The 288,358-nt window shown below is 44.6% G+C and overlaps 4 protein-coding genes across 9 annotated transcripts; 1 reads left to right on the forward strand and 3 right to left on the reverse strand.

The window, feature by feature from the left end:
* Positions 1-2,163: 2,163 nt before the first annotated feature.
* FSIP1 (fibrous sheath interacting protein 1) lies at positions 2,164-84,324 on the reverse strand. 2 transcript variants are annotated; one of them, XM_066640273.1, is made up of 13 exons: positions 84,252-84,324; positions 80,058-80,189; positions 78,621-78,786; positions 75,899-76,000; positions 73,467-73,639; positions 72,868-72,961; positions 68,945-69,043; positions 66,881-66,993; positions 65,735-65,845; positions 61,965-62,129; positions 46,519-46,653; positions 5,600-6,134; positions 2,164-2,336 (listed from the first exon to the last, which is right to left on the reverse strand). In XM_066640273.1, exons 2-13 carry the CDS (start codon positions 80,181-80,183, stop codon positions 2,302-2,304), a joined length of 1,854 nt encoding a protein of 617 aa, XP_066496370.1. In that variant the 5' UTR covers positions 80,184-80,189; positions 84,252-84,324; the 3' UTR covers positions 2,164-2,301. The 2 variants fall into 2 exon arrangements, with proteins under 2 accessions (XP_066496370.1, XP_066496379.1); XM_066640282.1 differs by lacking the exon at positions 5,600-6,134.
* Positions 84,325-97,083: 12,759 nt separating this feature from the next.
* On the reverse strand, positions 97,084-150,566 carry GPR176 (G protein-coupled receptor 176). Its single transcript, XM_066640295.1, has 3 exons — positions 148,766-150,566; positions 103,001-103,253; positions 97,084-100,768 (listed from the first exon to the last, which is right to left on the reverse strand). Exons 1-3 carry the CDS (start codon positions 148,977-148,979, stop codon positions 99,673-99,675), a joined length of 1,563 nt encoding a protein of 520 aa, XP_066496392.1. The 5' UTR covers positions 148,980-150,566; the 3' UTR covers positions 97,084-99,672.
* A 5,190-nt stretch (positions 150,567-155,756) lies between these two features.
* EIF2AK4 (eukaryotic translation initiation factor 2 alpha kinase 4) lies at positions 155,757-218,195 on the forward strand. Of its 5 annotated transcripts, XM_066630650.1 has the most exons (39): positions 155,757-155,976; positions 162,794-162,906; positions 163,868-163,970; positions 167,645-167,818; positions 168,866-168,946; positions 169,899-170,047; positions 175,021-175,127; positions 175,917-176,074; positions 177,154-177,689; positions 178,780-178,889; positions 181,222-181,379; positions 182,528-182,955; positions 184,701-184,770; positions 185,176-185,259; positions 186,269-186,391; positions 187,990-188,094; positions 188,755-188,815; positions 191,256-191,335; positions 192,763-192,864; positions 193,530-193,580; positions 194,293-194,529; positions 195,604-195,679; positions 197,696-197,817; positions 198,941-198,990; positions 199,647-199,815; positions 200,720-200,836; positions 201,079-201,144; positions 202,998-203,168; positions 204,429-204,563; positions 206,789-206,896; positions 207,491-207,619; positions 208,402-208,488; positions 210,571-210,683; positions 212,091-212,149; positions 213,218-213,315; positions 215,160-215,228; positions 216,639-216,683; positions 216,982-217,100; positions 217,883-218,195. In XM_066630650.1, the coding sequence occupies exons 1-39, from the start codon at positions 155,821-155,823 to the stop codon at positions 217,938-217,940; spliced, it is 4,977 nt and encodes a 1,658-aa protein (XP_066486747.1). In that variant the 5' UTR covers positions 155,757-155,820; the 3' UTR covers positions 217,941-218,195. The 5 variants fall into 5 exon arrangements, with proteins under 5 accessions (XP_066486747.1, XP_066486754.1, XP_066486761.1 ...); XM_066630657.1 differs by lacking the exon at positions 204,429-204,563; XM_066630664.1 differs by lacking the exon at positions 202,998-203,168.
* Positions 218,196-218,647: 452 nt separating this feature from the next.
* Positions 218,648-228,412, reverse strand: SRP14 (signal recognition particle 14). The gene is made up of 5 exons (XM_066634837.1): positions 228,313-228,412; positions 226,970-227,042; positions 224,794-224,906; positions 223,939-223,971; positions 218,648-219,050 (listed from the first exon to the last, which is right to left on the reverse strand). The coding sequence occupies exons 1-5, from the start codon at positions 228,334-228,336 to the stop codon at positions 218,961-218,963; spliced, it is 333 nt and encodes a 110-aa protein (XP_066490934.1). The 5' UTR covers positions 228,337-228,412; the 3' UTR covers positions 218,648-218,960.
* Between the last annotated feature and the right edge of the window lie 59,946 nt (positions 228,413-288,358).

Consider the following 288,358-nt stretch of genomic DNA (forward strand, 5'->3'; position numbering starts at 1 on the left):
ACTCCCACTCCCAAATTGGTTCTTGTAGCTAATAAATATTAAACAACATTTTTGTCCCAATGAGCACTGCAAACACCATGTGATTTATCTTTTCCCTACATTCATTTTTGTGCCTAGTTTCTTACTAGTACTCTCTTGTACATGCAGTGCAAATAAGGTGCATTCTATGTGAATGTGTTTTTGAAGGGACATTTGAATATACATTGGATTTATGCTTTAAGCTCTCACTCCAGGATTGATACATGTACACAGTGGTGTAGCTAGAGGGGGTGCAAAGAACTAAGTTTTGCAGGTGCCTGAAGGTGCTGTGCAAGCAATCCCTCCCCCTTCCTTTCAGAGCCATTCCGAGCAGTGGTAGCAAATGGAGGCATTCCATGTCCCTTTGAAAGCACATTCATGTAGAACACACCTTATTTGCACTGCATTACCTTAAATGGAATGTGTTTCACGATGCACATTCATATGCAAATCGCCATCCACATTTTTGCACAGCTAGCTGCACATCAGCTTCTTGTAAATGTATAACTAGAGTTGGATTAGGTCACTAGATTCGGCAGGGGTCTATACCTTTTCTATTATTACTATTTTTCATGTACAATGCCTTGTCACTGTAGGAATTCTAGAAATAATAGTTTTTTAAAAGGCCATGAACACAAGTCCTGGAACGTCCTGGAACACAGTCCTGGAACGTGCTGGAATCCCTAGCATGTATGCACTGCTGAAACAGAGACGCCTGCGTTGGCTCGGTCATGTTGTGAGAATGGATGATGGCCGGATCCCAAAGGATCTCTTCTATGGAGAACTCGTGCAGGGAAAGCGCCCTACAGGTAGACCACAGCTGCGATACAAGGACATCTGCAAGAGGGATCTGAAGGCCTTAGGAGTGGACCTCAACAAGTGGGAAACCCTGGCCTCTGAGCGGCCTGCTTGGAGGCAGGCTGTGCAGCATGGCCTTTCCCAGTTTGAAGAGACACTTGGCCAACAGTCTGAGGCTAAGAGGCAAAGAAGGAAGGCCCATAGCCAGGGAGACAGACCAGGGACAGACTGCACTTGCTCCCAGTGTGGAAGGAATTGTCTCTCCCGAATTGGCCTTTTCAGCCACACTAGACGCTGTTCCAGAACCACCATTCAGAGCGCGATACCACAGTCTCTCGAGACTGAAGGTTGCCAACACAAATGTATAACTAGAGTTGGATTGGGTCACTAGATTCGGCAGGGTCTATACCTTTTCTGTTATTACTATTTTTCATGTACAATGCCTTGTCACTGTAGGAATTCTAGAAATAATAGTTTTTTAAAAGGCCATGAACACAAGTTAAAACAATGGGAACATTTTGCTAGATGCTGCCACAGGGTTGCAGCCTGTGGCAATCCAAAATTCCTGCAAATGGGATATACACATTAAATTCACACAAATTTAATAAATGCGGATGGCATGACAATTAATACAGGACTCAACTGTTTCTCAGATTTTTGGTTTAAATCATTCCCACATAACCATGTGCAAGAACGAACACGTCCCAATTCCTTTAAGTGCAAGAAATGTTTAGCATCCCATTCACTGCATACCTGCTCTCAGGTGAACTTGCAAAATAACTTCATCTGTTCATATTTAAATGCAGCTTCTTCTAAGATCCTGTTCTCAGTTATATAAAGCCTCTGCTATGCTGCATGCCCAATGATGTAGCAGGAATATACATGTGCATGTAGTTTATGTCCTATGAGGCTTTATAATTAGAAATCAGGCAGAGAAGCTTAAATCTACTTCGTCTGGATTTTTACAAATTGGCATAAGAACATAAGAACAGCCCCACTGGATCAGGCCATAGGCCCATCTAATCCAGCTTCCTGTATCTCATAGCAGCCCACCAAATGCCCCAGGGAGCACACCAGATAACAAGAGACCTCATCCTGGTGCCCTCCCTTGCATCTGGCTTTCTGACATAACTCATTTCTAAAATCAGGAGGTTGCGCATACACATCATGGTTTGTACCCCATAATGGATTTTTCCTCCAGAAACTTGTCCAATCAAGGTTTCCCAGAAAATAATAAACGCTTAACATTTTTTAAATGTTTAGAAATCCATTTGCAAGGAGAGAAAAGCAAGACAAAAAAGAATTCACTGTGTTGTAATTTTTTTTTTTTAATGGAATCACAAGCTTTTAAGGTTCCGGTATCTGTGATGTTTTCCCTAAATTTCATGTACTGTACATCAAGAACTAGCGAACTGAACTTTAGCGATGCTTTGACGATGGCTGTGAAACTGTCATGTCAGTGAAAGGGGATAAGTTGATGGGATGTTACTCTTCACTCACATCTTCCTCTTCCAGTTCATCTGCACAGAAAGAAAACATTCCCAGATTATTGAAAAATCAAAAACATAAATGAAAAAGCAGCAGAATTCCAATAGCCCACACTGGGCAGTCGCCTAGGCATTTGTGTCGAGTTGCCCTGGCCCACCTCCTCCTCCTCTGCCACCCAGCAGCTCCGATTGGGAAGCTCATGCCTCTCTCCCTTGCTCTTTACGGAATGGTGTTTTTATTGTCCAGTATTACCACTAATCACATGAAAGTATCTCCATACCTTCTTGCTCTCTCATATATGTATTCCACTTTGTTACCATTTAAACTGCCTCTCTCAACAAAGTGTTGGGGACTCACAGGAATCCTTACTCTTGAATAAGGACCCAATCCTGTCCAACTCCCCAACGCCAATGCAGCTGCCATGCTACCCTGAAGTAAGGGAACAAACATTGCTTTACCTTGAGAAGGCCTCTGTGATTCTCTCTCCCCCCCCCCCCCTGCACAAGATGCAGCGCAAGCCCCCTTGGCACGGCTGCATCAGCACTGGAAAACTGGATAGGATCAATCCCTCAGCTTAAAATTGCTCAAAAGAAGTTTTTTTTTACCTTTGGTGAGCAGAATGTAGCAGAAGTCTAGAATCCTGACTATTGAATAATTCCCAGAAAAGTTACATGATTTTCACATTTTTCACAATTCACAAACCACTGAAGACAAAAGCTCCCAGAAACAATAGCAAATATGGCTTAAGAACATAAGAACAGCCCCACTGGATCAGGCCATAGGCCCATCTAGTCCAGCTTCCTGTATCTCACAGCGGCCCACCAAATGCCCCAGGGAGCACACAAGACAGCAAGAGACCTGCATACTGGTGCCTTCCCCTGTATCTGGCATTCTGACATAATCCATTTCTAAAATTACCCAAATGCTTCTCAATCACCCAAATGCTCTGGTTTGTTTGGTTGTTTTTAAATAGATAAACAAAATCAACATAAATACACATTATTTTAAATATTGCAGAACTAGTTCTACCTTGCTTAAAAGATCGTATCTCAGTATCTTCTTTTTCGAGACACAAAAGTGTCACATGGTCCAAATTTTTTCATGCAATGCCAAATAACCCAATATCAATAGTATAATTTCATAGTCTAAGAACAGAATTCTCTTTACATTCATGTGGAATAGTTCCCACTGTTTGCGCTGGTGATCCTAAAGCTCAAGACAGTGGTGTGACTTTTGTGATGTTGGCCTGGAATTTATGGCAGCGGACTGCAAGACCCACTGCCGTAGGTCCTCAACAGAGTTGGGCCGTGAAGCTCTTAATACTTATTCTCAGTGACAACCAAAGTTTGAGTTCATCTAATTACATTTTCCCACCCTTAGCCCTTTCTCTCCAAGACACCATGTATATTGATGGCACTGTTGCGATATTAAATAGTAATAAAGATAATGACATTGCAGTTATTTATTTAAAATATTGTATTAATAACAGTAAAGTTTTGCTGAGGGAGTTAAGATTTAGAAATCACCAATATAAAAAATGACTGGAGACATCCTGAAGTGCCACACCCCTGAGTTCAATAAGGTGCTCCCATCATGGAAGTACAACTCCATGGACGTAAACGGCATGTAAGTGCACCATAAAGGCCAGACAAAATATTCCAACAAATGCATCTGCAAACATGTGGTGAGTGCGGTTCCTGCCCCTTCATAATGTCAAGGAGAGCCGCCCTTGTGTCATGACATTCATAATGCTTTGCATCTGCCCACCTCCAGAGCACATCATCTAGCCTCTTACGGGACTTGCAAACCATCATCCATCACAACATGTTTGATACAGTAGACTGGACGCTATGGGGCGACTGCGGCATGGGGATGAGATGCAGATGTGTTAGCAGCCACACATTTCCTCTAACATCTAATTTAGCCTTCACTCCAGCAGTTTTCAAACCGTGTCCAGGACTCACCAGTGGGCTGTGACCCAATTTCTGGTCTGTCACAAAACTGACAGGGCAGATTCTGCTGCTACTTGCGGGGGGGGGGGGCGCACTGCTGCCCAGTCACCATTATAGCCACATTCCTTGACATTTATAAACTAGGCAGCAGCTTCTAGGGCCTCTAAAAACTTTGAGAACCACTGTTTTATTTATATATTTATTTATTTTTATACCTTTGCTCAAATATATTACCAAAAGATAATACAGGTGATATGTTTTCCATGTACACTGTACAGTATGTCTAGTTAATATCCACAAAATCATGCTCACACACAAAAATCAGCAGTCACAATTCAGAGCAAGGGTGTCAAACCCGTTTCATATAGTGGGCTGAATAGCATTTATGGTGCCTGATGAGGGCCAGAAGTGACATCATTAAGCAGGAAGTGACATCATTAAGCAGATGATGGCCAGAAATGAGCACTTTGTTCTCACATAGAAACTCATTAGCTGCAAATACAGAAGAGAAAATGTGCAAATCTTGTTTATAATGTCAAGAAATGAGAGAGCCCAGTTCTAACGGGGGCCAGAAAAAATTCCTTCTGGGGCCTGCATCTGGCCCTGGGCGTTATCTTTGATACCCCTGATCCAGAGAGTCATATACAGTATTAAGCTTTACCTGTGTATGGGTGCCAAATACTTCCCCCCATCAGCAGCCCCAAGCCATTTGTCAAACGAACACAATATCTCATGGTCCAAAAGAGAGATAAAACATGAGAAACTGTTGTCATAAACAAGTCAGAAACTCTGTTGACTGCTCAGAAGGCCTTGGCACACCTAAAGAGGATCATGGTCAATGTATTTCAGTTTCTGAACATCATTTTTAGGAGTTTTCTCAAAACAGAGCAAGAGATACTTTGCTTCTTATTACTGTGTGACATTGCTAGTTTCTTTTCTCTAGTTCAGAGTTCATTCCGTTAAAGAAATGCAGTCAGTCAACCTTTTGTAAAACCTTTTCATGCAATTTGTCAACACAATAAACAAAAGAAACCCATTTGCCTATTATTAAAGAGATAATTCATGTGTATATTCAACTTCATTGCTGGCTGACATAATCAATCATTATTTTTAGTGCTTTTTCCAAGAGAACGAATCTCACAGCTATTTATGTTGGTTCAAGAATGTTAGAAAACATGTTGAAATGTTGTGTTATTCCTGGCATCGTTTTGTGCCTTATGAAAGGGCTCTTTTGCCCCACCAGTGTAATCATAATACATTAGTGCATACCTCTGGCGAGAACCTGCTTAGGTTTTTTAAAATCATAATCAAAGCTTACTGCAAAGGTTTATTATGAACCTCACCTCCTCTGGTTTGCAATGGTATGCTAGGAATGTCGACATCTGTGGATAGCTCATTGTTCACATTCATACAATAAAAAGGTTCATCGAGAAAAGAGGGCTTTTTCGGCCTGTCTCTGTTGAGGGCCATTGACATGAAGTAGCCTTCAGAGCTGCTATGACTACATGCCACCTCCTCTTGCCCTCTTGGGTTATCTTTTAATTTTTTCCCAGTTGTAGGTTTCTCTGACAAGTGAGATTCAACCAATATCATGTTGGGATGACAGTCGGCCATCTCCACAATTTCCTTTGAACATCTGTCTTCATCTTTAGCTCCAACTGATCCTTGGCTTGTCAACATTCCCACACTGTGAGCATCATGTAATTGTTCATTCCTGGAGTCTGGAACAGCATTTTCAGATGTGTGACAACTGGGAAGAAGGAACCTCTGAGAGACGGGCAGGGTTAGAAGACTGTTCACTGTTCTGTGGGCCTGCATACATTCTTCCAGAAGGGCATTAAGCTGCTCTTCTGAGAGACAAGGTAGTCTTCCATCTGGCTGGAAAAACAAGGAAAGAGTTCTCCCTGTCAGAATGTAATTAGAAATAATGCCACAGTGAAACAGCTTGACTGACACACAACAATAATGGAAGCACTGGTCTGTGATGCCCAAGGGCATAAGCCAGGCTCTGAAACAAAGGAAGACTACCAGTCAAAGAACTTAGAAAGTTTTCTGATTGACAGATGGAAATAAATTCATCATCTGTGTATTTATTTAAAACTTCATGTATGAACTTGATATTGGCCTGGACTACAGAACTCCCTTGGAGACAACATTCCTTCTTGCCCATCAGATGAATGAGGAGCCACATTCCATTCTGCCTTCATAGCAAGCCCCCATCCTGACAGTCCTGTATGCTCTGGTGCAGCCTACAGAACACTTCCCAGACACCAGACCATTTCCTTTGGGCTTGCTGCAGGCCCCATAAGGTTGCAGGAACACGAACTGGAGAGAGATTTTGCCATCATGTCCTGCCCAACCCAAATCTCTCTTGGCTGCCCCATAAACCAAGGGATGTAACTTTGTATTGCATTGTTATAATCTGGTGTAAGGCACTGTAGAGGGCATACAATGTGTGCTGTGTGACAGGTGTGTGTGTGTGTGTGTGTGTGCAAACATACAAGGGTCCAACCCTGCCAAACTGAAGCACTGTTGCATTTCAGTGGGAGAAAGGCCCAAGCCTATCCTTGAGATACAGCAGTGTATCTCCACGTACGCCAGCGCAACGACAGCCCCACTGATGTAAAAGTGCCTGCCCAAGGATACACCATGGAGCTTGGACATTGCTCGGAGGCCAGCACAACTCCATCAGTGGAGAGGTCAGCACAGGGAGGAGATTAACACATAACATGGGAGGGATACAGGCAGCTGGGCTCAAACCCTTCTAGCCTGGCTCCTAGCCTGAATATTTCGCAGAGAGCTGGCAGCACCTGCTTTACTTGAGTGCTGTTGAGGCTCCCTTGTGACATGATCCAGTCATTTCCCTCCCCGCGGCATAAGGACCATCAACAGCTGGTTGACATCCCCACCTGGGCACGAGCCCTGGCATGGGGGAGACTTTTATAATGGCTTCACATACATGCTTTTAGATGACTCTCTCCCATCACCTCTTGACTGGCAAAAATCTGGTTGCCATGGAAAGTGGTGGCCATGGAGTCAATCACATGTCACACCTTCCAGGTGAATATGAAATCACCATTTGGTCAAACACCTGACGGTGTGAATCCAACTTTATCCAATTGATGGGTTGGTTTCCTAGCATTGTGCCCTGTGCACCAAACACCTTCTGCAAACAGGAGGATCCTCCATTCATGGACTGCAGGTTAGGACACAGCCCAGTGTGTAAATGATTTATATGCAACTCTCATAGCCATAGGTCTGTGTTTTTCTTTCTGTGTCCACCCACAATTGCCTATTCAGTAGATTCAGCTGCTGAAGAACTCTTTCAGCCCTCCCTAAGGGGGTTTTCTTTCTTCTCAAATTTCTTGCTGTCATCCTTATACAAACAGTCCTTGTAAAGAAGTATATCAGCTGAGTCAATCAGCACATCGGCTGACACTTGGGTAAATAATTAGAAGATTGGGTTACACTTGTGAAGACATTCTTTTTTCATTTTAAGCACTTCATGGTAGAAACACACTGTAGATGCCCCAATAGATGTTAAGATTGCCAGGGACATGGCCAGAGATGGTTGCATATGTTTAAATGCACACAGGCATTAGTTCCCAAACTGTGGGTTGTGACCCACCAGTGGGTCGCAAGCTAATTTTGGTGGGTTGCAAAGGCCCAGGACTCACTGCTGGCTGTCACTCTACTTGCCTCTTGTGCTTAGCTGCCATTGGCCTGCTCTGGGCTTTGTTCTGTCGTGTTTTCATTGCTCTGGTCAGCACAAGGCCTGGGATGCACTACTAGCTGCCAGTCTCACTGACGAGTGACGAAAACATGATACAATGAGGTCAGGAGCAGGTCAAAGACAGCTGAGCAGAGTGTTGGGCGGCAAGAGGAGCAGCAGCCAGCAGTGAGTCCTGCGCCTTGCACCGGCCACAATATCATGTGGCACATGATAGATGGTCATGTGAAAAATTGGGTCACAGTGCTAAAAAGTGTAGGAAGCACTGCACTAAGGCACTGAGCAGGACTGCGGCAATTCCATCTCTCACCTCACTCTTTCACAACCCTCTTGCCAGTGCCTTACTGAACATTACTGATGTGATGGCTCCTTTCAAAAGCCCAAAGGAAAAGCACAGTCTGGTCAAAGTGAAGCACCTTGAAGTCTCACTGGTGTCCACGGGAGAGATTTAAACCAATGACTAACCCTCCTACTGAAATCATTGGGACATGATGTCTGTGCTCCCCTCACACTCCCTCCTTGTCCATCTGCTACAATCAGCAGAATCCTGTTGTGTCCCACATTGGACAGAAGAAGATGATGGGAGAGGAGGTTGGTGGAATTTGAGGTGAGAGGCAATAGTGCCAACATGAAATTACTCAGAAGAAATAACCATCTATCACAGTTCTTAACAAGAGTGCAACAGACAGTAATCCAACTGGTAAGGTTTTCCTCCTCACTGCATTTGTGTTGAAAAGAGTTACACCTGACCATTTTCTGCTTGTCACGCAAGACAGAGAGCCTCTACCAGAGGAAAAAAGTGGCAAAGTTACTCCCTAGTATTGCTCATTGCCAATCCTCTTTTTTCACCATTCCCATCTAATCCGTTTACTGTACACTGTAAGCACAGGGGCTTCGTTATTTCTGTGCCCCACATACTGCTTGGTACGTGACAAACAGTCACGGAACTTGAGAAGCAGAACCAGCAATAACAGTCTGAAGATCTACAGGAGAGATCTGTAGACATTTCATGGTTCTTTACTTGCCCTTCAATCCCATCACAAAATATTCTATTAAAATACATAGTGATGCTGTTTTAGTTGAAATGCATTCTCTGACATAGATGTCATTGTATGCTTGACCTCCGGCTAGTGGCCACAAGACCAAGAGCAAGAATGGCACACTGCAACAAAGTCCCAAATTGCTCCCCCTTTTATTATATCAAACAGGGCTAGTAGTAGTGCCAGGTGAATCTCAGAGATGGAGGCAGGAAGGGGTTTACAGCACACTTGCTCCTTCTCCACTGCTTGGGAGCTCCTTCCCTAAGCCCTGCTGCTCCCCTCTGCCCTGGCAAGGCCACCATCAGCCCAACCCTCTAGTAGTCCACCTTCTTTCCTTTCATCAGTGCCCTTCTGGCCTTTTGAGGCTGTTTTGCTCTCTGTTTTCCCTGCCTCTTCCTGCCCCAACCCTGACAGTCCCTCCCCTCTGACCTTCTGATCTCTCTTCTGACTTTAAGGGGACAGCATCCCTTTTCTGTTTGTCAGAAAGCATCAGTCACACATTGTTGCTACAGGAAGCTATACTGAAGCCACAGCCTTACCAGTTGTAGCTTCAGCTGGTCTCCCCCAAAACGGCTCCATCCTTGGCGGCAGCCGTGTGCAAGAATGTGCAGGACTCTTCAGTGGACCCCACCTTGAGTCTTGTGGCATTAAGTGGCCAGCGTGGCCAGATGGACTGGAGTGAGGCAACAAAGGTAGTCGGTTTTCACCTTCACACCAGTAGCATAGCTAGACCAGGACCAGTAAGGATCCATTCCCCCCCCCCAGTGGCAGGAGGTTTTCTACCATCTCTGCTGGAAAGAGGGGGTAACAGTGCTTACCGGTGTTGTGCAGCATACACCAGAAAACGGGCCCTTGTGCCTGTCCTCAGCCTTGTATGGCTCCAAATGGAGCCGTTTCTGGGGCTAGAGCTGCGCATGCATGGGGAGGGGATGACTGAGCAGGCGTCAGGGGCAGATCCAAGGGGGGCCATGGGTGCATGAATGCCCCAGCGGGGAAGGGCGCCCACCAGGATGTGGAGCAGGCACCATGGGATCACCTACTGGGCAGAACGTCAGTGGTGCCAAGGCCAAGCATGGCCAGGAGCCCAGGTCTAACCTTATGGAAGAGGCAGCTCCAGAGCGTAGAGTCAGGATGGGAGCCCAGGTCTATCCACCCAGCAAACCTCAGCCACAAAGGCCCAAGTTCAACAGGGGCCCAGGTCTACCTACCTGGTTGATCTGGGCTCTGGAGTTAAGGTAGTGCACATGGCTCCCCCCAAACACAAACACTAGCTCCACCCCTGGCAGGCGTGGGAGGTAACGTGAAGATGCAGGGGGATCATCACATCACCCGGCTCCAGGTACCCGCCCCCAATTACACTACTGCTTCAAGTGGGGCAGTCAAGGCTTCTGGGGGAGGTCTGTGAGTCCAAGATTGGACAATAACATAGACTTAAAGAAGATCACATCCAAATAGAGAGAAATAATTGCAGTGGAGACTGGACCCTGTTATAATGTGCTCATTATTCTTACTAATTTTTAAAAGGACTCTGTCTCTATGTGTGCCAGGGTGGCACACTTCTTACTGCTGAGGGTGAGGAAAAAAAACAAAAACCTCATTCATAGCCAACTGTGTTGGAAGCCTGCAGGAATGATGCGTGATTCGCTTTGCGTATGCAGCAAGCCTAGCCCCAGATGCCCTTTTCTACCTAAGGGTTTTTGGTGCTTGGCTGAATATATGAGGCTATAGGATAAACCTTGCTGCATGTAATAGGAGTGCACATTTGTAAGTACAAACCTGCTGTGACTTCAAGCTTAAAGGTTTACAGTTGTTTTTGCAAAGAAAAGTTAACAGGAACAGTTCAAAGATGCTGCTTTGCAATGGCACAGGATATTACGATGTCAGAGCTGGGAAAGGTAAACACCCGATTCTCAAGGTCCCGTCTCTGTCTCTAGCGTTTCAGGCCAATCCTTATGATGGGCCTTATGATGTTGGAACTAGTGTTCCAGCAATGTAAGGTCCTTTACAGCTTTTTCAAAACCCAACACGCCATTTGGCACAGCCTTTCACTACTGCAGACAGTGAACAGCTGTGGTGGTGCGCCACTGTTTTGTCCGCATCCCACAGTGCCAGTAAGTCAGCATGAGGGGCGGAAGGGAGGAGGGGGTGGGTGGAATGTGGTGGGGAGGGGGTGGAATGGAGAGATCAGAATAGGGAGGAGGGTAGATCAAGACTGGAAAGGGGGCAGTATCTGTGATACCTAACCCAGTACCAGTACTGCTGATATTGTCTCACCCTACCTGGCCTTGATCCGCCTTTATAGGTCCACTCAGACTTATGCCAGCAAAGTCACCGACACAGGTCTGAGTAGTCCCAATGGGGCTGTGAGGGTTTACTCTGGCACAGGAGAACAAATGTTCTCTTACCTCAAAGTGGCCTTCATGACTCAAAACTCACCTGCACTTTCCAGCATGGTCCTTATTGGCGTGGACACATCAGTGTGTGGGGAGCTAGGTAGGACTGGGCCGAACCTTTATCAAACCATATTGACTGGTGATATACAATAAAATGAGATATAAATCTATTTGTACAGGGGAAAAAACGCACAGCAGAAATAATTCTGTACTACTGCATTTATGTTTGGCTTAGAGAAGTAATGTACTCTAACTAAACCATTTTTACTCCAATTATTTTGTTCCTTAAACCACTATAGATATATTAAGAATGCAATGTCATGCTGCAATAGGGCTAATAATCTCTTCCGTACTAACCTACTTATTTCCTGCTGAAAGAAATCTATTGTCAGCATTCAGCCATTGCCTGAAAAAACAGTCTGTTCTGCATATTAGAATGCATAGCAACTGGACATCCTGTATCATTAGGGATTGAAGAATAATAGAACTGTATATGTATATATGTAAACCATCACGAAACCACTGGCAGAGCGATCTTGCTTGACATTAAGGCAATGAGTTCTATGAGTCTTTGACTCATCCAGAATTGAGCCCCGGTTCTTACCAGGGGAGTGTCTGATTTCTGTCTATTCCCGGCTTCCTTTGCTGCAACAGGATCATAGCAAATGCAACGGTTTATGACAGTGGAGTTCATGGGGGTTTAACGACAACAGGAGAGGGGTTTACAACAACATGTAAGGCAACAAAGTTCTGCTATCACAAAATGGCTTCTGGTGGTACACACAGCACACCTCCAGTGGCCATTTTGAATGCTCTATCGCAGGGGTGCTCACACTTTTTTGGCCCGAGAGCTACTTTGAAACCCAGCAAGGCCCGGAGATCTACCAGAGTTTTTTTTACAATGTTCGCGCCATCATAACATATAACATTTATGTGTACAATGTATGTTGGTGTACCTTGAGCCCCACTGAGTATAACAGGACTTACTCCTGAGTAGACATGCCTAGGATTAGGCTGTGAGGCTGCAATCCTAGCCACACTTACCTGGGAGTAAGCCCCATTGAGTACAATGGGTCTTACTCCTGGCGTTTCCTCCCAGAGGCACCTGAAGGTGGGGGTCAGCACTCCGCGATCTACTCATTTTGCCTCGCGATCTACCGGTAGATCGCAATCCACCTATTGAGCACCCCTGCTCTATCGCAACCAGTGGCACCACTGGAGACCCACAGCAGGACTGACACAGGTAAGTGCAATGACAGTGGGGTTGGATTGGGACTGGGAAGCAGAGAAGCAAGGCTCATCTTGGCTGGGGCAGAGGGCAGGGGGGAAGATGAACAGGAGGGAAGAGGGTGGGGGGAGAAGGGAAGGAAGGTGGTAGCGGTGGCACTCACATGCATCAACAGCAGCACCCATGGCAGTGCTGGAGTCTTTCCCAGGGGTAAGTGAAAAAGTTCACATACCCTGAGGAGACCTTTCTGAGTTCCCCCTTCCCATGGATACAGCGCACACTCTGTTGGCATGATGGATTGGTGGAAAGGGAATTAGGGCGCATGCTCTCTACATGATGATCCACTCTTACACTAATCCAGGCATTTAAACCCAGGACTTCCACAATCACTATAAAACAGTGTTGGCAAGCACTGAGCAAAAAGGGGTTCATGAGTGAACCGTCCATGACTTATATACCTGCAATCCCTTTCTGCTTTTCTTCCAACTGGGTCCAGTTCTGGTATTGGAGAAGGAAAAAGTGACCACTTTGGGAACAGGATGTGGGGAAGAAGGCCATAGAGAGTGTTTAGATCCCCACTTGCACGCCCTTATGGCCTTCAGAATCATAGGAAGCTACTTTATACCAGGCAAAATCATTGGTTCACGTCCATATTACTGACACCAACTGACAGCAGCTCTCCAAGGCTTCAGACAGGACATGTCCTTGGAGATGCCAGGGATTGAGCCCCTGCAGCCTGCCACTTCAATGTGACTGAAGATCCGTGTTGAAAGGCACAGATCTGCTGCTGTCACATTCCGTTTGAGCCTTGCTATGTAGAAAAGCCTTGGCTTGGGTATGCCTGTTACCACCCTTTCTGATTCAGTTATTTAGATGCAAATAGATACTCTCCTGTCTTTAATTATTTAGCATCATATGTTAACAGATTTTATAAGACTGAAATATGAACCTGGCTTCACCATATATCGCTTCATGATGGCTTTGACTTTCAGTGAAACCGACCCAGTAAGTCAAGAATGCTTAGATGTGGTTTCGGCTGTTTTCAGTTACAAAAACCAATACGCTTATCTAGTTTGCACATGTCTGCTTTTATTTTCCGCACAGTTAGATACGAAGTGGCGTCAAGGCCCACTATCTCAGTGTTTACATTCTGGCACAAACTACTGAAAGATGTTAGGAAACCTCAGGAATAAAAATCATTCTTCCTGCAGCTTTTTCTTTTCATTTCAGTGTTCACTAATTGATGGTCTGAGTAACGAGGAATTTGGAATGATACTGATAAATTCACGCCATGCTCTCACACATAGGCCCAAATCCTAACCAGCTTTCCAATGCTGGCATAGCTGTGTCAATGGGACGTGTGTTGCATCCTACAGTTGGACGGCACTCACAGAGGCCTCCTCAAAGTAAGGGAATATTTGTTCCCTTACTTCAGAGCTGCATTACCCTTATGTTGGTGCTGGAAAGTGGGCTAGGACTGGGGCCATAGTTCCTTAGGCTGAAATATATACACTTACCTGGGAGCAAGTTCCACCTAATTCTAAGAATATATATAAGGGATTGCAGTGCAAGCTTAACAAAGAATTCAGCACTTTTCCTTCCTGAGGAGCATCCCCTGAAAGTCAAAGAATATTCTAATACTGTTTGGTGCGAAGCTTGAATGAGAAAGGCCTGGTCTTCCCCTACTGATGATGCATCAGTTCACCAAAACTGGTCCAGGACACATTATCGCTCCAAACAGCTGCCCCACACAATATTAATTTATTAGTCAATGAGGGCCCTATGCAATATGAAAAGTACAGAACTAATGTCAGATTAGACAATGTCATTAGTTTATGGCAATGGGTCAACTTTGCCAACAATGCTAAACTAGTGAGTTCTTCATTAGGTGTGGCTTCAGTATGTAATGAACTACTGAAGACTAAGAACCAGCTGGGCAAAGCTACGTGTTATACATTCGTAGTTGCAACCATGATTAACTTCCAAGGAACGATGGTTTGGTGGTAGTATTCATAAATTCCAGCTGCGGCATGTTCTAGTGAACCTTGCAACTAAAATAACTTGTGGCCATTCAGGGTTCTTTATAGCCTAACCTTTCAGCAGAGAAACACCTTTGCATTTTTAAATGTGGAACAGAGCAACTTGATGCAAATACCAATGTGGTGAAATGAATACATGGTTGGGGCTTGATAGGTAAATAAGACTTATTTATTAACTGCAGAAGCCATAGGCTGCAGCAATTATCTTGTATTTATATCTAGCATATATTTATATCATAACTGGTATTTATTATAGCATCCTGTATTTATTTTCCAGAAAGATACAGAATCCATATATAAGAGAATGAAGGTGGCTTCAGGGCAGTCAGGCACAGCTGGTGACACACAAGCTATAAGGAAGATTTCCCTTAATGCTTATACTTATTTATTACAAACCTGTACATGTTCCATATTAAAATAAACTTTAAAAGCAAGAAACGATGCTGTATAAAGAAATATCTGGCCAATGTAGGCAATGACAAGATAACAGCTGAATAACTACAGTGAGGTTCACTACTAAGAACAGCAAACATTTTGCCGCGATATCTCCCCAGTTCCTAAACTCTTGGGTAGAGTTTGAACTAGTGAGTACCCCAAAATTCCAGGTGATGATACAACAGCCTCCTGATCAGTGCTGATCAGTGCTGCAACCAAGATGATAAATCTCCTTGTGAAGCAGGAGACACAGCGACTGCAGCTTCTCTTGCTTCCCCCCCATTTTTCATCTAACCCTTGCCTACTTATGGCATCTTCCCTGGGATCCTGCTTCCCAGTTGTGTATGTGTGTGTGTGTGTGTGTGTGTGTGTGTGTGTGTGTAAAAGGAATGAACAGGAAAAGCCATGGCTGATACACCTCCCCAACTCATCTGGGAATTCACAGCACAGTCCTAAATCTGTTTCTGCAGATGTACTCACTGATTTCAATAACTTCTTACTAGAGGTGTACGTTTCTGGTGAATAAGATAGGATTGCAACCTAAGTCTTACTAAACACAATGGCCTTCTTCGGAGTAAAATAAATGACACCATTTTCAAACACCTCTACTTTTTCTCTAGGAGCAGGGTCAAAGAGAAATGTGGCAACTCCTGCTCACAGAATGTCCTGGTAATATTATCTGAGATAGTTATGTTAGGAGGAGAATTTGGTCAGCCAGCTGATTTTCTCCAGAGCAACCCAAGATCTTTCAGGGAACTCTGCAAGTGGCACCCATAAATGAAGCAGTAGTGCAGGTTTTTAACAAGTCTTTATAACTTAGTAAGGGCCAAACCAGATGGTGAGACAATTGCATGTTAAATATGAGTTTACACCATTCATAGTCAAAGTGTGTGTGTATGCGGAGATGATAAATTTTTTTATACAAAAAGAAGTGTATGGGGAAAAGAGGTCTCTCCCTCCCCTACCCCATCTCATTGTGCTCAGCTTCCAGCAACCTCCTCTTTGCCTGACTCACTTTCAGTGTCACAGCCAAGCTGTGAAAAAAAAACTTCTTAGAAGTTGCAGATTTGGCAAGTAAAGATTAAGGCAAGTTTTGTTTCTCTCCCTGCCACCCCCACTTCATATGTAAACAGGGCAAATACATACATAGCATACATGCAGTTCCCTTCTAGTGTAGCCTGGCCCTACCCACTCCATAGGATACGAACAGAACAGTACTGGAGAGGCAAGGAAACTCTGGAGTAGCTAGAGGCGGTGCAAAGCACTAGGTTTTGCAGGAAGCCTCACCCTCCCCTTTGGAGCCATTCCGCATATGCCTCTGTTTTGCCCCCCCCCTGCCTGGAATGGCTCTGAAGGGGAGGAACCCGTTGCACGCTGCGGTTTAGTGCTTTGCACCCCTTCTAGCTATGCCACTGCAAGGAAAGATGTGTGTCTCTCTCCCAGACTACACTGTAATTTCTTACTTATTCTGATCCTAGTTGTGAAAGATCAGAAAAAACAAACACGTCCCTGGATCCCAATGTCCCTAAATCAAACCACCATGTGGCTGATTAAAGTACCACTCATTAAGTATAATCCCAAATGTTCCATCTACCACTTGCCAGTCTTTGCCAATCTGACAAACCGCGAAAGCAATCTTGCCTTGAAGGATTCTGTACTGCAAAGGCATGCAGAAATGCAGCACAACCTGGAAACATTTTGCTCCTCTGTACGCACTGAATAGAACCAAATCATATCCAGGCCAGAACTATGGTGGAATATTACGGAATATTTTAATGGTTTCCTAATTTTTTTTTGTGAGAAAGGCATATCATTTTCCCTGGTTTTCAGAGCAGCTCAGCTGTGAAGCATGAGAAAGAGCAAAATAAACAACTGTGGGGCCAATCCTATCCAGCTTTCCAGTGCCTACGCAGCCATGCCAACGGCGAATGCACTGCACCTGGTAGTGGTGGTGGGGGAAGTCACTGAGGCCTGTTTGGTCTATCATCTCAGAGCTGCATTGTGACTGCAACAGTGCTAGAAAGTTGGATAGGACTGGGCACTATCAGCCCAATCCTATCCACACTTTCCTGGGAGTAAGCCCCATTGACACTAATGGGACTTACTTCTGAGTAGACATGCATAGGATTGGGCTGTATGTCTTTTCCACATTGAGCAACCACAATGTGCTTCCACACAGTGTTGGTGCTAGTGCAGTGTTAATGCTAAGAAGACAAGGTGTAACTCATTTAGGGCCCAGTCCTAACTGGCACTTGGGCTGACACAAGTCCCTTGCATTGGCCCAGGATTGTCACAAAAGTACCATAAAGCACTTTTGCGCCACTCTGAGCAGAGATAGGCCGGCGTGTGGATTTGGGCCAGCCTCCCTGCACCAATGTGGGCCCTGGGGAAACAGTGAGTGGCTGACACAGAAGAGGTGTAAGGGAGGTGTTTCAGAGTGAGGGAGGGTGGATGGGACCGTGGCCCAGCGGGAGGTGGGGCCAGGATCCAGCAGCTATGCTGGATCCTGACCCCGTTCTTTGGCAGCCCAGGGCTGTTCAAATTTGCACCACCTCATTAGGTGGCACAGATCTGAGTAGAACCATTGGGGCTGCTGCAGTGCAACATGGGTAAGGGAAAACACTGTAGTCAGCCCCAAACTTGCACTGGATGCAGCGCTGGCCCGCTGGCCTGCCTGTTTCCAGTGCAAGTTAGGACTGAGCCCTTAGACATTTAGCACTACAGTAGCACTGGGGAGATGTATAACAAAGCACTCAGCAGAAAGTTAAAGGCAAATATACGTATGCTTACAGCTTTCCACAAGACTATTTCTTTGTTGTAGAACTATGTGGGTGCATTCATACACTCTGTTAAAGAAAGAACAGTTTTACTGGAAAGATTGCCATGAACTTCTGTGCGGAGTGTAAATCCTGAGAGTAGCTCTTCAATGACCACAACGATTCTGAAATCACAAAGCTTTAAATCACAAAGCTCTCCACAAGCAGTGCAGAGCAGTGTATAATTAATCTTGCCACAGGATATGGTGGTGGTGTCTGGCCTGGATGCCTTTAAAAGAGGATTGGACAGATTAAGTCCATCACAGGTTACAAGCCATTAAGGATATGTGCAACCTCCTGGTTTTAGAAGTAAGCTACCTCTGAAGGCCAGATGCCAGGGAGTGGTGACAGGACACAGGTATCTTGCTGCCTTGTGTGCTCCTTGAGGCATCTGGTGGGCACTGTGAGATACAGGAAGCTGTACTAGATGGTCTGATCCAGCAGGACTCTTCTTATATTAACATTTTCAAACACATTTTAAAAATGTGCACACATTCAAAACACCAGGATTTCCCTCTGCTATCACCGTCAGTTACATTTCTGTCCTCCCCTCTCCAAATTGCTCTGCTTAGGAGGGCATAAAAAGAACCCCTTTTAGCCTCACAACAATCCTGTGGGGTGGGTTAGGCTGAGAAAGAGATTGGTTCAAGATCAAGCAGTGAAATTCAGTTAAATGGAGATTTGAACCTGGGTTTCATTGCTCTTCACCAAAGACTATAATGACACCGCTAAACTGACTATGGAATTATTGAAAAATACTGTTTTAACATCAGCAGACCTGCTGCCAGAAATGGTGACAGATGTCTTGACCTAGTCTGATGTATTCAAAAGCAGACAAAAACTTGTCAGCAGTCATTATAAAAGTAATGGGAACCACCTGGCATTAATAGTAGTAGAAGACCATGTAGCGTTTTAAGTTCAATGCAAGTTTTTTCCATTGTTTGGCAACCTTCTTTTCAAAGATTGTATTAAAAAAGGTTTAAAATCCAAACTGCTCTCCAAACCGACGTGCAGTTTTCAATACAACGCTAATCTTTCTCAGTTTGATTTTCTTTTGGGTTTTCCAGGCTGCTGGAGGAGGCCGCCGAAAAGCTCTCAAGTTAAAGGCTTCATATTATTTTGGTAAGATAAACAGCGGAGGGTTCCTATTCTCGGTCTTTCAGTGGCTATTGGAATTCCTTGAAATTATGCACACCTTGCTGAGCACAGCTGCAACTTGACATTCCCCACAGTAGCTTACCAATACCTTCACTCAAGGGGAGGGAACATTCTCACGGAGCTTGCAATGGAATCCACATTCATTGCTCACGGTGTCCTTGACCTCTCATAAACCACGTTCTTCAGTTCTTCCAAACAACAGCCCCATCCACAAAGCACTTTAGGACCTCAGTTGCAGCTTTTCTCAAAATCAGACCGTGCAAACAGCCCTTTTTCTTGGGGGGGGGGGGTCTTTTCTACCTTGCAAATTCCAGGCGTTTAACTATGATGACAACAGCAAATGTGGGCTGCAGTGTCTGGCAAGTGAGTTGTGGAAAAAATGCAAGAAATAAAAATCTGTAGGCAGAGTGTTTTGAATATTTTCAAGGGAGGATCAGACTGCTCACTTTTGTTCTGTTTCCTGTGGTTTTTCATCTGTTTTGTTCTTGAGCTTAATCAGAAATCGAAGGGAAAAAAAACTTTGGAGTCTCCACTGGCTCCTCCTGTTTGTTTATTATTTTATTTCCGCAAAATTCAGAAGCATACAGTTTTCCCTTCTGGTGATTTTGGCAATTCTTGAAGTTGGTCAGTTGCTGAAATTCTGCAGTGTTTCTAAGGGACCTGGAGCATTTTGAATTTCAATGAAAACTGCTTTAAAACCAGACACTCCAGCTTACTGGTTAGTGCAGTAATGCTCAAACCAGGGGTGGGTGGGGGCACATATATGCAGAGCAGATAAGTACATTCATGCACCATGGCAGAAAAAGTATACCATGGCTATCAGGCATTTGGAAAATATAAAGTTAGAGGTTCAGGCTGCTGGTACTTTTGGCAATTTATTTTTCCAGAAAGAGGGAAATAGGCATTTAAAAAATTCTTCTGGTTGAAAGGTCGCTAAAAATAATGATGTGAGCTCCTTGTACAAAAGGTGCTCAGTGAGAAAAGTACTTCATTTACCTCCATAATGTACCTCAATGTTCACAAACACGTGATTCACAAAATGTTCACAAAAATGTGATTGACAAATAAGGAATGTAGGGGAATGAGTCAAGTGACGCTTAATCCTTCCTACACCCCACTTTTCTTTCTCCTTCCCCCCAGTTGGGTCTATTTCGAATCTCAGAGCCTGCTGGGGAGAGGGGGGAATAAATTAAGATGGGGTCACAGATAGGTGGCCAGAGGAAAGGTTAAGCACCCCTTCCCATCCACCTATTTTCCCCGACAAGTGTCCATTTTATATTATAATACTAAGGATCATTTTAGCAAAGGAACCTGTCCATTATAATTGGGAATGTCATGTTTGATTCACAATATGTGGCTTTGCTATGAGACACAATGCTTTGATTAATGTTTTACAGGGAACACTAAACAGTCTGTGCTTTGTCTTTTTCTGTTAGAAAATATTCAGAGTCAATTTGCAAAGAGTGGTAGTTAACACTTGATCTGTTTTATACAGCTAGTGGTGCTCTGAAGCATTCTAGAGTGTTATATTTGCCAACCAGGTTTTTCTACAAGAGACTCCCTGTTCTTTCACGCCACTGGTGTTACTTGAGTTTGCCTATAATTCTCAGTGCCTCATTTTATTGCTAATATTCAGTTTGTCAAGCCCCAGAACAGCAACCATCTGGACAAACCAAGGAAAAACAAATTCTTTGAATTCTAGTGGCTATTTTCTGCAGAGCATTTAGAGTGGCCTAGTCGCCCATGAACTGGTGCATTTCTTTTGACTAAAGCCATGTAAATATGTCATTTTAAGCAGCTTGTGGTTGACAATGGAGGTTGCTTCAGACAGTATGACATTCCAACATGGAAAGCATTTCTGAGTGAAAGCCATGTGCAAACAGTCACCTGATCATCACTCACGCACCTTTTTTGAAGAATATACAGGTTACAGTTCAGCACTGAGTTGGGTGTTGTGTTGTAATCAGTCATTGTAAATTAACTACGCAATTAACCATTACGACAAGCCCAGCCTCCATACTCTTAGACTAGCAGAAATCAAGTAGGCTTGTATTGTGAGATCCCTGCTTGATACATTACCAACCTCTGTACGGAGCGTAAATCAGTAGTGAAGGTTAAACTTAAGCCTACTAAACAATGAGTTCATGCAAATCTAATTCCATGATGGACTGTGATGGGCTTTTGCTTGTAGAGGAAACATCTTGCAGAAATGTAACAGAATGGAACTTCCCAGTGTGTGCATGTGCAACATACAATCATCACATGTGCTACTGTATCCTATTGTATTGTATTGGCAACCTTCAGTCTCGAAAGACTATGGTATCGCGCTCTGAAAGGTGGTTTCGGCACAGCGTCTAGTGTGGCTGAAAAGGCCAATCCGGGAGTGACAATCCCTTCCACACTGGGAGCAAGTGCAGTCTGTCCCTGGTCTGTCTCCCTGGCTATGGGCCTTCCTTCTTTGCCTCTTAGCCTCAGACTGTTGGCAAAGTGTCTCTTCAAACTGGGAAAGGCCATGCTGCACAGCCTGCCTCCAAGCGGGCCGCTCAGAGGCCAGGGTTTCCCACTTGTTGAGGTCCATCCCTAAGGCCTTCAGATCCCTCTTGCAGATGTCCTTGTATCGCAGCTGTGGTCTACCTGTAGAGCGCTTTCCTTGCACGAGTTCTCCATAGAGGAGATCCTTTGGGATCCGGCCATCATTCATGTGATGATTATATCCTAAACAAACTGATGTCTCAGTAGGACCAGAGTAAATATGAAGCAACCTTCAGAATCACTTGTGAACACAATATAATTCCCAACATGACTCAGTAAATTATCTGACACAACTGTCTGGCATTAGTAGGGCCTGCTTTATGCCAACAATGATCCTTCTAGTGGCCACTCTATGTGGTGAGCTGTTTCGGTGTATGAGCTTCCTGCACTGATATTCCAATTTCACATACTTCACTGCAGACATGTTGACTGTTTAAAGAATTAGGGTAAGTGGTTACTAGCAAGTACTGCCCTATGGAGCAGTTCCAGGTGGTTGGGATTTCAAGTTACTGATCCAGGGGAGCTTTTTTTTGTGGATCAGGTCTCAAAAGTACAAGAGAAGCCTTCTAAAGACAGTTAACTGATCAGGCAACTGAAACTAAGAATGTTACTAAGTATGAGGTCAAGGTTCAAATGTCACTGATGAGATCAGTAAAAGAAAAATCCCAGAAGCAATAGCCTGGAAGATCATATTGCAAGTTCAGTGGTTTAAATAGAAAACAATGTGTTTTCCTAGTAGTTTGATGATTTCACCAATATGTACTGTTTTTGTTTTTTTTCTCCACTTAGTGTAGTCAGACTCTTTTAACATACACAGCTGGAGTTCTGATCTGAATTAATTTTTACATAGTTTGGTCTAGCAAGAACTGCACTTCCTTGAAATTCAAGAGGAATTTTTATTATCCCGGTTACTAAATCGACAGGCAATGTAAGTGTCAAATATTTGGGGTGGGTCTTCCAAGGATTTAACAGAAGGCTGCTTTGTTTCATAACAGAGAGCTCTTATGGAAAATTATTGATAATATTTCTCAAACATTATTATGGTAGCCTGGGGTGGATGAAAACCATTTAACTGTCATAATTCATTCTGCCAAGAGGACTGATGAATTTAATGGGGCTATTTACTGAAGTTGGTTAAGAAGAGACTTCAGAATTTTCAGGCAAGCTATTCAGGATGAATAGGGCAATACTAGGAGATGTGTATTTGTTTGGATTTGTAGTCTGTCACCATTCCAAAGTATAAACCTGGATGGATTCTCTCTCTCTCTCTCTCTCTCTCTCTCTCTCTCTCTCTCTCTCACACACACACACACACACACACACACACACACAGTCATTATAATACAATACAAAATAAAAGATAATGGATTCCAGTTCTCCAAAACTTCAAAATCTTACAATTACTAAGAAAATGTATAATATACCTCTTTTCAATTAAAAAAAGTTCACAAAGCGGTTTACAGAAAATCAAATAATTAAATGACTTCCTGTCCCAATAGGGCTCACAATCTACAAAGATGCAGAAGAACAGAAGCAAAGAGCAACCAGAAAAGACTGTTCTGGGGTGAATAGGAACAGTTACTCTACCTCTGCTATATATAAGAAGTTCATGTGCAAGAAGGAAAGGTTATTTTAAAGAGTGGAAATCAAAACATTAGCCTGAGGGCCCAACTGAATGGGCATGGAACTCATGATGCTTTACTGACAGCATGGTGCAGTGGATTTAAAATGGGGTTAGTTGTGGGTGCCCCAATCCTACTCATCCATGTAGCTCATATGATAGTTGATCTCTCCCCCACCCTTCATTCTGAACAATCATACAGGTTTATTGCAAGTATAAAAGAGGTAAGGATTTCTGTAAATTGGAAAGTGCTTCACCTTATGCTTCTACTATGCCAAAATCAGACTACCCACCATGCGCTGGAGTTTGCCAGGTACTTAACAATCCTCCTGTTCAGGCAGAAAGAAGGCAGTTTATGGAGCCTCTAGTGAGCTGCCAGACATGGCTGGTGGGCTGCATTCAGGTTAGTGCACCAGTTTACACAAACCTGTGCTTCTGGGATAAGCACTTATACTAATAATAAAATGATGGCAGTCATAATGTCTGCTTGAAGGTGAAACATATCAGAAGCAATTATGAAAAGATGTTTGTGTTTCCAGCACAATGTAGCTCATGGAGTTACTTGCCCCCATGGATATCCTTTGTTAATTTATGAGCTTTTTGCAGTTGCTGGCTTCTGTTTATCTTGATTCTTCAGGCTTCCATAACATAAGCCTTTACTCAGTAGGTCACAGCATTCACCCTCTGAGAATATATTTTAAATAGATATTAGACAAGTCTTTGTGAAATGGTGCCATACCAAGACTAGCAGACAGGATCTCTCACAAAAAACTTAAAAGCAGAAAACTGAGCCCAGCGAATCCCCAAGAGTTTTTTTCTCAGAGTTGTGCAGTACAGTATTTGAAATTCATATTTCAACCGCAGTTGAAAAGGACTTGTCTGTTCAAAACACACAGCAAAAAATGTATCTGTCTTTTGCGATGGAATTTCTCTTGTATTTTGTGGAATACGTAAGAAACATCTACTTGATAATGGAAGCAAGCCATGGTGGGGTGGTCTACCCTATTTGCGCTAAGCCTAACAAACTACTTTTCCACAGGGCAGTAGCATAGCTAGAGAGGGCGCAAAGCACTAAGTTTTGCAGGCGCCTGAACGCATCGTGCAAGGGCCCCTCCCCTCCCCTTTGGAGCCATTCCTGGTGGCCAGAGAAAAACAGAAGCAAAAGCTAATGCCCATTTTGCTCTGGCCATTGGGAATGGCTATGAAGGGGAAGGGAGGGGCCCCTTGCACAGTGCGTTCAGGTGCATGCAAAACTTAGTGCTTTGTACCCTCTCTAGCTAAGCTATTGCCACAGGGGAGTCTGAAAGGTTAGTTGAATACAGAGCACTGAAATAAATCAGTCACTGCATGTTGTGTCTCCACCATTTCCCCAGTTTAACAGCCCAATTGTATTCTTGCCATGTTTCTGCTGTAAAGCAGTCAGTGCCAGTCACAAAAGGTGCTCCATTGGCATTCTACTTACGCACTCCTGGGAGCGCCTGCTGGCAGGCCTGTGCCTTCCTGCGTCACTGCGTCTCCCACCAATTGCCAAAGAAGGTAAGTCAGCAGGAGAGGCGGGGGGGGAGGGCAGAATGGGGATGGTGACACAGAGATAACCTGCACTGCTGCAATTTTCCAATCAATGGCCCTTTATTAGCATGAACTTGATTAGAGGGAGCCCTATGTCATTCCCTCCAGGTCAACATTGTGGCTGGTTCTTAGGAATTTCAGTTTAAGAAACCAAGTCGGAGTTAGGAGAGACTGCACATTTTGGAAAGTGAGGACCTTGGCAACATAGATACTCAAATGGGACAAGGTTCCTGCTGACAAAGCTGAAGAATCTGTAATATGCTAGTTCCATCTACTGGTGGTGGGGCAAAAATCAGAAAGAGGTAGCAAGGGAGGAAGCCCTCCTTCTGTAACTCAAAAAAATGAGGAGAAAAGCTCATGCTTTATCTAATAGCTTTGGATATTGTGAAGAAGTATTACCTGGAGACAACACAACCTGGGGCTTCATGAAAGGACTACTGCAACTGAGAACCCACTGTTTCCTGGGTTAAAAGGATAGCAGCAGTGCTGAGACTAGTCTTCTCAGAAACATTCTAGTTCTTTTCCTTAAACATAAAATCACAAGAACCTTGTAGACCATGATCCTGTAAACATGTTCCTCTCTGTTTTCTTTTTTTTCTTTTTTAGGACAACAAAGACCTGGCCCCAATGCTCAGTCTTGGGGTGAGTAGATAATTCATGTGCCACTGAGGTTTGTTTAGCTAATTGTATGGTATTTGCAGAATTTAACCAGGTTCAGGTTGGCTTTAAGGTTACCTTTTATCTTTGAGCAGTCGCTAGTTCTTTGTCCTCAACATCTGGTTTCTGAGGGGATATACCCTCTGAATCCTCACATACTTTCTTCTTCCCTTGTAAGAAAGATGCTTGAGCACCTTGATCATTTTGATTGCCCTTTTCTATATCTGGATGAATGTATTTAGAATTTTATTTTTTTTACACGGCTGGTTCACATTTCTGTCTCAACCTTCCTCCAAGAAGCCAAGAGCAGTGTAGGAGCTAAATGGCTCCAACCACTCCTTTTAGCCTCACAACAGCCCTACATAAGGTAGGTTTGGCAGAGATAAAGCAGTGTGACCAGTATGCTTCATGGCTGATTTGAGCTCTTGGGGATATGAACTCAGGTCTTCCTAGTCCAAGTCCAGCACTCCAACTACAACACCCCACTCTGCAAATGTTTTTCTAATGTCTGAAATGCTTCTCAAAATATTATCCCATATATAAGAGAGGCAGTTTAAACGAGTACATTTTTATTAGAATCATTAACGTATATCACCCAGTGGCATAGTTAGAGGGGATGCAAAGCACAAGGTTTTGCAGGAAGCCACACTGCAGAGTGCAAGTAGCGCCCCCCCCCCCCCGTTGGAGCCATTCTGGGCGGAGGGAGAAAAATGGGGAATATCACCCATCTCTGCTGTTTCTTTGCAACTGACTGCCTGCCCACACCAGAAAGCAATCGGTGTGCAGAATGCTGTGCATTATGTGGCTGTGTAGCAGCCTGTTGTACATAATCTATGCACAGCCTTTCCCTGAGGACATAAATATCCAGTCAAAAGTAAACAGGCAGATCTCAGGAACTGCAAACATTTTTATAGTTCTGTGCAACAAAGACAGGAACACAAGCTTGGGCTGTGCGTGTGGTTCTCTCCAAAGCATAAAACATCCTTTCTTTGGCACACAGCCTAAATCAGTTGCTATCATTTGTTTATGCTGCCCTGCTCAGTGTGGTCGAGAGCCTTAAAAATTCCAAATACTGCAGTTGCAAAACAGAAAATACTCAGAATCAGACCATTTAAAATTTAGGGTGAGAATTACCCTTACGTCTGTGGATGGAAGAGGCATGAAGGAAGACATATGAATCCAAATGCTCTGCATTCAGAAGACCCCAGTCTAATCATAAATGCCTCCACTTTGAAGAATTTCAGATAGTGGCAAGGCTGGGGACATTCCCAAGCTAAGACTTTGGAGAGCTACTGCCAACCAGAGTAGAAATCACTGGGATAGATGATCAAATGGTTTCTGTACAGAGAACACAATCCTTGATGCAGAACATGTGGAGGAGGGAAGGAGATCACACCTGTGAGCTTCACCTCTTACTAGCATGTGTTGATAGGCTCTTTTGCACAGTCTTCATGTGCATTCTGGAGTTTTGCAAGGCACAGACCACTTACTTAAGCAGTCTATACACATACAGCTTGTATACCTGAAGGCTCTGGGTTCAAGCCAAAGGTAATGTGTGGAAGATGGGGCAGGGCACGCTGCCATGATCTAGATCTGAATTGCTTGGACAGGGTTTCTATATGACTGTCTCATATGTTCACATCTATGGACATCAAATGCTTGTGCAGTCAAAAAGATGTCTCCAGAAGATGATGATGCTTTGGCAAACGTGGAAGGGAAGGAAGAAAGTTCCCCACACAGAGAGCTGGACTGAGGGACAGTTGAAACATCAGCATAATCAGGTGGCAAAGCTTTTCCTCATCTGTATTTCAAGTTACAGAATGGAGTGGGGGGAGGGGACTGAACTTTGAATTCCTATGCATAGAAAAACAGCCCATCAGAGAGGAAGCAAGGCTGAATTCATCACCCTGATATGCTAGCTTTTTGTGAACAGGGAATTATCTTTAAGGGGAAGCAATGAAACATGGACAGCCCAATCCTAGTGAGCCTCAGCACTAGCGCTGGTGGAGAGGCCTGTGCCACCCCGTCAACACCACAGGTACAGCCACGGCTGCTGGTGGACCAGAAGTAAATGCCGAGCTACATGGGGACATGGGGAGGGTGACGGTGGGGGAGGCATTTCTGGGTGGGGGCAGAGAGATGGCTGAATGGGAAGAGGGAGAGGTGGGGGGGAGTGGAACAGGCGGAGGGATCCTATCCCCCTTGTTGGGCTTGAAAGCCCAACATGGGGCTTCTTGAGTCTGCAGCAGTGAATTAGCTGGTGCAGACTTGAGAAGCCCCACTGAGCAGGCTGGGGTTTTACACGAGTTAGGGGACAAATGTTAGAGTTTAAATTAAAGCAATAACAGCAAAATCAGCTTGCATTCATCTCTACCAGACAAACAAGATAGACATGCATGTCTAGATACTTGCATGCAGTTAATCCTTAACCGGTAGAAAATGGTGGGACTTGACCTCCCCATCTCTGAATGATATATTATCTAGCTGCACCTTTAGACAAGATTAGCAAAACCACATTTGTTTTAGATATGATACATTTGCTTAAAACAGTAACACCTTTTGCTATAAAAAGAGACATGACCTCTGTGCATTGCCTGATTTAACACACGGGGGGAAGATGGTAGAGACCCTGCTTAGCATTCACAGGGAGGGGGGGCAGGATCATGGTAGAGATCCTCATTTTTCTTTTTAAGTCAGTTGAAAATCACACATTAATCATACACTTGAAGAGAATTAGGTCAGAGATAGAGATATTTCTGTCTAGACGAGTTTCCATACATTCAAATTTTCTGATTTGCCCCTAGCCTGACCTTACCTAAATGTGACAAAAGTCACAGATTGTATTTATCAGGAGCTCGCATGAAGTCACTTGTAAAAATACGATGTGATGAAGTACACTGCCCATGCGCAAATGCTTCTGAGAGTCATGCTCTTACTTCACATTTATCAAGACATAAGGAAATACTTTTGAGTTTGCTGAACTTGTCTGCTTTTAATCAGCCTGATAAAGCACAGTGTGTCATTCTAAATCCCCTCCCCCCCCCCCAAAAAAAAACAAAAGATAAAATGAAACTCTGTAAAAGGTGAGAATGAATTTCTCGGCTCTAAAAAAAGAGTGAAGAGTTCGTCTAGGAATGTTCCATTTATACAAAACAAAAATGACATATTTAAAAATAACCATTTTGAAAGTTTATGTTTAATTTTACAGCTTACTGTTTGCTTAGATTACAGACAAAATAGCACTTTTGAAAACATGAACTATAGTTATCCTTGTCCATTAACATTAGAAATCAGTCCCTTTTGTTTATAGTTTCTACAAGATTTCCTATTTTGTTACAGCCTAATGTGTTTGTTTAAAAAAAGAACATGAATTGTGCCATTTTTGTTTCAAAACATTATGGAATTTGTTTAATATGTATTTTATATTACAGCCTTTTGGATTTAGAATGGAAGGTGCATATATAAGGTTCCCAGTGATCTCCTAGCCAAGCCCTGACCAGACCCCGTTGTGCTTTGCTTCCACAAGATGGCCATAAAGTGTACTTGCATATCAAGCTCCAGGGAAATTTTTTATCAGATACATTAAAAGATTATGAGTTTTAAGTACTTCTTCCACTCATAGAAAAGCCCTATTTGTTCGAGGAGGGTGTGGAAAATTTACAGTGCCTTCCCTTTCCTTTGCTGCCCCCTGAATATCTACTCTTGAGGGTCCCCTAACTTTTAGGAACAGATTTTCGGGGAAAGAAAGATTGACAAAAATCTCCCCACTTCATCCTCTTGCGCCAACAGAAGACGTACTTTGAATCCAACCAGTATTACCAACTTGTAATCTGAACAAGAACTAACAAAGGACCCAACCCTATCCAACTTTCCAGTGCCTATGCAGTTGTGCCAACAGGGGGGGGGCTTGCTGCATCCTGCAGTGGGGGGGCAGTCACAGAGGCTTTCTCAAGGTAAGGGAACATTTGTTCTATTTCCTCAGGGCTGTATTGCGACTGCATCAGTACTGGAAAGTTGGATAGGATTGGGCCTAAAGTTACATTAAATTATAGATGCTCATGGTCAATGGCCCAACAGCTTTTTCTGATCTTCTGGCTTACTGGCAAGGTTAGTAGAATTTGGAATTTCTTTTCTGATAAAACGTTTTATAAATGAGTTTTCTTTTTTGAAATAGCTGCTTTGTACCTTTCACAATCTCAGTGATAAAGCACAAAATAATGGCATCCAAAGCCAGCTTAAAGAGGTACCATGATCTCTGAATGAGCATTCCAGAATAAGAGGCCTCATCATGAAGTCAGCGAAGATGCTTTCCGTGATCTCTTTAATAGTTTGTTTTTCAGACTGGAACCATGTTACATTTTAAAAGGTTATCTTGCAGCTGTCACACTGCAATGCAGCTTGGGATTCTTTGCTGCTTCCCTCTGACTGATAATAATAATAATAATGGAGAAACTTTAGTAATGGATGGAGCAGTAATGATGGTTGAAGACAAATTACAGTACTACTTCCTGAAATGGATTTTGCATTTATCATTCAAAGCTCACGATTATTTTGTCATATAAACATAAAAAAAACTCTAGCTAAAACGATTGCGTGCTGATCAACTTTCATATAATTGCAATGTCTGTTTTGCCAAAGGAAGGGATGGGTACTGAAGGAGTAACGAGTCATTTAAACAAGATTAGTATTGCACAAGGCATTGAATAAATATTTTGCTGCAGAGCCTTCTAAATGATGCTGTTGTTTAGTAATGCCTTCTTGAGAGTTCCTTACATGCTCCCAAAGAAAGTAGTGGAGAGAGCATGATTTATGCTTTCTGCATCACGCAAAGAGAGAGAAATGCATGCTGTCTGTATTGGAGGAATGCACACCTGTCGTCTTTGGAGGAGACTAGAAGCAGAAGAGGGGAAAGGCACTGACCTGCTGTCCAGGATTAATCTATGCCTCTTCTTTCACTGCTTTCTTGACGAGTCCAGATATTCATTCAGGTAGAATTAATCTGCATGCTGCGGGGAGCAGCGTCACAGCAACAGGGTCCCCATGTAGGTCAGGGCAGGCCCTCGCAGAGGTTCAGAGAGGTCTGGTCGGGTCACTTCTAGCTCTTGAGGCCCTTAGCCATGATGATGATGATGATGTGTTTAAATCTGAATACCCTTTCTGCTTGATGCCAGTAGTGTAGCTAAAGGGGTGGCGGCGCAATAAGCATTGCAGGCGCTGCAATGTGCCATGTAAGCGACCCCTCCCACTCGCCACTGAAGCCATTCTGAGCAGCGACGGCAACACAGACTGGCAGAGCCCTGCTCCTTTTCTATCCTTTGTGTTGGATCCTATCCTCCATGTTGAGCTGAAAAGCCCGACATGGAGGTTCTCCTGTCTGTACCGGCAAAATAGCCAGCACAGATGTGAGAAGCCCCATTGCGGGGACTAGGGCTTTCCTCGGGGGAAGGGAACAAAAGTCCCCTTTCCCTGAGGAGATCTCCAGCAACCTCTGCGGGGCTGTAGGATACAGTGGTTGCCATTTTGGTGCCACTACACCCAGTGGCCCCACCGGGATAGGATCGGGGTGTAAAGCAGCTTTGAAAGTATCCAAAGGAAGCAATACCACAGCCTACATAGACAGCTTGTTCATCTAGTATTGCTCTTATAGTTAGGAAGTTATTCTGACTCTTTCACCTATATCTATCTCCTTTATTTTAAAATTATCTTCCTGAAAGATGCAAATAACTCATGTATTTTTAAAAATAGTATTCCTGGAACATTTGCAATTGTAAGTACGATTGTTACTTATGTAATGTACGTATGTAATGTTAATTTTATCTTTATAGATCAACCTGTAATATGAAATCCAAAAGTTAAAAACTTAGAAACCATTTCAAAGATTACATTTCCTCACATGGAGCTGCTTCATAACTGCTTTTCAGGCACCAAAGAGGAACAGCATAGCTAATCACAAAATACAGGTATCCCCCCACATTCATAGGGCATCCATTCCAGGGGTCCCCATGGATACGGAAACTGCAGGTAAAAGAGGATCCTATTAGTGCAATGCCCCCCACGCTCACTACCTTCTGTTTCTTCTTTAAGAATCAGGCATGTTTCTTACTTTTACAGATGCTTACAGAGCAAAGTGACAATGAGGCAGACAGCCTGCATGCTAGGGGAACACAGTCAGAATGTTAACAGGAAGCAGGAACTGTTCCTCATTTAGAACAAACTATGATTTGCTGTGGTGTCTGCACATTGCAAATTGTGGTTTGCTCCAACCACAGTTTGTGAACTAGTCAGGGTAGCAAAACAAAAGTTTAAGCAGAGGGACAGAAAAAAAGGAGGACTGTTTCTCACTTTTTGCATGTATATTTTGGATATGACAGAAATGGCAGAAATGGGAAGCACCAATCGTGTGTATTTCCTGCCCGTGTACTGCCTCCCTACTCACCCAAAGCCACACTAGGTTATGACAATTCAGTATGTATGCATTTTAAAAAATTCTGATATAGCTAAATTTTCTGCCACTTTCAATTCAACCTCCAAATTTTGAAAACAAAGGCATTTGGTCTAGGTTTAATAATCAGCTGGTGCATTCACCACACAAACATTTAAGAATGCATAACTACTGATAAACATTGCACAACTATTGTTTTCGATGCAAGAATTCATCAACTGTCATCACATTTGCACCTGGTTTCACTGGAAATGTTTGTATGATAACCAGCAGTGTAATTTGTAGACCAAATTAATTCAATGCAGGGGGCATTCATTTATAAGGTTGATGATTAATGGAATTGTTTATATTTTTTTTAAATGATGCAGTTAGTCTCGCAGTACCTTGTTACAATTATTAACTTTTTAAGCCTAACTCTCAGTTTCACATGACTACACAAATGGAGGGTGAGGTTTTTTGTACTTTTTTTTTAAAGGATAGGCCATCATGCTACATCATGGACTGCTTTTGAAGTTCCCCTTAGAGACAAAAGTGATTTGTGATACAGAGTATGCTTACATATGTGTGCATGTATGATAAACCATTTTTTGTCCCAGAGGGTAACTTCTAAAGCAGTTCATTATGTGGCCTGAGAGCCTTAAAAAAAAAATGCTCAAATACCATTATGCCTCCGTTTTATGCCTCCGTTTTGTTCTCGCGGTCCAGAATGGCTCAGAAGGGGGGGCCTTCTTGCATGCCGTGGTCAGGCTCCCTGCAAAATTTAGTGCTTTGCACCCTATCTAACTACCCTCCTCTTGTATTAGATAATAATTTGGGAGCCATTTAGTTATTTGATTTTTCTCTGTAAACCACTTTGTGAACTTTTAGTTGAAAAGCGGTATATAAATACTGTTGTTAATAATAATAATAATAATAATAATAATAATAATAATAATAATAATAATAATAATAATAATAATAATATGCATATTTATCTGCACTCTGGGTTTGCTTACGACAAAAGCCTGTAGTTCATCGTATTGGGCCTTCTTGGTTATGGTGAAAGGGAACATCAATTGTGTACAGTTTTGCCCTTTGAAATACTGCAATTTCTTAATTTCTTCTGTTTTCACAGTTTATTTAAAAAAACAGTTTACCGCAGAATGATAAATGTGTTCATAGTTTAAAAATCAAAACAGTCCTCTATTCTGGTTAATCAAGTGGCAAAACATAGCTTCAGGGAGTCATTACTAAACAAATCACCAGTTGGAAACAACACACTGAAATGAGTGAGGTAAAAAACTTGCTTTGTGCACATTCTGTTCCAGAAATTATGAGATTAGTGAAAATAATAAGATTAGGGAAAGTTAAAAATCAAGAACAAAACATCGCATTTGATTAAACACCACTGGCTTTTAGCCCTAATGGTGTTCAGAAGTTATAAAACAGGAATAGCACAGAAAGCATAGATCAAAGAACTTGATCTTGCAATTTCAGTTTAGAACTACCAACGCATACCCACAGAACACAACAGCCTGCAAAGGCATCCACGCTGACTTCAACAGAGAAGACAGCTTTGAATGAAGGAGTCCCCTCCACTGAATTCAGCAAGTCATTTCACTGCAGACACCAAATCTCAAAGAATGCTAAGAATGAAGAACACTGTTGAAAAAGTGGTGAAGTCTGTAATTTATGTATCTCATTGTATATAGCGTTTGAGCACATTTATGAAGTCAGATTTAGTATTTGTTAACCTTTCTATTAAGATTGATGAACAGAACAGGGAAAAGCACAGGCCAGCACAGGGAACAGAAAACACCAGACACGGTATGCTCCATGCTGTTCAGCGTAGAGGCAAGGGAAGGGCGGGGAGGGGGTGTAACTAGGTGGGTGGAGAATGGTGATAGGGCAGGGTGCATGGATTGGGTCTGGGAGGGGATGAGATCGGCAGCAGCAGCGCATGCTGTATCCTATCCCCTGTCTCAGGCCCAATCCACCAATACGGGGAAATATGGGCTTGCACCAGCAATTTAGCCGGTGCAGGTCCAGGTTGCCCCATTGAGGCTGCTACAGCTTTCCCCGGGGCAAGGGGACAAATGTTCCCTTACCTCAAGGAGACCTCCAGCATGCAAAATCCCCCACAAGATGCAGTGCAAGCCACACTGGCGCTGCTGCATCAGGGCGGGGGAATTTAGTTAGGATTGGACTGTGTATGTCACACTGTGAATGCTAACCATCTGGTAGCTCTAGCTGTTATCCATATGCACACAAAACTGCATTTTTAAAAGGCCACCAAACTAGACAGCATGGCAGCATCTCTCTGTATAAACAAGGATGTGTCATTTGCCACAAAGAAATAAAGGCAGTAGAAGGGTGAGTTCTAAAAGGAAAATGAGTGCACAGGCAAGGAATACAGAACTCTACCCTGGGCCACTGATTGCATACCTCTCCCTAAGTACGTTTTCCACATCCAAGCTCACTTCAAGGAACAGAATTCAAATGAGAGAACAGTTGGTGGGGACAGACTATGGGGATGGATGAGCACTTCCTGCCTACATGCACCTAGATTTCCCCCCCCCATACCCCTCCTTTCTACATGATCTGGAGCATGTCTGGGTTTGAATGCAGTTCCGTTCCACCCATGCTGACAAAAAAATTACTGGAGGTTTCCAGTATCCATGGATCCCGTATAAACGGATTCACTTACCCATGAATTGGATCTACACCCCCCCACACAGGTGAAAGGACCCTTCTTTCCCTTCTGGAGGGTCCTCTGAGCCCAGCAGAGGTGGCGAACAACTGCTTGCGGCCTCTGCCGGACTCAGACTGAGCTTGACACTTGGAAAAAAAAAGTGACTTCTGGTTTCTCCATGAAACTTTCGGTCACATCCAGGGGGCCTTCTGAAGATGCTGGGAGGCCAGCACAAACTCCAGAGGGCCCTGCACAGCCCTCAGGTGAGTCCCTCCAGTGCTGTGACTGCCCCATGGATTAAATTATCCACTGATTTTGTATCCGCAGGGGGTCGTGGAAACAATCCCCCAGGGATACTGAGAGCCCACTATATTGCAACAATGATTTTAAAAATACATGGAGATAGCCACCCAAAAAATGAGTTGCAGAAACACACCCTATTTAAATTTTGGCTGTGCTGAAGAAATCCTGTCATTTAATTCTGTATTCTGAACAAATATAGTGAGAATGAAGGCATGGATAAGACAGGAAGTGGTCAATGCCTGCCGAAAATAAAAAAAATATCAAAATTTTTTGCTTGAACATTAAACTTGAGCTCAGAGTTCCAGAATGGTAGTTAAGGCTTTGTAGGATTCTTTTAGAAGCACTTCTTGTTAAAAGCAACTTCTTATGCAAAATGTTGTACGACCAGAAGCGAGAAATGTCCTGTCAATAAGCATTCTGAACGGGAATACACACCTAAGACTATCTGCCATAAAAGTTCACAGATTGTGCTTTTAAGACAATACAGATTTATTTCATTCACTTCTATCCAGAAACACTTTCCCAAAAGTATTTTATTCGTCTCTACTTTTGCCAGCAATGGTGATGAAACTCTGCCAGTGAACATGAAAGGTGGATGCCCTTCCTCAGTCATATACTGAATGACAACAGAAAGCTTAATCCCATCAAATCTCAGAGTAAAGCATGCTAAGAATAAAAAGAAACTCCAGCCTCTCCCTCCCCTAGCCAATTTGAGAACGAGTTACAACGCACTAAAATAAGGACACATACGACACAAAGAGTAAGAACCCGTGCTGAAATATAATTAGCGGCTACGAATTAAACCTGGATGGATGAAGCTCATTCTTGGAATGCTATTATGGGAGTGTGTTGTGCAGAAATAATGACCCCTCTGTTTGCACTGCAGCTGAACAGCTTCAATTTACTTTTGACCAATTTGAATAGAGAGAAAGGGCCAGCATTTCACATTGTGGCCTTCTAAACTTAATTAGCCTGAATTATGCCTCGGGTTGCCAACTCTGACTGAAGCGATTCCTGGAGATTTTCTTCCCAACATGATGTAATGTCATTTAGCCAGGGAGGCCCCGGCAAGGTCTCCAGGATTGCCTTTAGTAGTCTCCTGGAGATTGATGCTGATTCCTGGGGACTCCGGGCCAAGCCTGGAGGGTTGGCAACCTTCATTGTGCCTGTTTCACACTGCGGTATTGGCAACCTGGTTACTGGCAGAAGGGATAAGGATGGCACAGCCTTACTTCACTGCTTAATTTATATGGTAATTGCAACGCTACACCCCGAATAGAGTGCATCTGCCAAAACTGAAGGCCCCGCAATAATAAAACTGACATGTGCTGCCATATTGTTGCTGACTAAGAAACTTCTTTTCTCTCCTCTTGCAGCCATAAATTGGGGCTCATGTTATTACTAGCAGAGTATTTTAGCAGCTTTGCATACACAGCAATTATGTAACATACGCACAAAACAACAGAGTTTCACATCACTTAATAAATCCTTGAGCTCCCCTTAGTTCCAGTTCTCTCGCTGGCTGGATTTCATGGTCTGGTAGCTCCATCTGACCTTCAGAATACTGCAGCACACACATCACAAAAGCAGGAGAAAAATCACTAGAAACAACTGGTTTTTTCTGTTTAATGGCATGGTGAATATTTATGGGTTAACGGCTCAGTCACTTTATCCTCTGTGCACCTGTGGCAAGACACCACCCAAATGCATTTATTTATGAGAGAATCCTTTTAGGCACCTATTAGCTCCAATCTAATTATTCTCACATTCTCTCAATCCCTAAACATGTTTATATGAAAACAAGTTCTGTTGGTGTCAATGAAACTTTCTACACCCATGAAGCCACTCTAACAAAGGTGTCCCCATTCTCTTGAGGAGGAGGGATCCTTCATGTGCATGTTTCACCACTGCTATAGTGAATGGGAAAGCTCAGTCACATAAACTCCCTGGGTACATAAGAACACACACAGTATTTTGGGGTAAAGGTGGTGTGTGAAAACACTTAGAAATACAAAGAGAAATGAACAAAAATCCTTAATTTTATTTCGTCTGAAATACAAAGGATAACTTTTGCTCAGTTTATCAAATTTAAGTCATGTGGAGCATATCTTGCATGCTTCCACAGTCAGTTGGAATCACTGGGTCTTCAGTCTAAAGTTTGTATTTCAAATGGTTGCTAACTGCGTCGAGTAGAAGAGATAAGAGTCCTGGGCTTAGAGACCTGCGTTGATTCGGTGCTTGCCCCAAAACATTGGGAGAGGCAGGGGGCAGAAACCGGCCCTGGAGTGGGGTGGAACTGGCAGAGGCCTCCTCCACTGGATCCTAACCCCCATGTCTGGCTGAAAAGCCAGACACAGAGGTTGTGTACTGGTAAAATAGCCAAAGCAGACTTGAGAAGCCCCATTGCAGGGCCTGCGCCTTTAGTCGGGAGAAGGAGATGAACATGCCCTTCCCCCAAGGAGACCTCCAGCAGCTTCCCAGCACCTGCAAGATACAGCAGTCACTATTTTTGCACTCCTGTTCCTCCAGGTGCTGGGAAGCTTAGGGCTTCTGACAGGGCTTCTGCTGCAGCTCCTTGGGGTAAGGGTACATTTGCCCCTTGCCTCTGGGTAAGCTCAAGCAGCCACAGTGGGTCAGCTCAGACCTGGGCAAGCAATTTTGGACCAGTGCAGCTTCTTGAATGACTGTTTTCCGTTAAAAAGAATGCCAAGGCCAAAGTATACATATGTATAGAATAATTTCTATACATGCTGATTTTTAAGCTTGAGTGAAGGGGGCTTCACATGAAGAGCATTCCCCAAGCAAACATCTGTTCCTTATCCTCATCAATGGTTTTGAGAGGAAAATCAATATAGAGATTATAATACGGATGGTGAATAATTTAGAGCCACTGCATGAAACAATTGCCCAGCAGTTAACGTTTGTTTTTCTGTTGCAGGTTGTTTGCAGCACAAAGGTATGTGTGGAACGTTTGGTTTTGATCCCAGTAATTACTTCCAGGAAAAATGTGCCACCAACTGTATTCTCACATAGTTCTGGGTACCACATAAAAAGAAAACATGGTGCAACTTACGTAAGAAAATATTGTTTATCACAGTTTTCCTATTAAAAACACATGGACTGACACACTCACACTCGCCTACCCACACTCTCCGAGCTCTGGCATCACAAAAAGACTCCTCTGAATGTTCTGCACTGCAGGCTGTTAGTGGTGTCACAGAAATAATTGAAGAAATCATCTTGACTTTTTTTTCAATATTTGATAAAGGTTTAGGGATTACAAACAGCCTCTAGACTATTTAGTTTTGGTTTATAAGTGAGAAATATCAATGAAGGTAATATTAACAGCCCAACCCTATGCTGGGCAAGTGCCGACACTGTGAATGAAGCACCAGTGCTGGGAGTCGTTAAAGTGCTATAAAGCACTTTTTGACGCCCAGGGAGCAAGTGGCACTGATGGGAAGGCCTGCACAGTTCAATGGGCAGCACATCCTGCCCAACAGCTGGAAAGGGTGGAATGGAGGTGGGGAGAGAGTGTTTCAGGGCAGGAGAGGGCAGTGAGGGCAGCAGTTCAGGCCCAGGAGGGAGGCAGGGATGACGGAGAAGGCCTTCCCTGTATCCTAACCCCCATCTCAGGCCTGTCAGCCCTAACTGGGGCTACTTGGTTCTGTGCCAGTGATTTAGCTGGTACAGACCAGAGTAGTCCCACTGAGCAGGTTGGTCCTCGATGCTGCTTGGTTCCAGTGCTGGATACAGTGTGGGCCCAGTGGCCTAGCTGTGCCAGGTTTGGATAGGATTGGGCTGTAAATTGTGCAAAAAGCTGTGACCTATGAAGAGGAACATGCCGTTTTTACAGTATAGGTTAGAACTGACAAGCAAGGAAAGGCTTGTTGTGGAAGCCTAAGGACCAGAGTTCCAAGGTGCAGCAGCTGCAGCCTTTGCAGAGAGAACTCTGGTGGCCTGCATAAGCCAATGACAAAAGGCACAAGGGATGTGTTGTGATTATGACATGCTCCACAGGCTAGTTTGAAAAGAACAAAGTGAAAGTGGCAGAAATCCAGGTGTTACTACTCCCAGTGGGTTCAATTAAGATCTTCACTAATTGACATCCTTCTACAATTGCCCAGCAACATCACAGTGACACTCTAGCTCTCCACATGGAAATTCCACACCAAGGGACTATCACAGAAATATTATTTAGGGCCTGAGCTGCATTTTCTTACTTCTGTGAGTATGGTTTTGCAGAATAATTTGTGTAGTAATGACTTAAGGTGAAATAAGTAAGTTGTTAAATAAACTCTGCACCATCCCATCCATCATGGCACTGGACTGGCTTGACTAAGGTGACACTGGACTGGCTTGAATGGATGGACAAAGGTGCAGTAGCTATAAACACATGATATAATTTAAATGGTCTAGCTAGCCCATGGCGACACTGGGCAGCAGACTGGTGGGAGCAGCAAAAACCTGCCACCTCCCTCCAATTCACTGCCAATGGAACTGCCCCCCCTTACCTTGCTTCTTCTTCCAAGCAGGCCCTTTAAACAAAGCAGAACATGAGGCATGTATTGGGAGTACCCCCAGTATATTCCGCACTTCCTGTTTTATTTAAAGGGCCTGTGCAGAGGAAGGAGCAAGGTAAGAATGCAGAAGGTCAGATCAATGTGCTCCAGCAATCAGAACACAATTCCCCCCCCCCAAGCTTGTGGTGTCCTCCATGCAGGCTGCTTAAACAAAGCAGGAAGTGTACAGAATGCACTGAGAGCACATCCAACCTTTCCTGGTTTGTTTAAAGAACTTGTGTGGAGGAAGATAAACGTGCATTGTTTGTGAGAAGCGTGATGGTGGGGGCAGTAGGGAGGGCACCATTACTGGACCTGCTCAGGTAGCCTAATAACTTCACCTGGCCTTACACACACCTTCTTGCATCATCCTCAAAATGAGCTGAGAAGGGGAACAGGAGGAGAACAGTTTGCTGGATGCGCCCAAGTCTTGGAGCAGGTGTGGCTGGCTCATGGTGATGGTGAAAGAGGCGACAGCCCAGGTTTCCGGTCTATGCTAGGGGGCAACTGCACTTTGCTAACTAGTGGGCAACAGTGGGTATTGCTTTCAGCCTTGGAGTGGCTCTAGATAACTGGTGGTGGTGCTTGCAGCTGAGTGCTGGTACTGGAGCAGCAGAGCCATAGTGACTGCTAGTGCTGGTAAGCTGGAGGAGAATAAGGAAAGAGCACCCTCGGTGCTCAGGTTACTATAGGATTCCTATAGAACATGTTTCGGGTGAGGTGCGTTTGTCACATCTCATCTTCACCATGTGTGATTTTGTAGACATATATAGTGGATACTTGTGTACAATTAATGTGTATGACACCAGTTGTTAAGCTATGTGTCCTGTGTATGTACAATCATGTGGCTGTTCGTTATGCGCCCTGTCTGTCTGTGTGAGGAGAATAGTGATTCTGTGTGTGTTTTATCTGAGTGACCTCATATTTGTAATTTGACTTGTAATCAAAGGCTTGGCTTTCTTTACGTTATCTGCTATTTTGGCACAACTGTAGTCTAGACTGTGGTGTTGTGCTAAAAGAACATGCTCCCATGAAGATGCTTGCTAGCTTAGGGCATGCTTTGAATTTTGAAATCATCTGGCACAGATGCTTCAATAGCTTTGGGCAAGACATTCTAGAAACTTGGTGGTCACAGTCTGTAAAAATGGGATTAATGTGTTACAGAATTCTGTGACCATATATTACATATCTGTGACCTTCGCTTGTAGCCTATGACTTGGTTCACTTTCTTGAGTTACCTATTTAATTACTGAGAGCCCAATCTTATGCATGTCTACGCAGAGGTAAGTCCCATTATAGTCAATGGGGCTTACTCCCAGGAAAGTGTGGATAGGACTGTAGCCTTAATTTACTTTATACCCCATTTGTCACGTATAACTTCAAGGCAATTTATGATACTGTTAAAAAAAAACAGAATAAGAAATGACGACAAAAACTATACAAGTAGCAGAAAAACAAAACTGTGGTTTGTATCCTAGTAGCTCAAGAGCAACACAGAGCACACGGAAGCTGTGCATTTTGGGGCAATTTTTCTCAACTCCAACACAAAACTGTTTAAACGCATAAGAGAACAGAATGGATGTTAGCTGGCAATGAAAAGAAAGGGGCAAGCACACATACATTTACCCTGCTTATAGCTTATTTCCTGCTTTCAGTTGCAGCCTGCATTATGTGAGATCTTTGGGGACCTGACATCATGCATGGATGAGATTTCTTAATGGAAAGGACCAATAAGAACAAGCAATAGCAAAGATATTGGAAAGAAATAGCAAAGAATTGGACTGTGTTCCCTGGACCTGGCAAGCTTGGCCTGCACCTGTTTCAAGTCTCCACCCAGGTACCACAATTTTTTATTTCAAGTTTTGGCAACTCTACATATGTAAGCTACATGTTGGCAACCTTCAGTCTCGGAAGACTATGGTATCGCGCTCTGGATGGTGGTTCTGGCACAGCGTCTAGTGTGGCTGAAAAGGCCGATTCGGGAGTGACAATCCCTTCCACACCGGGAGCAAGTGCAGTCTGTCCCTGGTCTGTCTCCCTGGCTATGGGCCTTCCTTCTTTGCCTCTTTGCCTCAGACTGTTGGCCAAGTGTCTCTTCAAACTGGGAAAGGCCATGCTGCACAGCCTGCCTCCAAGCGGGCCGCTCAGAGGCCAGGGTTTCCCACTTGTTGAGGTCCACTCCTAAGGCCTTCAGATCCCTCTTGCAGATGTATCGCAGCTGTGGTCTACCTGTAGGGCACTTTCCTTGCACAAGTTCTCCATAGAGGAGATCCTTTGGGATCCGGCCATCATCCATTCTCACAACATGACCGAGCCAACGCAGGCGTCTCTGTTTCAGCAGTGCATACATGCTAGGGATTCCAGCTCGTTCCAGGACTGTGTTGTTTGGAATTTAGTCCTGCCAGGTGATGCCAAGGATGCGTTGGAGGCAGCGCATGTGGAGGCAGCGCATATGTAAGTTATATGCACACATTTTTGTCTTAGGGACATGCACAGAAAAAGATGCACTCAATCTCAAAACACAGCCTTGCGAGCAGTGATCAGTTATGTCATGTTGTGTGTAATGGTTTTAACTGAAAATAACAGCCACCCAATAAAAATTATAATGAAAATCTCATTTACTGAAGAGAAATAGCTGTGTGTACGTCCTCTCATAAAAGTTTCTTTTTAACAATGCTCAGCCCCTGGAAGCCAATTGTCTTTTAAATTGTAATGTCAATGTAGTTTGCTACATAAAGCTAGTTTGCTGCATAAAACTATTTCTAAGATACTGAAAAGTGAAAGAATGTGAAAGAACCTGTTAAAGTTTCTAAAGCAGAAAAAATGAAAAGATCAAAATGAAAACCAGAAGTAGGAAACTCAAATGGGGTCTGGAAAGCATGTTCACAGACATTTGAGTTGACTTTTTAAAAATGTGTTCTAAGCATACATTTTCAACAAACTCTTGGGAAACTTTTGTCACTAAGGATTATTTTTTAAGGAAGATTACAAAAATCAGATTGCAAATCCTTAATTAATACTATTTACTAAAAAAAAGAGCAACATTTAGCAGAGAGTCCGACAGATATATTCTATTATGTTTCTATGTGTTCAGTTAAATAGTATTCAGCAAAAAGTACATCAATTCCCTGAATCACAGCAATAAGTAAAATGCTTATAAGTAAAACTGAGAATTTTTATGAAAAAACATTAACATTGAAAGACCTTCATTTGACTGTTACGATATCATGTAAAATGAAAGTACAGGCTTTCAATCAGGCTTTCAGTTACAAACAAACCATCACGGTCCACAAGTACAGTCATAGGACTTGGCTTCAAAACCCAGTTGTTGAAGTACTGCAGATATTGCCAACATCCCTTTTTCAGAGATTTGCTAATTTCTTTATTTTCTGTCTAAAATGTAATGGAATCTGCTACCATATCCTGCATTTCAATCTCATTCATATCTGCACGAGTAATTTCCATCAGGTTGATACAGTGGGTCCTTCTCAACCACAGGTTTGGCACCCATGGATTTGACTCAACCCATGGATTTGACTCACCATGGATTTGACTCAACTCAGATGCCAGCCCTGCATTTGAAGGGCCTTGAGGACCTCCTGGATGTGACTGGAAGGGTCTTCCGGTAGTGTCCGAGAGGTATTCTGAGGTGCGAGGAGGCTGTGCGTGGCTTCCCCAGGCCTCAGAAGGCCTCAGAAGGCCTCGTGGAAGCGTTGGAAAGGCACTTCCGGTTTTAGCTAAAACCTTGAGGTAAGTAGTATTAGTTAAGGATTTACAATCTGATTTTTGTAATCTTCCTTTAAAAAAAAAAATCCTTAGTGAAAAAGTTTCCCAAGACTTGGTTGAAAATGCATGTTAGACTACATTCTTAGAAGTGCATGCTTAGAAGTCCTTAGAGGACTTCCACAGATTTAATTATCAGTGGAAATCGAAATCCACAGGGGGTCCGGGAACAGATCCCCACAGATACCAAGGGCCAACTGTATTGCAATTCACACACACACTTCATCTTGCTCAAAACACATACACACACCCCATCTTGCTCATCACTTTGGGAATCTTGGGTCTAATGTACTAAGACAGTTATCACGCTACAAAGCAATATCAACTTGGCTGTGGGTTGTGTACAAGCAGTTCATTCATTTACCATTTAATAAGTAAACAATTGGTTCTACCCCTGTTTGGTCCTGTGGTTATTCTCTCAAGTCAGGAAAAATGTCTGGTATGTGGGGGGAGGGGGAAATGGGGCAGGCTGTATGCCACAGCAGATTCCAAGGAACTGTTTTGTTAATCAGACCTTGGAACTGACCTGTTAACATTCATTGTATTTTAATGAAACAGAAGTCCAGTGCATTCCACAGTCCAGCCATCACTTATTGTAGTCTCTGACATCAAAATGCAGATTCTTGTCCAGGCTTGCATTCCCATAAATAGCAAGGGTCAATGACCAAGGGGAGAAAAGGGGCAAAAGGTCAGCGACAGAAACACATGACATAGCCTAGATTTATTTTCTTTAGCCAGTTGCCTACTGTTCCATTAAACTGAAATTATATAAACTATTTTATCTCTTCTATTTTATTAACAAGATCAGTGACTTATGCATAAAATATTGGTGACGTCAGGCTAGCCTTTGATCCTAGATGCATGAGTGTCATGTTGCAACTAACTTGAATTAAAACATAGGCTTTTATAGGCTGTAACCACTGAAATTAATTATCAGAATATATACACTCTCTAGAGCAGGGGTGCTCACACTTTTTTGGCTTGAGAGCTACTTTGAAACCCAGCAAGGCCCGGAGATCTACCAGCGGGGAAGGAAGCATCTGACAGACACCCCCTTTAATGTATGGAGCCCCTGCTGGAGTCTAGTCAGTTTCGTCAGTTTTGTTGCTGCATGCCTGAAGAGCAGCTAAAGTGTCAGTTTCAGTGTCAGTTTAGTGTTAGCTAAATATGTCAGTTTCATCTAGTCACTGGACAAAACTGACATATTAACAGTTTGGAGAGACAGGGCTCCGCGATCTACTCATTTTGCCTCGCGATCTACCGGTAGATCGCGATCCACCTATTGAGCACCCCTGCTCTAGAGTATCTCCTTGCATGTAGGCTACTCAATTTCCATAGGTCCCTCCTAAGAGATTTTCCCTATATCAGTGGTTCTCAAACTTTTTAGCACTGGGACCTACTAAGTCCCAGATTTTAGAATGAAAATCTGTCTGGCCCAGAAGTGATGTCATTAACCTGGAAGTGATGTCATGGCTGGAAGTGCCATCATCAAGCAGGAAAATTTTTAATACCCCCCAAAAACAGATTGGACAAGGAGACCAGACTGCTCTCTTCTGTTGTCTCCAACACATGTAACTGGAAAAACGGATCTGGGGAACAACTTTGAACAGAAAAAGGGCTGGAGGTGAAAGGATGAACAAGCCCACTGTTCACCTGCCATTCTGCAGCTTCAGCTTGTAGGGGTGGCATTCTATTAAAAAATTACACTGAGAAAAGAAACACATGAGTTTCTTTTCCGCATCTGCATCCTCACTAGCTAGTCCTAGTTAGAAGATCAGAAACGTGAGAGTGTATTACATAATCCAGTGGTGTAGCTAGAGGGGGTGCAAAGCACTAAGATTTGCAAGGAGCCTCCATAAACCAGGACTGCCCTCATTGGCAAAGTGTGAAACCACTTCAGTCCCTTCATTTTAAAAATGAAAAGACCGACCAGAACAGCGTATTTGAATTAGTTGCAAACCTTGGATACGTCGCAGCCAACCTTAAGCATTAAAATCACGCCAATTTCATTGGGAGAAAATTATGTGCATGTCTCCCATTTAAAATCAACGGGACTTATAAGTGCTTAGCTTTGGTTAGATCACGCCTCTTGATTTCATCAAGTATAGATTATAGGAACAGAGAAGCAAGTATTTGATTTTATATCCCAATAGTAAATTTAACTAGTACATTTCAGCTCCACTTCTTATTTATTTCTGAAAGTATTCCTATGCTGGCTTTTCACTTCACTAGGGGGTTTTAAGTCAGCTTAGAAAATGAAGTTAACACAGTAACGTCAATGGAACTAAAGAAACAAAAAATACGACAAATGAAACAAAAACCGCAGCCAGCTAGGAGGGTGCACCTAAATTATGTCAATGTCTGTTTTGAACATGACAGTGTTCCTGTTCTGCCAGGCAAGGCAGGGGCTGCACAGACCTCCTCTAGCAGGACGTTCCACAAGATGGGTGCAACAGAGAATTCTTTCCACGTGTTACCACTAGACATCCTTCCACAAATGCAAAACACAGAATTTCCAGTTGATCTTGGAAGACAGGCAGGCCCCAATTTGTATAAGGCTTTTAAGGTGACAAGCAAGACCTTGAAGTAGGCCTAGAAAAAAATTGTTTCCTCACTCCAAATTATTAAACATGCTGCATGATGCTGATGAAGCACCAAACCTTATTCCTTTTATCCTTTCTGACAGTTTAAGCAGTTCCTCCTTTAATGTACCAGTTCGCTGCAGTGTGCTGGTAGAAAAACGGATGCTTTAGGAGCTATTTCTCAATATCTTCAGAAAGATGCACTTAACCTGAGCTTATCCAGGTGACACACTAACTCCATTCGCTGAACTTTAACCCAAAATGAGAAAAGCCTCACAACGTTGTAAAAGCATTTAAAAAGTATTTTATCTTCACTCAACTTGGTTTAAAAACAAAGGTATAACTTCCCAATTAGGAAACAGAGAATATTTACAATATCATTAAACAGAAAACATTTTCAATTAGAATCTTCCTTAAAGTCTTCTTTATAACAATGTTTCTCATTTTAGCAGTAGCATAGCTGGAGGGGTGGTGGAGCCTGGCAGGCTGCTTGTAAGGCTGCCGTACGGCTCCGTTTTGCCCCCCCCCCCGCTGGGAATGGCTCCGAAGGGAGAGGCCGCTCGCCCACCTCCTTGCCAGGCTGTGCTCCACCCCCCTCCAGCTACGCCACCACATTTTAGTGACACACACACAGACACACGTGTATATTCATATATATAATTACTGATATCTGCAAAACCAGAAAATTTTAGAAGACTTACAGTCTGTTCCAGGTTTTTCAGCTGCTGATCAATCTCTTTAAGTCGGTTTTGTTGATCCCGTTCCTCTTTAGTGTCCCTCAAAACCTTGTCACCTGGAACAGTTTCCAGTTTTCTATTTGCATACGCTAGAGACGCCTAACAAAAGGAAACAATACCGGAATCATTGAATTGTAGAAACAAAAAGAAAGGGAAACCATGCAGATCAATACTTTCTCCTGAAGCAGAGACCTCCGTGCACAAAATGGTTCTTACAGATTATACTAGGACCAAACAACAGAAAAGTAGAACTTACTGTTGAGCAAAGGAACACCAGAACACTTGCTTAGAGTGCATTTTATTTAAAATGTCATATATATAATAAAATAATAATTTTATTATTATTTTATTATATAATAAAATAATTATTTTATTATTACCCAAAGGGACCCAGGGCGGCTAACTATATATGCTAACTAGAGTCATTCTGCATGTTCATTCTGTGACTGAGGGCCCGATCCTATCCAATTTTCTAGTGCCGGTGCAGCCATGCCAAAGGGGCATGCACTGCATCCTGTGGTGGGGAGGCAGTCACAGAGGTCTCCTAAGTTATGGGAACATATGTTCCCTTTCCTTGGGGCTGCACTGCGGCTGCACCAGTGCTGGAAAGTTGGATAGGATTGGGCCCTGAGAGACCAATCCTATTCATTCCCCCCCCCCACTAATGCAGCTAGCCTAAAAAGGAACATGTTGTATCCAGCGCGGGGAGAGGGGCAAATCGGAAGGCTTTAGAGGGGAAAGGACCACCATAAACCTTCCACTCCACAAAGGGTCTCCTTGGACCTCTGCCAGCTCTGTAGATAGGGAGGGAAGAAAAGACAAGAAAGGAGTGGGAAGGCTTTAAAAAGAACCATTGCTGCCGGACCACTTTCCTCCTGCCACCTTCCTGCTCCCATTACTCCCTGCCCTATTTTTCCCCCTCCCTGCCCACCCCCTGCCCTTACTGCCCTTACCTGGCCCAGAAGGCGCAGTGGGGTCCAGCAGCAGAGTTGGAGTGCTGCCACCTGTTGCATCAGCACACACAAAATGGCCGCAGACAGAATGCTGCACGCTCTGTCGGTAACCATTTTATGACAGTGGAAGACTCTTTTGCAGTCGTAAGCCCCTGCCCCCGACAGTCCAGTCCTGGGTAGGATTGGGCTGTGAGGTGATAACATTCTGGAAAGTATCATTTCATAGGGCCAGCTCCAACACCTCCTGGCACCTGAGTTAGTGTATCAAATGCTGCCCACATCCTTACCAGGTGATGTGCCAATCTCTATTCCTCCCAGTGGAGAAAGTGGGGAGGACAGAGGTGGGTGCTTCCCATCAATAAGCTGCTGCGGCAACTGCTGCAGCTGACCTCATGAACGGGCCAACCGTGCCCCTTGAGGCTGTAAAGTGTACATGGGTCATAATTTTGAAGACTTGCTGCTCTAAATTAATGGCAGAAAGTTGGCTGTGCTAAATCTTTCACCCTGATTTACTACATGGAAGGATCCTTTTATGTGAGGGAACATTCCAAAATGCGACATTGAGCAGGGTGGTTGTTTTCCCAAGCCACTTTCTTCTGTATTTTCCATAGTCTTGGACAATGACAGTGGCGACTACTGTCCCAGTTGAAAGAGAGTGGGTGGGTGGGTGCCTGTTACTAGGTGCTGAGCCATGTGTGCCCTTTTCCCTTACACATGCCGACACCATCTTCTGAACTCAGCACAGCTCTGTAACAAGATGTCAAAAGCCATTGAGGCTGTAGTTTGACAAAAACCACCCATGCTGAGCTCAGCATGGAGTGTTGGCATACCTACAACTAACTCAGCATGGTGGCATTGCAGCTTGGCTCACTGTAATCCATGGTTGTCAAAGGGCCATGTGAATAGGCCTTCAACACAGGCAGCAGACTGTGTGGTCCGCCTCTCTGTTTACGCTTGGCAGCTATGGCAAGCTCCAAAGCATATGCTGATGGGCATTATAGCAGGATAAAAAGGCCTGCACATTAAACTGAATGCAGGCCACTTGGCAGGTATGGTAGCCCACCATGGACCAGATAAACAGCTTGTTTTTGCTGTTTGTCCAGGACTGCAAAAAAGGGGAGGAGTTGAACTCTTGGCGGGCCACAATACGTGGCTGGTGCATTGTTTTCTGCCTTGGAGGACACAAACTGGATAGGCCTAATAGTAAGTATTGAGGAACAAAATAAGACAGCTTCAAATCTCCTGTAATTTTATTATAACCCTGTTAGAACTTTGGATATCCTTGCTATGTTCAAAACCATTCTTAAAAAAACAAAATAAAACTAGAAATGACATCCTTTTTAGCTGGCCTCTATTTCCCAATTCCCTACAAACAGGAAATTACAAGTTCTCAAACAATACCTTTCATAAGCTAAACAGGATACTTAGAGTAGATATGACTGATGAGCTCTGAAACTGTTATACTATATACATGAAGTCTATAGCATTTAGAGTTAAAATTTAGGCCTATCTGACTTTGGAAAACAATTTCTTAGACCAGCATTTCTCAAACTGTGGGTCAGGATCCACTAAGTGGGTCCTGGGTCAATTTCAGGTGGCTCCCCATTCATTTCAATGTGTAATTTATTTTTAATCTATTAGATGCTGCCATGGTATGTGACTGCATTTGGGGAAATGTTACTTTTAACAGGCTACTATGTCTATGCTTTACACAATGATGGTTAATGGGGCTTTCTCCCAGGTAAGCGTGGCTAGGATTGCAGCTTATGGGATATTTGGGGAATTTTATAAAAACAGATTAGCAACTACTTGCTGGGTTAGAAGGTTTAGGATCAACAACTTCAACAACTTCTGCTCAGCATTGAGGCTCAAAATTCCAGGGGTCCTTGCAAAAGTTGGGCAGTAGTGGGAGGGACATTATCTGGAAAGATGGGCCAACCAGCTCACTTCCAAGCAAATTGAAACCAGGTAGGTAAAACAGTAAAATAACAGGAGTTTGTTAAGAGAATAAAAGTCAATCGAAAGGGGAAATGGGCAGAAACAAGGCACTTTGAAGGGTTATAGTATTGCAGGCTTGTGTCTGTGTGAATATGAAGGAACGGGATTAATTTATCAGCGGGCAGTTCCCAAACTGTTGGGTCACCACCCACCAGGGGAACCGGAAATGGGCCATTCCCCCTTAAGGGGAGTGACCCAGGAATGGGTCCCCGATGGAGCAGCAGTGATTTCAGTGCCATGGGGACTCAGAGACATCCCCCACATATCTGGCAGAGTCCTGTAGCCTCCTGGAGGGTCCTGGATGCTTGCAACTACCTCTGCAACCCTCCATGCGGCTACAATGAGCTCCAGTCTGCTATTAGAGTTTACACAATTGTTGCGGTGCTGTCAGGGCCACCTCCCCCCCCCCATGAAATAAAATTTGTTTCTGTTTATTTATTCTGTTTATTCAGGTTTCACTCGCATTCATATGTGTTATATAGTTATTTATGTTTTTCATCAGCTAAAATAAATTTGCAAGCTAACAGCCCAATCCTATTCACACTTTCCTGGGAGTAAGCCCCATTGACTGTAATGGTACTTACTTCTAAGTAGATATGCATAGGATTGGGCTGTAAGTAAGGCTATGCTTTGACACTCATGCATTTTTGACTGTCATCCATGCTCTGAATGCTCTGGTCCCTAACCAGACAAAAGTGCAAGGTATTGCTGTATTAAGACCCTTGAGATAGTAGGATACACAAGAATAAATTGAAAACATGCATTGCTGACTCACTGGTGGTGTTTGGTCAGTGGTCAGGTTAAGATCAGTCGGACTATGACATGGGGCATGCAAACCACCTACTGTTTTAGCATGAGAAGATGAACTTTTTACCATCTCAATGATCAGGACTAGAAGAAGGAACAAGGGACAAATAATATTGTGTTATTCTTGAAGAGAATGAACATTTCAACAAAGTTCAGGTTTCTTCCTTTCCACCCTTCTCACTTGCTGCTATGACATCACTGACAACCTGAGCCTAAAGCAACCGAGTTAATATTTAACAAATATGAATTATCAAAGGTTATGTCTGGCTCCACATAAGAAACAGGACGTCTTTTCAAAAACTGCCAAAATAAAAACCATCCATATTTAACTGAAGTCACATATTTCTGACATAGAGTATACTTCCTCTCACCCCCAACACACTGCATTTTAAGCCAAAACATTCACTGGAATTCAGTCATTGGGCTTAATGAACACCAGAGAAGAAGTTGTCAATGGCAATTTTTTGCCAAAGGGCAACCAAATCCTGAGCTACCCAGCAGGTGGGGATGCTACGGTGCCAAAGATAGCTGTCGCGGTACCCAATGTGCAACAGGCAGCCCGCGCCAGCACCTCCAAGGAAGGGGATTTTTGTCCCCTTCCCCCAGATAAGGGAAGTATACCCACAATGGGACTACTTGATTCTGCGCCAGCTCTTGAGCCAGCACAGAAGCAAGGAATCCTGTGTCGAACCATGATGCCTGACACAGGGCTCAAGATGCAGTAGAGCTGAACTCCACTGGTCCTCTCCCTCCCCAGTCACACCTCCTCCCCAACCTCTCCTCGTCCTCCCCCACCACCCTGGGATGCCTCCTCTCCATCTCTCCCCACACCCCTACTCACCTCTGCCACCTGGCAATTTGGGTGAGCTGCTGGGTGAAGGGCCCAGCACAGGAGCTGGGCTAGCTCCAGCACTAGGCCCGTGGCATGTGTCACAGGCATGACTTATGGCATGCTTGTGACACTGTGCGCTGGCTGTAAGCCGGCACACTAGGCCCCGAATCGGGCCCTGAGTCAATGTTTAGTCAATAGATATGCCAGTGTGAACCATGAGTTTCACAGGCTTCCAAGGCACGACCACTCATTTGTCAGAACAATTGTTTATCTAGCTAATCAATAGATAAGGTATCATGTGCTGACAATTAAGTCTAAATTTTACAGCTCCTGCCCCAAGAATTACAGAGATTATGATTACTAAGAACATTTGCAGGTTGAACCTACTGATCTGCAGATTTTAGATCTGGACCCCGCTGAGCCAGATTCGGCCCAACTTGAAGCCTCCAAAGGCGACCAGAGCTGTGGTCTGGTCGCCTCTGAATGCTCTTCTGAGGCCCATAAACGCAGCCTCCACAGGCCTCAGAATGGCCTCCAGAGGTCCTAGAAGGGCACTTCCAGTTTTCAGTTGTAAACCAGAAGCAAGCCCTGCTAGGACCTCCGGAGGCCATTCTGAGGCCTGTGGAAGCTGCACATGGCCTCCATAGACCTCAGAACAGCTCTGAACGCAACCGGAGCTAGGCTTTTGGACCCAAACTTGCACTGGATACAGTGCAGACCCGCTGGCCTGCCTGTTCCAGCACAAGTTAGGATTGGGCTGTTAATATATTTTCTGGCTGTTCAGGTTCATCATTCATATAGCCCCATTAAACAAATGGGAACAGCAGCTTAACTATTCCCACCCATGGTGCGGAGGCATGAGGTCACTCTCCTGGCTCTGAATACAGACTTGTGGGAGGAACAAACCAAGTAAAACATTCATCTGGGACACACTTTTTTATATATCAGGCTCAGGTTTCAATCCTATACACACTTCCCTGAGTAAGTGAGTAAACTCCATTGAGTATAACAGGACTTACTTCTGAGTAGACACATATAGTCTTGCACTCTCTGGTTTACAAATAACTATCAGGTAACACAAAGATGAAAAATATAGCCTATTCTTTTTCTCCTTTAAGCTCTTATTTAGAATATCTCTGTTTGTGAACATCTACTAATACTGTCATGAGTTATAAAAACGCAACATGATAAAGAGTCTTCTCCCCCTCCTAGTGAAACCACTCTGTTAACCAAGGAATGGGTTTCACATTACATATTTGGATATGCAGCTTGAAAATCTAGAAATCACAATCCTAAATCATGAACCGAGACATATAAACCCCAAAGCATGGGTGTGTCCATTCCAAAACTACAAGATCTGTGCGCTTGGCATACATTATTATTATGGGCATGGGTACAAAAAGTTAATGTGGGAATTGGCTAATAATATTGAAATAGTTTGGGGCAGCATAGGAGGAAGCAGTGCTAGTTAAAAAAGACATTCTAAAAATTAATTTTATGCGCTATCACTTAAAATGTCTGAAAGCTCTAAAGTATGTAAACACACTCTAACTTTCTATTATGTTACTCTAGGAATGACTGAAGTGACAGTTACATGAATACAGCAAATCCTCAATTTAACGGACTAATGGGGGAAGGGGTGTCTGCTAATGCTAGAAGGTTGTTAAGACTGGATGCATTAAGACAATACACATGTGCAAAAAAATTTAAAAAAATACTTGTTTTTTTAAAAAGCAGCAACACCTGTTGATTTAACAAGAGTTTGGAAATAAGAGTTTACTATAGTAGTGTTTGATAACACACTTCCTACGTGCAAATGCTAACATGCAGAAGCACATGAATAAAAATAAGATTACTATGAACTACACAGCTTCCCTCATTCATGAGAATTTTTTGCTTATATGCTGCCTAGATGGGGTGAGAATAATAGAATAATGAATAATAGAAGTTAAAAATACAGGTGGTCCACCTTGCCCATGGATTTGGGACCCAGGAATTTGACCATCCGCAGATTCCAAACTCACAGGTGGGTCCAACCTGTACCCTCCGGGGGCAGATCTGAGGCCCATGGAGGCTGCACTCAGTCTCCCCAGCTCTAAGAAAGCCTTCTGAAGGTCAGAAATCACAACTTCCGATTTTCAGTCAAAAACCAGAAGTCGCAATTTTTTGCCTTCTGGAGGCGTCGCTGGTCTTCAGAAGCTCCTCTGGACACAACCAGAGCACATCATCTGTGAGTCTGGGCATCTGCAGGGGTTCCTGGAATGGAACCCCCACGGATACTGTAACAGAATGCAATGCTAATTGCTCAAAGCATAAATAAAGTTACACCTCAAAATTGTTGACTCGGGGCCCAATCCTATCCAATTTTTCCACTGCTGGTGCAGTTCTGCCGGTGGGCATGCACTGCATCCTGTGGTGGGGAAGCAGTCCCAGAGGCCTCCTTAAGGTATAGGAACATTTGTTCCCTTACCTTGGGGTTGCATTGCAGCTGCACTGATGCTGGAAAATTGGAGAGGATTGGGCTCTGGGTGACATGTTGCACCACTCATGCAAGGACATCTTAAGCTGCTGCAAAATCTGGTTCCCTTCTTCAGTCTTACAAGCAGCCCTGTTGAAACTGTATAATACTGATGGTAATCCTGGAAGAACCCCAGTACCTGTGCTGACAATGGTTCTCCCACAATTGCAAAGGAAGAAGATACAAGGCAGAGATTGAAGACAAGTAAAATGTGATCTCCACCACAAAAAAGAGAGTTTACTCCTGCCATTAATGCACATGAAAATCCCCTTCAAGACATTTTGAGCTGCTTATGCCTCTCACAGGTGTGACCCCATTCTCCACAGCAGTACCAGCCCCCACGAACATCTTGCATCCCTCTGTTGGCAACCTTCAGTCTCGAAAGACTATGGTATCGCGCTCTGAATGGTGGTTCTGGAACAGCGTCTAGTGTGGCTGAAAAGGCCAATTCGGGAGTGACAATCCCTTCCACACTGGGAGCAAGTGTAGTGTGTCCCTGGTCTGTCTCCCTGGCTATGGGCCTTCCTTCTTTGCCTCTTTGCCTCTTTGCCTCAGACTGTTGGCCAAGTGTCTCTTCAAACTGGGAAAGGCCATGCTGCACAGCCTGCCTCCAAGCGGGCCGCTCAGAGGCCAGGGTTTCCCACTTGTTGAGGTCCACTCCTAAGGCCTTCAGATCCCTCTTGCAGATGTCCTTGTATCGCAGCTGTGGTCTACCTGTAGGGCGCTTTCCTTGCACGAGTTCTCCATAGAGGAGATCCTTTGGGATCCGCCCATCATCCATTCTCACAACATGACCGAGCCAACGCAGGCGTCTCTGTTTCAGCAGTGCATACATGCTAGGGATTCCAGCTCGTTCCAGGACTGTGTTGTTTGGAACTTAGTCCTGCCAGGTGATGCCAAGGATGCATTGGAGGCAGCGCATGTGGAGGCAGCGCATATGTAAGTTATATGCACACATTTTTGTCTTAGGGACATGCACAGAAAAAGATGCACTCAATCTCAAAACACAGCCTTGCGAGCAGTGATCAGTTATGTCATTCTGTGTGTAATGGTTTTAACTGAAAATAACAGCCACCCAATAAAAATTATAATGAAAATCTCATTTACTGAAGAGAAATAGCTGTGTGTACGTCCTCTCATAAAAGTTTCTTTTTAACAATGCTCAGCCCCTGGAAGCCAATTGTCTTTTAAATTGTAATGTCAATGTAGTTTGCTACATAAAGCTAGTTTGCTGCATAAAACTATTTCTAAGATACTGAAAAGTGAAAGAATGTGAAAGAACCTGTTAAAGTTTCTAAAGCAGAAAAAAATGAAAAGATCAAAATGAAAACCAGAAGTAGGAAACTCAAATGGGGTCTGGAAAGCATGTTCACAGACATTTGAGTTGACTTTTTAAAAATGTGTTCTAAGCATACATTTTCAACAAACTCTTGGGAAACTTTTGTCACTAAGGATTATTTTTTAAGGAAGATTACAAAAATCAGATTGCAAATCCTTAATTAATACTATTTACTAAAAAAAAGAGCAACATTTAGCAGAGAGTCCGACAGATATATTCTATTATGTTTCTATGTGTTCAGTTAAATAGTATTCAGCAAAAAGTACATCAATTCCCTGAATCACAGCAATAAGTAAAATGCTTATAAGTAAAACTGAGAATTTTTATGAAAAAACATTAACATTGAAAGACCTTCATTTGACTTCATCCATTCTCACAACATGACCGAGCCAACGCAGGCGTCTCTGTTTCAGCAGTGCATACATGCTAGGGATTCCAGCACGTTCCAGGACTGTGTTGTTTGGAACTTTGTCCTCCCAGGTGATGCCGAGAATGCGTCGGAGGCAGCGCATGTGGAAAGCGTTCAGTTTCCTCTCCTGTTGTGAGCGAAGAGTCCTTCAAGGACTTGCATCCCTCAAGGTTCAGGATAGGACTCTACCTTAGCAATACAAGCTAAATTCATACATCATGACCTTTGCCATTTCTTTTCCTTTTTATTTCAAATTGCACACAACTAAACCTGAATTTAAGAAACATAAATTAAATCAAATCAATGTTTAAATATAATTAAGAGACAGACATCACTATAATGATTTGATTAAAACTGCCAGAAGAAGAAAGGAAGACTTCAGAGAGAGAAAGATGGTTTTGATTAGAGCAATTTCTCAAGCATAAAGCAAATACAAATAATGGAAAAGAATTCTGAATCCAACTGGACTGACTGCAAAAGAGATTAACATAAACTTTCCAGTAATAGCCAAACTGAACTTCTATACTTATCAAAGCCAGTTGTTGGGAATTAAAGGCAAACAAATCTAGAATTCTTGTTCTCTTCAAATACATTTAACAAGTGGTAGGAACCAAACTAAGCTGTCCATTGTTACATTTTTGTACATGATGCAAATGTTATTTTGGGAATTTGCTTTCAAATTAACATTAAACACAGCTATTGGCAGACAAAACCAAACATTTGTAGGAGTCAACATGAGAATAAATAGCTGAAGTTCATTTTGGCTCAGGAGAGGAACTATATCCATTTCCAACTATTCACATTTTGAGGAGAATCAACCACAATGAATTGGTTTTAATCAGTGGTTCCCAAGTATTTTCACCTGATGGTAACCTTGACTTACTGGGCCATTGGCCATAGCTTCCCATTAGGGTTACAATCCTATACATTGTATAGGGCTGCAGGTTATTCACAAGGATTCTACGGCTCCCCAGGGAGCCATGGCTCACAGTTTGGGAGCCACAAATTTTAATGAAAGTCAGTTGCAGCAACATCTGCCCCTGTTAATGTGGCTCAGTTATGTACCTGATAGATGTTGCATATCAACCTGAGTTATGCAATTCACCATTTTTTGTGCTCAATCCTATCCTTTCCCCCCCACCACTGCAATCACACCAAAAACATACATGTTGTATTGGGGGGGATCAGGAGACTTCAGCAGGGAAAAGGGATTTAAATCGTAAGTCCTGACCCACACTAGATGAAGCACACGCTGAATGCACCGTCCCCTTGCAGTCTGTTACTGATGCAACTCGCTTCAGCTCACCTCACAGTTGGGTTGGCAGTGAGGGAACATGCTCACCAACTCTGAGGACAGAGTGCTCTTCACAGTGTTAGGCTACAGCCCAACTAGCCTGCTTCTTTCTTCTGCTTCTTCTATGGATTATTAATGTCTTCTTAAACATTTCATAACATATTGCGCTTCTGGGTTTGACAAAACAGTGAGAGAAGCATGATAACGAGCTTCATTTTTTTCCCCACAGAGGACTCCAACAGAGGTGGCAAACACAGCATCAGTGTGGGGTGACACGCCAGTTTCAAAGAAGAGTCCCCAAAATGAGTGCAACTATACTTTTGAGAGAGGAAGGAGCTAATAATGATGATGGAACAAAATTAGGATATAATAACCCTTTATAAACTATATAGAAAATGGCTGTTGGCTTTGGAGAACAGTGGAAAATAACCCAAAAATAATCAGATTAGCAATCATTTGGAAGTGTTCCAAAACAATCACCACATTTACGATTGGACAAAAAATAAGTTAAAATATTGTTTTTAGCACCGTCACGGTCTGTGGTGGATAAACTTGCCACACAAAGTAGCATTAGTAAAAACAAATGTAGCATGACCACTAATAATGAATGACAGGGCTACCGTACCTTTAACATGTATGTAAAAAGGGTAAATTTTAACAGGTTTTTTCACCCACACAATAAGGCGTACCTACAGCAATTCCCTTTCTGTACACCCAATAATAATACAGGTGGTGCCTTTGTATCCACAGAGGATTCGTTCCCGCCGCCCCCCCCCCATGGATACCAAAGACAGCAGATAATCAAATCTGCAATTTTCAGCCCACCTGGGCTCAGAATGCAACTGGAGCCTTGCAACTCCAGAGCCCTTCTGAGCCTCAAAGAAACGAGTGAAACCGGAAGTTGTGTTAAAAAGGCTCTGGGCGGCATTCCTAGCTTTGGGGAAACTCCCAGATGTGGCTGGAATGAGAGGACTGGGCAGTGGCGTCACTAGGATTCGCGACACCTGGTGCGGGAGGCCTGCGCATCACCCCATGCAGTGGTGATGTACCATCGCCCCGCCCCCACTGATTTTTTGGCTGTACCTTTTGTTAGAACACATATTTCAATGTGGTTTGTTTCATTGCATTCTGCATGAAATTACGCATTGATTGACATATAACATGATTGCGTTATTCCTCCAAATTCTGATTATAGTGATTGTGAAAACTTGTAGAGTCTCTCACACACACACCCCCGTCAACTTACTAACACCTTATTGCAGCAGTTCTCAAACTTTTAGCACTGGGACCCACTTTTTAGAATGACAATCTGTCCAGGACCCATTGGAAGTGATGTCATGGCCAGAAGTTACATCATCAAGCAAATGAAAATAAATAATTATAAAATAATTAAATTAAAATAAAATAAATAAGGGGGAGCCAGTCCTGTTCCAAGTGAATCTACTCTGAAGTAAGTCCCATAGTGGTCAATGGGGCTTACTCTCAGGAAAGTGTGGGTAGGACTGCAGCCTGTGAGCTCAAGCCTATGCATGTCTACTCAGAAGTAAGTCCCATAGTGGTCAATGAAGCTTACTTTGTAGTCTGCCTGCAATAACACCCCCCCAAAAAGAATCAGTGAGATTTCCAGCCCTCCCAGTGCACAGTTTAAAGTTCTTCTATTTCAGGCATATCAAGATAAAGACCCTCCTGGTTTCACAAGTGCAAAACAGAAAACTTTCTCCTTACCAGTTCAAGCCTCTTTTTTGTCCTTTTTAGTGGGGGGGGGGGGGGAGGCTGCATTCTGGAGCATCTCCAGCTCCATCAGATCGGGACCCTTCTGGTGTCCTCACATTCCCCTTTGCCTGGCCTGACCAGCAGCCAAGGCACATCTGCCTACTCGCGACTAAACGTGACCGTGAGGCTGCTTGGCTTTCCATAGGGTTCAATAGACTGCAGCAAGGAGGGAGGCAGGGACCTCCTTCTCCGTTTTGTGTTTTTGGGGGCTGTATTCATTGGATCAGGACCATTCTGATGTCCTTGGAGTGCTCTCAGCCTGCCCTTTCCGACTGACTACTCGTGAGTAAACGTTGCCACGTGGCTTCATTTGGGCTCAGATTTGCAGCTGGGAGGGATGGGACCTTCTCAAGACCTTTTGGGGGCTGCATTCATTGGATCGGAACCATTCTGGTGTTGTTGGATTCCTCTCAGCCTACCCTGTCTGACAGACTATGGCAAGTATGCCTACTCGCGAGTAAACGCGCGATACGGCTCACTTTCACTTTCCATAGGGCTCCATGCATTTTTTCCTTCCGGTTTTTTGGCCATAACTTTTGAATGAAAGCAGCTATTTCAATTCTGTTTGTTAGCATTGCGTTCCGCTGGACATTCCGCATCCAACGGTGTATGGCATGACGCGGTAGCTCCTAAAGCCACGGAGTTAGCACATCCTCCCCCCAGGGTGCTTCACACACACACACGCCGCGTGTCACCCGGTGCAGCCCGCACCCCCCTAGCGATGCCAGTGGGACTGGGAGGTCTGCGGGGGGGGGGTGTGATCCAGGGGTTCAGCATCTGCAGTAAGGGAAATCCATGGATTCCAGATCCACACATCAAGAAGCCCCACCTGTACTTTACATCTGTATAGCACCATCTGAGTGTTCGAAGTGCTTCAGTCGTTTTATGTTGATGTATGGCCTTAGCAACAACTGTGTAAGTATAGAGGGGGCCCATATCCATGGATCACTTATCTGCAAATTCACTTATCCACAGATTGGAGATCTGCAGCCCCCTGCACCCTCCCCCGAGCTCCCTTGAAAGGCAAGGGGAGCTCTGTTCCTCTCACCTCAAGAGGGTCTTCTGAGCCCAGCAGAGACCACATGCATCCAACAGACTCTGCCATGCTCAGAATGACTGTCTAGGGGGAAAAAAATTGAAGTGACATTTTTATGCCTTTGAAAGGTTTTTTTATGCCTTTAAATGGCCAGGGAAGCCCTCTGAGACATCCCCTGTATCCGCTGATTCACGCAGAAACGGGCATTCCTGTGTTCTGCCCACACTGGATTTGGGAAACTAAGCCTGAGAGGTAGTGGCTTGCCTAAAGTCATCTAGTGAGTAAATAAAAGAGGCAAGATTTGAACCACAGAAGTGCTGATTTGCAGCTCAGCCCTTTACTCACTTCAATATACCCACTCCCTATTAAAATGCTAGGGCTGCAATCCTAAACACATCTGCATTGCAACTGCACAAACATCCATCAACCCAGGAACTGCACTCTGACAATCCTGAACACACTTCACTGCAAATACCTCCACCTCTTATTCTGACATTCCAAACCTACTTTGAACTGCTTTCTTTTAATTAGCCCTCTAAATTAATGTATCTGCCTTTCTTCTAAAATAAGGCCTTTTTTCTATAAAACGGAACTGGCTCAATGCCCAGGATGGATAAAAATCAGCCCTGGACCAGCGACAGCTTTGAGGTCCAAAGGCTCTGCCCTGCGAGCAGAACAGGAATAGCCTCTTGCCTTCAGACATATTCCAAGACATTCGGATAACATGAGGAAACTTCCTTTGATTATTATTCTGTTGTTTTTCTGCCAAATGACAGTGTGAAAACCAAGCAACCCTAGAAGTTCGTGTTAACCTTTTGTTCAGTTTCTACTGCCTGCTTTATTACACTCCCTAGTTCTTCTCAGATTTTTATTTATATTTTTGCCAAATGTCTTCTGAATATCCTTTATGGCTGCAAAAATTAAGCATGACTAAGAGATTGCACAAATCCCTGTGGTCTAAGCATTCCAGCATCATCACAATCATCAAGAATATTTATGTACTGTTCTCTCATCAAAATGGTTCACAAAAGGAATGCAGTTATTAGTTATGTTCTTTTCATTTTTATGTTCTTTTCATTACAGATTAGTTGTTTGAGCCAGGTTATAGCTAGACACGATCTACAAGTAAGAAGCAAACTCTCAATAGGTACTACCCAGTGTTTGTGTTTGGGAGGGGCCATGAGCACTACCTTAACGCCAGAGCCCAGGTCAACCAGATGGGTTGACCTAGGCTCCAGCTTGGACTTGGAGTCTTGACCTACCTGCTGGGTAGACTCGGGCTCCCAATTTAGCTTATGGCTTCTGTGGCTATTTGCTGGGTCCAGAGACCTGGGCTACCGCCTGGACTTAGAACCCAGATCTACCTGCTGGGTAAATCTGGGCTCCCATTCCAACTCAGCTCTGTCAGCCACCAACACCCCACCCAGTGGGCATTCCCCTGGCTTCCGACTTTCCCCCCACTGGTAGGACAGTTTGGGGGGTCATGCACCCATGGCCTCCCCTTGGATCCACCCATGTGGCTAGCAGAAGAAAACAATGAACTACAAGGGAAACCAAATTTGAACAATTCATCATGATTGACAGTAAAAGCTACTGTGGAAACTGCAGTCCACAGGCCTGGCTTGCACTGATCAATGCAGGTTTGCCTCTTCTTGGGATTGTTTCTAGCAGTGGTAGCTAGTGTTTGGTTTGGAGTTGGTGGGGCCAATGTATTTTGTTCATACATAGCGTACATTACTACAATAGTTGTAGAGTTTCATATGTGTCTCAAATAGGACCAGTTGTCATATCCCCAAGGATAGGCTCACTGGATTTATGTGACTGACCCCCAGGTATTGGGGGCAGGCACAGAGAACCCCTCCCTCCCACCAAAACAGCCACACACCAGTTGAAAATTGCTGCTCTGGGGTTTCAAAGAGGAATCTGTCCTACCTGGAGATGCCAGGGATTGGGACCCCCTGCCTACAAAGCATGTGCTCTACCATTGAGCTACAGTTCCTTTCATGGACGACAGTAAGGGAGTTTGGAGGCTCAAGGAAGTTGGAGAGATTGTGCCCTGTCAAGCTCTCAAATGGGGGAGGACTCCGTTGTGCTCAGATTACTTGGAATCAATTCATGGGGAACCAGATGTGTGATTCATCCATCACTAGAACTGAAGCATCTCAAATACCTGGAGGGCTAAGAGCCTAAATAAGGAGATTTAAAAAAATACTTGACCACAGTCCTCAATCACATTTTCTTCACAGGATCATCTCTGATCATAGGGAATTTTGTGCCATCTTCCTTGTAGAACAGTAGCTGTCTTCTGATTGAATGTATTGGTTAACTCCTACATTTGGAATTTTAAAAAACTGGCTGAATATAACTCAAGTCCTGTCAAAAAATTTATCTACTTCTAGACAGGAGTGATGCTAAATAATATTTCGAATCACATTCCAAGTTGTACGGTACCTGATAAATTGGTTGGTGGACTGTCAAACACGAGTTCTGAACTGTAGACAAATCCCCATCAGAGATTATTATTTCAAGTTTAGCTTCAATTTCTGCAAGGTGGTGATATTCCATTGGTTCAGGTGTGTACCCCTCACCTGGTACTAACCATCCAGTTGCTTCTTCCTTTAAAAAGAAACAACAAATTAATGTATAACCACCAACACACACTCTTTATAAGAGATAAAGATTCTAGTTGAAACAAATAAACACAGAATCAAATCTCAAACTCTGAAACATATTTAAATCATCAGTTCAGAAAAACTGTGTCACAAATATTTTTCCATAAAAAGATATTATAAATAAATTACAAAAAGGGAAAGGGAGAAGTTTAGAAAATCCACTTCTTGGACAAATAATTGAAATTCCAACTTTGCTATAAATGTCTAAAATAAAATTATATGCTTTAATATTATGGTAACATCTTAAGATATGTTCAATAGTTAATGTAATTTACACTCTTGATTGCGGCCCTACTGATTTTACACTTGTCTGTAAAAATAAAACTGGTGGTTGGCAACCTTCAGTCTCGAAAGACTATGGTATAAGCCTACAGCACCTGATTATCCCAGGTGGTCTCCCATCTCCCAGCAGGCCTGACCCTGCTTAGCTTCCAAGATCAGGCATGTGCAGGGTAACAGAATTTCAACTAATGCATTTCGACTAATTAAGAGTCCAAACCTGGGCTTGATGAACCAGCTTACCGCCGATGCGCACTGTCATAAACGTGCCGTGAGGCATGTTTGCAAGGCCTAATGCCGAGACAGTGCCTGTGCTAGCCCAGTGCTGGCCGGCACTGGACTAGCACCAGGCGGGCGCCTGGCCTTTGCTGCTCGGCGTTCGCACAGACCACTGAGTTGCGGAGAGGAAAGCAGGGGCGGGGGGGGAGGCGGGCAGAGGGCTGGAAGAGGGCAGGAAGGAGGCATGACGGGGAGGTGGGAAGAGGCATGCAGGGGGGAGGGAGCTAGGAGGGTGGGAGGAAGGACTCGTGTGGGGCTTGGCGTCTGACACAAACACTCTTACTTCACCTTTCGGTCAGCGGTAAATTGCATAGACCCATTGTAGCGACATCGCGGAAGATATCACCGAGGAGATAGGGTGTGGTGTCCACAGTGCCCCTTGCTCTAAGTGAATGCAGGGTTAAAGCCCAGGTGGTAGCTGGAGGTGTGCTGCACAGCTGCAGCCACTAGAGGCTAAAGTGAACCTAGAAGTATATAAACAGCACCTGGAGGAACTAAAGACGGTGGATTGTAGAAGGAGTATAGGTTGGAGGAGAGGAGACCAACCCAACCCAACCCAACCCAACCCAACCCAACCCAACCCAACCCAACCCAACCGCCCGACCGACCGACCTCGGATACAGGAGAGGAGACAAAATCTCTCCTCTGCTATTATGGGAAACAAATTATCATAGTCAACTGTGTACTACCAGTCATGACTCTCTGCAGTGTTTTTACATCTTAAGTGTTTAATGTTAAAATCAATGTTTTAGTGCTCTGTTTTAATGTTTTTACTTACTGTTGTGATACATTGTACTTTCATTATGGAGTTTTGTAAGCTGTCTTGGACATTTGCTTTGGCATGGAAAAGGCGGGATATAAAGTTTTCAAATGAAATAAAATAAATTATGTCTCTTGCTTATGTCAAGATAACAGATGGAGGTCTCACACACAATGTGAAATAAACTTGTAATTTGGAACTACTAGAATGGCTATTGTAAAATTAATGCTATTGTTTCATAATTACTTTGGATTCTGGTAACTAATAGAGCAGTTTGTATTTGTAAGGATAACTACTATCAGTGGCGTAGCTAGCGGGGGCGGGGGCAGTCTGCCGTGGGTACCACCCTTGGGGGGGTGACACCACAAATGCCCCAACATCGCTAACATCATGGAGGTAACGAGTAACCCCATCATGCTATATACCGTTGGATGTGGAATTTCCAGTGGAATGCAATGCAAAAACCCAGACTGAAATATCTCCTTTCTATCAAAAGTTATGGCCAAAACACTGGAAACAAAAACCCTATGGAAAAGGAAACTGAGCCATATCACGCGCTTACTCATGAGTAGGCGAACTTGCCATAGTTCGTCGGAAAGGGCAGGCTGAGAGGAATCCAATGACACCGGAATGGTTCCTATCCAATGAAAGTAGCCCCCCAAAAAAACACCCAAGAAGGAAGTCCCTCCCTCCAAGCAGACAAATGTATTGAGCCCTATGGAAAGCGAAAGTAAGCCACACGGTCACATTTACTGGCTAGTAAGCAAACGTGCCTTGGCTCCTGGTCAAGTGAGGCAAAGGGGAATGCAAGGCTAGCTGCATGGTTGCAATCTGATAAAAGTGGAGCTCAACAAATGCTCCAGAAGGCAGCCCCCCTCCCAAAGAATAAACCAAAGCACTGGGGAGAGCTGAAAATCTCTCTGATTTCTGTGAGGGGGGTGTTATTGCAGGCAGCAACCCCCCCCCAAAAAAAATAATAAAACAGCGACTTTAGTTGGTAAGGTGGGCACTGGGGAAGGCTGAAAATCTCACTGATTTTTTGTGGGGTGGGGTGTTATTGCAGGCAGGCTACAGAGAAAATTTACTTGGTGAAACAGGACTGGCTTCCCCTTATTTATCTGTTTTTCTTTAATTATTTATAATTATTTAATTTGCTTGATGATGTCACTTCCAGCCAGGACATCACTTCCGGTGGGTCCTGGACAGATTGTCATTCTAAAAAGTGGGTCCCAGTGCGACCAAAATTCTGGAAATCGTGACTTTTAGGAATAATACCATCATGTTGTATACCATTTGATGCAGAATTTCATCCATTGCTTGTGGGGAAATATTCACTGCATTTATTTTTCTGGCCATTATTATTATTCATTCCATGTCATGACTATTACTATCTCTGTCTCACCCACCTCACTGGGTTGTTGTGAGGACAAAATAAGGGGAGGAACCATGTGCACCACCCTGAGCTGCTTAGAGGAAGGGTGGTATAAAAATGTGAATCAATCAATATAATTAATAATTAATAATGTCATATGGGGTGACAAAAATTTATGGGCCCAGGGTGTCAAATGACCTAGTTACGCCTCTGACTATTATAACTATTAAAGACACTTATTATAGATAAAGCCTAATACCCAAAAAAATCAAAAGGAGGGGAGGGACAACCCAATTCTAAGAACATGACTTAATAAAGAATATGCGGCAAGTTTTCTGAATATATAAATATAATAAATAAGACTTCATGCTATAGGTTTTTTGGTCATATTTAAATCTGTCCATTGATATCTTCTTAAAGAGTAGGAAGCTAATTACTTAATTGAAAGAATTGTTTGGGGGCATTTCTTTCTGAGCTGTACTGTAAGCCACCAGAAATGTAACTTTGGAGGTCTACATTAGGAATATCTAAGGATATCTAGGAACTAGAATTCGGTCACAGAAAAAAGGACAAATACAGAACAGAATGCATAGCTATTTTTGGAGCATAAAAATAGCTGTTTAACTTGGTCATTAACAGTATAGTATTAATAAATTTACTTAGTACATGGAGAATGTCTGCATGTTATACACAGATCTAAGATTCCACTCCATGTACCAGTATACATTGTTACTACATCACTAAGCAGTAAAGAAGCAAGTAATTACCACACTGAACCCTCTGGGTAGAAAAGCACATAAATGGGCTGTAATCAACCTAACTGGTTCAACCTCATATTGTAGATTAATAATCTTGGTACCTCAATGATTTGAAGTTCACTGCTCTCATCTTCAGTATCTTTTAGCAATTCCGACAACCTCTTTTTCTCTTCCTCTAGCATTACAATTTGGTTCCCTGAATCCTTGGCCAGCTGAAAAAAGAAAACAACTTGGAATCTGGAATGCTTGGAAGACTTATAATCAAATGCTGAGCTTCCTATGCCAGTTATTAAAAATTCAAATCACAATGATATCAAATAAATTTTTAAAAACCTTTAAAATTATTGCTACTGTATACCCAATGACCATTTTGGTGGACTATACAAAGAAATTGGAAATACAGCCATATCCCTGTATCCGTGGAACCTGTATCCCCAGTTTCACTTATCCGCAGTTCACAAATCCCCCCCCCCGTTGCACTCATGACTCACCTCTCTACCTTTGCCAAGGCTTTGCAAAATACAGGTTTTTTTTTCCTTTGCTAGTCTAGTGTTCTCCGTCTGTCTGCTTCCTCTGCTGTCCGCTTCCTGTTAGTGTTCTTTCTGTTGCCTCCTGTAGCGTTAGTCTAGCAGCTCTAAGTCTACAGTTCTTCGCGCCTGGTTTCATTTTCACAGCATTCTGTAGCAAAGGAAAAAAGCTGCCATTTTGCAAAGCCTTAGCAATGAAGACAGATGAGTCATGAGCATGATGGGGCGAGTGGGATGTGTATTAAGATTTAGGATGCACCACCAGATGCTCCACCGGATACAAAGCCCCGTGTCACACCTCCTGGCCCGACACTGGACTGTTTTACTCTGCACCAGCTAAACAGCTGGCACAGAGTTGAGTTGCCCCAACAAGGGGCCTTTTCCCTAATCCGGGAAAAGAGGATGACTATCAGGCATTGGGAGCTGCCAACAGCTGTCTGGCATCCATTGGATGCAGCAGCAACCTTTTCGGCACCGCTGCAGCCCTGGGCTCAGGGTAGCATAGGATTGGGCTACCCAACATAGTTCAGCCCTAGTCATTTGTAAAGTAGGGCTAAAAAGGTAATCAGAACCCTGAATGCCATCATAAATTTAATACCACCATCATCCTATCAGCCTCAAATTGCACAAGACCCCTTTGAAGTATTAATTCCTAAACAATTTAAATGATGAGACAGAGTTCCAATCCTATGTTTTGTAAAGCAGGCCTTTAACACATACCTCAATGTTTTTCTTAATAAAACTGGGAGTTTTTCTACAGCTTGTTTCACATTTTTGATGAGTATTTTCTATTTTCGTTATTGAGTTTCTTGTTCTATCTTCATTTAAACAATCTATAATGTCAAAACACATTGCAAAAATAGATTTGTGCTATTTAACAGATAAAGAAGCAATTCTAATTTGTCTATAATAAAAATCAACTCCAATACACCATTACACTACTTATAATACAAACAGTAGAGTAATTTAGTATTTTCAATTTTGAATACTATTTTTAAAATCTTCAATAATATCACTATTAAGAATACATGAACTGGCACAGTCTACTTGGTTGTGGTTCCTGCACATGATTTACCGGGAAACAGGCACATGATAAAAAGTGATCAGATACACAGCACCATCTAAGCATGTCTTTTCGGGGAGGGGGGGGAATTATGTCGACCTGAACAGGGCTTACACTCATGAAAATATACTGATGGCTGAACCCATTACTGTTTCTACAAGGATTTTGGGCCCAATCCTAAAGTCAAAAGGATTGGCGGTACACACATACCGCCACCTCTGGGTGTTGCAAACATGCCATAAATCATGTTTGTGGCACCCGGCGAAGAAGGAAGCACTGGCACTAGGCCAGCGCCAGTCCGTACTGGGCCTCAGCGCCACGTGGATGCTGCAGAGGAGCTGCCAACAGTAAGTATCACCGCCAGGTGGGGAGAAGGCGGAACTAGCAGGAGTAGGGAAGGATTGGGCCCAGGAGGGGACCAGAGATGGCAGCAGAGTCTGCAGGCATATCCTATCCCCCCTCCCTAGCCAGGAAGCCCGACACGGGCCTCCTTAAGTCTGCTCCCACTCAACAGTGGACACAGATCCCATTGGAACTGCGGCACCATTACCATTACCAAATGCTCCCTTCCCCGAGGAGACCTCCGGTGGCTGTTCTGGCTCCATAGGATACAGCAGTAGCCATTTCAGTGCTGCTGTAGCCTACAGCACCGGGGCAGATAGGATTGGGCTGCCCCTCTGTATTTTAAGTATACTCTTCCCTAGAAAGACGTTGCTCTGCAGTCACCAACAGACAGCACTTCTACAAGCAAAATCATTCCAACCTACAAAACCCCTGACGCTCATCCAGGGGTACTGCAGACTTGTGACATAATAATACCATTTCCATCATTCTGGGGAGAGGGAAACATATCATTTGGAAGGAATGCTATAACAGTTGACTTATACTATAAATATTAATAATTTCCTCAAAACCCTAAGTGATAACGAACAGCACAATCCTAGGCAGGTCTACTCAGAAGTAAGTTCCATTGTGTTCAAGTCCCAGATGTGAACAGGATTGCGAGCCAGATTCAGAGGTAACAACACATCTGACCATGCTGCTTTATCAGACACCCCTACCACTATTAACAGATGTCTTCAAGTCACTGAGTCCCAGTGCCAGTAAGTCAGTGTTGGGGGTGGGTGAGCAGGAGACGGGAGTGAGTGGAATGAGGCAGGGAGGTGGGGAACAGGAAGGAGTCTGGGTTAGAGAGGGGAATGGAATGAGGCTGGGAATAGTATGGTATCAGAAGCAGGGGTGCTGCTGATATCCTATCTCCCTTCCTGTTCTTGATCCAGGTCCACTCCGACTTGTGCCAGGTGCAGGTCTGTCCCAGGGCAAGAGTACAAACATTCCTTTACCATGAGGAGGCCTCCAGGACCTGAAACACCTATGGGATGAAGTGCATGCTGTGCTGGCATGGCTGCATCAGTATAGGGGGAGTTAGGTAGCATTGAGCTGTTATTAGCTGATCAGAAATGCAAACAAATAGCAAACTTATTACTAAGAGACATACATAAATTCATATAGACATAGCAACTTAGAATTACTCAAGACAGTTAGCAAAATGACTGTGACCAAAACACCCTGGAATTCCATGTTCAGAAACAGACTGAGGCACAAGGCAATCACATAGCCTAACATGTAACCTATACAGTCTAACATACAACACAAGCATCAACTGTTCTATAACAGCTTTTTAAGCTGGGTTCAGAGAGCAACATCACTGCAGTTTGTACCTTGCTTGGCCTGGCTTCCACTGCCATCAGAACTTTCTGGATAAATCTGTGTCTGAAACACACTAATAAACACTTCATCTTCTTCAACAGCTGAAGGACCTGTTAATGAAAGACTTTTTTTAAAAAATCTGAATGCTTACATTTTTCAATATGATTAGAAGTCAGGTATTCATCAAAATGTGTGAGAAGTGCACTGGTTTTCTAGCTGAATGCATGGAAATCTGCACAACTTTGTAGTCAAATTACCGTGATAACAACTGCCTATCAGAGCACTGATATCCTGGTACAGGAGAAAAGAAGCACCTGGACTGAAAGAGGGGGAATGCCAACGTTTGCCCTCTCACCCTGCACAACACGAGCAGTCCAGAACATAACTGCTGGCATCTCAGTGACAGATAATCCACCACCACATCCACTTAAAGCAGTGGTTCCCAAACTGTGGGTTGAGACCTAATTTGGGGTGGGTTGCAAAGGGCCAGGCAAAGCCTTCAGTGTAAACACAGGTAATGGCAAGATCAGATAACTAACTGCCTCAAGCTCTGAAGCTATTCAAAATCAGACAGCTGCTAACTGCCCCTCAAAGAACTGAGCTCCTGCAATTTGCAAGATAGCTGCTAACTGACCTACTGAACTCCTGCAGTTTGCAAGCTTGTGTAAATATAGAGAGATAAATGTGTCTTCGTTGATACCCCCAATAAAGAATTTTTTAAAAACCAGAATATTTTATATTTTTTTATTTTTCTGGTGAGAAATGGGAAAGGAAGGAGAGTATTCCTTCAAGTTCATTAGGGCTATTTCTGTTATGAGAAATAGGTCAATTTTTTTGTAAATAAACAAAAATATTATTACTTGTAAGTACATAAATAAAAATATTATTTCTTTCTAGAGCTCCTTTTTAAAAAGTTGCATAAACCTAGGTGGGTCCCAATAGGAATGTCATTTTTAAATGTGGGTCCCAATGCTAAAAAGTTTGGGAACCACTGACCTAGGAAGAAGTATTTTTCATTATATACTACATTTTTTCCCTGCAATTCTGAAGGTTCTGTTTCTTCCGTTAAGCTTTGATCTAGCTGAAATGCCCCAACATCACATCTGTTCACTGTGGGGAGGAAGAGTGCGATACAGAATATAGATGCTTATAGTAAACAGCATAATCCAACAAAAAAATGTATCCAGATGGTGCTAGCTTCAAAGAATAGGAGTCCTTTCTCTATCCTTCCATGGCGCACAGTCCAGACACAAAGGACCACATAATGTTGCATTCCTTTTTCAGAATGGGGATATTAGAGTGCCAATGCAGGTGTGGGAGAAGCTGCTGATCCAAAGCTCCTTCTGTTATTACAGAAGGAAATAACACTGAATAAGAGATACCAGGAGAACTTTTAGCCTGCCTCTGTAAGTTTGCTTTCTAATTCCAAAAGCAAGCATCAGAAATGCGATGGAACAAAAACATAGACAAAGACTATAAAGAGACACAGATACCAGTTCCCATCTGGGCCTTTATCTACATCCAACTGGAATGGAATTCAGGATCAAGGCACACATCTCAGCATGTATATTGAGAATGTGGGCTGATGGCATCACCTCACCACATGCTGAACTTTGCACAAGGCCAATTTGGCCATTCACCCTCAAATGCTCTCTGAACATTTCTGTGAAGAAGTGGGTTTCTAATGCCTGAAACTTATTAGCGTGCCGAAGCTTCTCATGCTTCAGCCAGAAACTATAAGGTGAAAAGAGCTACCCTTTCCTGGCTTCTCTACAGAACACGTACAGTAAGACCTCTTCCCTCCCAAAGGTAGATTTTCAAAACAGAACATGAACAATATCAGCTGGTTCAAGCAGGCATAGTGCCACTTAGCAATCAATTACACTGCACAGCCTTGTCTCCAGCTTGGGTTAATTCGGGTATAAACAGACGAATAGGACATTTCAGAAATAATGAAATATACTAGGGCATACCACTGAATACGCAATTGACAGATAATTTTATAGGGTGGATGAAGAAGCAATTTTAGAACACTAACAGCACTAAGATTCAATACTAATCTATTAAGGAACTAATTACCTTAGTTCAATTCCATCTGTTATTTTCAAGTAAACCAAGTTCTTCTGCTAAAAATTAGACAAAATGGGCCTGACAAGTAAAGATGCAGGTATGCAGTACAAATGCCCCAGGCAAGGAGGATCCTGGAACTATTTAAACTATGCTGAATTCTCTTGGCCAATGAACCAGAATACCATATGAGACATACTTGTTGGCATCCTTCAGTCTCGGAAGACTATGGTATCGCACTCTGAATAGTGTTCTGGAACAGTGAGACATATGTCCAGCAAAAGGTACTTTTGTAAAGTAAAAGAAGTGGGAGTGGAGTTCTGTCGTTTTTGTGAAATCCTGAACAAACCATCACTCCTTATTTTAACAAAAAATGATTGGCAGCCTTCAGTCTCGAAAGACTATGCTATAAGCCTACAGCACCCGGTATTCCCAAGCGGTCTCCCATCCAGGCCTGACCCTGCTTAGCTTCTGACAAAATTAACAGTCCAATCCTATGTATGTCTACTCAGAAGTAAGTCCCATTATAGTCAATGGGGCTTACTCCCAGGTAAGTGTGGATAGGGTTGCAGCCTAAGAGATTCAAAAAGCACTTCCTTTTATCAAACACTGACATCTAATGGTGGTTTAGTAGTTTCACACCTATTTAAGTATCCAAAAAGTTTATTGCAGTACTGGCACAAATAGGCTATATCTTGATGTTTTAGATTGCAAGTCTCTCAGTAGGCCCTTTCTTATTATTTTTCTATGTATGTATGTATGTTCTTAGGTGTGCTTAATACTAATAATGATGAAGTTATTCTTTGTCTCTCCTGTATACAAAATGCTTTATCACCCCATTTATAAAGTTCCTGATTCATTTATTTCTCTACAGTTGCAAAGGACTGCCTGGCCTCCATGCACAGCCCAAACACATGTCAGGAGGAAGCAGACAAGATGCATGAAAACTGGCTGAAGACTAAAAAGGGGATATTCCCTGCCTTGAGGAAGGGATGGTCTTTTTCATATATCCAGAAGGTAAAGGGATCCAAAATAATTTTTCTAAAACTGGGAATTCAAAGTTACATGCATAAGCCAGGGAATTCTGGTGCTCCTCATAGAAACAGGTACCATATAATGTGCCTGCAAAATCAGCACATCCACCACTACTCGCATAGGATGAACAGAGGACTGGCAGAGATCTGTATTTTACCAGCAAACTTGACATAACAATTGCCTGGTAGGAAAAGCAATTTTCATGTATCAGATACACTTGCTTCAGGATCAATATCTGGCACTAACCTCACAATCAAACAGGTAACGGCCTTTCATCACCCCACAACAAAGACAAAGAAAATCTTGTCTACAGGCCTACCACCAATGTTGACCAGATCTTTGTCTTACAGATACAGATTTTACTCTCCCATCAGTTTGTCATTATTATTTATACACTGCTTTTCAACAACAATAGAAATAAAATTCACAAAGTGGTCTACATGACAAAAAAAATGAAAACACTAATTCCCTGTCACAGTGTAAAAAAAAAACAAAACCAGAGAGAGAGAGAGAGAGAGAGAGAGAGAGAGAGAGAGAGAGAGAGAGAGAGAGAGAATGCATCTCTGCAAAATATGCTATGCTGGGATTGAGAAAATCATAACTGCTTTGCCTTTGTATGAGTGTAAAACCTGCCACATTTCCAATGCACCTTCACCCTGCAAATCTATATAAAGTTTTGTCTGCATTCCAATGCACATCCACTGAATTCAGCAGGATTTACTTCAGGTCCCACATAAGATCGGATTATACATTAGATTTCCTTATTGCTACTAACTGCGATATTTTAATGCTGAGAATAACATTTTGGCGATTCCCTGTTTTTGTTACTTACCATGTGTTTCTTGTAAAGATGAGGTCAAAGCTAAAAATCTGCTGGTGTTTTCTACCTCTTCAGTAGTCACAGAGGAACTTCGAGATGACATAGCCTGTATACAGACAAAATGTGCACATATAGTGCATGTATGAAAAAGGTCACAGACTGTGGGAGAATCACAAAATGGTACAAAAGCAAAACCAAGTTTACAGTTTTGAACTTTATTTCCATATAGCCTTTTGGTCACATAGCACAGAGATCTTTTTATTGACAGTATTTAATGTCCTATAGAACTTCAAGTCTCGTGTAAGCACACAGAACATTTGTGATACATGTTAGCATCACTGTGCTAAAGAGTATGACTGAATACTGAGCATCAGTGATTGAGTACTGAGCTAACCCTTTCTATAGATTCCCCAGACAAAGGCAGTATTTCATTGTATCAACCCATTTCTGCACAGCCCACAGGTGGATGCATTTGATTCCTGTTGCATACATGCAACATTGGGCTGAAATGGCTTTTAAACCAGCAGGAATTTAGTGAAATTCACAGTTATAGATCATGTTAGATTTCATGAATATTTGGCAACAAGATTATTTTGGAATTAATTTCTGACCTGAAATTCTTCCCATAGTTTTGTTTTCAATTCTCTGCCTTGTTTTTTAATTGCCTTTTCATGAGATTGTTTAGTTGCCAGTATCTGGTCCAATCTTTTCATCTTCTTTATAGCTTTCTGGAGAAGAGGATCGATGTCTCTGTCTTTAGAGTCTTTTAGCTTTGTAGAACTGGCTGTCAATTAAATAGATAAGAAACAATAAAAAATCAGACCTTTCAGTCAAAAACCTTTTTTTAGAAGATGAAGGTAGATCAGGACTGGGAAGGGGGCAGTATCAGCAGCAGGTGCACACGCCGATTCCATAATAACAGCCCTGCTGGATCAGGTCCAGGGCCCATTAGTCCAGCTTACTATATCTCACAGCGGCCCACCAGATGCCTCAGGGAGCACACAAGACCACAAGATATTTGCATCTCACTACCACTCCTCCACATCTGGCTTTCTATTTACTCTCGCACCCCCCAGCAAAGCCACCAGCAGTTGCAGACCTCCCATTGTATTCTATGGGGCAAATGCCCCAGGTGTGAAGCTGTAGGACTCCACAGAAGCCTCTCTCAGGCCCCTGACAGGGTCGGAAACTGTGCTTCTGGTTTTCCGGAAGCACAGGTTATAGCATCAGGGAACCTCAGAGAGGCTTACCCAATGCAGCCTTGGGTTGCGCGAGTGGTCAGGTGAGTAGGGGGGCGGATTTGCCCATGGGGGAGTGGCAACAGCCTGTCTGGGGGCACCATTGCAGATCCTTGCTCCAGGGTGCGGGGCTGGGAAGGTCCACCACTAGACACCAGACTGCAGCTTGGGTTTAAGATTGGCCACTTTATTAAACGCAAGTAACCAATTTTAAAACATAAAACCTACTGAACACATCGTTCCTCCCTCACCAGTCTGGGGTAAGCTGTCATCCATGGCCAGAAAAACTGGCATTCACAGCCAATTCGGATGACAGAAACAAATTCCTACCCAGCCCACATGATGAGCGACCAGCTAATATCATACTGTACATACTCATTGCGCCTTGTAATCTGTGATGGAGTTTTCCTCCAAAAATCTGTCCAATCTTTTTTTAAGGGCATCTAGGCCAGACACCATCACCACATCCTATCCCTCTTCCTGGTCTCGATTGCCCAACCTGAGTTCACTTGGACTTGCATCAGCTATACAGATGGCACAGGTCTAAGTAGACCCAGCAGCCCAGCACAACCCCAAGTCAAGGGAACAAATATTCCTTTATCCTAAGGAGGTCTTCAGATGCCAAAACAGACCCCACAGGATTCAGCAAGAGTCATGTTGGTGCTGCTGCATTGCCACATGGGGAGTTGGAGCGTTGGATTGGGCTGTAAATTCTGTACAACCCAAACCTTTATTCTATCTCAGGGCCCAATCCAACTTTCCAGTGTCAATGCAGCCTCAATGCAGTCCTGAGGTAAGGGAACATTCCCTTACCTTGAAGAGGATGCAATGCACACCCCATTGGCACAGCTGCATCAGTGCTGGAAAGTTGGATAGGATGGGCCCTCAGTAAATTTATAAGTTCTACAGCTGAGTTATCCAAGAAGGAACATATTCACCTAACTCTTTGCCATCCTAACATCTTGGCCACATTACTGTCTTTGAGTCACCAGGACCTTGGAGGTAAGAAGCACTGTGGTTTGTGTTGCTCTGAACTGTTAAAGACTGGGGAGCAATACTCATAGGCCTTAAGTTTCCCCTTGACTAGAGGACTGGCATGTAAAAAATGGTGGTGGCAGCTTCCCTTTGGGGATGCCTTTGGTGTCTGGGAGCAAGACAAATGCATTCAGGACACAGACCAGCTGTGCCCTGGAGATTGGGTGGGTCAGTGAGTGTCAGCCCTGTGGCAATATGATAACCATACTAGGTACCCCTACACCTTTAGAGCTAATAACAGCATCAAGGGAGAGAAAAGATTTACATAGCGGAAAAGGCAAGGGAAGAAAGGCTTAAAACACCCTATCCAGAGTACAACTTCTATGATCTCAAAGCCACCCCTTAGGGATGCTAAATAGTGAAGGTTCTAATCATGGATCTTTCCTGTAATGTGTAGTATGGACCTTAGTTTCAGATAAGTGTGCTTTGCCCTGTACTCTTACAGTACCTAGACATTAATTTCTACTACACTTCATAGCTCTTTTACTAGCCTTGCTCCTCTGTTTTGCACAGCTGTTTGACATGCAACAATTAATGGCTTTTCCCATCATTTTGCCTAGAAGGGACAGCTTTTGCTGGCATGTAATGTCCTGTGCAGCATGTGTTCTTGCTAAAAGCAAAGCAGCAGAAGCCATTAATGTTGAGAAGAACAATCTTACTTTTGCTCTTCAAGAAATGCGTCAATATTATATGGTAACTAAAGTTACCCCCAATGTCCCATTATCCACTGCTACTTATTGGTGGCATTGGTTCAATTAAAATAGGAATACCTGCTTGTATTTTAGCTAGTTTATTTCGCGTAATAATGCTGCAACCAGAAGGTTTATCTTCAGAACAGTCATCTTCAGAATCCACTGGGCTTGAAATACATTCTAAAATGAGAAGTCATTCATGCAGTTAAGATCGTCTTTAAGTTCTGAACCAACTAAGAAAATCTGTGTGTATAGATACAGTAAAAAAAAATTATTGCAAGACAAGCTACTGTCAGTACAATGTTACTTGTGCTGGAACAGGCAGACCAGTGGGCCTCTGCTGTATCCAGAGCAAGTTTGGGGCTGGCTGTGGCTCAGCCCAAGTCAAGGGGAAATAATCCCCCTTACCCCGTTTCATGCTGAAGCAGCCCCAATGGGGCTACTTGAATCGGTGCCACCTAAAGAGGTGGCACAAATCTAAGCAGCCTGGAGCTGCCCTGGGCTGTCCTGCATAAGAGTAGGATCCTGGCCCAGCCTCCCATTCCCCGCCCACCCACCCCCAGGAACGCCCGCTGCCTGCCCTCCTCCTGCTCCAAAACACTCACCCTCCCCTACACCCCTCGCAAACCTCCATGCTGGCCTGGAACAACCAATGCAAACTCACTAGGCCTAGCGCCCGCGTTGGTGCAAGGAGACCAGCATGTGTTCTTGCACCGGCCTCCCCAACTCCCAAGTTGGCGTAAACATGCCTTACGGCACGTTTGCAACAGTCTCAGGTTGCGCCTTGTCTAGAAAAGACAGTGTAGTTAGAGATTCCCTCCTAGTCCTATGCACTAAGTTTAATCACAAACCAGTGTAACTTCAAACATGGCATTTAATAATTATACACATATTATATAAACTTCTTGTATATCTCCAAGGAGAGTGGAGCTGCCACCTTTTTCTGGAATGACTGTTGTTCTTTCCAACAGCTGCCAGACAGCAAAAATGCAAACTTTTTATTGGTATGGAGCTGAATGGATGGGAAAAGCTTCACCTATTGCATTCTTCCTTTCATTCATCAGTTAAAAGCTCTTAGTGTATTAAATAAGAAGTGATATTGCCCAGTGGCAGAGAGGTATCGGTATGTGAACGGGACATTAGGGAGAAGGGTGCCCGAATTATTGAAATATTCTTACTGTGCCTTTCCTCCACAGAGAATATCCAAGGTGAACAATGATAATACAAGCCAACACACATTTTGCTTCCTTAAACATTACACCAATTCCTGAGTATATTTGGGGTGCTGATTCAAAAAATGGAATCCTTTTTGCCCTATGACGTCTAGTTTTGGAGATATAGCATAGCCTCTTTAGTGAATGATTCAAGCAGCTTCCTCATGAGGAAGCCTACACCATGGCTTCCTCATGAGGAAGCTGCTTGAACCATTCATTAATGAGGTTATACCAGGTTTTCTCAAACTGTGGGTCGGGACCCACTAGGTGGGTCATGAGCCAATTTCAGGTGGGTTCCCATTCATTTCATTTTTCATATATTAGACTTGATGCTACCATGGGATGTGACTGCATTTGGGAAAATGTTACAGACCTGTGCTTTTAACAAGCTACTATGCATATTCTTTTAACAATGATAGTCAATGGGACTTACTCTTAGGTAAGTGTGGGAAGGATTGCAGACTAGGATTGCTAAAAATTTTCCTGCTTGATGATGTCATTTCTGGTCATGACATCACTTCCGGTGGGTCTTGACAAATTCTCATTCTTAAAAGTGGATCCCTGTGCTAAATGTGTGAGAACCACTGGGCTATACTATATCTCCAAAACTAGACATGATAGGGCAAAACGGATGCCATTTTTGGAATCAGCACCCCAAATTCATAACAAACCACCATAAAGTTTGGGAAAAACTTTTCTGACCCTCAGTTTTGTAGGCCTGTGTAATTGACACAGAAAAAAACAATTAAAATACCGTATTTTTCGCTCTATAAGAAGCACCTGACCATAAGACGCACCTAGTTTTTAGAGGAGGAAAACAGGGAAAAAAAATATTCTGAACCAAATAGTGTAATAAAATATGTCTCTCCGCTGCTCTGTTTCCATGCTCCTTAGCATATTTTACTACCTCTAGTTTAAAAGGAATTTTATATGCTAGCCTTTTCTGCTTTATCATCCTTGCACTGGTAGAATGAGGTACTGTAGTATTTTTCTGCAAGTGCATTGTCACTAAGCACTGAACGTTTGCATTACCTTTGAGCGCCGGCATTTGCATTACAATTTGCATTTGCATTACCATTGAGCGAAGGCAGGACCCTGGTCAGGGGCAGAAGCACCTGCCAAGGAGGCTCTGCTGCCCTGAGAACACCTGCAGCTTTGCAGTATTCGCTCCATAAGAAGTACACACACACACCCCCACTTTTTGGGGGGGAAAAAGTGCGTCTTATGGAGCGAAAAATACGGTACATTTAAAAAACCAAGCCACCTAAAGAAACTAACATAAGCTGCCCTAGAGCCCAATTCTATGCATGGCTATTCATTATAGAGTCCCATTATAGAGGGCTTACTCCCTCTTATGAACTATGGGGCTTACTCTCAGGAAAATGTGGATAGGACTGACTGACAGAGATTCTGTAGGGTTTCAGACTAGGATCTTTTCCAGCCCTTCCTGGAGTCACCAGAGGTTGAATCTGGCACCTTCTACATGCAAAGCATGTGCTTTTCCACTTGGCCCTTCGCTTCTCACCTGAGGCTCTAAAAAACTAGTTTTCCAGAGTTATGTAATAGTTTTCCACAGTTTTTCATACCTTGAACCTGATTTGTATTCTGTATCTGCAGTTGGAAACCACTACAATTAGCTTTTTGTTCCAATATATCTTCCTTAGTTTTCATTTTTTTGGTTCCATATTTATCTCCATTTTCATCATTATGTTCTTGTGAGTCATCTTCTGTTTGCTTATTATAATAATCAATCTGAAAAAGAGACATTGAACAAGTATATTACTCTTGTCAAAAATTGCTGGTTTATCATCTGGAAGTACTAATGAAACCTCAAGTGACCAGGTGACTGGCTGTTTACAAGCCTGCTTTAAAACAGATCAGATCATTGTGTTGGGGCATAAGAACCTGGTAACACCTTGTTAATATTTAAGATCTGATCTGTTTTATAGCAGGCTTGTGAACAGCCAGTCACCTGGTCACTTGAGGTTAGTACGAATCATCTCTGGACAACCAGACAGGGAAGTTTTAAGAGACTGGTCCTCTCTCTCTCTCTTTTTTTTTTTTACATCACAAACTATAATATATATCTGTGGGCATGTGGACTAGAAAAAAGATCTATGGCCTCAATACAGGGTGATTTTACACACAGAAAAAGAGATGGGAAGCTGCAACAGAAAATGGGAAAAAATAAGCAAAGAGGCAAGCTTCAAACTGTACCCCCCTCCTAAAATATGATACCATGTAAATGAATAAATTATGTCTAATATTATACTCTAAAAATAGTATGTTGCAAAAGCTGCTCCAAGACTCTTGTCAAAATACTTTGGGTATTATACACTAGATGAATAGGTTTTTTTGGGGGGGGGGGGGGGGTTGCTTAGGGATCACCTCTCTTTGTGCTTTTTGCACAGGTAAGTTGAGATAAAAGGACTTGTAAATAATGGATATACATATATCAATATAGGCTCGAATACAGGACTTTTCAAACTGGGGCGTCATGACGCCCCAGCCTGGGGGCCCTGGCCTCTGCCCCCTTAAGGGGTGGGGGCAGCCAAGAGGCAGGGAGGAGGCAGCGGTGCGATTGCACCGCTCAGGGGGCTGCAGGGGCTTGTGCAGTGAAAGCGCGATCGCTCCACTTTTACATTCACTGCCAAAGGTTCGCACCAGGCTCCTCGCACCCTGGGGAGGCTGCAGGATGCTTGGGTAAGTGCACCCAAGCCCCTGCAACCCCCAGAGTGGCGCAATCCTGGGGATCGTGCTGCTGCCTTTCACCTGCCCCTGCTGCCTTCCCCTCCTGGCCCCGCAAGCACTTACAGTGGCTCAAACTCTCCAGGAAAGTTTGAAAACCACTGCTGTAATATATAAACATAAAACACAAACACAAAACATATTTTCCTATACTTCTTATATACAGCTTATACATCACTCCAGAAAAACATAATAACAAATATTACTGACAAATTCCACAAAATTTTAAATGCATTATAAACAGTAAGGCAAGAATACCATGGCCATAATATTACCTTAGTCAAGCTAGGCTCTGGGGTCAGAATCTCTAAGGATCCACTTAAAATTCTGCTTCCATGATTAATTCTTGAGCTACATGCTGGCTTTGAAATTTCATCCAGGCTGCCCCTTGTAATATCCATTGAATTCTTGAATAAGAAAAAAAGAGAACACAATATATACATAATGGGATTTTGTTTAATACATTATCGCCTACACTCATTAATCTGCCCTTTTCTTTATTTTCCCTCACAATGTTTATTAGATGGAGACCAGGGTGGTGTAGTTGTTTGGGAGTGAACTTAGACCTGGAAGATCCAGGTTCGAATCCCACCTCAGCCACGAAGCTTCCTGGGTGACCTTGGGCCAGTCACTTTCTCTCAGCCTCACCTACCTCACAGGTTGTTGTGAGAACAAAAGGAGGGGAGCAGCTGTGTACAGCTGTGTACAGCCGGTGATATAAAAATATGAAAAAATCATTACCAGCAGACAATTCCCCCTGAACAAATCAGCCCAGGGAGAAAGTAGAGCAAATCAGGCCTGACCTGCAATGCTCAGAATTGCAAAGGTTTCTGGTTCCCCTAACTTTTATGATGGGCCTCTTAGGTACTGTTTTTACAAAGTTTAGGTTTTATGATTTGTGAGAGGGGAGCAGGATGCTGTGAGAAGGTAGTGGGCGCTCTAAGAGGGGAGAGGAGCCTCCTCTGCCTCAGTAGGAGGAGGACAGGGGGTGTGTGGTAACCCAAGCCTCAGTGAGGGGGGGGTGAGGGGGTATGTGGAGGTGTGTATGGGAAGTGTGGAAAGAGTTCTTAGGAAGAGGGTTGGTAGTGAAGCCTCCATGGTAATTTGTATCAAGAGTTTTTGGTTGCCTGTAGTGTGTATCTGTTTTTCTGGTTCTTCCCCCAGTCCTCTGACCCTTGGCGCTCTTGGCAATGATCCTCTAAGTCTGAATCTGCTGCTTCTGAATGCCAGATCAGCAAAAAAAAATATCCTGGATGAGGGTGCTAACCTGGCATGTATGACAGGATGAGGTGGGAAGTGTAAGTCTCTCCCAGATTTGCCCACTGGGTTTTGGGTATTGCAGCAGTTAGTGGTGTAGCTAATGAACCGGTAGTGCAGTGCGGAGCTCAAAATGATGTCCCAGAAGTGATGTCACAGCTGGAAGTGATGTCACACTTGGGCTTTTTTAAAAAGTGCAAATTGGGAGAAAACCTCTCTCCTCCATATTAACACCTTAGGGCCCAATCCTATCCAATTTTCCAGTGCTGATGCAGCCGTGCCAATGGGGCATGCACTACATCCTGTGATGGGGAGGCAGTCACAGAGGCCTTCTTAAGGTATGGGAGCATTTGTTCCCTTATCTTGGGATTGCATTGCAGCTGCACCAGTGCTGGAAAATTGGATGGGATTGGGCCCTTATTGTTTTAATGCTGTATCATAATAACATCTTATTGGCTCTCAGAACAATCAGTCTCATAGGTCTGTTTTGAGTTAAAGAAATCCACTTTTTGTTCCTTTAGACAGTTGCGTTTTCGTTTTCTGGTTAATTGGCCATAACTTTTGATAGAATACAGGTATTCTGATGGGGTTTGTTTCATTAGATGGAATTACTTTTCCAATGATATACTTTTCCAATTAAATTACCTTTCCAATGATATATAACATGATGGTATTATTCATACATACCAAGATTTTCACAATTTTGGCCACTAGTGTCAAGCTCAGCTTGTTGCCCCCCTAAAGCTTGTTGCCCAGTTTGACTGCTACCCCCTGCAACTCCTTAACTACGCCACTGGCAGCAGTCACAACTTCAGGGGCGGGGAGGTAGAGTTGCAGTGGTCACTGTGATGTCATCCAACATACCAGGTACCCTGTCCAGTGGTCCAAGGGGTTTGAGTGCCTTCATGCCATGCTGGAGGGGTGAGACAAAATAGGGATTCTGTTTGTGTCACCCCATGAGGTGGAGCACACAGTGGCTCTCTGTGATGAGTTTGCAAAGCACTTCATGGAAGAAGTCGATTAGATTCTGCATGATTCAGAGACCACATTAGGATTATCTAGTGAGGTCCCTTTGGCATCTGTCTATTCTATCATTTTGGGGTTCTTTTCACATGCTGGATTCTGAAGGTGTGGACAGGATTTTTTTGAATGTGAGGCCGTCCCCATTCTCCCTGGGGAAGAGACCTGTCTTTTCACTCTATAGAAAATGCCACATACAGTACACTGAAGATGCTAAATAAATAGATCATAATATAAATTACAATACTTCTCCAATCATTCAGAGATCTACAAATGAAGCCAGAGACAAAAACTTTGTTTGACTTGGGACCAGAGGAGTCAACCACAATATTGAATTGTCTGCATTATGTGTGGTGTTTTTTTGATTACTGCAGCTTCTTGTCAGCCACCTACCACTTGATCAAAGACAGAGTGAACATCTTCAAAAGAAATAATTAAATATTTGTAGTGCACTACTTGCAGTTTATGGCTTCAAAAACGTCCTTGAAAGCCACTAAGGACCCAATCCTGTCCAACTTTCCAGCACCTGTGCAGCTGCAATGCAGCCCGTAAGTACGGGAACAAATGTTCCCTTACCTTTTTGAAGTTTCTGTAACTACCCTACCATTATAGGATGCAATGCACACCCCATTAGCACGGTTATACCAGAGCTGGAAAGCTGGAGAGAATTTGACAGTAAGGCAGCTGCGACATCCATTAAAACTGGCTCTCTACTCTGAGATGTAGAAAGTTTTTACAGCAGTGAAAGTGAATATTCCCTCAGTTTTATTACACACACACACACACACACACACACACACACACAGAGCTGCAATCCTATGCAACCTTTCCTGGGAGTAAGCCCTATTGGACACAATGGGACTTACTTCTGAATAGACATGCATAGGCTTGTGCCCTGAGAGACAGTGAGAGAGAGAGAATTGTTACCATCATCATAATCATGATGAGAACCCTATGGCTTGAGGGAGAACCCACATAAGACAACAAGCAGAAGAGACATAAGAACATAACGTAAGATGAGCCCACTGGTTCAGGCCTAAAAGAGCACATCTAGTCCAGCCTTCTACATCTCACAGTGGCCCACCACATGTCTCAGGGAGTACACAAGACAACAAGAGATCTGCATCCTATACTGGTGCCCTCCCTTGTATCTAGCATTCTGGGGGAGCCTACTTCTAAAATCAGAGGTTGCACATACCCATCATGGCTTGTAAACTGTGAGTTTTCCTTCATCAATCCCCTTTTAAAGGCATCCAGGCCAGATGCCATCTCTACATCCTGTGGCAAGGCGTTCCACATGCTAATTATATGCTGGGTAAAGAAATATTTCCTTTTGTCTGTCCTAACTCTTCCAATGCTCAGAGGCAAAAGGGGATACTTTGGAGAGACCAGACCCACAGCGGTTAACCCAACTGCATTATCCTCCTGTCCACCTAGATATAAGAAGCCCTGTATCTTGGTACGCCAGTCTTGTTCAGAGCCCAATCCTACACAGGTCTACTCATAAGTAAGTCCCATTATAGTCACTGGGCCTTCCTCCCAGGTAAATCTGGATAGGACTGCAGTCTTAGAGCCCAATCCTCTGCATGTCTACTCAAAGGAAAGTCCCATTATAAGTCAGGATTGGGCCATCCTCCCAGGTAAGTTTGGATAGGACTGCAGCCTCAGAGCCCCATCCTATGCATGTCTACTCAGAAGTAAGCCCCATTATAGTCAATGGGGCTTACTCCCAGCAGGTAAGTATGGCGAGGATTTCAGTCTTGGAGCCCAGTCCTATGTATGTCTACTCAGTCCCATTATAGTCAATGGGGCTTACTCCCAGGTATGTTTGGTTCGGACTGCAGCCTCAAAGCCCCATCCTAGGAATGTCTCCGCCCATTATAAAGCAGTGGGGCTTACTCCCAGGTAAGTGTGAATAGGATGGCAGTGTTGGAGCCTAATCCTATGTATGTCTACTCAGAGGTAAGCCCCATACCTCATTATAGTCAATGGGGCTTACTCTCAGATAAGTGTGAAGAGGATGGCAGCCCCACAGCCCAATCCTGTCTATACTTTCCTTGGAGTAAGCCCCATTGACTCTAATGGGAGTTACTTCTGAGTAGACATGCATAGGCTTAGGCTGTCAATCTCAAGGGCTGCCGTTCTCCTTTCAGGGCCACCCTCCGCAAGAGAAGCCCTAACCACGGACTCACCCCGGGGGAGGAGACGGGGGATCGAGCTTCGCAGCGCTCCGCCAAAGACAGCAACACCCCAGGCTCCAGGAGGCCGCTGGCCAGAAGCCTCTCCGCTTCTCGGTTGCCGTGGCAACCGGTACTCTCCAGCAGAACGCAGACACAGGACACGCACGCTGAGGGCGGAAGTTAGAGCGTTCAGCTTCAGGGAGTCCTTCTGGGCATGCGCAGTTCTGTTCTCTGGTCCCTAAAAGCTCCGGGCTCTGCAGGCACGTGGTGGCTCAGTCCTGACCTAGTGCTGGGAGGTTTAGGGCGCAGGCTGACACCCAGCACGAGGGGACAGCCGCCCCAGCTGAGTGGGACAAGAGGAACTAGCTCTTTACCCAGTTTGTAATTGGTCTGCGGAACTCCTTGCCACAGGATATAGGATGTTGTGATGGCGATGAGCAGAGCTGCTGTGGGGAACGAAAGAGGCCTCCGGGACTGCCCTCCCAGCACAGGAGGCAGCACACACCCCACTGCAAGGCTGCACCAGGGCTGGAAGTTTGGAGTGGACTGGGCTCCGGGTGTCGCTTGGTGGCTCTCAGAACCCACTTTTATGCACGTCTACTCAGAAGGGAGTCCCATTATGGTAAGTGGGGCTTACTCCCAGGTAAGTTTGGCTAGGATTGCAGCCTTACAGCCCAATCCTATGCACGTCTACTCGGAAGGAAGTTCCATGACAGCCAATGGGGATTACTCCCAAGTAAGTGTGGCTAAGACGGCAGCCTTACAGCCCAAGCCTATGCATTCTACTCAGAAGTAAGCCCCATGATAGTCAGTGGGGCTTACTCCCAGGTAAGCATGGCTAGGATCGCAGTGTCAGGCTGCAGTCCTGTCCTAGGCACGCTTTCCTGGCAGTAAGTGCCGCTGACTGTCGTGGGCTTGCTCCTGAGTAGACCCGCGTGGCTTCAGCTCTGTCCAGGCATCGCGCCCGTCTTCGGAGCCGGAGCCAGGCGGGTGGCCGGTGCCGCGCCCTGCCCGGCCCTGCCCGCCCTCCGCCTGAAGAGGCCGCGCGGCGGCGCCAGTCCCTGTGGCTGCCCGGGGATTCCTGCGCCCGGGCGCGAGGGAGCGTCCCGCGAGGCGGGTAGAGGCGTCCCGGGTGGGCGCGCCCAGGTCGGTCCTCGCTGCAGCGCACGGCGAGGAAAAGCCCCGGGCGAGGCTCGCACCCCCCCCCCCGCCTGGGACCCGGGGGCTTGACTGGTGCCAGGCTCGGGCACCACTTCTGGGGGCGCTTGGCGTCTGTGCGCACCTTTCTCGTTGTGCGCGTGGAGTGGCAGATCCCAGGCGGCGCCCTCCGGCAAGACTCGCAGCAGGGCGCACACGGTTGCGTGGGACATGTATGCATGTGACACGTGTGCGTGCAAAGCACTTGGTTTTGCAGGGAGCTTCACTGCAGCAGCCCCGCCAGCAGCCTGCAAGCCCCTCACTGCAGTATGGCATGTGACACGTACGTAAGTGACATGTATGTATGCATTGTATGCAGATGCAACCTATCTCCTAGTGGCGTAGCTAAAGGGGGGTTCATCGAATCTAGACCATTCTGGTGGCTTTCCTTTCCCCCTGGCCTGCTCTTCAAATTGGACCAATGCATGCTTACCTACTTGTGAGTAAATGTGCATTTGGTGCTCTGCTACAGTTTCCATAGGACTCAGTAGATTTTTCTTGTCAGCTGTCAACTTGTTGGTTTTGAGACTCACCAAAAATTGGGTCATGACGCACTGGTGGGTCCCAACCCATAGTTTGGGAACCAGTGATCTAGCTCATTTTAAAGCTGTAATCGTGTCACACATATGTGAAGTCATACATGTATGTAGGTGTTCTAGTGTTCATTTATTTATCATGGGGTTGGTTCGCACCAAATATGTTTGCACAACATGCTGGAGCTGATTTCGCCACTGCAGAAGTATCTGTAATTTGGGGTTTTGGTCACTGCTGATTGAAGGGCAGCATTTCTCAACCAGTGGTACTGAGGTGGTGTCCAGTGGTACACACAGGACCTCCAAACCCCCTGCCTGGCAGCAAGACCAGCAATGCAATGTGACAAGCAGTAGCAGGAGGCTCGGTGGGCAGAGTTCCAATGTGTGTTTTTTGGCATGCTTGGAAAAGCCCTTCCTCCAAAAAGCCCTGAGCTTCAAACTTTGTTTGTTGTGTCTGGCCTGCCAATCCAGAAGTAATTGGTAATTACATCACAATTACTTCTGGTGGTACTTCCAATAGGTGAATCATGTAAAGTGGTATGGCAACTTGGGTTGCGCAATCCTGTGTGCACTTTCCCAAGAGTAAGCTTCATTGAACACAGTGGGTCTTCTGAGTAGGCATACCTAGGGTAAATAAACGGACAGCACCTCCTTCCCCTCCAGCAGGAAGAATATCAAAGTGGGAAAATGCCCTTTACCACATGAATTTTGTGCATCGGTGGTTTGGGCCAAAGACAGATCAAAAGGTATGGAAGGAGAAGAATCTAAGACTAAATTTAAAAAAAAAAATCCAGAGTAGGAAACTGGTCATGCTCTCATTCCATGCAATCACTGTGCTTGACTGAGTACTCTGGATTATAACACAGGCCAACACACATTTTACTTTCTTAAACGTTACACCAATTCCTGGGTATATTTGGGGTGCTGATTCCAAAAATAGCATCCGTTTTGCCCTGTCACGTTTAGGTTTGGAGATATAGTATAGCCTCATTAGTGAATGGTTCAAGCAGCTTCCTCATGAGGAAGCCATGGTGTAGTCTTCCTCATGAGGAAGCTGCTTGAACCATTCACTAATGAGGCTATACTATATCTCCAAACCTAGATGTGATAGGGCAGAACAGAAGCCATTTTTTTTGAATCGGCACCCCAAATTCATATCAAACCACCATAAAGTTTGGGAAAAACTTTTCTAAATTTTGTAGGCCTGTGTAATCAAAGGAAGAAGCATCTCATGTTAAAATATACATATGAACACAATACTGTACTTTGCAGGTGAGTAAAGCAATAGGAACCAACCGTATTGGCTTCTGCCTTTCCATTGGACCATTCCAGCGACGTGGAGAGGGGGGATTTGCTGCATGGGTAACAGCCTATCCTCCATACCTTCTTTACCCAGGCTTCGCGCACTGGAGAGGACACTCCAACTTCGCCATACGGCGTCGGCACAACACGGGAAGCAGCAGTTTACCGGTTATAAGTCTTTGCTCGATTGGCGTAGAGCATGACGCCAGGGGCTGCTTCCGACGGTGGGAGAGATCATTGCATCTCATTGGGCAGCTACCGCCCGCCTTAAGCTGGGCAGTCCCCAGCCAGTAAGGTGTTGCCTCGCCACGGTCCGTTAACCTCATGGGGTGCGTGGGGTTTAGGGTGAAAACCGACAAGCGGATCGACAACTCTGCACCATGCAACAGAAAACAGAAAACTACTGCCCTAAAGCTGGGCACCTGGAACGTTAGGACAATGACACCTGGCTTCTCTGATGACCTGCAAGAAATAGACGACGCACGCAAAACAGCTGTCATCGACATGGAGCTGAGCAGACTGCAGATGGACATCGTCGCCCTTCAAGAGACTAGGCTGCCAGATTCCGGATCTGTCAAGGAGAGAAATTTCTCATTTTTCTGGCAGGGAAAACCACCAAACGAAACCAGGGAACATGGCGTTGGCTTTGCGGTCAGAAATACCCTGCTGAAATCCATCATCCCACCTACTGTGGGAAGTGAAAGAATTTTGTCCCTGCAGCTCCAGTCATCAGCAGGACCTATCACTCTCATCAGTGCTTATGCACCGACTCTGTCGTCTCCAGCAGAAGCCAAAGACAAATTCTATGATGACCTGGCCACCACTGTCAAGAAAATCCCTGTAAAAGAGCCATTGTTCATCCTCGGCGATTTCAATGCTAGAGTTGGTGCTGATAACAGTTCATGGCCCACTTGCTTAGGTCAGTTTGGCACTGGGAGGATGAACGAAAATGGCCAACGCCTGCTAGAGTTTTGCTGTCATCACGGTCTCTGTGTCAGCAACACGTTCTTCAACACAAAGCCCCAACATAGAGTCTCCTGGAGACATCCAAGATCAAAGCACTGGCACCAGCTCGACCTGATCCTCACCAGACGCTCCAGCCTTCCCAGCATCAAGATCACACGCAGTTATCATGGTGCTGCCTGCGACACTGACCACTCCCTGGTGTGCAGCAGAGTGAAACTGCAAACAAAGCGACTGTATCACACGAAAAAGGAAGGAAGACCTCGCATTGATACCAGCAAGACCCGGGATCAGAGAAAAGTGGAGGAATTTGCACAAGCGCTTGAGGAATCTCTTCCAGGCCCGGCCGACGCAAACGCATCCAACAGATGGGAACATTTCAAGAATACCGTTTACAACACCGCCTTGTCCATATTCGGCAAGAAGACCAACAAGGCGGCAGACTGGTTTGAAGCCCACTCTGAGGAGTTGACACCAGTCATTGAGGAAAAGAGGAGAGCTCAAGCAGCATACAAGGCCTGTCCCAGTGAGCGCAACCTGCAGGTCCTCCGAACTGCTCGCAGCAAAGTCCAACAGACTGCCAGATGTGCTAACGACTACTGGCTCCAGCTCTGTTCCAAGATACAGATAGCAGCTGACACGGGCAACATCAAGGGGATGTATGATGGTATCAAGCAGGCCCTAGGTCCAACACAGAGGAAAATTGCCCCTCTGAAGTCTGCCACAGGCGAGGTCATCCAGGATCGGGCGCAGCAGATGGAACGCTGGGTGCAGCACTACTCTGAGCTATATTCCAGAGAAAATGTAGTCACCGAAGAAGCACTGAACAACATTGAGTGCCTGCCTGTGCTGGAAGAGCTTGACAGTGAACCAACCCTAGAAGAACTTCACGTGGCCCTGGACTCCCTTGCCTTTGGCAAGGCACCTGGAAAAGACAGCATCCCTGCTGAAGTCCTAAAATGCTGCAAAGAGATCATCGTCACTGAGCTGCATGAAATCCTCTGTCTCTGCTGGAGAGAAGGTGGAGTACCTCAAGACATGAGGGATGCAAACATCATCACGCTGTACAAGAACAAAGGTGATAGGGGTGACTGCAACAACTACCGCGGCATCTCTCTCCTTAGCGTTGTAGGAAAGCTGTTTGCCCGAGTTGTACTAAAGAGGCTCCAGGTACTTGCAGAGAGCGCCTATCCAGAATCGCAGTGTGGATTCCGAGCCAACAGGTCCACCACTGATATGGTATTCTCCCTTAGACAACTGCAGGAGAAATGCAGGGAACGACAGCCACTCTTTATAGCCTTCATAGATCTCACAAAGGCTTTCAACCTGGTCAGCAGAGACGGCCTCTTCAAGATTCTCCCCAAGATTGGATGTCCACCCAGGCTCCTCAGCATCATCAGATCTTTCCACAAGGACATGAAGGGCACTGTTGTCTTCGATGGCTCCACATCAGACCCTTTTGACATCCGAAGCGGAGTGAAGCAGGGCTGTGTTCTTGCACCAACCTTGTTTGGGATTTTCTTAGCTGTCCTGCTGAAGGAGGCCTTTGGAACTGCAACAGAAGGCATCTATCTCCGGACCAGATCAGACGGAAAGCTCTTCAACCTCTCCAGACTGAGAGCAAAATCCAAAGTCCAGCTGAAATGTCTGCGTGACTTCCTCTTTGCCGACGATGCAGCTGTCACTACCCACTCTGCCAAAGATCTCCAGCAGCTCATGGATCGTTTTAGCAAGGCCTGCCAAGATTTTGGACTGACAATCAGCCTGAAGAAAACACAGGTCATGGTTCAGGATGTGGACTCACCTCCCTGCATTACAATCTCTGAGCATGAACTGGAGGTTGTCCATGACTTTGTGTACCTTGGCTCAACGATCTCCGACACACATTCTCTCGATACCGAGCTAAACAAGCGCATCGGTAAAGCAGCTACCACGTTTTCCAGACTCACAAAGAGAGTCTGGTCCAACAAGAAGCTGACGGAACATACCAAGATCCAGGTCTACAGAGCTTGCGTCCTGAGTACACTTCTGTACTGCAGCGAGTCATGGACTCTTCGCTCACAACAGGAGAGGAAACTGAACGCTTTCCACATGCGCTGCCTCCGACGCATCCTCGGCATCACCTGGCAGGACAAAGTTCCAAACAACACAGTCCTGGAACGTGCTGGAATCCCTAGCATGTATTCACTGCTGAAACAGAGACGCCTGCGTTGGCTTGGTCATGTCGTGAGAATGGATGATGGCCGGATCCCAAAGGATCTCCTCTATGGAGAACTCGTGCAAGGAAAGCGCCCTACAGGTAGACCACAGCTGCGATACAAGGACATCTGCAAGAGGGATCTGAAGGCCTTAGGGATGGACCTCAACAAGTGGGAAACCCTGGCCTCTGAGCGGCCCGCTTGGAGGCAGGCTGTGCAGCATGGCCTTTCCCAGTTTGAAGAGACACTTTGCCAACAGTCTGAGGCTAAGAGGCAAAGAAGGAAGGCCCATAGCCAGGGAGACAGACCAGGGACAGACTGCACTTGCTCCCGGTGTGGAAGAGATTGTCACTCCCGGATTGGCCTTTTCAGCCACACTAGACGCTGTGCCAGAACCACCTTTCAGAGCACGTTACCATAGTCTTTCGAGACTGAAGGTTGCCAATACAAAGCAATAGGAGAATACAGTTCTCCTTTCCTCCACCAGGTGGTATCATCTGACTTTCAGTATATTGTGAGTTTGCGAGACAAAGAAATCTGTTCCTACAGTATATGTAAGGCTTAAATACCAACCCTTTTGGTTAACATGATCTGGCCATTCTTCTCGCTTACGATATACTAACATTTGTAGACCAGACACAGTGTTCTTAGTAGGAGGTTAGCATCCCTGTGGCAATCTCCCATCCACATTCCTAATCAAATCACCCCAGCATAACCTCTTTTTCAAGGGCTGTTGCTGGTGTGTCTCCTGCATCTTTTTTTAGACTGTGAGCCCTTTGGGGACAGGGAGCATTTATTGGTTTTGCTATGTAACCCGCTTTGTGAACTAAATTGCTGGTGCAGGTCCGAGGAAGCCCTTTGAGGGTGGGAGGCTTATGGAGGGGAAGGGGATTTAAATCCCCTTTCCCACCCAAAACTTTCTGCTCTGCCCACTTCTCCCCACTGGATACAGCACACACCTTTTTGTCACAGCTGCACCAGGGGTGGGGAGAAGATTGGATTGGGCTGTACTGTCCTTTTCACCCCAGCACAGGAACTGCAACAGAAGGCATCTACGAGGGGTCGCCCAGAAGGTAATGCACCACATTTTTTTCTTCAACAATTATTTATTGAACACAATGAAACTTACACACAAGAAAGAATGATGTTTCTTCTGCACTCCCTGTTTTTCCACGTAATCTCTGTCCAGTTCTATGGCCTTCCTCCAGCGAGACACAAGGGCATGTATGCCCTGTCGGTACCACTCCTTGTTCTGGTCACGAAGCCATTTCTGCACTGTGCGAATCACCTCTTCGTCATCCTCAAAATGTCTTCCACGAATGACATCCTTTAATGGCCCAAACAAGTGGAAGTCTGAGGGAGCTAGGTCAGGGCTGCAGGGTGGATGGGGTAACACAGTCCAACCCTGTTTAGTGATGTGTTCCAAAGTCCTCAAATTTTGTGCGAGGCCGAGCGTTATCATGTTGAATCAAACATTCACCTGGGTTGTTATGGCGCCGAAGTCACTGGAAGCGCTTCTTGAGTTTGGTTAATGTCTTCACATAAGCTTCAGAATTAATGGTGCTGCCCCTTGGCATCACATCAATGAGTATGACGCCCTCACAGTCCCAAAACACAGTGATCATGACCTTACCGGCGGAAGCAGTTGCTTTGAATTTTTTCTTATGTGGAGATTGAGGATGACACCATTCCATCGACTGTTGTTTTGTTTCAGGCTCAAAATGGTGAACCCAGGTTTCATCACCTGTCACAATCCTGGACAAGAACGCTTCCCCCTCATCTTCAGAATGTTTCAGCAACTCAGAAGAAATGTTTTTTCTGAGAGATTTGTGGTCCACCGTAAGACAGCGCGGAACCCATCGTGCACACACTTTTGAGTAATCAAGAGCACGGATGATTGCATCCACACTTTGCTGATTGACAGCTTCAGCGCCAACTGCCTAGTCGTTATGCGTCAGTCCTCGCAAATGAGCACATCAGCAAGCTGCGTCTTGTCAGGTGTGACAGCCGTGGATGGCCGCCCTGAACACTGCAAATCTTGGAGCTCTGCCGAACCGCCATCTAATGGCCTCACCCTCTGTGCCCAGCGACTAACCGTACTTCTGTCGACTGCAGATTCTCCATAAACTGTACACAAACGTTTGTGAATGTTCCCAACAGTTTCTTTCTCCGCAGTGAGAAATTCAATGACGACACGCTGCTTGTAACGTACATCACTTACAGACGCCATTTTGAAACACTGCTGCAGCTATGCTATCTGTCTGAAGAAACCAAAAATTTGTGTGCGCACTCCTGAAAATTCAAATAATGTATATCTAATGTTTTGCATTCGTACCATTACTGTAGGCTGAGAAAAAAAATGTGGTGCATTACTTTCTGGGCGACCCTCGTATCTCCGGACCAGATCAGATCAGACCAGATGGAAAGCTCTTCAACCTCTCCAGACTGAGAGCAAAGTCCAAAGTTCAGCTGAAATGTCTGTGTGACTTCCTCTTTGCTGACGATGCAGCTGTCACTACCCACTCTGCCAAAGATCTCCAGCAGCTCATGGATCGTTTTAGCAAGGCCTGCCAAGATTTTGGACTGACGATCAGCCTGAAGAAAACACAGGTCATGGTTCAGGATGTGGACTCACCTCCCTGCATTACAATCTCTGAGCATGAACTGGAGGTTGTCCATGACTTTATGTACCTTGGCTCAATGATCTCCGACACTCTTTCTCTCGATACCGAGCTAAACAAACGCATCAGTAAAGCAGCTACTACGTTTTCCAGACTCACAAAGAGAGTCTGGTCCAACAAGAAGCTGACAGAACATACCAAGATCCAGGTCTACAGAGCTTGCGTCCTGAGTACACTTCTGTACTGCAGCGAGTCATGGACTCTCTGCTCACAACAGGAGAGGAAACTGAACGCTTTCCACATGCGCTGCCTCTGACACATTCTCGGCATCACCTGGCAGGACAAAGTTCCTAACAACAGTCCTGGAACGTGCTGGAATCCCTAGCATGTATTCTCTGCTGAAACAGACGCCTGTGTTGGCTCGGTCATGTTGTGAGAATGGATGATGGGTGGATCCCAAAGGATCTCCTCTATGGATCTCCTCTATCTCCTCTATGGGCAAGGAAAGCACCCTACAGGTAGACCACAGCTGTGATACAAGGACATCTGCAAGAGGGATCTGAAGGCCTTAGGAATGGACCTCAACAAGTGGGAAACCCTGGCCTCTAAGCGGCCTGCTTGGAGGCAGGCTGTGCAGCATGGCCTTTCCCAGTTTGAAGAGACATTTTGCCAACAGTCTGAAGCAAAGAGGCAAAGAAGGAAAGCCCATAGCCAGGGAGACAGACCAGGGACAGACTGCACTTGCTCCCGGTGTGGAAGGGATTGTCACTCCCGGATTGGCCTTTTCAGCCACACTAGACTCTGTGCCAGAACCACCTTTCAGAGCGCGATACCATAGTCTTTCGAGACTGAAGGTTGCCAATACAATACTATACCATGGGATGCAACTGCATTTGGAGAAATGTCACAGGTCTTTACTTTTAACAGGCTACTATGAAGATGCTTTTAACAATGATAGTCAATGGGACTTACTCTTAGGTAACCGTGGGAAGGATTGCAGACTAGGATTGCTAAAAATTTTCCTGCTTGGTGATGTCACTTCCAGTCATGACATCACTTCTGGTGGGTCCTGACAGATTTTCATTCTAAAAGTGGGTCCCAGTGCTAAAGGAGTGGGAACCACTGCTTTAGTGCCTTGTTTAACCTGTTGTGATACTTTGTACTTTATTATAAAGCTTTATAAGCCGGCTTGGGCATTTGCTTCGGAAAGGCAGGATATAAATTTCTTAAATAAATAAACGTAAGAACTCTGCTCTCCCTGCATGAACATGGATTGATTGGGGAGCTCAGTACCCCAGGCTGAAGAAGCCCCCCAGTACTATTTGTGATGATAGTCCAGAATGTCCAAAGCCCCTGGAACTAGAATCAAAACATGTGGCTCAGTGCTCAGCTTCCCCTTGTAGATGAGACTGTGGATGCTGTTCCCGTTGTTTTATTGCATTTCAGAACATCAGAGATGTCTATTCACTTCTAGTACTACTGTATAGGGGTATATTAGCTAGCTACTGCTCGCTGTTGGGGATTATCATGCTGCAACTCCAGCAACCTGTAGTTTTCTAACAAGCTGACATGAGGACCTCTGAAAGAGCTCTGGCAATCAGGAGTGTGTGCATTATTACTGCTTGTTCCTACAGAATCAAGTGAGAATTGCTAGCAGCCAGAGTGACAGCTTTAATAGTTAATGAAAGGAGTTTAGCACAGCTCTCTTAAATCAGAACAGGCCTACTGGTACTGTCGGGTCTCTGGGGACTCTTGAAAAGGCAAGAGTCTGTTTGCAAAGTTAGCCTTGAGCCTGAAGGTAAAAATAACTTTGTGAATGTGCCAGTTCAAAAGCTACTCATGTGCAGCCCTAGAAAATGGGTCAGAGAGGCACGCAAACAAAATTAAGATGTATCATATCTGGAAGTACTGAATATTTTTCCTCTTTCTTCTGCTACTGATGCCATACTATTGCTTTTAAAGAAGCCCAACTAGAGGCTTGCTTGCATCATGGATAACAACCACTGAACACAACCTTTTGCAGCTTTCTGAGCTGATGATGCTATTTAGTACATTACAAATCCAGTTTCTGCATTGACTGAAATGATTTTGTAACAAGAGCATTTTGGAGCAGTTTCAGAGCATTATTAGAGCCACTTGAAATAATTAATGTTAATCTTACAGGTAGTATAACAAATGTGTTGCAATCCACTCTGCTGTTCTCCTGGCCTACCATTCCTTGGAAACAATTCAGCATTTCTATGTCTCCCATAGGCACCCAGAGCTGCCTTAATGACATTCTCCTGTGATCCTTATGGTAGAGAAGGAACTTTGATTCCAGTCTTGGAAGTTTATCCCTTGGTTCGTTCATATTTCTCTTATCTCCATTAATGTTATAGCATAGCATTTTTTAATTTCAGGCTTAATTAACATTTATTTCTAGCAGTCAGCTGTGTAAATGGTCATCAGTGCTCATTGCTGCTATAAGGGTGGGTAGGAAACCCCAACGTGCTGGGCAAAGCCTATTAGAAAAAGGGCAGCTTCCTTTCCAAACTGCCATATGGCTTCTCAGTTAAGGGGCCAATCTTATCCAATTTTCTATTGCTGATGCAGCCTCGATGCAGGCCTGAGGTAAGGGAACAAAAGTTCCCTTATCTTGAGGAGGCCTCCGTGACTGTCTTCACCACTGCAGGATGCAACACACACCCTATTGGCATGGCTGTGTTGGAAAGCTGGATAGGACTGGGCCCAAGATCACAGCTAGTCAGGCATCTGGTAGATCAGGATTACTGGCTACAGACTGAACAGACTGTGATAGGCCACTGGTAGATGCATTAAGAGCTAGTCTTTCAGCACAGCCCTAGGTATATTCAGTTATACCAAGTTGCTCAGCTGGCTCAACCTCACCCACTTCCTTATCAATACTTCTTATTGTGCCATCTTTTCAAGGAACATAGTAAATCCTGGTTATCCTGTCCCAGCCTTTAAAGGTCAAACTACATGTGCCTGGGCTTGGAAAGTAGAATTTGATAAAGGGGACTGACGTATAGATGCAAATGAAAAGGAAGAGAATGACTATACTTGACATTTTGGCAGAAAGCCTACAGTAAAGCAGATGAAGTTAACATTTCATTAGTGTTGACATAATATCCTTGCCTTACGTAAAACTGGAGTTCAGTGGAAGAAACTAAATTGTATTAATGGGAAGACAACATGCAGAGGCTCTTCTCTCCTTATTTGGATTGCTAGCGACTAGGGTTGAATCAAGGTAAATTAGTTAGCCAAAGCTCTGGCTGACTGTCTCTAGGTTGCCCATTCATATGATAGGGAAACTATTTATTAGTATATGCTGACTATGTGCTTACACTTGATACACAATGTATTTCAAGCAAAGTTCCAAAGGGCTTAGGATCACCTGTGGTGGAGACATCTTGTAATATTTGGAAGTTTCACATTAACATGAACTTGTTTTACATTTGAAAAATACCTTAAAATGGTGGGCTGGAATTTTATTCCTGTTGACTCTCCTTTATCCACTTACAAGCACCTCTTTAATTTTAAAATTTTGTCTGCTAGTTTGCTCTTAATTTCTAGAAAATTAGCTCCTTCACCTTTTTTGAAGCAAAATGAGAATGGAGAAAATGGAGGGCTTTGTTTATTTTAAAGATTTATATACTGCCTTTCCTATGCTCAAGGCGATGTACAATATGATTTTGCAAAAGCTAATTTTTCATGTTTAGGCAGCTGAAATGCTCTGCAATGTGACTTTCTTCTCTTACATGGTTTTTGTTACTTTCACATTTGAAGACAAAGGAGATTAGGACTGAGTTCTATATACACTTTCTTGGGAGTAAAAACCCACTGGACACAATGGGACTTTAGTTGGTGTATATGCATAGGATTGTGCTGTAGGCTGAGACTAAAGAACTCATCATTATCATATAAGATTGCCTGTCTAGTGGTGGTCATGCAGTTCTGAACACTTTTTGTTTAAAGAACCATTTGGTGTAAAACGTAACTTATAGGACAGGAAAAGAGTATTGACACTGTATTAATAAACCGTGTATATCTTTTATTGCAAAGTTGGTTATCAATAACACGTACAAATAACCATTAGAATTCCTCTAAAGCTTCAGAAATACTTAAGGAAGAATACTTGTATCCCATAAAGTCTGCTTATGCAGAATATAAATTTTCTTGCTTTAAATATTGTGTTTAGCTATGGTGTTTGTTGTAAACATGGCAGAGTATTTTGTTCCCTTGAAAAATACATCTTAAAAGAAATGTACTTTAATGAACAAGCAGAATCCTACCCAATGGCTCAACATGCACAAAATATCTACTCTAAAGCAGAAGAGCAAGGGTGCTATAAATTGTGTTCTTTTGAGGGACAACAGTGGCCACCTTTAAGGGAAAGAAAAGGGCTGCCTGGAGAGAGATAAAGTCATTTCCACATTGGTTTAGAGAGTGCAATAATTAACAAGCCATATTCTTGATACCAAAAAGTGAGGGAAGTGAACTACAACACACTGTCTGGGTGCACTTGGTATTGAAACAGGCTCTGATTTGCGAAATATGAGGCCATATATGTTGGCCACTGCATGAAGTAGTCATGAGTGATTTCCATGTACTATGTTACACAATGTGTATTTTAGGGAATAAGCATGAGTAAGACTGCAATCCTATACACACTTTCCTGGGTGTAAAAACACTGAGCATACTGGAACTTACTTCTGAACAGACATGCATAGGCTTGTGCTAGACATCCCCTTTGATATATATGATGATGGGAATCCATATTTATCGTCTGGTGTAATTCATCAATAACGAAGCAATTGCCCTGAGGCTTTAACCATTTCTGAACTTTTAAAGGAAGTGGCAGATAAAGACAATGCCTAGTCATGTGCAACTTGTCACATGTAACAATTATAATGTAGTTATAATTATCCTGATCCCAGCATGTCATCAAAGGATCTATTCCAGCCAAGTCAATAGGGTTTAGATGAGCAGCCATGTCAGTTACATCTACAATAAAACAGCTTTGGTGCACCAAATTCCCTTGCTGAAGCAGGACTGTAGGCCTTGGATTCCAAAATAAATTACAAAAACACCTACCAATCTGGCAGGTATAGTGTTACCCTTTTCTATTCTGTAAATTGTTAACTGCTCCATTGGAATCTACGTGCCTTTTGTTTACAGTCACAACAGTGTCCAGCTAAAAATCTTCAATGGCTTTCTGCAGTTTCTGTTTAAACTCTCAGGTCTTTAAAGGAAAAGGAATCTTGTGCTCTTCCTCCCAATTAATTTACTGTCAAGAAGATATTACTGTTCAGGAAATATGATTCCAGCAAAGCAAATAATTACTCAAAGTTTTATTTAAATTTTTCTATTCTTGTTGCATAATTTGCATGTCACTTTGAGTTAAAACAAATCAGGTTCAGAAATCAAATCATCATTGTATCTGTTATTGGAGATCAATAGGACTTCACCATAATAATGGTGAAATTCTGTATTTAAAACTCTTCATTTTTTTCAGGACAAACCAAGATAAGCTAAAATCAAGCCAGTTCAAGGTGGAACAAGTTTCTGCCAAATCAAAGTATTGAAATCACAAACAAAGTTAGAAAAGTGCAAAAAACATTTAAAATTGATTTTTTAGCAAATAGTTAAAGCCCTCCCCCATGGGTTGAGGCATATGAACACTGCTGAAGTAGTTTTTTTCTACATGTGACTCACATGGGAGCTACAAGATTATTATAATTAAGAACTTATACTCAGTTTTGCCTTTTTATAATGGAACACTGTCTTTGTAACACAATTATCATTAAATTAAATGTAATTAAGAATCTTACTCCTCTCCCTACGCAACAATATTCACATCTTATTGTAAAAAAGCATTTCTCAATGCCTTATAGATTTTTTTCTCTGTATGTTGTGGTTGCAGTGGTCATATTCACTAGTGTTCAGCCCAGTGTTCAAATGTAGGCCTGAAAAACTTTACAGGCAATGTGCCCGAGATCATGTACATGTATTTAGCCCATACTTCCCTCAACAGCATCAAGCAAGTTAAAATATAAAAAGAAACAAAATCTTACTAAGTTATAAAATTGCATTTTATTCCCCATGCTTGCTTAATAATCCTGGCCAGTGAAAGCCATCTTACACTGAATGATCATGTAGTGCTCCTTAAAAATACTTCGGTTTTTGTGTAGAGTTACGGAACTCCAGGGAAGGACATTTTGTATTTATCCCTTTCCTAAAGTACCATTACTGTAGAACAGCTACCCAGCCTACCTCTCTGCATGTGGTCACTATATGAACTTGCTGTACTTGGCTACTCCTCAAGATCACAATGGGATACAGAGGAGAACACAGTCTTTGGGATAGGAAAGACCCAAAAATACCTCTTTGGAAGGTAATCAACTTTAGTTTTGCGTAAAATGGAGAATGAATTAAAGGTAAGATTAAATATTTGTATCGAAACTCATTCCTAAGGAACACTTGTGTTGTTTTTTTTAATTTTTATATAATTGGCACAAAAAAATCAGCCTTTACTGTATTGTCAACCTAATAAAGATCCATAGGATCACACATGTGCAAGGAAGCAGTCCTGTCTCATCACACAGAGTTCCTGCTTTGACTAGGAATCCACCTTGGGAAAAATGCTGACTTTATTGTTCCTGCTAATTTTTTTTTCTCCTTTGGACTTGGGCTGCTTTGTCTGGATCAGCTCCTCAGGTGTATTCCCCAAAGGAGGTAGCAGTCGTTTCTTACTGTTCCGATTTTCTGGCAACCACTGTGGAGGCAGCTCAAACGGCCCAAAGCCAAGCTGCATGGAGTACTTCTCATTGGCCAATTCCGCTTCCATTGGCATAGCTGGGGCCACTTGCGCAGCTGAGTCTGCAATTGCAAAAGGCAGAGGCCTCTGAGCCTCTAAGCTGGTTGTAGGAATTTCTTTCTGCTGGTACTTGGTGGAGTCAATAGATTTCGTTTCATTCTCTTCTTCATCCTCCATGGGTCTGAAGATCTGCTGCTGCCCAATGTGAAACATTTCTAGAAGCTGGCTACCAGAACGAATGTGAGGCTCCAAGTTGGCATCTGTGGCAGCTCCAGAGCTGACAACGTTCCTCCGACTGTACCTTCGGTGTAACTGCATAATTGTCCCTACTAAACATTTACGTACAGATTTGTTAACAGTCAGGAAGAGCAGAGGGTTGGCTAGCAGTGAGATCTTGGGCAGCCAGATGGCAGTGAGAAGCAAGAACACAGAAGCATCAGGAGCATTGAGCACAGTGCGGTAAATCACCAAAGTCATATAGGGAATACTACCGAAAATAAAAACCATAACCATGGACAGCAGCATGGTATGAAGTTCGGATTCTCTCTGGGAGGCATAAGGAATAGAAATAGTATTCTGAGGGGTTCTTAAGGCAGCTATGATGACTTTTTTCTTCTGGCTGGCACTCAGTGCCCTGCGGATAAGGATCATAAAGAGAAACACAAGAGCTACTGGCATAATCACAGTGGTGGCATTGTAGATAATGATGTATACCAAATGCCCAATTGAGTAGTTCCAGGGCTCGGTGCAAGTGGACATGGCATAAATATCTGACACGTTGGTCACAGCAAATACAGGAATGCTGGCAACTACTGCATGGGCCCAGATGTAGATCACCACGTCACGAGACTTGGCATCCGATATTTTTCTTTCCAGTGGATATAAAACTGAGTAGTACCTGCAAGAAAAGAAAAAGGCCTGTAAGGGGATATATAAATATCAGCACTGATTGGGACTTCAACCTACACACACTTCCTGTAGAACAATTGCAATCACAATTATTTAAATAACTGATTTATGTTAAATCCCCATTTTGAAATTCATCTATTTCCTGGACAAGCATTCATACTGGTTGCTATAGTAATTACAAGATATTGGTTTCTGATGAAACAGAGCCTCCATTTTGTAACTGTTGAACTGAACCACTGCATTATCTGTAAAATGGAAAAATGCATTTGTTTTATTTAAAGAAGAGTCTTTTCAGGTTGCATATGAACCCAGTTGTATCCAACTTTCCAGCACCAATGCCACAGCAATGCAGCACCAAGGTAAGGGAATAAACATTCCCTTACCTTGAGGACGCTTCTGTGACTGCCCCCCTTTAAGAAGCAGTGCAACAGCCCAATCCTGAACTGCCGGGTGAGTGAGACAGCTACGGCATCAAAAATGGCTGCCACGGTATCCTGCATGCACCAGACAGCTGCCAGTGGCTCCTTAGGAGACGACATTTGTCCCCTTCCCCCAAGTAAGGGACGTAGCCCCGCAATGGGGTTACTCGATTCTGTGGCAGCTGAGCTGGCGCAGAATCAAGAAGCCTCATGTCAGGCCACATGGCCCAACATGGGACTCTGGATCCAGCAGAGATGAGCTCCACCGGCCCTGAAGTTTCCTTTCAGCCAAAACAAAATAATTTACTTCAAAGGATATGTGAAATTTGTAACATAAAAATGCAGCACGCATTGTTAATATCAGCCAGGATTTCAATGGATAACACTGAAATGGATAACACTTCTGATGATTTCTTTCTCCCTACAGAAATTGCATCCCAGATATTCTGTGGAATTGAGCTAGAGTTCATCCTTTACCTCTACTGCAACTGATTTTTTTTTTGTATTAAATAAACTACTCTCCATGTGGAAGGTGATTAGCTTATCAAACTTTCATCTTATTTATGTCACTTGTCTGTTACTTGCGTGGTCATGTTAGACATAGCTTAGCTCTCCAGTGAGTTTCTGGTCTAACATAGAGCTGTAATTTACCAATCAGTGGAAAGAAGATATAAAAGTGTGAAAAATAAAGATGATCCAGTCTGTATATTCTAATGATTTGCCATTGAATCAGTATTTGAGACAGAAGAAATGAGGGGAAAATCATTTGGTAACTCACAATGCCATCTCCAGACACTCAAAGACTGTGTTGTGCGTCACTGCTGAACTTCTGGGTTGCCAAGCTCCATGCTGCAAGGAGCTCAGCTTCAAGCTGTGTGACCGCACACCTTACAAGGATCACTGGTGACTGGCCCTGGATTGATTTTCAAACACATACCAGGGGACAACAAGCCTTGAAAATCAAGTAGTCAAAATCCAGCTCTCCTTAGGTACCACTGTCTCATTATTCTATGGCAGTGGTTTTCAAACTCTCATGGAGAGTTTGAGCCACTGTAAGTGCTTGCAGGGGCGGGGGGGAGGCAGTGGCGCAATCCCCAGAATCACTGCGGTGCGACCTTTGGCAGAGCTCCCCCAGCAGTGAAAGTAAAAGCGGAGCGATCGCGCTCCACTTCTGATTTAGCAGACGCAGGGTGCGATTGCTCCACTTTTACTTTCACTGCTGCAGGGAGCCCTGCCAAAGGTCACACCAGGCTCCCTGTACTCTGGGGAGGCTGCAGAGGCTTGGGTAAGTGCACCCAAGCCCCTGCAGCCCCCTGAGTAGCGCAATCCTGGGGATTGCGCTGCTGCCTCCTCCTGCCTCCAGGCTGCCCCCACCCCTTAAGGGGGCAGAGGCCAGGGCCCACAGGCTGGGGTGTCGCAACACCCCTGTTTGAAAAGCCCTGTTCTATGGTTTCAAATCATTTCTACAGGTTTCAAAATGGAAACCACAAGTTACCTGAATGCTTGGAGCTCCAGGCAAACTGTATGCTTCACCAAGGCATCGGGGAGAAGACTTAACTAGGTACAGAGATAATTACTTGCTAAGATACTTCAATTTCACCTCTTTACAGGAAAAGTTCCACTAGAGGCAAGGTCATCAGCTCCACTGGTAACACGGACTAGTGAATAACAGACAATTCCTCAAAGATGCTGTAAAAGGAAGGGCTTATGAAAAACCACAAACAATCAGAAAAGGGTAAAGTATAAATGAAGCCATGTCTATAGAAGAGAAATACAATCCATAAGCAATTGTGGTGTCTTACCTATCTAGAGCAATGGCAGGAAAGCTAAGGATGGTCACTGAGCAGAAGACTTTGTGCAGGAACTTGATTATCTTGCAGAAGACCATGTTGTAGATCCACCAGCAACAGTGTGGACTGGCACTGAGGACAATGTCAAAAGGCACACAAACTAAGATGGCACAGATCCCAGAGCAGGCCAAGTTCTTAATAAATCGATTAGTTACCGACTTAAAAACTGATGTTCTGCATGTTGACCACAAAACCATGAAGTTTCCTGGATGAAAGGAGACAAAAGCAAACCTTGAAAGTTAACAAACATGTGTATGCATGCATGTGTCTAAATGGCAAATTCACTCTTCAATAAGATATGGATCTAGGTTTTAATCACCAATACATTCACATAATCATAATTATACATTCATATATTTTCCCCTGGGGGCTGGGGATAAGAATAGGCCCTCAGTTTGGCTGTACTTGTCGTAAGAGGTGACTAAAAAGCCACCGGGTAGATGGGGCTCGTCAGCCTGGGAAGGCAGCTCATCTGAGAGAAGGAAAACTCTGATCCCAAACCTCCACTGCCTTGTGGCTACATCCAGTTATGGAAGAGGCTTCAGGAGTCAACCTCGAGGCAAAATCCGGAGCCGGAGTCCCTGAGGCAGTTCATGGCTGAACACAGTCACGTTCTGGCAACTCCTGCGACGCCGCTGGAACCAACCGTATTGGCCTCTGCCTTTCCATTGGACCATTTCAGCGACGTGGAGAGGGGGGATTTGCTGCATGGGTAACAGCCTATCCTCCATACCTACTTTACCCAGGCTTCGCGCACTGGAGAGGACACTCCGTTCCAGAACCACTATTCAGAGCGTGACACCATAGTCTTCCGAGACTGAAGGATGCCAACTCAATTCATATATTCATATTATATATTCATATAATCACAAACATTTAACATATTTACCTTTTACATATATTTATTGTGATGCAAAGAGGAGCTCAGCCAACATATTTCCACGAACCGCACATTACATGTCCAAGAGCCTTATGTGGCTTGTAAACCAGGGTTTGGCCACCTCTTACATATTCTCTCCTGGAATTGTCATCATCAGATCTAGCTCCTTTATCCAAAGGAATATGCTCCATAATCAGTTCCCCACAGATTAGCCCACAGTTTTGAAACGAGATTCATCTTCACTAAATATGTCTTCCAGAATGACAAAATATTCCTAACAATTTGTTCCTGCAACATACTCTTGATTCATAAAGGTGTTGGTATCATTCAGTTTGATACACATCATTCAGTTTGATACAATTGTGCAATGTGTCTTATTTGTTTCACAAATTCATATTTAGTATCTGAAAAAAATATATTTATCAAAGTGACTTGGAATCTTGGAGTTTTTTTTTTTTTTTTACTGAATCCTTGTGCAGGTTTGACAGCTCCCTTAGGGAAGAGAACACGTTTCCATTCAGGATTTATTCAGCTCTGTCCAAAACAAGGACATCACCACATTTATTTTTAAGGTCAGACACAGTAGAAGCACAGCACATAAAAGCTGGGGGTTGATTTTATATGGGTATATTTCCCCTTTTAATAAAGTGGTACTATACAGAACTCAGCATGCATTAGAATAATCTGAACCCAGCTAATAGGAAGATAGCTGAAATTTCAGGCAGACTATGTTGATTATTTTCATATGTAGTAACAGGTTAATATTTTATAAATATTAAACTCTAATATTAAAATGGCAGAAGAATTCTACTCAAATCTCTTGCAAAATGAGATGTGTCTGCCCAAGTGATGCAGCCTGGCCTTTTGCAATAGCACATACTGGTAGTGTTTGCACAGTTCTCACATCAGACATGTAAAAAGATGTCAGTTTCATGCCAGTATCCCCATTACATTTAAATGGAGAATTTTTCCCTTCTCCCAGCCAAACACATTAACAACCAGTATACCTTAGAGGACTATTAACTGAGTCCTTGAAGCACTGCTTAGAATGGACAAGTGAGGCTGTTACAGAAAATGAGAAATATCATAGTGCTTTTACAATAGTGCTTTTACAGGGTGTTCTCATCTTGCTTCGTAAAATGAGTCAGAAATTTTGGAATACTATTCTCTAATGTATATGATGTTAAAATATGGTGACTTCTAAATTATGCAGCACAATCCTATGTATGCAGAAGTGGAAATTTCTCACTGAATGCAGTAACACTTACTGTGAAGTTAAGTGCAGATAGGACTGGGGCCATAGTTCATAAGTATTAACTTCATAAATGTCATAGGACTTCATTCTTGTAATGCAGAACCTATGCTTTGGATTCACGTACAATGCATGAATGGCTGGTCTCAGAAATACTATAGAGAAAACTACGGAACTATTTTTGTGAATATAAGAGAGAAGCAGAGGAGGATGTGAGAAAAGAAAGAAAACATTAGGCTAGGGTTCATGTATTATGTACAATAAGTGATAGTTTGCTAGGGCAACAAGCTCGAGCAAACATTTATAATGATCTTGTTGACTGTAGCCGAGGAGATCAGTACACCCAACAACAACAACAACAATAATAATAAACTTTATTTATATCCCGCCCTTCTCCCTAAAAGGGACCCAGTAAAAATAACAAGTAAGTAAAAATTGTGGAAAAAAGGATGACGAGGTTAGTCAACAAAGTTTTGTCCCTTTCCCTTCTTTCCTCCCATTTAGCTGCAGCGCTCTCAGACTAGGATCTAAATAAAGTCAAGATATAGAAAGGAACAATGTTATCTGGTGTGCTCCCTGGGGCATTTGGTGGGCCGATGTGAGATACAGGAAGCTGGACTAGATGGGCCTATGGCCTGATCCAGTGGGGTTGTTCTTATGTAAACAGCTGGAGCTTTGCTTTTTTATTTTTACTGCAGCCGTTTTTGCTGCTGAACAGACAAGCCACTGTGCCTTTTTATTAGTGCCTGCTCAGTTCAGCAATGGGAACAGCTGCGACAAAAGGTGAAGACAAAGCTCTGGTTGTGTGGACAAGGGTCTTACCTATACAGATTGTACCTTGTTGTTTTCACCTTAGAATCTGTTGTTAGGCCAGAAGCAGAGAACAATATTCCAATATACTGACTCTCAGAACAACGTCAATAAGGAGTGGATAAGAGGTAGTGAGTGAAAAAAACATGCCCAATGTTCTTCAAATTCAGCATTACCTAGTCTGACCACTTCAAGCCCCTCATGTACTTTAACCCCTCAAGTGGTTAAAGATGGGCACTATCAGGACTAGCAGTTGTCCCAGGCAACAGAATGGCCGGAGGTGCCCCCCCCCCCATCTACCCAGTTCCTAGACTGGAAAAAGGAGAGGGCCATGGAGTGCAATAGCCCACCACTCATCTCTCCTCCATACTTCCTTCTTCCATTTTCTCCCCCTCTTTTTCCAATCCAGGAAGCAGTGGTTGGTGCATCACCAGGTAGCATTTGGTTCACCACCTCAGACATCAGAAGATCTTGGTCCAGCCCTGGGCGTAGTAGCAGCAGCATGTTTCAGCTCTCTGACTCTTTCAACTTTTTTCTAGAGCCAATACACATGGCTGGAAGGTGAGCCTTTTTTTAACTCCTTGTTATAAAGTGCTCGTGGTGAATTGATTGTATGGATCTGCTTTTCCAGGCACCAATGATAAAAATGATATGTACAATGGCAATTCTGACTTACAGCTGTAAATGCACATATGGTTGCTATACATATGCTTAGAACATAAGAACAGCCCCACTGGATCAGGCCATAGGCCCATCTAGTCCAGCTTCCTGTATCTCACAGCGGCCCACCAAATGCCCCAGGGAGCACACCAGATAACAAGAGACCTCATCCTGGTGCCCTCCCTTGCATCTGGCCTTCTGACATAGCCCATTTCAAAAATCAGGAGGTTGCGCATACACATCATGGCTTGTACCCCGTAATGGATTTTTCCTCCAGAAACTTGTCCAATCCCCTTTTAAAGGCGTCCAGGCCAGATGCCGTCACCACATCCTGTGACAAGGAGTTCCACAGACCAACCACACACTGAGTAAAGAAATATTTCATTCCAAATTTCCAATTGCCTAGTACTGAAGTAGCATTAAATTAAGGACCACTCAAAAGGCAAAAGCAAACTGCAATTTAAAGAACAGTCTGTAGCAACCATGCCTATATCATTGTAAACATAGTTATTATGGAAACAAACCCTACATTCTTCACTGATATGGCACAATTTCCTCCTCCAGCCCTCTGAAATAATATTTCATTTTCAGTAATTTTTATGTACCTTCCTTCAAAAGCAGCAATTTTAAGTTGTTGTTATCCATTCAAGTTAAAGCAGAAGTATTAGCAGTGCACAACACCTACATTTTTCTATCTTTTAGGAGTTAAAGTCATGTTCTATCTACATAAACATCCAAAGTTTATTTTGTCATTTATGAAAAAAATTCCTTTAAACATTTCTGTTTCTACCACAACCCCATGGTGACTTGCTCATGCTTGTCCTTCTGTGGGTGTCCATCACCCTTCTGTGACATTAAAGCTTCAAAGATACACAAATTGTGACTATCAGTTTCCTTAGTACAAAGCTTTAAAGTGCTTCATTTATATGCACTTACTAGAGTTTCTATAAATGAATATTGTCATTCTGCTAGTATCAGTAGTATGAAGGAGGAATGAATAGCTCTAAAAGTATGGTTACAATACTGAGCTTGCATGCAAGTTCCATTAACCTTTAAGGTACATACTTCCCGGTAATATCAATGAACTATTAAGTTCCTAAGGTTAAATAGAGGTGGCATGCAAACACCTGGTGTCCTCACACCACTCCTATTCAAACAAACTGTTTGATACCTTAACACAGCTTATTGTAGACTGCTGTAGATCACAAACTGGAGACCACTGTGCTCCAAAAAAAGCCCTCCCTGTACCAACCAGCACATACTGTTCCACCACGCTGCTGCTTTGCTCTTCACTTGATCTGGGCACAGGGACACTCTAGGCAGTCATGTATTGCCGAACGTCCCAGCAGGCTTTGCAACAGGATGTCTGGGCAGGCACGACTGCCCAGAGAATCCCTGTCTCCAGATTGCGTGAAGAACAAAGTGGAAGTGTAGCAGAACAGTAAGCTCTGCTCACGGAGGGGGGGAGGACTCTTTTTTAAAAAAATATTTGATTTTTTTAATTAACACACACAGGCATCACACAATACAAATAAATACAAATACAAACATATAACACACATTTAGGAGTGCTAAATACCATATACCATTACTAATTAATCATACTATACCTCCTAATCTACTTACTCACCTACTTCTACCTCTTATTCATTTATCCATTTATTTATATCATATATGATGTTCTTCCTAATGCCCTACTATATTCACTTTCACTATTCTAAATATTCACTTTCTATCAAGCGTAAACTAACTTCAATTGCTCATTAATATTAAAACAAAGATAATCTAGTTACCAAGATATGACAAAATCAAGTCTCTTATAATCAGTTCTTTACTATTCTCCATTCTAAGTACATTTTTTAAAAAATAGTGACCACATATAGAACAATTCTTCCATCTGCTTCTGACCCTTATAATCATTTATGCATTTCTTATATCATATATAATAAATTCTTTCAAATTCCCTATATTTTCTAAATATTCGCTTTCTATCAATCCTCAACTAGTTCAATTACTCATTAATATTAAATAAAAATAATCTGATTTCCAAACTGTGATGAAACCAACAATCTCTTATAATATGTTCTTTACCATTCACCAATCTAGTTACATTTTTTCTTTTTTCTTTGACATAATAGCCACATATAAAACCATTTTTCCACACATTTACATTTCCAGCTATTTTTTTTAATACATTCCAATTCATGTTTATCAATTTTGTATATATATTTTTTTAATGTTTGGGCCATTGTTATTAACTGAGTAAATCCTCCAGCTTTCTTTAAACCTCAGGTTAACCCTCAGGTTTCTTTTTCTTTCTTACTTTCCATTTTTTCTCATGTAATATCTTCAGTAATTTATCTCTATACCAGAATCTAATACAGGTGGAGCCTATTTTTCTGTGTTAGTTCCATTCTGTGACTCAGCACAATTAATAAAAAATGCATTGTGCTAAATTCCATAGAGTTACGCAAATACACTGCAGCCTGACACTTCCGGATGGAAGGAAACTAATGCAGCTGTTATCAATCCCCTCCCCTCCGTACTCAGCCCCTCCCCATTGCCAGCTGCCCAGCTTCTTTCACATGGGATGCTGATCTTTTAAGAGTCCAGCCCTATGTGTTTCTACTCAGCCCCATTGTAGTCAATGGGGCTTACTCCCAGGAAAGTGTGGAGAGGATTGTAGGCTAAATCTCATGCTTTGCTTGGTGGGAAGGCTTGCTTGTGTCCCTGATAGCCTGCACCATGGGGGGGGGGGTTGCTTGTGTCGGTGATTGCCTGCACCATCTCAATGGGGGGGGGCTTGGCAAACACTCCCTGGGTTTTTTTAAAGCAATCCGCTCTGTTGCTACCACACCTGCCCCTGTGTGTGTGTGTGTGTGTGTGTGTGTGACAGAGAGAGCTCCACCTTGCTGTATGTGTTCTGGCTACAGAGATTTGCGGCCCCCCTTTCCCTCTTCAGCCTCTTTGCTGGCTCAGGGGCTCCAGGAGTGTTACTTGTTCCTTTGCAAGGGGAACCTCTTCCAGGGCTCCAGGGCTATTTCCCTGCCTGGACAAGGCAGAACTTTTTTGCAGTGTTTTGGGCTGCCTGGAAATGGAGGGAGACGCCAGTGCAGGGCAAAGGAGGCAAAAGTGTTTGTGACTTTTGGTTCCCCCACCCTGGGGACAAATCCACAAATAAAAAAATCCATGGATAAATAGGCTGCACCTGTAGATCCACACTTTCTTGTATAAGATGTGTTCATTCTTCCAGTTAACTGTGATGTATTTTCTCCTTTTTGTTTCAGCAAATTTTGTATTTTGTGCACCCATGTTACTCTGTCTATCTTGAACTCCACCACCGCCTCCTCTTCATCCTGTCAAATTGTAGTGATTATGCAGAAGCACGCTTTGGCTTTAGTGAACGTGGCAACCTGCAGGCACACCTGTCCCCCCACTTGAGGCAAACCTTGAGTGAGCCGGTTCCCAAGCTAAAGCCTGTAAACAGGATGAGACAGTATTTTTAGTGTGGAGAAGCGCTCATATCTTAGGAATGTGTTGCCAGGGTACTGTTATCAGCAACCATTAGTAACCTTTGTATTGCTTCATAAGAGAACCCAATAAAAGCAGGCTGTGAGGCTGTTACAACAGCTTTTGCTTTGCTCCTGCATTCAATCTTGAACCCTGACTCCGTCTCCTCATTTGCTTCAACTCATCATTGCTACACAAATTATTTTCCATGTTCACTCTTTTAATTTCGTCCCTCACCGTCATCCTTTCCACTTTCTTACTCCCTTGTTTATCTTCTGCTCATTTCTTCACATCTTCCAATTGTTCCTTGCACACATCTGTCTGTTGGGAGAGAGTCTCCAAACTGGCTTGAATCTGTGAAGACCGACTCAGCTGCTGCTGTTCCATTGCAAGCAATCTCTCCATGTTTATCAGCATTATTTGTATCCAAGCTTCTGAAACAGATGCCATCATTTTTTTCTTGTTCCTCCTTTTCTTGCAGTTTCTCTCTAGTCCACTAGATGTCCACAGCGTATTATTCTCTTTACTTCCACCACATCAGTATTGCTCTGCCAACCACACATTTCTTTCTTATCTCTCTTGCAGATAACAGCCCAGTATAGTTAATGAAGAGAGAAGCAAAACAAAACAAAAACCATCTCACTGTCCCTGATATTCTGGTGCAAACAAAACGAGACTTTTTCAGATCTAATGAGAATTATGTCCAAAAATAATTCTGAATTTTAGTCCACACTCAAGTTGTAGTTGTAGTTATAATCCACCACCGATTTATTCCACTACAAAGAGAAAGAGTACTTCCAACACCCTTAAAAAGTCTCTCATTAACACCTCCAATATATCCAGGGCTTTCAGCCAAATCAGTCAATCAGAGCTGGGGACAATATTAATACTTACTTATCTTAAATTTCCAGCTTAAACTTCACACTTCACACTTTTTTCTTTTCATATGGTATCTCAGCATGGAGCCAGCAGCTTGACTGCAGACCACTGCACCTCCCCTATTGCTGCCTCTAATGGCTAGGTTTCTCCTGAGAAGAAAGCCCCCTCTTCCCCCCCCCCCCGGTTGGGTTTTCAATCTCCCAGGTACCTTGCAGCATAGAAAACCTTGTCTCTCCTGACAAAGATCTTCAGATCCTCTTCAGACCGGCAGTTTTTTGGGGAAAACAAACCGTCTCTCAGGAGCCCCTGGAAACATGTCTGTTCGCTCATTGTTGGCTCCTCCTCCTCCGGGGAGGGAGGACTCTTGACAAACATCAGATCTGGCCCACAGGCCATATTTTGGCAAGAGCTGTTGTAGAGTTATTATGTATTGGCAACCTTCAGTCTCGAAAGACTATGGTAACGCGCTCTGAAAGGTGGTTCTGGCACAGCGTCTAGTGTGGCTGAAAAGGCCAATCCGGGAGTGACAATCCCTTCCAGAGTGACAATCCCTTGTAGAGTTATTAACATTATTATTAACAGTATTTATATACGGCTTTTCAACTAAAAGTTCACAAAGCAGTTTACAGAGAAAAATCAAATAACTAAATGGCTCCCTGTCCCAAAAGGGCTTACAATCTTAAAAAGTTGCTATATCTTATTCTTAAAACTCAGTCTCCTAACAGAGGATGTGTTGCATGCTACTCATATTCCCTCTAAAGCAGTAAGTTTCGACCACTGAGCTGTAAATTATTCACAGGTGTACCACGGGAGTTTGGGGGACAGTCATGTATTGGTAGGGGTAACAGGAAACAACCCCCCCGCTGGCAGTACATTGTACCCTGTCAATTGTCAAAAACCGATGGTGTTCTCTGACAAGTTTAGCACCTTATCAGTGCGCTGTAAGATGAAAAAGGTTGACAATTGCCACTTTAAGGGGTTTGCACTCATGTGTAGACCCCTTCCTTCAGCTGTGTGGTGTGCAACTGGATTGTGATGCTGTTTCTGGACACTCTAGGATGACATCATTGCTGAACTTCTGGGTTGCCGAGCTTCACGCTGCGCACCTTACAGGTAATACTGGCTGCATGATAATGCTGTCCCTGGATTTCAATCACAGTACAGTCATGTCACATCTTAAGCACTGATTTGGCTCTGAAGTCAGTGCGAAAGGAGACAATCATATATAGTCAAAATTACCCTGAAATCAAAAATATATGTACAGCCTCTTTATAAACTACAGCAGTGCTATGAGAAACATGCTGGAACTGAGATGTCTGACAGAACAGCAATTTCATTCTCCCATCTCATGCTCACTCTAGGGCATATACTCAGGGAGTGGAAAGGCAGAATCACCTGTACTATTTGCTACAATTGAGATTCTTCATGTTCCTCTTTTAGAACTCCATAGTACAAACATATTAATACATTGGTGGCTTGCTAGTTTTATTTTGTTTAAACCTATTGTACAAGATAAAAATTAAGATTTGTAATCTCTTGGCATGGCACAGACATTTTTGGGAAAACATTAGTGTTGTTTAGAGGTAAGCAATCCTATTCACAGCAGTAGGACATCTGGAAAGTGGAAAAGGGCAGCCATTTGGGCAGGAGTAAGCACATAAAACTCTGAATGGGATGTGAAAAAAGTCAAAATCATGTTTTGTGAAGCTAGTGTTCTCTTAAGCCATTTGTACACAACAGTTGTTTCATCACACAAATGTCGCGCAAAACCAAGGCTTTGCCTTTTCAGAGAACCTCTGGGAAAACCATAGTATCTGGAAAGATTTAACAAAATCACAGCATGCAAAATCTAGGCAGAGTGAAGCTCCTTTAAGCCTCATGAATTTCAGTAGGAGAGGATTAAGCAGACATTTAACTCTCCATTGAAATCAGTGGGAATTAAAGTGCTGAACTCTGGTAGAACTGGACCCATTCTGAACTGTTTGATTACATGTACTACTATTCTTTCCCTGTTTTCCAAGCCTGTACAATTTTCACTCGTCAGCATCAAGTCTTATTCTCTTTAAGAGCACAAACAACACAGGCTGCTACTCACAGTTGCCATAGCAGCAACAACTGCATGAAGCTAAAATCATTTTCTCAGTTAGATCACAGACTTTGAGTCATTTGTTTCTGTTTTGTTCCCAACTCAGCAAATGACAAACCAGTTCCAATTTTGAAGCAATTTGGTCTGCTGTTTAGCTAGAAAATGTCAAACTAATTGCACAACAAAAGAAACGCTGCAAATCCTTTAAGAGTATGTGCTATGTTATTTTTAAACATCCTGGCTACTGTCCATAAAATTACTTGTTTTTGTTTCTTTATATGGAAATCAGTTGGACTTGAAACATTTTGGTATACAGTGTTTTACTTGTTTTCTTGACAGAAAAATATCAGAGCTTTCTAGTCCCTGATTTCATGCTGGTTTTGTAACAAAATGATTTTTTCCCCCCCTGGGACACAAATAATCTCCAAACAATGTGACTGACTCAAAGAACACACATTCAGAGGTGAAAAGCATGCTGCAATACCATAAGCTCAAGATGTGTAAGACATCAATATACTGGAGAACTGATGTCTCAAGACAGTTCATTGCAAGCCCACAAAGTACAGGGTGACCCAACAAAGAAAACAAGGTGAGATCTATGAACAAACTATATGGTATGCAAAACTGCATGAAACAATGTATTCCAAAAGAACTAACATCAAATATCATGAACATACATTCCAGGAAAAAAAAATCCAAAATGCAACTTACCGATCACCCACACATCAGCCTGTAACTTATTTATTGAGCTTCCCAAATCTTAATTAATCCAAAAAGTATTACAACATATTATGAACAATTTGGATTAACTTTTGTACTTGAAATTGCCGCCTTGTAGCCTTATAACACAAAGCACAATCGTAAGTAGGAAGGGGGAACTTGCTTTACCCTACCCAGTGGGGGCCAAACCCCAGCCCAGGAACTGAATCAAGAGTCGGCACTTACCTTCCCCATGCAGCACTTACCGTTCTGCACTGCAGCCACTTATCTTTCCAGCTGATCATCCCAAAAACTCACGCCAGCTTCGTGAGCTGAAAATCTTGGCACATAGCATGATAGGGCAATGGGCAGCAGAAACAGCTGCCCATGTGAGTTTCTGGGGTGACTGAGTGGAACGATAAGCAGCTGTGGCACAGAATGAAAAACACCACATCTTGCGGGGAAGACATTTTTTGGACATAGTGGTCCTGCAGTTTGGAGACTGCTAACTGCAGGTTAAAGAGTTTTAGAGTTCCAGAGAAGCATTGCGTGCCAAATGAATAGCCACTTTTACAACATGTGGGGGGGGGGGGAATCTTGCACTCAATAGGGACCTTTAGAGGGAACTCCCATTGCACAAGCAGAAGCTCCCAAATGCGGCTTAACCATTTGACTACAGAAAGATGTACACATTTCTATCAGACCTTACAGGGGAACACTGTCAGCCCAATGCAGTTGCAATAGCAGATTTTGTTGGTGGGGCTTGTTCCAGGATGTCTGAAGCCATCTGCTGTTATTAGCTGGTGACAAAGTATGGGAAGTGGTGGATATCTACAAGGTCATTCCACCGACAGAAAGAAAAATCTCAAATCTGTGACTGAAATAGTAGACATGCATGTTAAGAAACCCTTGTTATGCATATGCCATTTACACAGTATTTTCTAGGGTTGCCAAGTACTTCACATGTGATATCCTGATGAAATCCTTAAAATAACCCCTGTCAGGTAGCAAGTATTTTTATTTAAGGAATTTAAATCCTGCCTTTCCACTGCACTAAGAACCCTCAAGGCAGCTTACAAAGTAGTATTTCAATACAATAAAAACAATTCTGAAAACTTTAATATAAAACAAAGCCATATAAACAATACTAACTGGATCATAGTTAAAAGATGTTTCATAAAAAGCTCCAGCCCCCCCCATATCAACATTTAAAAGCTTCCCTAAATAAAAAAAAAGTCTTGAGACCCTGCCAAAAGGACTCTAAAGAGGGAGCTCTTCTCAATTCCATAGGGAGAGAATTTCACAGACTGGGTGCCACCACCTAGAAAGGCCCTATTTCTTGCTGCCACCCCCTTACCTCTACTGGTGGCGGCACAGTTAGAAGGGCCCCCTCTGATAACCTGAGAGGACAGGTAGGATTATATAGATCCTTATATCTCAGGAGCTGAAGCTGAGGGAGCTGCCTAAGGCCATGTAAGGAGTTAATGGCAGAGACAAGATTTGAACCAGGGAAGTCCCAATCCACAGCTCAGATATTTTCACCACTGCGCTACAGTGGCCCTGTATGACTTTTATGAAAGAGTTTGATACATAGTAGTCTCATTCTTCCCCTTACACAGAGTGAGGTGGTAAGGTGAGGAATTCCATGTCAGACAGCAGATAAGAGGCCACTTTTTAATGGCTTCCCCATACAAAAAACATGCAGTAAATCAGCAGATCAGGAAGAGATTGGCACTAAACTTCTCCAATTTGTCCATTTGATACATGCACTCATCAAATCATGCATTTGATTTTCTGCATGTGGATGGAGTAAAAACGATGACACTATATCTGCATTACTGAAATGCAACAGTCCAAAAATTTTAACCCCTCAGGGCACAATCCTAACCAGGTCTACTCAGAAGTAAGTCCTATTTTGTTCAATGGGGCTTACTCAGGAAAGTGTGGTTAGGATTGCAACCTCAGTTGACTACCCCAATCTGTAAACTGGGTTTATAGCAGCAATATGTGATATTTACTGTTTCAATGGGGAAAAAAGAAACAGCTGTACATGTAGTTGCTCCACACTATGAGCCACTGTGTACCTTCAAGCTTGGCCATGCAGAGCAGCCTCCACTATGTGATTTATCTTAATATCTGGTGACAGCATAAAGTTTGGGGGGGGGGCAATTTGTATGGTGAGCAAATGATTTGAAATGGTTGGCTGTATCCAGCATATACCATTGCAATGACAGTTTTGAGCAGCTTCCATGGGACAGTATTGTCATGAGGAGCAGGATTAAGTAGGACTGGTTATCGCTATAGGCATTGCGTACATCAGTGGTTCCCAAACCTTTAAGCACCAGGACCCACTTTTAAAAATGCCACTGTAGTAGGATCCACCTAACTTTGAGACTTCCAAAGGAAAGAATATTTCAACTTACCACCTGCTCAAGTCTCTTATCTTTTTTACTATGAAGGCGGGGGTGGGAACGCCTTCTGGAGCGTTTGCTTAGCTCCATGTTTGTGGGCTTGGGACCATTCTGGTGGCCTTGCTTTCCCCTTCACCTGGCCTACAATAGGAGCTGAGGCACATTTGCCTATTTGTAGCTCAGTTCTGCTTTCCATAGGGCTCAATACATTTTTCCTTGTTAGTGGTGGTGGTGGTGGTGGTGGTGGTGAGACAGAAGGACTCCAAGTGTTTTTTGTGCCTGCATTCATTATATCAGGACCATTCTGGTGACTTGTGTTCTTCTTGTCCTGCCCTTCAAAGTAGTTTGAGGAATGGTTGCCAACTTGCAAGTAAATGAACATGTACAGCTCAGTTTCACTTTCTACAGAGCTTAATATGTTTTCCTTGTCCACCATCAGCTATCAGCTTATCAGTTGCACGACCCACCAACAATAAGATTGCAATCCCCTGCTGGGTTGTGTTTTGCCAAATCCCAATCCACTGGTCCTTGTAAACCAGTCCAATCAATCAGAGTTGCCAATAAGCCAAGTTACTGTCCAAAGTCAGGTTCCAGGTAGGTCAGTCCAATCCATCAGGGTATCCAAATCAAAGTCCAAAGCCCAGTCACAATCCACCGTCTGATTCCCAATTCCATAAACCAAGTCAGTCAGTCTCCTCTCCTACCTCCAACCTGCACTCCTTCAAAACCCACCAAAACCTTTCTGCCTTAGGTGTCCCTATATACCTGAGGGATCTCCTTATGCTCTAGTGGCTGCAGCTGTGCAGCACACCTCCAGCTACCACCTGCGCTTTAATCCTGCATTTACTCAGAGCAAGGGGCACTGTGGACACCACACCCTATCTCCGCAATTCCAATACAGGTTGTGACCCACAGTTTGGGAAACACTTGCCTAGATCCTGCAGAACAACATGGAAAGAGACAGAGACATAGCACCATTCGTGTGGAAATGTGAGTCATAATTAGCCATGAACCGGACTTCCAGGATGCTTCAAGCACATTCAGTACAACTTTCAATGTCTCCCCGAAATCAAACTGTTTTTCTGAAGATATTACCAATGGTTCATTTTTCCAATATACACTTCTGAGAAAAACAGTCATTGCAGCCAATTGCTCCAAAACTACATAATCACTACTTTGCTGATGTTAGAACAAGTCAACAACAAGTCAATTGTTCCTGTGTTTCCATTTGCACTTGGGGTTGAGAGCAGTGTGAGAAAAATATCAATACCAGCTAGTGCTGTCCAAAAGGTACTATTTGTTCATTTAAGTTAACTATTTTTCATTAGATGTGTGTGGTACTGTTCAGAAGCTATATGTTATGTCACTGCTATCAAATGTCACAGAGTTTATTAAAAGCCAAACAGTACAGCTACCTGTTTTTCAATCCTGAAATTCTCCAGTTGCAGGTTTTTGTTTTTCTGATTAAATTGTAGCTATGGCATAGTGGTTACAAGTGCATGAATACACATTTATTTAGAGAATTTCTATCCTGCCTTATTGCCTGTGGTTTCAAGGCAGCTTACAATAACAAAATAGCAACTGCCACAAAAACCATTAAGCAACAAAAAATCAACAATAAAACCACCTGATAAAAACCAATTAAAACATCAAGAGACGTCATTAAAAGCCATTAAAAGACACAAGGGAAAAAGGATAGATTTTACCTGTTGTCTAAGAGCCTCTGAAATAGATTGCTACTGGTAGGTAATTGCATGTGGGGAAAGGCAACCCTTCAGATAGAGACCCTGGGCCCTTTAGGGCTCTAAACATTAAAACCAGCACTCTGAATTGTGCCTGGAAACTGACTGGGCAATGAAGCTCATTTATTGTTGGTACTGTTACAAGTCAGGAAATTCAAATTAAATCTTCCAAAGCTAAGAACTTACTTAGTAAGCCACTTCTGTCCTGGTCTCCCATGACCTTATAACAATAATACAGACCTCCCAAACTTACAGAATTGTTACAGAATTTAGGGTGACGTTCCAGTTTATGCAATCGGAGAACCAAGAGGTAACACTGTTCCACTTTAGGCTACAGGTAGGTGCTGCATATGTGAGTTCTGCCCTCATGGGTGGGGGGGAAAAAAACCCAAGGCACACAACAAAAAATATGTCAAGGAGAAGGCAGCTATGTTATAAGAACATAAGAACAGCCCCACTGGATCAGGCCATAGGCCCATCTAGTCCAGCTTCCTGTATCTCACAGCGGCCCACCAAATGCCCCAGGGAGCACACCAGATAACAAGAGACCTCATCCTGGTGCCCTCCCTTGCATCTGGCCTTCTGACATAGCCCATTTCTAAAATCAGGAGGTTGCGCATACACATCATGGTTTGTACCCCGTAATGAATTTTTCCTCCAGAAACTTGTCCAATCCCCTTTTAAAGGTGTCCAGGCCAGACGCCAACACCACATCCTGTGGCAAGGAGTTCCACAGACCAGCCACACGCTGAGTAAAGAAATATTTTCTTTTGTCTGTTCCAACGCTCCCAACACTCAATTTTAGTGGATGTCCCCTGGTTCTGGTGTTATGTGAGAGTTTAAAGAGCATCTCTCTATCCACTCTGTCCATCCCTGCCTAATTTTGTATGTCTCAATCATGTCCCCCCTCAGGCGCCTCTTTTCTAGGCTGAAGAGGCCGAAACACCATAGCCTTTCCTCATAAGGAAGGTGCCCCAGCCCAGTAATCATCTTAGTTGCCCTCTTTTGCATCTTTTCCATTTCCACTATGTCTTTTTTGAGATGCAGCAACAAGAACTGGACACAATATTCCAGGTGTGGCCTTACCATCGATTTGTACAATGGCATTATAATATTAGCCATTTTGTTCTCAATACCTTTTCTAATGATCCCAAGCATAGAATTGGCATTCTTTACTGCCGCCGCACATTGGGTCGACACTTTCATCAACCTGTCCACCACCACCCCAAGATCTCTCTCCTGATCTGTCACAGACAGCTCAGCCTATATGTAAAGTTTTGATTTTTTGCCCCAATGTGCATGACTTTACACTTACTGACATTGGAGCGCATCTGCCATTTTGCTGCCCATTCTGCCAGTCTGCAGAGATCTTTCTGGAGCTCCTCACAATCACTTCTGGTCTTCACCACTCGGAAATGTTTGGTGTCGTCTGCAAACTTAGCCACCTCACTGCTCAACCCTGTCTCCAGGTCATTTATGAAGAGGTTGAAAAGCACCAGTCCCAGGACAGATCCTTGGGACACACCGCTTTTCACTTCTCTCCATTGTGAAAACTGTCCATTGACACCCACTCTCTGTTTCCTGGTCTTCAACCAGTTCTCAATCCATGAGAGGACCTGTCTTCTAATTCCCTGACTGTGGAGTTTTTTTAGTAGCCTTTGGTGAGGGACCATGTCGAACACCTTCTGAAAGTCCAGATATATAATGTCTACGGGTTCTCCCGCATCCACATGCCTGTTGACCTTTTCAAATAATTCTATAAGGTTTGTGAGGCAAGACATACCCTTACAGAAGCCATGCTGATTCTCCCTCAGCAAGGCCTGTTCGTCTGTGTGTTTTGAGATTCTATCTTTGATGAGGCATTCCACCATCTTACCTGGTATAGATGTTAGGCTGACAGGCCTATAGTTTCCCGGGTTCCCCCCTCTTTCCCTTTTTAAAGATCGGTGTGACATTTGCTATCCTCCAAATCCTCTGGCACCATGGCCATTTTGAGGGACAAGTTGCATATTTTAGTCAAGAGATCAGCAACTTCATTCTTCAATTCCTTAATAACTCTTGGGTAGATGCCATCAGGGCCCGGTGACTTATTGTTTAATTTATCAATGAGGTCTGAAAATCTTCTCTTTTAACCTCTATCTGACTTAATTCATTGGACAGGAGGGGCCGTTTGGGCAGCGGTATTTGCCCAAGGTCTTCTGCCATGAAGACAGATGCAAAGAACTCATTTAATTTCTCTGCCATCTCTAAGTTTCCTTTTATTTCCCCTTTCCCTCCCTCACCATCCAGAGGGCCAACCACTTCTCTGGCGGGTTTCCTGCTTCTAACATATTTGAAGAAGCTTTTATTATTCCCCTTAATGTTGCTGGCCATGTGTTCCTCATAGTCTCTCTTGGCCTCCCGTATCACCTTCTTACATTTCTTTTGCCACAGTTTATGTTCCTTTTTATTCTCCTCATTAGGGCAAGACTTCCATTTACAGAAGGAAGCTTCCTTGCCCTTTACAGCCTCTCTAACTTGGCTCGTTAGCCATGCGGGCACCCTCCTGGATTTAGTGGAGCCCTTCTTTCTTTGTGGTATACACCTCTGCTGGGCCTCTATTACTGTTGTTTTAAGCAGCCTCCATGCACTCTGGAGAGATTGGACTCTTTTTACCTTCCCTTTTAACCTCCTAACCAGCCTCCTCTTTTAAGGGAAGTCTGCCCGTCGGAAGTCAAGGGTTTTTGTGAGAGATTTGCCCAGTATTCTTCCCCCGACGTGCATGTTGAAACGGATCGCAGCATGATCACTGTTCCCCAATGGCTCCGTAACATTGATATCTCCAACCAGGTCCCGAGTACTGCACAATATTAAATCCAGAGTCACCTGTCCTCTGGTGGGCTCCAAGACTAGCTGCTCTAAGGCACAGTCATTTACAATGTCAAGGAATCCGGTCTCCTTTTCGTGACCAGAACACAAATTGACCCAGTCAATATGAGGATAATTGAAGTCCCCCATGATTACAACCATGTCCCAGATAATACAAGATAATGCAGGGTTTCTCAAACTGTGGGTCACAACCTGATTGTTGGTGGGTCGGAAAGCTTTAGCTGATAAAGCTGATAGCTGAGAAGGCAAATGGATGGAGCTTTACAGAAAGTGAGCCATATTACATGTTTTGGAGTAGGCGAACTTGCCTTAGTCCTGTGGTTTTCAAACTCTCAGGGAGTTTAAAGACCACAGTAAGTCCTTGCAAGGGAGGGGAGGGAGGCAGCGGGGTGGGGGGAAGGCAGTGACGTGATCCCCAGGATTGCTTTGCTAAGGGGTGCTGCAGGGACTGGGATACACTCCCAGTCCCTGCAGCAGCCCTCCTGGGGTGCAGGGAGCCCTGCACAAGCATCTGCAGGGCTCCCCAGCTTTCCAAAAGTGAAAGTGGAGCAATCGTGCTCCACCTCCACAAAACTGGAAGTGGAGTGCAATCGCTTCGCTTTCACTTTTAGCAGGTTGGGGAGCCTCCAGGCACTCGTGCAGGGCTCCCCGCACCCCCGACAGGCTGCTGCAGGGATTGGTGAGTATATCCCAGTCCCTGCAGCCCCCCTTAGCAACACGATCCTGGGGATCGCATCACTGCCTTTCCCCTGCCTCCACCCCTTAAGGGGGCAGAGGCCAGGGCCCCAGGCTGGGGCATCACAACACCTCAATTTGAATAGCTCTCTTAGTCCATTGCAAAGACAGGCTGAGATGAATTCAATGACACCAGAATAGTCCCAATCCAATGAACACAGCCCCCAAGAAGGAAGTCCTTCCCTCCAAGTTCACAAATATATTGAGCCCTATGGAAAGCAAAACTAAGGGCGCAATCCTAACCCCTTATGTCAGTGCTTTCCAGCATTGACATAAGGGCAGTGCAGCTCCGAGGTAGGGGAACAAACATTCCCTTACTTTGAGGAGGTCTCTGTGAGTGACAACCAACTGCAGGATGCAGCACAAGTCCCATTGGCACCACTATGCCAGTGCTGGAAAGCACCCTAAGCTACATGCTTCTGTTTACTCATGAGTAAGCAAACATGCCTTGGCTCATGGTTGAGACAGGCAAAGAGAAATGCAAGACCACCAGAATGGTCTCAATCTGATAAAAGAGGAGCTCAACAAATGCTCCAGAAGTGCGCCCCCCCCCCCATAAAAAGGCTTGAGCTAGTAAGGTGAATTTTTTTTTCCTTTTTAGACTTGTAAAGCTAGATGGGTCCTGATAGTGATATGGTTTAAATATAAGAACTTAAATTCAACTGGTTGCTAAGTAAGGCTGAAAATTCTACTGATATTTTTGTGGGGGCAGGGTGTTATTGCAGGCAGGCTACAGAGAAAATTCACCTGGTGGAAAAGGGCTGGTTTTCCCTTATTTGTTTTACTTTAATTATATATAATTATTTTAATTTGTTTGGTGATGACACTTCCAGTCATGACATCACTTCCAGTGAGTCCTGTCTGGGTCCAGGTGCTAAATGTTTGAGAACCACTCAGATAACTGGTTAAAACTGCAGAGATATATGATTTATTAGGAACTGAGATTAGGAGAGATCCACAAATTAATCTAAGATGTTATACTACATCTGTTTGCACATGTGAGACACATGTTGCATTTCCGCTTCCCTTGTGCTTAAGAAAAATTACTAATATGCAAACATTCTGTTCCTGCAAAAATCATGGTGCATGGTATTAGTTTTAATTCAACTTGATTCGGTGGCTTCCTGTTCTAGCCCTCTCTCACTGTTTTAATGCCCATATGCTGGAGTCGAGAAGCCCGCTTTGTTCCTTTTGAATTCCATTCCCTTAAGCAATAAGCACTATCTTCACTGCAAGAGTCATACTGTATTGCAAATGTGACCACAACAGCAAAAGAAAAACCAAAAGAATGTCTACAGGTTGAATTCTACTGTACATTCTTCTCTGATAGCTAACAGGCTGGAATTAGTCATGTATTTTACACCATTCTCTCCTTGGGTGTTTTTCCTATGCCTGTGGCAGAAGTCAGTGGTGGTACAGCTTTGCACTTCGAGAAAACAGGTGCCAACATCTTGGTCCATTGCGAAACCAACATTTAGCCAGATACCATGCACTGTACTATTAATTTTCTGTGAATAAAATATACATTTGGGGTAGAATTTTCACCCTAATGTGAAAGTTTTCCATGGGGAGAAAATTCTACCCATTATATTTTCAACTGAGCTTTTAAAAACCTTTTTTGCACCAAAGCAATCCTTAGAGATGTTAATTATCCTGAAAGCAAATGATTAAACATCTAATTATTAACTGTAAATAATGAACAGTTAGTTTGCATTTCTAAATCAGTAATGTGCATTTCTAGGCCTCGACAGCTCTTTGCAGGCACCTGATCAGCACTTTTAGAACTTCAGATGGCTTAAATTGGCATGTTTGGCATGGATATACCTGAACTACTTAACAAAATGACTAACCACCAAAGATCTACTGTGATGTACGAAGTAGAAAAAATTGGATTCTTCGTTATTTGCATACTTCTTAAAAAGCAGATTAAAGATATGTTTGAACAGTGCAATTCGGTACTAAAAGTTTAACTCTAGAGTAGTGATTTTCAATCTTTCTCATCTTGTGGCACACTGGCAAGGCACTAAAATGGTCAAGGCACACCATCAGCTTTTTGACAATTGACAAGGCACACTGTTCTGTCAATATGGGCTCACATCCCCTAATGGTCCTATTGATAAATGACCCTCTCCCAAATTCCTGTGGCACACCTGTGGACCATTCGTGGCACACCAGTGTGCCACGGCACAGTGGTTGAAAATGGCTGCTCTAGAGTGTATTATGTCAGACGCTGTCCCACACATGCCATGCCAAAATGGTTTAGCACTCACTGGAGGTGCTGTGTGTATATGTTCGAGAGAGAGAGAGAACACACTGAAAGCCCAATCCTATGCATGTCTACTCAGGAGTAAGTTCCCATGATAGACAATGGGGCTAACTCTCAGAAAAAGTATGAATAGGATTGTAGCCTAAATAGCAGTACACACTAAACCTCAGCTAGCTTTCTGGGTTTTTGGAGTCAGGGTGCTCCAAAGACTGGGAAAGAATAAAGAGAAGCTTGCTTTGTGTAAACAAAGTTTAGATACTGAGGGAACATGTAAGTTGGAGTGGCTCCATCCCGTATACACAACGAAATTAGGTGCTTTCACAAGGTAAAACAAAACCAAAACCAAAAAACAATACAACAAAGTCAAGCAGACCGCATATACAATCACCACATTGCTAAAACTCTGTTCAGCATATCACTGTACCCCCGCATTTAATCTAGACACTGCACTGGGATAGAAACTGTTCTTTATTCTACTCGTTCTTGTTCTTAACACCCTATATCTTCTTCCTGATGGCAATAATTCAAAAAGCTGGTAGCCAGGATGTGAGGGATCTCTCAGAATTTTTGAAGTTTTCGACATACACCTTATACTATAAAGCTCCTCCAAAGAAGGAAGAGAACAGCCAATAATCCTCTGAGCAGTGTTGATAACACTTTGGAGTGCTTTTCTCTCCATCACTGCACAACTCGCAAACCAAACACAGAGACAATAAGATAGAATGCTCTCTATGTAGCTGCGATAAAAAGTTACCAGCAATCTCTCAGACAATTTTTGTCTGCTGAGGAGTCTCAAAAAGTACAATCGTTGTTGGGCCTTCTTGACCAGAGCAATGGTGTTTGCACTCCATGTCAAATCCTTCTTCATAATGGTCTCCAGAAACTTACCCTCGTCCACCTGCTCAACACAAATGCCCTCAATACACAAGGGCTAAATGTCAGATTTCTTTTTCTGATAGTCCACAATAAGCTCCTTAGTCTTATTGATGTTAAAAATAAGATTATTATGTTTGCACCATAAAGACAACCATAGTACCTCTTCGCGATAGGCAGACTCATCATCTTCAGAGATGAGCCCCACTAACATGGTGTCATCCGCAAATTTAATGATCTTGTTACTAGGATAAATATTGGTGCAATCTGATGGTAAACAATAGTGGGCTCAGCACACAGCCCTGTGGAGTACCCGTGTTGAGAATCCTGGCAGAAGAAACAAAGTCTCTTAATTTCACCCTCTGAGGGCGATTTGAAAGAAAATCCAAGATCCACATACAGATTGGCTCTGGAAACCCAAGATCTTTAAGTTTAGATATCAGTTTGTACTGTATAATTGTGTTAAATGCAGAGCTAAAATCCACAAAGAACATTCTTACATTGGTCCCCCACTGCTCTAAATGAGTTAAAGCAGTGTGTAAGACGGTGTTTATAGCATCTTCTGTTGATCTATTTGCCCTATATGCAAACTGATATCAATTAAATGAATCTGGAAGACAGGAAATGATGTACTGTCGAACTAATTGTTCAAAACACTTCATAATAATAGAAGTGAGTGCCCTGGTCTGTAATCATTAAGGCTACTTATAAAGGACTTCTTTGGCAATGGAACAATGGTGGAAGCTTTCAGACACGATGGAACAATAGCTTGGGATAAAGACCGATTAAAAATCTTAGTCAAAACCCCAACTGGTCTGCACAGTCTTTTACCACCCAGCTGGAAATACCATCAGGTCCGGCAGCCTTCCTTGAATTTACCGCTTTCAATGTCTTCCTCACATCATGCTCTCCCACAACAAGGGGGGAGCGTGCTGAGTTGATAACTGTGGTGTGGCAACTTCAGTTTGATTTACCTCAAACCGGGCAAAAAAGTTATTCAGCTCCTCCGCCAACAGAGCATCTCTATCCGTGGGGGCAGCATTTTTTGTTTTATAATTAATAATTTGCTGAACCCCTTGCCACACCTGACTCGTATTATTACTAGAAAAGCAATCTTCAATTCTCCTCTTATAATCAGCCTTGGCTTGCCTAATACCCCTCTTCAGATCAGCCCTAGCAACGCTGTACTTCAATTCATCACCAGATTTAAAAGCCTTGTTTCTCACATACAGAAGACGTCTGACCACTCTAGTCACCCACGGTTTCTGGTTAGGGTACATCCGAATACGTTTATCTACCGTAACAGTATCCATACAGTGAGTGATATATCCCAAAACCGATGCAGTATACTCCTCTAAAACAGGATGCTCAAAGATATCCCAGTTCATCTCTTCAAAATAATCCTGCAGCCATGAAATGGCCCCCTCTGGCCAATATTTCACAGTCTTGATTATTGTTCCAGCTTGCTTCCTTAAAGGGATATACTCCAGTGCTAACAGCAGAGACATATGATCAGACTGGCCTAAATGAGGTAGCTGCACAATCCTATAGCCGTTCTTGATATTAGAATAAAATTTATCCAAGATGTTCAGTCCCCTGGTGGCACACTTTATATGCTGATGGAATTTAGGGAGATTGACCCGCAAATCAACATGATTAAAATCCCCCGCAATAATGTGTACTGCATCAGGGAACCTATTTTGTTGACTATTGACAGCATCACTTAAGTAGCCCAGAGCAAAGTCAGCATTTGCATCTTGTGGGATATAAACAGCAGTGATAACAACTACACTAAGCTCTCTTGGGAGGTATATGGGTCTGCATCTGACAGTCATATATTCCAGCTCCACAGAGCAGTGACAGGCAATAATCTTTGTATTCGTACACCAGCTGTTTTTAATATACACACAGCCCTCCTCCTTTGCATTTCCCAGAGTTCTTATTCCTATCAAAATGGTGTACTAAAAAGCCATCTAATTCAATTACTGTATCCGGTACAGCTGAGTGAAGCCAGGTCTGTGATTTATTTATTTAAATAAAAATAAATAAATTGATTCCATTATTCACCCCATCTAGTGGCTGAATGTGGTATAGTGTCTATACTAATGCATACTGGGGCAACAATGGAGGAGCAAGAAACCTGGAAATATGTCTTTAAAGCTATTTTTCCACTGATTTGGTATCCACTTTTTTTTTTAATCCACTAGGGCAGCAGTTTTCAAACTCTCAGGGAGAGTTTGAACTGCAGCAATTTCTTGCTGAGGCAGGAGGAGGCAGCAACACGATCCCCAAGATTGCGTCACTAAGGGGGCTGCAGAGATGGGATGAACTCACCAGTCCCTGCAGCAGCCTGTCAGGGGTGCGGGGAGCCCTGCACGACCTTCCACAGGGCTCTCCGCAGCTTAAAAAGTGAAAGTGGAGCAATCTCGCTCCTCTTCTGCAAAACCAGAAGTGGAGCGCGACTGCTGCACTTTCACTTTTTAAGCTGCGGGGAGCCCTGCAAACACTGACATAGTGCTCCCCGCACCCACAACAGGGTGCTGCAGGGACTGGTGAGTACATCTCAGTCCCTGTAGCCCTATAGCGACGCGATCTGGGGGATCGCGTTGTTGCCTCCCCCTGCCCCTTAAGGGGAAAGTGGCCAGGGCTCTCTGGCTGGGGCGTCGTGACGCCCCAGTTTGAAGAGCCCTGCACTGGGGGTTCTGGAACAGAACCCCAGTGATAATGAGGCACAACCTGTACTTACAGCCCAAACTTATGGGCTCTATGTGCTGGCAGAGCATGTGTTCAGCCAATGCTAACTTCTTGAAAAGCAATTGTAAACCATGCTTCAGCAACACACGCTGGCTGGAGCGTTGGTGAGAAGGCTAGAGCCTTTCCACATGCAGAGAGTGAAGTATCAATTCTGTACTGTTTGTTAGGATGTCTTCATTATTATATAATGCCAAAGCTCAGCAAAGATTGGGGAGAGGGGAAACAGTAAGCAGTAACAAATGATGCTGCTTTCATAACCTAAGATTCTGAATCTTCTAGAATTGTCAGACAAATCTGAAGTTGGAGCTGCAGTTGAATAATCAAGTTGCCCCTTTAAACAACATTTATTACTTGTCTTTGGCTGCTTTTACTACCCGAATGGGATTTTCCTATAGGTACTGGGACTAGGTTTTTATCCCCCCAAACTGAATTGGTTAGTTTGTTTAAAAGCATGACTCTGAGAAGCACTTTATATGGAAAACACATTTAGAATAACATTTCACTTGATTCTGGCACAAATTATGCACCTCCTACACATACAAAATGAAATAACGCAACACTAGTTTTAAAGCTACTTACAGCACAATCCTAACTAACTCCCTGTGTGGTGATGCTGCAGCTGGCATGGCTACTGCTGTATTCCATGGGAGAGTTTTGGCCACTACAGACCTCCTTGGGGTAAGAGAACATGAGTTACTTTGCCTTGGGCTAAGCCTCAGCAGGTAAGCCTGCACAGGTGGTCAGAGGGAAGTGGAGAAGGGTTTGAATGGGGCCAGTGTAGGTGAGTGATGGGGAAGATCGGGCCCAGGAGGGAGGGGCAGGTTCAGCAGTGGCATATGCTGACTCCTTACTTCATTCCCGGGCCCAATTTACCTTCACAGATCAATTTAGACTTGCCAAGCAATTGATCTTCTGCAGGTCCAAGTCAATCCATAGCAGCTGCTGGCTCAAGTGAAATGTTATTCTGAGGGCCTAATCCTAACAGGTACTTGGGCCGATGCAAGTCCCTTGTGCCAGCCCAGCAGTTTGCAAAAGTGCCGTAAAGTACTTTTCACCATTCCGAGGGGAGACAGGCTGGTGCATGGATGTGCACCAGCTTCCCCGCACTGATGCAGACCCTGGAGACAAGGTGACGGTCTGGGGAAGAGGCAGGGAGGGTGGACAGCAGGTGTTCCAGGGTGGGTGCGTGGGGAACAGGAGGCGGGACCAAGCCTAGCTCCGTTTCCAGGCAGCCCCGGGCTGCTTGGATTTGCACCACCTTCTCAGGTGGCGCAGATCCAAGCAGACACATTGGGGCTACTGCCGTGTAACACAGGATAAGGGGAAATGTTTCCCCTTGCCCCAGGCTGATCTGCACTCAACCCCAAACTTGCACTGGATGCAACACAGGCCCGCTGGCCTGCCTGTTTCCAGCACAAGTTAGGATTGCACCTAAATGTATTTCCTATATAAAGTGTTTCTCAGAATTATGCTCTTTAACAAACTAACCAATTCAATTTTTGCTGCAATAGACCCCCACCCCATTGCCTCTGAACAACTTATGTCTCCATGTGTTTCTGGCTTCACCTGGCTTGGTCGGTATGTTTTCACTATGCAAGAGGTGTGTGGCAAACGGTTTATAGTTCTCATGTGGTTCTACATGCCTGTATTATAGTTCTCATGCATATTATAAATAATTTCAGTAAAATTTACTCATTCATATAAGTTCCATCTGTAATATATTCATTTATGTAGATTTATCCAAGTTTAAAATGTAAATCAATTCTTTTTCCTCACCCCAGACAAAGCATCAGAGAGATTATGTGGCCCTCCTGCCAGAATGCTTACCCACCCCGATCTACAGATACCTCCCCCAAAATACATCTAAAAATACTGTGCTTCTACTGAGTTTGACATTACTACTGGTCAAAAGAGCTTTACTGGAAAGGGTTTCAGTAAAAAAAATACAGCTCATTTTTTTCAGAAATGTTCATTTTTTGCCATTAATAAAAGAACACCACGACCACCACCATGGGAGGATTGGAACATATGCTTCATTTTGAATCAGTGTTCCATGTTCAGTTTTCAGCACCCGAGAGAAATGGATCTCAGTTTTGCATATGTTTCAGTATTTTGTGGAAGCACGAACAGGAGCATCAGACACCAAAATATCAATGGGGTGGAGGAGGAAGAAAAGTGGTGTGATTTTGCTTCCCATAAGGATCTGGGTCACACTTTCCATAAACATATGCAAAGCAGTTACATCTTGGAAAAACTCTCCCAACATGACCAGTGGTACTGAGTTAAATAGGCCAGCAGTCTGAGCATCTCCCCTGATCTTTATATAAGCAAAATGTTTCCTTTCTGGGAGAAAAAAAAAAGTGACCCTTCCCCCATTCTACATGGTGCAATTCTCAACTTCTCTCTTTCCTTTCCTCTTGCTTTCTTACTCTAAGTACAGGAGACCAGATTTTTTTGTTTTCATTCTCTTTTCTTGAGAATAATCTTATAATAGCAGTATTTCCATTAGATGTAACTATGCCTAGCTAAAAGGTTTCTTCCTGCACAGACATCAACTTTTGATGCCTCTGCTCCATTTAAACTTATTAAAGCTGACATGAAAAGCAACACATGTTTTCATCCACCTTCGGAACTGGCAATATTGCTGATCACTACACAGTAGAACTTCGCTGTGACAAACCAAAATGCAAACAATGCAATCAATGGAATCAGACCAAGAAGAAATCTATTTTAAGGCAAATGTTTATTTATTTTTCTCCCTTTCAGTCTTTACTTCACTATCTTATTAAAGAGGAAGAGATACCTTTCATCTAGTTCATGTTGCTAGGAAACAGAGCATCCTGTTGAAAAACAAATGCCAACAACAGAATCAAATCATTCTCTTCACAACACCTACACGATTTTCATTGCTTTCCAATAATTTTTCTACCATGAACAACTCAGAGATTGACAGTGGCAACAATCTTGATCCACTGGACAACAATCTTGATCTGCATATCATCATAACTTCCAGATCACAATTTCCTTTAGTGAAGATTTGTTACAGTGTGTCCTGGTATGATTGACAGCCAATGAGAGGAGTCCATTTTGGGTCAAATAGCAACCATTTCCTGCCTATTAGATCAGTTGCGATGCCTCATATGGGGGGGCACAGGGGCTGAAAGGGAAGAGTACCTGCGCTTCCCAAAGGCTACTTTGAAGACCTCCTGGCAGAAGCCAGTGAGACAATGCCACCTTCACCTGGCTAGAACATGATCCACACCTCCAGCAGTGGGAAGCAACTGGTTAATGCAATCAGTTCATGCTTGTTAGCAGAACTGAAGCCAGTGCATCAGCCCTCTTGATGAGTTGCTAGAAGATATGAGATATGAAGTGAAACCGTATCTCGTTTTGTCCTCTGGTCATCTGTATAGCCATTGAGCAATGGGGCATTATCCACCTATGGTGATTAATGTGTGAATGATTATTTTCAAGTGCGATCACTTGATACTTCAGTTAACAAGTGACAAATGTGCAAATGTGAACCAGCCCTTAACCTGTAGTATCAGATCTAACACATGACCATGTTCTGACAGCTGCTTTGCTTCATTTTGTACCAAGTTTACTTCAGTTACTTTTGTGCAGAATAGCTATGTCATGGATGAGCTGTTGTACATCCTGAGCATGGGCATGAGGAACAGAAACCATAAAGTTTCTCCATCAACCAACAGTAAAATAAAGAGAATTTTCCAAGAAGGAAAACAAAGCCAGCCTTTTGTCCCAATCCTCACATACAGGAAACTGTGCATCATACAGGAAAGAATTAAGTGTAAATTACCTACATCATGTCATCTCTCCTATATATCCTATCCAAAAACAAAACTGACTGGCACAATATAAACAGATTGAATAGGCAAGCTAGGAAAATGAATTTCTGTAGCAGCAATACACGATTTCTAAGCAATGTGTCAACTTTGCAGGATAATCATAATATACATCATCAAGCAAAAACCACACAACAATAGCTAACTGTCTCAATCACAATGTAACATGATTATGCAAGGTCAGCTAGGTGCTACCAGTGGGAGGGGAGGAGGGGGAGGAGGAGAGCGATGGACTCTCATCATGTTTCAGACCTGGAAGCCATGGGGAAAAATTGAGTTTGGAAATTAACACAAAGGCCAAATTAGTTTGAGCAGATTATTTCCTGGCTCATTAGAGATAATGAAGAAAAGGCAGAGAAACACAAAACAGATAAGCCTGCTGTCACTGAGATTACCATGGGCCAAGTGTAACAGATTGTATGATAGAGAACAGGAGTGTACATTAGGGTTGCTATGAGGATGTGGCAAAAAAGGCCTGAATGTGCCAAGTAGTCCCTATCCCTGCTGTAAGGTTTGCAAGAACAACTCTTCATGTCATTCTTTCCTACAATGGTTTGAGTCTCCACATTGTTTCAGCAGTGCCTAGAGATAAGGAGCAGGGGGCAGAGAATCTCTCAACGTAATGGAAACTGTTATGTTAGAAGTACTTCTAAATATTACAACTGACAGCCCAACCCTAAGATGTGCTGGCACAGCCAGGTTGCAAGGTCTGTGATGTATCCCATGTAGTTTAGAAGGGGGCTGAAGGTCTCTTCAGGGTAAGAGAATATTTTTTTCCTTATGCCAAGTAAAGCTTCAGCCACCCCATGGAGCTTCTCGGATCCAGCTATACAGCTGGCGCAAATCCGGGAAGCCTGTGTAGGGCTACCGAGTCTGGGAACAGGGTTAGGATGCAGCATGAGCCACCGCTTCAACCCCGTTCCATGCCTGATTATTCCCCCAATCCAGCCTCTCCCCAACCAGAAATGTCCCTCCCACCATCCTCTCCCAAAATGCCCTTCCACCACCCTCTCCCACACTTATCTGTGCCACCCAGCAGAGTCAGAATCCAGCTCAGCCAAGCTAGCGTAGGCTTCTGAGCCAGCCCAGGCAGCTCTCAAGTAGGTGCTCAGAGCTTGGTTACTTTCAAATAAGTGTGTATAAGGAAGGTTGCACTGGCTCCACATGCACTTTGGATTGAACTGTAAGCCAAAGACCACAGCACCCCTGTAGTAACTGTAAAATATGTTCTGTCTCAACCCAAAGCTGGGTTCTAAACCCACTGTCTGATTACTGCCTGATCTTAGCCCAGGGTATAAAGATTTACAGACTGGCCAGCTTGCACATGCACATGCCAGTTCATCAGGTGGGCAGAAAATATACAGAATGCAAGAATTCAGCTTCCAAGATCTCAGGATTCCCGAGAACCTCATCTTTCATGGTAATAACACAAGCGTATTATTACGTTACTAACAGAGTGTGTCTAATGCAGCAGTTCTCAACCTTTTTAGCACCAGAACCCAATTTTTAGAATGGCAATCTGTCGGGACCCATCGGAAGTGATGCCATTGATCTGGAAGTGATGACAGGGCCAAAAGTGAAATCATGAAGCAGGAAATTTTTTTAACACCCACATATGACAAAATCAAATAAAATTAAATAAGCAAGTAAGGGTGCAATCCTAACCGGCACTTATGCCGGCATAGGAACCCCAGGAGGGTTGCAAACATGCTGTAAAACACGTTTGCACCTCCGTGGGAGGAAGGTGCGTTGGTGCATCTAGATGCACCAATGCATGGAGGCTGGCAGAAGCCTCTGTGGTGGCTTCCTCCCCACCGCTTGTGCAAGTGCACCTGTGGCGACACAGGCCGCGAAGGTAGGCGTGGAGGGGGCGGGGAGGGCGGGTGATGGGCAGCCCCTGGGGTGGGCGCACTGGGACCCAGGGGCGGGACTGGGACCCAGCGGTTATGCTGGATCCCAACCCCCGTTCCCGGGGAGAACAGAGCGGTTTCAAGATGCTCCACTCTCCAGGGACTTGCGCCACCTTCAGAGGTGGTGCAGGTTCAAGGAGACCCATTAGGACCAGCAGCCCTTACCCAGGGGTAAGGGGAAGAGTTTCCCCTTGCCTCTGGCTGAGCCGCTGCTGGCCAGAAACCCGCGTTGGATGCAGCACAAGCCTCCTGACTTGCCTGCTCCAACATGGGTTTGGATTGCGCCCTAAGTAAATTAAAAGTTGACAATAAGTATAAGTTTCAAAAAATAAGATAAATAAATAACCTCCTAACCTCCCAAGCAGTCGCTGATCTGTTTTTGTTTTTTTAAATTCCCCAAACATCCCAAAGACTGCAGTCCATCCACAATGACCCAGGGGTAAGCCCTATTGACTATCATTGTTTAAAGCATATACATAGTAGCCTGTTAAAAGTACAGATCTATAATATTTCCCCAAATGCAGTCACATACCACAGTAGCATCATCTAATATATTAAAAATAAAATATGCATTGAAATGAATGGGGACCAACCTGCAATTGGCTCACTATCCAGCTAGTGGATCCAGACCCACAGTTTGAGAAACACTGGTCTAACGTATTTAAAACCCAATCCTATGTACACTCAAAAGTACCATAGATATTTGCCTAGAGGGCGAGAAATTTCAGACAATAAATCAAGCTTAGATCATCACCTTGCCTTATCTGCAAGTTCACTGAGGACTTTACAAGAAACTGGCAGCACTGGGAAAGGCAATGCAGAGATAATTATTTGGCTGTTAATCTCCAAGACAACCCCACCAGGGCAAAGCTGCAGCCAAAGTTAACCTTTTATTCTCCTACTCAAAAAAGCCTGAGCTGAAGGCTTCCATTGAAATCAAGCAAGCCTCACTCTCTTTAGCAGACCTTGCTGCAGCCTCATTCCATTTTGCAAATGCTTGGCAGAGGTTTGGTTTTTAAAAAAAAACACCAGGACATAATCCCAGTTTCCTTTTGAAACAATGCTACAATTCAATGCACCATTACTTAAGAATAACATCCATGGAAAGCAGTGGGTTTACTTCTGAGTAAATAGGGTTTCAACTATGTGCAGCTGCATTTGCTCACAGTCATTCCTTGTTGCTTGTCTCTTTGCTGTGAATTGAATTGCACACTCCCAGTTATGTGTTCTAAGTTGTATGTTATATGTAGAGCCTCTGGCTTAACACACAAGGCACCTTCAAGAAGGACTTGATTAATGGTTCTCCTGCAGTGGTTCCCAACCTTTTTTCACTTGCATACCCTTTGACAGCCCACTTCCATAAATTGTACCCCTCATATTAGCAAAATGTTCATAATTAATATGAATAATATAAGCCCTCATCTCTTCTATATGAAAACCCATACTTCATGTATTCATCACAGTATTTTTTTCTTTTTCTATGTATGAAGAACTGAAGACTGCCTTTTCACTGTTTTGCACTGGAACTGTCCTGAGAAATTCTTGGTGACTGATCACTTCCCATATTATGTTTCACCTTTTTAACTGTGCTGGTTTTCAGTCACTGATTCATACATGAATTGATGACTAAAAACTAGCTATTGGTGGAGCTTTCACAGCCAGCTCCCTTCCTGCCTTCCTGACCCTGCAAGGCATTCTAGAGCAGTACCTGTCTTTTTTGCCATTATTCAGTTCTTTTTCAAGTGCCCCTTAAAGGTCCTGTCAAGTGCCCCTGGGGGTACATGTAACCCAGGTTGGGAACCACTGTTCTACTGGTATGTTGCTTACAGTGCACTTACACTGACAGTGTTTACAAAAAGGTTGTGAAGACCAGAATTTTCAAAGTTAATGAATAAAATGTATCTTATAATGTTTTACTATATTTTTAATAGATTAAGAGACTGTACAGTTCTTAACAATTACTGGTAGGTTATTTTTCAGGGTCTGACTTCAGGTAAAATCAGACAAAACTATAGTCAGACACACACACCCAGTTTAAACCCTCACCCCGCCTTATCTGAGGATTACAAAAAATGCCATAATTTTTTTTGCTCAAAAACCTGTTCTCAACTTATCTATGAGATCGACTTATAGGCGAGTATCTTGGTGAGTCTCATTTTGGTGCTTTCAAGTAAACCTGTGTATGAATGCAGACCTGGAGGTTAAAAGGACAGAAAGAACCATTTGAAAGGCAGACTTCAGTCCAGCAGCTTTCTAACCAGCAAAGTTCTAACCAAAATGGAGCTAGCTTCAAATCACAGACTGTTCAAATCAACAAGTCCAACCAGCATTTGATATCCTTCTAAATGATGCAGTTCATTATAGCAAAATCAAGCATATGCCATGTTAATAAATTCAATACATCTCTACCTATAACTTCAGTTTCCAAAAAGGAATGGGGAATAAAAGTGAACTGTCTCACAGACTTCTCATAAGAGAGGAAATGAAATATTAGACTTCTACCACAGGCTTCTAGCAAAGTCTAATTTTTGTGAAGCTAAGAAAAATTACTTATAATGAGGAAATGTTCTCAGATATCATGAGTTCAATCCATAATTTTTATTGTTCTAAGTGTTGCTTCTTAGATGTCCTATTTTGGGAAATTTCTTCTACAACAGAGTACTATAATTTAAAATTCCCTGTTGACTACTATAATGAAGTATTCGTGACTGCTGTCTGCCATACACTGCCTCTGCAAAGGTAGGAGAACCCGTTAGAGCTGACATTTGGGGGGGCACATACAGGTAATTGAATGCACAAAGAAAGCACAGAAAGAACAAAAGGTCATTAAGGTTAAAAAAAACAAAGTTAGAGAATCAGCATATGCCATGTCTTATGAAGGACCACATTGATATTTTGTATTCTTTTATACAACTCTGAATGGCTCCACAGTGCTGCCTTGGATCTACTGCTGCCACCTCTGCCATTGTGTGCTAAAAACAGACCCTTACCATGTCCGGTATGCAATTTTTGCAAACCAGTAAGCATATGATTGTGCAGGAGACTGTGCAAATTCATTTGCCATGAAATGGGTCAATGTAGCTCATGTCCACCGTGAGCTAGAGGGAGGAAGCAGCAGACTTAGGGTGAAGGGCACCCCAAATCCATCACCCCTCACCCTCCGCCAATGACACAAGCCACTTCAGCCTGATTCATGGCCTGCCATACTGTAAGAACATAAGAGCCCTTCTAGATTGGATCACATCAAGACCAGCACAGTCTTCCTGTGGTAGCCACCAAGATGCCTCTGCAAAGTTCACAAGCAGAAACAGGCATCAACCAGAGACCACACTGTTGAGGTGGTTAGCAGTTCTTAAGGGTGGCAACAGATTAAGAGAAACAAAAGGTTCTAGCTCAAGTTTAAGTTTATTAGGTTGATCAGCACATAAGCCATACACAAGATTTATCTAAAATCTTAAGCCATACATAAGATTTATCTAAAATCTTAAAACCAGAGTTTAAAACCACATAGAAACAGAATTTGGCTATATCAACAACACACTCTTTGCAAAGACTACTTAACAGTAATTTCAATCTTAAAGAGTCCAAAAACATAGAAAATTTATGTATCAATTTCTTTAAGAATCGACCTCTCCCTGCAAAGGAGATGCATTTTGGGCATCGGAAAAAGATATGCACCGGGGTATCTAATTCAGTTAAGGGATAATTATAATAACACTGCTCAGGAGGGATCCTTTGAAAACAACCCTTCATTTGTGCAGTTGGTAAAGCATTACATTGTGCAAAAATGGTTCTAGCACAAAACAGCAAAAGTGCTTTGTTTTAGTCTTTTACATTTTGGTGAAATCTCTAACAGACAAGCTGGAGATTTTACAAGAAATCTATAATCAGGGTAGACTGCATTAAAGAGTGGGAGAAAGGAGCAAAAGCAACCAGGCATGGAGACAGGGAAAAATCCAATCAGGGTTATGAGACGGGGGGGGGGATGGATGTAGGCAATTTCCCCAATGTTGTTTTCCCAAAATAAACTTTCTCATCACCTTATTATTGCCTTGTGGGGGAAGAACAGACAGAAAACAGATCTATAACTTAGTTTTCCCACGTAAGGAAAAAAGCAGTTTCTGAGGGGCGATTTAGATTGTGAAAAACGTGTGTGGAAAAAGGGTTATGTCCCTTCCTCCAGCATTGCAACTCTGATTTCATACACACACCACAGCCGCTTTTAACTTTTAAAAAAATGCAGTTGATCTCAGTCACAGATCCCTCATGTCACTTCTGGTATTACGTTGATATTGCTACCCAGTGTTGAGATCTAAATGTGATAGTGAATTAAGAATTCACTAGTTTCTCTTCCAGTTATGCTTGCTAAAAAAAAGGTTATCGTATCTTCATTTCTCTCATCACTGACGTGAGGCCAATATGATCAACATGTTGCCATGGAATAAACTAGTTGAGAATTGTTCAGTTCTCCTTGCACACTCCAGCATGAATTAGCAGGTAATCAGTTTTTCAAGAGCAGTTCAAGTAGATTTCAATTGCTCAGAAAACGCTCCAAAGAGTGGAAAAAATTTGTAAAAGCTGGAATTGCTTGATCAAGACAAGACAAATACGGCATAGATTTGCCACAGCATGGCTTCTCATTAAGGTTCTTATTTAATAATGTATTTAATAATGGCAGGCAACCAGCTTATTTCATGTGGAGCTTGGCTGAAAATACAAAGGAAATCAACTCAAAAAGTTAATTTGAACACAAATCAGTCAGATTCTTGGTCTGACTAATGGCCCAATCCTATGAGCACATTTCACTGACTGAATATTTTGTCAATTGAAGAATCACTTAGTTGGTGCTGTGGTTGTAGTGACTACAGGCACAGAAAGGCCCTCACCGCAAAATACTGACTACCATGTGTGCGCCACTAGGGCCCCCAGCCAATGCTGGAGGAGATAAATTTGCACAGTGGTGGACAGTGGGGCAGGGACGGAGAGGGTCAGGGTGGGAAGGGGACTGGTAGGGATCGGGGCCACCAGGAGGCATGCTAGGAAAGGACAGAGGGCAGTTATCAATGGCAACTGTGCTGCTGATATCCTATGCTTCCTGTCTGTCTTCACCATGGCCTCTTGGGTTCATTTGAACTTGTGCCACATAGGGATAGCACATATTCAAGTAGACTCATTGGGGACCATGGCACAGTGCAATAGGTAAAAATTTTGTTTTGATTTTAACTTCGCCAGTTTGTTCTTTTGTTGAAGAACTGCATTTATAGCACAATCCTATGCATGTCTACTCAGAAATAAGTCCCATTGTTTTCAAACATACTAAAGCTTTTGTGGCTGGATGAGTTTAAAACAGTTTTCAGCTGGGCTTGCTCCCAGGAAAGGAAGTATAGCAGAGCTTTTCAAACTGGGGCATTGCAATGCCCCGGCCTGAGGACCCTGGCCACTTTCCCCAGGATCATGTAGCTAAGGGGACTGCAGGGACTGGCATTTACTTACCAGTCCCTGCTGCAGCTTCCCGGGGGGGGGGGGGGTGTGGGAAGCCCTGCAAGACATTTTGCAGGGTTCCCTGAAGCTTAAAAAGTGAAAGTGGAGCTATCGCGCTCTACTTCTGGTTTTGCAGAGGCAGGGTGCGATCGCTCTGCTTTTGCTTTCTAAGCCTAGAGGAGGCCTGCAGACTGTTGCACAGTGCTCCCTGCCCCCCCCCAGGCTGCTACAAGGACTGGTAAGTAAATGTCAGTCCCTGCAGTCCCCTTAGCAATCATGGGGATTGCATCACTGCCTCCCCGGCCCCCACAAGGACCTACCGCAGCTCAAACTCTCCTGGAGAGTTTGAGGACTGCTGAAGTATAGGATTGCATCATAAGTCTGCACATGTACCTGGAAGTAACTTCCATTAAACTTTATTTTTTCTTTTTGAGTAGAACTTGAGTATAACTTACTTTTGAAGAGACATGACATGAATGAAGATGGCTCTGTTTTTCAAACATATGCTTCTTATGAGTAACAGCCTACGTGTGGCTAGTAGGTGCTGTGAAAAATCTAGTTTGTGATCACTCATTGTTTAGACAGAATTAATTTGCTTAGATCCTACATCATAACAAAAACCATAATTTGAAACACAGGATCCAGATAATTAATAACACAGGTCTGCAAATTTGATGGTCAGTAAAGCTTTTTTCAAAATTTATGGTGTTTGTACAGGTTGAAACTAACTATTTGGGTGGGTTCCATTCCAAGCACTCACTGGATTAAAAAAATGCACTCTTCTTCTTGCTGGCAACCTTCAGTCTCGAAAGATGGTGGTTCTGGCTGGTGGCTCTGGATGGTGGTTCTGGCACAATGTCTAGTGCGGCTGAAAAGGCCGATTCAGGAGTGACAATCCCTTCCACACTGGGAGCAAGTGTAGTGTGTCCCTGGTCTGTCTCCCTGGCTGTGGGCCTTACTGGCTGGGGACTGCCCAGCTTAAGGCGGGCGGTAGCTGCCCAATGAGATGCAATGATCTCTCCCACCGTCGGAAGCAGCCCCTGGTGTCACGCTCTACGCCAATCGAGCGAAGACTTATAACCGGTAAACTGCTGCTTCCTATGTTATGCCAACACCGTATGGCGAAGTTGGAGTGTCCTCCCCAGTGCGCGAAGCCTGGGTAAAGAAGGTATGGAGGATAGGCTGTTACCCATGCAGCAAATCCCCCCTCTCCACGTTGCTGGAATGGTCCAATGGAAAGGCAGAAGCCAATAGAGTTGGTTCCAGCGGCATCGGCATCGCAGGAGTTGCCAGAACATGACTGTGTTCAGCCATGAACTGCCTCAGGGACTCCGGCTCCTGATTTTGCCTCAAGGTTGACTCCTGAAGCGTTTTTCCATAACTAAAATGCACTATAGCAAATCAATTTAAAAAACAAAGTTTCTTTGCTCCAGTGTTTGAAAAACAGCCTTGCTGACCTTTTGACATTAAGATAAGAGTCATTAAGAAGACAATCCATCCGCACTTCACTCAGCCCCTTCCTTCACCAATGCAAAATGATCCCTTTCTTTCACTGAAAGAGGAAAGGGGAAGGGAGGGGTCGGAAGGAGAGAGAAGGATTCATGGATTGTTAGCCTGCTGCCCCCCCCTCTCATTAAGGAGGCTGTTGTTAAAGGACTGTTCAGTTTTTTAAACTGATTTTAAAGGGATGCATTTTTCTCCATCTCCAGGGATCAGCACATTCTCTCTCATTTGCAGGGGCCATTCATGTTGAGTCAAATCCGTGTATAAAAAATCCGCTGGACCTGTATATGAATTTGGGGCGTCAGTTCCAAAAAAGGAATCAGTTTGGCCATCTGCTTTCAGACATACCTCACAGCCTCGTTAGTGAATGGTTCAAGCAGCTTCCTCATGGAATCAGCATCCCAAATGTATCCAGGAATAGATCTAACTTTTAAGACAGCAAAATGTGTGTTGGCCTGTGTAACTGATAATTAGAACAATCCACCACATGCACAGAAAAAAACCTTTTAATGTACACACAGTGTTTCAGCAGCACATAAAGCCACCATTTTCAGTTATATGTCTACTGATGTTGTAGAGAAAAAAATTGATTGGTTTGACAAAAAAGGGGGATCGTCTGCAGGTCTGCATCCTACCTGCTTAGAAATAAGGCAACGCAGCACACATTGGGGTGAGTTTTTCACTACATCTGATTTCAATACATCAGAAAATAAAACCTTAAATCAAATACAACGTCCCTATCACGGTCAACTAAGACTTTGGCTTCTAAGTAGATCTGGTTAGGATTGTGCCCTTCGTGACCAAGGGCGCAATCCTAATGGTGCATTTGGCTGGCCTAAGTCCCTTATGACTGCCCAGGAGTGTCATGAATGTGCCATAAGGCACATTTGCACCTCCTTGTGAGACGCATCAGCCTCCCTGTGCGGGAACGCAACAGCAAAGGATGAGTTCACACCAGCCTAGAGAGGCTGCAATGGGGTGTCAGAACCTTCCCGATGAAAAATATCATAAAGCACGTTAAGTACGTTAATGCTTTGAATTACATTATGTAATTCTGCAGTTCCCAAACTTCCAGGAAGTTTGAGGACCCCAATAAATTACTGCATGGGAGTGGGGAAAAGGCAGCAACAAGATCCCGAGGATCGCATCGCTAAGGGGGATGGAGGGACTCTCATGCACTTACCAGTCCCTGCTGCAGGCTCCTGGGGGTGCAGACAGCTCTGTGCAACCATCTGCAGGGCTCCCCAACCTTCAGAAAGCGAAAGCGGAGTGATCGCGCTCCACGTCCAGTTTTGCAGAGGTGAGGCACAATCGCTCTGCTTTCACTTTCTGAAGATTGGGGAGCCCTGCAGATGGTTGCACAGAGCTGTCTGCACCCCCAGAAGGCTGCAGCAGGGAAGTGCATGCCAGTCCCTGCTGCCCCTTTAGCAATGTGATCCTGGGGATCTCGTCGTTGTCTCCCCCCACTCCCACCCCTTAAGGGGGCAGAGGACAGGGACCTCAGGCTGGGGTGTCGCAGTGCCCTATTTTGAGAAGCCCTGATGTAATTCCAAAAGACTGATTTAATTTTTGAGAGCATAGATAGATCATCTGTATCAAGGCATACTTTTGTCTGTTTTTTACCCTAGCAAACAAGCTCCCTGAAAACTGTACAACTACACAAGTTGTTCAGTATTACACAATAAAGTATACCTCAGACTGAAATAACTTTGCTCCTGCTTGCCCTCTTCAATTCCTTATCCCCTCTGCCCTTTACCTCAAACTTCATCATAAGGAAAAATAAAATAGCCACAAACCAAGTATTTAAAAAGGAGAGAGCCCAACATCGAACACATGAAATGTAACGGGGAAGCAGTTCATCAACTGCTTCTTTATAATAACTAAATACTGTTAGTGCCAGAGAAAATAGCTAATGTGGAAACAGCCTAGGCGCTTTCCACCATTTCTATTCTTGTGAGCAAATATCCAAACAGGGGAATTCCCAAGTCATAGCACAGCCATAGCACAGGCTTTTAACTAGCTCTCAAAAAACTATACATCTGCAGATCTGCTCCCTACTACTTCGGCAAAATAGTGACACTCCTTTCACCCACCTTATCTCCCTTCTATTGCCTGCATTTGTATTATTTATTTCTAACTCTCCACGACTGTACTTTCCATTAAGTATCTACTACAGAAGATGACCAAGCATCTGCTGTTTCCTTTCACTTTCAAGAAATACATGTAAGAGCCAGCAGGCATCTTCATATTTCTGAATCTTTATATTCCATGACTGCCACACAGCGGCATTAACTATTACTGAGCATAATCCAGAAACACATAACTGCAGCATTAAAACACCGACACCCAATTCCTATATACATGTCATTTCATTCTGCCCATTTCTGGTTGTCAAAAGAGGACTCTGTCTTAGTTTTCCTTTTATTAAAGTGCAAATACAAAAGTGCCTGTCAGTGGAAGACTGGAGAAAACATCTATGCTGAAGCACATAAAAGTGTTTCCATGGCAACAGAAAGGAAAGCTAATAGAATTCCTTTTGTGAATTCTTCCCCCACTTCAGTCTCTCACAATGGATGTTTCCAATCTAAAAAAAATTGCAAGTTTGCTATTATCCAAGTTTGTCTTCTTCACTAGGTGTTAGCCATTGTTGGAAATTGAGTAGACAGCTTTGGTCTGCATGAGAGCCTTTTTCTTTGGAAACTAGCACAGGCAGATGCAGCGATGGGACAAACTGGGATGGCAGCAGGGAGTGGGGTGGGACATGGTTAAAGTATCCTATCTTCCTGCTTTATTCTTCATCAGCCCCGTTTAAAAAGGAAAACCGCAGTGGTGCTGGGTGTTGCAAATGTGACGCAAGGCACCGGTGGGAGACACCCAGAGCTGGCAGAGAGGCCAATGCCAGTTTACGCTGGGTCTCAATACCTGCAAGAGGCCCAGGGGGACTGCTGGGCAGTTAGTATCCCCAATGGGTGGCAGGATGGCTTCCTGGGGGAGCAGATGAAATGGGGTGGAAGGAGGGCAGATCAGACATGGGAGGGAGGCACGGATGGTGGCAGAAACTGCCACTAAATCATATTCCCCCCTCCGAAGCCACGGAGACCAACACAGGTCTCCTCGGTTCTGCGCCAGCTCAAGCGGAGCTGTAAAGAGCTGGCACAGCTTCAAGGAGACCCACCAGGACCAAAAGGGCTCTACACAGGGTAAGGGAACCAATGTTCCCTTATCATGAGGAGATCTCCAGCAGCTTCCCTGGCCCCACAGGGCACAGCAGCAGCCATTTTGGCGGCACTATACCACTGGGTGCCAGGGGAGCTTAGGATTGGGCTGTAAAACACATCAGTGCTAGCTAGGCATGTAGTATCACATTTGAATAGCCTGCTGTTGCAGCAAAACAAAGCCCTGTGGCACCTTAATTAACAAGTTTATCAGAGCAAAAGCATTCATATTCAATAGTTTACCTCATTAGGCAAATAAAGCAATTTGTTGGTCTTTATTGGAAGCGCAGGAAACATCAGAGGTAGGCAAAGTCACCCACTGGCTGCGGGCCTGCACCCATTTGGGAACACACCACACTGGGCTGATTTTCAAATTCTTGGTATCAATAGTTTCACCCAATGTGCCTTCAATGGTAAGGGGCACCATGGAGAAGGGTTCCAATGCAGGGCTTTTGCTCCAGTGGTGTTGGCCCCAGCAGCCTGACACCAACTCCATGGAAGTGTGTGATACAACTCTCAAAAACCTCTATGAACCCAATTTTGCAATTTTCACAGTGGAAGGAAGTTAAAAAATGGAGTGCCCAAAGGATCTGTATTTGAAGTGGTGCTTTTCAACTTGTTCATAACTCATCTGGAGTTACTAAGGATAAAGTGATGCACAGTAGGGTAAAAAAATTCCAACTTTACATATACACTAATGGAGTCTGAGTTGTTGGTGATGAACCAGGAGAGAGATTTGGATGGATAGCTAAATGAAAGAATCCACTCACAGTCCAATCCTAACCAATTTTCCAGTGCCAATGCAGTTGCAATGCAGCCACAAGGTCAGGAAACAGATGTTGCCTTACCTTGAAGAGGCCTCCACACTATCACAGGATATAATGTGGACCCTATTGGTACTGCTGCATCTGTGCAAGAAAGTTAGTTAGGGTTGGGCTGCTAGTGGCAGCAGCTCTAAAGTCAAATTTCACACTAGATGTCATTGGAAAAATGACCATACACCTATCTATGATGTCTGGAATACTCTGCACAGTTCTTTTCTGTCTCTATAAAATCCTCTTTCAGATTGGAGTGACCAGATGCAAAAGAGGGCTACTTAAACGATCAAAAATTTGGAACACCTGCCCTTAAAGGAAAGGCTACAATATTTGGGACTTTTCAGATTGGGAAAAAGGCAATTGGGGAAAGAGACATGGTTGAGACTTATAAAATTATGTATGGAATACAAAGTCAGTAGGGTATAAATTTCTCTCTCATACACAATACTAGAACATACTGTGAAACTGAAAAGCAGGAGAATTAGGATGGACAAAAGAAAATACTTCTTCACACTGCAATGATGGTCACCAGCTTTGATGGCTTTAAAAGGGATTGACAAATTCAAGGAGGAGAGGTCTATCACTGGCAAATATTTAAGATGCAGGGAAGCAATGGCAAGAGAGAGATATGCCTTATTTCCTGCTTGTGGACTTCCCAGAAACAGTTGGTGAGCATTCTGTCTGTGGAAAAGCAGATGGACCATGGGCCTGAGGGCTTCCATTGTTCTTATGAACAAAATATTTAGCAATTAACAATAGATTTAGCACTGCAAAGGGGTGAGATGCATGTAGAAAACAAAAAAAGAAAACCTGGACAGAGCCAAAAAAAAACAGAGGTCTCTGCTTTGAAAAGCTTAGATTTGTCTATTTATAGATTCATTTATCCATCTTGTAAAGTATAGAAATGAAACTACACAATAATTTAACCCCTGCTAACTGGGTAAGAGGCACTCTTTCAAGTGGGTGCTCCTCTTTTTAGCAGGGGGAGAGTAACTAGCCCACCTCACCCCAGCAGTGTCTTTTCTAGTGGCTATCTGCTGGTGTTCTTTTGCATCTTTTTAGATTGTGAGCCCTTTTGGGACAGGGAGCCATTAGTTATTTGATTTTTTTCTCTGTAAACCGCTTTGTGAACTTTAGTTGAAAAGCGGTATATAAATACTGTTAATAATAATTTAAAACTATAAATATAAATAGCAGGTCAGTAGAATACAAATTAATTTTCACCAAAATTCAAACATTAATCTCAGGAGCCAATAAATACACTTGTCAAGTGGATTATATCTTCTGACCTGGTGAGCACAACAGAGAAAGGTCAAAACTTGTCTTTGCAGTTGTTTGAGTATCAGAGGCGAATGAATAGCTGAGAGACTTCTTGTTTTTTCCAACTGCATTTAAAACTCATGCAACCTCAGAGCAAGGCTCAGGGAGAGGCAGGTTTTGTGTGGCAAAAGCAAATGTCAGTTGGTTAATTAACCCAAACAATACTAAAAGGACTTCCCTGGAAAGATTAAGACAAAATTAACTTCCTGCACTAACAGTAATATATTATAAGGGCAGACTGTTCATTTCTTAATTATCAAGAAAATTATACTCTCTCAAGGGAATCAGTGAACAAACCTTCAGCCAAGTGTAAAGCCTGCCTGTATTTAAAATAATCATCTTTTAAAACATTGATGTAGTAGGCAATCTAGTTCAGTGGGTCTCACACATTTAGCACCAGGACCCACTTTTTGGAATGCGAATCTGTCAGAACCCACTGGAAATGATGCCATGACTGGAAGTGACATCATCAAGCAGGAAAATTTCTCATAGTTCTAGGCTGCAATCCTACCCACACTTACACAGGAGTAAGTCCCATTTACTATCATTATCAAAAGAACATACATAGTAGCTTGTTAAAAGTACAGGTCTGTAACATTTCCCCAAATGCAGTCACATCCCATAGTAGCATCAAGTCTAATATATTAAAAATAAAATATTGAAATGAATGGGGACCCACTTGAAATTGGCTCATGACCCACCTAGTGGGTTCCAATTCACAGTTTGAGAAACACTGATCTAGTTTATCCAGGACCAAAGAGTACTATGTGACAAACAACTATAATCCTCAGTATTTCTTTTAGTTATACAGTAATCTATCAAAGAATGGTATTTTATGAGTTTGCATAATTGTCTTGCAATTGATACTAAATCAGTACAACAGTAAAAACTTTTAGGAATCTGCTTCCACCTTTCTCTTGCAATAAGAATAGTAAATGTAATTTGTTAAAATGCTGAATCCATTGGAGCCAAGTACTACTTAAAAGCCTTCAGGTCTTTGAAGAATGCCATCATAACCCCACTTGGTCTTCTCTTCAGGCAGAAAATACTCAGTTCCTTCCACCTTTCTATAGAAGGCTTCCAATCCCCCTTGCCATCTCTGTTGCCCTCCTCTGAACCCATTCCATTATCTCCTGCTAACTGGGCAAGAGGCTCTTTGCAAGTGGTGTTCCTCTTAGCAGAGGGAGAGTAGCTGTCCCTTTTCTACCCTAACACAGAAGTGAGTAGGCTATGGAACAGTTCAGCAGTCAATCCCATGTACAGTATTTGAACATTATTCAACAGGGGGGCTCCATGTACTGAAAATGGCTTTTCCAAGAGGCTTGCCCTCCTGGATGCAGTCTTCACATGCAGGAGGGTGTTGTGGTGAGAAAAATTGCATCAAGACACTGTACTCTCAATTTTGATCCCCTATTTGGAGGGGACCAATTTTCTCCCCTCCCTGGAACAGATGACCAGTGGAGTACATGATTCAGTTGAGAAGCATTCACGCTGCCAGTCTGTCGCTGTGCACAGACCTGACAGAAGCCAACAGTATATAAATAAAGGAGAGTTGCACATATCCTGCACAAACCAATTTACTTCAACATTAGTTTACATGGATTGTTTATTGGTGTGCTGCAACCGATAAACATGGCTAACTCTCTGGAAGTTACAGTGTGTGAACAGCAATTTGGTAATACTCATTAGTCTGCCAAAGTGTGTTGGCTTTAAACTAGGTCTCTCCTGCCCAAACCACACAGTTCACCTATGAAGCCCACCAAGTGGATATGGGCAAGCCTTGTCTGTCAGTCCACATTCCTCAGATTTTATTTCTGAGGCATCATCAATCTTAAAGGCACTTTGTGAAGTATAAGAGTAAGGACAGGTCCCGAACCCAAGAAATTAACAATTGAAAATTCACCACAGGGTAGACAACCCTGGAAGGGAAGAGAAATGGTAATCTGGCATAAACAGGGGAAGAATTTATTTCACTTACATTAGGACAGCGATTTTCAACCTTTTTATCTCATGGCACACTGACAAAGCACTAGAATTGCCAAGGTACACCAGCAGTATTTTTGACAATTGATAAGGCACATCATGCTGCTGGCTGGGGGCTCACATTCTCCAGTGGCTCCACTCATAAATGATCCTCTCCAAACTCCTATGAACATCTGCAGACCATTCGCGGCACACTGGTTGAAAATCACTGCCAGGGCATAGGGACCCAAAAATTTTTGGTTCTTAATCCTGTGTACACTTAGCTGGACTTGAGTCTCATTGAGTATAGTGGGGCTCATTTTTAATGAAATGGGGATAGGTGGGTGCTGTTGTAAAACTAATCCTGCATTCAGTTCAGATACTTCAGTCCTGTTGCCTTTGATGCAATTAAAGCAGCTCCACTGCGCAGAGGACTGCAGCCTGTGGTCTTAGCACTGCTTTAACAATTACCTTTATTTTTCAAACCTCCAGAGAAGCAATAAATGCAAACATTCTCAAAGCTACAATGTATTGTGTTTGTGCTGAAACAAGAATCACAAGATATTTTGCACACCCCAAAGTGCAAAATTAAATAAACCAATGTCCATGTTTCTTTATATTGTGTTGCTCAAAACTGTTCTATAATAAGTTGCCCTTTCCATTCAAAAATCTAAGATGGAAGCATATTGCTTCCACTGAACATGTTATGGAGGAAGGTGTTTGCAAAACAACACGTGCACTTACAAGGCAGTGTCAGCAGCCACAAAAAGGCAATACATAATAAATATGGTACATCACACACTGGTGTAGCTAGAGGGGGTGCAAAGCACTAAGTTTAGCAGGGAGCCTCACTGTGACATGCAAGTGGTCCCTCCCTCGGAAAGGCCTCAGTTTTGCTCCCACCACCAGGAATGGCTCCAAAGGCTTGCAAGCCACAGTGAGGCTCCCTGCAAAACTTAGTGCTTTGCACCTTCTCTAGCTATGCCACTGGCATCACATCATCCCAAACCCAAAGTGAAACACAGAAAGAGTATGCTATGAATCTCCTTTGATGAGCAAGCACAACACTGAATTGTTGACCCCCCCCCCCAAGACTGCTAAGGGAAAGCCCCAAGTAACTACTGTGGGGTTCCCAGTGGTGACATTCCTTGAAGACCTCCATCACACCAGCACCCTAAGGCCAGAAACAACTGCAGTTGGGGGGGAGGGTTAGTACTTACCTAGCAGAGAGCCTATAAAGATGACAATTTGCACAGTGGTGGTGAAGTGTCTATAGGTTTGTTCTTCCCGGTACCCCACATCTTCCAAAGTCCCAAACCTGGAGGAGCTTCGGTTGATACCCACAACATATGAACCAGATGTGTTCAAAGTGACAGCAGGATAGGACCCACGCTCACTTTCGTTGGCTGAGCCCCAGCTGGCATTATAACCCATGACGAGGAGCCGGTTTCCCCCCTTTTTTCCTCTTCCCCACAATCACCCCATGAGATGCCAGCACTTGTCACTGAACAGCACAAATGGGCAGAGATAATGGCTCTTGTAAAGGCAGCTGTGGCAGCTCATGGTGATGTCTCCACTGGACTTTGGGTTCCTGCTGCAAAAGTCTGTGGAACTCCTTGCCACAGGATGTGGTGATGGCACCTGGCTTTGATACCTTTAAAAGGGGATTAGACACATTTCTGGAGGAAAATTCCATCACAGGTTACAAGCCATGGTGGGTTTGGCCTGATCCAGCAGGGCTCCTCTTATTCTCGGATCTCCACAGACTATTGTCCTGGTCCAACCATAATCAGCAAAGGATTTTGCTGCATTAGATGCGAGGCTGGCATTCAGGGGTGTGACACCTTGAGACAAAGTGGCAGAGAGTCTGTGATTAGTCTGGGGAACTCCTTGCCACAGAATATGACGATGGCATCTAAAATCCAATTCTAGACTACAGAACTCCTTGCCACATGACGCAGGTCTCTTGTGTTCCCTCTGAGGCACCCAGGTGACCACTGTGGGATGCAGGAGGCTGGACTGGATGGGCCCCGCTTTCACCTAATCCTGCAGCAGGGCTCCTCTTAAAATGCCTTTCCTTAGTCAACGGATCTCTTCTTTGTCCAGAGGTGCTGCAAGTATGCCGAGCTGTCCAGCACCCTATGCCTCACCTTCTGCTTGCAGTAGCAGTAGTTTCAGAGATGCAGCAGTTGCTGCATAGTTACAGCTGGTTCTTCAACCCAGCATGGGATTAGCCTGTGGAATCCCTTGCCACAGGATGTGGTGATGGCATCAAGGATCTGGAACTCCTCGCCACAGGACACAGGTCTTTTGTGGTCTTGTGTGCCCATCTGGTAGGGATGCAGGAGGCTGGACTAGATGGGACCCCTTTGGTCTGAGCCAGTAGGACACTTCTTAAAAACACCCTTCCTTAGTCAATGGATGTCTTCTCTGTCTGGAGGTGGTGCAAGTATGCTGAGCTGTCTGCTTCATCTTCTGCTTGCAGTAGTAGCAGTTTTAGGGACACTGCACCAGGCACATAGTCACAGCCGGTTCTTTAACTCAGTGCGAGATTAGTCTGTGGAACTCCTTGCCACAGAATGGCACCCAGAGCGCAATTCACAATTCTAAGCTGTGGAACTCCTTGCCACAGGATGCAGGTGTCTTGTGCCTCCTGAGTCACCTGGAGGACCACTGCGGGATGCAGGAGGGGCCCTGGCACCCAACCCGGCAAGGAGGCGCTTCTCAGGCTGGGCAGGTCTCAGCCACCGACGGAGCCGCCCGCAGGGAGAGGGGAGAGCCGGCGAAGGGACCTCGCCCTCCGGGGCCGCCCCATCTTCCTCCCCGCTCCCTGCCTCAGGAGCGCGGCCGGCCGGCTCGCCTGAGGAGAAGCAGCTCGCTAAGGAGCGGCGTGCCAGGGCGTCTCAGGGCTGCGCTGTTCCCTCACAGTCCGGCGGGAGAAGCGGCGCCTTCCCCCGCTCATGCGGGTCCCCACACGGTGCCGACTCTCTCCTGTTCGCCACACGGCTCGCTCCCGTTTTCATAGCCGGAGCCTGAAGGGGGGGGGGGAGGCAGAGCACGTGACCCTCGGCGGAGGCGGGGGTCTGTTTGGGGGGCGGCCATCTTGCCGGTGGAGCTGCCCCTCCTCTTCTGAGGGAAGAAGAAGGGGGCGGGGGAGGGGAACACCGCTGGCTCCAGGCTGCACTGTCCTGGGAGCAAGACCTGTTGACTATAATGGGCTCACTTCTGAGTAGACAGGCCTAGGAGTGGGCTCTGAGGCTGCCGTCCTCTCCACACTTTCCTGGGAGTAAGACCCATTGACTATAATGGAACTTCCTTCTGAGTAGACAGGGATAGAAGTGGACTCTGAGACCCGCCAAGTGACACCCAGGGCCCAGTCCTCTCCAACCTTCCAGCCCTGGTGCAGCCTTGCCAATGGAGTGTGCGCTCTGCCTCCTGTGCTGGGAGGGCAGTCCTGGAGACCTCTTTGTTCTCCAGTCTCAGGCTGCCTTGCAGCTGCACTGGAGCTGGAAAGTTGGATAGGATTGGCCCCAAGAGACACTCAAGAGCGAAGTGCAGCCTTGAGGGGCAAGAAAAACCACTCACTTCCCAGCACAAAGGGAAGTCATGGCTTGGCAGCAGCATGAGAGTTGAGAAAGATGGGATGACAGAGGTCCCTTCGCAGGCTCTCCTCTCGACAACCACCTTGAAGGTGGCTCCATAGGAGTCTGAGAACTGCAAGCGTGACCTGCTTAAGAACATAAGAAGATCCCTACTGCAGGATCAGGCCAAAAGGGGCCCATCCAGTCCAGCCTTTTGCATCTCACAGTGGCCCTCCAGGTGCCTCAGGGAGCACCCAAGGCAACAGGAGACCTGCATCCTGGTGCCCTCCCTTGCATCTGGCATTCTGAGGTAGCCTATTTCTAGAACCAGGAGGTTGTACGTGTACATCATGGCTTGTAACCTGTGATGGACTTTGCCTCCAAAAATCTGTCCAATCCCTTTTTAAAGGCATCAAGGCCAGGTCCCATCCCCACATCCTGTGGTAAGGAGTTCCACAGACTTCCAGAGCAGGAACGCAAATCCAGTGGAGACATCACCATAAGGTTCCTCAGCTGCCGTTACAAGATCCACTTTATCTGGCCATGTGCACTGTTCAGTGACAAGTGCTGCTGGCGCATCACAGGTGATCAAGGGGGAAGTAGAAGGAAGGATGGAAACAGCATCTCATCATGGGTTACCACCTGGGCCTCACCAATTAAAGCAAGCATGGGCCCTATCCGGCTGTCACTTTGAATGCACCCAGTTCACACATTGTAGGTACTGACTAAAGCTCCTCCAGGTTCAGGATTCTGGAAGATACAGAACACCGGGAAGAACAAATCTATAGACATTTCACCACCACTGTGCAAACTGTCATCTTTATAGGCCCTCTGCTAGGTAAGTACTAAACCCCAGCCCTAGCGGTTTTTTCTGGCCTTAGGGCACTGGTGTGACCAAGGTCTTCAGGGAATGCCTCCACTGGGAATTCCACCATAGTTACTTGGGGCTTTCCCCTAGCAGACTTGGGGGGACAATGGTTCAGTGTTATGATTGCTTAGTGTGATATGTTAAGGGGAATTCATAGCATACTTTTTCAGGCTGCACTACTGTGTGATGCACCATATTTATTGTGTATTGCCTTTTTGTGGCTGCTGACACTGCCTTGTAAGTGCACCTGTTGTTCACCTTCCTCCGCAACATGCTCAATGGAAGCAATTTGCTTCCCTCTTAGATTTTTTAAAGGGAAAAGGCATCTTATTATAGAGCAGTTTTGAACAACACAATATACCGGTAATCAAACACATACTTTGGTTTTTTAATTCTGCACTTTGGGGGTGTGCAAAATATCTTACGATTCTTGTTTCAGCACAAACACAATGCATTGTAGTTTTGGATTGTTTGCATTTATTGTTTCTCTGGAGGTTAGAAAATCTTTTATATGTTATAAATTTATAAATTATATGCAATAAATTACCTTTTAATTGTTAAGCAGTGTTAAGACCAAAGACTGCACATTGGAGCCTCTGCACAGTGGAGCTGCTTAAATTGCATCAAAGGCAACAAGACTGAAGTACCTGAACTGAGTGCAGGATTAGAGTTTAACAACAGCCCCAACCTTATCCCCATTTCATTAAAAGTAAGCCCCACTATACTCAATGAGACTCAATTCCAGCTAAGTATACACAGCATTAGGAACCAAATATTTTTGGGTCCCTATGCCCTGGCAGTGATTTTCAACCAGTGTGCCGCGAATGGTCTGCAGATGTTCATAGGAGTTGCATAGGACTTTTTTGCCCTAAAGTCATGCACATTGGGGCAAAAAATCAAAACTTTAGATATAGGCTGATGGGTTCTGAGCTGTCTGTGACAGATCAGATCTTGGGGTGGTGGTGGACAGGTCGATGAAAGTGTCGACCCAATGTGCGGCGGCAGTGAAGAAGGCCAGTTCTATGCTTGGGATCATTAGGAAGGGTATTGAGAACAAAACGGCTAGTATTATAATGCCGTTGTACAAATCTATGGTAAGGCCACACCTGGAGTGTAGTGTCCAGTTCTGGTCGCCGCATCTCAAAAAAGACATAGTGGAAATGGAAAAGGTGCAAAAGAGAGTGACTAAGATGATTACGGGGCTGGGGCACCTTCCTTATGAGGAAAGGCTACGGCGTTTGGGCCTCTTCAGCCTAGAAAAGAGACGCCTGAGGGGGGACATGGTTGAGACATACAAAATTAGGCAGGGGATGGACAGAGTGGTTAGGGAGATGCTCTTTACACTCTCACATAATACCAGAACCAGGGGACATCCACTAAAATTGAGTGTTGGGCGGGTTAGGACAGACAAAAGAAAATATTTCTTTACTCAGCGTGTGGTTGGTCTGTGGAACTCCTTGCCACAGGATGTGGTGCTGGCGTCTAGCCTGGACGCCTTTAAAAGGGGATTGGACAAGTTTCTGGAGGAAAAATCCATTATGGGGTCCAAGCCATGATGTGTATGCGCAACCTCCTGATTTTAGAAATGGGTTATGTCAGAATGCCAGATGCAAGGGAGGACACCAGGATGAGGTCTCTTGTTGTCTGGTGTGCTCCCTGGGGCATTTGGTGGGCCGCTGTGAGATACAGGAAGCTGGACTAGATGGGCCTATGGCCTGATCCAGTGGGGCTGTTCTTATGTTTTTATGAGTTTGGGGGAAGATCATTTATGAGTGGAGCCATTGGGGGATGTGAGCCCCCAACCAGCAGCATGACGTGCCTTGTCAATTGTCAAACAAACTACTGGTGTGCCTTGACAATTTTAGCACCTTGTCAATGTGCCATGAGATGAAAAAGGTTGAAAATCCCTGATATAGGATGTGGCCTTGAAGCATAATGTGCCCATAAAAGCACATTGAAAGGATAACAGCAAGACATTCCCAAACATTTTATTTCTCTTCAGTCACTTATTCCATTGCAAATGCAGTATAGAATATGACCTTAAAGCACAAAATAGTGTAAGAAATGTACAGTGCAGACACTCCCTGCCAGACACTCTCTGGCTGTACAGGCTACTGGAGATAGATTGCCTCTTCTTTGCATTATGAGCCTCTCTGTTGTGTAAACCAGGGGTGCCCAAACCCTTGGGGAGCCCCCAGTCTCCAATGAGCTTCTGGCCCTCTGGAGACTTGCTGGAGCCTGGGCTGGCCCAAAACAACTGCTTTCAGCATGAGGATGTCTGACCTCTCACCTGAGCTGTGGGACAAGGGCTCCCTCCACTACTTGCTGTTTCACATCTGTGATGCAGCAGTGGCAGCAAAGGAAAGGCTGGCCTTGCTTTGTGCAAGGCCTTTAATAAGCCTTGAACTACTGCAAGACCTTCGTTCATTCATATAAGTTCCATCTCTAATAAATTCATTTATGTAAATTTATTCAAATTTTAAATGTAAATTAATTCTTTTTTCAGGGGAGGCGAGGCCATACAGTGTCAGAGAGATAATGGGGCCATCATGTCAAAATGTTTGGATACCCCTGGTGTAAACAGACACTTGCTGCTGGCTATGGGAGTCCTGACAGCCTGTTGTGCTTTGACTTAGTATATGCTGTCCATAAGGTTGTTAATCCTTGCAAGCTTGTACAAGATTTATTCAGGAGAAGGGGCAGTACTCCTCCCCCCTCCCCATCTCATGGCTGTCCAGCTGTTCAGACAAAGTTAGTATTTCTTTAATAGCTATAGGCCACTAGGTGATTCTGTCTTCAGTCACCAGTCTTCTTATTTGTGCCTCCAGGCTTGAGGGGGTGCAAAGCACTAAGTTTTTCAGGGAGCCTCAGCACAGTGTGCAAGGGGCCACTCCCCTTTGGAGCAGGGTGGGCAGCAAAACTGAGGTGTACACCTGGCTCTGAAGGAGAGGAGCAGGTGAGGGTCCCTGCAAAACTTAGTGCTTTGCAGCCCCTCTAACTATGCCACTGCATGCTGCAGAATTTCTCCCTGCTTGCTGCACTACTCTTCAAAGCATCAAAGTGTGCTGGCTTCTCCCTTCTTTTATTGGGGGCAGGGTGACCAGATGACTTCTTTTTTTAGCCTCCAGTCCTAGAAAATAACTTAAATGCCCTTCTTTTCCCTGTGAGTGGCTCCTGTAGCAGAGTCTCCTTGTAATTAATAAATTATATGTAATAAATTATATACAATATAGATTTAAATTTAATGATAATATAGTGTTTAAATGTCCCCAAAATGTAGGAAATCCAAGAAAAATGTAGGGCATGACAAAATAAAAGCTAAAAAACACTAGTATATTGATTTCATGTGGTTAATTTAAACACTATTATTACTTATCATTAAATTTTAAACTATATTACATATAATTTATTAATTACAAGAAGGCTCTGAGCTGCCTCCTCACAAGGAGGACATTTAAGTTCTTTTCCAGGATAGGAGGCTAAAAAAGAGGATACGTCCTGGAAAAAGAGGACATCCGGTAGCCCTGGGGAGGAGCAGGTCTTGCAAAGCGGGAAGGGTCAATGAGGAGCCTTGGGAAACTAAGTTGACCTACAAAACTTATTGCTTTGCCCCCCCAGCTACGCCACTGCCTCCAGGTTCCTTCTCCTCGTGCAGTCGCAAGGGGCAGCAGAAGCAGCAGCGACATTAGTGGGGCTTGCAAGCCGGGCGGAAGAGCTGCTTGGTTCCGCCCTCCGCTGCGCAACGGTGCCTGGCTGGCAGGCAGGGGCCTGTCCCCGCGGCGCTTGCTCCTCTCGTTCTCCTGGGCTCCGGTTCCCCGGAGCTGGCATGGCCTTGGCGAGCGGTGCAGGGCACCCGCGGGCGGAGCAGGTCCCGGAGCAGCCCGAGAGCCACCAGCTCCGACAGGAGAACGAGCTGCAAGTGCTGGAATCCATCTATGGGAGGGACTTCCAAGACCTGAGCAGAAACCGGCGGGGCTGGAAGGTAACTGCGGAGAGGCTCGCCTGGCCTTCCGACTGGTGCTGAGCTTGTGCATGCACCTTGTGAGCTGGAAGTGGAAAGGAGCTCCCTGCGGATGCGGCTGGGGGGCAAAGAGCTTCCTTCAGGCTGAATTAGAGCCCAACCCTAGGCATGTCTGCTCAGAAGTAAGTCCGTTTGGGTTCAATGGGGCTTACTCCCAGGAAAGTGTGCATAGCATTGCAGCCTTAGAGCCCAATCCTATGCATATCTACTCAGAAGTAAGTCCCATTGGGCTCAGTAGGGCTTATTCAGAGGAAAAGTGTGCAGAGCATTGCAGCCTCAGGGGGCTTGTTTGACTTGCGTCAGCCCTGCCTGCCTCTTCTCATGTGCAAAGTTTGCTTAATGGATGAGTTAAGATGCATCACTATAACCACCTAGGGCAGCGATTCTCAAACTGTGGGTCTGCCACCCGCCAGTGGATCGGGACCCAATTTTGGTGGTTTGTGCAACTGACAGCACAGATTGGGCTGTGTGCAAAGAAGCTGCTGCTGGGTGGGGGGAAGCACTGCTGCCCAATCACCATTATAGCTCAGGCAGCTGACAAGATGCTAAAATTGTCAAGACACACCGTCCATTTTTTTGACCATTGACAAGGCACACCATGCTGCTGGTAGGGGCTCAAATCCCCTAGTTGCCCTACTAATGAATGACACTCCCCAAACTCCTGCGATACACCTGCAGCCCATCCACCGTACACCAGTGTGCCACGGTGGTTGAAAATGGCTGCTCTAGGGTCTCTAAAATGTTTGGGAAGCACTGACCTAGGGAGTTTTTAGTCACCACCAGGATGTTTAAAGCAGGTTAATTTGTTAAATACAAACAGTGTGAGGTTCAGCAGCTGGAGATTTTGCAGTGGCTTAGCTAAAGGGTGTGCAAAGCGCTGAGCTTTTGCAGGGAGTCTCAGTGCAGCCTGCAAGCAGTCCCTCCCCTTCAGAGCCATTCCACTTGGTGAGAGCAATATGGCGGCAAATGCCAGAGAAGACCTGGAGAAAAGGTGAATGCCTCTGTTTTGCCCCCATCACAGGGACTGGCTCTGAAGGGGATGTTTGCATGCTGCACTGAGACTTCCTGTAAAAATGTAGTGCTTTGCACCCCCTCTATCTACTCCACTGGGCCATTGGTTTCTCTTGCACAGGGTCAGGCTCTTTCCCCTGCCCCCTTTCTCTCTGTAGAGTGCAGGTTGGAGTGCCATCCCCTGTGGGTCTCAAAGCAGCTGCAGGGAGGAAGTTGTTGCCACCCATGAGCTCCCCTGCAAGCTAGGCAGCCAGGTGTTGCTTCGTTGGAGGGGGTCTCCTGCCTATGAGGTTCAAGAGAGACTGCCAGACTCCTCCACCAGGTTTCCTCAACCATGGAGAAAGATCTGCCCTCTTATCATCATGGGCTCTCTCTTTATCCTAGGTCTGAGCCTCACCAGGCCCCATAATCTTCCCCACCCTCTCCCATCTTGTTGTTTCCACCACCACCCTGCTGCCTTCTCCTGGCACACCTTGCTCATGGCCTCCATGAGGGGTATGGTGGCCTCCAAGGTCTTCATTATAGCTGTCTTCAAACCAGGCTGATGCGGTGTAAGTGCATTTGGAGGTGCTTCCACAGGCCTGTCAGCATTTGCCACAGGTAGCTGTCCATAAAGCTGGGCACATCTTGCCCCAACAACAGGGGGCATGGGAGGCTCTTCCCCCAGATTGTATGTGCAACCTCCTGTTTTTAGAAATGGGCTATGTCAGAATGCCAGTGCAAGGGAGTGCACCAGGATGCAGGTCTCTTGTTATCTGGTGTGCTCCCTGGGGCATTTGGTGGACCACTGTTAGATACAGGGATATCTGTACAGGGAGATAGTGGGACACTATGAGATACAGGAAGCTGGATTCTGATCCAGCAGAGCTGTTCTTATGTTCAGATCAACCTGATATTGGAGACACCCACTGCCACTAGCAGCCAGGTGTGCCTATGGAGATGTTCCACCACTACATGTCTCTTGGTTGGGAATACCACAGAGAGTAGATGAGACATGATCATAGACATGTTGCCAAAGTTCAGAAGAGCTGTGAAATATCCGTCCCCTTCCTTATGAATTAGCTTATCTGCTGAGGGCGCCCTGGTGCATGTGCCACACACCTGGCGGAAGACAGGTTAGCAGTGCTTCTCCATGGTAGCATCATTTTTTATGAAATTCCCTCCCAGTAGAACTAAGATGTGCTACCCTCCCTTTGGTCTTCTAATGAAGCCTTAAAATATTTTTTTTTTGGGGGGGGGGGGGGTCATGCTTTCCGCTATTGAATACGTTTCATGTTAGGATTCTTTGTCTCTGCTGGTTCTATTTTATACTTTTGTTCCTGGTAATTTTAGCTGCTGTATTTTATTTTGTATTTAATTGTAAATTGGTTTTTTAAAACTTTTTTATTGTAAACATTTTGAGTGAACTATGTTCTAGGGGGAGAAGTGGGATATAAATCCTTTAAATAAATAATCCCAGGACATGGTCTGAGAACACATGATACAGCTGTCTTGCTAAAGATAAGTAGGTTTAGGTCTAGTCAGTGCCTGTTTTGGTAATTGTCTCTAAGCAGTGTCTTTAAGCCTCTGGTGAAAGAAAAACAGGAGAAAATTGATGTAAGTTTTTTCCGACACCCTTAGTTCATATTTAAGGTTGAGTATCTGGTCAAGTAGTAGCAGAAACAATCAAATGTGGTGTGTATTTATTGTGTAAGCTTAGTGTTATGCATAATGGCCATACCGGAGCACCTGTTGCATATTGGAGTATCTATTTTACATTAAATTAAAGGACATATTAAGAAAATGTGGCTGTTATATTCCAGTATGCTTTAAAAAATATTAAAAAATAATGAAATCATTAGCAACGCAGATTTATGTTAATGATGTGTAGTCTGGGATGGATAAAAAAAAATTACACATAACTGATAATGGTACATTAGCTGTATTTCTTCCTGGAGAAAGATAATCTCCAGGATTATAAACATATCCATGCTTGACATGTTGAATGTGGGGCTGACTTTGAAGTGTGTCAAGAGAAATCTACCTGCAATACCCTAGAATCATCATTGTTAGAACCGTTAGAAATGATTGCAAAGGTCATTTTAACCAAACCTGCCCATTGTTCTCAACATCCAGCATGTCTGGTTTTATCACCTTTCCTTCTTGAGTTGCTCAGACCTCAGTATATGATAATTACCAGCATCATTTGCTTTCTCTCAAAGTGAGCAAGTGAGATAATTAGCAAAGGGAATTCTCTGCTTTTACCGACTGCTGCTGCTGAACTGAGAAGCATCTTATGTACACTGAAAAATGAATACCAGTAATTTCTCTTGCTTGCTAATTAAGCTTAATTAGCAGGGCCTTTATTCATACTGTTTTCTCCAGAGACTATGCAGAGTGCCAACCCCAAGACATCTGTGTGGGATCCCTTGATACAATTCTCCTTGTGCTGTTCATTGTAAGCCTGTAACCTTACACTGCTGTAATTAAGGGCCCACTGTGCCACCAGAATGTGTGTTTTGTGTGTTCAGTGGTTGCAGAACATAACTCAACATTTTACACAGCCAGGTCGCTGCATCAGCGAGCTTTAGAAAAGCCCTGGCACCAGTAAGTTGGCATGAGAGGGGAGGGGGAAGTGTCAAGGCCGGGAATGGGGAGGTAGCAGCAGCAGCAGCTCTAACAGTATCCTGTCTCCCTTCCTGGCCTCAATCCACCGGCCCAGGTCTGCACCAGCAGAATTGTGGGCACAGGTTCAAGTAGACCCGGTGGGAGGGTGAAAATGTTCCCTTACCTCAAGGAGTCCTTTGCAGCTCAAAACTCTCCTCAGGATGCAGTGCGAGCCATGTTGGCGTGGCTGCATTCACACTGAGGGAGTTGTGCTGGATCAGGCTGTCCAAAAGTTTTTTACTTTGATTTTGCGTTCAGTCACCCTTCCACCATCCCCCCACCACGTGTGGCTGCATGCTATAGCATAGTGGGGGATAGGATTAGGCCAGTGGTTCCCAAACCTTTTTGACTGCTGGCTCCCTTGACTAATTGGGCTATTGGCTGCAGTTCCCCATTTGGGCTAAAATTTTATGCATTGTATAGCGCAGAAGGTTTTTCATGAAGAATCTTCTTCTCCCCTTGCTGGTTTCCGTGGTTCCCTGGAGAGCCGTGGCTCACAGTTTGGGAACCACTGTATTAGGCTGTTAATGACAGGCATGATTATGCTAGATAACTATAATTTGCCTTGGCGTGAGTTTAGAATCTATCTGTCCCTATAAGATATGACTTGATCAAGAAACCAGTTAAGATAGGGCAGTTGCAGCATTTTGACCTTCTGTAAAAGCTCTTACACCAGTGTGATGTTGTGAGTTTGTTTCCATGATTTTGCACCACAACAGCAACCAAAAAACATGGTGCAGCTGCAAGGTGCCAAAAAAGGCAGAAGGCACAAGTGAGTGGTGGAGCTGCACTAAATATAAATTTATTTATGTCAGTGGTGGTGAAGACTCTTGTTTCCCTCCCTTGTAACATTGTGGCTGCCAAACATGACTTCTAGCTGCAAACTATGAGTATGTTGGCTCCCTGACTTATGAACGGGTGCATCATTGCTTTCATGCAGGAGCAGTATGTCCTTTGTGGTGCTTTTGTGCAGGTGCAATAGTCCTGGGCCAGCAAGAGCCAGCTGTTTCAACCTACATACATTTCAGCTTCCAAACAGACCTCCAGAACTGGTACATATGTTGGGTACATGCAGTGCAATCCTAACTTGCCCTGGAACAGGCAGGCCAGGGGGCCCGCGCTGTATCCAGCGCAATATTGGGCCCAGAAGTGGCTCAGCTGGAGGCAAGGGGAAACTCTTCCCCTTACTCCCAGGTAAGCCACCACAGCCCCAATGGGTCTTTTTGAACTTGGGTCACCTCCGGACGTGGCATAGGTCTGAAGAGAACAGAGCAGCTTCAAGCCACTCCGTGCTGCTTGTGGAACAGGGTTGGGATCCAGCATAACAGCTGGGTTCCAACCCTGCCTCCACTCCCCACCTGCCCACCCCCAGGACTGCCTTCTGCCTGCCCTCCCCCCAATCTGGAACACCTCTCTCCCGCCTCCTCCCCATCCTCCCCCAGACCCCTGCATTAGCCGATCTCAGCTGACACAACCCTCCCTCCCCAAGTCAGCGCAGAGGCTGGATACAAACTCTGTGTGTTGGCACGCATCACTGCACTGGCCCATTCGGCTCCCAAGGAGGCGCAAATGTGCTTTATGGCACGTTTGTGACCCTCCTGGGCCGGTGCAAGGGACTTGTACACCTGTGCAACAGCAGCCTCTCTGGGACACAAGCCCCCCTGTCAAGGGGTTGCAAAACGCAACTCTCTGGGACACAAAACTCTCTGGGACACAGGACTTGCGCCAGCCTAGGGCACAGTTATGATTGCACCCTTGGTGTCCCAGGAATGTCAAAAGCTAAACCATGTATCCCAAACAGTCTAAATACTGATGGTGGCTTGGACCTTTACTATATCTTTCCGGGGGTGGGGGCTTCAGTGGCTGTCTGCAGTGGATCACTGTTCAGCCCCCTATGGCATGGCTACAATCCTACGTTGAGTGTTTTAGGTGAGTGTTTGACCAGCATGAGCAATCGTTGGGGTCCCAGGCATTCTCTGGCAAGGCAGGCAGTTCCATCTTTGGCTGTTGGGGGTGGGTGAGCCATTGTATTTGTGGCAGGAACCCCTTGGGTGAGGCTGGTGGGTTATGTTCTGGGAAAGAGTGGGCTTTGGCCTGGTTGCATCGCCATATGGATTTCCCTCCCTTGCTTAACTATATCAGATGCATTGTGCTTTCCTTGTTGGGGTGGTGGAGGCTCCAGTTGGCTGTTCATTTGTGGAGACGTCACAGAATAGCTGCAGTAAGAATTCTGAGAGGGCAAGGATTAACACAGTGTCTTGCCACACATGTGAGAGACAAGAGATGATTCATATAAAGTGCTCCCTTTGCATGCAGAGTATCATTTCACCATGTTTCCCAACACCAAAGTTTCCTTTCGAAGGGCTAGAGAAGTGCAGCCTATGTCATGCACCTTGTGATGTGAGCTGTAGTTTCCTTGCAAGGGGCTTATATGCTGGGGTGGGTGTGCTGTGATTGGCAGCCAGATGTAGTCTGTATCCTGTGCTTCATTGTGAGAGAATGGGTAGGGAAGGGATGGCATGGCTTGCATTTTTCTTCTGCTTTTTTACTTACCCTTTGCTCTCAATAGGATTCTTCCTACCTACACTGGGTCTGCATTCATTTTTCTGGCATTGAGGGTGTGTCCATTGACTGAAGGGTAGTTAGTATCTCACATCTGTTGACTCCTCCTTGCCCTGCTCATGGCACACCCCTATGTTTTGCTTCTCCACCACCAGGCTTATACCAATGTCTGGGCTATGTTCACATTATGACAGCATGGTGTTTTCTTTCCATTACACTGGCATCCACATTGCAGTCATCGACAGGGGGGCCTGTGTCCCAGAGAGGCTCCTGTTGCACCGGTGTACATGTTGATTCACTGGCATATCCTTCAGATAGGATTGGGCCTTAAGTGGCTTTCTCCATTCACCATTGCCGCCTCCTGCAGCTACTTTTCTTTAAAACCCAACAGGTTTGTTCCTATATGTGGGCTGAAGAAAGTAGTCAAAGTGTGTCATAAGGGGTAGATTTGGTAACTGTTCCGGGGAACAGATAGGAAGCTTCTCAGCTGAAGAGCACCCCCCATTCGCTGCTTCTTGATGTTCCTTACGCTTGTATATTGTTGTGTTTAATGCTTCAGGTACAGTCTCCAGAGATCAATCTAGTTTTGCGACCTCAGGGCTTGGCTGGAGACCATGAAGTCTATGCCAAAGTTGACTTGTGGGTCAAGTGTCCCCAAACGTATCCTGATATGTGAGTACTTAACAAATTCATTTTGTAGCTTCCTAAAAAAGTTTTTAAAAAATGGAGTAGTTGTAACTACATCTCTGAATGTACTGGGTAAAATTAGATATGGAAGTATCTTAATGTTATAAAGCATTCAATTAGAGAAGTGGTTCTCACACATTTAGCACCGGGACCCACTTTTTAGAATGAGAATCTTTCAGGACCCACCGGAAGTGATGTCATGACTGGAAGTGACCTCATCAAGCAGGAAAATTTTTAACAATCCTAGGCCGCAATCCTACCCACACTAACCCAGGAGTAAGTCCCATTTACTATCATTGCTAAAAGAATATACATAGTAGCTTGTTAAAAGTACAGGTCTGTAACATTTCCCCAAATGTAGTCACATACCATGGTAGCATCAAGGCTAATATATTAAAATAAAATATTGAAATTAGTGGGTACCCACCCAAAATTGGGTCCTGACCCACAGTTTGAGAAACACTGAACTAGAGCATTGAGTACCTGGCATAACTTCATTGGGTAATAAAAATATTGCAAATTCCAGCTCAAAGCATTGGAGGACCTGCAGAGACTACAACAGTGCCTTGTGTCAAATTGACAGAGGATGAATGTGTCCCTGGGTGCCTAAGCTCCAGTGGCATCTCTTCAGCTGGGGCTTCCATGCTGCTGCTCTAGATCCCATCCCGAATGTTAACAGTGAATTATACGCTACAGTGAATGGCTGGGAATGTTTTTTGCAGGGTACAAATCATGGGGAGTGGGGAATGCAGATACTTTATACAGATGGTTAGTGTCAGTCTAGTATTACAGAATTCTTTTTGAGTTTGTATTGGGAGAATACAAAACTGTAGAAATTATTTGAGTGGTATGTAGTAGTATATTGATGTTATGTAACTTGGATAAGTATTTGTAAAACTTGTTCTACAAGTTTTACTTGTTTCCTGTGACTCTTTCTCCACTCTAGTGTTCCTGAAATTGAGCTTAGAAATGCCAAGGGTCTTTCCAATGAAAATATTAACTTGTTAAAATCCAGCCTAGAGAAATTAGCACAAGAGCGTTGTGGAGAGGTAAGCAGTTTAAAGTCTGTGTTCATTTTTGACCTAGATATTGAGCATTGATGTATTAGCATATATTTTCAATTGGAAAATGACATGCAGTGTCTGTGCGTTTATGTGGATGTGTGTTTCTCTCTGCTTAGAGGTTATGAACCTAAAGGCATAGGGATTGTGTTCTTGATTGTTCTACAGCTTCTGGTCATTCTGATCCTTGGCAAAAGTTGTTGTTTATATTCTTGCAAAACGTGAACAGAATTGTTTTTTCTCCCTGTGAATTCCCTTGGCTAAAACCCCTCTACCCAGTGGCATAGCTAGAGGGGATGCAAAGCACTATGTTTTGCAGGGAGCCTCACCTCCCTCTCTCCTTCAGAGAGCTAATTACCTGTATTATTCAGCATGTATCTTTAGTGGGGAGGGGGGGCAGGTCTACAAGAAGTATCTACTCCAGTGTTCCCAAACTGTGGTTTGGGTCCCACTGGTGGGTTGCGACCTGATTTTGGGTGAATCGCCAAAGGGTGGATAGAAAGAATGGATACTAATTGCTTCAAACCCTGAGGGTATTCAAAAATCAAATAGGTGGCTGCTAATAACCCTGCAAAGAGCTCAGCTCCAGCAGTTTTTGAGATAGCTGCTAACTGCTCTGCAAGAGCTGAGCTCCTACAGTTTGCAAGCTTATAGGGAGATAAATAAACATTTATTTATACAGATGGTATACAGGTCTTTTTTCTGGGTTTTATTATATACAAATAAATAAAATATTTATTTTAGATCTCCTTTTCTTAAAGTCTGGTAAAGCTAGGTGGTTCCAGATAGAGTGTCATTTTAAAAAGTTGGTCCTGGTGCTAAAAAGTTTGGGAATCACTGATCTACCCCCTTTTTTGTCCTTGCTCCCTAAACATGACTGGTCATTCAGTTGTCATAGTGCTCCCATAGCTGCTTTTAACAGATGTTTCTGTGACAAAGTGCACTTTTGCAGATGCAAAAAACATCTGTTTTTGCAGAAACAGATGTTTCTGTGACAAAGTGCACTTTTGCAAAGTGCACTTTTGAAGAGCTCCAGTTGACAACTTGAGCCTAGTATTTTCTCTGAAAGTAGTCATACTAAAAGGTCTTGCATCCTAATATTTTTGGGACTTGAATTGGGGTGTCAGAGAAGCATTATTTATGTCTGGTTTCCTGCCAGAAATACCTTGATAATAATTGTGTTGTTATTAACACTATCTGAAAAGTATTACTGATAGTACTACATTGTCATCATGTTGTCAGAATTGTACTTTCCAGTGCCAGAGTACTTAATAAACTAGAGTGGGGATAGACGGCACCCTTGTCTCCAAGTAAGAATTGCCCCATCTATTGGAATATCTGCAGTGAGTCAGAACCAAAACAGTTTTTCTTAGTTTCAACTGGTTTGGCTTGAGAAGGATACAGTAAAAGTTTTTTAATAGCTATGGCAATTGCAATTTTGATTGAGTTATCCTCTGCCAGGAGGATGCTGACATAGACCTTGAACTTGGTAAGTTTTGATTATACATTCCAAAGCACTTTAATATTGTGCTTAGATGAAAATGAGCATGTATTCAAAGTCTGAGTAGGCAAATTGAGTACTTGTAAGAAATTCAATGTATGTGATGAGAGTGCTCTTGTTCACTAGTGTTATTGTGTTTACAGTCTCACTTTTAACTGCCATAGTTATCTCAGAATAGCATTTTTAATAGCAGTCCACATACATTTTCTTAAGATTAATGTGAATGTAGTCACATGGAGGTTGGCTGTTTATAATGGAGGGAGAGAGTGTTTCTTTAAAAATAGTGCTGCTTCTGTAGAACTGTATTCTGAGACACTGCTGATAGCTGATTATGATTTTAGTTTTGCCCAGATGATTCAAAACCGTAGAAATGGTTTATATGCCTGGCTATTTTCAGTGCCAAGACTTGTGTTCAGGAGAAGCAACTGGAATGTTCAACCCTGAAAGATATGCAAAAAAAGAGGAGATTTAGCATCCAACAGCTGATGCTTGTCTTATGTGACAAGATTTTTTGCTTGCCTTTTGTAAGTTGTAAATGGCCTTGAAATAAGTGGTACTTGATCACGCAAGTGTAAATATGTACAGGAGGGACCTCAGTATCTACTGATTTGACTCGCCACTGATACCAGGGTCCACCTTTGAATGCCTTGTAACAAGGGGGGGAAAGCACCCAAAATCCATTTCCTACCTTTGCACTGTTAAACCACATTGGTTGCAAGCTTCTCAAGCTGGACTAGATGGGCCTATGGCCTGATCCAGTGGGGCTGTTCTTATGTTTCTTACTTATGGTTAAAGGTAGCTTTAAAGACCCACTACCAGGTTTCTTGCTCCTCTATTGTAACCTCAGAATGTATCGTATGGATACTATACTGCAGTGGCTCTCACACATTTAGCACCGGGACCCACCGGGACAGAATGAGAATCTGTTGGGACCCACCGGAAGTGACCTCATCAAGCAGGGGAAATTTTTAACTATCCTAGGCTGCAATCCTACCCACACGTACCCAGGAGTAAGTTTCCTTTACTATCATTGTTAAAATAATATACATAGTATTTTGTTAAAAGTACAGGTCTGTAACATTTCCCCAAATGCAGTCACATATCATGGTAGCATCAAGTCTAATATATTAAAATAAAATATTGAAATGAATGGGGTCCCACCTGAAATTGTCTTCCGGCCCACCTAGTGCGTCCTGACCCACAGTTTGAGAAACACTGCTATACTGCATTCAGCCACTAGATGGAGTGAATAATGGAATACAGGTTGAGTCTCATTAATCATGAGTCTCATTAAACCTTCCAAGAACTCACATGGATGGCAAAAAATGCACTATAGCAAATCAATTTAAAAAACAGTCTCTTTGCTCTGATGATTTAAAAACAGCCTTGCTGACCTATGTAATGCACACAGAGACAATTAGTCTCTCTCCAGGCGCTTAGGCTTCACTATGAGGTAGCAATCCCTCCCTTCACCAGGAGCCCCAGCAAGGGGGAAAAGAATGGAGAAGGTGATAATTGCTGCCATTCAGCCTTCTTCTGCTCAGGGGGAAGGGAGGAGTGAAACCTACAGAGAGAATTATTGATGGATTGTCAGCTGGCTGCCTTCTCTGGCATTATTAGACTGTTTTCCTTTAATTTAAAGGGCCCTCTCATCAGCTTTGAGATAGAAAAATCTGAGGATAATTAGGTTATACCTGTAATCACTTGCATGACTGTCTCTCTTTAACAGTAAGAAGCAGTTTTTTAAACAGTGATTTTAAAGGGGTGCATTTTTTTCCCTTCTCCAGGGATCAGCACATTCCTTCTCATTTGCAGGGGCCATTCGTGTTGAGTCAAATCCGTGTATAAAAAATCCATGTATAACAAGGCTGGACCTGTAATTTCATTCCATGAGATTCCATTATTCATCCCATCTAGTGGCTGAATGCAGTATAGCGCCTATACCAGTGCATTCTGGGGTGCCAATGGAGGAGCAAGATACCTGGAAGTGGGTCTTTAAAACTATTTTTCCACTGATTGGTATCCACTGGTTTTTTTGTTTTTGCACTGCAACTGGGGGTTGTAGAAAGGAACTCCAGTGGATAATGAGGCTTGATCCGTATTTCTTCTCACTTATAAGCACTTTTGCAAACCACATTTTACACTTGCCTTTCCTCCCCAGGTGATGATATTTGAGCTAGCTGAGTATGTGCAGTCATTTCTCAGTGATTACAACAAACCACCTTCAAAGTCTTTCCATGAGGAAATGCTAAAGAATCAACAAAGGGAGCAAGAAAGGCTGGCCCAGGAGGAACAGCAGCGAATACAAGATCTTCGGAGAAAAGAAGAACAGATGGTGAGAACAGTACACAGTTTCTGCACCTCTCCCACCTTTTGTTCATATGAATATGCAAAGAGCCAAAACCTTCAAGTTCAAATCCATGGATAAGGATTGCTCATATGGACTGGAATTCAGTAAATCCCCTCTGTTTATATATGTTGAAGCTATATATCTCCTGGCCAGGAAGCTGTTTTCATCTCAAGCTGCATGGAACTCTGTACCACTACTGTGGCTGCAGTCTCAGCCCATGTGCTTATACTGATCATGTCCACAGCATTCTGCTGATGTAAATAAGAATATACTATGTCTGACTTATGAGCTTCCTCAAAAGTTCTGGGGCCAGTATTATTCCTTGTGTAGTTTCAGCCAGTGATGTGCAGTCAGGGTAGGCAGGGGAGGCAGAGCCTCACCTAATCCAGCCAGTTAAAAAAAAAAAAAGTAAAGGACCCAACAAGTTTTAAAAACCGAATCTTTTGCCTTTCCCAAGCTACTCTTTTCTGCTTTAGCAGGCAGTCTGTTTAAAGCAGTACACACACTAACATGGAAGGAATAAAGAGAATTGCTAATCAGCTCAGTCACTATGGTGGCTTGCAAGGGACAAAACAGTCAGGGACGCCTGTGCAATTAAAGCCACCAGGGAGAGCTACCTCTGTTTGTCCAGTAATAAAGACAGCACTTGTGTCATCAGTCTCCAGGGAGGCATTAGAAAGAGTTGCCTCCAGCAGGTTAGGCTGTAATTGTTGGTGTTTTCCAATTAAAAAAAATATGGCGGCTGACTTCCCCCCGCCCCGCCCCCCCCAAAAAAAGAAATAGCAGGATGCCTGCATCAGCAAGCTCTGTGTAGGAAGAAGGAAGAGTTACTTCTCTTTTGTTAAAAAAAACAAAAACCATGGAAAAAGTAGGGAGCCTACGCAAACAACTGCTCTGCCACCAAGAGAGGCAGCTTTTCAGTTCCTGGGGGGGGGGGGCTGTGCTAAGCTCTCCCTACCTTCAAGTGGTGGGAGAAGAGGTAAGTTTTTAAAACATTTACAGAGTATTTCATTATAGTAACATTTGTTACAGCATCGTGAAATCCTTGAGGAAATACAGAGAAGGGAAGAAGAAAAGAGAGAAGAAAAGAAAAGGAAAGAAATAGCAAAACAGGTATTTAAAAAAATTATCTTTGCGCAATGCTGTACACATCAGAGGCAGACAGCACACAGCAGTGGAAATGTTCTGAACCATTAGGCGGTGACTCAACAGATCACACAATTTCCAGTAAGCCATCGCTCAAATCATCCACTGCTACAACCTAATGGTAGGAGTGACAATGCCAAGTCAAGGCAATGGTGATGCTGGGACAAGGCGGGGGAATCTGCATGCATTCTTATGTAGGGATTAAGATCGCCCTGTGTTCGTGAGTAAGTGTGAGAGGAGCATAAGTGTACATGTTCTATGTGAGTGTGAATCTGAGGGAGGGGGAGGAGGGTCAATTGATGGAAGGGAAGTAATAGAGTAACAACTTTTTCCCAACGCTACCCTAATGGATTCTGCTGTAGCTTGTATGTACCAAACCTTAAGTTACTGGAATTTTCATGCTGCAGATTCTATATCCATATGTCCATTGCTTGGACAGCAGAAAGTTCCCTGGTGTTTCTTCTGTACACTTCCCGCATATTATGTTATGAATATGACACAGTCCTGTGATTTCTGTACTTATACTGTTATCCCAAATGTCTGAATGTTCTTTAAGGTTGGGTCTACACCATTTCTTGTATAGTTAATTTGTTTTTCCTTACTTTGATGCATTCTTGTGCTTCAGTTTGTACATCTGCAGTTCATGTGGACAAAAGGCATTGTGGGAATTAAGGTGCAGAAAGGTCCCTGCTTGCTGTGTCATGTTGCAAGTTTGTAGTAACTAAATTGATCATCACAGTGTCCATCCTGGCAACAGTACTGTAGAGAAGCTAATCCTGTTTTAAGGAGATGCTGGCCTCCTCCAATCTCTCTGGCAGATGCTAGAAGTGGGGTGTGAGTTGGGAGCCTATGTGTTAGGCTGCTAAACTAAAGGTTTGAGGTGGGCCACAGATATTCAGTTACTTTTTTTCCTTTTCAGGAGCTGTTGGAAAGTGCCACTCTGACACACCAGGAAATCTCTGCCAGTAGAGATACTGTTGGGAACAAAATAATTCTCTCTCCAAATGGAGATGCTACAGAACATGGAGGACACAATAAATATCGTGCACATTCCACAGGGCGTTCAAAGTACGTTGTCCATGTTCACGTGAATGGGGATGGGAGTGTTTTAATAGAACACTTTAATGGGCATATGCTTTCAGTCCAATCCTACTGAACTCTCCATGCGGCAATGCAGCAGCACCAGTGTTGTATCCACTGCATCCTACAGAGGAGTTTGACCTCTGGAGGCCTCCTTACAGAAAGGGAACATTTGTTTCCTTCTCCCAGGATAAACCCCCGCTGGCCCTGTGAGCTATATCATTGGTGCAAGTCTGCCTGGACCCATGAAAGGTATTTAGGATTCGGCAGGCACAGTTGCCGTCAAATCCACTCCCTCCCCGGATCTGATCTGCCCCCATCCCTGTCACCTCCCTGTTTTGTCCACCCTCCACCCAATTCCACCTCATAAGAACATAAGAACATAAGAACAGCCCCACTGGATCAGGCCATAGGCCCATCTAGTCCAGCTTCCTGTATCTCACAGCGGCCCACCAAATGCCCCAGGGAGCACACCAGATAACAAGAGACCTCGTCCTGGTGCTCTCCCCTACATCTGGCATTCTGACTTAACCCATTCCTAAAATCAGGAGGTTGCGCATACACATCATGGCTTGTACCCCATAATGGATTTTTCCTCCAGAAACTCGTCCAATCCCCTTTTAAAGGCGTCTAGGCTAGACGCCAGCACCACATCCTGTGGCAAGGAGTTCCACAGACTGACCACGCGCTGAGTAAAGAAATATTTTCTTTTGTCTGTCCTAACCCGCCCAACACTCAATTTTAGTGGATGTCCCCTGGTTCTGGTATTATGTGAGAGTGTAAAGAGCATCTCCCTATCCACTCTGTCCATCCCCTGCATAATTTTGTATGTCTCAATCATGTCCCCCCTCAAGCATCTCTTTTCTAGGCTGAAGAGGCCCAAACGCCGTAGCCTTTCCTCATAAGGAAGGTGCCCCAGCCCCGTAATCAGCTTAGTCGCTCTCTTTTGCACCTTTTCCATTTCCACTATGTCTTTTTTGAGATGCGGCGACCAGAACTGGACACAATACTCCAGGTGTGGCCTTACCATAGATTTGTACAACGGCATTATAATATTAGCCGTTTTGTTCTCAATACCCTTCCTAATGATCCCAAGCATAGAATTGGCCTTCTTCACTGCCGCCGCACATTGGGTCGACACTTTCATCGACCTGTCCACCACCACCCCAAGATCTCTCTCCTGATCTGTCACAGACAGCTCAGAACCCATCAGCCTATATCTAAAGTTTTGATTTTTTGCCCCAATGTGCATGACTTTACACTTACTGACATTGAAGCGCATCTGCCATTTTGCTGCCCATTCTGCCAGTCTGGAGAGATCCTTCTGGAGCTCCTCACAATCACTTCTGGTCTTTACCACTCGGAAAAGTTTGGTGTCGTCTGCAAACTTAGCCACTTCACTGCTCAACCCTGTCTCCAGGTCATTTACGAAGAGGTTGAAAAGCACCGGTCCCAGGACAGATCCTTGGGGCACACCGCTTTTCACCTCTCTCCATTGTGAAAATTGCCCATTGACACCCACTCTCTGCTTCCTGGCCTCCAACCAGTTCTCAATCCACGAGAGGACCTGTCCTCTAATTCCCTGACTGTGGAGTTTTTTCAGTAGCCTTTGGTGAGGGACCGTGTCAAATGCCTTCTGAAAGTCCAGATATATAATGTCCACGGGTTCTCCCGCATCCACATGCCTGTTGACCTTTTCAAAGAATTCTATAAGGTTCGTGAGGCAAGACTTATCCTTACAGAAGCCATGCTGACTCTCCCTCAGCAAGGCCTGTTCGTCTATGTGTTTTGAGATCCTATCTTTGATGAGGCATTCCACCATCTTACCCGGTATGGATGTTAGGCTGACCGGCCTATAGTTTCCTGGGTCCCCCCTCTTTCCCTTTTTAAAAATAGGCGTGACATTTGCTATCCTCCAATCTTCTGGTACCGTGGCCGTTTTGAGGGACAAGTTGCATACCTTAGTCAAGAGATCTGCAACTTCATTCTTCAATTCCTTAATAACCCTTGGGTGTATGCCATCAGGGCCCGGTGACTTATTGATCTTTAATTTATCAATGAGGTCTGAAACATCTTCTCTTTTAACCTCTATCTGACTTAACTCCTCGGTCAGGAGGGGCCGTTCGGGCAGCGGTATCTGCCCGAGGTCTTCTGCCGTGAAGACAGATGCAAAGAACTCATTTAATTTCTCTGCCATCTCTAAGTCTCCTTTTATCTCCCCTTTCCCTCCCTCACCATCCAGAGGGCCAACCGCTTCTCTGGCGGGTTTCCTGCTTCTAACATATTTGAAGAAGCTTTTATTATTCCCCTTAATGTTGCTGGCCATGCGTTCCTCATAGTCTCGCTTGGCCTCCCCTATCACCTTCTTACATTTCTTTTGCCACAGTTTATGTTCCTTTTTATTCTCTTCATTAGGGCAAGACTTCCATTTACGGAAGGAAGCTTCCTTGCCCTTCACAGCCTCTCTAACTTGGCTGGTTAGCCATGCGGGCACTCTCCTGGATTTAGTGGAACCCTTCTTTCTTTGCGGTATACACCTCTGCTGGGCCTCTATTACTGTTGCTTTAAGCAGCCTCCATGCACTCTGGAGAGACTGGACTCTTTTTACCCTCCCTTTCAACCTCCTTCTAACCAGCCTCCTCATTTGAGGGAAGTCCGCCCGTCGGAAGTCAAGGGTTTTTGTTAGAGATTTGCCTGGTATTCTTCCCCCAACGTGCACGTCAAAACGGATCGCAGCATGATCACTGTTCCCCAATGGCTCAGTAACGTTTACATCTCTAACCAGGTCCTGCGTACCGCTCAAAATTAAATCCAGAGTCACCTGTCCTCTGGTGGGCTCCTTGACTAGCTGATCTAAGCCACAGTCATTTAGCACGTCAAGAAATCCGGTTTCCTTATCGTGACCAGAACACAAATTGACCCAGTCAATATGAGGATAATTGAAGTCCCCCATGATTACAACCCTGTCCTTCCTTGTCACCTCCCTGATCTGTTTCCTCATTTCAAGGTCCCCATCAGATTTCTGGTCTGGAGGACGATAGTACACCCCCAGTATTACATCGCTGCACAAGCCTGGTAATTTAACCCACAGAGATTCTACGGTGGAGTCGGACCCACCTTCAATCTCTACTTTGCTGGATTCTATCCCTTCCTTAACATAAAGGGCCACCCCACCTCCAACACGCCCCTGCCTGTCCCTCCTGTAGAGTTTATAGCCCGGGATTGCGGTATCCCACTGATTCTCCGCATTCCACCAGGTTTCCGTTATGCCCACTATGTCAATATTTTCCCTTGTCACCAGACATTCCAGTTCCTCCCACCTTTGCTCGTAGACTTCGGGCATTCGCATAAAAGCATTTATACACGGAATGCCCCAGGATGGGCTGCTTATTCGCTCCTTTGTCCCCGCATCCTCTCATTGTGCCAAACCGTTTATCACATCCCATCACCCTACCTTTCCCAATTTCTTCTCCTACCCTGCCTTTGTCTTGTTGTTCTCTAACCTCCCCATCCTCATCCCATAGGGATGAGGAGTCCCGAACCGGATGCCCCTCGGCTCCTGTTGGCCTTCCCCCAGGGATCAGTTTAAAAGCTGCTCTGCCACCTTTTTAATGTTATGCGCCAGCAGTCTGGTTCCATTCTGGTTCAAATGGAGCCCGTCCCTCTTGTACAGGCCCCGCTTGTCCCAAAACGTTCCCCAGTGCCTAACGAATCTAAACCCCTCCTCCCTACACCACCGTCTCATCCACGCATTGAGACCCCTGATCTCCGCCTGCCTAGCTGGCCCTGCGCGTGGAACAGGTAGCACTTCAGAGAACGCTACCTTTGAGGTCCTGGCTTTCAGCTTCCTGCCTAAAAGCCTAAATTTGGCCTCCAGGACCTCCCAGCTACACTTGCCCACGTCGTTGGTGCCAACATGCACCACAGCCGCTACCTCTCCCCCAGCACTGTCTACTAGCCTGTCTAGACGAGAAGTGATGTCCGCAACCTTCGCACCAGGCAGGCAAGTCACCATGCGGTCCTCACATCCATCGCAAACCCCCCTCTCTATGTTTCTAATAATCGAATCCCCCACTACAAGAAGCCCCCGACCCCCCTCCCGCCGAGGAGTATCCCGAGTGCGCTCGGATACGGGCCCATCCCCTGAAGAAGGCGTCCCCCCTAGGGGATTGTTTCCCTTCTCTCCAGGATGACGTCCTCCAGTCCCGAGACTTCCCACCCGGGCAGCCGATGAGCTGCACGCCTGAGGTTGGGACGAAGCCTGATCGTCCCCGGAAGTCTCCCCACGGTCCTCCTCTGGCTGCCTGCGCTTCTCCAGGTCGGCCACCAAGGCTTCAAGGGAGCGGACGCGTTCCCTGAGAGCCTGGAGCTCCTTGCACCGAGGACACACCCATGACTTATGCCCCAGAGGCATATAATCATACATGTGGCACTTGATGCAGAACACTGGATAGCCCCCACCCTGCTGCTGGCTGTCTGACTGCATAGCTTTTGTTGTTGTTGTTGTTGTTGTTTTATTTAGGGGTTCTTTTAAAAACCGTACACTGGATAGCAGCCCTTTTCTCTAGGGAAGAGGAAGGGCAGTGTATGGGGCCCTGGCCTCCTCGCCCTGCTGCTGAACTCGCCCAGATGCTAAACTCTTGTGCCTTACCTGGCACTTAGTTCCCAGAGGCACTTGGTTCCCAGAGGCCACACGCGTCCCACCTCCTGTGTGATCCTGCCTGGGGCAGTGCCCACTGCCATGAAGAGATGGCCACTTGCTGCTTCTCACACCAGCCAGCCTGCATGCTTCTGTGTGCCGCCATTTGCAACAGCTGGAAAGCGCATGATGCCTCTGGAGTGTTCATTCCAGCAGCATACTGTGTCTTCAGGATTGGGCTGTTAGGTTGTCATTTTTAAGGAGCAGGAGAGTTTCTTGCCAAGCGACTCAGAATAAAATACTGCTGATTTTTGCTTTGTAGAAGGGAGCGTCAGTACTCTGCATGCAGTAATGAAGATTCTCCTGGATGTAGTGAAATTTTGTATTTCAGTATTGGTCAGCTAAAAGTACACAAAGGAAGGTGCATAGGTAAGTGCAACAGTTGATCCATGTGAACACTTTCAGTACATGTCTTTTTAAAAATCAAGTAATGAAGAGTATGTTATTCAATATATGAGTATAGAGCAGCAATTTTCAACCTCTTTCATTTCATGGCACACTGACAAGATGCTAAAATTTTAAAGGCTCATCTTCAGCTTTTTTACAATTGACAAGGCGCACCACACTACCGGGGGGGGGGTCACATTCCTCAATGACCCTACTAATAAATGACCCTCCCCCAAACTTGCACAGCACACCTGCGGATCATTCTGGTGCCACAGCACACTGGTTGAAAATTGCTGGTATAGAGAGTAAATACTGTCCAGTTGCGTGACTGACATTTAAAATTATGGTTGCATACTGTTGTTGATAATAAGATAAACCAATTCAAGTTTTAGTTGATGAGTTTTCCATTTCTTTTTTTTAAAAATCTTTATAGGCACCCTTTCTGTTTGGTGTTTGAAAACATTTTGGATGTTTGTAACTTTAATAGGGAATGAAGAAATCAATTTCACAAATACCACAAATGAATTTTTTCCTGTCTTTTGATTAGCTTAACAACTGCCACTGATCTTACACTTCCTTCAGTGGATTGAATCAAGCAGTTCCTTAGACCTTCTGCTTAAGTATGTGTGTATCCATTTCCCTACTTCTTCCCATCCATTTTTTTGCTGGAAAGTTGGTTAGGATTGCGCTCTTAGAAGTATAGTTGTAACCTCTTTATCATGCCTGTCCATCAGAGTTTCTGCTTCAGAATGACTGTCTTCATGTTTCTAGACACAGATGAGCAACTTGGTAAATTGGTCTATAATGGCTTGGAGATGTGCACTGGAAACTTTGTTCTAATACATGAATGGATTCTGAAGTGGCAAAAGAAAATGGGAAAATTTCTCACAAGTGAAGAAAAAGAAAAGATTGAAAAATGCAAAAAACAGGTAACAACATTTGTGTGTGTTGGCCTTGTAAAACCTTGTTCCTGTGGGGCAGAATGGACATGTCTTAATTTTGAGTTGATGTGGTATTGAATGCTTAAGATGCACCACTGGCAGATGACATGAAGATGGATGGTATTATAGCTGAAACCCTGGAAGATTGAATCAGGATTCAACACTCACTTGATAGACTTGATCATTGGACCCCTACCAACAATGTGAAATTCAACAGAGGCAAATATATTCCTGCCTGTACATACAAAAAAAGAAATTCCAACACTGGAATAGACTGTCTCGTGCAGTAGTAGGCTCTCCCTTGTTGGAGGTTTTCAAGCAGTTGCCTGCCCTTAGCAGGGGGTTGAACTAGATGACCTCTCAAGCCCTTCCAACTCAAACATTCTGTAATATGAAAACAATGCAAAGTGGTTGAGAGCCAGGTGATTTGTTTAGAAATGTGCATGTCCACAAAGGGCAGAAAACTCACCAACCATGAAGGGATATAAGAGTTCAGTGCTCACAAGAAGAAGAGTTCTATGCACACACTTTTCATTTATTGTATTGATTTATTAAAATATGTATAGGTTACTTTTCCTACCCCAGTCATAGAAAATATTTTATATTTACAATCTAAATAAATCTGTCACTTCAAGGGGGGGGAAATGGCACACAGTAGCATATAAGCACCTTGTTTATGTATACAAAAACAGTGGCGTTGCTCAGATTCTGTCCCCCCTTTCAATTGGGCTTCAGGGCCATCAGGTTCCAGGGCAAGCACCATTCCTTCTCAGGTTCCTTCTCAGAAGCACCATTCCCCAACTTTTACCCCCGATTTATCCAAGCGTCATGTAACATTCTATGGTTTTTGGCTGAAAACCTGCCCATGACTTATCTGTGAGATTGCCTTATAGGCAAGTATCTATGGGATAACCTACTTGTTTATAGAAGTGAGAAGCTGAATAACTTCTCACGTTGGTTTAGTTGATTCTGGTAGAATGTCTTCAATAGAAGGTGTTATAATTTCTTTAATGAGAGGTGCGACCAGTTTTCTTGGCTGTCGCTCATCATTTGTTTCTTTTGAACAGATTCAAGGGGCAGAATCGGAGTTCAACTCTCTGGTGAAGCTAAAGCACCCAAACATAATCCGTTACCTGTCTATGAACTTTAAAGAACAGGATGACTCGATTGTGGTAGACATTTTGTTGGAACACGTTAGTGGAAACAGGCTTTCTGTGCAGTTGGACAAAGGAATTCCAGTTCCCATGGATCAGTTGCGTCATTACACAGCTCAGCTACTGTCGGCACTTGACTACCTGCACAGTAATTCGGTGGTGCACAAAGTTCTGAGTGCATCCAGCATTGTAGTAGATACTGAAGGAAATATCAAAGTGGCAGACTACAGTATTTCCAAGCGCTTGGCGGATATTTGTAAGGAGGATGTTTTTGAACAGACCAAAGTTCGATTTAGTGAAGATGCCTTGCCAAACAAATCAGGAAAGAAAGGAGACGTGTGGCGATTGGGCTTGCTGTTGCTTGCTCTTAGCCAGGGACAAATAATTAAGGAATATCCAGTCATGATCCCTAATGATTTGCCTGATGATTTTTGTGACTTTCTGAAAAAGTATGTACATATCTCTTTTCTTTTCTAATTCTACCATCAAAAACTATATATACATGCACACACACAGCCTGGAAAAATTTGTATGTTTAGAATTAATTGATACACTAACAGCTCAGTCCTACTGAAATTCCCCCTTGCCAATGCAGTGGCACCAGCCCAGCTTCAGCTGCATCCTGCAGGGGAATTTCAGCTGCTGGATATCTCCTCAGGGCAAGCCCCTATAGCCACAATGGGTCAACATGAACCTGGGCCAGCGATAGCACTGCTGCAAATCTGTATTGACCTGTCTTGGCAGATGATGCCCGGGGAAGGGGTTAGGATATTGCGCATGCAGGGCTGGCCTTAGAAGCTGTGGAGCCCAATTGGAAACACTTGCAGGGCCCCCTCTACTAATTTTTTTTTAGTTCTTAGCTTGAATGGAGTCAAACCAAGAAAAAAAAATCTATTCTGTGCAGTTGGATAGTACTCTTGTCCCTTAGTGGTACAGTGAGTACCCAGCCTGCAGCACTCCCTAACTCTCACCCATAGCTGCCCCATCTGCAGCAACCTTCTCTGGAGCGAGATGGGGGAAAGGATGGCATTGGGAGCTGTGAGGGTGGGGAAAGAGTGAGGTGCCCGTGCTACCATCTGCATGCCACAGATTTCAGGCCAATTGGAAGCTGCGGTGAGTGGGTGTCCCAGCTGCCTAAAAGCCAGCCCTGGATGCACCTTATAAAATTATAAATCATTTTTATCTAACTTTGGCTGCAATCCTAACCTCACTTTCCTGGGAGTAAGTCCCATTGAACACAATAGGATTTACTTCTGAGTAGACCTGGTTAGGATTGTGCCCTTTTTTTCCATAATGTATATTCTTGCTATCTTATTCTTGATGAATAAGCTTCACCAATATTATCAGCAATAATCTGGATAGATGAAATGTTTCCATCTGCAGCAGCAAGTTAGTTAAGGAAGCGGTGCCCTTACCTATTTTTTGTATGAGTTTAGTTGCAAGTCCATAAACTAGATAGTCTTTCAGTTAACACCCCACATCCTGGTTCTGCTGAAAGAGACCAAATTCTAACCTGTGTTGTTTTGGATTTATGATCAGGTGTGTGTGCTTGGAAGATAAAGAAAGGTGGAGTACTCAGCAGCTTCTGCAACACATTTTTATAAACCCTCCGCAAATGAAAATGCCTCTAATGGAAGAAAGCCCAGATGGTAAATACTTTAACCATTTTTATTTTACATTAACATGCTAGTGATGGAAATGAAATATACTTAAAAATGAAATGCAGGCTGATAACTCAGTCTGTGCATTAAGAAGTTATATCTTTATATAAAACATCTGTCAAGATTGTGCAGTGCAGCTGCTTTTCGAGCAGCTTTCCCCTCACTTTTTGGAATTGTTGTTTTATAAGCTTCAATTTAATTTAAACATTTTGTTTTTTAGAAATTCTCAGTTATACGAAACTGTAATGTCCAACAGCAATTAAAATAGAAGAGAAAAATCGTAAGATAAGAAATCCCTTCTTGTGCTTCAAACGTTAGAAAATAAATTTTGTTGTCTATTTCCTGCACATTTTTTTTCTCTAGCATGAAACCTATTTGATATAATGAGCATCTCTCTCATTATGTGCAAATACCTGATGGTGCTTAGCAGACTATAATAGAAACTGAAAAGTTTTGAAGGCAGAATGGCAGAAAATGAAGCACTAGGGATCATTCACTCCAGAAAATCATTATAAACATCAAAGTACACTTGTTGATTTTCAATAATCCACTCCTCTACTGTATAAATATAGTCCACTGTTCTACTCTAGCATCTGAGGTGATTAGGTAGGCAGATAATTTGAATGATTGTGCAATAAAATCTTTCAGGTTAGTCTTAACAGTGCAACTATTAACACTTTTAACAGTTTTAACCTTTAAAAATGCAACCCTTGAAATAGTTTTCCGAAAATTATGGCTCCCAGGAGGTGAGGGCTCTCATACTCAAGCTGGCTGAAATATAACACTGGGCATGGATATTTTGCTCTTGACAACACATTTTCTTGAACTGATTGTAGTGCATAATTACTTATATAGTGCTTTTTGACAAGAGTAGTTCATAAAGCAGTTTATGTACTTTACATAGAAAAAAATCTTTTTAAAAGACACAATCTTTAAAAAAAACAGTGCAGAGGAGGAACCAGCAGCCACTGGAAAAGATACCACGCTAGGGTAAAAAGTGATATTTGCTCGCTCCCTGCTAAATATGAGAGGACACCACTTTAAAGGGTGCTTGTTTGCCCACTGAGCAGAGATGGGCAGCTCAGTCATATCGCCAGCACCATCCAGGGCTCCAGCAGTGCTGAAATGGTAACTGCTGGATCCGGTGGGCTCTGGGCTAGTGCCGGGAGTCTCCTTGTTACCCTGGGTGATGCAGCCACAGCACCAATGGATGTCCTTGGATCTTTGCCCACTTTTGAACAGGCACAGATGCAAGAAGGCTCATGTCAGGTTGCCTGGGCTAGGAGGGAGGTTAGTATATGGCAGCAAAGCCTGCTATCATCGCTGTTCCCCTCCCTCTGTCCCGTTCTGCCCACTCCCTGCCTCTCCCCACCCTGAAAATACTTACTGCCAGCCAGTGCTGGAGGCGCACTGCTCAGCCGTCCATGTGCCACTGAGGTCCAGTGCCAACTAGCACTGGCCCAGTGCTAGCAGCCCCTCCTCTCCAGGTGCTGCAGGCATGCCTTACAGCATGTTTGCAACACCCAGCACCAGTGCTGGAGCTCAGCATTGGCACCAGGCCCTCTTAGGATTGGGCCCTAAGTTACTTTTTTCTCTTGATATGTCTTCCTGCTCTTATTTCAGCTCACAAGCTTACTTTGATCACAACTGTTTTGTTAGAGGATGGGGGGAAAACATTTTGGGATGACTTACAGCCCAATCCTAATAACCCAAAATGCGCTTTATGTCTGTTGCACAAATGGTTCTACAGAGCCCCAATCTACTGGCCCTCCAGAGGCGAGGCTGGAGCAGCCCCACGTGCAGTGTCAGACAGAGCACCCATTGAACCAGATTGGGAGGGAGGCCAAATAGGGTAAGGGTAGGAAGCATGTCATGGCAGGAGGGTGTTTGCACCAAGCGCGGATGACTTGTACTGAATCCTATCCCAAATAGTAGCCGGCACACCCCCTTTTTTTCCTTGGATGTGCAGGTCAGAGGAGACCCATTGCAAGTAAGTTGTTTACAGTAAGGTAAGGGAAAAATATTTTTCTCTTACCTCTCCTCTCCCAAGCGGCCCGATCTGCAGTCAACCCCCAGGATGCAGCGCAAGCTTTTTTTGGTGTGGCTGCATCAGCAAGGGAGCAGAATGGATAGGATTGGGCTGTTAGTTTGGTATTAACTGTTGCTAGGACTTAGAGACTTCTGTTAATTTTCATCCCTGTGTTTTTACAAAGGTTTTTAGTGTCCCATATTGTTTGTCACACCAACTCCTCATTGTCTTCATTTTACCTGAAGTTGCTTATCTGTGCTACCTTTCACACCAAAAACTCTTCTGTTTCAGATTCAGCCGGCATAGATGATATTGAAACAGTTATTCCTAGCAGTCAAATTGCTAGCGATGTCTTCTTCACAGAAACTCAAAAGCAATTTTCTCGTTATTATAATGAGTTTGAAGAATTACAGCTGCTCGGCAAAGGGGCCTTTGGAGCAGTCATCAAGGTACACATAGTGTAAGACTAACCATGCAATCCTATGCATGACTTACTACTAGGTTAGTGTGTATAAAACTGCATCTTAATTTAAGATCAGTGGAATCTTACTAGGATTTCCGTTTGTGAAAGAAATGTGTGATAATGAAAAGAGCAATATTCATTCTCTTCAGCAATCTAAGGGCCCAATCCTATCCAACTTTCTGGTGCCAGTGCAGCCCTGGGGAAACCAACTTCCCTAACTTTGAGGCATATTCCCTATTGGCACAGTTGCATCAGTGTTGGAAAGTTGGGTAGGATTGGCCCTAAGTGGAACAATATTAATATAGTTAATTATTAATATTAATATTAATATAGTTAATTATTAATATTAATAATATTAATTAATATTATTAATATTAATTAATATTAATAACGGTTACAATTTAACCGGTGTAAGCTGCCCTGGGTCCCTTTGGGGAGAAGGGCAGGGTATAAATACTGTTGTTGTTGTTGTTGTTGTTATAGCAGCAATGTTTAGAACAGGGGTCCACAATTTTTGGTTGGCTTAGTTTGCTAAACCAAAACAGTAGTTTCCTGCTCTTGCTCCTCCCCTTGCTGATAAAGGCACTACCTCTCTCTGCTTTAGAGCAGAAAAGGCAGGGATAGGGCTTGCCCATTCAGCTGCTGCTGAGTTAGGTGCCCCACCACCTTTTTTCCTGCTTTGGATCAGGACAATGTTTGTCCTGTTTGGCTGCCACTCAGCTGAGGTGCTCCTACTGCTGTGGCACAGCAGAAGCTACCAAGGAAACTCTCCCCCTTCCTTGCTCCTTATCAGAAAAGTATGGGCTTGTTGGTGTGGCCCTACATGGTGGAGCGTGAACCAAAGAGTAGCCAAACCACCACCAAACAAGCCCAAGTCCTCCTAAACTTATTGCTGGGGAGGGGCAGGGATCATGATACAACTGCTAGGATGATCTGCAGTTCCAAGTTTGAAAGGAAGACTGCCTTTCAAACTTGGAAAGGGTCACTTTCCACGGTGGTGGGTCACTTGCCACGGTGAAGATGGCTAACAAATGTTTGCAGAGTTTTCTGGAGTGGGAAATTGCCCAGAAGTAGTTATGTCACATGATCTTGAAACGGCTACATGCCACATTTTAAATTTATTTCACTGGACAGGTCCAGAACAAACTGGATGGCTGCTGTTATGCAGTAAAGCGAATACTTGTAAATCCCACAAGCAAGCAGTTTCGGAGGATTAAAGGGGAGGTGACCCTTCTGTCACGTCTGAACCATGAGAACATTGTGCGATATTATAATGCGTGGATAGAGAAACATGAGAGGCCTTTACTCAGTACTTCAACATCAGGAAGCACTGAAGAGAAAAAAAGAACCAACAAGCAGACTCTGAATGGGAAAGAGGAAGAGGAGTCCATAGATGACATTGAAGCAAATGCCCCTCCTCCTGTGCTTACCAGTTCAGTGGAGTGGAGCACCTCATGTGAGAGATCATCAAGTGCCAGGTTCAATGGAGCTGATCAGGAATCCAGTGATGATGATGATGACGACGACGATGAAGGTGGAGGAGTCTTTTCACAGTCATTCTTGTGAGTAAGGATGTGGGGGCTGTAAAGTGTTCACCTTTGGGCATTAATTGTTGATGTGCCCTATTTAGTAAGTTCAGATTCAGACTTGTTTCTCTTTGGTTCTTGTAGCATAAAACTTCCAAACTTTGATATGCGCTGCAGAGCTCTGCATGTTGTCTAACAGCTCATTCCTGAACTGCCTGGGGTGTGCGGCTGTGGCAGTGCCAAAAATAGCTGCTCCCACATCCTGCACACTTCAGGCAGCCGCCAGTGGCTCCTCAGGAGAATGGTAAAGAGAGTAGCCCCGCAATGGGGCAACTCGATTCACAGGCAACCAGAAGGTCGGTGGTGAATCAAGAGCCTCCATGTAGGGTGGTGAGCCCAACACGGACGCTCTGGATCTGGTGGAGCATCATTCCAGCAGTCCCGCCTCCCTCCCTCCCTGCTCCATTCCCCTGGCATGCCTCCTCCCGCCCTCTCTCTGCCTCCTGCCTCCTCTTAACATCTCTTCCCTGCACTCTGTCCACCTCCTCCTCCCTGGAACACCTCCTCCCTGCCTCCCCCCACACCCTCACTTACCTCTCCGCTGCTTGGTGGTCCGCACGAGCGGTGGAGGTTGGGTGTTCGCCCAGTAGTAGACCAGCGCTGGCCAGAGCTGGGATACCACTGGCAATCGCCCAGTGGTAGGGCCTGCAAACGTGTCTTAAGGCACGTTTGCAACTGCATGCCAGCGGTGAGCCGGCACGCCGAGCCCAGGATTGGGCTCCTAATGTAGTGACGGTGGTTTTAACTCTAGCTTAGAAATTGGAGTCCTGTACTACAGTGGTTCCTAAACTCCTGCTGGAACCATGGTGGGAAGTCTTTGTGAGGGAGGGACTATGGCAGTGACATAATCTCCAGGATTGTGCTATTGCCAGGGACATAAGTAGAGGATTACTAACCTACAGCCAGTGTCAGCCTCCGGAAGTGGTTTCACTATTTTTAGTTAATTGGAGGCTTGAAGAGCCTTGTGGAGTTGTCTGCGGGGGGGCCCCCTGCACCCCCTCCCAGAGGTCAGCACTGGCTGACTGATGGTCGTGACCCACCAGTTTGGGTAACACTGCTATACTATGTTCTGGTTTGAAAAGCAGACTTAGCCATAGCTCCCAGGGTGCCCTGCTGAACTGTGGATAGCTATGATTCCTCTTTTGCATTTGGACACGTAAGAGGCAGGAGAGGAAAAATTTTCTTTATCCAGTGTGATTAATCTGTGGAACTCCTTTCCATAGGATATGGTGATAGCATCTGATCTAGATGTTTTTAAAAGGGGATTGGACAGATTTATGGAGGAAAAGTCCATTACAGGTTACAAGCTGTGATGAGTCTGTGCAATCTTCTGGTTTTAGAAGTATACTCCCTCAGAATGCCAGGTGCAATGGCGTGGCAACAGGATGTGGGTCTCTTGTTGTCTTGTGTGCTCCCTAAGGCATCTGTTGGGCCACTGTGAGATACAGGAGGCTGGACTGGATGGGCCTTTGGCCTGATTCAGCAGCGCTCTTATGTTCTTAGGAGTGCATCGTCTCACTTTCTCCTTACTCTGTTGGTTTATATGATCCCTGCCAAACTGTCTTTCAAGCAGCTTGTCTGCCATTATTGGTCTTGTCTTCCTGGAATACCACGTAACGTCCTGCAGAATGTCTAGACTCTATGGTACATAGTTTTGGAAAGAACTGCTTGCAAATCCTTGATTTTGTCTTTCCTTTTTTCATTTTGATTTGTTGATTTAGGCCAGCAGCAGATTCTGGAAGTGATATCATTTTCACAAATGAAGATGACAACAGTAAAAATGCTACCACGGTAAGTTTGAAGCTAGTTTCTACTGACAGTAAGAGGAGGATTCAAACATATATACTATCTGTTTTGCTGGTAGTTTGATGAAAGTGTTAATTGCCTTTAATTTACCTTAATTGTCAGTACAAATTGCCTAACAACACAGGTACGATTGGTAGCAACAGTGGGGAAGGCTGGATTTGATTGCAGATTGCTATAGTGAGAGGTTTGGCCCACCATCCTGAACTGTTCATTCAGAATCGCTCCCTAGGTACATTGAGGTGCTGATCAAGAATCCAGGCAGAATGCAAGAATTCTTGTACAGTAATGATTAATGTCTGGACCATGTGTTGATTTGTGAGTCTGCTTATTTGTACGTGGCTGGAGAACTGTACTGGCTTCTACATCCTGTTTATATTTAATATGATACAGGATGAAGATTGCAATGGAAAGGAGAGTCTTAGTGAAGAGGATGAAAAAGCAGTGATTCAGACTGTGCATTATCTATACATTCAGGTTAGAAATTCAGTGTGGTGTTTTAATAGTGGAGAATTGCACTTTCATTCTCGTACATCATGTGTTTGGTCCTGGATCAGTAATGGGCTTACAGAGCATTGAATTCGGCCTTCAAAGTTGGGAGCTTTTAAGATTTGAGCCCAATCCTATGGGCTCTTGTGCTGGCGGTTCACACATACCGGTGTCTCTCACAAATGTACTGTAAAGCATTTTGCAGTACCCGGAGAGGAGGGAGTGTCAGTGCTGGGTGAAGATGATGCCGTGGAGCCATCAGTGGTGAATATCACCTCCAAGTGGCAGTGTGGCTTTCCAGGGTGGGGAGAGGCATTCCAGGGTGGGAGGAGGGCAGAACTAGGGGAACCAGTCCAGGAAGAGGGTGGGACTGGTGTATCCAATGCCCTGCTTCGGGCTGCAAAACCTGACATGGGGCTGCTCAAGTCTGCCCCAGCAAAATAGCTGGCGCAGACTCAAGTAGCCCTGTTGCGGGGGCTGGGGCTTTATTTAGGGTAAGGGAATTAAAGTTCTTTCCCCAGAGGAGACCTCTAGAAGCTTCCCTAGCCCCGCTGGATACAGCAGTAGCCATTTTTGCACAGCCGTACCCAGCACTGCCAGGGAGGATAGGATTGGGCTGCCCGAGTCATTGATTAAATCCTGAGTGCAAGATTTAAGATTTCAGAGCATGCCCACCTGAATTCACTTGCAGTCTCTATACTGAGAAGGATAAAGTCACAATTTTAAGAAAATATACCTGGTAAATCCCACATTTATTTGGTGAAAAAGATTTTTGGATGAATTTTAGCTAACATTTGTCAAAAGTTGGATAACTGTACTTTTAGAATTCATATAAAGTTGCCTGTTAATAAAAAGGTTAAAATCCAGTATTCTTGTGAAAAAGGTAGTCTACAAACTAGAAGATCTTCACAGCAGCGTTTATAAAAAATATGTTCTGTACTAACCATAATCACTAACTGAATACAGCTTCTCCTTTTGATAACTGTTTCTTCTGAAGATGGAATATTGTGAAAAGAGCACATTACGAGATACCATTGACCAAGGCCTATACCAAGATGCCAATCGCCTTTGGAGGCTTTTCCGGGAAATTTTGGATGGGTTAGCTTATATCCATGAAAAGGTTAGTGGTGTTCATGCCATGTGCCTTTCATTCAAATGACTTGTCAGTTATTCCCATTTTGTTTTTGCCCATGATGCACATACAGGTTGAGACTCATTATTCTCCTAGGTTCAGTTCCAAGCACTCACAGTGGAAGGCAAAAAATGCACTCTAGCAAATCAATTTAAAAAACAAAGTTTCTTTGCTCCAGTGATTGAAAAACAGCCTTACTGACCTTTTGACTCTAAGATAGGAGTCTAAGAAGACAATCCATCAGTCCCTCACTCAGCCCCTTCCTTCACTCAGCCCCTCCCTTCACCATTGCAAAGTGATTACTTTTCTTTCACTTGCTGGGGGGGGAAGGGAGGGGTCGCCTGGAGAGAGAAGGCTTGATGGATTGTCAGCCAGCTGCCCTCTCTCTCTCTCTCTCTCTCATTAAGGAGGCGATTGTTAAAGGACTGTTCAGTTTTTTAAACTGAATTTAAAGGGGTGCATTTCCCCCTTCTCCAGGGATCAGCACGTTCCTTCTCATTTGCAGGGGCCATTCCTGTTGAGTCAAATTCATGTATAAAAAATCTGTGTATAAATAGGCTGGACCTGCATTACTTTTACCTTACCCCTGTTTCAGGTTGCTTAGTGTCATGTGCCCCCCACCCCTCACTTTTATCTTCCGTCATAAATTAGGGAGATTGTGATTGATCTGATGACCAAGTAGAGACTTGAATTCTGGTCTCCCCACTTCTAATCTGCCATTCAGTCCCCTGCTAATCAGTGGCTCCATGTTACCTGTTCTCATATTTGGGAATGATGTACTATTTAATCAACATATATTTTTTGTTAATTACTATAGACTTGGCACATGATTAAAAGTTTGTAAAGTATCAGATGGCAATCAAATTTTGGGCAGTTCATTCTTGTGACACTGTGTGTGTGTGTGTGTGTGTGTGTGTGTGTGTGTGTGTGTGTGTGTGTGTGTGTGTGATGTCTAAATAAAACATGTCAAAAACCCTATGGTTTGTCAAGCAGTTGTGACATTGCTAAGATGATTTATGTTGAAATGTGCATATACAATCAGCTCCATATAGAATTAACAATTATACCTAATTAACACATTTCTGCCCAACCCACAGGTGTACACATTTTATCCCTGTTGCGTATATGCAAAGTTGGGCAAAAATGACTTAAGTTGCTTTCTGCAACATTTTAATGTATTTTGATTAAGTTATAGATATGAGCATCCTTTGATAAATGTCACAGTGAAACTAGTTCTTCTTTATCTTGTTTTGCTTCAAATTTTTCACTTTTCTATCATGCAAAAGAGCCCATTATTCAATTTTCAAATCTTCAGTTCTGTAACTTGAACTACATGTCCATGAAGCACCCCAAGAGTTCAGATTCAGAAATTTGGATTTTTTAGATACCGATTAGATTAGAAAAAAAAAATGCTGTATGATTGGTTTTCTAAATGCTAAATTGAAGTGTTGTTTACTATATAATATGGGTGTGCCTAGCTCTGCTATCTACAGAATACATTTTGCCTGTTCTATTATGATTAAAACTGGGCCAATTTATTGGTTGATGAAATGGTAACTAGTTTGGATGTTTTTCTTTATTAATAGGGCATGATTCACCGAGATTTGAAACCCGTGAACATCTTTTTAGATTCTGATGATCATGTGAAAATTGGTGATTTTGGTTTAGCAACAGATCACCCAGCATATGCAGTATGTATTTTTAAATAAAACAGATCCTAATGTGTGCAATTTAAATTATGTTGAGAATACTGGGGATGATAATTGGAATGAACAATATGGTGAAGTTTCATTTCTGTAGAAGAAATGCTTCCATATTGTTTTGTACCGAACACTGTCACTTAGGGCGCAATCCTAACCCCTTATGTCAGTGCTAACAGTGCTAACCCCTTATTTCCAGCACTGACATAAGGGCAATGCAGCTCTGAGGTAAGGGAGCAAACTTTCCCTTACTTTGAGGAGGCCTCCATGAGTGACACCCAACTGCAGGATGCAGCACACATCTCATAGGCCCAGCTACACCACTGCTAGAATGTACTGACATAAGGGGTTAGGATTGCACCCTTAAGTGGTATTTATTACATTTTTATCTGGCCCTCTTTCTAAGGTGCCAAAGGCTGTGTTCGTGTCCTAGCCACTCACCCACCCCCTTTCATCATCCTTACTGCAATCTTTTAGGGTCAGTTAGGCTGATTGGTATGAAGTCATACAATGAATATTCTGGCTGTGGGAATTTGAACCTGGTAGACATTGTGTCACATGAGTTTTAGAACAAAAAAAAACTTTAAGCCTTGATATTATGAGCTTAATCTGGGATACATATAATCAGATTTATTTGGATTTCTTTTTCAGGCGGACACTAAACAAGGAGAAGAAGTTACAGATTATTGTTTAGCTAAAAGGGATGCTTCTGGTAAGTACAGAGAAAATTATTTCTGATGCCTGGTGATCTAGATATGTGCCTTGAAAAAAGCATTTATCAAGTGTGCCTGTGATGAACCAGTGTCCTTGATGCTGCTGGATCAGTCCTGGACAACACTTGGCCTCGGGTTGGCTGACAGTGATCCCATGACATGATTGGCAGGAAAAGGCTATGTAATGCTAACTTGTGTCATCCTGTCTGAACAAAAAGAAGACTCCTGTAAGTGCTACTGCTTGTGCTGCTTTGTTCTAGAGTTCTAACATTCTGTCTGCTTATCTTGTTATTGACTTGAAGCCTTCCCAAATTCTCCTTTCTTCCTGGACCTCCTTACTTCCAATTTTTCCTTCTGGATAGAAGCTCCTGGATTTAAACATCAGAGAATCTCTTGACTGAGAATCCTGAGCTGCCCAGTGCACCCAGCTTTGACGGTGCCGAGAACGACTGCCCCCTGATCCTGCACGCCTCGGGCTACCACAGGCGGCACTTCGGGATAAGGGAACGTTTGTCCCCTTCTCCCAGGTAAAGGAAGCAGCGCTGCAGCAGGGCTACTCACTTTACCACCGACCAAAAGCTCGGCGGTAAGGTAAAGGCATTCGTGTAGGGCGGCAAGCCCTACATGAACAGACAGGTTCCGGTGGAGTGGAGCTCCACTGGACCCACCTCCCCCTGCCCTCTCTCCGCCCCCCTCCCCGCCCCTGCTTACCGTGCCGTGGCTCGGTGGTCCATGAGACCGCCGAGCAGCGGAGGCTGGGCGCCCTCTCCACACTAGCCCAACACTAGCCCAGAGGTAACTCGCTGGGTTAGCAAGTTGACTCAACGCAGTCAAGCAAGCAGAACATCACTAGTGCAGTTGCACTTTCCTAGTTCTGCACACCCCCCACCACTGTAGTTTTTGTCACCTCCGGAAAAGTCACCTGTGAGGTTCAGGTAACCTCCAGAATGATATAGGATGTGGCATGGGAGACTACAGTGAAGGACTCCATTTAATAATTTTGAATGTGTAATGATTTATTTTTAGCAGAAATATTAGTAATAGTATTTTACTACTAAAAACTAGATGGCATGTGCCAACTTTGAAGAAGCATTCCTCCTCCTCCTCTAACATCCAGGACGGAATGCCTCTACTAAGATGACACCTGATACAACATAGATATGCATCATCAAAAAACAAAAAAAGTAAGCTTTCTGTTCTTCCAGAACTACTGTTTTCTAATGTGCAAATATAATTGATTGACCTATTAGTTGACTCATATGATTGATTGCCTAATATTTGTTTAGCGTGTGACAGCCCTAATCCAGTAAGATGTTTTCTGCCATACTTATTGTTTTGTGGGATGGCAATTAACCTCCAGAATGCCCTGATCTGTTCATATTTTGGTACCTTTCTAGGTCAGTGTTTCTCAACCAGTGGTACAGGTATCACCAGTGGTGTTTGGTGGTACTCGCAGGACCCCTGGATACCTGGCAGCAAGACCAGGAACATGATGCAACAAGCGGTGGTACAAGGCTTGGCAGGCAGAGCTGCAAAGCATGCTTTTCTGTGCTTGAAAAAGCCTCCTGTCCACCCTGAGCGTCTTACTGATGTCACTTCTGATCTCCCAACCCAGTAATAACTTGCGATGATGTCATTGCTAGTTACTTCTGGTGGTGCTTTGAATAAGTGGGCCATGTGAAGTGGAACATTAGAGGACAAACCTTGAGAAACACTTGTAGCTACCTAAACATATCTAGGTTTCTGCACAAGGCCGCCTTCAGTACTGGATATTCTGCTTTCCTGAGAGCCTGAAGCTTTTTTTGTATAAGTTTTTTTTCTTTTTGAAAGTCGTTTTAGTGGACCATGCTACCTTTTCACATTTGGATACTTAGATTTGTATCTTTGCACCTGTGAAAGAAAGCCTTGAGGTACAACCTGATCAGCCTTCGATCTGGATATTGGCCTCTTATTTCAACTTTACTGGCAAAAATTCCTTCTATTGCTTTGTATAATCCTGAAAAGAGACATAGTGCACAGGGTAATCTTCTGCTTCATAGAAGTATATGATAAAACAGCATCTGAACCCTTATCAACATCTGAACCCAACACTAGCAAGAGTGTTATGAGGGATTGTTGTAGAACTGTAATGAAACTAATTTTTAAATAGCTCCTATCTAAATTCTTGAATTCAAAAGGACAGATTGGTTTAATTCTGGCTCTGTTGTGGATAGGAACAAATACAATCTCAACTTTTTGAGATATGCTGTTAGGGAAATAGGAATGGGGTGTCTTAATATTTGGACTATGATTACCAATTAGATATTTAAAACAACACCACAGTCACCCTAACTAAATATCTGATGTTCTAATTTAAAGAAAATACTAGATGGAATTTTCTTTACTTTTATATAGATGTTGTGAAGTAGCTAATAAACTACTAAATTTTTGTCTTTACAGGTAATTTAACAGGAATGGTTGGTACTGCTCTTTATGTGAGCCCAGAAGTCCAAGGGAATACTAAATCTACATACAATCAGGTAATCATCCCTTAGGGAATTGTGTTCCCTTCAAGAAATACATCTGGAATTCATAGCATAGTTTCAGCATTCTCTCTCTCTCTCACTCACACTCAGAGGTGGGAAAGTGGTAGTAACAGAGGGGCGTGTTTTAAAACCACGGAGTGTTTTCCTCGAGTTTGTTTTGTTTGCCTTTCTCGAAGGAAGACCAAGCACCCTCTCTGCTGAATTCCCCCCTCCTTCAGTACTCCCCTTCAGACTGAGATGGTGCAGTCTCTCCGTGCACAAGCAAAACAGCCCAGCAAGCAAGTCGTCTGAGCAATCTGAAGCATTAGATTTAGGCTACAATCCTATCCACAGTTTCCTGGGAGTAAGCTCCACTAATGGGACTTCTGAGTAGACAGGCATAGGACTGGGCCTGTAAGGCTATCCGCACCACACAATCCTATCCACACCTTCCTGAGAGTAAGCCCCATTGACTATAATGAGGCTTACTTCTGACTAGACATGCATTAAACTGGGCTCTTCGAAACACAGCATCCCACCTGCGAAACAAGCGGGGACAACAGGCAACAGGGGAGGTCTGAGTACGGAAGTGGGGACATGGTGAGAGGGGAGGCGATTGAGAACCACTGCCTTAGTTTTCTTCCATCCCCAAGTGTCAGGCTGTAGCGCTATTTGCTTAACTCAGGGGTGTCCAAAGTTTTTCACAGGAGGGCCGCATAATCTCTCTGACACTGTAGGGGGCCAGGAAAAAAAATAATTTACATTTAAAATTTGAATAAATTTACATAAGTTTACATAAATTAATAAATTAAAGATGAACTTATATGAATGAATGAAGGTCTTGCAATAACTCAAGGCCTATAAAAGGCCTTGCACAAAGCAAGGCCAGCCTTTCCTTTGCTGCCACTACTGCATCACAGACGTGAAACAGCAAGCACTCAAGGGAGCCCTCATCCCATAGCTTACGTGAGAAGTCAGTCTACTCACGCTGAGAGCAGTTGTGTCGGGCCAGTGTGGGCTCCACCAAGTCTCTGGAGGGCCAGAGGCTCATTGGAGACCGGGGGCTCCCTGAGGGCTGCATTGGGAGTCCTTGAGGGCTGCAAGTGGCCCCAGGGCTGGGGTTTGGGCACCCCTGGCTTAACTGTATGCAATTTGCATAACTATGAAATTTGTATAAAATCACGTCATTTCCAGTTCTGATTTGGCAACATGTGGATTTTCGCAATTGCAGAGGTTCAGGGAACAAAACCCCCACACATAAAAAGGTTCGACATGTATATGTTTTGGTCTCCAAAATGCATAAAATTTTCAGTGTGCCTTTGCTCTTATAAGTAGTGCATTGTATTGTAGCTGAACAGCTATGTTAGGGGACTAGGCAGCAGCAGAAACTCTTGCATCCTTCACAATTACATTGATTGCTACCTTCAATTTTCTTCTCCTAGAAAGTGGATCTCTTCAGTTTGGGTATCATATTCTTTGAGATGTCCTACCACCCTCTATCAACTGCCTCAGAAAGGATCTTTGTTCTCACTCAGTTAAGGCTTGTATGTATCAAAGCTTCATGTTAGCCTGTCTTTCTGATCTTGTTCAATAACAGAGCTAATCGTAATAAACTAGAAGGCAAAATCTCTTTGCTTCCTTCATGCATAGATTTTTTTATGAATCCACCTTGATTGTGAGACTCTTGCTCAAGCACTGAAAAAGAAAATGCTTTGGTGTGTTATACACATACTAATTAGATCTCCCTAATGACCTTGCCAGAGTTTTAGTAGTCTGCTCTCATAGCACCCCAAGATTGTGGTTAAAGCCCTTAGAGCATAGACATTATTTGACTGTTTTCTTTAATATGTAAACCATAAATATGGTCCAAATATTTGTGGAGAGAAGGGGGACCTGCCTTCCTCAGAGTTTGGTGTAGGGGCAGAGGATGGAGAGTTACTTAGTTTATTGCCCTCTGTTGCTGCTTTTACTTGTAAATACAAGTAGGAGAAGTATTTTCAGTAGGCTTTGCACTTAGTAAATGATAATGCTTAATTAGCCCTCATCTGCAATGTATGGGGTCTACACTGACCATGTGATGATGCCAAAGGGTACAGAAGTAACCAGCCCAGCCTTTAAATGAGTTATTTCAAATACTAAAAACTGACTTTGGATGTGTACAACTTATGTAACTTTATAACTGAACAATAACTGAAAATGTACTTTTCAGCCTTCTGTTGTATTTCCCGAAGACTTTGATGATGTTAAAAATGCAAAACAGGTATTCTTATTTTTGTTTAATAGTAATTGCTGTAATCTGTACTAAAAATTTAGGTCATAATTTTTCTTTTCTTTGTTTCAAACTAATACATACCCCAGCAATTACAAAGTGACATTTGAACAAAGGAAAATGAAATTCAGAAAACGAAAGTAATAAGTTACTGATACTTAAGTATAGTTTTCAATAAATTTTTTTAATGCTAACATGCAGCCTGTAGCATTCACTGGTGTGGCCTTGAACTATTAATTTAGCCTGCATTTTAGATCAGGGGTGACAAACATAAGGCCTACGAGCTGAAAGCAGCCCCCAGAAGCAATTTATCTGGCCCCCATTGTAATTGGGCTCTCCCAGCTTGATAATTGGGCTGTCTCATATCTTGAATCTATGAACAAGATTTGCACATTTTCTCTTCTGCCGTTTGCAGCTAATGAGTTCCTGTGTGAGAACAAAGTGCTTATTTCTGGCCATCGTGTGCTTAATAATGTCACTTCCAGCCCTCAGTAGGCACCGTGCATGCTAATTTTGGCCCTCTGTATGAGACAAGTTTGACATCCCTGTTTTAGATCATATGCTTCTTGTAGTATAGTGATGTCCACATACATTCTTTCCTCTTTTAGTTCGATTAGGAAGATATAGGACCATAAACAAGAAAAAAAAAATCTTTCTTGAATGGATTTAAAATGGGATATTTATATATTGGGTTACTTTTTAGAAATTGGTTATTACCTGGCTGTTGAACCACGATCCTTCCAAACGACCAACTGCTATGGAACTATTAAAAAGTGAACATCTTCCCCCTCCTCAGATGGAGGAGTCTGAACTTCATGAGGTTCTCCATCATACTCTAGCAAATGTGGATGGCAAATCTTATCGGACAATGATGGGCCAGATATTTTCACAACGAATTTCTCCTGCAATAGACTACACCTATGATAGTGATGTCCTCAAGGTTAGTTTTAAGTTTAATATTGTGTCCCCTACAAAAACAACTTCCTAAAATATAGCTGCTGCTGACATCTGGACTCCTATAATTTACCCAATGGTCAGATGCCTTGTCTAACAAGGATACAACCACTTTGACTTAGAACGGCTGTGGATATTAGAGGATGTAACAGTTGAATGCTTTGGTTGATGTTGATATATTCTGTGATTTTTGTGCATTAATCTATGCATATATTAAAAGAAAACTGCATATGAATTAAGCCCTTGCTCCTGATTAAAAGTGCCTCTGAACGCTTACCAATATCATGGTTACACATCACATCTGCTTTCAATAGACAGATCAGATTGTCTGCTTCTTGGATTACTGAGATGAGGACTTGTGCAATGGGACTTTCCCACCCTGCTTCAGGCCCTGAAAATCTATCCTATGCTATGGCTTTATTGATCCACGTCTATGTATGTGAAGGGCTTTAAGGCCCAATCCTGAACATTATGCTCCGGCTCACCACCAGCGCACAGTGTTGCAAACTTGCCGTAAGGTACGCCTGTGACACTTACCGCTGGGCCAGCACAGGTGCTGGCTCAGCGTGAGCCCAACAAATGTTCCCTTTCCCTGAGGAGGCATTGGGAGCTACCAGTGGCTGCCCAACATGCTCAGGTTGCTGCAGCTACCATTTAAGCACCCTGCAGCCCTGAGCACCAGGCAGCTCAGGATGTTTATTTGAAGTATTTGAAATTTATTTGAAGTATTTGAAATTTATAAATGGCAAGTAGTATTCTACCAATATTTGCATTGGTTTGTTCGTCCCTTTTCCACTCTATACCAAAAGCATGGAAAATGCAGTTATCTTACACATAGATACCTTACACATAGATATTTTACACATATCTTACTCCTATGTTACACACAGGAGGCAGTCCATCCTGTTATACACATAGATCAAACATAGAAGCACAAAAGATTTACAAAAGTACTTGGTGCCCCATGTATGTGAAATTTTTGGCATGTTTGGCACTCAGAATGGTTTCTGTGTTGAGTGGAAAGTATATATTCCTTACTTTCTGTGATGCTTCATCTTAGGGCAACTTTTCAGTTCGGACAGCCAAGATTCAACAACATGTTTGTGAGACAATCAGCCGGATCTTTAAAAGGCATGGTGTGTATTTTTATTAAATTTGTTTTAGATATAAAGTGGGAATATCAAGTAGAGTTGTTTACTCTGGGCTATCAATCAGTCTTAAGACTTTGACTTCTGTCAAACAAACTGTTTGAATAATTGAGCAAATTGAATAGTTAATTAAACTATTTGTATTTTGGAAAACTATTCAAACACATTACTCACAAAGGGAGTCACAAAGAGAGTCTGGTCCGACAAGAAGCTGACGGAACATACCAAGATCCAGGTCTACAGAGCTTGCGTCCTGAGTACACTTTGGTACTGCAGCAAGTCGTGGACTCTTTGCTCACAACAGGAGAGGAAACTGAACACTTTCCACATGCGCTGCCTCTGACACATCCTCGGCATCACCTGGCAGGACAAAGTTCCAAACAACACAGTCCTGGAACGCGCTGGAATCACTAGCATGTATGCACTGCTGTAACAGAGACGCCTGCGTTGGCTCGGTCATGTTGTGAGAATGGATGATGGCCGGATCCCAAAGGATCTCCTCTATGGAGAACTCGTGCAAGGAAAGCGCCCTACAGATAGACCATAGCTGCGATACAAGGACATCTGCAAGAGGGATCTGAAGGCCTTAGGAGTGGACCTCAACAAGTGGGAAACCCTGGCCTCTGAGCGTCCCGCTTGGAGGCAGGCTGTGCAGCTTGGCCTTTCCCAGTTTGAAGAGACACTTGGCCAACAGTCTGAGGCTAAGAGGCAAAGAAGGAAGGCCCATAGCCAGGGAGACAGACCAGGGACAGACTGCACTTGCTCCCAGTGTGGAAGGGATTGTCACTCCCGAATCGGCCCTTTTCAGCCACACTAGACGCTGTTCCAGAACCACGATTCAGAGCGCGATACCATAGTCTTTCGAGACTGAAGGTTGCCAACTACTACTACTCAAACACATTGTCCTCTGTGGCTCACTGTTTATCCATAACAGGCCATGATGGGGCTGGCTTGTGCTTACCTAGCATGAATTGCTTGCTGCCAGACTTGCTGGTGCAGATAATGTTTTCTCTTAGGGACACATAACGCATGACACTTTTCTTACATAGGGGAAAAGAGTATGCACTACTTGTCTATTTTGGCACATATTCTAAATTTATGATCTAAAAAGCATAATTTATGAAGAAGTTGATCTATTGAAATAATGTCAGCTGCCAAAGAGCGGTTTCATAATGGTCCATTTTAGGAAAACTTGCACAGGAAAAGTGAATAGTGCTTTCAGAGAATTTTAAAAAGTTATACACATACCCCACATAAACAAATTGGAAACTCCAGTGATTATCAAATAAGCAATGCCTCCCTCTCCTTCACAACTATTACAAGGAGCATTCTGTCCCTTATGGATTCTGACACCCCAGCCACAAATGTATTATTTGAAAAAATAAGATTACAGGTCCAGCCTATTTATACACGGATTTTTTATATACGAATTTCATTTAACACGAATGGCCCCTGCAAATAAGAGAGAATGTGCTGATCCCTGGAGAAGGGAAAAAATGCATCCCTTTAAAATCAGTTTAAAAAACTGAACAGTCCTTTAACAACAGCCTCCTTAATGAGAGAGAGAGAGGGCAGTAGACTAACAATCCATCAGTCCTTGTCTCTCCGGACCCCCTCCCTTCTCCCTTCCCCTTTCCTCTTTCAGTGAAAGAAAGGGATCATTTTGCATTTTGCTGATGGATTGTCTTCTTAATGACTCTTATCTTAGAGTCAAAAGGTTAGCAAGGCTGTTTTTCAATCACTGGAGCAAAGAAACTTTGTTTTTTAAATTGATTTGCTATAGTGCGTTTTTTAAATCAATAATTAGTCTCAACCTGTATATAAACTTACTTAGGCTGCAAACCTATGCCTGCTTTCCTGGGAGTAAGCCTCATTGGAAGAATGGGATTTACTTTATGAATAAACGTGCATAGGAGCACATTGCTAATTTTCTGAAGTTGACTTAAAAAAGATGATTCCCTATTTGTTCTGCAAAGTTAATAGTGTTTCGACCATTTTGAATAGGAGCTATCAAGCTTCATACCCCCCTGCTAATGCCTAAGAATAGAAAACTGTATGAACACAATGAAGCTTCATATTTGATGGATCACAGTGGGATGCTGGTGATGCTTCCTTATGATCTAAGGGTGAGTACTAGTGGGATCTTACAAGACCTTAGTGTTTATGTCCAATCTTCTTTATTAGCTAAGGGTGATTCCAATAGCTGCACTTTGTGATACAGTCTCTACTCAACAGTACCTGCTTGAGATTCATTTAAGGACATTCCTTGTTTGCAGGCATCTACCTTTACCCCAACCTCCATTGAAATCTCTTCCCAAGTAGGAAGCTTACATATATCAGGGAGAAAGTTTCTAATTGTTGCCTAAGGAAGATGATTCACTTGTAAAAGAATAAGATAGTCAACAAGCCATTCTCAGCCTAACATTTTTGTTTAAAATTTGTCAGTATGAAAAACATTGATGTGAGTGAGCAGTCTGTTTGAGAGAAGTGTTTACCAAATTCTGATTTCTGATATCTTGGAGACACTTGGATCAATTTATTCCTTTTTTTTTTCCTCATTCTTTAATATGTATTTAGAAATTGTGGCCAGTGATGTGTAAAAAAAAAAAAAAAAAAAAAAGGTAGAATACATTCACATAGTTAGTAATAATGCCAAGATCTTGCCATCTGTACATTATATTGTTTAGTAAATCTAATTACTATAATTGTAAAGTGATAACCATTGAAAACTTCACAAGGGCTGAAATCGGTTGCTTGTCTTAAATTGGCTATTAATATGTTGGTGAATTATTTAGGTATGTGATTTCTCCTTGATGTAAAGCCACCTGGAAAAATAGGACTATTAGATTGTTTTGATCAGGGACATGCAGTGGATCTGGAGGCAGGTGAGGCAGAACCCCCCACCAGAGTCCTTTGAAAAGTGCTGCCGCCATGTGAGGTGTGCAAGCACTCACAAACCACGCACTTTTCAAAGGACTTTTGTGGGGGGTTCTGCCTCCCCTGCCTCCCCATCCACTGAATGTCCCTGGTTCTGATGTGGTTTTTGCTTTGCCAGTTAGCTGCTTGAGTAAACTTTTTGAAAAAGCATGGAAGTGATTGCTAGAATCTTAACTGTGTGGTGGAACACTTCATTTTCTATCTTTTATGAAGATGTATGTTAATTCAAAATTCACTTTTAAAAGATTTCAAACATCGTTTTTATTTTTCCTTTCTAATATGCACCCTACTATTTATCCTTTATATTTTCAGATTCCGTTTGCAAGATTTGTAGCTAGAAACAATATAACAAACTTGAAAAGGTAAGGAAGTAGTCCAAAAATTGTTTTATTCTTTCTCAGAATTGGATGACTAGCCATTGCGTATGTACATTTTATAGTTGTTGTTTTTTTAAATAAAGCATATATGTGTCTGCTGAGGGAAGGGTATAGTTCACAGGCAGAGCACATTGGGATCCCTGCTTCAATCTCTGACAATTCCAGTTACAAAGGAATCTTGAGAAACCTGGGAGAGTAGAGCTGTGCACAGACACAATGTGGACAGAAGGAACAATGACCAACTTGCAGAGACAGCTTTGTATGCAGTGGTTTCACTAGGGTTTGTGTCATCCGGGGCGGGAGGCCAGCACATCACCCCCATGATGGACCTTCTCCCATGCAGTGGGCGGTGCAGTGCCAAAGGCGGTGGGTGTAGTGATGTACCGTTGCCCTGCCCCACTGAATTTTTGACTGTAACTTTTGATAGAATAGAAGTATTTCAACTCGGTTTGTTTCATTGCATTCTGTATGAAATTCCGCATTGAATGAATTATAACATGATGGTATTATTTGAAAATGCCAAGATTTAAAAAATTTTGGCCAGTAGTGGTGTTGCCTCCCCCAAGTGCGTCTCCTGGTGTGGCGTCTCCAGTAGCAACGCCACTGTTTGTATATCCTATGTTTGTCGTTTCCTCCTCTAGGTATTGCATTGAGCGGGTTTTCAGGCCTCGAAAATTGGATCGCTGTCATCCAAGAGAGCTCTTAGAGTGTGCATTTGACATCATCACTCCTGCCAGCAACAGCTTTTTACCAATTGCAGAAACAATCTACACAATTTATGAAATAATACAAGAATTTCCTGTGCTGCAGGTATGTATTATTTATTACTTATTTTTCACATTTTTATACCACCCTTCCTCCAAAGAGCTCAGGGTGATGAACGTGGTTCTCTCTCTCCTTTTGTCCTCACAACAACCCTGTGAGGTTGAGAGATAATGACTGGCAGAACTAATTTCACAGTACTTTAGATCCTGGTCACTGTTCTCAAGATGTATAAAGCTATACAGCAGATTGAACTATGGCTTCCCCAAGTTTAAGTTACAACCCAATCGTATTGGGCTGTTACAGTGACAAGTCTAGTGTCCTGCCAATATAAGTCCTGGTGCAGCACTGCAAGTCACACTGCTGTTTTGTGATTTGGGGTCACCAGCACAAATGACTGAAGGTTCTGTGCTCATGCCAGCAACTCCTGCTTGCCCAACCAGAGGGGATAAGGTGACAGAGGCAGCAGTTTAGGTGGAGGATCAGGGTGGGGAGATGACCAAACCAGGAGTAGTTTGGGAGCAGGAGGGGGAGGATCTCAGTGGCAGCAGTGCATGTCAAGATCCTATCTTCCCTTCCCTGCCTGGACCTGCCCTCAGGAGTCTCTTCCAGCTTATGGCAGTGAAAGAGCTGGCATAGGTCTGAGGAGATATATTGGAGGCCAAGTGGCCTACAGAGAGGTAAGTAAAAAAGTTTTTTACTTACCTCTTCCGGGCCATCTCTTTGCCCCCCTCCCTCACCTTAGTATACTGTATGAGCTCTGTTGGTGGTGCTACATACTCTAGGCTGGCAGGGGATAGGATTGAGCAGTTGGAACTGCTATACCGAGCACAGTGGCATGTGTTAGGAGAGGTAAATATTAGAAAAGTGATTATTGGAGGTTGAAACCTGAAGTTGTTTGTCATTAAAAAAAAAAAAGGGAATGGATATAATATCTATTCTCTTCTTTCAGGAAAAAAACTACTGTATTTTCTTGAATCACACGGCCTTGTTGAAAGCTATCCTTCTGCATTGTGGGATCCCAGAAGATAAACTCAATCAAGTTTACATCATTCTGTATGATGCTGTGGTAAGGCATTCATTTTTCAGTACTCCATAAAACTGCTTTGCTGGTTGCAGAAAAGAGAGATGAAGTCAGGACTGTTTTGCATTTTTAAAAGGATAATAAAAAGAAGAGTAACTGTTCACCGGATCTATAAAGGGAAGATAAAAAAATACTAGATATTATATTTTAATGCTCCAAATTTTAATTAAAACAACAACAATAATACAGACTGTGACATCCTCTTATTTCCAATTACTTTGTTGCAGACTGAAAAGCTAACTAAACGCGAAGTGGAAGCTAAGTTCTACAATATCCCTTTGTCATCAGACAGTGTAAGTACTAATGCTACCTTATTGGTTATGTCCCAAACTGTGTCAAATCTGTATTGCTTTCATAGATGACACCATGGGGTTCAACAGCAGGCAAATACTCCCCTGAAAAATTTAGTTGCCCTTTCTTGCATCTTTTTCCCCTTCACCAATTAACAAGCAGCACACAACAGTATTCATGACCAGTGGCATAGCGAGATGGGATACAAAGCACTAAGTTTTGCAGGGAGCCTCACTGCAGCGTGCAAGCGGACCCTCCCCTTCGGAGCCATTCCACCCGGAATGCTTTAGTGCTTTGCATCCCTTCTAGCTACACCACTGTTCATGACACTACTATCTGATCATAGCTAGAATTAACCCTTGGTCACTTGACCAAACAATTCTTTCTTAGTGTTGACCACTTGATAAAATTAAGCCAAGGCCTTGCATACTGACTTAACCTCGTAAATACACTTTTTCCCTAACAGTATGTGTGTGCACAAGAGCATGTCCGTGAGAATTTCTGGTACTCCACACATAAACCATTATTCTTCCATTGGGTTCTGTTACATTTTAGAGAATAAAGGGACAGCAGTTGCTGCTACTGCTGCTGCTTTCTTTGCAACTTTTACCACTTTCGCCTTGTCTGTTGTATGCCTTTTACACAAGCATAGTCCCTTTTTTTTTGAACTTCCTTTAACTGTGTTTGAAAGGGCGGATGTAAGAGAGACACTTACACAGGATGTGTAGAAGAGAAATTTGAACAACTTTGTTGATGCACTATGGTGTCCTGTTCAGAGGTTGATCCTATTATTATTTCCCCTGGGGGCTGGGGATAAGAATAGGCCCTCAGTTTGGCTGTACTTGTCGTAAGAGGCGACTAAACAGCCACCGGGTAGATGGGGCTCGTCAGCCTGGGAAGGCAGCTCATCTGAGAGAAGGAAAACTCTGATCCCAAACCTCCACTGCTTTGTGGCTACATCCAGTTAAGGAAAAGGCTTCAGGAGTCAACTTCGAGGCAAAATCAGGAGCCGGAGTCCCTGAGGCAGTTCATGGCTGAATACAGTCACGTTCTGGCAACTCCTGCGACGCCGCTGGAACCAACCGTATTGGCTTCTGCCTTTCCATTGGACCATTTCAGTGACGTGGAGAGGGGGGATTTGCTGCATGGGTAACAGCCTATCCTCCATACCTACTTTACCCAGGCTTCGCATACTGGAGAGGACACTGTTCCAGAGCCACCATTCAGAGCGCGATACCATAGTCTTCCGAGACTAAAGGATGCCTATTATTATTATTATTATTATTATTAGTAGTAGTAGTAGTAGTAGTGGTGGTAGTGGTAGTAGTAGTATTAACATTATTTATATACCGCTTTTCAACAAAAAGTTCACAAAGCGGTTTACAGAGAAAAATCAAACAACTAATGGCTCCCTGTCCCAAAAGGGCTCACAATCTAAAAAGATGCAAAAGAATCTAATCACTCTTATCACTCCCAGATTAGTAATTGGAACTGAGCCATCATTATCAGTGAAGGAAATGGGGGTGGGGGAGAGAGCAAGGCCCTTTGCATAGGCCTGCCTTGTCCAGCTGTCACCTGGCCACTTCCCTCTCATTCCATCAGAAGCTAGCCGCTCTGCAATAGAGGGGAAAAAACCCAGCAAATTCCTTTCAGAGTCCTGCATTGACCTGTTTTTGTTAGTTACCTTGAGTTTTTCCTATTGAAAAATATCAGATAACAATAAAATGAACTTTGCTACTGTGCTACATTTGCTACTAAAATGCCAGTCTTGCTACTGTGCTTTTCGCTCTCTAGTTCAAATCGGCAGCTTGTAGCTCTTTATACGTGGGTCATATATCTTTCTCTTCTTTTTCAGCTTGCTGAACTTTACAAATTTATTGAGCAAAAAGGGGAATTGCAAGACCTTGCTGCATTGCTGAATACATTATCAAAGCAAAAGACAGGGGTCGCTCAGTTAGCAAAATTCGGCATGAAAGAGTTAGAGGAAGCCATGGGTCTGTTAAAGAAACTTGGCATAAAATTTCAGGTTTGTAAGAGTTTTTAAGCAAAATGAAACTAAATTATATGTCACTGCATTGGAGTCAGACCACTGACTAACTATAGAACAAGATCTTCAACTTTAAATGTCATATAGAAAGCATGAACTGTAGCTAAGAGTTTATCGGTGTGCAACATTTACAGTTTTGCAATACATAATATCGGGTTTTTTCAGCTTTTACTGCACAGAGATATTGGGAGAGTTAGAAGTGACCAACCAGGGTCAATTTCAGTTGGTGTTGTACATTCATGTAGAGGATAAGCTAGTGAGAAGCAGGAGACTTGTGGGCCATGCCTACCTAGGGTGGTGAAAAGCCAGCTAGGTGCTGGTAGATAATTTGGGATTTTGGCTGTCACTTTCCATGAAAGGAGGCTGCCTGATTACCATAAACTGGCAGATTGGCTCCGGTTCCAAACCATGAAATCTTGGTGCAGGGGGGCCCTGGATCCGTGAATTCTGTATCTGCGGTTTCAGTTAATCACAGATTGGGCCCACAGTGCCCTTTAGGCAGATTGTCAAAAGTGAATCCAGTGCTAAAAAGTTTGAGAACTACTGGTCTAACCCAGGGGTGTCCAAAGTTTTTGGCAGGAGGGCCACATCATCTCTCTGACACTGTGTCGGGGGCCGGAGAACAAAAGAATTAATTTACATTTAAAATTTGAGTAAATTTACATAAGTTTACATAAATTAATATACTAGAGGTGGAACTTATACGAATGAATGAAGGTTTTGCAATAGCTCAAGGCCTATATAAGTCCTTGCACAAAGCAAGGCTGGCCTTTTCTTTGCTGCAGCTACTGCATCACAGATGTGAAACAGCAAGCAGTGGAGGGAGCCCTCATCGCACAATTAATACAGGAGGTCAAACAGTCACCCTCATTCTGAGAGCAGTTGCATTGGGCCAGTGCGGGCTCCAGCAAATTTCCAGAGGGCCAGAGGCTCATTGGAGACTGGGATGTCCCTGAGGGCCGCATTGGGAGTCCTCGAGGGCCGCAAGTGGCCCCAGGGCCGGGGTTTGGGCACCCCTGGTCTAACCTATAAAGTACATAATGGATCCAGGTAACTTTATCCTTTTTTGTTTACATTGTACATTGGACAGGAATGAAGTTTTCCCACTTTAGATCTTTTTTTTTTTGTGTGTGTGTGTGTGTGTGTGTGTGTGTGTGTGTGTTTCTCACATATTTCTGTGCTAAACATGGCCACTGAATATGAAAATAAAACAAGTTATGCACGTTCTGTTTTTTAAAGGTATCCATAAACTTGGGACTGGTTTATAAAATACAGCAACACAATGGAATTATATTTCAGTATATTGCGTACATTAAACGTAGACAAAGAACAGTGACTGAAATTCTCGCTGCTGGTGGTAGATATGATCATCTGGTGAGAGATTTTAATGCATTTATTCTCCCCTGTTACTCCTGAGGAAGTTTGGGAATTGATAGTACAAAGTCTGAGAAAACACCAAACCTGGACATGTTACCTTATGATGCCCTGAAAATTGCTCCTGATTGGTGGGCTCCAGTACTAGCAACCCTATTTACAATGATTGATAGGTTTGGTATGATGCCAGAGGCACTGTTCCTGGAGCAAATTGGCTTCCTTAAGGGTGCATCTACTGTAGACCATTGTATGGTTTTAGCCCATCTGGTAAAGAAATATGCCAAGAAGTTAAATCTAAAACTCTACATGGCATTTCTGGATTTAAAGGGCGCTTTTGACTCAAAAGCTTTTGACTTTTTGACTCAGGGAAATACTGTGGGAGAAATTAACCAGGCTCAACATCAGTCCAAAGTTGCTCTTTTTAATCAAAAAAACTTAACTCTGGTACCGTGTGTGCATTGTTCATCTTCTGGGAAGCTGACTCCCAAAATCCCTGTGGAAAAAGGAGTGAAGCAGGGCTGCATTTTGGCACCCTCCTTGTTCACCCTGTTCCTCAATGACCTGGCCCCTTTCCTCTCCAGGTTAATGGCCACTTGCCAAAAGTGGGCTCAATGTATGTACCTCTGCTGCTGTCTGTAGATGGTGCAGTTTTTATTTCTTGCTCCTGAGTAGGCCTGACATGACTTTGTTGAACAGGTATCATGACTATCTAACTACGAACAGATTTGAACTAAATTTTAGGAAGGCTAAGATCTTGGTGTTCTCCAAAACGTGGCGATCACATATATGGACTATAAAGGAAGGAAAATTTGACCAGGTTAAAAGTTTCAAATATCTTGAGGTGAATTTCTAATAAAATCTCCTATGGAGTGTCCATTGGAAACTAGTAACTTAGCTAATTACACTTCTCAGTCTATCATCCATTTCAATCTATCATCAACTTTTTAAGCAAGCTGATTGTTTCATCTTGGCTGTGCTTTAGGTGTTTAATGCCAAGGTAACACCACAGCTTTTGTATGGAATTCCAGTACAGATAGGATCAATTAATCATACTCTGGAATGCCTCCAAACTTGATTCTTCAGGACAAATATGTGCCTGCCTAGGTGTGACCCTCATTCAGCCATCTGCTTAGAGCTAGGGCAGTCATTGCTGGAAACTAGAGCATGGCTGTGAATCAGTGGCATAGCTAGAGGGGGTGCAAAGCACTAAGCTTTGCAGGGAGCCTCACTGCAGCCTGTAAGCGGCTCACCCCCTTTGCAACCATTCTGGGGGGAGCAAAATGAATGCGAATGCCAGAGAAGACTCAGAGAAAAAGCGAATTCCTCTGTTTTGTGCCCACCACCCAGAATGGTTCCAAAGGGGGGGCGCTTGCATGCTGTGGTGAGGCTCCCTGCAAGACTTAGTGCTTTGCACCCCCTATAGCTATGCCACTGCTGCTTATGTTTAAATACTGGCTGCATGTCCTTTTTCACTGAAGTAGCTTTCTACAACTTATGCTTTCTGAATCGCATTCTCCCAAATGGATAAATCTAGTCTGGGAGAAAATAGAAGCCATGGGCTTCTCTTTTGACTTATTGTCCATGTCTCCAGAGGTGGTACTTCTTAGGAAGCTTAAGCAGAGAATTTTGGGCATTGAATTCCAAACCTTACACCATTTGGCCTCTAGGGTATGTTCCCCCATAAATCTTCATATCCTGCTTCACCTGCTTCATATTATAGGCAGGTGGCACCTTATTTGCTCTTTCTCACCAATCCAAAGTGTTGCACTATCACTCAAGCAGATTTAATGTTATTCTGTCTGAAGTTACATTGGGAAGATACCATATGGTCCCCTATTCAGACCGTTGCTGCCCCTGTAGTTTGACATTGATCGAGTCCCTGACTCATATATTCTTTTATTGTCCAATCCGTGTGGATATGCATGCTATCCACTTAAAGCCTATCCTAGTGAACAAGACCAGTCTTACAGGTCCAGTGAAACATAAATATTTACTTAATAATAGTCCAGTGGAAGTGATGGTGGGAGTTGTGAACTTTCTGATGGCAGCTGAAATGACGTACAACAATAGACATCTATATACAATCTATATATGAATTTTAATTTTCTTTCCATTGGTTTGTTTATTGGAGCTGATAACTTATGCCAGTAAAGATCATTGAATTGAATAGGAGTGTATCTGTGTTTGAAATTTTTATAGTGTAATTCTACTTCTTGTCTCCTCAGATTCCACAGTTCAGAGGCCCACAAGCAGTTGGCCCAGTTCCTTCAGCAGTTGGAGTCAGCATAGCTATAGATAAAATAAGTTCGGCAGTCCTGAATATGGAAGAGCCTGTATGTCTGTGTTTCTATTTGTCATTCTGTCAAACCCTCTGAATAAAGAATGTAGTCTTTGTTGAAGTGTAGATCTCTCTCAGACAGAACTACAGCCCTTGCTTGCTGAGTCTAGAGTATGGCAGAGTTGTGGGGCGCCACTGTAGGTTCATTTTGCACTTTCATATTAAAAAATTTGATACACTTTCAAAAAGATAGCAAAGCGTTAATAATTAATTATATCTTTTTTATATGGCTGTAATAGGTGTTGTACAAGTAATGGTAGACTACAACATATGGCTGTTGCAAACTGCATACAATAGAATGTACAAACATGATTCAGAAAAAAATAGCCTATAAGTTTTGCTTCAAACAATTCTGAGTTCTCAAATGGTGGTTTAGGGTCTTTTTTCCCCTTGTAAAAAAACTTATTTTCTGCACACATTGTTCATACTGCCCAATGATATGAACCATTGACATGAACAGGTGTATAGCAGCCAGGAGTTCCCTAAATTTATTCATTGGCATTCAGGTTTTAAAAATTTCAGAAACATTGGTGGGAAATTTGCCAAAGAATTCAACTTTTAGCTCCTGCTCCCCTTTTTTTCCTTCCAGATTACAGTGAGCTCCTGTGACCTGTTAGTTGTGAGTGTTGGCCAGATGTCTGTGGCAAGAGCCATCAATATTTTTCAGAAGCTCTGGGCTGCAGGAATTGCAGCTGAAATCATGCATGATTGGTCCCAGGTAAGTTGCTTTTGAGTTGTAGTCAAGTTAACCCAAAATGAATTCATGAGTTTCTGTCTCTGAACCTCAGGATGAGAATCAGACAGGGCTAGGCCTACCTTTACAAAAGGTGAGATACCTCATATCAAGTGTCAGGTCTAGAGGGGGTGAGATTATTGCCAGAAACATGGTTCCATTATGGAGACCGATGATATAACACTGATTCATGGGGCCTTCCCTGGTCAGTTTAAACATATAGACAATACCTTAACATCTTTGTACTGTTAAGGTAGCTTCCCATAACTGTTCATTATTAAAGCAATAAGATGTGATCTCATCATGCTGACTTCAATGGACTGACTGCAGTCTTATGCAAACCTAGAAGTCCCATTGAATTAAATGACATTCTTCTAAGTAGACATGTGCAGGCTTGGGCTGCAAGACTTGTACTTTTAAAAGAGCTGATATTTTAACAAATTGGGTGAAGAATAGCCTTCCATAAACACAAGTCTGAAAAACTCACTGGTTTTATCATGTATGACTTGCTGTTCTTAATGTTCGACCAAAGAAAGTATCAGTAACTTACCAGGTACATAAAACTCAATGTATTGATGAATTCTATTCTTACATGCCATTCTTCCAAGGAGCTCAGGGTGGGACAGCCATACCTGCCTCTCCCCAGTCCACTCTTAACCACTACAACACACTAGCTCTGTGTCTCTCTTTCCAGTCTCATTTGAGATGAGGTTAATTTTCAGTGATATGATAGTAGTATTTGCTTGTGTAATTTGTCATCTGTTCAGTCCCAGGAAGAGCTACAGGAATATTGCAGACGTTTTGGGATCCCTTATGTAGCCCTCATCTCTGATAAAGAAGGAAATCATGTCAAGGTAATATTTTGGGTTATTTCACTATTTTCTGTATTGTATTGATTCTAACCACAATGCTGCTCCATGCAACAGGGGTTTCTCACCCCACTTCTTGCCCTTTGCAGCTCCCTTTGCTGTCCCGCAAAGCAACTCCAGGAAATCACAGCTCCCTCCATAATAATATAGTATGTTCAGGGATTGGAAAACCCAGCATGGCTTGAGTCCAGTTGCCAAGTCAGCACCTCCCACAACTTGACACGAAAAAGAGCCATAACAGGGGCACTTTCCAAGTTGCCGAGTCACCTCTTAGTGACTCTAATGGGGCGAGTTGAGTCGCCCCCACCTTTAAAAAGTGGGAAAAAAGGGCTGCTGCCGGGCAGTGTGTGTGTGTCAGAGTTCTCTTTACAGATGGGTGGGGACACCAGGGGAGTGAGTAAAGAGGGCAGGAGGGCTGGGAGAGATGGCAAGAGAGCCAGAACAGAAGCAACAAGAGGAAGGAGGGTTATGAGCAGCAGCTGCAATGCTTACCAGGATGTCCTGATCCTTGCAGCACTACTCAGAAGTAGTCCCTCTTCAGCCAGTCGCTCAATGAGGGTCCCTCTCCCAAGTAACAAAAGAGCCATGCCGTGCAAAGCATGATTGCTCCCCTGCCTCCTCTCTCTCCCTGGGCTGAATTGCCCACTTTAAAAAGCCAACTGTGGGGAAAACGGGGCTGCTGCCAGGTTGTTTGTGTGTGCCTGTGTTCTCTTTACTTACTCCTCTGCTGCCCCCTTCCACCTGTAAACGGGGTGGGAAGGACTGAGTGAGAGTCAGGACAGAAGTGACAAGAGGGAGGAGGGTCACAAGCAGCAACTAGGAGGCTTACCAGGACAACCCAATCCTTGGCAACCCTACTTGGAAGCAGCCCCATTTGTGCCAGCCATTCAATGAGGGTTGCCCCTCCTCTTCTCTTCCTCCTGCCCTCCCTCAGCCAATGGAAATATGAGAGTACCCATCATTTATCCAATGATCATCTGTTCTTCCTTCCTATCGGAGATGGGAAAAGAGAACCCAGTTTCACCTCCCCTTCCTGTTCGCATTAACCCTTTCCTGTCACCCGGCTGTAACTCCTTGCTGCTTGCCAGTGAGAATGCTTGCCCCACGAGGTTTTTCACATGACGAAAATAGTAAGCAAGCACCCCCAGACACAAGCAGATCCGAGTTGGCACACGTGGGGATGAGTGCCAAGTCAGGCACCCCTGTCTTCTTCAGAGTCTTCCATTCGTGCGACTCACGAGTCACTGAGTCAGCAAAAATCACACGTTTTCGCAACTTGAGTCCGAGTCACCTGATTCAAGTTCCCAACACTGAGTATGTCAGTGGGAGGAGAGAATTGGTAGAAATCAGATGAAGCCTTGAACAATGAACTGTCTAGATCTAAGCTGCCTTGCATGCTTTTTTGTTTAAAAGATTCTGCCTTCCCCTCTTGTGTACTGGAGTCTTCATTGAAGCAATGTTCAGTTTTGCTTTTAAAAAGGGGGTAAACAGCAGCAAGGCAGTAGTCTCTCTTCTAGCCATGCATTAAATACAGAGGACTAATTGCATTATTTATGCTGGAAAAAGGATTTGAGGGAATATCATGCAAATACAGTCATGGCTCATTTTGATTCCATACTTGAAAGTTTTCTTAAAGTGAGTCAGACCGTTGGTTCATCTAAGTTAGTACTGTCCCCACTGACTGACTACAGTACTCCAGCGATGGGTCTTTTCCCGGCCCTGCCTGGAGGTGCCAGGGATTGAACTGGGAATTTTTTGCATGCAAAGCAAGTGCTCTGCTATTGAGTTGCAACACCTACCCTCCCTGTGGCCTATTTTAAAAGGCCCTATAAATTAAGAAGTTGCTTGTTTTGCACTCAAAAATCCAAAACCAAGTTTCTCACCCAGCAGCTTGATAGTATTCATGGCATCTGGTTGTTTTTCTTTTTTAAATGATTTGTCTATTGTAACTTGCAACTGTCTGTCTTTCAACAACCCTTTATTTTATTCCAACTCTTTTTACTTCTTTTTTTTTTTTTAGTTTTAATAACATAAAGATCATTTCAACAGTTAATTTGATTTTTGCAGGTGAAATCATTTGAGAAGGAAAGGCAGACAGATAAAAGGATTTTGGAATCTGATTTAGTAGATCACGTGGCTCAGAAACTAAGGAACAAAGTCTGTGATGAAAGAAGTAACAGGTAGTTGTGTGTATGACAACTTTGGAGTGAATTGGAAAAGGGGAATGGGATGCTGAGCGCATTTTTGAGGAATGCAACTTTTCAAAAAAAAAATTTCCTTCAATTGACCAACTTAAGTAGTTTCTACAAGTTGGGCCTACTTATCTGTGGATTTTCCATCTGTGGATCTGGTTCAATGTGGGTCCCCCAGAACCGCATTGAGCCATACTTGATTCAACCTGAACCCTCCAAAGCGGACCGGTTGCCTCCGGACAGGTTTCTGAAACCTGCAAGGCTGTTCATGTCCACCCATGCCCTCTCCAGGCTTCAGAATGCCTCCTGGGGGCCAAAAACCATCACTTCCAGTTTAAGGGGCCACAAACTGCAGATTTGCTTATCCACAGTTTTCAGTATCCATGGGGAGTCCAAGAACAGATCCCTCGCGGATACCACCTGTATTTCTAATTCATCTTCAACAAAGTGCATTTTTAACTCTTCCAGAAATCTGCTGAAACATTTTCATCTAAACATACTGGATTCACATTCTTTTGATTGCATGCATCTGTATGCATATGCAATCTATGAGCATATATACTTTTTAAATAGCTTATCTAAAAAATGTATGTGTTTAGATTGATTGGTGTTTTCGTTCTGAAAATTGAGCATCCCGTCTTATTTTTGCATTTCTTCAGGTTGATTTTTTAGGACTGGCATAGATTGACCGAGTGCTCATACCTTGTGCTTTAATTTGCTCACATGGGAACTTCCAGCCTTTAGCTGGTTGAGTCTGTTAATCAGATGCTACTTGTTGAGCAACATGTTGCACTCTGTAAGCAAGCTGGCTGTTATGTGGGTTTGTGATGTCATGCAAACAGTTGAGTTGTGTGCAAGGCCCCCATTCGTCACCATGTGATGAGAGTTGCCACAGGAGCATATTTTGAGGTAGTCAACCAACCCACTCTTATTGTTGTATAATGAATATTTTATCAACAATATAAGAACCATCTAAAAGTTTCCTAGTTGAAAATATGTGCCTGTGGTTGAAAACCACACCAGGAATAATCCACCCAGCCTTGTGCTGGTGCAGCCACTTTCACAAGAGATTATCTTAGTAGTTCATGCCAAAAGCTTAGGGTAAGTGGAAAGCTGAATATAAATGTAAATACATTTATGTTTATATGAAAATGTTTATGTGATTATTTACCTACTTATGAAATCACCTGATCAATTATACTTCTTACAATTAATATAGACAAGAATGCAGCTTTCAAAGATTTTCTAGATATCTATTATATGTATCCTATTTTCAACTTGCCCTGCTGTTAGGTATTTACAAAGCTTCAAATTGCCTGGATTGCCATCTTGTAATATAAAGGCAGTGCAGTGTTTTATAATTATCTTTGCGTTAACTGTTTGCTTGCTTTTTAGAGAAACTTCTGATAATCTGCCTGTGCAAAACCTCAAGGGATCATTTTCTAGTACTTCAGGTATGTCATTAGCAGAGCATCCTTATTAAGGAAAATGCAATTCTGGTGAAACCTCATATTTACTATGTATCTATTTAGCTTTGCAAGAAACCTGCAATTGTTTTATGCAGTTCAGCATCTACATAAGAACATAAGAACAGCCCCACTGGATCAGGCCATAGGCCCATCTAGTCCAGCTTCCTGTATCTCACAGCGGCCCACCAAATGCCCCAGGGAGCACACCAGATAACAAGAGACCTCATCCTGGTGCCCTCCCTTGCATCTGGCATTCTGACATAACCCATTTCTAAAATCAGGAGGTTGCGCATACACATCATGGCTTGTAACCTGTAATGGATTTTTCCTCCAGAAACTTGTCCAATCCCCTTTTAAAGGCATCCAGGCCAGATGCCGTCACCACATCCTGTGGTAAGGAGTTCCACAGACCAACCACATGCTGAGTAAAGAAATATTTTCTTTTGTCTGTCCTAACTCTCCAGAAACTTGTCCAATCCCCTTTTAAAGGCATCTAGGCTAGATGCCAGCACCACATCCTGTGGCAAGGAGTTCCACAGACCGACCACACGCTGAGTAAAAAAGACTGCTAAGGGCATAGTACTCTATGAATGTAAGCTCTTTGTATCATAATTCTTTAAAGCAGGGGTCTCCAAACATTTTGGCCAAAGGGCCGGATCAAATATCTGGCACAGTGTAGAAGGCTGGGGAAAAAAACAAATTTTTAATATAAAATTTAAATAAATACATTATAGATAGAACTTAGATGAATGAATAAACAAATGAATGGGCTCAAATTTCTAGAATTTCTCCAAGCACCAACACATATCACAGAAATAAAGCACACACTTAAATAGACCCCCATTTCCCCACCCCACAAGCACAGCTCTGTTTGTGTTTAGTCGTCTGGGCCAGAGGCTTTCAGGGAACCAAAGGCTGGCCACGGGCTAGATAGACAATCACCATGGGCTGCATCTGGCCCCCGGGCCAGGGTTTGGAGACTCCCTGCTTTAAAGTATGGAGTGGGGAGGGGGGAGGAAAAAGTGTCTAGCTAAATATTTCTACCTATTTTAGGTTTGTTTGAACCACATATTACTGCCGTGATTCCAAATGTCAGTATTGTTGCACCAGAGAAGTTGTCTGCAAGTGCTCGGCGACGTTGTGAAGTTCAGGTATTGTGGGTGCAGCTCTTTCCTCAGTATGTACAGTGTAATGTGGATGTGGCAATGAAAATGTACCCAAAATTACACATACATTGGAGAGAGGAAGTGGAGACACCTATAGTGTTTTAAGTAGCTCAAATAGGTGGATGAGTGGTGTGGCACTGTTTTCAAACCTCCTCTTAGCAGAGCTGCTTTCCTTCCTCTGCAGTTAAAATGCAGTGAAATGCACCCAGCTAGCCATCTTGCTTCATCTACATGTGAATCTTCTGATTTAATACCCCCATAAAGTCACCGCAGATACTCGCCTATAAGTTGATCCCACAGATAAGTCGAGGGCAGGTTTTGAGCCAACAACCATGGAATTTTCTATGACCCTCGGATAAGTCAGGGGTTAAACTTAGGGGGGTGTCTGACAATAGTTTTGTCTGATTTTACTCGAGGCTAGATCCTGAAAAATAACCCACCACTAATTGTTACCCAAGAACTGTAGTCTCTAATTTATTAAAAACATAGTAAAAGATCATAAGATACATTTTTATTCTTTTTAAATTCTGGTCTTCATCACCTTTTTGTAAGCACTATCAGAGTAAGTGCTATAAACTACATACCAGTAAAACAGTGGTTCCCAACCTGGTATTCATGTACTCCCAGGGACACTCAATAGGACCTTTAGGAGTACTTGAAAAAGAATGGAATAATGGCAGAAAAAGGCAGGTCATGCTCCAGAATGCCTTGCAAGACAGAAATGCCTTGCAAGGACCAGCAAGGCAGGAAGGGAGATAGCTAGTTGGCTGTGAAAGCCCCACCAATAGCTAGTTTTTGGTCATCAATTCATGTATGAACCAGTGATTGAAAACCAGCGCAGTAAAAAAGCTGAAACATAATATGGAAAGTGATAAATCTCCCAGAATTTCTCAGCTTTTGTTTTGCTTTTGTTTTGTTTTGTTTTGCACACTCAGTGTTTTGCACACTTCTGGTGCAAAACAGTGCAAAGGCAGAGTCTTCTGTTCTTCAAACAGATGAAAAGAGAAAACACTGTGATAAATACATGAAATCTGGGCTTTCATATGGAGGAGATGAGGGCTTGTATTATTAATTACAAACATTTTGCTAATATGAAGGGTACAATTTATGGAAATGGGCTGCCAAGGGATACGCAAGTGAAAAAGGTTGGGAATCACTGCAGGAGAACCAGGAATCAAAACCACCTTTAAGGTGTCTGGTGTGTCAGGCCAGAAGCTCTACGTACAACATACAACCCATAACACATAACTGGGAGTGTGCAATTCAATTCACAGCAGAGAGATGCATATATTTGCAACCCTTTTTACTCAGAAGTAGACCCACTGCTTTCCATGGGTGGTGTTCTTAAGTAATGGTGCATTGAATTGTAGCCTGCTTCAAATGGAAAGGAGGATTCCCATCCTGGTGTTTCAGAAAACAGACCTGCTTTGCAAGCATTTGCAAAGCAGAACCAGGCTGCAGCAGAAGGAAGGAGAATAAAAGGTTAACTTTGGCTGGACCGTTGCTGTAGAAACAGATTGCTTCTAAGGAGTTGTGCCTGCCTGCTGCTTGAGAAACTTGGTGCCTGTCTTCAGTTTGAGAAACAAAACTTTTCAGAGTTGAAAGGCTCTGCCCTCTGATTGACCCGGAGATAAGGCGAAGCAATAATTTGAGCTTGATTACTTGGCAAAAATTTCATATACTACAGGCAAGTATCTATGGTACTTGTGTATTTTGTAACTTGGCATACCTCAAGAGTTTGATTTTAAATAGGAATGCTTATGTTCTTAATTAGAAAAAAAAATGTATGTGCATGCTACATTCTTTCTGAATCCAAATGTAATTTCCAGGTACAAACCAGACTCCAGCTGTTTATTGCTAGTCTGCCACAGAAGACCAGTGAAGTTGAAATTTTAGCAGTAAGTCACTTTGCTCTAAACAAGAGGGTCCTATTTTTTGGCTGCTAGAATTGTTGTCAATTGGTTCAGAAATCTGAGTGGTGGTTGACAACAGCTTATGCTAGCTAGGGGAATACACTATATTCTGTGCTAGTTAGGGGAATATACTGGTAGTTTGTTCCATTGGTGGTATTGCTGCCCAAGACACTGCAAATTTGAAAACCTCCTGAAGCTCAGCTGGTCGACAGAAAGCTGTCTGCTGATCAGTGGAATGGTCCTGGGTTTGTTTATAGTACTCCTGGCCTCATTTCCACCAGCAGAGTCTTGAATTAGGAACCAAACCTTGTAACTTGAGACAGGTATAGGTTAGTAAGCGTTCTGCAGAAGAGGAGGAAATGTGCATGGTGGTTTGGCTGAGGTCTAAGACTCTGTTCTGTTAAAAAGAACATGATTTCCCCTTCCCTTCCTGTCCTGTTTCCTGAGCTTGGCTACAAAGTTACACTGCTAGTTGTGCCCTAATTTAAAGAAGCAACAATGGCAGCAAAATATGCCTGATATTCATCCTCCTGTTGGTTGTACCTAGGGCTGGGAAGCAGAAAAGTAAATGAAGCAGGGCCTGTCAGTCCAGTGCTTGCCATCTGAGTGCTCCGCTGATCAATTTAGTTCTGCATTGGTGTAACTCAGAGCCACATCTGCATGGTAGTTTCAACCACTCTTAGTATGGTGGCTTGCATGCAACATTTGGGTCAAAAGTCACTTTGGAACATTTGTATTCTACTTCTGTTAAGCACATGGACAGGAAGGCACCCACCATCAACTGATGGCAACCATTCAAGTGTGTCCCAGACACATACCATACATACAGGGCCACTTACTAACCTAAGCAGTATGAGTTTTGTAAGAGATATACACTAAGAACATCTCTCGGAGGTCTCAGCCTCTTATACCTCCATTCTGTTAAGTGCTGTCTTCTCTCTCTCCCCCATCTTTCAGCAGATTACAGTAAACAGCTGTTGGAAGCCCCCTCACCTCTTAAAGGGATGAGAGTCCTCTTAAAAGCTGAACTTATGCCATGCTTTAAGGTTCCTCCAAATAGAGTATCCCCAAGAAACCTGAAAAAGGTGTTTCACAGCCTCTCTGCAGCGCTGTCAAGTCTTGTGCGGGTAACTTGACAAGAATATGGAAGAGGATATGGGCAGGAATATAGAGTCATATGTACTCCTACTTAATGACTCCATGACTGTATAAAAATGGAATTGGGGGAGAGAGATGTCTAAGTTTTCAGTATGGAGGATAGTCAAAGGTTTGAGAACTTTTCAGAACACAGTTGTACATAAATTAACTCAGGGTTCAAATAGACCCCAATTACCAAGCATACTCCAGACATAAGATTCAATGGCTTACTGTTTTGTGTGTGTGTTTTCTTTTCAGGTAGATCTTCCAAAAGAAACCATAATACACTTTTTATCACTGGAGGTAACAAGACTTTCTAATTTAGTATTTGTTAAGACCCTTCCCACTTGCTAGGTACAGCAAGGAAAAAACTAATGTCCATTTTAGGAGTAACTTCCTCAGGGCTTTTAAACCAAAAGTATATTAGTATTGGAAGGGTATGTGTTTTGCTGTCAACTGGGAATGGCTGCCCACTCTACTTGTTTTGTTGCAACAGGCCTAGACCAGTTTGATATCAAAAACCAAGCTGGTATCGAATACAGAATTACTGCACAGCCATCCCTGTCTGGCAATAAAATATGTTTTAATATTTTCCCTGTAGTGTGATGCAGATGAACAGACTTTTTATACAACTGTGAAACAACTGCTATCACGACTGCCAAAGCAAAGATACCTGAAATCAGTTTGTGATGAGATCTACAATATCAAAATTGAAAAAAGGTAAGAGTGCGTGAATGCATGAGCTTTGACAAGAGCTCTATCTCAAACTCAACTAGCAAGTAGCTTGCAAATGATTAACACACACCCCTCTAGTTTCACCCATTGGGCAGCCCAATGCTGAGATGCCCAGGCCAGGCTTGGCGGCACTGAGAATGGCTGCTGCCGGATCCTGCGCGCCCCGGGCTACCGCAGGAGGCGCCTCAGGAGAAGGGGACTTTCGTCCCCTTCTCCTGGGTAAGGTAAGCAGCCTCACAATGGGGCTACTCACTTTACTGCTGACCAAAAGATCAGTGGTAAAGGCACTGGTGTAGGGCATGGAGCCCTCCACGAGCACTTTGGATCCTGCGGAGCTCCACAGACCTGCCTCCCTGCTTCCCCAGCACACCTCCAGCCTGCCCCCCTCCCCGCATCACGCCTCCCCCTGCCTTCTCTCCGCCCCCTCAGAACACCTCCTCCCCGCTCCCGCTTACTGTGCTGTGGCTCAGCAGTCAGGAGACCGCCGAGCCGCAGAGGCTGTGCAACTGCCCCGCGCTAGCCCAGCACCTTATGGCATGTTTGCGACAGTGCTCAGTGGTACAAAGCCGTGCCGAGCACAGGATTGGGCTCTCAGAAGGGTTCTGCAGAGTCTAATTTACTGCTCTTAGCTGTGGTCTGCTGTGAGAGTGGAGCGTAGCTGCATGCTGCCTCTGAATGAAGGTTTGGTTTCACCTGTAAGAGCAGTCATCCCCCGGGCTATAGGATCCTCTAAATGGCTGATTTAAATGTCTCTTTCTTCCCTCCAGAGTGCCTGTTCTTGTCCTCTACAGTTACAGAGATGACTACTACAAAATAATATTTTAGTCAAGAATGTTTAACGGAGAAAAAAAAAAGTTTAACGGAATTAAGGTAGTGCACCACCTGCAATCAAAACTGTGAAGAAACACTTGCACTTCCCAAGAGGACTGAAGCAAAGAGCAGGTCAACTTCTGCTTGAAGGTGGAAACAATTTAGCTTAAGTGTTTGACTCCTTCAGTATGTATTCCTTAAAGTTGTAAATCTTTCCAGATTGTATTGTACAGCTCATAATTTTTTTAAAATAAAAGTTATTTTTTGGTGCTTTGCTGTCAGTTTACTTCTTAGAAAAAACAAGTGGAAGGGAGTGCTTAATTGCTACCTGACTCTTTCCATATAAACTTTACAAAAGTATCCACCTGCTCCCTATCTGAAACAGTAGGAGTCTTTCATATCATTGGGAGGCAGTTTGCTTGATTGATATAGTAATATAGTATTGTATAGTAAAGTAACAACCAATTTCCAGTTATGCTGGAAGCTCCTAATCCAAGTAATAGCAAAAAAAACAACCTTCAATGAAATATTTGTGTCTCAAGAGGACAATTCTCCAACCATAAAACCTTGCAGGCAACGCATGGAATCAAACACCAAAATCAATGTTTTAAGTTGCTTGACTAAATTACACCTAGTGTAAATAGCAAGCTACTCTAAAAACAAGTATTTTTAGAAGAGCAAATAATAGGCATGCAGAAGGGCAAATAATGTTAGAAGAACACTTCATATATATTTTTTTTATTTTTGTAGCATTTGCTAAAAGAAAAAAAAATCTCCAACAACCACCCACTCCAAACAAAAGACCAGCACATATACAGAACTAATCAGCAGCTACAATAGGCAGCCACAAAATGAGTAAGTCATGGCTATTTCTGGATGCCAGTCCAGGGAGCACCTCCAATTTCAGTTTTAACAAACTGCTGCACTCCAGTTATCAGCTGGAAGTGAAGTCAAAAATAGTGGCAACAAAGAGAAGATTAGAAGTGCCGGGGAGTAAAATTGCGGTCTACTGTAGGACAGGAATGTTGTACTCCATCATTGTATTGCTTTGCTTTTCTTCGTTTTGCTTTTCTTGTCTTTCTTCTTTAAGCCATCCATGTTAGCTCTAAGCAAGTTGGAATAGGCCTGCAACAAGAGAAAATACATCCAAACTCCATTTTTTAAAAGTATGTACAACTCCATACACCACATTTTACAAAGAACGAGGGGCTGGGTCTCTGTCCTTGGCACTTACGATCTAGGGAGACAGGAGGAGGGGAAATGACAGCAGAGTAAGGATTTGCAATTGTTTTAGTTGCTTGTACTTGAGCTTCATTACAGTGGGATCAGGAAAGTACTACTGTAATGAATTGCCGTTTATTTTTCTATATTTTTGGACGCTTAACATCCCAGAAGCTCCTGTGCAATGTCAGCGGCTTAAAAAGCTGCTGGGGCATACTTTGCTAGCAGCCTTTGCCTGGAAACCCATTGTTCCCCAAACACTTACTGGTTATGGATTCAGGGTCCATCTTTCTGTGCAGGGCAGCTATTCTGCTTAGCAACAGAGCTGCTTGTTGCACGGTAACAAATCTGTCTGTCTAGGCTGAACAGAGTTGGGACCCAACAAAGAACCCACATGAGCGATGGTGCCCATCACTTCTGGGTTCTCCCCATTGCTGAATACCTGGAAGAATCTGGGTAAGTACCAAGTCCTGTAAAAATCCCTTTCTTACCTCTCTGTAGTTGGCGGTGGCAGGGAGAACCCGGAAGTGACAGGCACTGTTGCCTACAGGTCTCTGCCGGGTTGCCACACCACACCAATAAGGAGAAAGACGATTCAAATGCTGTACCTGGGGGTTGGGGACCTAGCTGGAACCACTGGTCTAGGTCCAATGGGTGAGATAAAAAGGCCATTGGGATCCAGTGCTCTAATCAGGTGACTATATGACATCAAAGCAAAGTTACATTTCCCTGCTGCCAGGAAGTGCTGTTGTTCCTTGCCAGTTGCCTGAGTGACCCATCTGTTGAGAGTTCAGAGAGAAGCACCCGCTTGTTCACTCACAAGTGCAAGGTCTGGTGATTCCTTGAACAATGTAAGTACCTTAAGCTAGGGACCGTCTAGCTAGACTGAGGTTAGTGGGGGGGGGGGGGGTTCTGTGAGCTGAGAGTTCTAAGTAGCTTCCCAGCTCCCCTCGGCTAGGTGTTAATGGCTGCAGCATCCATTTGATGAAAACTTTTGTTTGTGCATTCCAGCTGAACTCAACCATTTCCCCATTAGCCTGCTTGTATTTTTACAGCCCACTTTTCCCCCATCTTGTTGAATTCTCTTTTCATTCGAACTTTTAATAAACCGGTTACATTTTGGCCCTTGGTCTGCATGGTTCACGTTCATGGATAACAGTGGATTGTCATATCTGTTCGCCCTGCAGATGCTGCTGTGGGTTTGATTTTTAATAAGAACCTCTGGGGTCTAGTGCTCTCCTGGGAGGGGGTTTTCCCAGATAACCCCCCTTCTGACTAGTTTATGTAGCCTAGGATTGTGGCAGCAAACACTTACTGCTGCCTTAGTGGTTTGTATTCGCAGGGGAGGGGCAGAAACATGATCAGAATTGAGCTGCTGCTGAGGAGGGAAGGGCTTTATCAACTTACCTGGGGGTTGCTATGGCCCTTGGGGGCAACAATTTTCAATCAGTGGGCTGTGAGATTTTTTTTTGGGGGGGGGGGCATTGGGGAATGTGAGCCCCCCTCCACCTGCAATGCATTGTGCCCTGTCAACTGTCAGAAAAACCAATGGTGTGCATAGACAATTTTACTGCCTTGTTAAGTGCACTATGAGATGAAAAAGGTTGAAAATCGCTGCTCTGAAGGGTCCAGGAAGCCTGCAGTCCCTTCTGCAGCCCTCCATGAGCCTCCAAACTGCTGTGGAAAAGAAAAGAAAAAATACTTCCTGTTCATCACAAAACAGAAACTTTTTTTTACAGCAGTTTGGAGCTGCCAGGAGGACTGCAGAAGGGGTCAAAGGCTCCTTGAACTCTCCAAAGAGCCATAGCCACCCCAGGAAAGTTGAAAAAGCCCTTCCCTCCCCTGCAGCGCCATGATCCTCCTCCTGCTCATGTTGCTGTCTAATTGAAGATCAGAAGATGTGGTGTTGATAGTGATTCCCATGTTTTGGCAGCTCTAGAAAGGGCAGGGCTGACTCCACAGCTGTAATCAATTAAGGCAAATGGGCATGGACTAAGGAGGCAGCGCACAGTTGAGCTGCATTCTGGATAAAGGGACATATATAGATAACAGGCAGCTCCGGAAGGAGCAAACACACACACAGAGGAAGGGACTGCTGGGATTCTTCCTAACAGATCTGCATTGGACCCATCCAAGGAAGAGGATGCGGGGACGCTGCTGGATTGGACAGGGAAAATTAGACTGCTTTGGAGCTGCTGTGGACTTGGACTAGATGCTTCAGACCTTTACCCACTAGGTGCGCAATCCTAACCCCTTATGTCAGTGCTTTCCAGCACTGACAAGGGCAATGCAGCTCTGAGGTAAGGGAACAAACATTCCCTTACTTTGAGGAGGCCTCCGTGAGTGACTCCCAACTGCAGGATGCAACATGCGTTCCACTGGCACTGCTATGCCAGTGCTAGAAAGCACTGACATAAGGGGTTAGGATTGTGCCCTTAGTTAAGTAAAGTTTTCAGGAGGGGAAAGCCTCTGGATGAGGAATTGAAGGAAATGTGTGTATAGCAATCAATTCTGTTAATTGCACAAACTGATAAGGATGTTTTGTTCATTCCTTTGCACACTGCCGCTGCTGTTTCTGGAGATAAGAGGAGGTGTTAATTAACAAAAAAAGAGGGCATTAGAAGGGAGACGGAATATTTTGGACACTGCCATTACTGTTGCCCTGCCCCTTAAGGGGGCAGAGATAGAGCTTCCCTAGCTGGGGCATCACAACACCCCAGTTTGGGAACCTCTGCACTAAGGTTCCCCCCTACTCAGCTGCTGATCCAAGTAAAGAGGAAACAAGCAACACGAAGGGGAATAGATGTGATAACCACTAGATGCTATACCTCTTAGTCAGTCTTCTACCAGAAAGCCCATTCCTCGATGGTTATGAACTGGGTTAAACATTTTGCTGAATTAAAATGTGTTTAGGAGGGGAGGCCAAAAAGTTCGTACCCTCATTGTGTTGTAGGTGTGCTAGAGATCTAATTTTACACAAGTATAGGTGAGGACCTTCATAATATGCATGCCAGTTTTTGGCATTACAGGTCATGTCAAACCGCAGTTAGAACCACAAGAGTAGGAGAAGGTGATAGGTTGGACAAAATTGAGTACTGAGTTGTGATACCAAGGGAATCTGTTCAAACAATCCATGAAGAGATATCTACTGTGTGTTGTGAGGAATGTCCATCATATGAGACAGTCAAATGATGGAAACAGGCATTCAAATGTAGTTTCACCAGTCTACAGGATGACCCAAGAGAAGGCTGTCCATCAACAGCTACAGAACCAAGTGTGGTGGCAAAAGTTGAGCAACTAGTGCTTATGACTGTTAGTTTCTTAGCTAGGGAGAAGAACATTAGTAGGGAGTCAGTCTACAAATATTGCATGACATCTTACACATGAGCAAGGTGGCGGCACGGCAGGTTTGCAGGCTAGCACCTTTCCAGAAACAGCAGTGTGTGGAATGGGCACAAAGTATTTTGGATCTGTCCCACAAGAACGAGGACGACTTTTAAAATGACTGAGGGTCTGATCTTGAACAATGCGGACCGGCTCACCGCCGTGCACACTGTCGCAAACATGCTGTAAGGCACATTTGCAAGCCCTTACTGTGGGCCCAGGGCTGGATCTAGCTCAGTGGTTGCCCGAACCACCTGGTGGTGGGAGAGGTGAGTGAGGGTGTGGGGAGGAGTTAGCAGGGCAGGAGGAGGGCAGGAGCATTGAAGCTCAGCACCACCAGATCCTGAGCCCCGTGTCGGACCGCACAGTCCAACACGGGACTCTGATTCTGCAGCAGCTCCAGAGCCGCTGCAGAATCGAGTAGCTCCATTGCAGGGCTGCTTCCCTTACCCAGGGGAAGGAGACCAAAGTCCTCTGCCACTGGTGGCTGCCTGGTTGCACGCTGGACACTGCAGCAGCCATGTTAGTGCTACAGCAGCACCACGCAGCAGATAGCACAGGATTGGGTTGCCCGTGACTATGGATGAATGCTGGATATACCTACATGAGCCTGAAACCAAAGAAATGGACAAAACATGGAAACATGCCATCATTCATCCCCCCCCCCCAAAAAAAAAGGCTAAAGTGCAACAGGTGACCAGCAAGGTCATGTTATCTGTGTTTTGGGACAACAAAGGTGTAATACTGACTTACAGAAAGGGTTGACAATAAGCAACGTGTACAATAGAAACCTACTACAAAAGTTTCAAGATATCAGGGGGGAAAAAGACATGGTTTGCTGTCAAAAGGTGTGTTGCTGCTAGCTGACAATGCACCTGCACACTGAGCTGAAAGAACAGCAATTCTTTCTTTTGTGTGCAATTGCGGCTATGACCCCCTGCTCCATCCCCCATATTCTCCCAACCTGGCACCTTCAGACTTCTTCCTATTTCCGCATATGAAGAAACATTGACGGAAAAGAAGTTTTCACAATGTTGAGCAAGTCATTACTGCTGTGGAGAGCAGGTTTGCCCCCAAATCTGCAGACTTCTGTGATGATGGTATTAAAGGACTTTTCCACAGGTGTGAAAAGTGTGTGGCTCTAGGAAGTGGATATGCAGAGAAGGAAGAGTCAGTGGACCAAATTTCAGATCCCTAGCACATCTGGATCATGGTGACAGTAAGAACTCTTTGGCCTCCCTTGGTATATTTGGAAGTAGCTTCCCAGAACAGCTGCACCTCTTTTTATTAGGCAAACAAAAATCATGATTAAACTCATAATTGCAACTAAGTTAGTTTGCAGTTTAATAATCTGAAGTTAACTCATAAGATGATGTGAAATAGAACTGAGATTCTGATGTTAGCTTACCATCTGGAATTTGTTGACTTCCTTTGAACTTACCTATAAGAAATCAGTCACATGTTATAAAATTTTACTAAGAGATACACATCAACTACATTTTCACCTAGAACTAGTCCCACTCACCACCACTTACATATTTATAAATAATCTAATGTATGTGAAAGCATATTAAATACAGCTCAAAGCCATGTACCAGGTTTTGGAGAACAGAGAAAACCACTCTTCAAATGAATAGTATTTTGAAAGATAATAGACTTGGAATCTGTCCATACAACAGCCTAATCCTAACTAGCTTTCCAGCACTGATGCAGCCGTGCCAATGGGGTGCACGCTGCATCCTGAGGTGGGGGGCAGTCACAGAGGCCTCCTCAAGGTAAGGGCACACTTGTTCCCTTACCTTCAGGCTGCAGTGAGATGGCACTGGCAAGTTGGTTTTCCAGTGCTGTAAGGCTGGATTATGCTGTAAGGCTGATTAAGAAGTCAAATATGTAAGTTGAGTCTATATGCTGCTGTAAGGCTGATTAAGAAGTCAAATATGTAAGTTGAGTCTATATGCTGCACAGAGCTTAATAAATAAATACAGACTGTAGCATATACAATTTCAGAAGCCATATATTTTACAAAAGCAAGTCCAGCACCTCTGGATTTAGTGTCACTTTTATGATGTAGCACTTATCTGCTGAATCAGAAACAGCCCTTCCATAAGCAAAAGATACTTTGGATCCAAACTACTATCTTATTTGTAACATCAGTTCATAACCTACTAATTACCTACTCGACCATATGTCTTGCTTTTGAATTCAGTTATGTTTGGAATTGCCTTAGTGGAGCCATTCACTTTCAGCATAAAATGGCACCTACCACTGTACTTATCTTTTTCTTCCCATCAGTTGCTCTTAGAAGACATTTGTTTTCTACAGGTTCATAATTCTCCATGTGCCCCTTTCGTGGGATGGGTTTTGTCCGACCATCGTCTAGATTAAACAGAAGCATGACAAATGTAAACCTAATGCAAGCCATTGGAATGTCAGTTATGCAGGATCCAAGGATGGCAAAAATATACAGCAACCAGTGATATTTGTACCACCAGTGGTACTTGAGGTGGTGTCTGGTGGTACTCAAAGGACCCCCAGATCCCTGCCACTTGGCAGCAAGACTAGCAATGCAATGTGACAAGCAGCAGTAGGAGGCTCGGCTTGGCAGGCAGAGCTCCAGCATGTGCTTTTTGCATGCTCTAAAAAGCCTTCCTGTCCATTCTGAGTCTCTTACCGGTGACTGTCACTTTACATAAGAACAGCCCCACTGGATCAGGCCATAGGCCCATCTAGTCCAGCTTCCTGTATCTCACAGCGGCCCACCAAATGCCCCAGGGAGCACACCAGATAACAAGATACCTCATCCTGGTGCCCTCCCTTGCATCTGGCATTCTGACATAACCCATTTCTAAAATCAGGAGGTTGCGCATACACATCATGGCTTGTACCCCATAATGGATTTTTCCTCCAGAAACTTGTCCAATTCCCTTTTAAAGACGTCTAGGCTAGACGCCAGCACCACATCCTGTGGCAAGGAGTTTCACAGACCGACCACACGCTGAGTAAAGAAATATTTTCTTTTGTCTGTCCTAACCTGCCCAACACTCAATTTTAGTGGATGTCCCCTGGTTCTGGTATTATGTAAGAGTGTAAAGAGCATCTCCCTATCCACTCTGTCCATCCCCTGCATAATTTTGTATGTCTCAATCAGACTTTGCATCTGCCCTCCCAATCCAGAAGTCACTGGTAATGACATCAGTGTCAGTTACCGCTGGTGGTACTTGAACCACTTGGACCATGCAAAGAGGTACGGGGGGGGGGGGGGTTAAGCATTGAGAAACACTGATGCACATCTTGCTTGCACATCTGTAACTGTGAAGTTTACAACAAAGATACATGTTGCACATTTAATATTCTTCCAATGGAGCAAATTGAGGACCGGAGTCTTAAAAAAATACTATGGTTGCATTTAAATTGAATACAATTAAAGGTTACTTAAAATATTAAGTATGTCTGTGGCTATTCACTAGAGGACAAGGGAGCATCCTCTCCTTTTCCTAACACTGCTTCAGATATCTGGTTCCAAAGCAAACGTACAAAGCCGCCTTATCTTGAGCCAGACCCATGATCCATTTTGGGCTGAAGCCAGTAGAAAGCTCAGGATTTAGCGTAGCTAAAAACTGGCTCTTAATTTTATAGTCTCCCATTCCTACCCCACCTCTGTCTTAAGCCTATGGTATGGGGCAGGCTATACATGTGGATGCTACATATTCCACCAGCAGAGAACACACCATACGGTGAAAAAAATTCACCATATTGTGAATGAAAAAGCAGGAGAAGGAAGTCTGTTGTGAGAAAGAATACAGTAGGAATTACCTAGACTCACATATGGTGAAGTGACTCCAGGCAAATACACAGACTTGTGATAATGCTTTAGGGCCCAGGTTTTCAACATTCACAAGTTATTTTCCTCAGTAGTAAGACCTAGAGCAGCAATTTTCAACCAGTGTGCGATGACACACTGGTGTGCCGCAAATGGTCTGCAGGTGTGCCATGGGAATTTGGGGAAGGTCATTTACTAGTAGGTCATTTACTAGTAGGGCCATTGAGGGATGTTAGCCATGTTGATTATCAAAAAGCTGATGGTGTTCCTTGATAATTTTAGCACCTTGACAGTATGCCCTAAATCTTTAGCAAAAATAAAATCATAAAACATGCAAAAAGCAAAACTGCCACCTGACTTGCCAAACACATGCAAAGTGCAGACAATGAGGTTCTTAGATTGGCCACCAATTTTTAATTCTCATTCATGGCAACAGAAGTTACTAAAATTACCAAAGTGATTTCTGGGGAGCATTTGAACTAGACTGTAGTTGAGTTCACTCTGCCCAGAGGAGTTGTGATTCATGGTTTCTACTTCTTTGAGGAACAGTGATGAAAAAAGATGCAAAAAATTATAGGCACATTTACTAATCACAACTGCTGTAACAGCTCATACTTACATTTCTTTAATGTTATGTACACGCTGCCTGTGGACCTGCATTTCTGAAAGAGCCTCGTTAACTCTGACAAAAACTACAAACAAGAGAAAAAAGTTACGATTAAAATCTAGCAAAAAGCAACAAAATTTTAAGAGTTTTGCTCCAACTTTAATCAGCAAATACCCCATTTGGTGAGCTGTCAACACACAACTATCCCACCCCATTACAAAAAGTTATAATGTTGTCCATAAGCAAACACTATCGATTCAGCACCAAACGGCTTAATTCAAATTTGAGATGGTGTTTTGCAAAAAGAGGACTGAACTAGGAAAATTAGTGGTCAAATAAACTGCCTACAGACTATCAGCATTAAATGAATTGCTTCTTCTGGCTCTGTTCTGCTTCTGGTGAATAAGAAAGGTTTGCACAGTCTAAGCCTCACTGAACACAATGGGCGTACTTCTAAGTAAACTAAATAATGCTGTTTTCAAACACCTCTAGTTATGCCTTTAGAATCTTCCCTAACAGAAAAGTATTTGCAAGCCTATGTCTCAAAATGAAAAGTCAGCAGCACCAGTGACCAAAATCCAAAGTGTTCGCAGAACCCCAACCGGAGACTTTATCTCAACATTTTCAATGGAGCTGCTTCCAGGATTCCTTCTGCACTGCCTGCAACCTTACCCACCTCTGTGTGTGTGTTTGTGGGGGGGCGGGGGGGGGGTTCTCTACACACACAACACTCAGAACTTCATTTCTGCCAGGCTCAATCCGGGAGCAAACAAAGACAACAAATGTGTCTCTGCGCATGTGCAGGATGTGGTTGTGTGTGTGTGTGTATGTACACAGAAGACAAATGTATCTCTGAGCATGAGCAGGGTGTGGTTGTGTGTGTGTGAGTGTACAAAGAAGACGAATGTGCTCTGAGCATGGGTGGAGTGTGATTGTGTGTGTGTGTGGGTGTACAAACCTGAGCATGGGTGGAGTGTGATTATGTGTGTGTGTGTAAACAAGATGAATGTCTCTGAGCATGGACAGAGTGCAATTGTGCGTGTGTGTATAAAGAACGTCTCTGAGCATGGGCAAAGCACAACTGTGTGTGTATAAAGAAGATGAATGTGTCTCTGAGCATGGGCAGAGCGCGGTTGTGCGTGTGTGTGTGTGAGAGAGAGAGAGAGAGATGCTTTCTCTGCACACACAACACCCAGAGCCTCATCGCTGCCAGGCTCGATCCCGGAGTACCCAAAGGCGACGAGGGTGCCCCTGAGCATGGGCAGAGCGCGCTCCCTTCGCCGGGCCGCAGGCTGGGGCCCAGCAGCCCCGGCGCCCCTCCCCCAGAGGGCCCCTCGAGGAGGGCGCGGGCGCACCTGCTCGCTCTCCAGCAGCACCATCGCGCCTCACCCGCCGCGGCGGCCCGGCCAGAGCCCCGTCACCGTTCCGAGGGCAGCCGCCACCGTTCCCCGGAAGCGGAAGACGCACCGTGCCACGGAGCACAGGGCGGCTGGGCCAGAGCGGAGCCTCTAGCTCTCCGGCGCCCCCTGCAGGGCTCCGGGAGGGCGCAGGCGAGTCCGCCGCAGCCTCCCACCAGCCTCCTGCGTCCCCAGCAGGGGGCGCGCGAGACCGCCAGAGATCTGCTTCCCGTGGCGGGGAGTTCCGCAGGCCCGAATCTCACACTGCCGCTCCAGCGCCACATCCTGTGGCGGGGAGTTCCGCAGGCTAACCCCACACTGGGTTAAAGAACCAGCTGCGACTGAAGACTGGGCGCCTCTGGAGCACGCAGTACCACGAGACCTGCATCCTGTGGCAAGGGGTTCCACAGCCTAGAATCATATGCCAGACCTGCTTCCCGTAGCAGGGAGTTCCGCAGGCCAGAATCACACTCTGCGGTTCCAGCACTGCGTCCTGTGGCGGGGAGTTCCACAGGCTAATCTGAGTTAAAGAACCAGCTGTGACTGAAGACCACGTGCCAGGTGCCCAATCCTCACTTTCCTGGGAGTAAGCCCTATTGGCTCTAATGGGATTTACTTCTGAGTAATCATGCATAGGTTTGGGCTGTTTGTCTCCTGGCGTTGCTGCAGCTTAACTGCCGAACAGGTGCTCCTCTGCAAGTGTGTGGCATTCAAGGAGGGCTGCAGGATGTGGCGGTGGTGATGGGCCACCAACCTCGACGTTTCCAGGCTGCCTGGAGATTCAGGGGGAGCAGCAGTGGGATCTCTGGCTGCTTCCTGCAGTGGCATAGCTAGAGGGGGTGCAAAGCACTACATTCTGCAGGCACCTGGACGTAGTGTGCAAGTGGTCCCTCCCCTTCCCCTTTGGAACACCTCCATTTTACTCCCACTGTCCAGAATGGCTTTGAAGGGGAAGGGGAGGCACATTCAGGCGCCTGCAAAGTGTCACGCTTTACACCCCCTCTAGCTACGCCACCAGGTTCACTGCATGCCCTGCTTGGGGGGGGGGGGGCTTCCCCAGAGGCATCTACTTGGCCACTAGGAGAGGATGCTGCATGAAATGCATAGGGAATGCATGCATAGGGAAGCCAGAACTGCCCTTCAAGGAATCTGTTGGTGTTGCAATTTGCAAAACAAGTGACCACATTCATTTTGATCCATGAGGTGCTACAACACAGGGGAGAGGATGTCTACCAGGCCAGTCTCGAACCTGTACTGAACTGTATCCAGAGCAGGAGTGGGCCGGGTTGCAGTGCAACTTGGAGTAAGGGGAATTCATTTCCCTTACCCTTGTTGCATGGCAGCAGTCCCATGGGGCACTGCATGCCCCCCCTAACTGAAGAGGTGGAGAAGATCCAAGTGGCCCAGTGGAAGGCCACTCAGGGTCACTACCAGGATCTAGTTAGTATCTGGCCTAAGTGCCAGATCCTGGTACTGCCCCCTTCCCAGGCCCAGTCCTCGGTATGAAATACCAAACCCACACTGAATGTATTAAGCTTGTAACTTTACATATACAATAACAGCAGTTCTCAAACTGTGGGTCCATGGCCCAATTTTTGGTGGTTTGTGAACCTGACAGAGTAGATTAGGCTATGTGCATCAAGGGTTAAACCTGCTGCTTGCGGGGAGCACTGCTGCTCAGTCAACATTATAACTACAGAGGCTTCAGTGGCTGGTAAAATGAAACTTTTTTTTAGGTGGGTCCTGATGCTAAAAACTTTGAGAACTACTTGTCTGACATATCTTGTCCTTGACCTATGGGAGTGCCTAAGCTGCAAATGTCAATAATTTCTCTAAGGGCGCAATCCTAACCCCTTATGTCAGTGCTTTCCAGCATTGACTTAAGGGCAATGCAGTTCTGAGTTAAGGGAACAAACATTCCCTTAGAACAAGGGTGCCAAAACCCTGGCCCGGGGGCCACTTGCAGCCCTCTGAGGCTCCCAATCCGACCCTCGGGGAGCCCCCAGTCTCCAATGAGCCTCTGGCCCTCCAGAGACTTGCTGGAGCTCATGCTGGCCCGATGCGTCTGCTCTCAGCATGAGGACGACTGTTCAACCTCTCACCTGAGCTGTGCAACGAGGGCTCCCTCCACTACTTGCTGTTTCACGTCTGTTATGCAGTAGCGGCAGCGAAGGAAAGGCTGGCCTTGCTTTGTGCAAGGCCTTTTATTGGCCTTGAGCTACTGCAAGACCTTCATTCATTCATATGTTCCATCTCTAATAAATTCATTTATGTAAATCTATTCTAATTTTACATGTAAATTAATTCATTTTTCCCCCGACCTCTGACACAGTGTCAGAGAGATGGTGTGGCCCTCCTGCCAAAATGTTTGGACACCCCTGCCTTTAGAAAATAAGAACAGCCCCACTGGATCAGGCCATAGGCTTATTAGTCCAGCTTCCTGTATCTCACAGCGGCCCACCAAATGCCCCAGGGAGCACACCAGATAACGAGACCTGCATCCTGGTGCCCTCCCTTGCATTGGCATTCTGACGTAGCCCATTTCTAAAATCAGGAGGTTGCGCATACACATCATGGCTTGTACCCCATAATGGATTTTTCCTCCAGAAACTCGTTCAATCCCCTTTTAAAGGCATCCAGGCCAGATGCCGTCACCACATCCTGTGGCAAGGAGTTCCACAGACCAACCACATGCTGAGTAAAGAAATATTTTCTTTTGTCTGTCCTAACTCTCCCAACACTCAATTTTAGTGGATGTCCCCTGGTTCTGGTGTAAAGAGCATCTCTCTATCCACTTTATCCTTCCCCTGCATAATTTTGTATGTCTCAATCAAGTCCCCCCTCAGGCGTCTCTTTTCTAGGCTGAAGAGGCCCAAACACCGTAGCCTTTCCTCATAAGGAAGGTGCCCCAGCCCTGTAATCATCTTAGTCGCTCTCTTTTGCACCTTTTCCATTTCCACTATGTCCTTTTTGAGATTTGGCGACCCTTACTTTGAGGAGGCCTCTGTGAGTGACACCCAACTGCAGGATGCAGCACATGTCCCATTGGCACCGCTATGCCAGTGCTGGAAAGCACTGACATAAGGGGATAGGATTGCACCCTAAATCCGGGCTCTCCAAACCCCAGACCATGGGCCGGATCCGGGATTTGGAAACCACCCCCCCCCCTTGAGTGCACTTAACATTTTGCATCCCTGCGCCCAGATCAGTTTGAAAGAAACACAGCACTGTGGCCGAACTGTAAGCACCACTTGGGATGGGGAGAACTTTTTTGGGACACAGTGGTTTCCAGTTTGGAGACCTCTGCTCTAAATCACAGTGCAAGATTTAAAAAAGCAAGTGTTGCCCCCCCCCACCCCATTCCTTAGTTTAACAGAACCCTGCTTGCACTTGGGTTATGTACCGGTAGGAGGTGCTGTGACTACATAAAGCAATTGAATTTAATGCTCTGTTCCTGACAGCAAGGGAAAAAGTTAACCATGCTGGCTAAGCATTGTAGCAAAAATTTAAATTTGGAATAACAGCAACTAAATTGATTACCAACATTTTGCTAATATGAGGAGTGCAACTTATGAAATGGGCTGCCAAGGCGTACACAAGTGAAAAATCGTTGCGAACCACTGGCCTAGGGAGTGCAGGGGGTAGCAACTGCACCAGGCAACAAGCTTTAGGGAGGCAACAAGCTGAGTTTGACACTAGCGGCCAAAATTGTGAAAACCTTGGTACATATGAATAATACTATCATGTTCTTTATCATTGGATTCATTTAACGCAGAATGCAATGACACAAACCACATTGGAATACTTGCATTCTATCAAAAGTTATGGCCAATTAATCGGAAAATGAAAAACACAACTGCCTTTTGAGACTTTTTATTTATTGACTTAATTAATTAAATTTGATTTTGTCATGGAAGGGAGAACGACAAAATCTTCTTTGACCCCAGGTAGCCGATAGACGCCTTAGTTATGCCACTGGCTGCGGGGAGGTGGCAGATCAAGTGGGTGGCAAGCTGCTGGGAATAGGAGGTGTGTTTCCCCCTGATTTTCACTTTTTCTAAAGCCCGGGTGTGATGTCACTTCTAGGGCATCATTTTGAGCTTAGCACCGAGCTACACAATCATTAGCTACACCACAGCTAAACCAAGTAGCACTGTTGATCTAGTAACTCCTTTATGCATGTTCAGAAACAGAAAAGGAATACCTGCAAGAATTGTATCCCACATCATGCTGTTTGGCCCCATGACAGTAGTCATCGCCATTTGACTCCAGAAAGAACAGGAAGAAGGCGCATGAAGCTGTGGATTGAGATAACCAAGAGAGAAAAGCAGGCAGAAATAGCTGCTATCATCGGGAAAGAAAGACACAGTATCGGGAATGGTTGAGCATGAAAATTGAGTGAGAAGTAGCAGAGATAATAATGCAGTGGCATCCCTAGGGTTTGTGTCACCCAGTGCAGGAGGCCAGCACGTCACCTCCATGATGGACCTCGTCCCATGCAACTCCCTTGCAACGCCCTGGGCGGTGAGAATGGTGACACACCATCACCCCACCTCCAGCTGGTTTTTTGGCTATAACTTTTGATAACATAGAGATATTTCAATGCTGCCTGTTTTATTCCATTCTGCATGAAATTCCACATCGAATGATATATAACACTATGGTATTATTCAAAAATATCAAGATTTAAAAATTTTTGGCCAGTAGTGGAGTCACACCCCCCCCCACCATGTGCATCACCCGGTGCGGCCCACACCCCCCATACTTCCCTAGCAATGCCACTACATAATGTATATACTGAAAAAATGGCAGGTATAAACTGGCCAATCAATCAGAGGTAAAACAATACAAGGAAAACTTGTGCCTTTAGATTTCCTTCCAGCTCTTTATCGGGTCACGTGGCTGTGAAATCTTGTGTCACAGTTATGGTCAGGAGAAAAATCAAAGGGGATGAATAAAAGCAACTTGTTTGCTGATTCTGGAAGGCAGCTTGGCAGACAACAAAGAGGTGCAGCTGCAGCATTTTTTTCCACTTTCGAATGGAAAGAATGTTAAAACCAATTCTTTCATTACACTTACATTAGTTCATGTGCATACCAACCACAGTATAATATGGAAATGCTCCCATCAGTGTATCCATTGATGGGGATGGAAAAGCGCACACCAGAACAGCCAATCCCACATCATACCATACACCAATGTTTCCCACTTTTTAGCACTGGGACCCACTTTTAAAAATGACACTCTATCAGGACCCACCTAGGTTTATGAGACTTTTAAAAAGAGATCTAGAAAGATATTTTTATTTACAAGTAATAATAACCAGAAAAAAAGATGCTCAAACATTTTATCTCTCTATACTCACACAAGCTTATAAACTGAGGATCTGTGTTCCTTGCAAACAGCTGGAGCTGAGCTCTTTGCAGCACAAATAACATCTGTTTGAATAGCTTCAGGGCTTGCTTAATGCAATTAATTATCTGATCTTTCCATCACCAGTGTTTTCATTGGAGGCTCTGCTTGGGACTTTGAGAGCCACCCAAAACTGGGTCATGACCCACCAGTGGGTTCTGTGCCACAGTTTGGGAACCACTGCCGTACACACTTCCTCATTCCCAAGAATTGTATATCAAAATGGAATGCAGAAAATATCTTTGGATGCTGGAGATTTCAGAATATCAGAAGTTGTCACCAAATTGCACCTGCTAGTGTTGCGATTTGATCACTGTTGTCTACTGAGTTTGCTTTGGTTCCTGGGATTACAGTGCAACATCTGAGATCTCTTGTAACATCTAGGATCCCTTGTAACATCTTGGTTTTTGCACCTTGCAACACTAGAACAAAGGAAAGATTATTTTATACCCCTGGACTACGGATCCAGGTTTTGAAAGGCTACATATAGTACTGGACAGAACGTGGCAGCATTTGATGTCATAGTTGGCTTGCCAGAATGTCATATCATGTTAATGACCCAGAATGGCTCCAGGCGTCATTTGAACCAGTCTCTTTGATCTTTTGAGCCCAGGAAATTTGGAACAAGACTTTGCTATGAACAAAGCGAATGGGATCTGCACAAAATCGAGACATTCAGTTTCTGAGTTCAGTCTGAAAGGGGTTTCTGGATGTTTTGCATGCTGATTAATTTTTATAACTAAAGCAAACTAAAAGTGTGGTTTACATGCAGACAGTATATGAGTAGGTTTCTGGGCATGAAATGCTAAAGCTATCCAACAGCAGAAAGCAGGCCTTTCCAAAAACCAGGACAAGAATAGAAGTTATTTGCTACTTTCTCTCCCCATCTGTTCAAGCAGCAGCCTACCAGCTACTGCTGAACACATATCTGCAAACATTTAGAAGGCAGGCACTTAACCCCAAGCAGATTAACAGCTTCAGGCTCCTCCTAAGCACCCAACCTACAGAGCAGGTGTATCATCTACAGCAGGGCTCTACAGACTCCAGCCCATGGGCCAGATCCAGCACTCTGCATAATCCCTCCCCCACATGAACTGCGCTTAGCATTCTCCCAGGGAGCCTTGTGGGCACAGTGCTGTTCTCCCCTGAACTACACCCCTACTTGCTTTTGTCTGCCTGGAAATCCAGGTGCAATGGCTGCTGGGGCGACAGACCTGAGAAGCGGCAAGCCAGGACTCCATTCCAGGGAGTGCTGCATCGTGACCACAAGGCTCCCCAGTGGAACAGCAAGGGAGGCTTGTGGAACAGCAAGTGCCAGGGAAGTCTTTCCTGGCGCACAGCGGTCTCCACTTTGGAGATCACTGAACTACAGAGTGGGTGAATCCAAGTTCACAAACCACTTTGTGAACTTTTTTGTTGAAAAGAGGTAATGTTAATGTTCACCATCAACATCATCATGCAGGAGGCTTGGTCTGGTGGTTGAACTGAAGGCTGCCTGAAGAATGCTAAGCAGGAGTGGTCCTGGTGGGAGACTGAAAGCTGACAAAGCTGTTGTGAGAGGACAGAGCCAGGAGCAGTTGCTGTTGTGACCTCACTGTGAGAGGGTGACAGATTCACAAGGGATACTGCAGGAATGTGGAGGAGGTGGAAAGTCAGTTTCCAAGATAGAATGGTTAACTGCTTGACCGACCTGAAGCTTCTGCTGCTGGAATCTCAGAAGGCATACCCAGATGCAGGCTATGCGACCATGCCGTGAAGGATTCCATCTGCAGTGAAGGGTTCTACAGGTTGTTCGTAGAACAATTATTGTCAAAACTCATTTGAAATAAAGATGAGTTTAGTATAGCCTGCCTGTGTGAACCGCCTTGAGTCTGTAAGGCCCAAATCCTAACCAAATTTCCAGCTCTGACATAGCTGTGTCAGTGGGGCATGTACTGCACCCTGCAGTTGAGGGGCAGTCACAGAGGCCTCCTCAAGATAAGGGAATGTTTGTTCCCATACCTCGGAGCTGCATTGCCCTTAGGTCAGTACTGGAAAGTCAGTTAGAACTGAGCCCTAAGACTCTCAAAATGTGGTGTGAGAGTCAATGAGAAAGGCAGTACACAGATGCTGCTGTCATTGTCATCATCATCACCATCATCAGAGCTAGAACCAATTTCTATTAGACATCAGGAAAACATTCCTGACGGTAAGGGGGGTTCAGCAGTGTAACAGATTGCCAAGAGAGGTGGTGGACTCTCCCTCACTGGAGATATTCAAGCAGAGGCTCGACAAGCACCTGTTGGAGATGCTATAAGAGGATTTCCTGCCTAAGGCAGGGGGTTGGACTAGATGACCAATTAGGCCCTTCCAACTCTATGATTCTGTGATCTCAACAGAATTAGGTACCAGCCACCATCAATTAAATCATTCAAACCTAAAGGTAGAAGCTGGAACAAAACAAAGGCTGCAAATGTCATTTCTTAAAAACTAACTTTTACACATCTCCAGCATCAAGTTTAATGACCCCCTTGGCTACGTTCCAGAAATTATGGTTGTGTTTTCAGGAATGCCCATCAGAAACGGAGACTGTGTTGCTTCATTACAAAATGAGAACATCACACTGTGAGGGTACGGAGAAGTCAACTGTTCCTGATGCACTCTGAACTTTGGAACTGAGTTAGGTGACAGTGACAGTACGAGAGAAGAAAGTGTCCATGTCAGGGACATCGTGAATCACAATCAAGGTCGCTGGCTTTCAGTCAATAGTTTTGCCCAGGACTCTGTTTTGCAGGAGGGCTCTCCAAGCTCTGGTTTGCAAGCATCACATCATGCAAACTTTGAGCTGCCACTTGCCATTTGAAAGTTCAGCTGTACCACTGTATCTGTGGTTCCCGTATCTGTGGTTTCACTTAGCCATGGTTCACAAATTCCCCCCGCCCTTGTGCAAATGCCTTTAATTGCAGCCTTCCTGTAGTTGTCTCCTCAGTCTCTGTGCTACTTGCAAATGCTAACAGGAAGCAGGAAGTGCTCACAGGAGGTGGGTTGCAGCGCTGAAAACAATGCAGCACTATGCATTGTGTTGTTTTCAGGCCTCCAGTTCACTTCCTGGGAGCAGTTCCTGCTTCCTGTTAGCATTTGCAGACAGCATAGAGACAGCGACAGGAGGGCTGCAACTAGACAAGTCATTTGCACAATGGAGGAAATTTGTGAACCGCTTCTTGTAAGGTTCACTGCTATCTGTGGTTCCCAGTGTCCACTGTAGCAGCAGAAACCTATCCCACGCAGATATGAGGACAAGTGTACTTACTTCCTCTTGAGCTTTGGCCTAGTTCAGCATTTCTCACCCAGTGGTACGGGTACCACCAGTGGTACTTGAGGTTGTGCCTGATGGTACTCATGGGACCCCTGGACCCTTGCTACCCGGCAGCAAGCCCAGGAACACAACACAACAGACAGCGGTAGGAGGCTCAGCTCAGTAGGCAGAGCTCCAAAATATGCTTTTCTTGCTCGAAAAAGCTCTCCCATCCACCTTGAGCCATTTACTTGTATTTCTGACATTGCATCTGGCCTCCCAACCCAGAAGTAACTGGTGATAATGTTATTGTCAATTACTTCCAGTGGTATTTCGAATAGGTGGATCATGTGAAGTGGTTGGGCAGAGGACAAACGAGAAACACTGGCCTAGTAACTCTTTGTTCTCTTGTCACTCCTGACCGCTCACCATGATGACCCCTTCCATCATTTTCCATCCAGTGTCTTTCTGAGATCAGTGGTGTAGCTAAGGGATCTGGCACCTGGGGGCAAAAAATTTTTTAACACCCTCCTGAGATGTTAATACCCCCCTGGGAGCCAGATATCCCCAAACTCCCCAGAGGTGTCCAGAGGTGGTCTGAGGCTTGGGGAGGTCTCTGGTAAACCTTCTGAGGCCCAAGGATGCACGGCATCCCACAGCCTCAGAAAGCATCACAAGGCCTGCCAGAGGCCTTTGATAGGCACTTCTTGTTTTAGTGTAAACTGAAAGTGCCTGTCTAAGATCTCTGGCAGGCCTTCTGAGGCTCAGGGAGGCTGACCTCTGAAGACCTCCGAAAGGTCTGACACTCAACCCAAGGCCTGGTACCTGGGGCAAATTGACTCCACCAGCCCCCCTTAACTGTACCATTGCCTGAGATGATTTTTGAACTTCAAATACCAACTGTGATACATGAGTCCCTCCACAACCTGCTTTTTTATCCCCACTTAAGATAATTTTTGTTGTGGCAAACTTCATAAAGCAGTGCCCCAGGGCAGTAGAGTGTCATAACATGAACAACTCTTGAAACAGCTGATCTCTGAATGACTACAGCCCTAGGTTTCAGTTCTCTGTTCATGTTCCAAGATGTTCTTTCCTCCAGGCACTTCATCTAGGGAACATTTTGGTTACTACTACCATTGCACTTTTGATTATATGTTTCCCACATTGGATTTTAAAAATATGCACTCTGTTGACCGAATTATACACACCTTTTCCCTATGCATTATTTGCCCAGAATCCACCCTATTTGAAATGCCTCCCTTTAAATGCAGTTACCATTAAATGCACTGAACATCTGGTCACAATTTAAAAGTAGTCTGAAGAAAAAAAAAAAAAGCACTAAGCCATGCCCCTATTTTCATCTCTGATTAACTCATCTTTCATGTTGACTAATGGGCCTGCGCATTCCAATAGCTTTATGTTACTTGTAACATAATAGAACGTGTGGTTAGAAGGGTGACTGGACCTCATGTAGTCGAACCCTTTATCTTATGGCAGGACACCACAGCTGCCAGCCAGAAGGGAACCTCACATCCACAGAGCTTTTGTACAAGAAACAACTTGCATGTTTTCTTCAACACAGGAGATGATGTCCCCTCATATATCCCTACTGGTCACATGTTACTGCTTCCACAGTGAAGTAAAGGAGGAAGAAAGCTGTATGCAGAGATGTAATTAGGGCTGTCCAATCTCGTCTGATCTTGGAAGCTAAGCAGGGTCAGGCCTGGTTAGTACTTGGATGGGAGACCGCCTGGGAATACCGGGTGCTGTAGGCTTATACCATAGTCTTTCGAGACTGAAGGTTGCCAACCAATAATAATTAGGGTTGAGCCTGAGGGGCACCTGCTCCATGTGCTATGCCAAAGGGGGGGTGCTTGACTTCCCCCATGTTCACCGTAGTTACAGAGAAGGCACTGTAACACCTTCTCGCCCCCGTTCTTTCTCCTGTGGAGTCTCCTCTTCAAGAGGAGATAAGGTGTCCTTCAAGGGGAGCCTCCACTGGAGAAGTCACTGGGAGGGGGCACGAAGCCACTGCCATGAGCTATGGCCATTTCTGGAAAACCCAGAAATGGTGTCACATGACACAGTCACATAATGTCACAGGCGCTGGGGCAGTGCATTATGCCACATCAAATGCGAATGAACAGAGAGTGGGAGAACCAAATTCAACAAGACTGATGCACACCGAAATGTTAACTTAAAATTAATTTTAAAAATATTTCCAGTGCAAAGCCAGTCCTGGAGCACTCATCCGGACCCCCCCTTTTCCTCCCCTTTCCAGGTTCCTTAAACTGGATATGTTTAAATTAATAACATACATGTTATAATGCGCAGCTTATGACTGTAGGCAAGATCTGTCTCCCTTGGGAGAGTTCTGGTATCTTCTCCACTTCTATTGTCAGATTGGCACTCACAGTCATTGGACACCTCTGCATAAAGGTATTTGGACTCAAAAAGGTCCGCATCTGCTTTTCCATTATTTAAAAAGCTTGTCAGAATAGAACTCTTCATGCACGCTCAGGCAACAGATGTTGAAGCATTGCTGAGTGCCTTATCAGGACTGTAAAGTTATCTTTTGGCAGAGAAGTCCTGGCAGCCCAGAGCCTCTTAATCTGAAGGAGATTAGCAATTCTAATGCCTGGCCTCTGCCTGAGTGAGAAATGAGTCCTGCAGCGCAGTCTGTGGCTGAAAGCCGTGTGGAACCAGACCGAAACCCTTACGGGGGTCAAGTGGTTTTCCATTTAGAGCAGAGCTCAGTGCACAGTTTCATTCTTTCCAAATATTGGCCAACTGCAGGGATGGGATATTGGTAACATTGAAATCAACCCACTGTGATGACAGATGTCGGCCTAACCCTGGCCTCTGACACATTCGGACTTGGAAACGTTTGGTACAAATTTTCTGCTGCTATAAAGGTGGGAAGCTCAAGAACCACCAGTTGGGAATATCTGCTGAGGTTCTTCAGGATCCTTGTTGATGAACAGTTGATGAACAAGCTTTCCCAACATTTGGTCTATTTCAGTGGGAATTTAGGGTCCAATCCTATCCAAGTTTCCAGCACCAATGTAGCCATGCCAACAGAGTGTGCATTGCATCCTATGATGGGGGACAGACACAGAGCACTCAAGGTCACGGACAGGGTCATGGAATGTTTGTTCCCTTGCCTCATGGCTGCACTGCAGCTGCGTCGGCACTTAAAAGTTGGATAGGGTTGCACCCTTAGTTCAGGAATTTCATCATTGTCTCTTTTCTTCCACTAGAACTCAAGATTCTGTTCCTGGCTCTAAAGTCCTTGCATCTTTTGTAGTTGCATCACACACAGTGGTGTAGCTAAGGGGGGCATGGGGTACATTGCCCCAGGTCAGGGTGACCAGATGTCCTCTTTTTCTAGGACATGGACATGTCCTGGAAAAGAACTTCACAGTTCTTCTTTTCCCTGTAAGCGGGTCCCTGCAGGCAGCGCAGAGCCCTCTTGTAATTAATAAATTATATGCAATAAATAAATTGGTAATATAATTTTAAATGTAATAAAAAGCAACATACTACAGTGGTGCCTCGCAAGACGAAATTAATTCGTTCCGCGAGTCGTTTCGTATTGCGAAAATTTCGTCTTGCGAGGCATCACTGCAAACTACAAACAAAAAAAAAATTTGCAAAAACAATTTGTCTTGCGAAGCACGGCCATAGAAAAATTTGTCTTGCAAGTCACCAAAAAAATCACAAAACGCTTTCGTCTTGAGAGTTTTTCGTTGCCCGAGGCATTCGTCTTGTGAGGCACCACTGTATTTAAATCAACCACCTGAAATCAATATATGAGTGTTTTTAGTTTTTTATTTTGTCACGTCCTAAGTTTTTTCATGGATGTCCTACATTTTAGGGTGCCACGTCCTCTTTTGCAGTTATGACATCTGGTCACCCTGCCCCGGTTATCATGCCTTGAGGGGGTGTCAATCTGCACCCCCCAGTGGTGGACCTGAGGTAAAAAAAGCGGCTTTCTGTGGGTCAGTGGCGTTCCTGGTGATTTTCCACCAAGGGCTGCCCCCTCATTTGCCATCCCCGACCCAGAAGTAATTGCGGTGATGTCATCATCACCACAATTACTTCTGTGCCATCTCCTCTTTTCCTCCTTTAAAAAAAAAAGAGGGGAGGAAGGAGGAGCCCAGGCTCTGATGGAGCCTTTGGCACCACTGCCAAGTGGTCTCAACCACTGCTGAGACTCAAGGAGGCTGTGCACAGCCTCCCCAAGCCTCACAAGGCCTACCAGAGGTCTTTTCACACAGGGAGGCTGCACCTTGTCTCCCTGAGCCCCTCTTGATGTGACTTACAAGAAAATTCCATGCTCATTGATAGCAATGCTAAAAACTTGGGAATTTTAATGTAGATTTTACAGTGCTACCTAAAATGATCCCCTGACTTGGACCCCCATCCTATGCCAGTCTACTCAGAAGTCAGTTCCATTATGGAGCTTATTCCCAGGAAAGTGTGGATAGGATTGCAGCCTTAGCTGAGTTACGGTACAAGCTTAGGCATGTCTACTTATTGAGTTTAATGGGACTTTTTTCCAGGTAAGCTTGCATAGAATTGCAACCTTAGGGTCCACTCCTACTCCCGCCAGCCACCTGCCCACAGCATAGAGCACTGCTGACAGAAGGTGTGTTGCATGCTATGGGAGGGAGGTGACCAGGGGAGAGAAGTAAAAATCTTGGTTCCTTCCCCCCCCCCCCCAAAGGCCACCTGGCCTCCAGTGGGTCTCCTCATTTGGCATATGTCTGAGGAGACTCAGGGGGAGGGTCTGGGCAAGGAAGGGAAGATAGTATTTTGGTGTGTGCAGCTCCTGCCAGGATCCTCCCCCTCCTGCCCTGGAACTACACAACAGAGAGCTCTTATTGTAAAGAAGAGGCAATCTATCTCCAGCAGCCTGTGCAGCCAGCAAGTGTCTAGCAAGGAGTGTCTGTTTACACAACAAAGGCAATTGGTTGGACTGAATGTTCACTTAATGACACAGTCACATAGCAACGGGGATAGGAGAACGTATCCCCATCATTAAGTGGTGCACACTTGTATATAAATATTATTTATAACTATTATAATATTAATAAGTAATAATTAATGCTTAATACTACTACTAAGAATAATAAGATGGCACTCAGAAAAAAATAAATACTTTTTTCTGAAGTTTACCTCTTGCAATTAACAAAAGTCTAAAAGTGGAAAGTTGCAAAATCTATCCGGCATGCGTGAGGGGTCTCATTCCTTCAGTTTTTCCCAAGTCTCTGCTGTTCACCAAGTAGGAAATGGGGCTAATATTTTGGGACCACACAAACTAGACATGATTTTACAGTGAGGGCTTGACTGAATTGTTGTCTGTGAAAATAAACACAATGGTGGGACAGGGAGGACTGTGAGGTGCTGGAAAAGAAGCAGAAGTTGATGTTTTCTTGGCTGGCTCAGGGGAACTGTCTGGTTCGAGGGCTGGAGGGGGTGGATCTTAGCACCAACAAGGTACTTTTCTCATTTTTCCAGCCTGCCACAGCCCTCCTTGTCCCTCCTGGGGAGCTCAGCCTTCCCTTCTTAACTTAAATGTCCACCTCTTTCTTCCCTTCTTCCGGGGCCCCTTACAGCTTCCTTCTTCTGACCCCTTCCATGTCTCTCACCTCCCTTCTCTCCTTCCATCTTTCACCTCTCTCTGGTCCACTCCCCCCTCTGCTCCTCTTCACCACCTTCTCCTTTGCCTTCTCCATTTCTATGCCTGTCTCCATCCTCCCCACCCCCTCTGATCCTCCCCTCTTTAAGAGATGGGTCAAGGCTCACCCCTGCTCACACTAGGTGCTTCCAATTCACACACCCTCCCAAATCTGGCCAAGAACGTGCCGTGGCCAACATCATCACTAGCCATTTTTCCTGCACCCAGCTTGAGGGTGGGGCCAGCTGGACATTCAACTGACTGGCAAGACTGGCATGCTGCCCCCCCCATACAGTGCCAGGTCTTCCCCTTTTTCCCTGCTGCCTTGGTGGGCTTGTCAGAGGCTCACAGCACATCACCTTTACTAGTTGGCTGCAGGATGCTCATGGCTAGACGTGACTGGGCTCTCTAACTTCATGTCATACAGTGGTGTATCTAAGGCAGAGGATCTCAAACTGTGGGTCACGATCCACTTGGTGGCTTGTGATTCAATTTCTCGTGGGTCACAAGAAGCTGGTAGCCGCCATCTTGAAAAAGGGCAAACAGACCCTGGTGGTCCCATTTTAGGTTTCCAGGCAGAGAGTAAATAAACAGAAAGAGCAGCTTGCACATGCGCAGGGCAGGCAGTGTACTGCTTTTCCTTTGTGAGTGTGCTGCTGCCCAGCCCCATTCAAAGGAGAGGAGAGGAGAGGAGAGGAGAGGAAAGTGTGCTTGAAGATTTTCAGGTGCCTGCTCCCTCATCCTTGGGAGGTGCAGGGCCCCTGTGTTTGGCTCCCTTTTAACCTTAGGCAGGTGAGAGGGAGTGTGGCCAGAGCCCTGGGGTGGAGCCCGTGGGTGGTGGCAGAGGCTGTAGTGCCCTCACCTCTCCTGGTTGAGCCTCTCCTCTCACCTGGCTGAGTGTGTTGGTCCATCACCAAGTGTGCCTGGGTGCCCCTTGCCTGCTGCTGCTGGTGGTGGTGGTTCTCGCAGCCCCCTAGCCCACCCCTCCCTTTGTGAAGCTGCCCCCGCTGCCCCCACTGCAGCGCAGACTCCTCCCACATGGCAGGCTTGCTCCCTGCCCCTCCCCCCTCTTCTGAGCATGGAGCCCGGTCCCCCACATGCTTGCATCTTGCCAGCCAGGCAATCATGGAGACCCCCTCAATCGTGCACTCGCCACCTCTCCCAGCCACGACAAGCGAGCACTCCCTTCCAGTGTAGCTACCCCGCTGTTTGGCTCCTTTTAGCAGCTGGGAGGAAAACAGTAGGGCATCCCTATCTTCCTTCTTTAGCTGGATGTTCCATGCCCCCCCCCCACTTCTCTAATGCTAGTCAAACAGATATGATACATCTCCCCAAGTGCCTTGGCCATCTCTTCTGCATTGAGCATATGTCTGAGAAGCCATAGACAGGGGTTGGACTAGATGACCTCTTACATCCCTTCCAGCTCCATGATTTTGGTGATCTTTGGGGTTGTATGTGAAATTGACTGAAAGTAAAGTCACAGTGTGTGGCAGAGAAGCATTTGGAGTCTTCAGGGTAATTTGTGAAATGGGGTGCATTACTGATGATGGGAATGGTGGTGGTTGTCCTGGCAGCTGAGAGATTTCAAAACCCACATTCCCTGCTTGTATCTCTGGATCAGTCTTCCGAGAAATACAGCTCTGCCGTGGTCTTTCACCATGGCTGAACCTTTGTATTTCTTCCACTTCCTTCCCTCTTTCCCTGTTCCTTTTCCTTCCCACTATTGCCAAATCCCCAGCTTCAGAGCTAGGATATTTTCTCTTGCTATTTGGCTTATTGGCAACCTTCAGTCTCGAAAGACTCTGGTATCGCGCTCTGAATGGTGGTTCTGGAACAGCATCTAGTGTGGCTGAAAAGGCCGATTCGGGAGTGACAGTCCCTTCCACACCGGGAGCAAGTGCAGTCTGTCCCTGGTCTGTCTCCCTGGCTATGGGCCTTCCTTCTTTGCCTCTTTGCCTCAGACTGTTGGCCAAGTGTCTCTTCAAACTGGGAAAGGCCATGCTGCACAGCCTGCCTCCAAGCGGGCTGCTCAGAGGCCAGGGTTTCCCACTTGTTGAGGTCCACTCCTAAGGCCTTCAGATCCCTCTTGCAGATGTCCTTGTATCACAGCTGTGGTCTACCTGTAGGGCGCTTTCCTTGCACGAGTTCACCATAGAGGAGATCCTTTGGGATCCGGCCATCATCCATTCTCACAACATGACCGAGCCAACGCAGGTGTCTCTGTTTCAGCAGTGCATACATGCTAGGGATTCCAGCTCGTTCCAGGACTGTGTTGTTTGGAACTTTGTCCTGCCAGGTGATGCCGAGGATGCATCGGAGGCAGTGCATGTGGATCTTGCTATTTACAATTTTAATTTCTAGGTAAGAACAGTGATTTCCTGCTTGATGACATCACTTCCAGCTCTGGCATCACAGTGATGTCACTTCCTGTTTGATAATGTCTCTTCCGGCCACGACATCACTTCCAGATTGATGATGTCACTGCCAGTGGGTCCCAGACAGATTGTCATTCTCAGAAGTGGGTCCCGGGCTGCAAAGGGTGAGAACCAGGTATGGCATGTAGGGCAATACTTGAAGGGGGGTGCCACTGTGCAGCTCTAAGAAGTGATCGCTTCTTGCAAGTGTTTGCAAGAACAGGAAACAGCAACTCAGGAAAGCTCAGAGTGGTCAGGTATATCGCCCCAGCTGCTGCTGTGAATGAAACAGGAAGCAAATGCAGCACATGCGCAGACACAGTGGCACCTGTGGCAATTTTCGATGGGCTCCTTCTTTTTGTGTTTGCCGGACACAGAGAGGAGGAGGTCTCTTCCTCCAGGAGAACCCGAAAATAATGTCATGTGATGCCATGACATTCCATAACGTCATGATGTCACGACATTGCCACCCTATGCGCCATGTCCCCTGGCTATGCTGCTGATGTCACAAGTGCTTCATGTGGTTCCTTTACACGTGTACACCTGCCAGTCATCAAGTGTACACTGAGAGGTAAATCAAACAAGCCAGGGAAGCCTTGTTTATTTTATTCCAGTGGCTGCTCTCGTTTTCATATAAGTGGGTGTCAGATCTGACTTCTCCATGGAATGGAGGTTGTGGATGAAAACGATTCCCCCTTTCTCCTGCCTTGCCTTGCTGTGTTCTGTTGCTTCAAGCCTGGCTTGCTTCTTGCACCAGAGCCCGGCTGGCAGAAAACAGGTTGAAGCAACTAAACACAGCAAGGTAAGGCAAGGGAGGGGTGCTTCCCCCGTCACACATGAATAATATACAGGCCTGCCCTGCCATATATAGTGAGGGCCTGAATGTGATGTACAAGCCTATAATTTATGTGTGTATGGCAAGGGGCCCTTATACAGAATGGCTGCTGTAGGCTGACATGTAGCACATGAAGTCAGTGAGCAGCACCTGAGCCATGGTCAACCTATATAACTATCGCACCCCAGAGGTGTGAAGAGATGCCTCAGTGAAGGGCAGCCACCTTGTGCATTTCACGGCGCAGAACCTGCCCTCTTTCAGCACTGAATGTTCACATTTCACAGTCAATGTGGTGTACGCATTTGCAATTGAGCTTGAGGATGTAAGCGCCTGATTTATGGGAGCACAGTGTATACCTTTTATTTTTTAACAAAGTGCTGTTTGGAGGTCAGGGTAGAATCCTAGTTGCTTGTGTCTACTCTGCGTATCTAACAATCTACGCCTGTCTCCCAAGGGCGAGGGGCAAAGAGCACTGCTGAAGATTGCGTGAGTCACGAACAAGCTGGAGCTGGCTTTAATTGGACATTGTGATGCGCACTCCTGCCAAGACAAGTGTGCTGGCAGGATGTTGTCCTTGGGGGAAGGGGAGTGGACAGAATCAAGGGCTACAAATAGAATGTAGTTCCCCACTGTACATCCTTCTGCACCTAATTGATGGGGGGGGGGGATTTAAAAGAAGTGTACGTCAATGTGCAGGCTTTTCATGCACATGCCACAGGTGACCATTTTTCATTGCCAGGTACAGATCTTCGGGGCTGTTTCAATTGCTGGAAGATACACACTTTGTTTATGCCTCTGTTTTGCTCCCACTGCCCGGAATGGCTCTGAGAGGGAGGGGGAGAGGCTGCTTGCACACCACATTCGGATGCCTGCAAAACTTCGTGTTTTGCACCCCTCTAGATACGCCTCTGCTCTTTGGGTTTCAGGCAGGAGTCTTCTGTGCTATTTGGAGATGCCAAAGACGGGGACCTTCTGCATGCAAGGCCAGTGTTCCACCACTGAGCTATGGCCCCTGCTCATTCTCTCAGGCAGGTATGGCTGACCCATACCCATAAACCCAGTCAGGTCCTGAGCTTCTTCCCACATTTGTCCCAGGGACAAATGGCCACAATTGTCTGCGAATTAAAAGAGCATTTCATGAGCAGCTGAAAGCAGGTAATGGGACCTCATCAAACTCTTTGCAAAAAAAGGCAGGTCTTCCATAATCTCTCGGGAGTTCAGCTTTGTGGTTAATGGGAGCAGCAATTCTTAAATCAACATGCCTAATGGGACTGTTTCTAGACAGCAGCCATCGGCCTGAGTCTGTGCCTGTAGGCCTGTCGTCCTAGTTCAACTCCCCCCTTACTATTAGGGAGTGCTTGTCCCCCCCCCACCTTCCCCCCTTCCCAAATGAGTTGTGGTAGAGCTGAGAGGCTGTGGGCACTCGTTGCTGATTAAATTCTGCTGACAGAGGAAGATGTCAAGCTCTACCCAAAGCAGAGCCAACAAGGAAAAGCTGCTTTTCTTTGCTTTTGACAGCTGGAGCCATGAATTTAAGCAGGGGTCTCACCTTCAGGCAAGTCAACAGCTGGGCAAAGAGTGCAGCTCCTCTTAAAGGTGGCGTGCTGGTCGTTTGCAGGAGTCTAATGTTTCAGCAAGGGAAGGCGGAGAGCAAGCAGGAGAGAAACAAGAGGAACTCTTTTTTTAATGGGCACGTCTTTGTCTTGACCTGATTTTCATTTCATTTTCTGCATCAAAGGTGCACAGGCCACAAATAAGAAATGGTTAGAAACCCAAATTCCCACCTACAGTGTTTTGCTTTATAAAGGCAGCAGAACTGCCCTGCAGGCGAGGGGCCCTCCAGCCCAGCACACTGTCTTAGGAGAGGGGGGTGTCGCTCAGTGGCAGCAAATATGTGCTCTGAGTGCAGAAGGTCCCAGGTTTGACCCACAGCATCTCCGTAGGACTGGAAACACCAGCCCTATGGGTGGTTGTACCTGCAACCCTGGGCAGCTGCTGCCAGTCTGTGTAGGCAGTAGTGAGGGACGATGTGCCAGTGGTCTAACTCAACAGAAGGTATACGTGTTCATATGACTTTTTACAGCACCTAGTCAGATGCCCCTGCAAACTCACAAGTAGGGCATGAGGGCAATAGCCCTACCCTCTTGTTCCCACATCTGCTAGGGGCATGCTGCTCCAGAACATGGAGGTTCCATTTCCTTTTGTAATGGGGTGGGGGAGGAAGTAGAAGAGGGTGGGATGGCACCAGGAGGTGCTGGTGCCTGCCGAATCGTATTCTCCCTCCTCGGCTTGAAAGCCTGACATGAGGCTGTTCAGATTGTGCCAGCAATATTGCTGGCACAGGTCCCATTGCACAGGCTCGGCTTTGCACCTGGGGTAAAGCGATGGATGTCCCCTTATATGGAGGAGACCTCCAGACTGCTCCTGCCCAGCACTGTATACAGCATGGGCAGAGTGGCCTGGTTAGTGCCAATGCTGGTTAGGACTGAGCTGCCTCTTTCAAAGACACTGAGGGTGCATCTCAGTCCAGATACCACATACTGAGGCTGCTGTCTCTGGTTTCTTGCTACTCTCTCTGGTTCTGTTTGCTCTCCAACAGGGGAGGAGGAGACAGGAGGCTTCACCTGGCCAGCCATGCAGACCACCAGGGAAGCTGGCAACACGCCTGACCACAGTGATCAGTGTGGTCCTTGCAGTTCCACGGTGGGACTGCTGACCTACTTGCTTCTACAGGTCCCTCGCTTTCCATACTCCAAGGCATGCAATCCAGGGAAGCTGCTGCTGCAGCCAAACCTCACTGACACCTGCTATTGTGCTATCTGCCATATGACTGGCCAAGGCACAGGAGACCTGCTGAGATGAGGTGTTTGGCAACCTCCTTTGTGGGTTTCCCTGGTTCTGCTCTCCCAGTGATAGACTTCAAAAAAGAACATTGACTTTATCTCACTTGTTACTCATTGCTGATAAGGATGCCTTCTTCCCAAGGTCTGGACTTCTTGGGCCCTGAGGCAGTAACTTTGCTAGTTACACAACCTGCTGTTCACTACTGACATGATGTATGAGCCAGATAGTTGGGGAGGGCAGGCAGAAAAATGACAGCTGCATTGGGGGCCGCTAACCCACACAGCACCTTTGTGCACATTAGGAAACGGTGACTTTGTGAGAATTAGAAAAGGCGCCCCCTTCCTCACAGCACTTGCCTGTGGCCGTGACATTCTACAAGCATCTTCTTCCTGTCTACAATGAGAATGGCACCCGCTAGATGTGGCACCTTTGTGCAGTGCACAGCTGTCATAACTGTATTTGGCAGCCCTGCCCTTTCCACCCACCCAACGACCCCTGCCACCTTTCTGTCATCAGCAAGTGCCCAGAGATCCACTGGAGTGTGCGGGAAGGTTGAGAGTACTACCCAACTGGTGTGTGCGGGAAGGCTACCCAGAATGCTGTAGGAACACACTTGATGGCTGCTTTGCGGCAGTCACTGCGAGCGGAATGCGCCAGCGGAATCCCAACAGGATTGTGGCGTAAATCATTATTAACAAAAAAGCCAAACTCAGTTCCTTTACTTTAGAGTGTGTGGATTGTGGTAAAATGTCAGGACAATGGCGTAGCTAAAGGGGTGCAAAGCATTAAGTTTTGTAGGAAGCCTCACCGCAGTCCTCTCGTTCCCCTTTGGAGCAGGGGAGCAAAATGGAGGCATATGCTTATCACTGGCTGATTCAAAATTCTAGTGTTATGAAAATACTTGGGCATTTTCTCACACACATTGGGAAAGAGCAGAGGAAATGAGACTCAGGCTGTGTTCAGGTGACAATTTCTGTCATGACAGGAGCAACTTTTTCTTAGTGCTAAGGTGGCCATTAGTTTAGAATTGATCTAGCATTACTATTTTGAAAAGGTCCAAATATAATGTCCCTGTACTGAACACGATCTCCCGATCTTGTCTGATCTTGGAAGCTACGCAGGGTCAGGCCTGGTTAGTACTTGGATGGGAGACCGCCTGGGAATACCGGGGGCTGTAGGCTTAAACCATGATCTCGGAAGCTAAGCAGGGTCAGGCCTGGTTAGTACTTGGATGGGAGACCGCCTGGGAATACCGGGGGCTGTAGGCTTATACCATGATCTTGGAAGCTAAGCAGGGTCAGGCCTGGTTAGTACTTAGAAGGGAGACCGCCTGGGAATACTGGGTGCTGTAGGCTTATACCATAGTCTTTCGAGACTGAAGGTTGCCAACCATAATGGGTGGTGGGACCAAGGCCAGTGCTATCATTAGGCCAACTAGGCAACTGCCTAGAGCGCAGATCACAGATGGGCACAGTACCGACCTATGAGGGGCACGGTTTTATACAGAATAGCTTTTTTAACCATTTAAGTAAAAGATACACCTGTCAATTATATATTTTTAAAAATTTGTTTTAAGATAAATACCGCAACAGTGCTATGGAATGTAATTAATTATAAAGACTTATGAAAAAGGGTTTTCTTACTTTGAGAGGGGAGATGCAAGTAGTCACCCTTGCCTAGGGCACCAAATAGCCTGGCACCAGCCCTGTGGGGGGGGGGGGGTCTTGCTGTTGAGGAAAAAAGTCCATTTGCTTCATTTTCTTGTTCCATAATTGTAATCCATTTCCCTGGACCCAAACTGATGGGATGGTGAATGTACTGGTCTGAACCAGGAACTGGTCTAGTTCATTCCACTCTTAAAATAAACTTTAAAAATTTAAGTAAGACAATGCTAAAGGGGGAAGGATTTGCATGATTTTTTTTTTTTAATGGCAATGTGAAGGTTTGTTTGGATAGTTCAGTATACAACGAACCTTTTCGCAGAACTGAAATGAAAAGCCAACCCTAAACATTTCAGGATGCGGGGAGGAAGCGCATCATCGTGGTCAGCAGCCAAGAGGTACCATGTGGCAGTCACACATCTCTTGAGGCAGGGTTTTCTAGGGCACAGCTTGCAGAAGCGCTGTGAAAATCTGCAAAACTGGCTTGCCAAGAGGCTGTGGAGGGACACACAATGTACTTGTCTCCCAGAGTCAATGACAGCTCTACAGCAGTGCTTCCAAGTCTCTCAAAAGCTACCACCTGTTCGTAGTCTTCTTAAACTTGTTCTTCTACCAATTTTGGCTTTGACCACAATCCTTTGCACATTTATGTGGGAGTAAGCCCCATGACTGAACTAAGCAAGATTTACATCTGAACAAACACACATCAGGTTGGGCCTGTGAATGTTGGGGAGAGGCACAGGATCCTAATACCTGCCTGATTTTCCTGGATTGGGTCACCTGCCCTAGTGGTCCAGGGAAATTAGCTTTGGATCCATGCATTAAAAATAAAAGGTTGAAAAGGTCAGGGTGTGTTCATTCGATAGCTGTAATCAATATACAGACAGTTCCAAAAGTACTAGGTTATAAAATTCTATCCAAAACTGTTCTCTGAGATCTGAGAATGTGAAAGAACATTCGTTAAATGTGTTAGTTTCAAAGAGGTGGGTGCTTTTTAACTAAACAGGGAGAAATCTGCCAAGTTCCAAAAGGATGGCTCTTCTCCAGGCAGAATTTTTTTTTTTTTTTTTGGTAAGCTTATCACAGGAATCAAACAAACATACTCTGCAATTTTCTGCTTTTTATTCTAAATGTTTGGACTGAGTCTAACATTTTGCTAATTGCACTGGACTGTAGATTCTACCACTTGATTTTCTGAGAACTCCTAACATTTTTTAAAAAAACAAAAACCTTGGCCTAAAGGATCTATGGCATTTTTGCACATGAGGTGCCAAGAATCTCATGTTCAAAATCACTTTAATTGTGACTGCAACACTGACATTGGGAAAGAATGCCCATTTGCACAACAAATGCAATAAATGTAAAGTAATGCACATTGGGGCAAAGAATCAAAACTTCACACATAGGCTAATGGGTTCTGAGCTGTCTGTGACACATCAGGAGAGAGATCTTGGGGTGCTGGAGGACAGCTCGATGAAGGTGTCGACTCAATGTGCGGTGGTAGTGAGGAAGGCTAATTCCATGCTTGGGATCCATGCTTGGGATCTTTAGAAAAGGTGTTGAGAATAAAACAGTTAATATTATAATGCTATTCTACAAATCAATGGTAAGGCCACACCTGGAGTATTGCATTCAGTTCTGGTCATTACATCTCTAAAAGGATATAGGGTGTAATCTTAACCAACCTTCCAGCACTGACATAGCGTGCCAATGTGGCGTGCACTGCATTCTGCAGTGGAGAGGCATTCAATGAGGCCTATTCAAGGTAAGGCATGTTTGTTACCTGGGAGCTGCACTGCGGCTAGGTCAGTGCTGGAAAGTTGGTTAGGATTGCGCCCATAGTAGAAATGGAAAAGTGCAGAATAGAGCGACCAAGGACGCAATCCTAACCAACTTTCCAGCACTGGCATAGCTGTGCCAATGGGGCATGTGCTACATCCTGCAGTTGAGCGGCAGTCATGGAGGCTTCCTCAAGGTAAGACAATGTTTGTTCCCTTACCTCGGAGTTGCATTGCTCTTAAGTCAGTGCTGGAACGTTGGTTAGGATTGTGGCCTAAAATGATTACTGGGCTGGGGCACCTCCCTTATGAGGAAAGGCTACAGCATTTGGGGCTCTTCAGTCTAGAAAAGAGGTGTCTGAGGGGGGATATGGCTGAGACATATAAAATTATGCAGGGGATGGACAGAATGAATACAGGGATGTTCTTTTCCCCCCTCACACAACACCAGAACCAGGGCACATCCACTTCAATTGAGTATTGGGAGAATTAGGACAGACAAAAGAAAACGTTTCTTTACCCAGCATGTAATTAGTCTGTGGAACTCCTTGTCACAGGATGTGGTGATGGCATCTGGCCTGGATTGGACAAATTTCTGGAGGCAAAGTCCCTCATAGGTTACAAGCCATGATGGGTATGTGCAACCTCCTGATTTTAGAAGTAGGCTACCTCAGAATGGCAGGTGCAAGGGAAGGCACCAAAACGCCTTCCCTTGTTGCCTTCTCTTGTTGTCTTATGTGCTCTCTGAGGCATCCGGTAGGTCACTGTGAGATACAGGAAGCTGGACTAGATGGGACTATGGCCTGATCCAGCAGGGCTCTCCTTATGTTCTTAAGAAATGCCTGTTTTCTCTCCAGTATTCATGCTCAGTTGTTAATATAATGAGAGAGAGAGAGAGAGAGAGAGAGAGAGAGAGAGGCAGTTCAAAGACCATGTGTGAAAGATCATGTGTGATCATGAGGTAGCATTGCCAAGCCGTGTAAGCATCATTGTCCTGTCCCGTCCCGTCCCCCCACTCACTGTTGAAGCCATTCTGGGCAGTGACAGCAGAATGGCTCTGAGGGCAAATGGGAGGGACCACTTACATGGTGTGCTGTGACACTTGCAATACTTACTGTATCACTGCCCCCTCCGGCTATACTACTAAGGGCCCAATCCTATCCAACTTTCCAGCACGGATGCAGCCACAATGCAACCCCAAGGTAAGGGAACAAATATTTCCTTACCTTGAGGAGGCTTTTGTTACTGCCCCCACCCAGGATGTAGTGCATGCCCAGTTGGCACAGCTGCATCAGCACTGGAAATGTGGATAGGATTGGACCCTAAGTATCAGCACTTGCTGTGCAGAGATTCCTGGGCCAATATTTAACACTTCTTTATAGCCAGATGCTTCAGTGTTTCTGTGTGTTCCTGTGACTTCTGAAAATCTGATCTGCCATCAGCAGTCACTGACTTGGTGCCTTCCATTTCCATGGAATAGCTATTGGAACAAAATTCCCCAAGAAGGAACACATGTTGTCTGTATGTGTCATCCACACAATTCGCCAAGCCTGTGAGTCAGGACCAGGATTTTGGAGAGTTTCATTTAAGTTAATAGTTTGCTAGCAAAGTTTGTCAGTAACCCCAATTATCCAATGATTTTCACACAAGTCATCTTGTGGACACAAGTAATGACTTCAGAGTTCACACAAGTTAGGGCTGCCACATTTTTCCTGGCAAGTCTCCAGTCTCTGTTAACAGTCACCTAGCAGGTAGAAATTCAGCAGATGAAACTTTACTCACCTCCATGTCCAGAAAAGCTTCACCTGCTAAATTTCTGACTCTCAGTTAAGCAGCAGCATAGCTAGAAGGGGTGCAAAGCACTAAGTTTTGCAGGGAGCGTCCCCATGGCATGCAAGCGACCCTCCCCCTCCCCTTTGAAGCCATTCCGGACGGGGGAGCAAAGTGGAGGCAAACGCTTTTGCTTCCCCCACCCGGAATGGTTCGGAAGGGGAGGGGGGAGGGGGGCCGCTTGCACATTGCGGGGAGGCTCCCTGCCAAACTGCAAAGCTCCCTGCAAAGCTTTGTACTCCCTCTAGCTATGCTGCCGCAGTTACCCTGCACATGCCCAATCTCATCTGATCTCGGAAGCTAAGCAGGGTCAGGCCTGGTCAGTACTTGGATGGGAGACCGCCTGGGAATACTGGGTGCTGTAGGCTTATACCATAGTCTTTCGAGACTGAAGGTTGCCAACCACCAAAACAACAACAGGTTCCAATTTATTCATTTTGTAGTGAAGAAATAAATGAGAGAAGATCAACGCACTGCGTGTATGAAGTTATCAAACACATACAGAACATCTGACCAATAACCACCAAGTGTTCTTGGCTCACCATTCATTCCAACCCTTTGTGGACTCTGAGATAGAAAATGTGATGCTCAGGACCTGGGTAGTGAAATGTACTGCAGCACAAACAGTAAACGTATGAAAAGCAAGAGATTTGAGCAAAACTCTTGCACAACAGCCTGAGAATGTAAAGCAAACAAGATGTTAATCACGACCAGTGCTTGGAAGTGAAAGTCACATGGAACCAAAGGGAGTTTGCAGGTCCTGAGCACTTGGGAGGACTGGAGTCAACAGGGAACTTCTCCCAAGTACCACAGAGCTAGGCAAGACCACAGTGTGCTCTTGTGCAGCTCTTGCTTGCTTTAGTGGGACTCGCACTGGAGGATTGTGTGTTTCTAGGCAGCAATTTGGCACACAGTTACATGAGCCTACTGCTTGTCCCTTTGAAGGCAGAGTCACTTTTGGGGGGAATACCCTTTTCACTGAACTGGAAGCACAGGCATCTGTCATGTGTATGCACTAGAGGCAATCACACCAGATTAACCCAATTTAATATCCTCATAGAACCCTGGAAATGGAAGTTCTAGGACAGTGGAGCTCAGATGTCTAACAGATTCACTACACTCCCACCAAATGACCATTCCCAGGATTCTTTGGGGATTTACAAGATCATATACAGGGTGCTTATCACAGGCCTGGAGCAGGCTGTCCTGGAACAAGGGAAGAGAGGAATGGGGAAACTGGAAACTGAGCTGTGCTTAAGGGAACCGCACAATGCAGGGGTGCAAATAATAACAACAACAACAACAACAACAACAGGTATTTATATACCGCCTTTCTTGGTCTTTATTCAAGTCTTTATTCAAGGCGGTTTACATAGGCAGGCTTTATTTAAATCCCTTATTAAATAGGGATTTTTACAATTGAAAGAAGGTTCTTTCTTTCAAGAACCACTACATTCAGGAGTTTCGTTCCAATCTGGCTTCACATCCTGGCCTCCATCCTCCCACGCTCAGAGCAGATGGAATGGCTCGACTCAGCTTGTCAGTTGCTTCAAGGTCGCACGGTGCCGGTGGCCTCGAACTGGCGACCTTGTGGATGTTATCTTCAGGCAGACGGAGGCTCTATCCTCTAGACCAGACCTCCTGCCCACCGGCAACTAAATGCACCGGCAACTAAAGTATCACAAAAGGGCTAGTGTGCAACTTCCCTGTTGAAGCTATTGCGCTGAACCAGTGGCATAGCTAGAAGGGGTGCAAAACACTAAGTTTTGCAGGGAGCTTCACTGCAGCATGCAAGCAGCCCCTCCCCTTTGGAGCAGCCCCTCCCCTCCCATTCTGGGCAGTGGGAGCAAAATGGAGGCATGCAGAGAGGGGTGCTTTGCACCCCCTCTAGTTATACCACTGCACTGAACACTATGTTGTACACTGGAAGCATAAACTGGATGCACGAGTCATCTGTTTTGCTTATAGGTCATAACTTAGACTCCCAACATCATTTGTTGGTTTCCCAATATAACTTCACAGCCCAATCCTATTGTGGCATTATGCCATTGGAACCAGTGTTCCGGGGGCATAATTCACTTTCTGGCTGTCCTAAAGGGACCGACCATGCCAGAGCACGGGGGCTGGATGCTGCCGGAAATGGTGAGCAGCTGGCTCTGCGCAAGATGGACACAGGATGCCCACTGCCCGAGGCAGGGTGGCAAAGGGGGTGGGAGGGAGCCAGGGAGGGGATGGAATAGGGCAGAGAGGAGGCGACAGGGGTGGGCAGAGGGCAGATTGGGCCCAGGAAGGGGGCAGGTTCAGTGGATTTCAAACCCCCTTCCTGGGCCCAATCCACCTTCACAGGTCCACTTGGACTCCCACCAGCCGTAAAGCTGATGCAGTTCTGAGTAGACCCAGCAGGATAGCAGAAGCTTTCCCTGGGGCAAGGGAGGAGACCTCTGGAGGCCAAAACCTCACTGCTGCATTGATTTTGGGGAGTTATTTAGGATTGGACCATCAGGGTCCAACATCTTGGCTCACTTTTCAATAGCCAGTGTCTTCAGCATGTACATGGATAATTTGTATTCCCTTACAGCAGAAATAGCCAATTCCTGGTCCTGGGGCCCAGATCAGTACCAAAGCTATTTTATCCAGCTCCTGGAGACCCTGCGAAATTGCAATGACATATAATTTTTTTCATTGTTTTACTTGTAAGAAAAATAAATCTATTGACTGCTAGTAGTAGTTGGCAACCTTCAGTCTCGAAAGACTATGGTATCGCGCTCTGAAAGGTGGTTCTGGAACAGCGTCTAGTGTGGCTGAAAAGGCCGATTCAGGAGTGACAATCCCTTCCACACTGGGAGCAAGTGCAGTCTGTCCCTGGCCTGTCTCCCTGGCTATGGGCCTTCCTTCTTTGCCTCTTTGCCTCAGACTGTTGGCCAAGTGTCTCTTCAAACTGGGAAAGGCCATGCTGCACAGCCTGCCTCCAAGCGGGCCGCTCAGAGGCCAGGGTTTCCCACTTGTTGAGGTCCACTCCTAAGGCCTTCAGATCCCTCTTGCAGATGTCCTTGTATCGCAGCTGTGGTCTACCTGTAGGGCGCTTTCCTTGCACGAGTTCTCCATAGAGGAGATCCTTTGGGATCCGGCCATCGCCCATTCGCACGACATGACCGAGCCAACGCAGGTGTCTCTGTTTCAGTAGTGCATACATGCTAGGGATTCCAGCACGTTCCAGGACTGTGTTGTTTGGAACTTTGTTCTGCCAGGTGATGCCGAGAATACGTCGGAGGCAGCGCATGTGGAAAGCATTCAGTTTCCTCTCCTGCTAATTCAGGCTTTAGTGCCATATGTCTTGTGGGATTTCAAATGTAATGTCTCAGCTATGTGTGGGCACATGTGCTGCACATCTGCGAAGCCCCTTCCCCTGACACATTGTCTGGAGCTTGTGATAAGGAAGCCTCGAGAATATAAACATTGGCTGGGCGATCCCTGTTCTAGAGACTTGCCTTCCCCCAAATGCGTTCTGTAACCTTTACTGAGCCTGCCTGCTCTGCATATGCCCGAGTCTTGTGTCTGCCTTCCATTCAACAGGAAATAGTTAATATTCTTCTCCACAGGGCCCATGTGCACCTGCAGCTCTGTGGTGTGTGGTTTCTTCTGCCAGCTGCATCTGTGATTCTGCAGCTGAAAGGGAGGCTGTAAGACTGTAAATGGAGTTTGCGACATGACACTGCAGTGCTAATGGAGCCCGGAGGCCCATTGCTGTGGTAACAAAACCACTGTCATCACAGGGGAGAGGTTTTGTGGGCTAAGCAGTTTCAATAAAATGCGCGCCTCAGCTCTTATCAACGTATTTTCCATGTATATAGCATTCCCACCTAAAAAGCTGATTATGTTTCCCCGTCAATGGCAGGATGTCTCCTACCTAAGGCAGTTGCACAATGTTTTACTGGGGCGATTCACCATCTTAGTAATTTCTCTTGAATCAGCCCTTTGACCCCAGGGGTCTACCATTCATTAGACCCTTATTGTCTTCAAAACCAGATGGCCACAGTTGGTGTAAAATGATAGCAAATGTGTTCGAACATTTCCTGCACCTGAAATTGACTTGACATGCATGTGGATACCTTAAGCATGGGTTGTAGTGATCAAATTCTAAAGGTTGTTGCACAGCTTTGTCTCCGGCTTTGCCGTAGGGCTGCTTGCACAGTTAGGTTTGAATTAATGCATCCTTTACTTGCTTCAATTCCCTATTTTTAAAACTGTATTCCAGGGGTTAATAGAGAGATGCAACAAGTTTAAGTTGAAAGTGAGGAAAAGGCCCCTGGTTAATGAGAGCCTCTTGCGTCCCCTGTACTTCATTTCAGGATCTAAGTCACAATGTAAAAACAGCAGGCACTCTAGCTTAGATATCAACAGGTGGTGAAATCCACAGCAAATTGCAACAAAATGGGCTTTGTGAATAATCCCAAAGTGCAGACCATGGGATTTGGCAGAAAATAACACACTGACTTATGTTCTGAAACTGCTAACCAGCAACAGGCATTAATTATTTTGTAGGCAAGTATTTATATACCTTACTCTTGCTGAAGATCAACACAAGGAACCAAAATTCTGCCAAATCTCCTTCATTGTATCCACTTTTGGCCTTAGAAGAAAGAAGATATCCCTGACATTTTACCATGATTCAAACACTCTAAAGTAGGGGTTCTCAAACTGGTGGGTTGTGACCCACCATCCCTTTAAGGGGTGGAGGAAGGAAAGGAGCATGCTGTATCTAGTGTGTGTGGGGGGATGTATCAGGAGGCTTCAAAAACAGCCCCCAAAAACAGACATCAGAAAAGACACTGTGCTGGGGTGAACAAGGGCAGTTACTCTCCCCAGTGGCGTAGCTAGGGGGATGCAAAGCACTAAGTCTTACAGGGAGCCTCCCTATACCTCCATTTTGCTCCCCCCTGGAATGGCTTTGAAGGGGAGGAGCCCCTTGAACACTGTGGCAAGGCTCCCTGAGAAACTTAGGGCTTTACACCCTCTTAGCTATGCCACTGACTGCTAATTATAAGAAGAGTACCACTCCAAGGCTATATGCCTTTCATATCTCCTTCTTATGAAGTTTGGCCTTCTGTCTTTGCTAGACACGATGTCAAATTTCTCAAGATGTTTGTTGGGAGTCAAATGGATGGCTTCATTCCCTAATAAACTGTTTTAGGAGTCTAGACAGGGCATAGAATCAGAGAGATAAGCAAAATGCCTTATGAATACCGAGGGAAGAGTTGGGCCTTCTATATTCTCCCCACTTTATTAAAAAAAAAAAAAAAACTGGCACCATTTATATTAGCTAACCCAGATAATACTACCATAAACAAAATGCAATGAAAAACAATGCTTGTTTGTGACCGACCCCCCCCCCCCCCCTGTCTTTCACTCTTTTGGACACTTTATGGCCCCTTATGATTGGAAAGGGCAAAAGGTCAAGGTATGGAGCCACTGGGCCAATCTTACCATTCTTTTCTAAACCCATATGAAAGACAAAGGTCCCTGGAGACCCCCGGGAACTCTGCCTGCCTCTGGGAGGGAAGGAGAGAGATGGCACACAGACAAGCCTGACCGATAACAGCGACATCAAAAGACACAGTGGCCAGCTGTCCATCTGGGGTTGCAGCTTGTTTGCAAGAGGGAGGGAAAGGCTCTCTCAGGATAGTTTTAAAGGATTTTGCTGCAATTATGTTGTGTGTGTGTGTGTGTGTGTGTGTTTTAAGCCACAAGAAGGAGGGGAGAAAGGCCCATTGCAAACAGGAGGAGTTGCTGCCTGGCCGAATTCCCAGGCAAAATCACTTAAATCATGTTTTGTGCCTCCAGTTACTGCCTATTTATAAGTTACTGCAAGAAAGACCCAAAGTGAATACCTTTCCCAAACCAACATCTGAATGCAAGTATGGGTCAAAACAAACACCATAAACTTCCCAAAGCCTTTAATTCTGACAAACGACTTTAACCTTGTGGCTGTGTCCTTTTCAAAGGCGAGAGACTTATTTTCTTAAAAAACCATTTATTTATAGAATTTATACCCTGCCTTTCTACCCCGCTACGGACGCTCAAGGAGGCTTATAAATAAAATGATAAAACAATACTAAAAACAATGATATATGATAAAAAACAATAAGACAATAAACTTGGATCACCATTAAAATATGCTTATATAAAAAAGCGCCAGCGGTGGGGGGGCGGTCAGCATAAAAAGTCTTTCCTGAAGAGAGGGAGCTGTTCTCAATTCCATGGGGAGGGAATTCAACCGACGGAGCGCCACCACCAAGAAGGCCCTATTTCTTGCTGCCACCCCCTTCACTTCTGCTGGTGATGGCACAGTTTAAAGGGCCCCCTCTGATGACCTGAGAGGACAACTACAAATTAAAATTAACAACAACAACAGCAGCAAAAATGGAACACCACCTCAGCAGAGATCACTTGCTGGAGCTTCTAGGGCTTAGTTTGGTAGACAGTATAATTCGTAATGAGGGTAGCGATAGAAAGAGTTCTGTGCATGTGCAAAAAGTGCTCTGCACATACAAGAGGATTTTCTAAGTTTTCACTGCATTGGAAACTGCTCTGCTCTGGAGCCTTCCCCAACTTACAGGGGTAACTTTTCAAGGGGCACAGTGGGATATAGTGAGAAAAGACCCACAGCAGCACATATGGAAGGCTACAAGTGGTCCTTCGGATGCCAACCTAAATATTTCAGTAGAAAGTAGGCTGCCACGTTTTGAACTTTTAAAGTTTTTAGCTTTCCAAGGCAACCTTGTTTTGCAGCCCAGACTGAAGGTTTGTATGTATCCCAGTAGCCAATTCATCATTTTCTAATGGTCAGCAGCAGAGAACCAATGAAATACATTCCTGACCACAGCTGATCCTGAAATTCAAAAAGAAGAAGCAGGTCCAGAAGCAGCTCTCACCAGTAACGTAGTCAGAGGGTGGTGGCATGGTAAGTATAGCAGGTGCCACAAAGCGCCATATAAGCAGCCCCTCCCACTTGCCGTCAGAGCCATTTGGGCCTGTGTGTTACCACTGCTGCTCCGAATGGTTCTGACGGCAAGTGGGAGGGGCCACTTCCAAAGTTCACTGTAACTGCTGTACGTCTCCCCTCTGGCCACGCTACTGCCTCCCACTGCCCACCTAATTCTTCAGGAAAAGTGTCACCACTTGTAGAACTATAAACCACCAATTCCCCAGTGTGATTGAACCTCCTACCACCAAAATCTCCTCCTTGCCTTAACTGAGCTCCAGCTTATTCACCCACAGTCTGCCAATTCATGGGACCTCTTTAAGACTCTTGCTTACAACCACGAATGGCTACTTGCTTTCTTTCTGCTCAACCTGTATCTTTGTAAAGAAATAAAATTTGTACAAAGTGCCACAAGACTCTGGTCTCCTCTCCTTCAAATGAACTTGACATTGGGCCATTTCAGATGAGACTTTTATTGTCTGCCCAACCCCATGCCACATGTTCTAAGATGTATGCTCTCACAGCACGGCGCCTCCCCTCACTTCCCCAGTAAATCTTCCTAACTGTGTGGGGAATGTTGGTCAGAACTCCTACACCCACTGCTAAACTTACTTTTAAATTACTTTAGCAGCTCATGTAGGGGAGTGGTTTAGATTACTTGTCCCCTCCCAGACAGTTAGGATAACTTGCTAAGGAAGCAAGGGAAGGGCCAGCGCATGAGCGCCTAACTCTTTTAGCACATGAGACCAGGAGCATGATAAAAATATTGTTTGAACCAGCTCAGCAGAGATGGGCAAATCCACCACGACTTGACTCAAGTCAAGTTACGAGTCTCCACCCCTTTAACTCAACTCATCTTTGAGTCCTAACGGGCAGACTTTCCTAGTTGTCCAGAGCATTTCGGGAACTCTAAAAGACTCGTGTCCTGAGTCTTTTCTGTAAAAAAGTCAATCGTGGGAGAAAAAACAGAACTGCTGCCAGGAGGTGTGCATGTGTGTTGGAGTTCTCTTTAAACACTCCCCTGATGTCCCCATCCCATCTGTAAACAAGGCAGGAGTGGGTGGGATGAACTGCGTGAGAGCAGGGACAGAAGCGGCAAGAGGAAGGAGGGTCACATACAGCAGCTGGGAGCTTTCCAGTATGACCCAATCCTTTGCAGCTCTACTCAGACATAGTTCCATTACGGCCAGGCAATCAATGAGTCTGCTGGAAGCATGCCATGAGTTTCTCCTGGATCGATTGGAACCTCCCCCTGCCCCCGCCTTCACTCTTAACTTGTCCAGGGAAAAAACCTTCATCCAATGATCATTGGTTCCCTCAGAGATGGACAAGAGAGCCAGCTACCACCTGCCTCCCGCCCGCCTGATGCAAAAGCAAGCATTTTCCCTGCCTCCTGGCTGGAACTTCCCTGCTGCTCACCAGGTCTGAATGATGGCCCTATGAGGTCTTCCACACTGCAAAAAGGTAAACCAGCACACCCAGACACAGACTAGTCTGCATGCGTGGGGACGGAGTGCTGAGTCAGTAGCCTCAGACTCGAGTCAGTGCCAGAGTCACTGACGCTCCTGACTTGAGTATAACAAGTCAGCAAACAACACGTGTTTTTGTGACTTGGGCTCAAGTCACATGACTTGAGTTCCCATCCCGGCAGCTCACTGTACAGCCAGCTGCAGAACTTCCCACTGCCTGGGACAATGAGGTGGGTGCAACAATATTCTCAGCATGTGTTCTCCAAGGTAAAGTGGGGGAGAGTTCCTAGGTTTTGTGCGCCGGCTCACCGCCGGCATGCACTGTCACAAACATGCCGTAAGGCACATTTGCAGGCCCTAGCGCCGGTGCTCTGCCAGTGCTAGCCCAGACCTGGCCGGCACTGGGCTAGCGCTGGGCTAGCACTGGAGCTCCACTGCTCAGCGGTTGCCAAGACCACCAAGCAGCTGAGAGGTAGGTGGAGGCATGGGGGGAGGCAGGGAAGAGGCATTCTAGGGCAGGGGGAGGTAGAGGGGGGGCGGGGAGAGGGTGGGGAGAAGGTGAGCCAGGGGAGGGAATGGGGCAGGAGGAAGGCGGGACCAGCGGAGCTTTGCTCCACCAGATCCAGAGCCTCCACGTTGGGCTGGCCAGCTGGCACGGAGGCTCTTGATTCTACTCTGACCTTTGGGTCACCATAGAATCAAGTAGCTCCATTACAAGTCTACTTGATTTTCCTGAGGAGCTGCTACGGTTGCCTGGATGTGGTGGCAGCCATTTTTGGCGCCGCTTCAGCCCTGCGCACCAGGCACCTCAGGATTGGGCAGTGCGACAGTCAGTGTGCAATCATCACGGAAAGCAGAATGAGAGTGTTCAATGTGTGCTGAACTCTTACAAAGTTGTTCTTTCAGCCCTTTCCTCCATTTTTCGCAAGATAAACCTGCAAGATTCTCACTGGTTGGAAGAAGAAAAAATTCCCACAGAGCGTTTGCAGATTGAGACCGATGCAGTCAAATTATTGTGAAAAGAGGCAAAAGAAAAGAGGCCAAAGATGTTCATCGAAAGCCTTTGTTATCAGCATTCAAGCTCCTGTGGTCTGGGAGTGAAGACTCTTTGGAAAAGATTTTCCAAGATGCATCTGCCCAGTGAGACCTCATAGAAATGTCAGCAAGAGCTCAACGGCTCCTTCAAATGGCCTCAAAACTTCCTTCCGGCTCTTCCCTCATCCGCCTTTTCCTTCTGCATCAGCCCGCCTTGCCACGAAGGGGTTACTGTTCCAGGCAGCGTAAGAGCGAGGGCTGACTTGGCTGGAACAGACATTAACTTCCACAGTAAATCTGGCAGGAGTTGGTAATTACGGGAAAAGCAGCCAAGGGTCATGCCCAGCCAAAGCTCTGGAGTAGCAGAGCAGAAAATCAAAACAGAGGGGGAAGGGGAGTCACGCTCATCATCGCCTCCGGCCTGGGCCCGTCTCCTCTGAACTATCAGGAGCCTGTCATCAGTTTGTTATGCTTCGAAGGAGCCCCTCGACGATGAAGTAACCACCACGTTAAACGTTAACTATATTAGTACTTGCTGTGCTGCAGACTCACCTTCGGCCAAGTTGGGCAGCAGCTTGGCCCTCTGCGAGAGCAAATTGGAGCGTTTGTCCCATGGACTTTGTTTCGAGAGCTGAGGCATCCTCACACATCCAGTCTAGGACTCCTTGTTCACAGCAGGAACACACGGTGGGTGGGGAGGCTGGGGAGGCAGTGCCTCCCCACCGGAGCCCTTCGAAAAGCACCGCCACCATGGGAGGTGCTCAAGCTTTCTCAATCCACATACTTTCCGAAGGGCTCCGGTGGGGAGGCACTGCCTCACCTGCCTCCCCACCCGACGGGGTACCTCGGAACCATATATTGGATATGGAACCCATCAGTTTAATAAGAACACCTGTGCTATAGGCAGTGGAATAGCAAGAGGGGGTGCAAAACACTGTTTTACAGGGAGCCTCACCATGGCGTGCAAGCGGTCCCTCCCCATCCTCTTTGGAGTCAGGCATATGCCTCTGATTTGCTCCCAAAACCTGGAATGGCTCAGAAGGGCCTCCCCTTCAGAGAAAGGAAGAAAGGGGAAGGGCCCCTTGCACGCTGTGGTGAGGCTTTCTGCAAAACTTAGTGCTTTGCACCCCCTCTAGCTATGCCACTGGTCAAAAGTCCAACTTTTCATGGGAACAGTTCAGTGAGTTCCCAGGGACTGAGAAACACACAGAAGATGGTTGGCAGGCACACAAGATGGAAGTTGGGTCTTGCACCAGCCATTACACAGCCCAATCCTATAGGCTGCCCAACACCAGCAGGACAGAGTTCTGTAAAGTGCTTTTTCTGAGCTGCTGACCAGCACCAGGGGGTGGGTTGTGGATGGGGAGGGGGAATAACAGGGCACGTTGGGGAGGGAGAGGGTGGGTCCCGTGACAGTTGTGCACATCGTATCATACCTCTTTTGGAAACCTCCCCAGCCCTTTTCTCTTTTTGGACGTGTGCCACCAGAATGGCAAGGAGACACATAGGCAACCGAGCAGCCTAAAGAGGGGATATATTTTTACTTACCTCCTGCAGGCTTGCACTGCAGTCTCCATTGGTGCAGCTGTATGCTGTTACATGGAGGGGGATAGGACTGAGACACGAATCCTGTCTCTGCTATGAACCTGTGGCAGCTCAGCCCTAAAGCCAGCGGCTCTGTTGGGTGCAGCGGCACCAAAATGGCGACTGCTGCATGCAGTAGCACCACAGAGGCCACCAAATGTCTCTTTGGGGGAAGCCCCAGGCCCTGCAATGGGACTTCTCAAGTCTGAGCGGACTATTTTGCCAGCAAAAACTTGGGAGACACCATGTCGGGTCCTCTGGCCCAACACAGAGTTCAGTATCTGGTGGAGCAGAGCTCCCCCAGTCCCATCCCCCTCGTTACTCCCCCCCACCTTGCCACCCCCTCCCTATTCCATCCACTCCCCGCCTCCCCCTCCCCATACTATTTACCCGCAGCCAGTGCTGCTTGAGATGCAGTTTGAGGGGGAAGCTACAGTTTGCTGAGTTCAAACACAATGGCTTTGCTAAGATCAGATGTTTCTAATCTTGGCATGTGAGGGGGGGGGGAGGAGTGCACAGACCTGACAATCTGATATTGCCAAACCACTATGTGGAGTGACATCAGAATAGACTCAGCTCCACCCCCACTTGTAACAAGGGAATAATAATGCCTTCAGGAGTTTTTATAAGCATAGTATTACAACAAGAGAATGTGTGCAAAGTACTCTGAACACTATGTAAGTCCTAGGCATTATTCTCCTTACTCTCACTTATCTTCTTTTATTTTTACTATGGGTAGACAGACAAGTTATGTTGCTTACACTATAGCCCCCTGGAGCCATAAACCTGTACACAAAAGCAAGACAGAAAAAGATAAAGATTGCAGGGTCTCAACTAAACAGCTGTGTATCTTTCAAGGTTGCCATAGTTCCTCCTTTTCTGTTTACTCTTTAACGTATAAAAAATGAGTTTAATTATTTTTGTATTTCAAAGCCAAAACAATACACCCAGTACACACACACTGTACTCATTCCAAACTAATTGAAATAAGAGAACAGATGAAGTCTTAGATACATGTTTGGCACAGTAAGCTATGAATGAATGAAATTAAGTTTGATGAAGCTCCATGAATTGGGAGGGTGACTCTTCACAAATGAATAATCTCAGAAAGATTTACATGTGCAGAATTTCATTCATTTTTGGACTTTATATCTTTGTAAATAACAGAGATGAATAGATAAAGAATCTGTGGGGCGTTCCTGGAATCCCAAGAAACTTTCTTTACTTTCTGAATTCCAAGGAAGGGAGGCTTCCCCTTAACTTATGTCACTATCAGTAGCTTATTCCCAGGTTATTTTTACCCTGGCACTTGAGAGGATCAGTGGATGCCTGGATAAACCGCTTTGCTTTGGTTGGAAAAGTGTAGGGGAGAGGAAGAATTCATTACCCCCCTTAACCAAGGAACATCCACTAAAATTGAGTGTTGGGAGAGTTAGGACAGACAAGAGAAAATATTTCTTTACTCAGCGTGTGGTTGGTCTGTGGAACTCCTTGCCACAGGATGTGGTGACGGCATCTGGCCTGGACGCCTTTAAAAGGGGATTGGACAAGTTTCTGGAGGAAAAATCCATTAGGGGTTATAAGCCATGATGTTTATGTGCAACCTCCTGATTTTAGAAATGGGCTATGTCAGAAGGCCAGATGCAAGGGAGGGCACCAGGATGAGGTCGCTTGTTATCTGGTGTGCTCCCTGGGGCATTTGGTGGGCCACTGTGAGATACAGGAAGCTGGACTAGATGGGCCTATGGCCTGATCCAGTGGGGCTGTTCTTATGTTGTTTTTTTTTCATCTATTCAGAAACCTGCTCAGAATGCCTCAGTGCTGAGAGAGAGAAAAGGATTTAGGGCCCAATCTTGAAATTTCCGCGCCAGCCCTCCACCAGCCATTAGGCACGCCCATGACACTCAGTGCCGGGTCAGTGCTGGCGCTGGTTGAGCGCCAGTCTGTGCAGAGTTAGAGCAAGCCAGAGGCCCACTGCATGTTGCCCAGAGCAAAGGACGAGCTCTAGAGAAGAGGAGGCAGTGGTGTGGCCATGCCATCTCGCTGCCGCCCCATTCCTTCTCCTTTGGAGGCTCAGTCTCCTGGCACCTGTCAGCATGCATAGGAAGACTCTGGCCTTCCTCCCAGCACACCAGCAGTTTGCACTACCACCACAAAGTGCTTTATGGCTGCTCTGTGGCAGTCTGCACCACGGAGCACACATTCCACCAGCGCTTTTCTGTGATAGGACGGGGCTGTAACTCTGAATTCAGCTGACTGACCACCATTTACTGGCACCATGTATACAAGTCAGCCTATTCCTTGGGACTCTGTTCTGGTTCAAATAGCAAAGATTCATCACAGTCCCCTCTGTGCCGGAGACAAGAACGGGAGCCCCTTCAGCTGCCCTGCAGAGTCCCGGGTATGGCTGAGTAACCAGGGATAAAGCAGAGGGAAAAAAGTGTGTTTACTCATTAAATCTTTAACAAGCTGCCCTCTATCTGCCTTGTCTAGCGCATTACAGGTTGTTTAATGAAGCAGAGATACACTAAAATAGAAACTCCCTTATTAAAAGGCTCAGGGCCATGAACTTACAGAGAGAAAAGGGCAAAGGCTGAATAGCGTAGCCAGAGAGCCCAAGGTCAGCTCTAGGTCGTGCCGAATGCTTTGTCCGGGGCTCGCAGGCTACAATGCAAGTTGTTGGCGGAGTTTACTTTGTGCAAAATGTTGGTTTTGCAGATAAAATATCCCACACCTTGAGTTTCCACTGGCACATTCAGGATGGGCTCTCTGGGAGCAGCTGCACAGCCTCTTTGAAAGGTAATTGGACTTGTTGAGCGTTCTTGAAGACTTGTGCCAATGAAGGGGCTCAGTCTGGTGTATTCATTTTCCATATGTAGTTTCATTAAAGCAAAACGTTACTTGGAAGGCTTTAGAGAGCCATGTCCAAGCAAATGCTTCCACTAAGTGCTTCACTCTAGAGATAACTCATTTGGGGGGGTGCATTCACCTTTGAACAACAACAACAACGGTTATCATTTCAGCGTTCAGACTGCTTCATGTAAATTATCCTCTAGCAATCCTACAAAAACTGTGGCAGTAACAGAGGTCAGAATTATTAGACCTACGCTGAAGAAACTGTGGAGAGGGAATGGCGTGTAGAAGACCACCTAGTCCTTCAGCCCAGTCCTACTCAGGCTTCTGCCCCGCAGTACAAGGGCTCCAAAGCAACCACCACGGTATCCTGCAGAGCCAGGGAGGCAGCCCGAGGTCTCCTTGGGATAAGGGAACTTTGGTTCCCTTACCCCATGTTGTAACACAGCAGCCCCTATGGGTGTACTTGGAGCCATGCCGGGTGCAGAACTGAGGAGACCTATGTTGGGCACTGAGGCCCAGGAGGGAGGATAAGAACATAAGAACATAAGAACATCCCCACTGGATCAGGCCATAGGCCCATCTAGTCCAGCTTCCTGTATCTCACAGGGGCCCACCAAATGCCCCAGGGAGCACACCTGATAACAAGAGACCTGCAAGGCTTCCTGGGAATTGTAGTTTAAGAACATAAGAACAGCCCCACTGGATCAGGCCACAGGCCCATCTAGTCCAGCTTCCTGTATCGCACAGCGGCCCACCAAATGCCCCAGGGAGCACACCAGATAACAAGAGACCTCATCCTGGTGCCCTCCCTTGCTTCTGGCATTCTGACATAAACCATTTCTAAAATCAGGAGGTTGCACATACACATTATGGCTTGTAACCCGTAATGGATTTTTCCTCCAGAAACTTGTCCAGTCCCCTTTTAAAGGTGTCCAGGCCAGTTGCCATCACCACATCCTGTGGCAAGGAGTTCCACAGACCAACCACACGCTGAGTAAAGAAATATTTTCTCTTGTCTGTTCTAACTCTCCCAACACTCAATTTTAGTGGATGTCCCCTGGTTCTGGTGTTATGTGAGAGTGTAAACAGCATCTCCCTGTCCACTCTGTCCATCCCCTGCATAATTTTGTATGTCTCAATCATGTCCCCCCTCACGTCTCTTTTCTAGACTGAAGAGGTCCAAACGCCATAGCCTTTCCTCGTAAGGAAGGTGCCCCAGCCCCGTAATCATCTTAGTCGCTCTCTTTTGCACCTTTTCCATTTCCACTATGTCTTTTTTGAGATGCGGCAACCAGAACTGGACACAATACTCCAGGTGTGGCCTTAGGATAGGATTTGGCCACAAAAATCCTGAGCCTCCTGCCCGCCCCAAGTCTGAACTGCCCTGCACCCCACCCACCCCTGCCCAGGGATAATATGGTATCATCCACCAACATGCCCATTTCACTACTCACCCCTGACTTAAAATAATTAATAATCAGGTTAAATAGGTTCAGTCTTAATACAGTCCTAATGGGGAATTCAAGTGCTTACTTCCCTCCATTGTGAGAACTGTTCACTTACTCTTTCCCTCCATTTCCTGTTCTTTAACAGAATCTTGAAATGAATTCCTAATAATCTGTGGTACCTTATTATCCTGAATACCCAGGAACATTTCATGCATACCATTTTACACCCATCCAAACACTATTCATACTGTCAGATGTGAAAAAGCATGTATGTCTTACGCATCAGTTGGAAAGCTTAAATCCATAAGGCAAAACACACATTTGGATGGTCTTGGATGGAAACATATGTGTCTTTTCCCCCAGCATCCATGTAGCTAAAATGGCATTTGCGAAGTGACTTCAATATGAATTGTCTGCTTTATGTCTATAAGGGGCCAGCAACCCACCAGAGTTGCCAACCCTCCAGGATGGACCTGAGGTCTCCCAAAAGCAAGAACCTTCAGGCAACTACTCAATAGGTTTGCTAGTTCTGACTAAAGTTATTCCTGGAATTTTTGTTTTTCAATCTTATGTAATATTGGACATTCCTGGAAGCCCTATGAAAATCTCCAGGGTTGCTTTCACTAGTCACCTGGTGGTTGATAAGGATTCCTAGAAATTTTAGTACATTCTTGGAGGTTTGGGAACCAAACTACTGAAACAATCATGGAGATTTAAACAGGACCTCCCGGGTTTAACAATATTACATCTTAGCTGAAAAAAAATCTTTAGGAATAGCTTCAGTCTGAGTTAGGAGCTCTAAATGGCTCAGAGTTTGTTGTGTTACCTTAAGCATTCCTGAGCCATTAGTTATTTGATTTTTCTCTGTAAACCGCTTTGTGAACTTTTTGTTGAAAAGCGGTATATAAATACTGTTAACAACAACAACAACAACAACAATAATAATAGTAAAGCATTCCTGAGGTCCCACCACGATGCTATGAGGATGTGAGGATTGCAATATATTTGCCAGACTACGACTTAAAATCTCCATTTCACAGAACAAAATAGATGCCCTTATTTCAGGAACAGATATCACAGTGTCATTGAAACCCAGTTTTTAAATTTTAATTGGACACACCTGAATTTCAATAGTATGGGGTGGTGATTTATAATGTGTGCCCTGCCCACCCCCTCATCCCAATGCAGTGCATCAATGCAAACGTAAATACATCCAGCCAGGGAAAACTCAAACAAAAATGATGGGTTATGTCATCCTTCCTTGCTCTTGACTGGGGACACTGGTTCCATGTGCTCAGGTGGAGGCTCTGTGAGTCTGAAGGGATAGCGGGCAGGGAGGAAGGAAACTACAAGGTCTACTTGCCCAAATGGAGTATTTCGGTCCTATAGTCCTTGCCCCTTCTATAGGCTTCCTTTGGGGGGCCTGCTTGTCTAGGGCGGCTCCTCTCCTCTCTCTGCCATGGGGGCCTTCCCTCTAGCTATCCAAATGCCCATCTGGGATCCCGGAACTGCTATCCCCAGCTTCTTGCTTTTCCTTTCTCCCTTCTGTGCCCTCTCTATTCCTTTCCTCATCTTTTCATCACTCATCTCTCCCCTCTGGCTCCTTTCCTGTTCCATCTCACTGCAGCCAGCTTCTTCTTTCTCTTTTGCTCCTTCCACCTCCTCTGAGCTATATCCCCACCTCTGCTCTAACCCAACGTTTCCACCTTCCCCCTCCCCTACTCACTCTTCCCCTTTTGTGCCACGGGCAGCCCAATCCAATGCTTGCCAGTGCCCAGGGCTGCAGCGGGGCCAAAATGGCAACTGTTGCATCCAGCAGGGCTGGGGTAAGGCAGCATACACTCCCTTACCCTGTGTAAGACCCAGGCAGCCCCAATGGATCTCCTCGAATCTGCATGTGCCAAGAACAGATTCAAGGAGACCCATGTCAGGTCTCCTGAGCCGGAAGGGGGGTTAGGATATGCCAGCTGCCTTCTTCGCCCCCTCCCATTCCACTACCTGCCCTGCCTTCCTCCACCCTCCTTCTGAACACCTCCCCCCAACAAACCCCAACTTACCGTTCTGCTGCCCAGTACTAGCCTGGAGCTCCAGGTGGCATTTGGCCATCCAGTGCTGGCTCAGCATGGACTCGTGCTGAGCAAACGCCAGCATTGGCCCAGCGGTCACTGTCGCAGGTGTGCCTTATGGCACATTTGTGACACTGAGTGCCTGCACTGGGCCAGCGTGGGCCCGACAGAATTGAGCCCTCATTCTGCCCCCCGCTGTAGTGGTTGCCAGCTGAGGGAGGGGAGTTAGCACTGATCAGTGGAGGTGCCCAGCGTTGGTGTTATTGCTCAGCCTCTCCATGGATGCTTAGTGCAAGCTTTGCATGGGCTGGGCCTGCCCAGGGCCAAGATGGCAGGCGGACTGCTTCAGGAACTTATTATTATGTGGGAATAATCTCTTTTAAAAACCGTAAATACCATTGTCTCCAGCCATGGAGTCTTCGTGATGGGGCATTTCTGTAAACAATTTACAGTAAGATATGAGAGAGAGAGAGAGAGAGAGAGAGAGAGAGAGAGAGAGAGAGAGAGAGAGAGAGAGAGAGAACTTTTGTGGCTGAAAGTAAAGCTAGTTGTAGCAACATGAGGGCAGCTGTTAGGTAAATTATGATGAAACAGGTCAACTTAATCTCACCACTGAGGAAAAGCCGAACCTTCCATTTAAAAAAGCCAAAAAACCTCCCAGAGTTGAGTCACTGTTTAATAAACTGAACATTACTCACTAGGGCTCAGATAATAAAAATAGTGCCTAATACGTTTATACTGAGCCTAGAGGAAGAGCCACAGGACCGGCTTCTCCTGAGAAACTCTGCGCCACAGAGCAGTCATAAAAAAGAACATTAACAAAAGGCTCTCGATGAATTGTTTGCGTAACCTTCCCAGCCCTCCACTTCGCTCCCTCCCCAGCACCTGAGGCCCACTAATATGCTCATTAGGAATTATGAGGGGGATTCCCAGGGTCACTGGTTTTACATTGTGGGTCCAAAGAAGTGTACAAATTATGCTGTCCTCTTCTTGCTTTTTGCTGACTTTACTGATGTTGAAGAATAAGTGGCAGAAGACAGCGCATTAAATCCTTAAAGAGCCACACACCGACATCCAAGCCAACAATGGCTATATTGCTCTCAGTGCCTTTCCTCCCAGTACACCAAAATGATTCCACACTTTTGGCTGAGTCAAGTGTTCAACTAAGCTGTTTAAGGAGCTAAGGAGATGTTACAGGGAACACATATAAAGCAAGAGGGGGAGCACTGGCAGGTGGGTGAGGGGAGCTGAATTGTCCCCATGCTTTCCTGCTACCCCAAAGTGCTGTTCCCCCATTTTTTTTCTCCTAGAAGGTGGATTGCTTCTGGTCTCAGAGCCCTATTGGGAGAAAAAAAAGCACCTGGAGTGAAGCAGTTTGCACAGACAGGTAAAAGGTTTCAGCTCCTTCCTTCCATGTGCCCATAGTGCACTTGAAATTGCTCCTACTTTATATAAAGCCAGCATAAGAACATAAGAACAGCCCCACTGGATCAGGCCATAGGCCCATCTAGTCCAGCTTCCTGTATCTCACAGCGGCCCACCAAATGCCCCAGGGTGACCCAGTGCTTAAACGCAGTCTGCCACCATCACATCTAGTGATACTGGTGGCCTTTTATAGATAGGCAAGCAATGTCCTGCCTTCCTGTTTAGAAGAAGTACATCTAACAGACGCTAAAAACAACCAACAGCGATGGCCAGCAACTTCTTGTTCTGCTTGTAAGTTCCTGAGGCCTTGCTTGGTCAATGTTGAAGACAGAATCCTGGATGAGACTGACCTAATCAAGCAAGATAATCCTTATACAGTACACTTCAGGTTAAATGGCTTGTGGCAGGTTCCATAATGTTATAATGGAAACCTGAAACTCAGGAGTGACTGCCTGACAACACAAGTGATGCGAGGCAGTCGTGCTCCCCTTTAAGGGGAGCCTCCACAGGTGAAGGAATGGACGCAAAAGTGATGTCCCCTTCAAGGGGAGCCTCCACAGAAGAAGAAACAGGGGGCGCAAAGCAGCCGCAGTGAGTGCCAACATGTCTGGGGAGAGCTTGGAAGTGATGTCACGTGATACTATGTCAAGTGACATCATAATGTCACTGTCCTGGTCACCAGGGCACCACGTTATGTCTCTGCGGGAGACACTCAACATTAACAGGAAGTACTTCATGTTAACATTCAGTTGGGTTCCATCTAGCATCCAGGTTGGTGCAGTCACTCTTCGTCAACATTTTCACTTTGTTTAAGGAAGGAGCATGAGTGCTTCCAGTGCTAGTACACAAAAATCTGGTGGCTTGGCAACCTTCAGTCTCGAAAGACTATGGTATAAGCCAGGGGTGCTCAAAGTTTCAACTTTAGGGATGCTGGACCTTTAACAAGTGTATAGAAGAGAGAATTTCAGCAGGTGCAGCTTGTCATCCCACAGATGACAAGCTGCACCTGCTGAAATTCTCTCTTCTATACACTTGTTAAAGGTCCAGCATCCCTAAAGTTGAAACTTTGAGCACCCCTGGTATAAGCCTACAGCACCTGATATTCCCAGGCGGTCTCCCATCCAAATACTAACCAGACCTGACCCTGCTTAGCTTCCGAGATCAGACAAGATCGAGAGATAGTGTTCAGTATAGGGGGATGGTTGGCAACCTTTGTTTTGCCAAATCCCAATCCACTGGGCCTTGTAAACCAGTCCAATCAGTCAGAGTTGCCAATAAGCCAAGTTACAGTCCAAAGTCAGGTTCCAGGTAGGTCAGTCCAATCCGCCAGGGTATCCAAATCAAAGTCCAAAGCCAAAGTGCAGTCACAATCCGCAGCCTGATTCCCAATTCCATAAACCAAGTCAGTCTCCTCTCCTACCTGCACTCCTTCAAAACCCACCAAACCCTTTCTGCCTCAGGTGCTCCCTATATACCTGAGGGATCTCCTTATGCTCTAGTGGCTGCAGCTGTGCAGCACACCTCCAGCTACCACCTTAATCCTGCATTTACTCAGAGGAAGGAGCACTGTGGACACCACACCCTATCTCCTCGATAATATCTTCCGCAATTCCAATACAACCTTCAGTTTCGAAAGACTATGGTATAAGCCTACAGCACCCGGTATTCCCAGGCGGTCTCCCATCTAAGTACTAACCAGGCCTGACCCTGCTTAGCTAAGGTAATGGAATTGGTGCAGGGGGCACAGGGCCCTCCAATCCATGGATAACTGAATCTGCGGATACCAAATCCACAGATACAGAGACAGATACAAAACCTGTATGTTTTGTGTGCGTGTGTTTTACCCATTCATTCATGTCCAACTCTTGATGACTTTAGAGGCAAGAGCTCTCCATGCTACCCTGTCAAGCACGGCTTCTTTCAGTTGTCCACTGTTCATGTTTGTGTCTGTTCTGATGGTATCAAACCAGTACATTCTTTGTCTGCCCCTAGTGTTGTTTCACTAACAATTCCTAGCATCCTTGACTTCTCTAGTAAATTCACACACATGACATGTTTTATGTATATGATCTTAAAATTTAAAAAACCAAAACAATTATTTTTATTGCACTTTTGCAGTTGCATTTATTGTAGTTGCATTTTTTTTATATGGGTGAAAAAACTTAATCTGTATAAAAGGGTGCCCCTCAAAGGTCGGTACTGTGCCCCCCTGAGGCCTGTGCCCTGGGCAGCTGCCTAGTTGTCCTCATGATAGCACTGACCCTGGCCACACCTGTGCACATCTTTCCTCAGTTGTGGGTGGCACAGGACATTTTCAGCTAGAGAGCCCCTGACAAGGAAGCAATGAATTGTTGTGTACACTCCCCCCCCCCCACAAAAGACTGCAAACTTCAATTTGCAAAATAGGTCTTGTAGAAAAATGGAAAGTATCGTGTATACCAAAATGTACTTCTGCAGCAGCTGTAGTCCTGCAGCTGTTTCCCTGAACTCCTATACACTCCTTACACTCCTTCATGGTAAGCAGATCCACAAGTCAAACAGCTACTGTAGCAAGCCAGTCTCCCCCCTGGCCCTCCTCACCCCAGCAGTGTCTTTGCTAGTAGCTATCTGCTGGTGGGTTTTTTTGTTTTTTTTTTGGCGTGTTTTTAGATTGTCATCCCCTTGGGGACAGGGAGCCATTAGTCATTTGATTTTCTCTGTAAACCGCTTTGTGAGCTTTTCATTGGAAAGCGGTATATAAATACTGTTAATAATAATAATTAATAATCTTACATTTTCCAATCTCACCTGGACTTGCTGCCTGCATGGGATGCTGGGGACCCCATCACCAGCACCCCAGTTACACTATTGCACAAGAGTGCTTTTGTTTTTTAAGTCCCCTGGGATGCCACAGAACCATCCCTTAGGAACAAATAATCAGGAGTGAACATGAATCTCTTTGCTCCCAATTCTTGGCACAGTGTTTAGGCAACCAGGCTGAAATGGTATTTTCTTGGTCACAAATGAAGAAGGTACCAATTACAGACCATGTCCCACTCGTTCAGATAACATGTGCTAGCCCAAAGGTTTGTTCCAGAAAATGTTCCAGACTCCAGAGTAAACTTGAGCCTCAAACCTCTTGATTTCTTTAGCAGCTGGACATGTTACACCAGAATGGCTGCAGTCCTCTCTGTGGGAATTGACTGCGCTCAATGGGCCAAAAAACCTTCCCCCCCCCTTCATTCTAAAGCATGGATCCTTCCAACATGCAGTTATGCTTTTATAACAAGAAGACTTTCTGTTCTATCGCCGCAGGTAGTATTTGCTACCTGGAGCGGCATGCGGGGAACTTTTGTCTTCCCTCGTGCTCTTAAAAGGACAGTCTCTTTCAGAGTACAGACAGGATTGATTTCATGGACCAAGTGAATAGGCATTTCCAATTCTCCTATCAATAGATAACTACTGATTCCTGGTGCAAAAATGGTCTGCCTGTTTAAGACCGCACATCCCTTTTCCGTACTCTTTTGCTTGGTTAATTTCCATCATCCTTCCTTTATTATGCTCTCAGAGGTATTACCATGAATAAGTCATTTGGCAATCAGGAGTGTTCTTGACTCTCTGACCTTTGACCCTGATGTGGCCACTGATGAATGACAGCTACTGTTTGCTTTGGGCCTTTTCACAAGTGACTCTGAAAAGTGCAAGCTTTTTTTTTTTTTTTTTTTTTGGGTGCATGTCATGTTAATACCCTGTCAATGTGGGAAAGAATTCAGAAGAGAAATGGAAAATACTGCAGCTTTATGATCAGCCCAGGAGGCTGTTCAGAGCATAAAGCCAATTTAAACTTCATGTGTGAAAATGCCCTTCCTTGCTTGCTTGCTGCCTTGTTCTCGCTCCCTCTCTCCAACCCACACCTTGTAGCCATTCAAATGTTGCTTTTGGCAGTAGTTGGGCCATGAGGGAGGTTACATTAGCATGAGCTCTCATTGTTTTCTGAAATGTTTTTCTTAATGTCTCAGAAAAAAAAGAAGTCAGGCTGAAAGGTCATCTGACCCTTTTGTTTGCTTTGGAAAGGCAGGTTCAACCCTTTCAGAAAAGTTTCATCAAGCAATCTCCTGCTCATAGTCCATAGTAAGTTGCTCTCTCTTTGCAGTGCACACGCCAGTTTCTCAAACGAAGTAGAGAATGAAGCTCTGAATTCAACTGGTGGGGGGGGAAGCAATTTTGTTGTTTATCATAAAATAAACTCTGTGCCGACTTACTAATCAATGATGACTTCAAAGATTAGTTCAGTTGACTGTTCAGTCCTAGGCATACAGGGAGCCTCCTTATCCATGTGGGTTCCGCACCAGACACCCCTACGGATAGCAAAAACTACAGATACGGGCAAGCACCCATACCCACAGCCTGGACCCCTTGAAGGCAAGGGAAGCCTGGTTTTCCTCCCCTCCAGAGGGGCTTCTGGGGCCCGTCAAGGCTGCGGGCATCAGCCCACGGCCTTGGTGGACCTCAGAACAGCTGTTTTGCTGTTCTGCAGGAGGAGAGGTAGGGGGGCAGGAGGGGGGTTGGGGGCTTCATGTAGTGGGGGATTTGATTAATAGAAACATAGGGGGGTTTGCGACGGATGTGAGGACTGCATGGCGACTTGCCTGCCTGGTGCGAAGGTTGCGGACATCACTTCTCATCTAGACAGGTTGGTAGACAGTGTTGGGGAGGAGGTAGCGGTTGTGGTGCATGTCGGCACCAACGACGTGGGCAGGTGCAGCTGGGAGGCCCTGGAGGCCAAATTTAGGCTATTAGGTAGGAAGCTGAAAGCCAGGACCTCAAAGGTAGCGTTCTCAGAAGTGCTACCTGTTCCACGCGCAGGGCCAGCTAGGCAGGCGGAGATCAGGGGTCTCAATGCGTGGATGAGATGGTGGTGTAGGGAGGAGGGGTTTAGATTCGTTCGGCACTGGGGAACGTTTTGGGACAAGAGGGGCCTTTACAAGAGGGACAGGCTCCACTTGAACCAGAATGGAACCAGACTGCTGACGCATAACATTAAAAAGGTGGTAGAGCAGCTTTTAAACTGATACCTGGGGGAAGGCCCACAGGAGCCGAGGGGCATCCAGTTCGGGACTCCACATCCCTATGGGATGAGGATAGGGAGGTTAGAGAACAACAAGGTAAAGCCAGAGTAGGAAATTGGAAATGGTAGCATGATGGGATGTGATAGACAGTTTGGCACAATGAGAGGATTCAGGGATAAAGGAGCTAATAAGCAGCACATCCTGCGGCATTCCATGTGCAAATGCATTTATGCAAATGCCCAAAGTCACCAAGCAAATATGGGAGAACTGGAATGTCTGGTGACTAGGGAAAACATTGACATAGTGGGCATAACGGAAACCTGGTGGAATGCGGAGAATCAGTGGGATACCACAATCCCGGGCTATAAACCCTACAGGAGGGACAGGGAGGTACATGTTGGAGATGGGGTGGCTGTTTACATTAAGGATGGGATAGAATTCAGCAAAGTAGAGATTGAAGGCGTGTCCGACTCCACCATAGAATCTCTGTGGGTTAAATTACCAGGCCTCAGGAGCGATGTAACACTGGGGGCGTACTATCATCCTCCAGACCAGAAACCGGAAGGGGACCTTGAAATGAGGAAACAGATCAGGGAGGTGACAAGGAGGGACAGGGTTGTAATCAAGGGGGACTTCAATTATCCTCATATAGACTGGGTCAATTTGTGTTCTGATCACAAAAAGGAGACCAGATTCCTTGACACTGTAAATGACTGTGCCTTAGAGCAGCTAGTGATGGAGCCCACCAGAGGACAGGTGACTCTGGATTTAATATTGTGCAGTACGCAGGACCTGGTTAGAGATGTCAGTGTTACGGAGCCGTTGAGGAACAGTGATCATGCTGCGATAAGTTTTGACGTGCACGTTGGGGGAAGAATACCAGGCAAATCTCTCACAAAAACCCTTCCGACGAGTAGACTTCCCTCAAATGAGGAGGCTGGTTAGAAGGAGGTTGAAAGGGAAGAGTTCATTCTCTCCAGAGTGCATGGAGGCTGCTTAAAACAACAGTAATAGAGGCCCAGAGGAAGCGTATACCGCAAAGGAAGAAGGGCTCCACTAAGTTGAGGAGGGTGCCCGCATAGCTTACCAGCCAAGTTAGAGGGGCCATAAAGGGAAAGGAAGCTTCCTTCCGTAAATGGAAGTCTTGCCCTAATGAAGAGAATAAAAAGGAACATAAACTTTGGCAAAAGAAATGTAAGAAGGTGATACGGGAGGCCAAGCGAGACTATGAGGAACGCATGGCCAGCAACATTAAGGGGAATAATAAAAGCTTCTTCAAATATGTTAGAAGCAGGAAACCTGCCAGAGAAGCGGTTGGCCCTCTGGATGGTGAGGGAGGGAAAGGGGAGATAAAAGGAGACTTAGAGATGGCAGAGAAATTAAATGAGTTCTTTGCATCTGTCTTCACTGCAGAAGACCTCGGGCAAATACTGCTGCCCGAACTGCCCCTCCTGACCGAGGAGTTAAGTCAGATAGAGGTTAAAAGAGAAGATGTTTCAGACCTCATTGATAAATTAAAGATCAATAAGTCACCGGGCCCTGATGGCATCCACCCAAGAGTTATTAAGGAATTGAAGAATGAAGTTGCTGAGCTCTTGACTAAAATATGCAACTTGTCCCTCAAAACGACCACAGTGCCAGAGGCTTGGAGGATAGCAAATGTCATACCAATCTTTAAAAAGGGAAAGAGGGGGGACCCGGGAAACTCTAGGCCGGTCAGCCTAACATCTATACCAGGTAAGATGGCGGAATGCCTCAACAAAGATAGAATCTCAAAACACATAGACGAACAGGCCTTGCTGAGGGAGAATCAGCATGGCTTCTGTAAGGGTAAGTCTTGCCTCACAAATCTTTTAGAATTCTTTGAAAAGGTCAACAGGCATGTGGATGTGGGAGAACCTGTAGACATTATATATCTGGACTTTCAGAAGGTGTTCAACACGGTCCCTCACCAAACGCTCCTGAAAAAACCCCATAGTCAGGGAATTAGAGGGCAGGTCCTCTCATGGATTGAAAACTGGTTGAAGGCCGGGAAACAGAGAGTGGGTGTCAATGGACAATATTCACAATGGAGAGAGGTGAAAAGCGGTGTGCCCAAGGATCTGTCCTGGGACCTGTGCTCTTCAACCTCTTCATAAATGACCTGGAGACAGGGGTGAGCAGTGAGGTGGCAAAGTTTGCAGACGACACCAAACTTTTCCGAGGGGTGAAGACCAGAAGTGAATGTGAGGAGCTCCAGAAGGATCTCTCCAAACTCGGAGAATGGGCAGCAAAATGGCAGATGCGTTTCAATGTAAGTATGTGTAAAGTCATGCACATTGGGGCAAAAAATCAAAATGTCACGTATAAGCTAATGGGTTCTGAGCTGTCTGTGACAGATCAGGAGAGAGATCTTGGGGTGGTGGTGGACAGGTCAATGAAAGTGTTGACCCAATATGAGGCAGTAAAGAAGGCCAGTTGTATGCTTGGGATCATTAGAAAAGGTATTGAGAACAAAACGGCTAATATTATAATGCTGCTGTACAAATTGATGGTGAGGCCACACCTGGAGTATTGTGTCCAGTTCTGGTTGCCACATCTCAAAAAGGACATAGTGGAAATGGAAAAGGTGCAAAAGAGAGCGACTAAGATGATTACGGGGCTGGGGCACCTTCCTTATGAGGAAAGTCTACGGCGTTTGGGCCTCTTCAGCCTAGAAAAGAGACGCCTGAGTGGGGACATGATTGAGACATACAAAATTATGCATGGGAAGCATAAAGTGGATAGAGAGATGCTCTTTACACTCTCACATAACACCAGAACCAGGGGACATCCACTAAAATTGAGTGTTGGGAGGGTTAGGACAGACAAAAGAAAATATTTCTTTACTCAGCTTGTGGTCAGTCTGTGGAACTCCTTGCTGCAGGATGTGGTGACGGCATCTGGCCTGGATGCCTTTAAAAGGGGATTGGACAAGTTTCTGGAGGAAAAATCCATTATGGGTTACAAGCCATGATGTGTATGTGCAGCCTCCTGATTTTAGAAATGGGCTATGTCAGAAGGCCAGATGCAGGGGAGGGCACCAGGATGCAGGTCTCTTGTTATCAGGTGTGCTCCCTGGGGCACTTGGTGGGCCACTGTGAGATACAGGAAGCTGGACTAGATGGGCCTATGGCCTGATCCAGTGGGGCTGTTCTTATGTTCTTATGTTTTCAGTTGAAAAACGTCACTTCTGGTTTTCAGTTTCTGAAAATGGCCATTCAGAGGCCTGACAAGGCCATGGGCAGATGCTTGCGCCCTCAGCAGGGCTCAGAAGCCACTCCGGAGAGGAAGGGACCCAATCTCCCCTCGTCTTCAAAGGGGGCGTATATGGGGAGTGGGCACGGACCCAATTCATGGTTAAATGAATTCATGGTTAAATCCCACAGATACGGGATCTGTGGATATGGGAGCCCCCCTGTATTTGTTTGGCAGTCAATCCCACTGAGTTAAGTGAGGCTTCAAATTGTAATGCTACAAATGTGGTAGTAGCACTGAAATGAATGAGGCTCATTTCCACAAGGGTGGAAGACGTGGCCTGAAAGTCCTCTGTACATTTCTAGTAGCACAATCTTAGGCACATCTTCTCACAAGTAAATCCTATTGTGTTCAGTGGGGCTCACACCCAGGGAAGTGTGCATAGGACGGCAGCCTAAATAGATTATAATCATTCACATCAGAGGTGACTGCAAAGAGCATTTTGCACAAAATATTTTGATTGAGTAGTAATAAACCCCTGCTAATGTTCTGTAATGTTTGTATGGAACTTCTTCCATTAGGCAAATATTTGCTGGCCAAGTTCCACACATACACACTGCCCCTTGTACTGGAGAAATAAGCTACTAACCTCATGCATGTTTATTTAGAAGCAAGTCCCACTGAGCCTAGTAGACCTTATTCTTTAATGCAGCAGTTCTCAAACTCCCAGGGAGTTTGTCTAGTTATTGCCGGGGAGGGGGGGAAACAGCAATGCGATCCCCAGGAACACGCTGCTGCCAGGGACCAGGGAGTGGGTTCAACTTACCTACAGCCAGCAGCAGCATCCTGGGGGGTCTGGGGAGCCTGGGGACCCCCCTGCAGGGCTCTCCAAGACTCTAAACATCTTGAAAAAACAACACCCACTTCCTGTTTTTGTCATGAAACCAGAAGTGGGCTTTTAAAAAACTTTGTCCTCGTCCCTGGCAGCTACGCAAACCTGGGGATCATGTTGCTTCCTTGCCTGCCCCTTAAGAGACCAGAGACAGGACTTCTCAGGATGGTGGGTCACAACCCACCAGTTTGAGAATCCCTGCTTTAGTGTGCCTGGGGCTGCAGTCTTAGTAACTTTAAACTAGATCAGGCTTCTCCAAATCCTGGCCCAGGGGCCAGATTCGGGGTTTGGGGAAAACCGTCTGCTCTGTGAGCAGAGCAGAGCTGACTTTTCTGCCTCCGTGCTGCTTGTATTTTAAGTAGATCTGAGCACCAGGGATGCTCTGGGCAGTCGCGTGTGAGCTTGACTTGACTTGATTGTCCTGTGTGTGGAGGTTTAATGGGTTTGCATAACAGTGATTGGATCAGGAGACGCTTTTGCATATATCTCTTAAAACAATACAATGCATACATTGACCTGCAGGGAAATGGGGGTTGTGTAATCCATGTGCTTGTGGTTTTGACCAGGGTTTTTGGAAAAGTATGCTGGGGGAAGTGTGTCCTGTGTTTTGAGGTTTGGCCTGCATGAGTTTTAGTCCATAATACATAACCAGATATAAAAATCACAAAAGGAAAAAGGGAATTTTCACATAACATAGGTTATTTGAGAGCCTGTTAATACAGCAAATCAGTGGTTCTCACAAATTTAGCCGTGGGACCCACTTTTTAGAATGACAATTTGTTGTGACCCACCAGACGTGATGTCATGGCCGGAAGTGACATCATCAAGCAGGAAAATTTTTTCACAATCCTAGGCTGCAATCCTACCCACACTTACCCAGGAGTAAGTTCCATTTACTATCATTGTTAAAAGAATATACATAGTAGCTTGTTAAAACTACAGATCTGTAATATTTCCCCAAATGCAGTTACATCCCATGGTAGCATCAAGTCTAATACATTAAAAATAAAAATACTGAAATGAATGGGGACCCACCTAGTGCAACCCAACTAGTTTGAGAAACACTGCAGTAAAGGACTGTTGTTGTTTTAAAGAAACAAATGATCAAATCCTGTGGGTCTTTTTCCGATGGTGGCTTGATCATTCTGCTGTCACAAAAGGTCCAGCAGTGGCATGAAAACTGCACTGCCACCTGGCCAGTCTGAGCCACGGCTGCAAAGCATCAACAGCATCAGAGCCACTCTGCTGCAGAGCCTGCCGGCCTCCAACACCGGTGGTTAAGTTGGTGGAGGGGGTATGTTGTGATGGAAGGAGGAGGGTAATGGGTGGACTGGGGAGGCTGGGAGGGAGGGAATCTTAGCAGTTCCAGTGTGTGCCAGAATCATATTCCCTCTCCTTTGTCCAACCCCTCTCCTTTTCTCTCCCTGGACATATGCCAGCTATATAGATGGTACACAGGGCTGGCCTTGGGAGCTGTGAGGCCCAATGCAAAACATTTTTGCAGGAATGGGGCCCTACTCACCAGAATCAGCTGCAGAAGCAAGGCACCCAGCCAACTGCTTCCTGGAGGGCAATTTTAAAGGGCAGGAAGAAGGGGCATCCAGCAGCAATGCTCCACTCACAACATCTCAGCATGGAAGATTCCATGCCAGAGTGCTGTCTACAGAGTGAGATGATGGCTGCAGCTGCTCTGCTTATCCCCCCAGTGTGGGGCCCCTCCAGGTGCAGGACCCAATTTGGCCTTAATGGCTCCAAAGGGGAGGGGGATGGATCGCTTGTACACCATGGTGAGGTTCCCTGCAACACTTAGCACTTTGCACCCCCTCTAGCTATGCCACTGCATTCTGTGTGTGGTTGTATTGAAAGGAATAATAACTGGAAAACAGAATACCTTGTTTGTTTTTCAAAAAGGAAGCACAGAACAGCAATTCTGCTAAGAGCAGCAATCTGAATGCCTCGCTCTCCCCACGTGGCTAATAGCAGCATGGTGTGGGGCACTTGATTGGGAAAACAGTAGGGGGAAGGGTTAACCTCTCTTCCCCCACCATCACTGTCCTGCTCTAGTCTTCCCCACTCATCCTAGCTTTTAAGTTTAAAAATGGGAGGGGGCATTAGAGACCATGGACCTATCATGGACCTACCACTTAATACATTTGGCCCTTGTTTGGTAAAAGACTATATATTCTTTATGAATTTAACCCATATTAGTGAACCACAGAGATTCTACTGCTTTTTTTTTAATGCATACCACACAGGGCGCACCTGCATCCTGTAAGCAAAAACCATAAAACAACTCTGTCTTTTTTCTTCCTTTTTTTTTTTTTTTTAGAGTCAGAACTCTTGAAAGAAGGAATCAATGGAGAACTTTAGGAAAACACAATAAGGCAACAAAGGACAAAGGAGCCTATGGAGGTGACTCTATGATAGAAAAAAAAAAGGTGGGAGCAGTAAGAGAAAGATTTTTAAATGAAAAGGAGATTAAGAAAAAAGAACACCACAAGGAGAGATAAAGTAAGGAAAATAGAATAGATCAAGGTCCAGGGGCAGGAAATGGGAAACAGATGAGGAACAAAGATTGTCTCATTAGAGATAAGCTGAGCAAATGATGGTTAGATCCAGAAATGGTTGCTATTTGGGTTCACCGATGTGCTGTGTTTAAAGGATTGGTTCCATTCCACCAAAACACTGGAAGCTCGACTGACACCACAAATGGCAGAAATCTCATTAAATCAGAGAGGTTTACAAGATTTCCTCTCATTGATCCCATGCTAGAAGCAATGCTGGAAATAACCTCCTCCTTTAAACATTTATTTAGGAGTAAAAGTGTGTTAGGTGGTGTAGAGAACTTACTATAGATGTGACCACAGTTCAGAGAACTCATTATTCACATGAGTAGTGCTTTTCACATGCATAGGCATGACTTGGTTCAAACAGACATGGCATTAAATGTGTGTTTACCTCCCTATCTTTTTAAAATTATTATTAAATCCCCAAGCCTTTTTCTTCTTCTTCATCAGATGTGAGATATTTTAGTCATGCTGCATTTCGTTTGGGGTTTCCGGCTGACTCTCCAAACACAGACAATTAACATTTGACCATAGACACTATTGAAATGCAGATAAAGCCGTTGCACAATGCAGTGATGAGGATGGAGGCAGAATGGTGAAGGTGTGATTGTTCACTCAGATAGACAGGGCACATAGACAGAGGCAGGTAACTTGTGAGAATACAGAAAGCGGAGGCACCTGTAACAAAAGCACTGGATGTCACAGGCCTACAACCATTTTGCTGGCTTAAAAGTTAGACCAATTCTTGGATATATTTGGGGCCCTGAATCAAAAAATGGCATCAGTTCTGCCCAGTTGGCTCTTGTTTTGGGTGTACGGCATAGCCACCTTGTATGCGGATTCAAGCAGCTTCCTTATGAGGAGGCCATGGCATCTGCTTCCTCACAAGGAAGTTGCTTGAAAGCATATAAGGTGGCTATGCTGTACACCCAAAACGAGAGCCAACTGGGCAGAACTGATGCCATTTTTGGATTCAGCATCCCCCCAAATATCCAAAAGTCATTCAAACATCCTTGGCAACTTAAAAAAGGTTTTTTTGTTTGTTTGTTTTTTGGTAGGCTGGTGTGGTTATTGCCTCAAGTGAGATTCTGTAAATAGAGACATGATCAATGTCACATTTGTTTTGACCCTTGTTGGGCTATCGCAGTAGCTGAGCATGGATCTATTTATACAGCAGAAAGAGGTGGCAATTGTCTTCTCTGTTGTGGTGCTGTCCACTCTGGAACACTGGCAGTCTTGGGGGGGGGGGAATTGCTAAGTAGGCACCTGGCCACTGGTGTAAAGCAACCCCTGCCCCTTGCCTTCAGAGCTAGTCACAGCTGCAAAGGCAAAAGCTCTGAAGGCAAGGGACACTTTACACCAGTGGCCAGGTACCTGAAGAAACTTAGCAATTTGCCCCGGCTCCAGGAACGTCAGTGCTCTGGAACCCTCTGACATAAAGGCCTATCTGGTGTGCTCCCTGGGGCATTTGGTGGGCCGCTGTGAGATACAGGAAGCTGGACTAGATGGGTCTATGGCCTGATCCAGTGGGGCTGTTCTTATGTTCAATGGTGTTTTGATGTAATTTGAAGTTGCGTTCAATTTGTTAGTTGAAGTTGCTACTGGTGCTGTCCTGCTGGCTGTTCCATGTTCCTTTTTTGTGTGTTTTTGTTACTTTTATTATTTTAATTGAACCACAGTTGTTTCAATTACATGTTGTCAAGCTGTTCTGAGGTTTCTTTGAAAATGAATGTGTAAGATATACATATTTTAGGGGAAAAAATAAGTTAAAGAAGTGTTAGAATGGCCTGGACTATTTCAGATTACTTATGAGCAGCTATATATGTAATGTTCTGCACATAAAAGGGAGGTGGGACTCTAAAAGGAGAAAACTAGCAAGGAAAAAAAGATAGCTGGGCTTGGAAAAGGTGGTGTTAGCAGGGCAGATGGCTGCTTTCTTAAAAGATTGGGGAAATATCTGGTATCTACATGGGAAACGTCTCCCTCAAAGGTGTGGGAACTTCTAGCATTCTGAAACTTGTCAGTTTTATTTACAGGATTTGGTTGATGTTTTCATTTCAGATGGACCTGCAGCATCATTTAAAAGAAAGGAGTGATTTTGTGGGGTTTTGAAACAGTGTGGATGGTCATTAGTTTAAACCAAATGAGAAGAGGGATGTTTTATGTTTGGATGACCTCTTTCAAAGGGTATTTGGGATTCAGATGTAAGTGTCTGGCTTGGGTCAATTAGTGTGACTTTTGAGGTTCGGCTGAGCATCTGGTCTTCACCATAGAAAGGCAGTGACTGTGGCTTTGGCTGGAGTTCAGAGGGGATCCTGCCCACTACTAGATTTGGAATGCTGTGGTTTGGATCTACAGCTCAGTAGCATAGCTACAGGAGGTGCTGGGGCGGGGTAAATACTGCAGGCGCCACAACGCACCGCGTAAGTGGCCCCTCCCACTCGCCATCAGAGCCATTCAAGGCAGTGACAGCAACACAGCTGCCACGCTACGTTACTGCTGCAGCTGGCCCCTCTCAATGAAGTGACTTTGGACAGGCACCTGGAAGGAAAACATGATGCTCTGCATTTCAGAATGCATCTCATGCTGCCACAGCCTCTCTTCGTAACTTCACCCACCCTCCCCCAAACCACAACAAATTCATTTAACCACTCTTGGTTGCAATTTAACTGATCTGGGGGGGGGGGAATGGGACGTCAAAGTTCAAAACTTCCTAGCATACACACAATCTACACGAAAATCCGTCTGCACATCATAAGAAGATGTGGACAAAAACATAAACAATAGTGATACATAATAAAAAATACAGACCCTTTGAAAAAAATCTTATCAATATGATGCCTAGAAATTAAGGAAAAATGAAAAAAGAGAATTATAGTCAAATTAAGCTGCTTGCATCCAATAGTTTGTTGTTTTATGCTAGGTTTTCAAATTTTTTGTACATGTTTAAAATTGAGAAGTTGCAACACGTATACTTTATTACACCTAAGCCAATTAATATCTTCTATTTTAACAGAGATGGGCAAATCCATCACGGCTTGACTTGAGTCAAGTCTAGAGTCACTGCTCCCCTGCGTCTCAACTCGAAAACGAGTCATAGCAGGGCCACTTTCTGAGTCTCCCTGAGTTGCCCCTCCCTGCACTTCTCCAGCCAATCGTAAGGTAAGAACCTCCTTAGGCTCCTCCTCCTGCCCTACCTCAGCCAAAGAAAATATCAGAATGCCCGTCCTTTGTCAGGTGATCATCAGTTCTTTTAGAGATGGGCAAAACAGCCTGTTCCGACCTTCCTCGCCTTCCCTGGGCTTCTGCAGCCAATCATCATGCAAGAAACCCTTTGGCTCCTCCTTGTGCTGTACCTCAGCCGAAGAAAACATCAGACGCCCATCTTTTGTCCAAAGATCGTTGGTTCCTTCCTTCCTATCAGATACAGTCAAGAGCCTGCTCTTGCCTCTCTTCCCTTAAAAAAATGTTAAGAACATAAGAAGAGCCCCACTGGATCAAGCCATAGGCGCATCTAGTCCAGCTTCCTGTATCTCCAATGGCCCACCAATGCCCAAAGGGAGCACACAAGGCAACAAAAGACCTGCACCCTGGTGCCCTCCCTTGCATCTGGCATACATAGCCCATTTCTAAAATCAGGAGGTTGGAACACATCATGGCTTGTAACCCGTAATGGATTTTTCCT

Source organism: Tiliqua scincoides, chromosome 1 (genome assembly GCF_035046505.1).
Source record: "Tiliqua scincoides isolate rTilSci1 chromosome 1, rTilSci1.hap2, whole genome shotgun sequence".
NCBI lineage: Eukaryota > Metazoa > Chordata > Lepidosauria > Squamata > Scincidae > Tiliqua > Tiliqua scincoides.

What these genes read in the sequence shown, in the direction of transcription:
- EIF2AK4 (XM_066630650.1), top strand. Translation starts at nt 155,821, where the DNA reads ATGGCCTTGGCGAGCGGTGCAGGGCACCCGCGGGCGGAGCAGGTCCCG. An exon ending in CCGGATCTTTAAAAGGCATG is followed by an intron (nt 195,680 to 197,695) that starts GTGTGTATTTTT and finishes CATTTTGAATAG; the next exon opens with GAGCTATCAAGCTTCATACC. An exon ending in TACACTTTTTATCACTGGAG is followed by an intron (nt 216,684 to 216,981) that starts GTAACAAGACTT and finishes TTTTCCCTGTAG; the next exon opens with TGTGATGCAGATGAACAGAC.
- SRP14 (XM_066634837.1), bottom strand. Translation starts at nt 228,336, where the DNA reads ATGGTGCTGCTGGAGAGCGAGCAG. An exon ending in TGCTGCTGGAGAGCGAGCAG is followed by an intron (nt 227,043 to 228,312) that starts GTGCGCCCGCGC and finishes TCTTGTTTGTAG; the next exon opens with TTTTTGTCAGAGTTAACGAG. An exon ending in GTACATAACATTAAAGAAAT is followed by an intron (nt 224,907 to 226,969) that starts GTAAGTATGAGC and finishes TGTTTAATCTAG; the next exon opens with ACGATGGTCGGACAAAACCC.
- FSIP1 (XM_066640273.1), bottom strand. Translation starts at nt 80,183, where the DNA reads ATGGATATTACAAGGGGCAGCCTGGATGAAATTTCAAAGCCAGCATGT. An exon ending in ACTAGCTAAAATACAAGCAG is followed by an intron (nt 73,640 to 75,898) that starts GTATTCCTATTT and finishes TTTAATTGACAG; the next exon opens with CCAGTTCTACAAAGCTAAAA. An exon ending in TGAAAAACCTGGAACAGACT is followed by an intron (nt 6,135 to 46,518) that starts GTAAGTCTTCTA and finishes TTGTTTTTCCAG; the next exon opens with CCAGATGGAAGACTACCTTG.
- GPR176 (XM_066640295.1), bottom strand. Translation starts at nt 148,979, where the DNA reads ATGGGTTATAATGCCAGCTGGGGCTCAGCCAACGAAAGTGAGCGTGGG. An exon ending in CTTTATAGGCTCTCTGCTAG is followed by an intron (nt 103,254 to 148,765) that starts GTAAGTACTAAC and finishes CCTTTCATCCAG; the next exon opens with GAAACTTCATGGTTTTGTGG. An exon ending in CCTGCCATTGCTCTAGATAG is followed by an intron (nt 100,769 to 103,000) that starts GTAAGACACCAC and finishes CTTTTCTTGCAG; the next exon opens with GTACTACTCAGTTTTATATC.